Source organism: Ammospiza caudacuta, chromosome 5, assembly GCF_027887145.1.
Source record: "Ammospiza caudacuta isolate bAmmCau1 chromosome 5, bAmmCau1.pri, whole genome shotgun sequence".
NCBI lineage: Eukaryota > Metazoa > Chordata > Aves > Passeriformes > Passerellidae > Ammospiza > Ammospiza caudacuta.
In genome coordinates this window covers 45,726,409-46,014,766 of record NC_080597.1, presented here as the reverse complement: position 1 = coordinate 46,014,766, position 288,358 = coordinate 45,726,409, and the positions used below count along the sequence as shown (strand labels likewise).

The window sequence follows — 288,358 nt, the reverse complement described above, 5'->3', positions numbered from 1 at the left end:
AGCATTTGGTTTGAAGATAGTTTTAGCTGACAAATACGATTTATAAGGCAGAAAAAATCAAACAGGTTGTGTGTATTAATGGTCATAAATAGTAGTCATTGCAAGCCTGCTTTTGCAATTACTAGAGCTCACCTACAGAGTACAAGTTATGTTAAAAGTCTGAAAGTTTCTTTTTTTTTTGGTATGGTACATATTTCTGTAATGTTTTTCTAATCCAGGAGGTGTTCTATGTAAGAGTAAGCCTCAGTTTGGTAGATACTTAATTTTGTGTTAAGGTAGTTACACATTAGATATCAGAAATAGCTTGTGCAAATTTTATCCAGTCTGAAGCCTTCATTTATGTAAATGTGAGTTTGCTTTTGATGGAATGGAGGATTCCAAATAATTGATCATTAATGTTCTTTTGCCTTTACTGGTGATCTTACTGAAAGAATAACACAGGAGGATTGGCATAATATGTGTTGATGGATTCAGAAGAGCAGGGAGAGACATGCATCTTTTAGGTCTTACTGGAATTTTTATTGTTGTTAATAAAGCAATACATATCATATACAGTGTTTTTAAAATTATGTGGAATGGAGATTACAAACACTTGCACAGGGATTTTGCTTGGGGAATTAAGTGGGAAATTGTTCTGTTTCCTTCATTTGTAACCATTGCTTTAGGCTCCTAAAATGACTTGTTTGCATCGTTTAGTGATGTCAGCCTGTCAAGGGCAGCTTTGTTTAAATGCTTGGTATATTTCAATATGCTTATTCTAATAAGTATAAGTGTTAATTACATTACATTACCTTTAAAAACAGTTTCTTCATTTTGTACCTGACACATAACCAAATATTATGACAAAGGCAATTTAAATAGGTTATGTTTTGCTTTCCAGACAATGATAATTAGCAAAAAATAAAGATAGTAATCTTTATGTAGTGACATGGGCCTCTCCTGCTGCTTCAGGTATCTCTAAAATCTGATGAAACCTGATAATAGGTTTCTTAAAGGGGCTGGTCACAAAAATACATTGGCAGTGCATTAAAATGGTTGAAATATTACAGAGCTCAGTAAATCTTCTCAGCTTCTAATTTTCTGTACCCATTATTGCAACTCAAATTCCTTTATGTATGTACCTTTTGGTACATGGCATTTCTCTGTCAAATTAGGTTTTTTTCAAATCTAGTGATGCTTTTCCAGTCTTCTCTGTTCAACATCCATGCTTCGCAGAGCTGTAACTGTACAGTGAGTGCTCTGGCTTCGTCATGACTGTTTGAAAGCTGCTTTAATGTCTAAAGGCACATACAGAAGGTACAAACAAGTCATTGCAGATCTAGCACATGCAATTCAAAATTTATAGATCTACAGATAGTAAAATCTCATTTGGAAACCTCCTTTACCATTTTTGCCGTTTCAAGAGCTCCGTTCTTGGGTCTGAAGATGGTTTCATGTTTTCAGATCTTGCCTTACTTTTGTGAAGCTTTTTTTTCTAAGAACTATTATTGTTTTCTTTCTGTTACTGCTCTTACTTGACTAGCTTACCCTAATACTAGCCCTCTGCTTTTCCCTGCATGGTTCCTTCATTTCCCAGGAAAGTTTTGCAGGAAAAGCAGCTGGAGGCTTGGGGACACACAGTTATCACAAGTTACTTTTTCTAGGATATATCTGTTTGAATTAAATTAATGTAGACTTACCTTACGTCTTTATTTGCTTTCCATTGTTAGCTACTTATTATTGACTGTTAATAATTTCTTTTTCATCCAGCTTAAAAGCATAAAAAGCAAAGCAACAATGTAATTTATATAAAAATAATTTTTCCACAACGAAACAGTTTGCAAATTGATGGAGCTGTAGAGAGACATCTCCTAGTATCCTACAAACAGTAGGCAGTGTTTTGTAGGATATGTTTTGATAAAATATTATAGAACCATTAAATAAAAATATATTAATAGACCTGACTCACAGGATGAGTGGTAACCTTAATCTCTAAACCTCTCAAATATATTTCTGTGGGCCAGTGCAGGAGATAAAAGAGCTCCAAAATGTCTTTCCCTTTTGAGAAGTAAACTGCAAGTTTGTCCCTTAGAGTAAATGCACACTGCATCTATCTGTACTGCAATTACCTTGAACTAAATTATCGTCATGGTACTCAGTTAATTTGAGAAAATCTTTCACATGAGTAAGCTACAGCCACAAAATACCAGTTGCATTTCCTTAGCTTTCTAGTGTCCCTCCAAAGCTGTCAATTATGTGAAGGAGGGAAAGCTGCAGAGAAGGAAATAAAAGTGAAAATCCCTAGAAGAATTACATTCAATTTGTTCATTACCCCTACATCTAAATTTCAAAGAGGTTTCTTTTTTGTTAAGCATATGAAAAGTGTTATCTGTAAGTCAGGTCAGGACAGCAGTAGGAAGGAAGCCAGGCTGAAAGTGTAGAAGCTTGTTGTGTACCCTGTGCATGTGCATTGCTGTTACTGCTGTGCACTGCTGGATTGGTTGTATTGTGAGGGTTGCATTAGCACCAGTGGCAAGCTTGTGGTTTTGATTCCTGGGGGAGCTAAGGCTTACCAGCCTAAGGGAATTGGAATTGGATACCCAGTTCACTGCAGTAACTGGGCTGCAATGGGGAGACTGAAGGTATTTTTTCCTGGGAATCTCTCATTCGTGGGTGAGCACTAACTTCATAGGGTTTTTTCCATCAACAATGACCAGTGAAAACAATACCTCTTAGCTAGTTTGGGGGCAAGCCAGAGAGCAGAGAAAATGCATGTCTATAGAAAAGGGAAGGACTAATGGGAAAGTCAGCTATTAAAAAGAAATAACCAGATGTAAAAGTGTGATAACAGCAGCTTTATGGACAGTGGAGCTATAAACTACACAAATTTCTAAAACCATTGAAAGAGGGAGAGATTTTCATCCCTGTCTCTTTGAAATTTTTGAAAACTTAATTGAAAACAATAGTTATTTATGAAAAGTGAGTAATTGTGCACTGAGGAGACGGGTGGAATTCAGTAAAAGGGCATGTTAGTGTTCAGGAGTAATGGCTGGAGTGTAACCTTTGGGCACTTGCATCCCCAGACTTTTGCAGTTACAAATCTCAGTTTTTTATTAGGATTGATTCTTTGCACTACATATTTTTCCTTCTTTCTTAGCATCTGACTTTCAAATTTTTGTTCATGTTCTAATATGAATGATGCTTAATAGCTGCAGAAATACTCCTGAACTTTAGCCAAAGCTGCTGTCACACAGTTTTCATTATGATCAGCGCCTGAAATGGTTAAAGTGGTTGTGGTTGCTTGGTTTTTTCTAACATATTGCAAAACATTCCCTTACAAGATTTCTTTGCCCTTCTAGTGTTCTCAGATATTCTCACTTTACTGTTCTGAGGGTTGGTTTATATTCGATATTTTTGTATTTCATCTGGAAACAAATTGTTTTAAATATCATCATTTTACCTATTTCAGTCCTCTGCAGTTCCTTCTATCTGCAAACAAATGCAGCATAGATTTATACTGAAGTTGTTGCAAGGCATTTTGCGCATTCCTTTACCTCTCAAGGCTTTTCTGCATTTGCATGCTGGATTGTGCTGTCCTAGCAGGGAAGCTATAAATAGACTGTCTGATGCAGTGAGGCAGCTATGCCACAGTGGCCTTGGAAATCTCAGCTTTCACCTGTAACTCTGCATTCCCATTCCCACCGACCTCACTCTTGCAGTAGCAGGATGCAAAAGGAACGTAAATGATTGATTGCTGCTGGTGGTGTCTAAAGTCTGAGTGTTTTAAATATGATAGAACAATGAAGAATAGAGTAAGCTGTGAAGCTGCTCCTATAAAAAATGGGTAGGGATGTAATAATTGCAGTTACTGCAGTATGTTTGATTTTGGTTGTTGGTGACATTTAAATTAACATTAATGTTATTACATTAAAGTTAAGTGTTTTAAATCTTTACTTGTTCGCAGAAGTTAGTTTAACATTTTTAATAATTTAGGTCTATAAAGTACTTGTATGGTTTAAAGTACTGTAGAGTACATGTTTACATTGTGAAAGATGTCTTGTTTTCTTACAGTGTGAAAAATTCAAACTATTGTCTCCCATCATATACTGCTTATAAGAATTATGATTATTCAGAGCCAGGAAGACACAATGAGCAGCCAGGCCTGTGTGGCCTCAGTAACTTGGGGAATACATGTTTCATGAATTCAGCAATTCAGGTATGTACTTTAAAATAAAATCAGCTAGTGTTATTACTTGAAAATAGTACCTTGTTTCATTTTGTCATTTTCAAAACTGATATTAAGAGATCTGATAAGTAGCAGGATAAGATTAAAAGTGAAGAAATAATACATCTTTATTGGTATACTTTAAAAGTTGATTTACATAGCTGCATTCATAATGGTCAATGTCAGAAAGAGGTTTGACCAGTGTTGAACTCCTGCAGTTGGATTCTTTGCTTTTTGTAGCAATTGCCATTCATATTATATGTTACAAAAACTGCCTTTTCCTTTTGAAATGCACTTGAGTACCAATTGCAGTACTGAAAAAAGTGTCAAAAAGTAGATGACTGATAGATTACTGGGCCTTTATTTCTGACTCATTATGTACTTTTAGCACAGGTTAACATACAGAAACCTTGGTAAACATTTTCCTTTGACCTTTCCTCTCAGAATAGCTATTTCATGGATGAGATACCTTACAGGAAGGTGTTAGCTTGTTCTTTGCTATGAATGCAAGAGAAGTTCTGGTATATCTAATATTCCTCTACCAAGATGAAGAAACCTTAGTGTTCTAATTTTAAATGGAAGCTGCAATTGCTGAATAATTAACAGTCAGAACTAGGAGTTTTGTTTATTATGTTTAGTTCTCGAGTTCGCCTTTTGTCGTTGGAGCAGTCTTCTGTCACAAAACTGTTATGTGTATTTAAGTTCTTGTTCACATATTTTCCTGCTGAGTATGAAAATATTAGATCTTAACCAAGCATGCTGCATAGTTATCCTCCTTTCCTCCTTGGTCATTACAAGAGTTCTTGGCTTATGTTTATGATTTCTTTGGATAAAATTAAAGAAAACCCAAACGTTGCAGTCGTTTTTTAGCCTGTTGGAGTAAAAAAAGGAATTTCGGGTACATTTCGGTATGAAGTTGTTGAAATTTGTTCAGAAGAAAAACCACACTGTTCCAGAGTGTCATAGTGTATGTAGATACTTCTGTCCCTTCTTTGTGATGACAATCAGTTAATCATTTGGCCTTAGTTATCTGTAGCTTCCTGTTAGGTAGCTGCAGAGAGCCAAAAGCTCTCCCCTTAGTCTTGTCTTCTTCGGATTGAACTAATGCGTACAGCTCTGCCTTTCCTTGTATATTGTTGTTCAATCCCGTGACCACATTGGTGTCCTTTCTCTGCTCTTTCTTACACTGGGGAGCCCTAAACAGGACAGTGCTCCTGCAGCAGTCTCACAAGTTCCAAATATGGGGAAAGTTTTGCTCCCCTTTGCCTCTGACTGCAGGTGCTAATAAAGCCCAGTTTGCAGCTGGATACCTTTCCCATGGGGATGAACAGCAGGATCACATTTCCACAGAAAAGGATTGCTGGGTCATATAATGCAAAATTGCTTTCTAGCCTGTCAGCCCTCACCTGTTAGTGGTATATAGGGTAATTCCATGCTTGTTCCATACTTACTGATATAAGGCATCCATAAAACTAAACTTGTTTATAAAAATATTTTCATAAGGATACTTGAAGAGCAGTTGAACAGTGCAGAAATTAAATATTTTTTAGCATGCTATGTGAAAGATGGGTAAATGAAAGGGGGAAGGACACACATTTTGCAGTGTCCATTCTAACTAAAAATGCTGCACATAACCTCTCATGATTACTGAATTGCATCACTGTGCTGTTGGAAAGAAAAGTGTGTGGTTTTGTCTAGTGCATCTACCAGAATTATGTTTTAGGTTTGAATTCAAAGAATATTCTTGCTAAGGTTTTTTTATGATTCTGCCTTGTTCATCAAGCTATACTGATTAAATAAGGACAATTTTATTTACTCATTCAAACTTTAATTGAGCTGGTATATGTGATTTGCATGTATGTAATTCAAAAGTAACCTTTAAGTTAGAATCTCAAGCATGGATTTTTGCCTTTAGGAGTCCTGTGCAGCATAACAGACTTGTTACACATCACATCACTATCCCATTGTGTTAAACAGATTTCATTCTGAGGTCTGCATTAGAAATTAAATCAGCTTTGACTTCATTGCTTTTCAGCTACATCTAGAGAATTAAGTTTTCAAATAATTCTGAGAAACTGTAGTGTGAATTAATAAACACAGGTTTGCTGATTACCAAAACAGTGCTCTAGGTAAGAAAATGAGGTGTTGATTGAGCAGTGTAGCTTTTAGTTTGGCATGGTACCTTTAATATGTCCTTGAAGATGTGTTTTTTCAAATGCATTATTTAGTGGCTTTCTTAGCAAGGAAGTGTATCTTTCAGTTCATCCTACTGTATGTCTCAATGAAAGTACAATTCAGAGTTTAATGTCATCTAAGAAATCCATGGAAGTGCATTTTAGTGAAAGTGTATGTTCTTCACTGAGGTGTCACAGGCTGCAGTCTTCCTTTTGCCACCACTTTCGTCTTTTCTCAGTTACACAGAAAGCATGCATTTCACTTTGCTAATTTGCTATTAATTTCGTGTTTTATCGAAGTAACATTGAATTATTATGCCCATAGCTGGAGCACTCTGAATATGTTTTGATCTGTCTTAGTCTTGGAAGCAACAAAAAGATTGGCTCAAATAATACGTGTATGGCAAAACCGGGAATTCTGCTTGGGAATTTTGGCTGCTCTAGGCATTTACCTGGGTGATGGTGTACACCCTCAGCAAGATGAGAGATCACACAAATCTGCAATGAGGATTTGCTGTATCATATGGCTGTGCTGCCATTCAGAGGGACTTCAGTGGGCTGGAACCTGATGAAGTTCAGTCACAGGAAATGCAGAGCCCTGTGCCTGGGGAGAACAGCCCCAGGAGCCAGTACACACTGCAGCAGCGGGTCAGCGACTGGACAGAAGGCAGCTTGGCAGAGAAGCACCCAGGATCCTGCTGGACAAAAAGCCAGCAGTGTGTTCCTGTGGCCAGGGCAGACAACAGCATCCTGGGCTGCACAAAGAGGAGTATTGCCCGTAGGCTGAAAGAGGTGATCCTTTCCTTCCACTCAGCACTGGAGAGACACCCTCCAAGTTCTGAGTTCACTTCTGGGCTCCCCAGAGAGTTTAGGGAGCAAGTCTGCTGAGAGACCACACAGGTGACCAAGGATTGCAGCATCTGACCTCTGTGGAGAGACAGAGAGCTGGGGCTGTTCACTCAGCACTGGAGAGACACCCTCCAAGTTCTGAGTTCACTTCTGGGCTCCCCAGAGAGTTTAGGGAGCAAGTCTGCTGAGAGACCACACAGGTGACCAAGGATTGCAGCATCTGACCTCTGTGGAGAGACAGAGAGCTGGGGCTGTTCAGCATGGAGAAGACTCCAGAGTGATTTTACCATTTTTTGGAAGTACCTGGTAGAGAAAAGTAAAGAAAACTAAGCCAAACTCTCCTCAGTGGTGCCCACTGAAAGAAAAAGAGGCAATGGGCACAAACTGAAGCATATGCAATTCCTAAATATAGGAAACTTTGTTCTAAAATGGGATTTATCAAAAAGTAGAAAATGGTTCTCAGGGAAACTCTGAAGCCTCCATTCTTAAAGGTGCTTAAAACCCAACTGAAGTCCCAGGCAACCTGCTCTAGGTGACCTGTCTTTGAGCAAGTGGGTTGGACCAGAGAATCTGCAGAGATACCTTCTAATCTCCACTATTCTGTGATTCTCTGGTCTGCTCTGGTCACCTGCTTTATCTTACCTATCCTCCTAAGGTGTATTCCTTCACAATTGTGCTAACACAGGGCTGGTTTTCAGGCTAAATGTGTTTTCTTTAAACAAAATAGTTTAATGTAGAGTACTAGACTCTGAAATGGTTTTGATTCCATTAATGCACCAAAAGCTTTGCTTTGATCCCTTCCATTCCATTCATGCTGGGTGCAATCAGTGTAGCTTCCTTCAACCAAAGCAGGGTTTGGTTGATCCAATTTCCAGCTGATTGCCACTTGTCTCAGATCTCTGTGCTTTCCAGGGAACATTGAGGCCCTTGAGTGTTCACATAGGAGCCATTTCTGCTTCAAAAACCGCTGCATTTATCACACAGCTTCTCTTTGATCTTGTCTCATGTACAGTGAAGGAAGTTTGCATCAGAACTGTTATCAATGTTCCTGGACAAAGAGGGACAGTTCCTTCACACAGCTTCATCTCCTGAGTCTGACAAATTTGTGTGAAGGTTCTTGCCCTGTAAACACGCTAGGTAGAAATGTGAAAATCCTGGCAATGTCTTAAATTTTGTTGCAAGTTCTTTAGTAGTTCTTCAGTCTATAGGTTAGGCTTGACCCTTTATCCCTCTAAGTGATTATTGTGGGGACTTTTGCCCTTCCAAGTAGGGGTTTTCAGTGTTAAGAAGCTCAGGACAACTGGAGGACAGATGATGAAAAGATAGGTAAGATCCTCTGTGGGATTACAGACAGCTGCAAGCTGAATTAGAGTAAGGCCAAGAAGGTTAAAATATCATTGTCTGTCTTCCAAGTGCTGTTCTCTTACCACTGTTCCTTAATTTAAAAAAAGCAATATTTTGGTATTCTTATTTTAGTTGTATTGGAATCTTTGTATAGTTTTTTTCAGATTGTTTTGAAGGGAGTATTCCGTGTATTTTTTTTATTTCAGTGTAAACACCTAAGGCTTGATTTTTTTTCTAATTAGGCCTAAATGTCTGCTTTTGCAAATCTATTTTTGCATAAATAAAACAGGAAAGACAAAATATGTGTTGATTTTATGAAATAGATATTATTATGACTACTTGAACCTATATTATAAAAAATATTTGGCAAGCAGATGTTTCATTCACATTCACTTAGGTACACAGCTATATTCTAAGCTGAAAATAAATTAGAAAAAATGAGTCTCATTAAGCATTGCTGTGCTGCCACCTGTGGATGTTTCCCAAGCATTACTTTCCTCTTTTGGTGGAATATTATAGATTAGAGCTCTGTGGAAATGTTTGGGGTTTTTTATTTTTCTTTTACAATGAAAATATGAGAGTTCCAGAATTTTCATTTTGTGATTAAAAAATATGAGAAGGGAAAAAAAATATTTCACTAAAAAGATTCATTTTTTCCAAGATTTTTATTTTGATGTGTTTTTTCCATTTGTGTGATTATATACACCTGACTTCTGAACAAGCTTTGAAATGGATATTTCAGAAGTTTTTTTTCTTCAGAAAGCTGAGTATTCCCTCTGAAGTTACTTATGGCTGTGAGTTTATCTAGATAAAAGATAGCATATTTCACCAATACCTGAAATTCCTAAGTTTGTATAGTTCTGTTTCAGTTGCCATAGGCATGTTGAGTTTGGATTAAGGAGCATATTAAGTGCTTTTTGCCATGTTTGATAGCATTCAGACAAAAGTAGGATAGACACAAGTAGGTGTAAAGTAAATCACTTTTTCTCCTGTGCCTTGGATCTTCTTTTCAGTCTAGCAGCTCTTAGTCTTTTGTTAGAAAGATGAAACATGAAACTTTAGTGTCATTTGCATAAAATTCTTGGTAAGTAGCACCTGAAGCTGAAGAACCAGGACACTTAGAGGACTGTTCAATTTTCAATATGTCCATTAATTATTCTACTGTCTCCTCATTTCCCCAGTTCACTGCCATGATAGGTAGTGATGTTTTCTTTGTTTTGGAAGTTTATTTTTACCATTATTTTTGTGCAATATTCCATATGGGATGTGGAGAAATTTCCTTGTTCCCTTAGGATTATAGAATGATTTGTGGAACTTCAGGAGGTTTCTGGTGCAACCTCCTGCTCAAAGGAAGGTTGGCTCTGAGGTCAGAGCAGGTTGCCCAGGGCTTTATCCAGTTGGATTGAAAACCTCCCAAGAAGGTAGAGCCTCTTAGTTCCACTACTTGACTGTTCTCAGAGTGAAAACTTTTTTCCTTACATTCTTAATCTCTCATATTTCAACTGATGCCCATTGTTTCTTTTCTTCCTAGTATGTGCCACTGTGAAGAGCCTGGTTCCATCTTCCCCTTAACTTCCATAGAGATACTGGAGGGCTGCTCTTGGGCCTCCCTCAAACGTTCTCTTCTGCAGCCTGGACAAGCCCTCATGCTTCAGTCTTTTCTCACAGGGCAAGTGCTTCTAGGCCACTCACAGTCCTGGTGGCCCTCTTCATTCCTGTTTTTTTCCTTTTCTATCAGTTAGGTCTGTGCGAACTCTTACATCAGAATTATTCCATACTTAAACTACAGAGGTTTAGAAGACTTGACTTTTTATTATTATATTTCCCCCTTCTATGAAGGTTTCATAGGACAGGTAGTCTTGGAATCATTATCATGGGCTGCTGTTGTACACAGTATTCCAGTGAGGCTACAGCATTGAAATGTGTGTGTGTATATATATATATATGCATGTGTACATAACACTAAAAATAATGATTTCTTTCTCATTTTCCTGTGCATCTTAATAACTTTGTCCAGGTTATTAATAAGTAATATGGAAGTATGAGTGCAATGTTAACCTTTGTCATGCTGAAGATTAACCTGTTCTCCTGTGGTTTGTCTCTTGGAGTTTCTGCCTTCTGTTCTATACTTCCCATGATCTTTTCAAATTATCAGTTCAGGTTCAGATAACTTTACAGAAATTTTGTTAGTTAAAGAAAACTTGTAGAGACAGTAGTACCTGAAATAAAGTGACATTCTGTTACCTCTTTAGTTCACAGACAGTTTTCTATAGTTTTACTGTATTTGTTTGCCTATTTTGGCTGCTATTATTCCTCACATTTTGGTCTACTTTTAGTTTACTTATTGTCTGTGTTTTGAAACAAACAGAAAACCCCAAATCACTAGGTTGAACAGGACACATAAATCTGGTAACTTAACTATCCAGTAGATTGTCTTGGTTTTAATAGACACTTTCCATAAAGCTTCCTTGATAACCTACAACATATGACATGAGAAAATCAGAATGTGGGATTCCCTTCAAATTGGCTTCTGGATGTTTTTTTTTTCTTCTGACTTTAATAATGATCTTAAATAATTCTCCATTGATGGCCTTTTATAAGAGGAAACATGTTTGTAATCATTTAGCTTTGTCACTTATTGAAAAGATCAATGCATATATGGCCAACTTTATTAGCTCCTCTAGAAGCTACTCTTTTAAAAATTTTGGTATCTGGTATTTTAGAAAAATATATCAGCTCTGTACCTCAAAACTTGCTGTGTTGAGATAGACATTTGTGCATTCCAGTACTACCATTAGTGTCATCTTATGCTGTAATGTGAATATTGTTAAAGGAAAAAAAAGAAGTTATCTGTAGTAATCTTCCTGACTTGTACTACAAATACTAATTAATATTCTGAGAAAGTGACACAATCAGTTTATTAGGTGAAAACTAGGAACTGGTGAATTATTTTTTAATGGACTCTACATTGTCAAGACATTGTATAATGCTTGACTAACACAAAGACCTGTAGAAAAATATACTATTTTTTCATTATTTAGTTCCTTGTGTTTGACATTCCGCACACTAAACTGAACAGTTGAACTGATTTCATTTCCTAAACCACCCCAAAAATAATCCAGAAGACAGCACATCAGTGAGGTAGGGGGAGCTGGGATCACCACTACTGGAAGTAAAAACTCTTTGCCATATAGCAAGAGAAAAATGAGATTGCTTCAACCCCGAGTGTCCAAAAGTGTCTGTAATACCAGGAATTTTTTTTTGCAGTGTTGACAGATCCTGAAAGCTTTAGGTGAGGAGGAAGAGAAAGGAAGGAGTTTGAAATAGGCATGAAACTCATCTCTCTACAGCATGTGACTGGTTTTGCTTTTTAATATTACACAGGTATGATAGGCAGACATAGGAATTTATTTTTTTTTCCCTACTCAATAAAGTTGCAATTCTTCCAGGCTAATTCTTATATCTTATGCAAATAGCATATGTGGAGCTCTTCCCCTTGTTTACAGAGAGGCAGAACGAGACTGGTGAAGTACTTGACCTTTCCTCAAATCTTTTAATAAAGGAAAGAATGCAGAAAAGCTTACAATATTTAATGAACAAGCTCTTAAGAATATATGCTAAGGCATGGCGTGGGGATTAGTCCTGAGTGATGGAAATGTTTGTTTAAAGGAGTATGAAGAGAAACACACAAAAATCAAAAGTGAAATTGTAAATCATACTGCAGTGATTACGTCCTGCTGTCTCCAAAGGCTGAGAGCAGAGACCAACTGGTATAGTTTGTCTGTAAATCTTAACCAAGGTCCTTGCTTTCCTTGGACTAATTTCAGCTCTAAACTGCATCACAAGATTTAAAAGAGCATAGCAAGGGCTACAGCACTGTGATTCAAAGTCTAGTTGTTCTAGCACAGATTGCTGTCTGCAACAGCATCGATAACCTGATATTAACAAAGAGAAGGAAAAGGTCAAGCATCCTCACCTTCCCTCGCCTGCCAAAATAAAAGAAATCTTTTTTCAGATATTGCTCTGAATATGTTATAATTTGAAGTAATAAGCCCTGTTGCCTCTCTCTTCCAATTGTGTGCACTCTCCACTTTGTGCGTCTACTACAAGCTCCAGCAACAAGTTTCATAAAGCCGTTCGTGTCTCAAGAAACCTTGTTTGGTTTGTTTTAAATCTTGATACAAATTATGTTGTCGTGCTGTGGGTTGTTTGGACTACTCTGTTTTATAAATTTTGAGGTAAAGCTCTTGATAGATATTATTTTTGCATAACTTGTAATGACAACTGTAGCCAGTGTTGGATTAAAGCCATTATTTGTTTCTGGAGAAGATTGTTTAGGGTTTTTTCTCTTTTCTTTCCAGGCACTAGACATTACAATTCATGGCTGCATTAACAAAATTAAAACATTCTTTGTGTAGAACTGATTCAAATCACTGTTCTAAAAAGTCTGTATTGTTTTTTGCAGTGTCTGAGCAACACACCTCCTCTTACAGAGTACTTCCTCAATGATAAATACCAAGAAGAGCTGAATTTTGACAATCCTTTAGGAATGCGAGGTGAAATAGCAAAATCTTATGCTGAGCTTATCAAGCAAATGTGGTCAGGAAAATACAGCTATGTTACCCCAAGAGCATTTAAGGTCAGTAAGGAAATTACATGGAATGTACATGTCAGTTTTGGTTTTGTACTTTTATGCGTATAAAACTTAGAGAAATACGCAAAAAAAAAAAATTCAAGTACTGTTTGTCAGTATGCGGTTCATTCATTGAACTGGTAAAACACTTGGGTGTATTTTTCAGCAGGTATCACCTGTCCTTGTGCTTCGGTCTTTGAGAATTAGTTTTGACTTCCTGTCTCCATTGAAAAGCTTACCTTTTATAACTACAAGTTTCACCTTTTCAATATGCTGCAGTAGCATCTCAGAAGTATATACTCTTTCTGACAGTTCAGGTATCAGGAGTGTTTTGCATTCTTTTTTTTTTTTAGACACAAGTGGGACGATTTGCACCACAATTTTCTGGTTATCAGCAACAAGATTGTCAAGAGCTACTGGCTTTTCTCTTGGATGGTTTACATGAGGATTTGAATAGAATTAGGAAAAAGCCTTATATTCAATTAAAGGATGCAGATGGGAGACCAGACAAGGTAGGGATTTTGGAGCTGATCATCTTCATTTTAGTCAAAGTTGTATGCTGTAAGATACTTCTACATGATTGTGCACTAGAAGGTTGGGAAACTGATTATATGAAAGACATATCAGAAAATAGGACAGAGCTTTAAAATTGACATCTTGAGAAACTGTGTAAATTTCTATTTATTTTTAAGATAATGAGGGGAGATGGGAGAATGGTAAGTTCTTTTTTAAGACTTCATTAAGATAATCGTTCTAGTTCAATTCAGTTCTGAGTTCAGTTGAAAAAACAATTCCTGTTCTGTTGTTCTTTTATTTTTATACCTGCAGGATACAGCATTCTGTCTCTTTCCAGTACTCTTACTTCAGGGAAACTCTTCTTTTGTTATGAGTATGAGTTAATTCAGATGGGATTTGTAGGTTTATCTGCTTTTTGTCTTCCCCCAAGCTACTTGAAAGTCACTCTCAGACTGTGTAATACCACTGACAGGATCTCTGTCCTAGGAAAAGCATACATCTTTTAACCTGCAAACCTGATGGTAGTAACATTCCTTACGGGTCCTTTGGAGTGACATTTCTGTGTTTAGGTGGTTACTGAAAATGTTCTGTCAAGGACTTTTACTAATAATTCTCACTATTCATTTCCTACTTCTTTGTCATAACCCAGATCATGCTTTGTTTACAGGTGGTTGCTGAAGAAGCCTGGGAAAACCATTTGAAGAGAAATGATTCCATCATTGTAGATATATTTCATGGCCTTTTTAAATCTACTCTAGTTTGTCCTGAATGTGCTAAAATATCTGTAACCTTTGATCCCTTTTGCTACTTGACACTTCCATTACCCATGAAAAAAGAACGCACTTTGGAAGTTTATTTAGTTAGAATGGATCCACTTGCAAAGCCTATGCAGGTAAGCAGCTTAGTTTACATACAAACACTTTGATTCATGAGGCATTAACAGTGAACCCAAGTTACTTTACACAGTGCAAATTTATAAGAAAATCCAACAAGATTCATTTTTCCGGTATGTGTTGTGAAGTCTCACTTAGGAAAGTGGGGAAGACTATACCTACTTGAGGATGACTGTACATAGCTTGTATAGTTTCAAGAAAGAATTGGTAATTTCTTTATGGTTGTGTTAATAGGGCTTCTTAATCTTTAAAATGTATGCTGACATAATTTTTTGAGAGCTGCTGTGATGAATTTTTATGTTTATAAAAATATCTATACTTAATCTGTAAGACTTAATTTCTTGGTTTTCTTAATCACAAAAGGCAAATATTTGTAATAAGTGGTGGAAAAAACCCTCATGACTAAATGTATTGGGTAGTCTCTCACCTCATAGTCAAAACATTTCAGATGAGATTTCTTTGTGAAGAGTATCCCTTTTGCCATTTTTTAGGAAGGGGATGGTATTACACACCTTAGAATGTCATGAAAAAATGTACATAAGGTTATCATAACCAAGTCATGATTAAATGGTTCTAGCTGTACCTTATACAGTAAGTGAGGATAAGTGAAAAAAATACAACACAGGCAGTCATGTAGTCATTCAAAAAGGCTCTGACACCTGAAATCAGTACTATAAGAAGGAAAGTGGGAGAAAAGAGTGTTCTCAAAGGCAGCATGAATTGAGGAATTTGAAGGTGAAGGGAGATGTATTAACTGATGGGAGATGAGCCTGCTAAAAATTTAATTGTGAAAATAGGGGATGGTGCGCAGTAGTTGCACAGGGGACAAAAAGTAGTTGAAAACTACTGAAGTAGTTGAACGTGATTCATGTGAGATAGTTGTGCTGGAATTAATAGTTTGGGAAGAGTACCAGTTTAGTAGAGTTTTTGTGAGTCGAAATTATTATAAAACTTAAGGATATAGCATGCAATGCTTAGCAATTAATTACAGAGTTAATAATACCTTATTTCTAATTAATCCTATCTTTATTATGCAAATAACAGATAAGAGTTTTGTGTGGAGTTTTATTACAAACTTCAGGAGCACTGCATAAGGGAAGCCACAGAGAGGTTTTCTTTGACTTTATTCAAGTTCTCTCTCTGCATGTGAAATAAGAATCTGTAGGCAGTGTATGTGTATTTGTTAAGTTGTGCATAGAATTACTATATTTTATGCAGCTTTTGAAATTTATGTTAGTTGATCTACATACTTTACACCTTACGTTAGTTGATCTGCATACTTTACACCTTAAGTTTCAAAACTATGAAAGAAATATGTGAAGCTTGCTGGACACGTGTTGTTTGGGCATTTATATATTTGTTCTCTTAATAAATTTAAATTATATTTTCCTTTTTAGTACAAAGTAGTTGTTCCCAAAATTGGAAATATATTGGATCTTTGCACAGCATTGTCAGCTTTGTCTGGTGTTGCTGCAGATAAGGTAAGAGTGATCTCTTAAATAAAGCACAACAAATAGCATTTTAATGTGTATTAACCTGGTTTAACAATGTATACTCCATTTTCTTTTCAGATGATTGTTACTGATATATACAATCACAGGTTCCACAGGATATTTGCCATGGATGAAAATCTAAGTAGCATTATGGAGCGTGATGACATTTATGTGTAAGTGTAGATAACACACATCGTGTCTCGTTGCAGTTTGAGTTATTTGTAAAAGATTAAAACCTAGACACCAGATAAAGATCAAACTGGGAGGGGATATTTTTTTCTTTTTCCCCTTTGTAGCTTTTTCCTTGACCATTTTTCTTTGTATTTCTGATTGTTTTTCTTCTAGATTTGAAATTGCTATCAATAGAACAGAAGATACGGAACAAGTCATAATTCCTGTTTGTTTAAGGGAAAAGTGCAGGCACACTAGCTACAGCCATAGTGGTTCTTTACTGTTTGGTCAACCTTTTCTCATAGCAGTGCCTAGAAACAATACTGAAGATAAACTGTATAACCTGCTGCTGCTAAGAATGTGGTAAGTTTATTGTTAAAAGAAAAATTAGTTTGTTAAGAATAATGCTAATAGTTGGAGTCAGTAGGCATGTACATTCATGTGCATTTCTAACATACTGATTAGATTTGAGTACTTGTATTTGCTTTCTTGTATTTGTATTTGAATATTAAATATAAGATTTTAGCCACTAATGTGGGTTTTAATTTTATTTTTTTGTTAGCATGACCTCATCCAAAAAGTATTTGAGAAGATAAATAGTTTGACAAATAGTAGAGAGTCAGTCTGTATTGTTAAATAATTATCTTGTATGCTTAGCTGTTTGCAAGGTCTTGGTAAAGTGGAAATGTTTTCCAGTTATTATGCTATGGTTATACTTCCTGTTGCTACTGTTCAAGTTTATGCACTAATTTTTGTTGTACAAGTACATGGTAGACACTTTCTGAAACTAGACTAGAATTAGTGTCATTATATACAAGAAATAAAAAACATATAACCTCTAATTTAAATTTATGCATCTTTCTCTGTTGATGTAACTTTCTCTGTAATATGGTTAATGAGCAATTTAAAAAACTGAATAGTGGACAAACAGAGAGTGAGACTAAGAATCAAGCTGTTTCAGACCAAGTAGCTGCCAAAAATACACAGTCACATGTGAGCAGGTTTTCCTATGTGCTTGTAACACTAGACACGTTTGGCAATAAAACTGATAATCTGAGTAAATCAGAAGGGAGTGCAGAAATACAGTACAGTAGCAAGGACTTGTGAAAACAGTTTAATTACCAGTTTGAACAATGAAAATTGTTTAACAGTCCATTGCTTCTAACTGTTGCTTTCATTTGTTACATTTAGCCGATATGTAAAAACATGTACTGAAAGCGAGGACACTGAAGGTTCCCTGCATTGCTGTAAGGACCATGGTATCAATGGTAATGGCCCAAATGGAATACATGAAGAAGGATCTCCAAGTAAGACTGGAATATCTACACTTGTTTAGTATTTGGTGTTGGATTTCAAATGGAAGTTAACTCTCTAGTGTTTTTCAATTACTGTCATTCTGTCTCATTTCTTCCTCTTTATTCTTCCAATTGCTTAAGGTGAAATGGAAACAGATGAGCAAGATGATGAATCCAGCCAGGATCAGGAACTTCCCTCAGAGAATGAAAACAGCCAATCAGAAGACTCAGTTGGGGGTGACAATGACTCTGAAAATGGATTGTGTACTGAGGATACTTGCAAAGGTCAACCACTCACGGGACACAAAAAGCGATTGTTTACATTCCAGTTCAATAATTTAGGCAGTACTGACATAAACTACATCAAAGATGATACCAGGCATATTAGATTTGATGACAGGCAACCTAGGCTTGATGGTAAGTCACAGGAAACAGAGTGGGCAATATTTGGTTCTGAGACTCTCTTCTGACTGTCAAGTTTCATTTTCATTGTGTGCGGTTTGATATATTTTTCTTTTAAATAGTAAATTCTATATAATTAACTAAATTTTTATTGCAGTTGGCTTTTTGAAATACATAATTTTTATATGCTTCAGTTTTTTGTGATTAATTCATTATACCATTGTTTAATTTATTTTGAAGTGTGTTTGCCCAAAGTTAATACAATTTCATGTAAAGCAAGAAATAATATTAAGAGAAAACATTTTTTTTTAATCTTAGAAAGATCTTTCCTTGCTTTGGATTGGGATCCTGAATTGAAGAAGAGATACTTTGATGATAGTGCAGCAGAGGTAGGCTGTTTATGTTGCTCCCTTTCCCAGCACAAATAACTAAACATAAAAAATGCAGTGTGTGACATACGAGATTGTAAGTCTTCGCAAGAAGCAGCAACTCTATCCTTTTTTCATTTTATTCTTAGTAAATATGTTGTCATAAATAAACGTCATATATGCATCCATGTAATTAGCAAATCTGAGGCTTATGAAACTGGGAAGTAAATCTGAAGCTGTGGAAACTTTTGACTTGAATGGTTTCTGATCAGTTTTTCCATATATAGGAGCTTTGTAGTTACTGTTTATAGTAAGACGACATCACTAAAATGAGTTTTGTTTCATTTGTTCTCTTAACTCAAGAAATACTTCTCTTTAGGATTTTGAAAAACATGAAAGTGTGGAATATAAGCCTCCCAAAAAGCCTTTTGTGAAATTAAAAGACTGCATTGAGCTGTTCACAACAAAGGAAAAACTAGGTGCTGAAGACCCATGGTAAGCACAAAAAATTAAAATTATGTACTGTGGTCTATTTCTCAAAATTAATCAAAACCACACCAGAACATAGAGATCAGTAGCTGATTTACTAATGGCATTTTGAATCTTGTTATTTCAAACATAGTTGAAAATTCTAAAAATGCCTTTTGTTGTGGTCCATTACTTAGCCAAAATTTTTACCATGTACCAAATTTTTACCAAAAGAAGGTTTTATTTGTGAGGAAGACATTTAATGCATTCACAGTTAGGAGGAAGGGTTGATACTTTAAGCGTTCTAGTCTGTGAACTTTGATGGACAGTGAATGAATAATATTGTGATGAATTCAATATAGTGGTTTAAATAAATACTCCTTTCTGAGATGAGAGAGGTTGGTGCATACTGTATTTTCTTTATGCAAATACATAACTTGCTTTACATCGATACATTAAATAGGGATGTGTGTAAACAGCAGGTTTATGGGATGGGGGATGTTTGTAGTCAATAATCCCCTCAAATTCATGTTCTAGCCTTTAGGTTTTTGGCAGAGACTTTTATGCTATTCATGGTTCTTCCAAATTATAATTTGGAATCACATCTGAATATTCATAATTACAGTATGTTCCCATAAGATCCTTTTTTCCCAGGAATTTTCTAGGAGATAATCTTTCATCAACACCTTTAAGCTCAGAATTGAGTTTGAAAAAAGAGACTGCTAATTTTTCTTCTGTGGGTACCCACAAGTTTTGACGCTTTCCCAACACTGTCACCAGAGTTTCTCCTATATTTGTGCAGGGTAGGGAGCTAACTTAGAAAATCTCTTTTTTTGGGGAGGGGGGTTGCTAGATTATACAAAACTGGATAGATTGTTTGAGGTACCGTATAACTCAGGTGTGGTATGTCAGCACTTCCATTTTGGCAGCACATTTTAAGCAGAGTATTTTAAGTACGAAATACAACTGCAGAAGTCAAGCAGCTGCTACTAGATGCATCTCACTGGAGGTCATTAATCACATTTTTCTTTATTTGTTAGGTTATCACAAGTCTAATATACAAGAGTTCACCATCCTTAGTCCAGCACTGTTTGTATTCTACATATTCTAAGCCAACTGGGAAAACAGATAAACAGATTTTCAATTCCAGCCTGCCCTTACAGTTCTCCTAATTTTTTGTCATTATCTGATGTTGCTATTTAAAGACATTTGTGCAGCCTTTTCATTAGGGTTTATCTCTTTTCTTTTCTTTTTTTCCCTAGATTTTTACTTGTTAGATGCTAAAGTCTAGAATATGCATAGACTACTTCAAAGAAGAGTTTCTTCCATTCATTCTTACCTATCTTCCTCCCTGAGCATTAGTTGCCGAACGGTTCAAGTATGCATTGCAGGGAGAAGAAATTTCTAAGTCACAGCTTGTTTAATACTTGCCTACTAAGAAGGGAAATTTCTAGTAATGAGTTTTTCCAGGTTCCAGGAATCACTGTAATGATCTGGTTTTAGATGGCAGATGGGATAGGGTGGTGGATGGATGAATTTGGAAACTGAAACTTGAAAGAATCACAGTTGCTTGTTGTTTTTGGCTTTTTTTTTTTAATGGTTAGTTTCTGAACACTTTATCTCTTTTTCATAAAATACAAGAATGCTGTGTTTTTAACTAAAGATACAGGGATCTGATCAGGGTTGTAGGAGATGAGAATCCAATATTGGGGGATGCTGCTTCTGTGTTAATGATGTTGAGCTTCACTGGGATCACACTTGCACATTGTCAGCTGGAAGGGATATATATCTATGGCATTAGTAACAGAACATGAAGAGTGTATGGTTTTTGCTCATGTAGGTCCTCCCATGAATGTGACTTTCTCTTTGGTAATGTGTTTTAACGTTCATATGGACTACAGTTACTTAAAATTTATGATTTTTCCTTTTAGGTATTGTCCAAACTGTAAAGAACATCAGCAAGCTACTAAGAAGTTAGACTTGTGGTCACTGCCCCCCGTACTGGTAGTTCATCTGAAGCGCTTTTCCTACAGCAGATACATGAGGGACAAGTTGGATACATTGGTTGATTTTCCAATAAAGTAAGAAATTCAAGTATTTTGATGCTAGAAATATAAAATCGTGACTAGGGCATGTGTTTAATGCAACAATTACATAAAATGGGTTTGTTCTCAGTTTCCGTGAGAGGGTCCAGTAAACTAATGACAAAATGCTTCTGGATTAAGAGTTATAACTTGGCAAAATAATTATAATGTAAAAGTATGAAAGACTGCTTATTCCTGTTCCATTTCTCACAGAGTGAAAGAGATGCACTGGCAGAGTAGTCTGGTGTATTTTTCTAGGACATATGAAATAAAGGGCTCTGAGACCACCAAACTGTGGTTAAAAATGCTGTTAACATGACTGAATTTTGGTTGGGTTTTGTTGCTTGTTTTACTTTATTTTGGTTTGTTTTGTTTTTTAACAGTGACTTGGACATGTCAGAGTTCCTTATTAATCCCAATGCAGGGCCTTGCCGCTACAACTTGATTGCTGTTTCCAACCACTATGGAGGAATGGGAGGAGGGCACTGTAAGTTGATTTCAAGTGTCATCATTCTAGATGTCAGCTTTTATTTCTGTGTTGATTTTGAAGTACTGATCACTTTGAATCAATGGTGCTTTTTAATGGTTGAGGGACAATTTTTTTTCCTTGACCTTGAAATGCTTTCACAAGTATTTCAATACAAAAATCTGTATGCAATGAGCTCTTTCAAGGTTTATTGTAGGTTCTTTTATGCTTCTAGCTATGCATATTGTGAAAAGAGAAAACATAAGAGCTGCTGTACTCTTACATTTGATTTTGTCTTGCTTGTCTGTACTTCTATTCATTGTGCTTCTCCTTGAAAGCAGAGAAAAAAAATTACTGAGGGATTGTATTTTGACTATCCTTTTCATTGTCTTTAGAAGGGAAATGTTAGTGATTGAACTCTCTTTGCTAAAAATGAAGTGTTAAAGAAGTTTAATAGTGATAATGAGGTTTAGTTAGTTAAATATTGTTAGACAGTAACACATTCTAGTAACCAATTGTATTACATCTATGAATATACAAAGTCCTGAGACATTTTACTTTCTTGTCCTAGATACTGCTTTTGCAAAAAATAAGGATGATGGAAAATGGTACTACTTTGATGACAGTAGTGTGTCCACTGCAAGTGAGGACCAGATAGTGGCAAGTATCTTTTATGTTTCCAGATTTGGGATTGTTGATGTTTTTGTGTCAGGGCTGGAAAAATGAAGAGTAAACCATGAAACCTGTGTTAAATTTGTAGGCAGTAGTTTGTGTTCTCTCAAAGGACAGTACAAACCAAAAATGCTTTGCTACAACATGCAAAAATAACTAACATAAACAGTCTGCATTTCTTTGTAATTTTACCTTGTATACTTGGAAGCAAAGAAAAAGAGTTAGTAGCCTGGATTGTAAATGTTTTGTTTGATGCCTCATGACCATAATGTACTGCCCTCTTTTACAGTCCAAAGCTGCGTATGTGCTCTTCTACCAGAGACAGGACACAATCAGTGGAACTGGCTTTTTCCCACTTGACCGGGAAACTAAACAAGGTGCTTCAGCTGCCACAGGCATCCCACTAGAAAGTGATGAAGACAGCAATGAAAATGATAATGATATAGAAAATGAAAATTGTATGCACACTAACTGATGGGAAGAACTAGAAGCCATAAAAGAGACTCTCTTACTGGGGATACGGATTGAAAGAGTGAAAATGCCCACCAAATTAAGAATAAAAATCTGAGATGGGGAGTTTCAGATAATAGAATGTAAATCTTTATTACATTTTAACATGTGCAGTACTTGAAGTGAAACAATAAAAACTTAAACAGAAATTGTCTCTAATGCATTTACGGTCTCATATTCACAAGGTATATATAGGAAATCACAAATAAACCCCTTTTAAGTTTTCTGCTGCTGTTCTGATGGATTATGTTTTCTTTTGTTTTGGATGTGAATTAATAACTAAAATATTAAATCTGTGGACTTCTGACATTTACTTTCCTAGTACTGCAAGAATACTACTGCCAAGTCTAGTTTCTGGATGAATATATACATGTTCCTTAGGCTGCCAACAGAGTACAAGTAAAAATGTCATAAATACCTAAAGTAGTTTTCTTGAAACAACAAGTTTTTGTTTCTCCCTATTCTTTTTTTTTTAATTTGGTCAGAATAGAAGAAATAGCTTGAAAAAGGTGTTTTAACCTTTTGTGACATAGTGGAACATCCAGAATATTATGTTTATCTTCTGCTGTGGAACAGGTTCTAGATTTCATGCTGCATTAACAGAAAGGGTTTTCAAGTAAATGTAAGTATCCGTTGTTGCTTGTTGGAATCTACTTTGCAGACATAATTCCTGTTATCTTGCTTCTAAGACATGCATAATTTTTTATCTGATAACAGTCCAAAATTTAAATTGTGCTATAAGTTCTCTCTCCCCAGTTTTTGTAGTTTGACAGCTTGCAAACTACTCTGTATTAAGGTCAGAGTTAATAGTATTCTGTATCCATAGTAATGACTCTGTATCAGGCTTAGTTGAGAATTTTTTCAATATGACCTGCCTTTAAATTGTTAATTGACAAAATTCACTTTAAAGGTAGGGCTGTTAATTTTCTTTGTGTGTTCCGGATGGAATTCACCATAGCCTTACAGTGTATCTGAAAAGGTAACTCATAAGAGAATTGGCATTTGCATGTTCAAGTCAGAACCTGTACAGTATATAAGGCATACAAACTCCAAGTTGAATTTCAGTTAACTGTGTTCAGGGGTCCAGGATGCCAAAATAAGTGTGACAGTTTGAAATATTTTTTGATTTGCTGCTTTCCCTTTGATCTAGTTGGAAGAATGTATTGTTGATTTGCATACAATACTGCCTTTGAGAGGGGCTCTTAAATGTGGGGGCACATGTCACATATCTACTACCTGGAGAATTGCTTTGTGTCCCACTGTTTAAAATTTAAAAAAGAAAAAAGCAAAAAGTATGATGTTCTTCACTTGAACTAATCAAATACAATAGGTTATAAATTGTGTATTGTAAATAAAAGTTCACTCTGTGAGTGCACATTTTGGTAAATTATTTATTTATGTTAGCATTAAAAAGTTTAAAAAATTGCATTTGACCAGGATATAAATGAGATATGTTGGACATGGCTTTGCTTTATACCTTGATATTAAACTGGTGTTTCATCCTGGTATTTTAAAGCTGCTTTGAGGTTTTTTTTTTTAAATGTAAACTAACCTCCTGCATGACAGAGGTTAAAATTTTGTCTGCACTTGAGTTCACTTGGGTTTACATTTGAAATGCGCATGTTTATTTATACAGATTTCAATAAAGCTATTCAAGGCCTTATTTAGTGTTCCATTTTGTTACAAATTCTCTTCCCACGGTGTTTGTGTCATGGGTAGTCTTTGTCTGAAACTTATATTCTCAGTTACAAACTGGTAATGACCAACATAGAACAAGATTATTAGTACTTCAAGTAGATAGTATATATAGAAAGGTTTCTCTCTTGTCATTGGCCCTCAAACATTTATAAGACTGTAAAAACAATAATGTCATAATGTTGTTTGTTTGTGAAAGTAATACTGGAACAATAATCAAATGCAAATATACTAATTGTGAGATGGCTGGGAAATGAGAGAATATATTTAAGATTAGACAAACCTCTGGGGTTGGTGGGGGGGAAATGATACAAGCTTTTGGAAGCAATTCTAGAGAAGTGATCAGCTCTTTGAATAACACATACAAAGAGCCCCCCTATATTCATGCTCCCATTTGTCCATATCTTGTGAGCCTAAAACTTGTTTGAAAAAACCACACAGAGCAAAGGATCTGATTTGACTTACGAGAGTACTTTAGGAGTTTGTAGATTGGAGCTTTAATATCTGGTAACTCAGAGCTTCATTCTCCCTTTGAAAATGCAAATGAACACATATGGAAAGTTATATTTGAAGGAATGTACTTACCTACTAATAATTGGATTGTCCAACTAGAATTTAAAAGGATATTGATCAAAGTAACATTTAATTAGGAAAAAAAGTCCATAGATTCTTTTGTTGTTGTTATAGTTAATTCAGCTTCCAAGATTACAAACACACACAGTTTGTAAAATCAGCTTCCTAATCAGAGATGAAAATCATTAATATCTCTATTTGAGTGTCTCAAATTTCTGGGAATTCAGTCATTTTATAAAACACATTCACGTGTAAGATACAGTTCTTCCAGTGTGGACATGCTTTAAAGTACAGAAAGTATATTATTCTTTACAGTGTTTATCAAAAGTTATTCTCATCATTTATATGGAGAAGAGAACCCTAACACCTGTTAAGAATCACATCAGAAAAATCTACCATGCTTTTTTTCATCAAAAAGTTTGCTGTCAGTAAGTATCAGCATAAACTCTGAAATTACCAGATTCAGTTAACTTTGTTAATGTGACTGTCACAGAAACAAAACAGTAGGAAGCCAGAGACAGCTTGCAATTCCCGCTTACTCTGTGGATTTTGTGACAGCAATATGTCATTTAAAGCCAGGCTGGGAGGGAAGGAAAGTTAAAGAAACGCTGCCCAGGACCTCTTGTTCTAGTTGGCTTCAGTGTTCTGCATGTTTTGGTACAGATAGCTCCATGCTTTGTCCACCTAAATTGAAGTCCCACCTGCCTTTCTGACACACTGAGGTGAAGTTTGCAGCTTGCTTTAGAGCTGGTGAGATGAGAAAACTGCCAGATGTTCCATAGTTAGATGATGTGGAAACATCTGCAGCATCTATAGCTACTTGCTATGGGAAGGCCACAACCCCTTCTAGGTTTCCCAGGAAGTTAGCCCTGTGTTATGGAGTGTAGTGTATTTTTTCAAGAGATTTGAAATCTTTAGAGGGGAATCTGTATAGCATGCAAAGAAATTAATTGGCAAACCCACTAGGTTTTTAAAAAAAATTATGCTGCTTTCTTTATGTCAGAGTTGCAGTTGCAGGGTATGGTTTTCATTGTTTCTAAGTACTACTTACTTTGACAAAATCACCATAAATGTCGTGAAACAATAGGAAAACTATATCTGATAGAATAAGCATATTCTTAGTCTGCAGGCAAATTGCTCTCTTCAGATTTTTTTAGTTCTCTTTCCCTGGGGGGTAAACATTGCGAAAACAGTTCCAGTTCTCTAGTTCTAAGATTGCATGATTTACTGGCATCATGTTCTCCTGAGGCAAGCAGAGAGACCTGTCGTACTGAAATTACATCTTGGAATAACATGGAAAGCCAGAATAGTCTAAATGTGACAAATTTATTTAGGGAGTGAACTGAGGTAGTGTTAACAGTCATCCTGGGCCAAATTATGCAACTGTTAATACAGGACTCTTTATTGATAAAGAATTCACATCAGTCTATATGGTTTAATAAAAGGTAAATTTTGTTATTTGTCAGGGCAGTAACTGAAATAGTTGATAATACAGATGCCTCTAAATTATTATAGTACTTGGCACTTAATTGTCACTTCAAGTATCACAATACTCTCATCAACACATGAATGTTACACAGTATCATCCAACACAAAGTTTAGGAAATTACCAACAACCTCAAAATAATTTCCATTACGAAGTCATTGTGGAATAGAGATGTTGTTGAAGAAGTTGGTGGCACTTGGTCTTAATGTTTTTATTCAGTGTGCAAAATATTCAGATCATATCTACAGCATGTGGAAAGCAGTAAACACCCCGACATCCTCTGTAGCCCCGGTGAACAAGCATTTAGCACTGAAACAGTGGCACAAAAACCAGTCCTTGCATACTTAAACAGAAATGAGAAATTGGCTTCATCTTTCTGGGTCTCCGGTAAGGAGCCTGTGAAAATACTCTATTTGAGTTCCTACCTTTTCAAAGTTCGGATTGTAACCTGGGACACATTATAGAAAAAAAGTTACAACCCCAGAGTAAATACATTTGCACTAACAGATAGGGAGAAGAAGAGTTACTTTCTCAGAAAGACTACTCCTAGGTGCCACAATTTGTATGGGACACCTTATGATGGGGACTTAACCCTATGCAGGGAGTCTTGGAGCGTAGGTTAACATTCAAGGAACTAGTGGTTCAAAACTGGAACAGGACAATCCAAAAACAGAGGTAAGTGTGGGAGTCTTTTATGCAACTTTTTAAAAAGGAGAAGGAAGACACTGGCAGAACAACCAGCAGAGGCAAGTGGTGGGTTGTTCTGTTAACTTGGGCTACATGCCTTCCCTGGACTGCCGAGGGAGGCAGCTGAGAGGTGCAAGGGCCCTTCCCCTTCCTGGATGGAAACTTAGTCTGAGTCATCTGAGCCACCTGCCCCAGCTTTGAGATCTTGGAATCCATAAACATCCTGTTCTTTTGAGAGGAATGTTCCTCCCTCTTTAGACCTAACTGTACCCATTAAAAATCACTTAGAAGTTTGAGTGGAGGCCTGAATAGATATGTAGTTGCTCAGCGCTCGCCATGGTTTGAGGGAAGGCCTTTACTCACTAGTGTTATAATTCATTAACAGGGGAATAAAACCCATACTCTTGTTCAGCATAGCAAATGGTATGACTTGCCTTCCCTTCTTTCACCGTGGCTTCCAACTTTAACTCCTGAAGCCACTCCAAACTCTCTCTGTTAGACTGTCCTGGTTCTGGCCAAGGACATGAGGGATGGAGCCTGGAGCCATGTGTGCATGGCCAAGTCATTGTGCTATTCCATATTATCTTACGTCATGGCCAGGGGCAGGGAGAGGGCTCTTGTTTCCTGGGACAGGGCAGGCATTCCTATTTCCAGGGAGAAGTGGGGTAACAATTGTCCTGAGCAGAGGGTTTCTATACCATTGTTTTCCATTGTTTCGGGCCTGGGGGGAAACAGGGCCCAAGGAGGGGTGGAGAGACATTTTTTTCTTTGTCTTGGAGCTGCACAACACCAAGTTGGGTAGCTCAGTTACACATTTTTTGTATGTAAATCACCCTCCTTTTTGTATACTTTTGTAATTAATAGTGTTGCTGATATTGTACATTTTCTTATCTCATTGCTGTTTCCAGTAAGCTGTTCTTAGGTCAGGATCTCTTTTTTCTCTCTCATTAGAGGGGTGAGGAAGAGGAGCACCTTAGTGCTCCTTAGTTTCCAGCTGGGCTTAAACCATGAAAAAGACCTTTGACTTATTATCATTTCCTCCAAGTAACACTTTCCCCCCCATTACAGCCTATACCAAAACATACATCTCTCTTTTCCTTCTTTCTTTTCCATTCTGGAAGAGCATCCTTGCCTCTCCAGGACAATTTCTGTTAAAACACATGGACCCATTCAGACATGCCCCTGTTGAAAAATTAGTAATTCCTTAAAAATGAAAATTAAAACCTATATATGGTGCAATTGGTAAGAGGTCTGCAACCAGCTCTGGAGGCATAAAGGCATTTTCCAGAACACAATGAATGCTGTCTGGAAAGACTTCAGATGAGCTATGCTTGTTTTCAACATCTGTCAACATTCTGAAATACGTATTATGCTCTGGGTATTGTATAACTGTGGCTTTTGCCTGAGAAGAAAGTCTGCAAACACAAGAGACAGTAATTACTGACTCTGTGTCATCTATACCTGTTAAAAGCAAATACAAATAACATATTGATTTTAGGTATAGGAAATAATGTCTTAGCAGATGTCTTCAGAAAATTTCACCTTAGCTATTTATAGATTTTTGAGATAAGGTGGCACAGATTAAAAGATAAATCACAGACAGCTGTAATACTATTTAATATGGTAAGTATTAGGTTATCCTCTGTGTAATCTTTAAAGTTCTCTTTCGTTTATGTCACTGTCAGTCAGAAACTGTAATTTAGGAAGCTCGTTTTTATGATGCACATTGTTTCTGTAATATCAGAGAGGAAGAAATAGTGCTGCTGTGTGTATGTAAAAATGATGAATCACACTAAGACAAGCCAAGAGTATGGACAAGCCTATACTGCATGAATAGAAAAGAGGAATGTAATGAGAAAGTAGCTGTAGTAAGGAGGTGGCAAAGGATTTCAAAAAGGAGCAGTGCCTATGGTTAAAAAAACCAACTACTATAAAAGTCATTAACAGGCAACCAGAAATTATAATCTTCAGTAGTGGTGGTTTGTCTTGCGGAGATACAACAAAAATAAATTTGGTTTCTAGCAATGGATTTAACTTCTTAGTGAAAGATAATGGTAAAACAGTAGAAAGGAAACAGTCCAGAGGTGATTCCAGCACATTATAAGGGTCAGGAACTGAGTTTCTAATAATTTTTAGGAACTAGTTTATAAAGGAAGGTTTGAAATGTTACGAAGGGGGGGAAACAAGAATGACAGAATCAATTAGATTGAAAAAGACCTCTAATTGAACAGCACCATATCAACTGGATCATGGCATTAAATGCCTTGTCCAGTCTTTCCCTAAACACCTTCAGGGACAGTGACTGCATTACCTCTTTGGGCAGCCCATTGCAATGTCTAATCATCCTTTCTGTGAAGAAATTCTTCCTGATGTCCAACCTAAACCTCCCCTGGCACAGCTTAAGACTATGTCCTGTCATCCTGTCACAAGCTGCGTGGGAGAAGAGGCTGACCCCCACCTGGCTAAAGCCTCCTTTCAGGTAGCTGTAGAGAGTGAGTGACCCCCTGAGCCTCCTCCAGGCTAAAGAACCCCAGCTCCCTCAGCTGCTCATCACAGGACAATGAAGTCTCAATTTCTTTGAAATTCTACTGTTGGTAAGGCTGGTTCTGGCTTTCTGTGATCTTGCCTCCAACAAACTAAGACATTCAAGCCCACCAGACATTTGTATCACCCATGACAAAGTGTGGCTGAGTGGGTCAGGAGTAGAGACGTTAGGTAAAGAATCTATCAATACTTACTACATGTTAACTTCTAATTTTATAATTCAGTTGTTTATCAAATGTTCTTGGATCATGGCATGGTTTAGTTAGTTATGACTGAAGCAGGGAAGCAAGGCCCTTAGAAATAAACAGCCATAGGAATCTACTGATGACCATGCTGTCAAAGGGAAATAAGGTTGCAGACTGGCTGAACAAGTTTTATATCCCACTTAATGACCTGTTCAGTAGCTCCAGGGCTTGGCTCTCAGGTGGAACAGTGAGTATTCAGACCTGGAATTTCCTATGCTCTAGCCAGCAGGTTTCCAAGAGCACATCCATGCACTGGTGTGAGGAGACAGATTGTTAAGGTAGTAAGGATGGTCAGTGTTGGGTTTTTCTGTGTAAATCAAGTAGCATCTCCACCTCTGTTTCTCTTTTTTCTACACTTGACAGAAAAAAAAATGTATCATGAATGGGCTGCATTACACATCATACAGGGAAAAATCAGAGATGAACAGATATTAATTCTGTTATTTGTGTAAGGGAATGAAAGACAAATTCAATTTAAAGCACAGAGTAATGCTTGTTTCCCAGGCCAGCCACATACTTTCTGTGTGAGCTGGAAAGTCCTAGGGCATGGGAGATGTTGATAAAATTTTGGGATTATTCTGTCTCTATTGGTCTGTTGTTACATTGCCAGCTCTAACACAGCAATAAATTAATTCAAGCATTGGACAGCAGTTGTTTCTCACAAAAAGTGTTACCAGGTTCAGCTGATTCAATTACCAGCATGCAAAAGGCCAATTAAAAAAGAACAATAACAACAAAAACCCCACTGCTTTGAAAATCTGTTTGGACAAGATTCAAGCAGAAAAAATTGGAAAAACAGCTTTGCTGGCTGGTTACATGAGTCTTGGAAACATCTAAGCCTCTGGTCAAGAGATTTGTGTGTAGGCTCTGGAGTTCTGCACTCAACAGGAAACAACTGCTGAGTACCTAGTACACATCATAGGTCTGACATCTTGGGCATTGTTGCTTAACAGTGCTGTGAGTGACCTTAAACAAAACATGACATCATTACCAATAGTTTGCTAATGGCAAAGAGGATGATCCCAGAGAGCAGCTGGGATTGCTTTTTCAGTTGACTAAATGAAATAAAATGTGTATTAGCTGTAAACATACAAACAAAACGGGTACCAACATGTAAACATAAGCTCATGCCTATGCAGAAAGGAACACAGGCTAAATCAGTGAGCAGTTGACACTGGAAAACATACTTTTCAGTCTGCTGGTAGATCTAACTTCTTTGCACAGCCACATCCTAAAGGAACAAAGACTTAACTTCTATTCCACAAAAAAACCCCGAAGAATACTATATACTAGGGGGAAGTTTATTACTTCTTTTAACCCATTTGTGTCACAATAAGTGTTCTCTTGGCCTACTTCTTTGGTCTGTAATTTAAGGAGCTATTGAAGTGTTCACATAGTAAAGACCTTCTTTATGCTTATACAGACCAATACAATGCATAGCTTTTATAAAAGGCTACAGGACATATTTAGTATTAATCCATCTCTCACTGTCTTTTAATTTAAAATTTAACTTTGTCCTTTGATATCAGTATCTATGCTCAATCTTAGACAAAATTTTCTCTATTGTGATTCTTAACTCTGCAGTACAAAAAATCACCAGAGACATCTGCAAACACCTTTACTTTTCCACAATTGTTTTTTCATATCCTGAAGTTAGTTGAGTACTGTAACTACTGACAGATTCATATCATTCACAGAAGTATACAGGAGGGTAGGTAAAGCGAACTCATAGGAAAATCACAACTCTTCCCATAACGATGAAACCAATTCATTGCCACAGTGAATGAAATCTGATACTTTTGCCTCTGTACAGCATGATGACAGAACCCTGTTCTCATATACAAAGCCTGCATCTGCATATATCTGCCAGGATGGGCTATAACTAGGACTAAACACCTGAAATTAATACAGCCAATGTTTAATCCAATTAAAAGGACTGATGCACATCATTTGGAATGAACATGAGCTAACTTAATGAGTCACAATAAGTCTCATGAGCATTTTTGTTGCTAATTAGGGCCATAAAGCTACACGGAATTATTTCAATCACCCACTGCCCATCACAAAATAACATATAATTTAATAACAAAGCAAACCACAACATAATAATTGCAGTGCAATACAAAGTTAGCTTAAAAGCTGAGAGATAAGCCTGAGATGCAGGCAATGTACTATTCCCAATTAAGTCAGCCTAACAGCTAACTAGCATTCTTAACTTGCTGGTCAAAAATGTGCCCTCAGAGATGCCCACAAACATGCACCACCTTCTGAATCAAAAGTGACTTGAACTGTAACCAGGGTATTTCAGTACTGTACAAAAGATTGGCAAGCACTTCTGCTGAGGGTTAGGACTGCATGCAATAGAATCTATTGCAATGAAATGCAACTGCAGAAGTCACATTCAAAATCAAGTCAGTGTATATTAAAAGGATCCTGGCTAGTTTAAACAGTTTAACTGCACTGATTTAGATTAACTGATAAATCTCTGCATTTACAAAAAGCATACATCAAAACGGTGAGAAAGATGACCTTGTTGTTTAAGAGACATGTCTGAGATTCAGGCACATGTTCCCAGTTCTTGCATTCAGCAGATTCAGAGGAGTTTTCAATTCTACAACTGTAAGAATTCTACAAAGTGTAAGATGCATTTCCAAACTCATGAACAATCTGGCAGTATTTGGCTGGCAATGCTGAGCAGACTGAGTGTCTAAACTGGTAGTTGAAAAGATATGTGTGATCAATGTAAGTGATATCAAGTGTGCAAACAAGCAGACAACTAAATTCAGGGAATATCAATGTGTCCATGGCTTACTATACAGTAAATGTGTGGAAAAATCCGAACAACAAAAAGGAAGTAAATCATTAAAGCTTACCTAAGAAATACATGTGCATAGTCAATAATTAATTATTCATTCTCCTAGCTAATCATCCATGTTTCTTATTAAGGTATTTGGACTGGTCTGTGAATTGCATCAGGCCTGAAGCCCAGAACAGATGCATTAAGATGGGAAAATCCTTAGGAAAATGCTTATTGATAAATCATTCTACTAAAGAATACAGTCTTGCTCTTTTGTTGCTGTTTTTTTTTTTTTTTTTTAAGTAAGTGTAGAAAAATCAAAGCTTTTGAGAATAAACAAATCAATGTACTTTGAAAGTATAACAGTGTTATAGAATCATGTTTGATTTTACTAGACACAGGGGGTGAAACCCTAATTCCTTGTCTGAAGGCACATAAAGCTTAACTATCTAATTCAATTGCAGCAGCATTACACACAGTTTTAAAAACTCACATACATGTATCCAGTACTGCCAAGCTAACAGCCAGTATATTCAAAACAATACAAAAATAAATATCTTAAAATAACAAATTACTTAGAAAACAAGACTGCACTCTTTGCTTCAGAAAGCACCCCTGAAGATTTATGTATACACGTACAGTCAATGCTGTGCCAGTGGGAGCCTGTTGACTCTATCATTTGCAATGGTTCTTCCAGTAAATGAACTCAACATACAAGTAGGGATGCTCAAATTAATGAAACATTTTTACTTTTTCATTACAAGACAAAAATCCCAATATATTAGAACATTGTCTGAGTAAGAGTGAAGACTTTCAGGAAAGTCTAAAGAAAAGCTGTTACTTAAATTTTTTAAAATCAAATGGCAGTTAAAATTTGTCCTTCATTTGACTTCTTCATAATTTTTCTTTCAAGACTCTCAGGTTGGAAAACTACAGCATGTCAAAACTCGTGGATGTTTCCCAGCTCCCTGAGTTTATAGATGGAGAACAGAACCATGCTGCATAACATGTGGGCAGCCAGCACAGTACAGCATTTGCAGTACCAAGAATATGGAAAAATTATTATTGCAGAGACCAAAATATTCGTGAAATGTTAATTGTTATGGTGAATGATGAATGGTATCCTCCAGAAGGAAGCTCCCAGGCAACCATCAGGCCTAAGCTCCCCTGCATTACGAGTAACAGATACCGAAGAGCGTGTCTGAGTTGTTCGGGAGCCGGCTTTAGAAATGGGTTAAAAATTGCTGGTACGGAATTCCGAGGGACACTGCTGGTGACATGGAAGATACCTGGGACCCAACCATTTCACATGCCCTCGATTTTCCCCGCCTGTGTTTATCTCAAAGCTTCTCAGTAAAGGGTTCACCCTCGCTTTGCTTGGAGGAGACCACAGAGCCGAGGAGGGCACAAAGCTTCACTCCAGCTGAAGAACCACAGAACGACGGGCAAGGCTGGAAAGGACCACTTTGGGTCATCTCACCCCAGAGCACATTGCATAGAATTGCATCCGGACGGTTCTTGAATCTCCAGCGAGGGAGACTCCGCAAACTCTCCGGGAAATCTGTTTCAGAGCACACTCACTCGCATTGGAAAGAAAGCAAGAACTTCAGGATTCTAAAGAAAAGCAGTGTATCTCGCTTTTTGCTTTTTTAAATCAAACGCTCCTAAGAGCCGGACTTGGCCAGAGGGGACGGACCCCTACATCCCTGCAGCAGCTCGGCGGGGCTGGCGGCTGCTGAAACCCAGAGAGCTTCGCCACCTCCTTCCTCAGTGACCCTTCGCGAACGCCGCAGTTTGTCCCCTCCCCACGGCAGCTCCCCGCCCTCGGCCCAGATCCCAGCGCCTCTCCTGCCCCTTCACGCCCAGCCAGTGACACTGCGGGGAAAGGACCCTGGGGAAAGAGCCCCGCTCCCCGGGCCGCGCCCGGCCCAGCCCGGCAGGACGGCTCCGGGTGCCGCCTCCGTCCCTCCCTCCGTGCCTTCCTCCCTCCCAGCCGGCGGCCGCCGCTCTCCCCGCCCCCGGCCGTGTGTGCGGAAGCTGCCGGCGCCCGGGATTGTGGGAGCGGGGGGGACGCGGAGCGGGGAGGGGACGCGGCTGGGCCGGAGGGTTCCGGTGCGGGGCGCAGACGTGTCGGCCGGGGCCGCGGAGCGACAGGCGCTGCCCCTGCCCGCTCGGAACAGCGCCCGGCCCGGGGCTGGCCCGGCGGCGCCATGGCCGGGACCAGCAGCCCCGAAGCCGTGAAGAAGCTGCTGGAAAACATGCAGGGGGACCTGCGGGGCCTGAGCCTGGAGTGCCGGAAAAAATTCCCCCCCGTCAAGGAGGTGAGTGGCGCTGAGCCGAATCAGGCCGGGCCGTGCTGGGCTGAGCCGGACAGCGGACGCCGTTCCGGAGGGGCCTCTATGGCCCCGGGGCCGGGCCGGAGCGGAGCTGCCGGCGAGCCCCTGCTCTGGTACCCAGCCCGGTGCCGTTCCCGGTGAGCTCCGACCGTGGCTGTGCCCAGATGTGGCTGTGCCCAGATGTGGCTGTGCCCAGATGTGGCTGTGCCCAGATGTGGCTGTGCCTGTCGCGTGTTCTGTGGCTGCTGTTGTCAGTGCGCTGCCGAGGCGGGCGCCGTGGGCCGGGCTGTGCCCCTCGGGGCTGGCGGACCGACCGGCTCTCGACGGGCGAAGCGGGGGCGGCCCCTCGGCGCCCTGGGGAGAAACACAAAGTTCGGCTCGGCTGTCTCGGCGCCACGGAGCGAGCGGAACTCGCCGGAGGCGAGCTCGGCGCTGGGGCTTGTCCGCCCCGAGCGAGCGGGGAGCCCGCCGGGCGCCCTCCGGCCGAGGAGGGCCGTGCTCAGCCCCGGCCGGCCCTGCGGCTGCCGGGGGAGCCGGGGCTCCGCAGGTCTCCCCTCGGGTCTGTGCCTTGCCGCTCTCTCGAAGGCTGTGCTGCCCGGCCCGGTGCCTTATTCCTCAGCACTGCACACCCGTGACTGCCGGTGGCAGCTGTGGTGGTCGCTCGTCATCGCTGCCGCGTCGTTCTGGGGCTGTGTGGCTTTCCAGCGGTGTGGGCACAGCTGAGGAAGCTTGGGACACGCAGAAGTTTGGGTTACTGTTTTTTCCTCTCTTCTTAAGAAACTCTTTAATATACTCATTACAGTAGGACTGTGTATTTTGGTTTTGAAACGTGACTTTATGCTGTGCAGCCTGAGACCTCAGTAATCTCGGTGAACAGGATTATTTTAATTGAAGAGGAATCCGAATTTTTCTTGCTAACTTAAAATATACTTTTAAACCATATGTTTTCCCGTTGTTTTTATACAGTTAGTTTAATTTTTTCCCTATCAGCAGTTTGCTGCTTACCATTTAAAAAAGTTCTCTATGAAATAGCGGGAGGAAAAATATTAAACAATTAGATCAGATTAAGATGCAGACCCAGAAGCATCTGAGAAAGGCATTGCGGGTGTTGTGTGACTTAAGTTCCAATTAAGTGATAGCATATTTAATGTTGTACAAAGTAACATACACTTTAACAGCTGAATTGAAGCTAATGACTGTTGTGCTTGTTTTGAAAGACATGAGGTGACACACTGTAGCAGAGAATGTTGTGTACTATTTTAGTTTGCAGAGGAATGCTGGTGCGTTTGTGAAATTTTGTGTGGTCACAGAAAAACGAGAGAAAGTTACGATCAGTCCTGACGAATTGTGTGTGGTCACATGTAAATAAGAAAGAGCTGCAGTCAGTAGAACAGAAACTTCTGTGTGTTTGAAGGGAGATGGGAGTGCTGCTTGCACTCCCTTCTGTGTATTACTGTGTGACTCTTGTTTCATCTCTGAACAAGTTTCCCCACTGTGTTAACATTTATTTTCCTTGAGATCTCCAAAGGACTTGGGCAGTGTCGTTCATAAGCTAAGTATTTTTAGTAATGCCTCATTAAGTTTGCCATGGCGGAATATTATAGTAACTACTGTGTGTACTTCATACTTGTTCAGCACGTTTATCATATTCTTGTGTAAGCTCAACCTTTGTGTTGTTCACTTTAAATTGACAGCAATTTGTGTAGCTTTCTTCATTAAAAGCACTTAATAAACTTTTTCACAATTGTTTGGGATTTGGATGGGTTTATTGGAATAGTACAGGAAGATGTTTATAAGGAGCTGGGACTTTCTTCTGGGAATTCTGTGCTTTCACCTCAGACAAACAGTCTGAGGTGAAAGCAGTCTTACAGTAGGATGTATGATACAGTTGCAGGAAACGATCTTATTTCCTCACTTCTGGAAGCCCTTTTTTTGTTCTAGTTTTAAAGAAAATAGGTGTCCTTTATGTCAAATCTCAGCTGCTTAAGGAGATATTTTAATTGCATGCTTTTGGTCTGATCATGATTAGATTTGGCTAGAATGATCAGAGGAATGGCGTATTCTTCTTACTGACTTGAAACAGCACCACTTTTTTAAAACATGTTTAAATACTGGCTTTTGAAAACAGATTCTTACCAGCTCACTTTTTAACTTGTAGTGTAACTAAACTCTCCCACATGCATTGTAATTTATGAGTTTGTGTTGCAGTTGGTGTATATGCTTTCATGTCACTTAATGCGCTTACCATACTGGGATAAAATGATTGAAAAACTCCTAGTCCCAAATTAATAGTTATGAGATGTATATCAAGGTTGTTAGATTTGATAGGTACTTTGTAAAGATAAACTGTTTCTCCTCATCTTTCTAGTGTCTGACATAGTCAAAGATTTTGCTCACAGTTGTTATCTTCAGCCACTTCTAAAATGAATTGTCTGTTCTGGTTTTGTTGTTTTATTTTTATATTAATAGTGTTAAAATTCTACAAAGTGAATTTAGGTGATGGGTTTGCTGTGATAAAAGTAGTAATGTACTTCTCAGTTCTGGTTGTTGCTCGGATGATTAACCTGAGTAAATTCTTTAACCAGTACTGTAAGGATTTAGACCAGTTGTATGATCAGAAAAATAGAGCCTGTTTTATTAAAAGGGGCTTAGTTTTCACTCTCTAAACACCTTTCTAAGTCATATGTTATTACAAAATTGTGCAGAATCTCTTAGGTTCTGAGACACCAAAACAATATTAAATGATTCTTTGAACAGGCATGTATATGACACAGCTGAAGAAGTTTAGTGGAGTTCTTTTGGAGGAGGAGGATGAGGGAGGGGTTTGTATGGAGAAGAGAAGGGGACAACCAACCATGGGATCTAGATCTTATCCTCAGTTAGGAAGTAGAAGTGAGTTCTTAATGAAACCTTATTGAAAATGGAACTTGAACTTTTCAATGTTTTGAGGACTTTAATTTCATTTTTTCTGTTGCTCTGAGTCTTTAAAGTTTTCTTAGTAGGTCATGTTCATGTGAAAATTGTGTAGTTGTAAGTCCAGTAACTTACAGCTCTAGAGTCTGAGGTTTTTGCTGACTTCAATAATCTGTTACGAAACGTTGAAATTAGTGAGTTTCTCCCATTGTTAAACTTGGACACAAATATGGCCAACTTCCTTCCCCTTAGTTAGAGCTTTTAACTGAGAAATAACAGGATGTTGGCTCCAAAGTATCCATATGTTGTCTGTGCTCTATATTAACAAATATACCAAAGTAGGATTTTCCTAGGTTATACCATTTAAGGCTTTAAAAATAGGAGCTGCAGAAAGAACCTGAAATTGTATTGCTGACAAAGTTTGGGGTTTAAATAACATAACAGACTTATTTTTCTAAAGGGTGTGGAGAATACCAGTTACTATTACAGTTGAAGCTCGTTTCTCTTTGTTGCTGGATGTTTTTTATGTTTGATACTTCCTCAGATCAGCAGTGACTACAGAAGTGTACTAGGCATGAATGCTATACACTATGACCAAGAAGGGATATGGTGACTATGTCTCTGATATGCCAAACCTGTTTATACTGGCAGACATGCAAATAATGGCATTGCTGGAAAATATGTTTGTATTTTCATGATGTATTTCTGTTGCCCAATTAGAAAAGTAGATGCCAGCCATGGATGGGATAGAAGCTCTCAGGGAAAATGTAAATAAAACACTGTCTTTTGGAGCTTGAAATCGCAGAGGATGAAACAGTCTTTGGTAGAGGCATCAGTCCTGTTGATGTTATCTCAAATAATCTGGTGTTTCTCCTAGAAAACAATACTACTTGATCTTTAACACATAATTTTTAATACAGTGGGCTCTGAGATTTGCTCTGTCCTAGAGAGTATTGCAGTGCTGCTTATGCTGCACTGAATTGCATGCTGCACACACAGAGCTTTAAAAACTATTTTGACCTGCTAGTGACTGGAGTTTTGGTATTGTGTGCTGCATTTGGGGAAAGCTTGTGGTCCTCTCCTTGGTGAACTGGAGTAAGAATTTTCTCTTATCACCGAATTGAAGATGGTTTACTGTCCTAAATAGATTTACCTGCTGTTTCTTATTACAGAATGAAAATACTGCTCGGTAAACTGCATCTGATTTGGTTAGATAATTCTACTGCATTAAAAAACTTAGAAATGCAAGGGGAAAATACTTATAATTGGCAGAAGTAATGGAGTTAAAATGAGAAACAAGTATACCCAAAAGTTTCTTGCAGCCTGAATTCCAGTTTTATGTAAATCCTTGTTGTTTACACAGATCCAGTCAAGCAGTCGCAACTTTCTTGTAGGCTTGTGGCTTGTATTGTCTGTGTTGTCTCAGGTCTTTTCTTGACTTTTAAATAGGAGTAAAAGCAAAGTGAGTTTAAAAAAATACCACCAAAAACAAACAAACAAACAAAAGTAACTCTTATCCAGCTCCCTGTAGAGTTTCAGGCACATCTCTGCTGGTAGGAGAGGGGAAGGCAGAGGGCTGGCAGTGTTGGGGCAGACAGGGACTACTGCAGGGTCAGCTTGGCCTGGGCCAGGGCATGCCCTTTTCTTGGGCTGTTGTGTAATGGGTTGCAGGTGCCCGTATGTTTTAGGGTGTTTGTTGCTGTAATGGGGCTGGGAAAGAGGTTGTATTTGACTTGCCTCCACTGGAAGAGCATCACAGAATTAGCTTTGAATATTTTGATCAGTAGAAGTGCTCTCTTGAGTCTCTTGGAAGAAAGCTTTTGGTAGCCTCACTGTGCTGTTTCTTTACCCAGTCCTTGTTTGAAGGAGCAGTATTGCTTTTACTTAGCTACTTGTTGAGTTGTGCACCTTTGGCACATAGACATCTTTTTGAAACTGTATTGTAATTTGCTGTATCTGGGAAAAAGAATAGAATCCAATTTTGCAGACTTATTTTTTCTTCTTTTATAAGTAAATCTTCTTGCAGGCAAGTAGCCTTATAAAGCTAGGGTAAAAGTTAAAAAGGGAGGATTTGAGTGACTTCTGGACAAAGCAAACTTTAAATTATTCAATTACAGTAGATGTGGTGTGGACTAGCCTGAGGCAAGAGATAGGATTTGCCCTTACTGAGAGGCTGCGTGCTGTGTTGTGTGAAGACGAGCATTATTCTACATTTCTTCCTTTAGAGTCCAGTCTTGTTTGCATTGAGTGACATACATGACAGTTCAGTCCCCTGGGTTACATCATTCTTGTTTAGGAATGATCTGCCAAACACATTTTAAAGCTAATGTGATTGGGAAGCTTATTCTTTTTAAAGAACCCCTGATGTCATTGGGTAGCTGTGTGAAACTAAACATGAGGGTGTATTGCAAAAGGTAAACACTCATTAAAAAGATACAGATCAGTTAATTTAGTGTATAATGTCAAAGTGATCATTAGGACTCCTAATGCAACTGAAGGAACAGTTAAAACATGTGTGAATATTTGTTAGCTGTTTGTTCTGTAATGGTAATAAAATTTCAGAAATTTTGTTGAATATAGGGCAGTAGACATACTGCAGAAGGCTAAGAAAGAAATTACATGCTGAGCTGTCTTGTGATATGAGCATCTGAGTCATTTGATGTACTTCTAGCATTGAATAGTTTCTGAGTGCTCTGCATTCATTTTGCTCTGCTACTTTAGTGTTAAAAGGATGAACCAAATGATCCTAGGAAAGAAGACATAAACCATTTTCTGTGGGAGTAACCAAGTTTTTGGGTTTCCTGCTTTATTTTTTTAATAAAATGGTTTAATTAATTCTGACACTATAGCCCACAGGGAATTCAACGTACACTGAACTTTCCAGGTTTATTTTCAGGTCTTCACAACATTAAAAGGATGAACACTAGAGGATTTTGTTTGTTGGTTGGTTTTTTTAATGGGTATTCACTTAACTGTGTTTTAAGAGTTTTTTCAAAATAGAGAAACAATGCTCTGTAAAATGTATGTTGTCATACTTAGGCAGCTTGCACTAAAGCATGTGTTTTGTGCATGTGACTGGAGATTACTCTGTAGCATTCTTGAGTTGCCAGCCCATAGCTGAGCTGGTAACTTGAAACCAGTAATCCCTAATATCTCTTTTAGGTTTTTTTATAATTTCTGATCTTTACCATTTGCTGCATCTGCTAGCTTCATGTTTGGATCCATTAATTTTGCAATGATTTTTATTTAATATTGACCTTTATACAGTAGTATTTTTTCAAAATTATGTTTTTAAAAGTAAAGTCTTACAGGGAAAAACGTCTCTTCAGATGTCTTCTAAGCTTCATGGTCAATTGTAAATCATAAGTTTCATGTGATCATTTTAGTCTGTGAATAGAAATGTCACATGTTCTGAAGTGATTCACATAAGGCACACAGGTCACGTTTCTTCATCATGTAATGCCTTGAAATGTAATGAATGAAGAAAATTGGTAAAACTTTCACTATATTGGTCTGTCTTTCTGCTTTCCAAGTTACACTTTTCAGTGCAGGATGAAGTTGCCTGATGTTGGGTGTCTGAGCTTCATTGATTGTGCAGAACACCTACACACTGGGTGTTCTCCATTGCCACTTGAGATTCAATAATGTTTCCTCCTTGACTTCCAGCCTCTGGTCCAGAAGAGCTTGGGTCTTCTGGTGTCTGCGTGTAGTTGTCTTGGATACAGAGGCCTGAGCTTAGACCTCTGCATTGAGCCCCTGCCAGTGGGTCAGCTGAATTAGCTCAAGGAGAGGCTTTAAGAATTAAGGGGCATTCAGGAGAGACAATCTCCATTGTAACAGGAGTCTAAATATTTAAATTTGTGCATCCTAATCTCTGATTTAATTCTCATCTGCCTCCCATGGCTTTTTGAATATTATACAGGAAACTTGCAGCAGAAGTTGGAAATCCTTGGTGACTCCAGTTCTCAACTAGTGCCTAAACTGTGAACTGTTGTTTCCCTTTACCAGGTGTCTGGCAAATGGACATTGCTGACTGAATATAGTGCTTGTGGCAAATTCTCAAAAGTTGCCTGGTCCTGTCTGTTGTGCTTGAGAAGCTGAAGGCAACATTAGTTTGAACTTCAAGTGTATGTCTCCTGAAGCTCTGAAACAGGGTGTTATTTTGTTTTTAACATAGAATGATAATTGTTGTGTCAAAAATATGTAACTACATTTCAAGTGCAAGTGCTCTGTTTCAGTGGTTTAAAATCAGTTGTGTGGTACTTGAATGGATCACTCAGAAATCTCTTAATACTGGACACGGGCTCTCAGAACATCCTGATGCTACATAGGTATCTCATGTATTATATGCATTAGATATATACATGTATATAAGGTGTTATATACATTAGGTACCTATGTAGTGTAAGGGTATCTTAAGAGATATCCTTATCCTGAGAGATACCATGTATAATGTATTATACGTACTATTTAGGTATCCATATAATTTATACAGAATACAGTACAGCATACGAGGTACATCCTTGCTCTCTCTGTTGAAGAGAGAAGAAGAACTTAGAAATTTGTTGCTATGTGACTTGTGTTTCTTCTCTTTCAGGTGTTAGCTTTTTTGCCTTTCTGTCTACATTAGTGCAGTTTGGTAATGAGTTGTTTTATGTTATGCCTTGTGATTGGATTTGTTAATTTGTATGTGATGCTCTTTCCAGCTGAGGTGTAGTATTTTGACTGTCAAATGAAAACTTGTGGTAGTATGTATTTGTATTTGAATATCTCTATGTTCACGTCAAGTGAGGCAGCTCCAGAGGCAGCAGCTCTGAAGACTTCCGATAACTCTGGCAATTCTCCTGGCATTACTGATGGTTAACCTTCAGCATTTTGAATTGGCTACTGGTACTGCAAACTGACAGTTTCAGAAGATTAATGGGCCAGAGGAGTAGTCATTCTTGTTAAGTGTGAATGAGCACTCTGAATATGAGAGCAACTAATATAGTTGCACTAAAGCTGGAATGAACAGGGTTGTGTGTTTTTGAAAAAATATAAACTGCAATATCTTAAATCTTCAGCTGGAGAAGAAAGTGTATGACAAAATCTGTTAAAGCTTTTTGTTTTCCAAATTTATGATAATTTTGTAACAAAATGATAAACTGTTCAGTGTAATAAACCCCTGTGAGTGCACAGCAATGTCAGATCAAGACTGGCATTTTGCCAGTTTAAATTACATGTAAAATGAGTATACATAAAAGAGAAGGGTCAAAGTAGGGGTAGTACTCAGGGGGAGGAAGATAAAAATACAGGAGGCAAGTACAGGGCTTTTTCACACAAATGTGGTACACTTGAGTGCTTTCATGAGACTGATTTAGTGAGGAGTTTTTTGTGTGTTCTTTTTAAGCAATAGCTTAGCTGTATAGTAATGGTCCAGAATGTGCTTTTGCACAGCAAGCCAGAATAACAATGAAGTGAAACTCTACTTTGGACAGGAGGACCTCTTATTTAAACTGTTGGATATAGGGTTAGTGTCCCAGTTGGAAAGGCAGACAGTCATGGATAGAAAAAAATTGCTCTTTTTATTTCATGTAATAGATATGCAAGTGACTATAGATAACATATTACTCTCATCCAGTCTTAATAAAAGGTTGGCAAACAATGTAATGTAAATACCAATAAAAATAATTCTTTCTGAATGCTTTTCTTTTGAGAATAGAGAAATCAAGAGCTTCAAATGTTAAAACAATTTTAGTGTCTCTGGAGATAGCAATTTGCTCCAATGTACAATGAAAACACAAATGGTCATTCAAAAGCACTAGCAGTGAAAATTCTTGGTTTTATTAACTTTTGGTAACAATGCTATCACATTTAGAAATTCATACAAAAAGATTCTTGATGTTAGATCAATCCTTAGTATAAATTAGTACATGTTTGATTGTTGCATTAAATATCCTTATGGGAATGTATATCTTTTTGGTTAATAAAGTCAAAAAGGTGTTGACTTTGTTCCTAATTGTTAGATACAAATTCCTTTGAAGATCAGCATGTTTATCCTTTTTAAACTTTTTAAAAAAATCATTTGAAACTTTTAATGAAACGATTGCTATGGCAGAGACAACAATTACTTTTTCTCACTTTAGATTCAAATTTTGGGTCATCTTTCCCTTATGAAAAGTTGTTAACTATGTTATATTCTTCAGTAAAAGAAGGGTAGCGCTTTCATGTTTCCCCCAGAGTAATGAATGACAAGTCCATAGAGATTACTGCAGAGCACCTGATGTACTGTCAGATCACATCCCAGCTGATGCCTCTGGTCCTTTACTTGCCTGTGTGCATTGCAGTAGAGGTCCAAGATGTACCTCTGTTAATGTTAAATGTTCAAGCATATGCCATGCTATTATTCTTAGTACTGCCAAGACAAGTCCTGTTCTTGGGCTGCAGGGTAATGATATGGTGATCATGGAGTTAGCTCAAGTGGTATCTTTAGTTAATGTAGATTGCCTACTGCAGCTGGATTTAGGAGCTTCCACAATGTCCCAGAAGACAGATTTGAAGAACTGCTGCTTTCTAGATCCACTTACCACTCATGGTGTGGATGGCTTGCCTTTATGTCATGTTGAATTCATGTAGAATTGAATATCCCAGTTATCCTAATACCTTCATATGTGATTTATGAGTTACAGATCTTTAAATATATGTAATGTGGAAAAATTTGGTTCATGATTGTTACCTGGATGTTGGCAAATGTTGGTTTTGCTTGAGGATGTGTTAAATCTTTCCTTACTGATTGCCTGAGTGGATATTATCTGCCTCTCTTACCCAATAAGTGCTTTAGATCCTAAACAAAGTAAAAGTTTCCAAAAATTGGGAAGATGCTCACAGCATACCTGTGACAGGAAGGCTGAAAGTTTTCCCTGTTTCAACTGAAGACTGAGAAGGCTGTTAGGAGAGTAAGAGTTTTGGATCTGAGAAGCTTCTGAAGCTGTGTTCGGAAGTCTCTATGCATCTCCACATTGTGGTCTCTCACATGCAGAGAACCTCTGTCTGTAAGGCAGCTGTGAATGTTGTTTTCAGATTGCACATTCAGAGAGGAACTTTGAGGCCAGAACATAGATGTTATGCACAGACTCCTTTTCAGTCTGCTTGAAACTGCACTCTCCTGATCTTTTTAATTTTTTTTTTTTTTTGTACATAGGTTGTCTCTTTGCCTTACTTTGATTTCTGTGAAGGGCGATTTCCATGTAATTAGCAAATACTTGGTAATTTCCATGGAAGCAGAAAGATGATGAGGCAAGTGTTTGAGTGTAGAGGGTCTTCTTGAATTTTACTGGGGGTTATTGACTGTTTGATTAAAGCCAGATCAAAGTGCTGGAAGAGACTGACTTGAATATGTTCTATCCCTGAGAGTCAGTTTCTCTTCTTCTTCAATATTTCACCTTCCCAGACTGGATGCTGCAGTTGCTTCAGGAGAAACATGAAACAAAACTCAATAATGGCATGTGTGTGTTTCAGACATTTTATATCATTCATTTCACAATTATTAAAGCAGCAGAATTGGAAATCTAATTGGCTGAAGGTTTTAAATACATTTAAGCTTTGTTAAGTTTCAGGAATTCCATGTATATTTTCTTCTGTTCAAAATAAAGAGAGAACTGACTTGCTTGTTAGGCTGCTATGAGTTGTGGTGCTAAGGGAAGCTGGTAATGTTACAGCTAAAATTGGTATTGATTTAAAAACATTGTGTCTTATATTTATGTGAAAGTAAATTATCATATTTGTATCCATAAATACACACAATATAATGTTCTCTCCTTGATTAGTGCTTTATAAGATCCTGTTCTCATGTGACAGTGTCCTGCAAACTGCTACAGTAATTGATGTAAATTTGTAAACTTAAAAAGCTATGAATATATCTTTTAATTTGCCACTTAAACTGATGCAATCCCAGCACACTTTTACATTAATGTATACAGACTAGAACTGTTTGTAGTTATCATGTTTTCTATTGGCTATTTGTGATCAACTGAGGTATATTTTTATAGTGTTAATATGTTGTCTCTTTTACACATATAATAGAGTATTTTGTAGGGTACATGTGGTGTAATTAGTTTTTAACTGTAAATATTTTTAACTGAGATTTGGAATAGAAACCATAGCATCATGCAGACGATCATACAAATTTCTGTATCTCATGGAGAAGAATGCTTAGATTCAGCAGTTGTTTTGTTTTACTTATTTTTTTTTTAAATATATAGTATTTTATATAAAGCCAGCATGGAAAAAACTGAGAGCCATTATGTTCGAAAATTTTTGTGTGAAGTGCATGGTGTTTGTGAATGCCACTACTATGAGCAGACTTAATATTTCTTGGAATCAGAATGAGTTTGTCACTCCTGGCAAGACAGAAATCAATTGCCATTAGTAATTGTGATTAGTTTTCATTTAAAGATGATTTAAGTTGGACTGTGACAAATCCTTCATATTAATTAGTAGAAACAAAGTGTTATGACAAGAAGTTCAACACATTAAATTAATATCATTAAAATCATTAAAATAAATAAGAGCTGCATTTGACATGCCTTAATTTAGTTATGCAAAATATATATGTTCATGTTGCTTTGTGTTCATTTGAGCATGTTGTATTGTTAATCAGGCACTGTGAATATTATTGACTTCATTTTTAAAGTAGAAAACTGTGTTCAGAAAAATCTAAATAAATCTCCAGAACACTCCAGGCAGTGTTTAGTCTTCCTATATTGTTTTGGGAAATCAAATTTTTTAAAAAAACAACCAAACGAAAACCCCTCAGCTTTGCATTTCTCATTTAGCTATTTTGAGAAATATGTGTGTCAACTCTTAATTTAAATATTTAATTGTGAATTTATACAGTCACCTTAACCTGACTTTCTGTGAAACCTTGTTGGAATAATGTTTTGATGGAGAGGGAATATTAATACTTGGTAAAACTTCATGTACTATCATTTTCATATTTCCGATGACAGTTTCTTTGCTTCTCTAATCTGTTTTATGAGGTGACAGCACACATCTTTAAATAGTAGTATCAGAGGAAAAATAGTAATGTGTAGTGTTGAAAGTGCACAGAAATACAAAGCTAAAATAAAAGTGGGAAATGTGCTTTCAAATTTGCAGAACAGTATTTTCCAGCAATTTGCATCCAGTCATTTGGGAAAACCTGTTGCATTTATTTTGATTTGTTTAATTCTTTCCGGAGTCTTATAGTGTATTAATGAAATTTAAAAACTGGAAAAGCACAATGTATAATATGTATTTTTTATTTTGTACACAAAGCTTTCAGAAGTCAAGGTCTTGAAATGCAAAGCTTCAGTGTTGTTTCCAGTTTGGCTCGATTTCTGTTAGAGAGCACGGCTTGAGTGATTTCTGCAGGGGAGTGTTTGTGGGCTCTGGAGAGGGAGTTGCTGTTCCCTTGGGCCGTGCGTGATGCCCTGGCTGGGCTGGGCAGCCCTGGCCCTGCTGGAGGAGTGGGAGAGCAAGAGGATGATGCTGCTGCTCTGCCAAGTCATACCTGGGGGAAAGGGAAAGAGGAGCTGGTGCTGTGCTCTGTGTGGCATGCTGGCAAGAGCAGAAAGTGTAGTTAGAAAGTCACCTTTGCGGCATTGCCATGGGATCATTTGTATAGGACGTTTGGGAGCCAAAATCCAGGGGGAAGATGGGTTTCATTTTTATACTTGTAATTTGAAACTGTCTAGAGACTGTAACAGTGTTTATGCTTACTAGTGATTTTTTTTTCATTCATAAGGCTGGAAAGTAATACAATGAGAATCATGATTTCTCAAAGTTCTGAATATAACCCTTCCTGTGGAATTCTAGAAAGGAATTCCAGCAACTACAAAAATTTCACTTCTGCATTAACTCTGCTGGCAGAAACCACTGCAAATGCATTTCTTTATCTGAGACTATACCTTTTTATTTATCTACAATATTTTTTATTTCTTTACAGATATTGATGTATGATATAGCATCTAAACTACTTGTTTTCTTTTCTTCCAGGCTGCTGAATCAGGAATAATAAAAGTGAAAACAATAGCTGCACGAAACACAGATATTTTGGCAGGTAATTATTTGCTGTGCAGTAGGAAGAATAAAGCTGAGTTACAGATCAAAATGTTAAAAAGATGTCTTGGATATGTCTATTAATGCTACATGTCTTCAAGTGTGTGCTGTATTGTTGATGCTTTACTTTTGGGCACCTAGCAAAAAATCCAGTGTAGAAATTTTTTAACACTACTTGTTTCTTGTTAGTGCTATTAGGATGCTGAGGAAGGGCTCCATTTTCAGTTGATGCTCTACAAAAGTAATCATTCACTTAGAAAAGTACCATGAAATACTCAGGCCCTACATTCTCAGTGTTTTAGCTGTTGTGGTTGAGTGCTCTGTGTGGAGTTCTGCAGTATGATCCACATCTGTGTATTAGTCCAGCCTTTGGGACTTGTAACTGGCTGGCAAAAATCCGTCTTTATCTGAGACAAGATAATTCAATTTAAGATGTTCCAATGCCTTAAGAGATGGGAAGTATCTTGTGAGATGCAGATTTGTAAGTGCTTAAACAATATCTCCTGACTGTCTTCAGCTTTATAAAGTTGGCTTCTTGTTAGTTGCTGGTAAAGCCCTTGGCCAGTTTTGAATGTCCCTGCATCAATAATTGAGTGTCTACCCCAGATGTAGTCAAAATCCTTGAAATGTTAGATTATTTGGCAAGTCCAGTGAAATAGCTACAAAACCATATCTACTTTTGAGATATGTCAATCAGGTAAAGAGGCATTTTCTAGGATTATTTGTATTAACAGACCCACTCCTCATTATTTCACTTTAATGCCTCTTTTTTATTTATTTTCTTTGTTTTTACTGCTGTCATGTATGCTGACATAAGTGGGAAAAGTTTGCCAGGTAATGTCAGCTATATCAAAATACACAAATGAAAAAGGGAAGGCAGTATTTAGCCATTTTGGAAGCTGTCAACATATTACTGCTAAAGAAGTTTTTATTTTAGAAAGCTATTTTCTAATCCTGCAAAGTTCTCTGTTTTTTAGTTTGCAAAGGGAAGAGATAGGAAAGATCTTTAAATTTAGTCATGGATGGGCAGTCTTTGCTTTCATCTTTTTGAGGGAACACTTTCTCTTAGTTGGTAAAATTTTTAAAATTATTTACTCTTGGAAAGTTCAAACTGGAATGTACTTAGTATTTATTTCATTCAAAAAACCTGCACAGATTTGTTGTTAAGAGGTTTGAGAAACCAGCAGATCCTAAAAGTTATTTTGATTAGTTAATCTTTGCTAATAGGATAATAACTTTTGCTTCCTCTTTTCCACAGTTTTGTACTGGGAAAATGTACTTTGCCTGAACATTATCCTAATATTCCACAGTTAAAGCATAATGTCACTAAACAGACTCAATTCTTTATGAACTTTGGTGGTTTTTGAGGTATCAATTAAAAGCTAATCTTATACATAAGGTTGTGTCAAGAGATTGTCTATCTAATATTTAAAGTCTTCTGAAGAAAAATTATGTATATCACTTTGTAATAATAAAGCTGCAAAATGCTACAATGTCATTGTGGAATCAGTGGATACATTTTGACTGCTAGATTATTTAGGAGCATCTACAAGACATTCTAGTAATACAAATAAATATTTTGATCAGGATATCATTTTTTTAATATCTTGATGTAAACTGTCATTTCACTAACATAGATAAGAACAAATGTATCAGATTGTTTTGAATAAGCTGATCTGGGGCTTTCTTGAAGCATTTCGTTGTGTAGGATTATAATTTTTAGGAAAATAGATGCAGGCTTAAAATCTTTATTAAAATCTGAAAATCTTTGTTATTTTTTGTGGGATATGTTTAACCTGCCAGAACTTTGAGGTCATTGATCTAACTTCTCTCTTTCTCTTTGAAAAGTTAAGTTGAGCTGTTTCAAAGTCTTCATTCTTGTCAGTGTGTACATACTTTATTATTTATTTATAAGAATTTGAAAAATTCCAGATGAGGAGAAAGCCTTTTAGCACAGGAGATAAATTTGAGAAATTATTTCCATGTGGCTTTGAGATGTGCAAAAACTTATGGTTTAGGAGTTCTTCTAAAAAATCAGAATTGTAATCTTGCTGATGAAATGAACAGGTAAGTTATACTTCGCAAAACCTTCTCATTTGTTATGGTTCAGTAAGGTAGATTTCTTTTTAATATATTCTGCTGTAAATTGGTAGCAAAATGAAGGCAGATCTGGCAATGAGAAATTTATTGTGCATTTTAAGACTGAAGCTAATACAGCCACAGAAACATGTGATCACAGAATATTCTGAGTTGGAAGGGGTAATCAGCATTTAGCTCCAGATCCTCTGAATGGGGAACAACTCTGCCTGGTTGCTATAAAACCAGATAGGTACCAAAGGAGATCTACAAAACATTGATTTTTCAGATTCATTAACTAAAAATACTTATATGGATTGTGTTGTGAGATTGTTGCTTTTAATGGATTACAGAAGAATGTATTGTAAAAGACTAAATTAGTTCTTTGTCTTGTTATCTATTAATTCATGCCATTTTAACCATTCAGAACTGTATCTCAAGTTTCATATTAAGGATAAATGTTTTGTGGTATCTTTTTGCTTGCTTTGTTCTGCTTGATGGTTAGAATTTAGTGATAGTTCAGAAATGTCAACTGGACATAGAGCCTGCACTGTCTCTGAAGAGGCTGATGAAACTGGACTGTGTGTTGATATCACCCTGTCAGAACTATTATCTTATAGAAAGTTGGCATCCATAATTTATAATAGCCTATCCCTTTTGTAGAAACTTATGAGTCAGTGTTTCAGTTGGAGAATATCACTGAAGTATTTTTTTGTAGTTTTAATTTGTTTCATTTTTTTTCCAAATTCGTTGTAGTGATGCTTAGTAGTATAGATCATGTTTGCATTTTTATGTGAGAATGTATTTTTTGTTTGTGGTAACTGCTGTCCTCTGAAAAGCGTGTGAAACTTTTCATGAATACATTTCTTTTATTACACATAGACTAAAACACAGTGTATGACATTCAGTGTAAGAACAGACATTGAACTTTCAACTGTGAGGAAATTTTTAGTATCTGAAATGGTGATGAGCGGCTAAAATCTTAGAAGTTTGCATGAATCAGCAAACATACCTGCAGATGGAAAACCACTCATCAGTCAGAGCCATGCTTTCCTTTCATATTTTTGGTATTTTCATATTCTAAAATTTTATTATGTCAGATTTCTTGAATTACTTTTATGGAAAAAAGACCTGTTTTATATGCAGTGTAGAATGTTGTATTCATTGTGAAGCTTTTTCTCCTTAACATAAAACAAAACAAAACACCAAACCAAAAGAAAAGAGAGAAGTTTATGGGAACTAGTTTTCTCCTGGCAAAAGTCCATTTTAAGAAGCTACCCTTTATCACTAAAACAGCATTTGACAAATTCACAGCCAGGTGAATGTACCCAGGATGCAGTCTAGTCTTTCTCTTCCTGTTTTGTCAGTGATGGTTTGCCCTTCCCCTTCCTGCCCTGTGCTGTGGGATGTTGCTCTGTGCCAGACTGGGTTGCTCCTGCATTAGGTGCTGAGGTGAAGCAGAGCAGGACAGTGCTACCAGCCTGAGCCTGGTTCCTGGGGCAAGGCCAGGGAAAGCTCTGGGGTTGGCAGAACCTTGCACCTTCTTGCTAACCGCATGGGGTCTTAAATGGATGTTTTAGATTTGGAAAGTCACTTGACTGTATAAGGGAGAAGGTACTTGGAATTTGAGTCTTGGCCAGGGTAATTGTGGAAGTGAGCTGTGTCAGTCTAGTGTCTGTCTTCACTTGGCTTTTCCCTGTGGTCCATGTGTAAATCCCAAATTTCCGAAACTAGAGATTGCTTTTATTAATAGGTGTGGTTAACAGCTTTTGCATTGTACTTTTCAAAGTATTAAGCATTGACTGATTTCATATTTCTCTTTGAAAGCATTGAAAGAGAACAGTTCAGAGGTGGTTCAGCCTTTTCTGATGGGCTGTGGAACAAAAGAACCAAAGATCACTCAGCTGTGTCTAGCAGCCATACAGAGGCTCATGTCTCATGAAGTTGTTTCAGAGGTAAGATCGATCTTTATACAAAGCCAGAAATATTTCAGAGTGAAAAATATAGACCTCAAACGGAAGGTGAATGAATTGTTTTAGGAGGCTCTTTATATTATAATGAACATAGTCCACAAAATATTCTACTTATATCTATTGTTCAGTAATTTAAAAGAAAAGCTTTTACATTACTAAATAAAAAGGTGAGGCAATATTAGTAACCTCTAGAAGGAAATCCATGAAAATTGAAACCAGCTCATTTAGTTCACATTGTTCTACTGCGGTAACTGAACATGTAATGAACCTTGTGCATCCACAAATATACTCTGTGCAATAACATTATTGTGCTTTTGTTACATTTTATTTTTAACAATAAGGTAAAATGGATGCACATTTTCTGCAGCAGTAAATGTCATGATAGTGTGTTAGGAAGCTGATGAAAATAATGCTGTTAAAATACACCTTCAGTTGTGCTTGCGTAATGTAAAATTACACTAATTTTACATTAGTGGATTCTGAGGGTAAAATATATTTTTACTGTGTCTTCCATATTTCCAAGTAAAAAATTAAGTCCAGGTTTTAATTTGTACTACATATTAAGACATTTCTGTTGTCACTTCTTCAAAGTGACTTTGGGAAGCTTATGACAATGAAATTTGCTTTATAATGAATTCTCATTTTAGTGCTGTGGTATAGACAAACAGGCACATTCAGTTGTGATATGTCTTTATGACAGTGATATTCTTACATATGTACACAATATACCAGTACATGAATATTGTAATACGTGACAAAAAAATATTTCTTTGTAGGCTGCAGCCGGAAACATTATCAATATGCTTTGGCAGTTGATGGAGAACAGCCTTGAAGAACTTAAATTGCTCCAAACAGTTCTTGTACTTTTAACAACCAATACAGTTGTGCATGATGAAGCACTGTCCAAGGTAAGAATTTGTGGTATCAGCTATTGAATTTGAAATATCCAAGAGGAAAGGTGGAGAATTTTCACATATGAAGCATGTGAAAACAATGAACAAGGAGGGGACTTTCTTGATTCTATTGTGTCCCTATTGTCTTTATGGCTAGACTCTGAAAACAGGATTTCTTTTAGCTTCCTTTTCCACGTGTTTTGTAATTCCTCCACAATAATGCATTTTGGACTTGACTGAAATTTGAAATAAAAACACTGAGCTAATGCCTATCCTTCTCATGTGTTAAATTTGTTGTAGTTTTGAATTGGAATCAGAGCACATAGCACAGTGTACACTCTCAGTAACAGAGAAAATGTTAAAAGAAGCTGCTTTCCACTCTGCCTTAAATCTCTTGAAAACAGTCCAGTTATTGCTCTTTTTTTACTAACTTAGGGTCATAGTTTTAAATATGAAATGTTTTGGATATTATGTTTCAACTAGGACAAAAAATAAGGCCTCAGTCCATTTACTATAAATTATAAGATACTTCTCTTTGAAGATGCAACATTGTTTACCATCAGTGACTTGTGAAACTGCTTTGTAAGTTGCTCTTCTAGATTACATTGTACAAAATTTGTTACAGCTGGACATTTATTGAACATTCATGTTTCAGTCAAGTTGCTGTAAGATTTTAAACCAATGTGATACCATCAGAGTGGAGTCCACAAATCATAGACATGAAGAAGAGGCAAAAGAAAATTCTGAATCTTGTATGGCTCACAGCATGTAGTGCTACGGCAGGGTGGGGTTGAGGTTCTTGAAAGTGCCAGAACACAGTATATGGATAGAAGAACAAGAAACACAGGTTTCACCACATATGCAGATCTTAATTTTCAATTCATTATAAAACAGGTAAGTATTAAGCTATGAGTTGGAGGTAATAACAAAATCCAGTGGGAAAAGGTATTCAGGTCATTGCCAGCACAATGGCACGTTGGACTGCACATCTTAGGAATAATAGCAGTCAAGGCAACAAGATGATGAAAGTGTTGTGATTCAGTGTGGGAGGAGGAATGACATTTTAGCTTTGGATTTGACTGACCTTTCTGTGATTAACCTTACAATCCTAATGTTCTTTTGACATAATATTCATACAAGTTGTTCTGTGTGATGATTACTGTGTATTCTCTGCATGATTACAGCAATTTTATTGGTACATTGTAATGTGTTCAGTTAAATACCACTTTTTGATTGCCTTTGGGGAGGATTACTAAAGAGTTTTTTGGCTAGAGTAATCCATAAAATGTATTCCGGTTCTTCAAATTTAATTGTTTTTTCTTTTTTTTTTTTGGACAACCTTTTGACAAACTGGAGCAGAAAGCCTTCCTCAATCCATCACCCTTGACTTTTAGCTAAAAGATGAAATGTATTGTTGTAACATGATGTTTTTTCTGTTGTTTTTTTCCCTTTCAGGCTATTGTACTTTGCTTTCGATTGCACTTCACAAAAGATAATATCACAAATAACACTGCAGCAGCTACAGTGCGGCAGGTGGTGACTGTCGTGTTTGAGAGAGTGGTTGCTGAAGATGAGCGATACAAAGGTGGGCATGCTGCTTACTCAACTTGCTGTTATTCACCTGCTTTTTTGACACATATCACATGTTTCTCTTTCAGATAACAAAGTAATAAAATGTCTACAGATGCTATAAAAAAGTCACAGACATCATTAATTTTAACTGTCTTTTATACACTTACTTGTATTTAAAGGAGATGAAATCTTTCACCAATTTGTCAGTCCAATTCAGTGCAGCAATATATTTTTTCAAGCTGTGAGAACTGATCTTCAGGTTAGTACTGTAAAGGGATTTGAGGTGAGGACATCATTTATGGTGTAGGTACCATAGATTACTGAGTGGGAAATATATGGCAGTAGTAGTTTTGAAGAGAACATTGGAAGGCAGTGCTTGGTATTGATGATCTTTGGTAGTCAATCTAATGTTTGTTTCTATAGACATGATAAGTTGGAGAAGAATTGCCTGGCCATTCTTATAGGATATTCCTGTAGGAACACTTAATGCATAGTTGGTTTTTAACAGCTCCTTTGTTCACAAAACTTTGTTTTGTTTTGTTTGTTTGGTTTTTTTGCACAGATGCTGTCGACCAGCCAGCTGCAGTTCAAGGGAATAGTAATAGAAGATCTGTCAGTACACTGAAGCCATGTGCTAAGGATGCATATATGCTTTTTCAGGTAGTTGGGAAGCATATATTTATGTATTTGCAGTTAAGATTGGGTACTTTGACATATCTTTAAAAAATTTCAAGAATTTGCTGTTTTTGCAAATTTGCATATTGACAATGTCCTTAACCAGAGCCTTGGGCTTTCTTATGCTATTTATTCTAATTGGTGATGATATGCTCTGTAACAGGGGAATGATGGAAAAATGATTCTAGGTGGTCTTGGAAAATGTTCTACTATAAATCTTAAGTAATAGCTAAGCATACATGTCTGCCTTAAATTCAAGATTCTTGTTTCTCTGAGCCTGTGGTGGGTTTATCCTGGCTGGACTCTCAAATGCCCACCAAGCTACTCTACCACTCCCTGTCCCAGCTGGATGGGCAGAGAAAATAAGATGGAAAACAATTCATAGGTTGAGATAAGGTAGTTTACTAAAGCAAAAGCAAAAGTTTGCATGTGTGTGAGCAAAGTGCATCAGCAAGCAATGTTCAGCCACTTCCTGGGAAGCAGAGCTTCAGAGTACATGATGGTTGCTCCCAAAGGCAAACATTGTAATGAATGCCTCCCTTCTTCTCCCATTTCTTAGGTTCTATAACTGAGGTATGAAATATCACTTTGGTTAATTTCGGGTGACATTTTTTGTCTTCTCACAGGATCTTGCTCAGCCCCTTAGTGGTTGCGGGGGGAAACCTTGAGAGGCAGCACTGAGGCTGTGCCATTGCTATTCAGATGTAGCCAAAGCAGTGGTGTGTTAGCAGCACCTTTCTAGCTACCAATGCAAAGCTCAGCACTGTAGGGGCTGCTGTGGAGAAAATTAACTCCCTCTCAGCCAGACCCAATACAGAGCAAAATGCTGCAACTGTAGTTCAGTCCTGTTTCTTGTGATTGGTATTGGACATTGAAGGCAAGTGTGTAATGAAAAGGAGTAGTTGCATTCATCACAGCAATAAAAATCTTCTTGACTTAGCAAAATCACTGGTCTTGGGATATTTTTGAGGGTAGGAATGAACACACATGCTGCAAGGATACCAGCAAAGTTTGAAATGTCTTTTCTATGCTTTATAATTTATGTTAAAAAAGTATTTAAAGAAAAATTATGTTGAAATCAGAAAATTACCTGCAGAAGAGGAGAGCATGTAGATTTCATTATGAACTCAGGAAACTTTCTTGGTACAGGACTGTACAGAGAATGTTAATGTTGCTGTGTTTCTTTCTAAGGATCTGTGTCAGTTAGTTAATGCTGATGCTCCCTACTGGCTCGTGGGTATGACAGAAATGACGCGGACATTTGGCCTTGAACTTCTGGAGTCGGTCCTCAATGACTTTCCACAAGTGTTTTTGCAAGTAAGTAGTTCTTGGACAGAAAACAGGAAGACTTTTACTCACATAGGTAGTAAAATCTGCACTTCGTTAAATCCTCTTTAATTTAACAAGAATATTGTTTTCTTGAAGGACTTTGTAGCTTTTACATATGGGTGGGTTTAATGGAAAAATTCCCTGTGCTTTATGAATGTTTTTCTATTCCAAACACTTTATTTATGTTTATTCATTTTGTAGTGCTGCTTGTTTTACTCTGTTTCACTTTAGGTTTTGCTGTTTGTATCTCCTCTGAAAATGCATTTTCTTATCTTCCCTGATTTATGACAGCTCTGTAACTAAATTTGTGGAATTATTTCCACAAAAACATTAACCTCACCCCACTTGTAAAGTAAGAATCAAGACTGTGAATTGCATCTATCTACTGCATATAAATGTACCATGATCCTGCAGTAATGTGTTTTACTAGCTGAAAATAGGTAGATTAAAGAAATTTATCTATTTGTAAGTGATATATTAGCAGCCTATTTCAACCTGCAAAATACAAGAAGGGTGCATGGCATGAACCTGACCATTGTAATTTCATGGGTTTTGGTAGCTTTACAATGGTGTCTGCAGTTCTGCCTTTTCTTTTCCTGATTGTAATTTGTGCCAAGATTTGCATGATTTCAGACTGCTTGATCATAACTACAAATGTAAATAAGATACATAATCAGAGCTGCTGGTAGCAATTAAGGAATATCTGCATATAACTTTTTCTATTTTCTTTTTCAGCATCAGGAATTCAGTTTTCTTCTTAAAGAGAGGGTATGCCCTCTTGTTATAAAGCTCTTCTCCCCAAATATCAAATTCAGGCAAGGTTCTACCACCTCATCTTCCCCAGCACCAGTGGAAAAACCATACTTTCCCATCTGTATGCGTTTGCTGCGAGTAGTTTCTGTTTTGATTAAACAGTTTTACAGCTTGCTGGTAAGAATATGCTCAAATTTTCTTCATGCAGTTCTGTTTTTCTATGTATATGCCAGTGCTGTGATCAGTAGTAGTATTGATTAGTTCTTGGGAACTGTTGATGTCTACTGAGGAAAATAAAGGCAAAATACTCTTTTCCTCTTGCATTTATTTATGTTTACATGTAAACTGTACCTTCTGAATGTACATTTTTGTTAAACATGGACTTGTATGAATTTCATAGTGGATTACTTGTCGTCTTTTCTCTATTTAACTGCCTTTCAGGTTCTGGGGACCTTTCGATTCTTCTGCCTCCCTTTAGATAATAATGATTACTGTGCCTTGTTAATTCTTTCTAAGAGGCTTTTGACTTGAGTTGCTAAAGCTGTTGACAGAATGTGGATAAAAACGCATGTTCGGTTGTTCTTATGTCCTGAGTTTTGGGTATTTGCTAAAAAAGATATTTTTCATTTGTCTACTGTAGCAAATGTATGACCTTTATTGCAATGTCTGTGAGGAGTTTAGCTCCTTCAGTACAATTGCATATGTGATTTTAGCTTGTCAAAAATGTTATATTTATATATAATTCTGAGTAAATACTCATTTCAGGGATTTTTTTTAGGTTCTGTACAAAACTTGCTGTGATAGGATTCCTGAGATGGAAGTTTTTTTGAGAAAATATTTTGTAAGAGCTTTTTATTTTTATTAATTTTTATAAATTTATATATTTTAGGTAACAGAGTGTGAAATCTTTCTGTCATTGCTGGTTAAATTTCTGGATGCAGACAAACCACAGTGGCTACGAGCTGTTGCAGTAGAATCTATTCACAGGCTTTGTGTGCAGCCTCAGCTATTAAGGTATTAAATATATTGGCTTTTGCTTTTACACAAAGTTTAGGACATATTTTTATTATTTTTCTCTATTGGAAAATGCTTCCTAGAACATTGCAAATGTATAGAATCTTAAATGCAATAAGCTTTTCATGATAATTTTGTGTAATGCATTAGGCAATGCTTATTATCCAGGAAGGACTGAATTACACAGACATATTTGAGTATGTCTGTGTCTTAGCAGTGTCAAAGGAGCATTTACCAAAATTAAATATTATTGTTTACTTAAATATTTGCTGTTAAAATGTGATTTTAGTCTACAGTTTGGAGTGTATGTGGAGGTGAAGTTGCTGTTAAAATATTGTTTTAGTCCCTGATTTGTCAAATACTTTCTGTTTTATAAATACCTTCTAGGTCTTTTTGTCAGTCATATGATATGAAGCAACATTCCACTAAAGTTTTCCGTGATATTGTGAATGCACTGGGGTCCTTTATCCAGTCTCTATTTCTTGTACCAAGCACAGGGAACACACCAGCAACACCGAACCAAACTGGTAAATCTTTATTGTCACTTTATTTTCCCATCATTTTCTTGTAATAATGAATTCTGTTTTGATTCAGCTCTGGTACAGCTCTGTAATTCTGTGTTTATTTTTGTGAAAAGCTAGCTTGAGATGAACTAGTGTTCTCAGCTCTGGTACAACAGAGGATTTTATCTACCTGGGGGGTTTGTGGGGAAGGCAGAGACCCCAGTCAGCAGACCAGTGCTCCTGCCTTGATTCCTGTTTCTGCAGTGACCCAGCTCCTTGTTTCACAGCTTTTCAGAGGGAGATTCCGAAGGAGTTAGTTCTAATTTCTGACTGTAAAAAATGTGTCTGCTTTCAGTCTCCTTGTGTGGGGATGTCATTTATGGCAGTGCACAATTTAAGTAGTAAGAAAGTGTGTGGGAGGCAATCACTAATTCTTCTGGATGTGCAAGGCCAGAACTGGAGTTGAGGGAGCCAGGAGGCACCATGAAAGATGTGTATTTTACAAATGATCTCTGTCTTTTTTGTAAGCTGTAATCATACACATGTTGAAAAGACTTGATTGTCTTTTCTTGCAGTCAGGCTTTTGGCATTTCACTAGGTATATTTGTATTTTAATAAGAAGAAATGATTATCCTGTTAATGCCTTTGCAAGTGTTTATGTCCCAAGTTAAGGCTCTCTGCTTCTTCTTATAGTTTTGGAAGCAGTCCTCATCCACAAGCAACATAAAAAAATTTCGTCAGGGTGTCTTTTGATATGCCTTCTTAAAAGAGATAAAAACCAGACAATAAATGTAATTATTGTCTATCATATCTACTACTACTGCTGGAAAAGTTTGGGTTTAGACTCACAGCTTTCAGTGTTCACTCATGAAATTGGAATCCCATGCTGGAGGGAGCAGTGATGAAAGCATGATAAAATTTGTGTCAGTGTCTATTGGTCAGTAGCTGTCTATACAGCAGCTGACAGAGTATTTCTATTAGTATTATTTCTAGGTTAGCTTAATTGTCTTAAAGTAAATCAGAGGAACACTTTTCACCATGTAACATGCACATATGAGAAGCCATTCTGTAATACTCATTCTGAAAACCTGAATTTTGCCTCAAGTGAAACAGCAGTGCAGTAGGGTCATGCCTCTAGTGCTCTTGATATTTCTCTGGATAATTATTTCAGTTTGTTTTCTCTTTTCCTTTTCACTTCTTCTTTCTCTCTGAATGCTTCTTATGTCACTTCCTCATTCATTTCTTTTTCTACCTTTTTTCCTCCTGTGGTCATATTTGACATGCAAAGAGCAGATCAATGCAATGTAATTCTCAAACTGAGTCTCTTGATTATAACAACAGTCCTCTCATAGAAGGCTGTGTTTTGGAATTGTAGAATGGCTTGTGTTGAAAGAGACCTTCAAGGTTATCTAGTTCCAGTCCCCTGTCCATGGGCAGGGATACCTTCCAACAGACTAGGTTGCTCGAAGCCTTATCCAACCTGGCTTTGGACATTTGCACTCCTTATACACTTGATTTTCTAGCCTCAGTCTTGCAACAGGCTACCTGTTTCATAGGACTTGGAAGTTGCATCTGCTGAAGTTCTGTGTCAATTTTACTATACTGGGCAATGTTTACCACCCACTTTAATGAGTTAGATTAATAAAAAAATAGTTGCATATGTGTGACTACACAGTGGAATCATAGAAAATGACACCAGTGTAACTGTGTTAGTGGTGGTGTTTCGTTATGTGTTTAGCAGCATGATTTTTTTGTTTCAGTCTGTTAAGTGTTACTGTGTACATAAGCTTCTGTGTATTCATATTGCCTAAGTTAGGAGTTTGCTGCCTAAACTAGTAGCTTACTGTTCACATATTAAAAGCAAGCCCACCAAAATGGCAGTGAGTTACACTGTGAGTTGCCATCCTGGGGACTCTGCTCTCTGTCCCCATTGTCTCTTCAGAGAGAATCTGAACTCGTGGGACCTATTCTTAGTAAGTAGAGATGTCCTTCTCTATGAAGGAAGTGTATATATACAGACTTCCTTGTTCTTTTAGCTACTTCTTTTTGGCTTCCTCAGCTGGAATCAAAATTTGTCCCTTCCTAGGTGTTGGTTGGCACATTGTCACCTCTTCCCTGATGGGGTTTGTTTTATTTTGCCTTGGCATGGAACAGATTCAAATGTTGCCATTCTCTTAGATTTTCTTCTTGTGGTTTTTGCATTTCTGAAATCTTGGAAGCTTGTTATTAAAATGATTAAACTTTCTAGCTACTGAGTTCTTGAAACAACTATGTAAATAATCCTTAACTTTCAAGTATCTGTCTAACTCTTCCCTGAAACAATACATTGTTTCATCAAGACTGTGTAAGTTTGATTAATTCCCAGAATGTTATTAATGTTTCTGTACCTTTCACAGAAACATTACATTCTGACTGGACATTAGGCAGTTGGCATCAATGAACTGCACAAAAGATTATGTTTTAGACAGCAGAGGGAGCTCAGAAATAGTTTTTTATGTTATTGTTGATTTTTGTTATTGAACTGGGTGTCTTCAGATTAATCCTGGTGTCTCAAAAATTAAATGTAGAAAAAAGAAAAGGATGTTTGTTGATGACAACAAATTGGTTGATTTTCTCACTTTGTTTTTGTGAACAGGAAGCAATGCATCAGGGAATACTGGCTCAGCACAAACAAACCCAGGAGTGCTTGGAATGGGTGGAGGTGCAACTGTATTACCTGCCTTTGAGTACAGAGGCACTTGGATACCCATCCTGAATGTAACAGTACAAGGCAGTGCCAAAGCTACATAGTGAGTACCTCTAGCTTTTTGAAAATGTATGTAGCAAGTATTGTTATTTTGAATTTGATGATGTAAGGTTTTTTTTTACTAGTGAATATTGAGGTTTTTGTTTCACTGGTGTTGAAGTTTATTAGGAATTTTCTCTTTGTTGATGCCATGAGGTGTTCTGGTCTTTTTGCTGTTTTTTTCTGCATGCCCTGGATTCTCATTGGAACGTCCCCTATGGTTTTAGCATCAGTTGGATTTTGTTTTCCTGCCATATTACCTGTACTAACTCTTCACTTTTAGGCTTCCCTGTAGTATAGAACAATTTTGGAAAACCTGTTGCTGCATTTTGTAATGGCAAACATGAAGGGCATTAAGCACACAGGACATCAGTGGGAATGAAAAATAGCTTTCTCACACCAGCTTTACTGTATTTACAGTTTTAATTGAGCAAGATGTTGTGGTAGATACTGGTCTGGTTGTCATTTCAAACAATATATTGACCTATATACCAAGGCTACATTCTGAATGCTCCTTAGAATGGCAAATTATTTTGTCATGACTTTGTGCAATGGAGATGGTGTTCTCAGTTTAAAGCTGCAAATACGATGTTACTTTTTAAATGGTGCAATTTTTTTTCATGTCAGTCATGACCATTGAGGGGCAAGTGCTTCCAAACCTGAAGTTATTTGTACCACCATAAAATTTTGGCATACTAAAATTCAGTGAAATCTGCAAATAGCCTGGATCTCAATATTTTTAGGATAGGAACTCCTTTATCTGCCTTTCTTCTGAGATGCAGAAGAAAAAAAAATCATCCTCAGATTTCAATAGTTAATGTGTATGTGTTGACTTTTTGTTCCAGCAATGGACATAAATGTTGTTTTAGTTTACCTGCCTGTTCTCAAATAATACAAATTTTTAATTTGGTCAGCTACTACAACTTCCACTTTTCTTCCTTTTCTTTTTTCTTGCTATCTATTCTTAACTGCATCAAGAACCTTGCAGCCACTTTCATAGTCTCCTGTTTTGGTCTAAACTTGCTTGTGTTGTACCTTTGGATACCTGAAGTGACTCTGTGATTTTCTTCGAATAATTTTTGCATTTATTCTTTTGTATAAGATGTAGTCACAAGCATTTCACAGCAGTTTTTTTCTCCTAACTTGTACTTTTGTCTGTAGTCCCTGTATGTAAGGAGATAACTTGCTGTAATGTGTCACATTCTAGCACAAATTCTCTTCTGCTGCCATTAGATTTTCAAACAATGGCCACATCTCATACTTTTACACAAGTTTCTCCACAGACCACTATGCCTTCTCTTCCCCTTTACTTAAGGAACTAAATGCTTTTAAGTGGAATAGACAAACTATTTAAGACTTTTCACAACCATTGCTGTTTAACAATAACAACTCATATAATTTCTTCAGTAGTTAGCATTTTCTATCTTCAAAAGTAAAAGGATGTGGCCTCTACCTCACAAATATATTGTAACTATAAAACCCACTAATAATTTTAATTAGACTTGTATATATATTCACACTTACTTGTATATAGAGAATGAAATGCTGACCATCTGATTTAGCTGTAGTTCCTACTCCCCTAGATATCTGAGGCAGCTATCTTCAGGAAATTAGAGGTAATGACTGAAGTGTGGCACGGTAATAACTGAAGTTTGGGAGAAGGAAAAATTTTTGTGCATTCAGGAGTGGTGACACTAGAGTATAAAGGTGTCTTTGGTATATTTTAGCTGGAATATATATCTTTTTTAAAAGTAGTTTGTAGAGTAAAAAAATGATGAAATAATGATTGTTGGGGTAGCAGGTAGTTTTTGTAACAGATTGTCTCTACTTGTATAGATGCTGCTGTGTCAGCTACAATTTCTGTTGGATTTGTAACTCAGCAGTTCTTTAAAAGCAGTTCTTTTAAAGTAAAGGATGGAGAAAAGTGGCAATGAGACTGCTGTTCCAGCACAGTGATGTTTTAATTGCATGCTTTACAGCAGTGAATCATGTAGACATATCCTCTTTGTACAAATAACTTCCATTGTTTACCTGTGCATGTAGGTGATGAGTATTTGGCCATGTAATACCTAGCTATGGACAGGCTTTTCTAGCCACGTGGACTCAAAGATAATGATAATAGAATGTCTGGCTTGTCCTCAGATTGTTATAACTGTGCTCACACTGTCATGATTTCCTGATGTATTTCCTCTTTTGTTCCTAGATACTTATATTCTTCTGAATAAGTTCTGTTGCAGTTGCTTTAAGTAAAATGATAATACAAGTAGAATTATTCTTTATGCTTGCTTATATGTGTTAGTATATTTTTAGAAATATTTTTGCAGATCTATACTCGGGGTTTGTCCCCTTTTGGTTACTTTGTTATTTAGTCATTCATTTACTCTTTTACCTAATGACTTAAAGGTTTTTTTTCTTGAGTTGCTATAAATCTTGAAGTATTTGGGATCTGTTTGTACTTAGCATTCATTTGAAATCTTGTTTTTTATTATTGTTTTTAAAAACAATAATAGTGGTACTGCTACACACTTGTCATGTTTTCAATTTTTTAGTTTGGAGATGCTGGACAAAGTTGAGCCACCTACAATTCCTGAGGGCTATGCAATGTCAGTGGCATTTCACTGTTTGCTGGATCTTGTCCGTGGTATCACTACCATGATCGAAGGAGAGTTGGGAGAGGCAGAAACTGTCATTCAAGCCACAACAGAGGCAGCTTCATTACCAGCACAGTCTTCAGAGCAAGATTTGCAGTCTGTTTCTGACCAATCAGAGAAAGAACTAGGTATTTGAAAATGCAAACACTATGTGAAATACAACAGTTTTACCGAAAGCAGATTTTAAAATTTCATGCTTTTTGCTTAAATTTATTGCTTCTTATTTATATATAAAAACTTTCTGTGAAGTGTGGTTTTTTTTAATGGAACAGCAATTCCATTTAAAAAAATACTTGACTTAGTGTTAAGCCAAAAGCAGAACACCAAGATCTAAGGTCTCAAGAGACAGAAATGGAGTTATGACCACGTTGAAAGAAAAATATATTTCTAGTGACAAGATAAAAGGAATGTTTTAATGGAGAAATTTGTAGTAAGAATGCATTATATAGAGAAGGACTTCTTTAAAAGCAGAACTGCTGTGAAGTGAGGATTGTCTCTGTGGAGCATATGAATCTGTACAGGGGTGTTTGTATGTACAGAAAGACTTGTGTTTGAGCAGTGAGTTTTGGTGCCCCAGGAAGCCAAGGCAGTACAGCTGAAGTGTGAGCCAAGGCACTGGGGGTGCCAAATGGACAGGGGGAAGCAGAGATCATCATCCTGGGCACTGCCTCAGGAGAGGGGCGCTCTCCGTGGCGCTGTGGGGCAGAGACGGAGGTGCACATGGGCTGGGCAGCTGCCCCTTGGCTGGGCCGGTACCTTTTTCCCTCTTAAATAAAAGAAACAAAAAAGTTATGGAGAATTATAGATACCACGGGAGAGTATTTTTACTTCGCTGCAAAATTTCAGTGAGTTTCTTATCCCATAATTTTGCATTTCTGAATGTTTATTTTTACAGAAAAAGATCAAAAATGGTTATATATACCATAGTAAATTGGATTTTGATGGGGTTTTTAATGCTATTTAGAAGAGGCATTACCGGGTGATTTTTTTTTTTTACCTCAGAAATGTTACCTTAAATGCAAGCTGTTTGAATAATACTGGTGTGTGTTTCTGTGTGCACATATATGTGGCTGTGTAAACATGCGTACAGAAACACACTTCAAAAAATGCCCTAGTAAGCATTTTGTTTATGATACAGTTGAAAGTTATTAAGGAAACCACTGTGTTTCTGCTATTAAAAAGTTCATATATTTCTTTTAAGTCAGCAGAGCTGTCTGGGAAGAAATGGTGAACGCTTGTTGGTGTGGTCTTCTGGCTGCTCTATCCCTTCTACTTGATGCAAGGTATCTGGTCTTTCATTTCTCTTGATTTTTCTAAGTTGATATTCCAAGCTATATTTTGAACTGACTTTTAATACTAGACAAATTGACAGTTGTGAGCACAAGTGCTGTTCATGGCATCTGAGCAGTCAGGTTTGTGGCTTAGACTGAGTGGCTAAATGACACAGAAGTCCAACATAAACCTTTAATGTATTTCAATACAGAACAATTAACTGCATTTTCAAAGGGTTGCATTTAAACTATTTAAATTATCTTTATTTCTTTTTACTTTGCTTGTATGTTTCAACATATTGAAGTGATTCCAGGTCCTGATTACTGCAAGTAAGAGACTAAGTAATGTCTTGGTACTTGTTAGTACTATCTAATCTTTAAAGTGGAAAAACTTTTTACTAGGAAATGACTGTGGTAAATTAATTGACTCTTTCAAAGGGCCTTTTGTAATCAAACACCATTTTCTGAAATTAGTTTAAATTTAATATCATTACCAAGTCACTGAAAAGTAAAGTTCAATTTTGTAGGAAGTGGTTCTGAAGAACTTTGTTGATTGGTTATGCTCGTTTTTCAATATTTATACTGTTAATGGGTTTAAAGTATATGTTTTTATGGCTTTCAGTTTTGGTTAGCTACTTGCCTCTGTGTTCTGTATTAATTCTTGCTGAACAATGTGTACTCTTTCAGCACTGATGAAGCTGCCACTGAAAATATTCTAAAAGCAGAATTGACCATGGCTGCACTTTGTGGAAGACTGGGCCTTGTAACATCAAGAGATGCCTTTATCACTGCCATTTGCAAAGGATCTTTGCCTCCTCACTATGCCCTTACTGTATTGAACAGCACAACTGCAGCTTTGTCCAGCAAATGTAAATATATACATTTTTCTTAATTCTGTTTCTTTGTATTGTCCTCTAAACCAAATTTTTTTGGGGATGTGGTTCCAAAGATATGCAACTGTAGTATTTGGCTATATTAAAGTAAGTTAGAATCCTCAGACAGCACCTAGATCACCTGCTTTCCAGAACTGATAAGTTTTGCAGCATTTGCTTACTATCATTCTGATCCACCTAAAATTTCCTGAAAGATTCACATATGTCAAAAGTTCAAATTCTGAGATCTGTCTACCACTGTAAAGATCTGCTAGGATGTGTAATTAAGGCATTCAAAATCTGAAGAGGTCTCTGGGCAACTTGGATTCTAAAGCTTTGGCTAGAACATCCTACATTTGTGATGTACTACAGTCTTATCTACAATTGTCTGGTGATGGTAATGCTTATGCATAAATGGAAGATCTAAGTTCTGGGCTCTCTATAGCCTACAAAAAGCTGAATTGATGCATCCCACATCTTGAGAGAATGTTGTAATTCATAATATATGAATTTATGATTTAATTTAATATATAAATCCTGGTTTAGGATGTACTCTGTTTCTAACTTTGAAAGTGAATTACTACTTACTAAGAAAAGCAACTACCTGAAAAATATACAGATGCATCTAACATTAGAGCTCCTAATATAAAACAAAAATATCTTACACTGGGAACAAGGACCAGCACCTTTACTTCAGTCCAGTGTACCAGTACCAGCTAAGTGTATTATTAGATTGTAAGTCTGTTAAGAACTTAAGAACACATGACTGAACTACACAGATACCTATAAAAACAAAGAAGGGAACCTCAGTTCTTTTGTGTAGGTTGCTCTTCTTTTTACAATTGAGTTATAAAATGGGTGTCCTAGAGTCCCATATTGAAAAAATATCATGATACAGCATCAATGGCACTGTCATTTTCTGAGTGTACTGGTACAGTGGTAGCACACAGTGATGCCATTTACACACAATTACTATAAAAAACTGAGTTGAGACAGTCTAATGCTCATATCTTAAGCATAAATATTTCAGTCTTGACATAAAATGTATAAATGTATCACAAGCAATGTCTAATAGTTAGAAACAGGGAGTAATTGCAAGATCTTTAAATCTCTAGGGCAATGACACTGTAATCTAAATATAACCAAAGGTCTCAAAGTGAGGTATGCTAAAGCTAACACCGTAAAGAAATTTTGTGGAGTCTGTTTGCCAGAAGGTAGTTCTTACTACAAGTAAATACTGGATTTTAAATTTAGGAGATTTTTTTCCTTCTGTTTTCAATTTCCCTCCAGCATATTCCATTCAGGGACAGAATGTTCAAATGATTAGTCCCTCAAGTGAGTCTCACCAGCAAGTTGTAGCAGTAGGGCAACCCTTAGCTCTTCAGCCACAGGGAACAGTTATGGTAAGTAAAACTTGTAAGTGATCTTACTTTACTTAACTACTACTTTCTGCATCTCAGTGTGTCTCAAAACCAGGCTACAGATGCACAGCATTCTTACAAATAATGGTGAGCTGGTCTATTGTCCTAAGGCTTTCATTTGGAACAGTCCTGGACAGTAAAGTTATCTAATTGCAAAGAATTCTTATTCTTGTTTTTTTCTGACTTCTAGCTCTGAAATTCTTATCCATTCCACTTGGAAAACTCTACATCTCAGCTGTGTTATGTGCCTGTGTGTGAAAGTTCATTTAAGATAGACTGATTTTTGTGGAGTTGATGCAATTAAGCTGGAGTACTTGAACTTGTGTCTGATAACAATGTGAAACTGGGAGGAGAGGGCAGTGATCAAATCAGAGAGTCACAGGATGGTTTGGGATAGAAATGATCTTAAAGATCATCTCATTCCAACCCACTTGCCATGTGTAGGGACACCTTCCACTAGACCAGCTTGCTCAAAGCCCCATCCAGCCTGGTCTTGACCACTGCCAGGGATCAGGCATTGACTTCTTCCCTGGGCAACCTGTTCCAGTGACTCACCAGCCTCAAAGTAGAGATTTCTTTCCTGATACTGAAACCTGTTCTCTTTCAATTTGAAGCCATTCCCTCTTGTCCTGTCACTACATGCTCTTGTAAATAGTCTTGCCCTGTTTTTCCTGGAAGTTCCTTTCAGGTAATTAGGCAATTAGGTCATCCCTAAGCCTTCTCTTCTCCAGGCTGAACAATCCTGATTCTCCCAACCTTTCCTCATAGGAGGGGTGTTTTACCCCTCTGAACATCTTGGTGGGCCTCCAACAGATCAATGTCCTTCCAGTGTTGGGGACTGCAGAGCTGGATGCTGCACTCAAGTGCTCATATTCAGCTTCACCAAGATAAGGCTGAGAGAAGAAGGAGAAATACTGAACTACTTCTCTAAAAAAATATATTTCAGTAGTGCAAACAAAATGTAATTTTAAAGCACTTCAGTAAAAATTGGAAGTTTGCTAGAAACACTATCATTATGAATAATAAAAATTGGATGGCTGTTTGGTTGTTGTTTTTTTTTTAGCTGACATCAAAAAATATCCAGTGTATGAGGACATTACTCAACCTAGCTCACTTCCATGGAGCTGTTCTTGGTACATCATGGCAACTTGTCCTGGCTACCCTTCAGGTAATATTTCCTGTGAGGAAATATTTATGCTTTGCTGTTATGCCTTGGTGTTTTGCTGTAATTTGGTTTTCGATTGCTCAGTGAGCAATAGAAGAAGCTTTCAGTCTTCTCATGGTGTTCTGTGAATTGCCTTGAATAAGTACTGTAGCATTTCTCTTGAGTTCTGTTTGGTGGCTAGCTTGAGTGCAATGCTATTTTCTTCTCTGCCTCAAAAATGAGCCTTTTGTATTTTTCAGCATCTTGTATGGATTCTGGGACTGAAGCCTAGTGTTGGGGGTGCATTAAAACCTGGGAGAGCTGTGGAAGGGCCAAGCACAGTAAGCATGATTGTTTGTTTTGCAGTTAATGATTATATATTATATATATAATATATATATATATTTTTTTTCTGTTGCAATCTGTAAGACATATTTCTGTCTTTTATTCAAGGTTCTGACTACAGCGGTTATGACTGATCTGCCATCTATATCCAGTATGATTTCAAAGCTTTTTGAAAACTCACAGTAAGAAACCTTATCTTGTAATTAAAATAATATATGTATATCAAACTTGACAGTGTTTTGATAGCAGTTATTTTTCAGGTACCTTGACGATGTGTCTTTACATCACTTAATAAATGCCCTTTGCTCCTTGTCCCTGGAAGCCATGGATATGGCCTATGGAAACAATAAGGTATAAAAAAGTTGTTTATTTTTTTAGATGTTTTTATGAAACAGGCAGAAGACTTGTACATTTATTCTTTAATTAAGTATTCCTAATACTAAAACCAGTAATACCTTTCATGCTCTAGATTAAAAAACAAAATATGAACCAGAGAAGGTCTTGTTTTTAATGGTTCATACAGTTACTACATTCTCTGAACATCCTCACTGCGTTCCTGTGCTTTTTAAGGAATGTCATGTGTTTCCATTAATAAGGTTGTGGGTGGATGAAACTTCTAAAAGCCCATGTAATTTCAGAGGTTAGGGATGCTAAGTAGCACAGTATGTTCTGTGAGATGCTCATTTTCATTTCAATTTTCTCTTACAATGTACTTCAGAGAAAGCCTGACAGTTAGGTATTTAAAAACCTGGTAAGTCATATTTACTTGGGAAACCATAGTTAGTAGTCATGTTGGCTTCAGTAAACAACCTTTATCCCAGAAAGGTTGAAGACCCTGTGATTGATAAGATTGAATATATATTCTCCTAGTCATAATCTTATCCCAGAGGAGAGTTTCTGAAAGCTTGTCCTTAATCTGTTACACTAGAGATAATTAAGGCAGAGAACATGTTTTATAATATTTTGCTATTACAGCAACAAAGAATTAATTTAATAAGCAAAGTTTGTGTTTAAAAGCAGTTGAAAATTGGAGTAAAAAATCAGCAGAAATGGGAAGAGATAATGATTTCAGTGCAACAGTCATTTTGACTATATGTCGATCTTAAAAAAAAGTAAAATTGAATGAAGCTTATGACAAATATTTGCGGATAGGTTTAATGAATGGGAAATTTATCATACTCCTGCAAAGAATTTATAGAGCAAATGAAAGATAAATAATTAGGGCATTATGAAATGAAATATTCCAGATTTTTCCACATATATATAATCTGAGGAGTTGCATGGGGAGAGGCTGTTGCGCTGGGCAGTCACGCTACAAGGCCGGTCGGAGGGAGGGGCTGTGCGAGGCGAGCTGCTAGGGACCGTCCGTGCTGCTTTTTGTCAGCCTGCTGCCCCCGTGTGGCCGCCCTGCGGCACCGCGCCTTAGAAATGACCCCCCCAAAACGCCTTGTGGCAGCTGCCTCAGTCACCTGCTCCAATTCCCTTTCATTAAGGAACCATCACTTTTTGCTGTTGCTAAATTACTGGAAACGGGACTGGTTAACATGCACAGGATTGAGATTCTTTGGAGACCTCTGACCGGTCATCTTCTGGAGGTAACTAATGGCTTTTATCACTTGTACTGGAATTTAGTTTGGATTAATGAAAATCTCGTGGAAATATGTTGTTAATGCGTAATTTAAAAAAAAATATGAATTATAATTATATATTTTACTTCAGGCACTTTATTGTTGCTACTTGAATGCATTATGGTTTGGATTTAAAAGTGAATTTATTATATTTAAATTACAATATTTTAGTATCTCTTGGTAACTTTTTCTTTATGGTGCTGTCACTCTTTATATGTTTTTGACACAGCAGTGTCTAAAAAGATCAAGTAATTATACTTCACATATTTGTTCTAATTAAGGTAGCGCAAATTTACTATTTAGCACAAATTTATTATTTCACACAGTACAAATATTTAGGATGATTCTGAGATAGAATCTTCCTAGAATTGAAGCCAGGAGATTTATTAAGAAAGGGTTGTTTATTTGTTTGTTTTTTTTAATATTTAAGCTAACTTCTGATTACTTTCTTTAAGAGAATACTGTTCAAGTATAAAAATGTCACAATCCTGTTTCAATTTTTTCAGTATTTTAACTTCAACATGAAAAATATGAAGGAAAAAACCTTACATTTTGAATTGAAAACCCAAAACAGATGATTGAATGTAACTGTAGTTTTAATTCTCCACACAAATATACAGGAGAATAAAATGTAATAAATGTGTGTTTTAGAGTAGGTAAAGGAGAAGGCTTTTCTTCCTCATAATTCAGGATGTATCAGATACTTCCTTAGCACCAGTGCATTGTTTCAACCAGTATCAAGGATTGGCCATATCTTTTTATGGAAGCCACATTTTGCTTTATCTAGAAGAAAAAAATAGATACTTCTGGGTTTAAAGACTTAAAGCACAGGCATCTCTTTCTCTTGTTTATTTTTTGCCCTGCAAAACAATAAGGTTCACCATCCACATCTTGAGACTGTTTTCATCTAGGGAGCAGTCTGTTTCAGTCTGTTACCTATGCAGTGCAGATAATCTGCCACTGTTTTGTAGGAAATACAGAGTCTTCCATTTTCTTTCAAAGTGTACTGCCTTATTTCCTTTTAAACCTAAGTTGTTGAGCTACAATAAGGAAGGAGGAAACATCAGCTATGATTAAATTAAACACAACCTGAGGGAATAGCTTGTTCCCTGGTTCTGGAACTGGTCATCTGGACAGAATCACAGCATGAAGTACTTCTAATTTACTCTTTTTATTTTATATAAAATTTTTTAAATGTAATTTAATCAGTAGAGTGGTTATTTCTTGTCCACATTTTTAAATGTTAAGCTATCTCTTTTACATTGTTCACCTTTTCAGTTTGGCTAGTGGTTGAGAGGAGAATGGTACACCAATAAAAGGCATCAGCCTTCTTTATGAGACTGCCTTGGACTTGACTCTGGGTTCTCACACCATCAGAGCTAGGGCTGGAAGGGGGGTGGGAATGATTATGGAGTGGTCAGTGAAACTGTACACTTCCCATATTAGTGTGAGGGTAATGTATTAGATACACAGCACAGTTCATACAAGCTATCTAAGAAATGAATATGCACAGTGTTTGTAAGTCTTATATTCTAAAAAAGCAATTAGAAAAGTTGTTAGGTTTAGAGAACTTAGAGAAAAAGAGAAACTAAGATACGCATTTGAAACTCAAGTTTAAAGATGCTCACTGTTGCTTTGTCAAGTTTTTAAAATAAAGGGAGTGTGAGGTTTATTTTGTCTTCAATATGTAGTTACTTTTTGTATTTGAGAATATAGAAGACTCTTTGTTGGCTGCTGTTGTGCTCCTCACTTGATTATGTTAAGCAGTGTGTGAAAATTCCAATTTTGTAGCTTTAGGTTAAGTTAAACCTGAGGCTCTTAGGCATTTGTTGAAGGGTTGTTTGGTGCTTTTTAAGCAATCATTATCAGAATTAGCAGTTAGTTTATTCATTTTGGAAAATTTATTTACTTGAATGATATATGTAATTTTCATTATGTTTCCTTCTGTGTCTTTCACTGCTTCCTATTGCTTCCTTATTCAGAAGGTACGTCTTTCCAAAAGATTTCTTTTTTTACTCTCAAGCCAAATTTTACCATTTAGAGATCTATTGTATTATTGTTATACTATTGTATGTACGTTATAATATAATTAAAATACCAGTTTTTAATGTATTATATATGTTGGTTAAATAAAAGTGTCTTTAAACAAAACATTGGTGTGTTTTCAGGTCTGTCAGCATCCCAACTCCAGAATGAGAGAATGGGGAGCAGAAGCTTTAACTTCTCTCATTAAAGCAGGACTGACATTCAGACATGATCCTCCATTATCTCAAAACCAGGTAAAGTAAGTTTAAAAGCAGATGCTTTCCCCCTTCATTCTTAAAGCAGCTTTGCTATTGAGTATATAAAGTCATTGACTGTAACACTCAGATGTAACTATTGTGGACCACCACAAGCATTCTAATAAACTATCCTCTTCCATTTTTCAAATACCTGACTAAGAGTGATGCTTGCATATTATGTCCATTTCTTGGTACAAATTATGGGTCACCTCCATGAGTGCAAAGCAATTACAAAATGTTTAGTAGTATATATGTGATTGATTCTGTGGCAGGTAGAAAATGTGTTTTGCCTAACCTTCTCAATTATAGCAGTTCAATCCATGATTAATAAAATATTCTAATATTTTTACTGATAGTCATTGGATATTTTTCCATGGACTCTTGAGGAAGCTGAGTGTAGCCCTGCTGAGTAAGCATAAAGTTGCATGACACTTTTTATGCAACTGTAGTAGCATCTGTAGCTGCTTCCTGAGGAACCTGGAGAACAGGAGTCAGGAAGGTAGATTTTCTGCAAAGACCCTTTATGATCTGAATTTGAGCATTTAGTGAGTGAGCTACTGAGTTAATTCAATGAATCTTTAATTTGTACTGGAGGTTTTCACTCATACATAAAAATACTTAAGAATCAGTTAAATGTTAGCATCCTTAATATGCTTTACTGTTTACTTTTAGAGACTGCAGTTGCTTTTATTGAATCCACTAAAGGAGCTGTCAAACATTAGTCATCCTGATATCAGGATCAAGCAGTTGGAGTGTGTGCTACAGATTTTACAGAGTCAGGGTGACAGCCTAGGACCTGGCTGGCCATTGGTGCTTGGAGTCATGGGGGCAATCCAAAGTGATCAGGGGTAAGTGGTGGAAATAAAATTTTAAACTCATGTAAGATAAGAACAGTAGAAAAAATTCTGCTTGTATTTTTGTACTTTAATAGCCACTTCAATAATCATAGTTTCAATGTGATTTTCGGCTTGTGAAAAAATTTACTCAGCAAAAGTACACTTTTTAATTCTTCTTGAAGCACTGTTTATTTTACTGAATTAATCTTCCAAATGACCAGAATATTATTCCAGTCTACATTCTCCTGTAGTCAGCATGCAGTATACAGTCAGTGTGCCATTTCATTTGATCTTGACCATGTGGTGGACACATCTCTCTGATGCTTGCCGATACTTCTGTGTGAATCAGCTCTCGCTCAGTTAATCTATTGTTTCTTTTTCTTCTTAAATCTTCTAGTAGTCTCTAATGTGTGTTTTCTTCTGATAGCTGTCTCTTTTTCTTGAAGCCTTCCTACCTAAATGGTTGCTGGTAGCAGAAGGATGGAAGATTATTTACTGGCTGTGGGCGAATCCCTTGACTTAGACAATTGACTCTGTTGCCAGCAGAGGTGGACTTGGTTCTCTGCTCACAAGGCAAAGTGAGAGATGAAGTTGCAATGAGTATTTTTGAAATGAGCAATGAATTGAACATCTGCCTTTGTGACTGTAAGCACCAAGAATTATACCCACACACTCAATCCACCTTGGTTTTTTAGGTGCTAGTCAAGACTAGCAGCAGGATGGGTCATCACATAATTCTAGTGTCAGTAGAATTCTCCTTGGCATAGCTCTCCTTTTGTCTCACCTTAGCTTTAGTCTTCTGGTCATATAAAAGCTTAAAGCCCCTTCAAATGCTTGAAGGATTTTGCTCTTGGACCAGTATTGTTTGCATTGTCAGTAGTACCTACCAAAATTCCCAAGGATTTTGGCATTCTTTGTTGTGAGCATCCTCTTTTTTGTAATTAAGCTTCATTTGGTAGTTGTTGTTTCCACACTTGGTGCAACCTATTCCTGCATGCCTTTTGATTTTCACTGTTTTAGTGATGGACAAGAACCACCACAAATTCCTTTTCAAGACAGTCTTCAGATCCCATTAAATCTCAAACCCATATCTCACTGGCTGATATCTCAAGATGTTACTAACATCTTGTGTTATCTCTTAGTCTCCTCCACAAAGTATATGGAATAATCTACTTCACCTACATAGCACTGTTTGTCCCCATCATATTAAGTAGAGTAGGGGAAAAAAAAAGCATGCCTCCTTTTCCTTGAGAAAAAAACTTAATTTCTTACCTAAGTTACAGCTGTGAGTACTAGATGCAGATGCTATTATTGTACTTTAAATATTAACTTACTGACCACAAGACTGACTGTCTTCCCTCTGATCAGTCAGTGAACATCCTGGATTCCAGGACAGAGTCCATTTACCTTCCTGGAGAACTGCTTTTCAGGCTTTTATAAAAACAGAAAATTCTGTTTTGATAACAAAAAACCATGCTTTGGTCACTTCTGGATTGTACAGTAGTATCCTGCCAAACAAAAGGAAGCCTGTCTGTGAAGTCTTTTTCAGTGGAAAGCCTCTGTTCATTTTAAGCATAGATAAAGCCCTACACAATCTTAAGATTTCTCACTGAGCTTAAGTTTCTTCTATTTATAGTTATCTTTTTGTGGTCACCTGTAACACCAAGGACAGTTCCACAATTTGAAGAGTTGTATCACTGTTACTACCTGCATGAGAGACTTGAAAACCTTTCTTCAAGCACATAGCAGTGTGGGACCTTAATTTGGAAAAACTGTTCTGAATTTGTTCTTGTAGCCTTGCATTTGAAGTTTAGAAAGACAGGTTACTTTCGCATTAGCTCAGTACTTCAGAATGAGTAGTGGAACTATACTTTGATTTCCTGCCTCCTTCTCTTTTCTCTTAGAGTCCTTGAGGGTCACATACCTCTGAAACTGTGTACTGGAGGGGGAACTGCAGCAGTTTTGGGTCTGTTTCACTTTAAAGACTCCTCTAATGAGTATGGGGGAAAGTATTGTGTGAGTCTATTCTCCATCAGTATAGCAATAGTAAATACTTTGATCTTACATGGTAGGATGGATGTTTCTCTGCAGTATTCATCATATTAGAGAACTATTAGTTAAACCATTACTGTCCATGTGAAGTTTCTTGTATATTCCTCTGGTTTCTATATCATGTTGGCTGTTACAATACAGTGGAAATGACCCACATCTGATTTTGATTTAGGATTAATAAAAAAAAATTAATTTGTGATTTTGGAATAGGTAACTGACATGTCTGTAGTCTGAAATTTTTTCCCAGGATGTATATCCTGAAGGACACCAAGTTTCTGTATTACAAAGCTTTGAAGTTATTTCTGTTGTACATTAAACATTGAAAAAACCCTGCAGTGAAATTTAAATGCAGCTTCCCCATTTGTGTTACCTACACTCCACCACTCCTTTTGATGCCTTCATTTTGTCTCTCACTGAACAATATTTTAGTTGCAAATGGCCTTGCTCTTCTGAGAACTCCTTCTTGCAAACCTTTTCTGTACTATATTTTTATGTTTGTATTCAGAATCAAATTCTGAAGGCAAAGTAATTATTAAGGATCTATTTAAGGGTATATACTTTGAAAAGTTTTTGTCTGATATAATGTAGTATTGAAGCAAGTAAAACTACGATTATATTAGTGTGCATCTTTCCTAATAAACAAAACCAAATTTTGCCCACCTGTTTGGTATACTTGAAGTAATTTGTAACTGCTGATATGAGAAACTCTTCAGAACAGCTTGCTCTTTGGAAGATTATCATGCCTAAATTAAGCTTGGGTTTTTTTTGGTTTTTCCATTGTGGCTTTTTTCTAATGTTTGAAAACATTTGAACTAACAAGACTTAGAACTCTAAAACAGAGAAGTGGACTTCACTATGTAAAGTTAGCTAAGGACCACTGGAAAGTCTAAAAGTCTAAACTTCCAACTCCCTAGGTAGTTAACATGGACTAAACTACTTCGTCAGAGTTTTAAGCTTCAACTTAAAATTATAGCTCAAAAACCCCATTTAAAGTGGTGCAAATTCTTCTCAAAAACATTAATTTAATTTTTTTCTTTTTGTATTTAATAATGCTGTCTCCTGAGGTACTGTATTCAACATATTTCCATGCTGTTGAAGAAATGTGAAATGAGTATGTGTGTGTGCTTTGTTTTCATTTTGTTTTTTTAAGAGAGTCCTTAATACGGACTGCATTCCAGTGTCTTCAGCTGGTTGTGACCGACTTCCTTCCTACCATGCCATGTACTTGTCTGCAGATAGTTGTTGAAGTTGCAGGAAGCTTTGGACTTCACAATCAAGAGCTAAATATTAGCTTAACTTCAATTGGTTTGCTGGTGAGTTTTTTATTAACCTACAGTGATGCTGCTTCAGGCTTTCATTTTTGCTTTTCTTTTTTAATGAAAACTTTTCTGTAGCCAGTTATACAAATGAAAACCATAAAGTAGCTTTTTGGGTTCTTACTGAACTCCCATGCTGTCATTTGGAATTGTAGGTAAATTGAGTGAGCACATCTTACTTTTAATCTCCATGATTCCTGCCTTACTAAAAGAAATAACATTGCAATTGTAAGCATGTTCATCATTATCTCATTTTTAATACATTTTTTTACAAAAAATATATTAAAATGATGAGTTCATTCGTCATAACAGGAACCTAAAAGCTGAGAAAGAAGAGTAGTTTTTGGACCTTGCAAAATTTATGTGCTGATCTTATTTCACTAGTGTAGGGAAATTAATATCTCGATGTACTTTGCAAAATACTTTGTGAAAATAAGAGACAATTTCTTTCATGAACATTAAAGCATTACCCTATTTTTTATTGTACAACACCATATGTCTTATTTATTTTGTAGTGGAATATTTCAGATTATTTTTTCCAAAGAGGTGAAATAATTGAAAAGGAGCTAAACAAAGAAGAAGCAGTGTTGCAGAAACAGGCAGAAGAAAAGGGGGTGTTGCTGAACAGACCTTTCCATCCTGCATCACCATTTGACTGTCTTTGGTTATGCCTGTATGCCAAACTTGGAGAGCTGTGTGTGGATCCCCGACCTGCAGTTAGAAAGAGCGCTGGGCAGACGTTGTTTTCTACTATTGGTGCTCATGGAACTTTGCTGCAACATTCCACGTGGCACACAGTAATATGGAAGGTATGATGTGTAAGCTTCCTCTGAAGGTTTTGTAAAGAGCATTTACGTTTTATTAACCAATAACTATTTACCATTTAATAACCACATCATTTAGATAATTTATTAAGACTTTTAAAAGATTACATAAGATGGCAGAAATCTAATCTCTTGGGTTTTGGGAATGTTTTTCATACTTTGTCTTCTCTGGCCTTTAAAGCCTCTTCTAAAATACCATTTTAATATCCTAATAATTTATTTTTTACTCAGGAGTTTGATAAAAAGATGGTGTCCTTCCTACAAGAATGACTTATCTTTTGTGTGGAAATGGAGAAGTTTGAAGGTCATGTGACAGGGCTGATCTGGTATTAGCTAGAGCCTTGCTTTGCATTCTGTTTTGGATCTATCAGAATGCTGTGTTCTAAGTCGTGGTCATGTTTGTTGTGCTTCATGGAAACTTTGGGCTATATTTGAACCTGCCTGTTGTACCTGTGAAGCATCTGAGATCCACTGGTTTTAGCATTCTCCTGGTGCTGACACTGTTCTTGCTAGGTTTGAGTATCTTATTTCCAGCCTTTCTCAAGTCAGTTGACTGACTGTTAATCTTGACTGCTGTGGTGACTACTTAGAACAAGGGAATTTTCAGGGTGACATAGTGACAGAAAGGATAATGAAAGAATTTGTTGGTTTACTATGAATGCAGCCATGCTATTTGAAAAGTTGCATTTTTTCCTCTTTTTTTTCTGGCTGTTACAGGTTTTATTTCACCTGTTGGATAGGGTTCGAGAATCTTCTACAACAGCTGACAAAGAGAAGATTGAATCAGGAGGAGGCAACATTCTCATTCATCATTCAAGGGATACAGCTGAGAAACAGTGGGCTGAGACATGGGTATTAACACTGGCTGGAGTTGCAAGGATATTTAACACTAGGAGATACTTACTGCAGCCTCTAGGTAAAATTTATAGATATTAAAAGACACAATGATAAACTTTGTTCTTTTGTATGATCTTTTCACTTAATGTACTGGGCAAGATGCTTAGCTCAATCTTAGCTCAAAAATGGTTTTTGTTGTGTCACCTCAAAAGTTATGAAAATTATGGAGTTATTAATTCATGCTTCATAGAGCCAAAAATTGTCACTACAGATTTCCTCTTCTGTATCATGGTATTTGAGATTAAATCTCAGTAGTCACAATTCAGTCCCAATTCTGGGTGCTAAATAGCTTTAAAATATAGTAGACTGATAACAGTAATACTTTGTCTTTTTTTTGTTCTTGTCAGAACATGCTTTTCCTTTTATCTGTCTAAGGGAATGCAACACTTGCATGGATCTCTTCTGTGGTATCAGTGTGTCAAATTTAACTGTACTCTGAGAACACAAAGAGAATTTACCTGTAAAGTCAGTGGAGTATTGAATATTTTCATTGTTCAGCTGTATGTAGTAATATTTTACAATAGCTTGGTAATTTCTACAAGGAAAAAGTGCAAAAGGAATAGAGACTGTATAACTTATAAAGAAAAGTTCTCATTAGATTATTTTACCTTCAGCATCCTATAGTATGCAGTTAATGTATATTAACTGGATATAAGTTGTATTTCATTTTGGTCATTTGTGATACAGGTATCAACATATTAATAGCTAGTAAGTGTATCAGTCATTTGCAGAAATGTGGTAGAATTTAGGCTATATTAAACTTGAGTTAAAACTGAATAAAAAAATTAGAACTACTTTAATTATTCAAACCCTGTAATTAGTAATATAGAAAATTGAAGGTTAAGGCTAAATTTAATGAAAAACTGAAATGCGTCTAATGAAATCTTTCCACAGTACAATTATTTGAGCACTTTAAAATCAATTCTTTATAAATGCATTGCATGAGTAATTGCATTAATTTGACCCTTAATTCCTTGTGTGGGTTTAACCCTTCTTGAAATCAACAGGCATCTGGTATATTTAAGAATAAATCTGGCTTACGATACTGAATGAATAAAATGTATTTTACTGGTATGGGATGTGGTATGTGATTTTTTGCTAGCAAATTTAGCAAGAACATAGGTATATTGTTTCATTCTTCATATTTATATGTTTCTCTGTCACATTCATTCTTTCAGCTTATGGTTGAACTGGTGTAAAAGTCATTCAAGTGGCCACCTAATCTCTTGAAATTTCTGTGTATTGGACTAACATGTACATGAGCAGCCTTTTAGAGAGGCAGGGTGGGTGGGAATGGGAATAGGAAGCAAGTTCCAAATTGATTTTTTTCTGTCCTCTTTTTTTAAATAGGAGACTTTCCCCAAGCCTGGGATGTTCTTCTTGATCACATCCAGTCAGCAGCACTTAGCAAAAATAATGAAGTTTCCTTGGCTGCTCTGAAAAGCTTCCAGGAAATCCTGCAAATTGTTTCTCCTGTTCGAGACTCTGAGAAGCCTGAGACACCACCTGCCATCAATGTTTCTGTACCTTTGGTGGTAGGGACAACTACTGCCACTAGTCTTGGCAGGTCATTCATGAGAACTGACTCCATAGGAGAAAGAATAGGAAGATATAATGGATCTGAACCTCCTGTAATAACAGATGAGATTGAAGATTTGAATCTTTGGTGGGCAGCCTGGAACAGCTGGTATAGGATTGGATCAGAAAGTACAAGGCCTCCAATTACTTGTGATAAATTGACTTTCATTCCCAGCCAGCCTTTTCTTACAGCTTTAATTCAAATATTCCCAGCTCTTTACCAACACATCAAAACTGGTTTCAGCATGGATGATCTCCAAAAGCTCGGTGTCATTTTACACGGCGCTGTTTCAGTTCCAATCAGTTCAGATGCTTCCCCTTTCATCCTTCCATCTTACACTGAAGCAGTTCTGACAAGTTTACAGGAAGCAGTGCTTACAGCTTTAGATGTTTTACAAAAGGTAATCATGCAACTTCTAGTGTGTGAAAGGTAAACTACAGTGTGTGCTACTTCTGCTCTGTAGAACTATAGTGGGGTGATTTAAACATGATTTAAAAAATTATTTATAATTGCACAGTGTGTTGTATTTCAACAATCAGATCTCCATTCCTGCTGCAGAATAGATGCTCTGCATTGAAAGGAATGGTGTAATCTTTATGAAATGTGCTTTTACTTGATTGCAGAAGTACCTTAAGTGTTGTGCTGTGTTTGTAGACATTTATGTGTCCATCTAACATTGAAGTACTGTTGATACTGAAGGTCTGTACATGGAGATGGAGGAGCAGTCCCACAAACAGTGTCCCACATGATGTCCAGGTGCTGCCATGAACAGTCTAGAAAGAACAGCAATTATGAGAACTTGCAGTTTACACAAAGCATAAAATATAGAAGGTTCTCTGGCAGATTACCTACGTTCTGGACTCTTAATAATCAGATATTTAAGGAAAATGCTGCATCTCTGGTTAAGAAATTCTTACTATAGAACTCATGCTCAAAGAGCACCCTTCATGCAAGTAAATCTATAAACAACAAATGAGAGTGCTCTTTCTCTGAAAGCCAAAAAAAAAAAGAAAATAATGCTGCTTGTTTCTTTTTTTTTTGCAGTTGTAGCATATCTCCTTGCAAAATTCAGTGCTCATTCACAAAACTTATTTATTCAAAAGAAGCAGAGTTGATAATGAATTAAATAATCATTTATATTAAGCACTACTTTAAACCCGCCCCCCCCCCCCCCCCCCCGAAAAAAAGAGCCCCCACAAACTTACTTGGGAAGTGCCAGAATTAAAATGTCCACATGACCTGACTTCATTCCCTTTGGGATTTCATGTTACTTTGCTTAACTATGTGGCCATGTATCCCCCTGGCTGCTGTCAGAATCCTGCCCCATTTAGCTCATGAAACACATGGTGGCTGACAAATGAGCAGCAATTCAGTGTCTTGTTTTCTCTTTTGCTTAGTGTGAGGTGATTAATCTCAAACATATGCAAGCAAGGTAGAATAATTACCTTGCAGCCATCCCTTTAGCTCATGGTTTTAACAAATATTCATTAATGTATTTTGAAAACAGAGGTATAAGAATAGCATCATGAAAAGGCTTGGCTTGGAAGGAACCTTAAAGATCATCTAGTTCCAACCACCCCTGCCATGAAAATGCTATGGAGTGAATTATTTTGTTTAAATTTCAATTCAGTTTGCTTGGATAGAAGTTGGTATTGAATCTCAGTTTTGTATGTGGGTGTGTAAATAACGTGAAGTTGTAAAACCAGTCATGTCTACATTTTCAGCCTTTTCCAGTCAGTCCCCTTTACCCTCCCTTTTCCAGCAAGTCAGTCTAACCCAAATCCAGTTTTTCCCATTTGATCAGTCCATTTATTTATTTCAGATTTTTCTGGTTTTTGGTCTTCATATCCAGATGATTTTAGTTTCCAAAGGCTGCAGGCATTAGGGCTTTTCAAAGAAGGGGTTACCAAAGTTTTTAACATGGGGAAAAACTGCACATTATTATACTCTTGTTCTTGTCAAGATGTTTTAGCTGAAGGTTTCTAAACAGTAACCAAAGCCATAACTCTACATGAGAAAGTGAGACATCTCCCCTTCCCCGCTCCCAGTTTCCATGAGTTACCATGGCAGTTACAACAAGCCTTGTGCAAATACAGACTTCCATAAGATGGTACCTCAAACCTCCTATCCCACCTATAGTTATGTTACTAACACAACAGCACTGGAGTTCCTAAAAACATTAATGTGTTTTTGGATATCAGTAAGTTCTGTGAAGTTGTGTGATTGCTCCTCTTGGCTGTATAAACACAGTGCAGTTCACATGGCAGGGCAGCCAGCCAGTGCTGATGTGAAGCAAAGGCCGTGAGTCAGATGGTTTTGCTTTAGGCCACAGTATCTTCTTCCTCTCTTGAAATCAATTGATACTCTCAGGAGTACACACAGAAAGCATTAAAGAAGTAAATATTTGCAATCTTTGAAACAGAACTTTTCTCTGTATTTGTGTGTAGGATCAGGTTCTTTGCTGATACAGAAAAACTTGGGTCACTTCTGATTTTCCCTGAAGTTGTGGAACAACTTTGCAGTTTGAATAGCATGGAAAAAACCTAACATTTTTCAGACTGAATGCTGACTAGTTTAATAAATATATTTTATAATGTTATTCCACTAACAAAGGACAGGACACTATTGCAACTCAAGAACATGGGAATGGAAGGGAGCTTTGCATCTCTTTTCAGGCTTCCATATGCTGAGCCCATTTTACACCCTTTGGTTTGTTCTTTGTTCTTTTTATTTCTCATTAGAACTTGTCTTCTAGTCTTTTACTGCTGTAGTATAGGGGGGTTTGAGGTTTTTTTGTAGCATAAGTGCACTGTTCTTGAAATGTTTTCCATTTTAAAGCAAGATTATGAGTTTTAGCTATGCCAAACCATATAATTCTCATTTTGTTTCTATTCCTCTCTATAAGACACTCTTTCAACTACTTTTTGAAGCCTTCTATCATTTGCTTCTGAGATTTAAATGTTTGTTGAAGTAGAACTTAAAGAAGCTGTGGCTATACAAGACTTATATAAGGCTTTATTTTACTGACAAGTCAAAGCAGAGTGAAGAAAAGTTATCTTTTATTGGATGAGATAGCTGTATTTACTGAACTATATATGCCCAGGTGTCTTGCAACTTAATTTATTTCAGTAAAGTAACAAAATTTGATTTCCTTAAACAATTGGAACTACACACAATCTTTCATACAGCATGACTCTTGCATAGTCTTATATGGGGAGTTTTCTGTAGGAGTTCTTTGTACTGATGCACTAAGTGTTAGAGCAAAAACTCAAGAAATATATATTAAACTTCTTTTATTTTCTTTTGATAAAGGCTATATGTGTGGGCTCAGAAGGTATGCAGATAATGTATCCTGCAATCTTTGACCAACTACTGGCCTTTGTAGAATTTTCCTGCAAGCCTCCACAGTATGGACAGTTGGAAACAAAGCACATTGCAAATGCAAAGTATAATCAGGTAATTAATTAGAAATCTCACTCGTTTCACTTGGCTGGTTAATCCAATTCAGCTTCAGATATAGGTTGTCCAGCAAGATGCATTTGTTCAAACTGTAAAAATTTAACTGCATGTTGTGTAATAAGTTTTTCCTAAATGCTTTTGTTATCTTCTTTTACTCCCTTTGCATTTTTCTTTGCTTTTGTACTTCATATTCCTTCATGTAGGAAAGGTCTGGCTTGGACACCAGACAAATGTGTCTGAATTTGTACATGAATTAATCTAAAATAATTTGTCCTACAAGAGATACTAAATTTAACACAGAGGCATGATAATTTTGAATGGAGAAAATTCCCTCAAGCTTCAGATTTTTGAATTGCACGTGCTGTAAAGAAATGGAACGTGTTCAGTAATTCTTATTATCTGTGTTCACTGCTGTTCACTAAGCATGAGCATCTGATTCAGTGTAATCAAAGAGGTAACTATTATGTATGTATTAATTCTTCTTATTCTGTTTGTCCTGCAACACAATGGAATCACACTAGATACAACTATTTGCACCGGTGAGTTAAATTTCCTTAAAGATTGTTCTAAGATTGTAGTTGTCTTGCTTAGACTGCAATATTTCTCCTATTTAAATGTACTTTACTTCAATGTAGAGTACATTTCCATAGCCAGACTATGTTGTATTTGCAGTTTTGTGGCTTGGACCATATTCTTAGCAAACCTTGCATGCATTAAACGGAGAGTTCAGTGCAAAACATACACTTTCTGTTCCTTAATTAATATGTTTTCACACATAATTTGCTAATTCCTTTTCCTAGGCGGAGTGGGTGGCATTGAATTACGTACCATTTGCAGAGAGATCATTGGAAGTTGTGGTGGACTTATACCAAAAGACAGCTTGCCACAAAGCTGTGGTAACAGAGAAGGTTCTTCAGAACATTATTAAGGTAAAAGTTTGACCTGCATGTGCTCTGAATTTAATGAGCTTATACTGAAAATCAGAAGTTTTATTTTCAGCTAGTGTTGACAAACACTTCCTGGGAAGCTTCAAGCTGTAGTAAACAGATTGATATTTTATGAAGATGAGCAGCTGGGAATAATTTATTTGGAAGCTGAAAGGCTATTTATTAGTCTATTTGTACTGTTCTTAGCTGGTTAATGTCAACATCAGTATTTCAATGTTATGATAAAAATTAACAAACATGTTAGGCCCCAAAATGTTCATCTTTGAAAGTGTTATACACCTGAGTGTGGTAAGTAGGTGCCTTAGTAAATATGGCATTGAAGACCAAAGCCCAGTTTCTGTAGACTGGCATAAAAACTTTGGGGATGTATGCTCTGTTACTTTTGATTAGCTTTGAGTGACTTCATGTGTCAATGCATCTCTGAAATGTTACCTAATAATACATGTACCTTACATATACCTATATACACCTTACAATACATAATAAATGTAGATAATATACCTTTAAAGTGAAATTGTCAAATGCTTCACTTTTTTTTTGACCATTCAATTTCAGCAAAAAATTTTAGTAAATAATGGAAGTAATATTTTCCAGAAGTCTGGAAAATAAGAATGTGTCTGACGTGGCTTGTTTGCAATGACTTGGCTGACATCAGGATTTTCCTGTATAGAAATTTAGAAACCTGAATGTGTTTAAACCAGGTGATATTATTTGAAATCTGTTTTGAATTAAATATTTGTGTTTCAAAGTTAAATAGTTGTTTTCCACTTCTGTTTTAATGGGGTTGGTGGAACTGATAGAAATATCACTTTTTTATAACATTTGCAGTTGATAACAATAGGATCTATTGTGATATATGAAAATGCTTTTAAATTTATTTTTCATGTTTCTAAAGCCCATGTTGATTTTGGAATTAGATTGGACACATATGACCAAAAGCAGCAGAAAAAAAAGTTTTGTTTATTTCTAGGGTTAGAGTCTAGCTGTCATGATTTTTTGCCATAGAGAGTTAATTATAATTGACTCCCTTGTGAGAGTCAGAGTGAGTCTTTCCTCCTTTTGCTTTCCTCAGCTCGGAGACTGCACTAAAGGCATGGGAGGCACACATACAGTACCTGAATTTAGTCACTATGTATTTGAAATGTCAAGTAAATAATTGGTTTTCCAAGAAAACCAAAAACTTACTATCAGGTTCTAAAGTTTGACTAACAATACTAAAAAGAATGCATATACGTGTAAATAGTTCATATGCCTAATTAAAAAAAATTATTAATGACTTTGTTTTATAGATACTGAAAATGACTTTCTATCTAAAAGACTTAAAATTTGCTGTACTTTCATCTGCTTTAAATTTGAGTTGTATTGTAGCCTTTATCTTAGAATTTCACTAACTGTTCTTACATTCAAAATTCATGTGGTTTAACAGTCAATAATGACCAGATTTCTTCCAGTGTTTATGTTCCACTGTTTAAAGTTCAACTTTACTAGGAAAAATTTAAATGCAATGAGGCTCCTTTTCTTTACTGTGGAAGCACTTGGGATGGCTTTGTAGGGACTGAATTCTCCAGAATACATTTGTGATAACAGACTGCCTTCAGTCTCTTATGTGTTAGGAAAGCCCATTTGGCAGACTTAGCCGAAATGGTGGATGGCAATACAGAAAAAGAAAATTAGTATGTGATTTTGTAGTGTAAATGATAATGGATCAATTCTGACTTCTAACCTTGTACTTGGCTACAGACCTGTGCTTTAGCCGGCATATATATGATAAATATGATAAATTATCTTCAGAATTGCATTTGTAAAAGGCCATCTCATATACTAGCAGAAAATGTAGGGATTGTGTATTGCCATCTATGACAGTGCTCTCCAAGATCTTGTGCAGAAACTTGCTGTCATCTGAGATTTGTCTGAGCAACTGTAAATTTCGTTTTGACTTTCATTTTGCAGACCCTTAGAATGCCTCTTAGTCTGAAGTATTCATGTCCTTCTGAAAGCACATGGAAGCTAGCTGTGTCCTCTCTTCTCAAAGTTCTCTCCATTGGGCTGCCTGTTGCAAGGCAGCATGCATCTTCTGGAAAATTTGACAGTATGTGGCCAGAGCTAGCAAATACTTTTGAAGACTTTTTATTTACAAAAAGGTAAACACAACTTTCTTTTTTTATTTTTAAAGGAAAATATTCATGAGTAATTTGTTCACTATACGTGACAGTAAAGCTATTTGATATATGAAAATTATTTTAATGAATGATGGAGAAGAGGTAACCAATCTTCCTACTTCAAAAAGCTCTATTTTTAGAAAGTAAACAAAAAGCTTCAATCAAAAGGTGAAGTGTAAGAGCAACAAAGAGCTCAGCTGAACTCTCAATGTATGGCATAGTCTTTCTGAACAGGACAGGGAGCTCTGTATGAACTCCAAGGATGTTTGTTCTAGATTTGATAGAGTTGCTGATATGTACACAATTTGTTCCTTTCTTCACTTTGAACAGAGTTGCAATGGTATTTTTTCTAATTAACAGCGTTAACTATATGTATTTGTCCTGAGTTCCATCTTGAAATACTCCACTTACTGTGAATTTTTGAAAATTATTTAGTACACTGCTGTTCACTTAGAAGCCCATAGTTATATTTGTTTCTACCTAACATAAATTGACTGCACCTTAATAATTAACCACACTTTATTGAAGATACTCTTTGAAAAGTGTAGTTAAATAGTCATATTTAAGACTATAAAGATGGACAGATTCCTCTCAAGAATGAAACACAGTCTCAGTCTACAACGGGCAGGCTGAGAAAGTCCAGAAGTGAAAAATAGTAATGATCAGAGACAGACAGTTTAATCACAGAATCATAGAATGGTTTGAGTTGGAAAGGTTCTTAAAGATCATCTAGTTCCAGACAGCCTGCCATGGGCAGGACACCCTCTACTAGACCAGGTTGCTCAGATCCCCATCCAGCCCAGCCTTTGATCTATTTGTTCAAATAAAAGACTACAACATTAGCAAAACATTGTAAATTTTCAGAATATAATAAAAGCTTGCTTCAGAGAAGAATTTTTTTGTCCCTTGGCAATGGGTAAAAACTTGTTTCCGTACAGCAAAGATTTTCTAGGTTAGACACTAAGAGAATCTTTTACTCTAAGGAAGGTTAGGTATTTTAGATAATTGCTTAGGAGTGGTATGGAATTTCCATCTTCTGTAAACGTCTGTGGACAAGCATCTTTTAGGAGTAGTTTAAATATATCTGATGGTGTTTTAGAATAAAAAACAAGGTGGAACATGAAAAATATTTTCAGTTACAAATAAATCTTTCTTTTGAACAGAAAACAGTAAGGTTCTTCAGTGCCTTACACTAATATGCTGTGTGTTTAGTTTTGAAACACACAAAAGTCAGCAACCAAACACAGCTGTATTTACTAATGATGGATAAATACCAGCTTGCCCAAAAAAAAAAAAAAAAGAAAATTTACTTTAGAGACACATGTGTCACTAGTGGAAAGGCATAAATGCATAATAATGAATGGGTTTGGAATATCATCAATAGTATTCCCATTGAATTGATAGGAAGGCAATCAGGTGAAAAACCTTCCTATTGTTTTTGCATTTCCTTGGAAAAAATTCTATGAAGTAGGAGGACCTTAAAATAGAAAAGGTCATCCATGATGGCATAAAAGGCGCTTCAGTCATCCAAGTTTTTATTTTATGCTTCACTACCTCTTTAATTAATCCTTGCAGTATCTTGCTTGGTTTTCTTTTCAGCGTGAGTTAGGAGTTAGTATTCTTGCTTCCATTCTGAGACAGGCAGTCCACGTCAGTTAACACTCTATAATCTATATCACTGTTGGGTGATCAGAATTCAGATGAAGGTTTTTCACGTTATTGTAGAAGAGCATATGTTCACTTAAAAGTTGCTTTGGAAATACATATTACTATTTATTGTAATTTAATTTTTCCTAAATATTTGTAAAGCAAATTAAACATTTCTGTTTTGCATATTCTTAGCTGAACAAGACTAGTACTGCTAGAGCTTCCTGGTATTAATTGGTCATAAATTCAGGGAAGCAAAATTATTCCAGCTCTTTAGTGTAATTCAGGATAATCCACGATCATCTGCATGACTTTTTGGCCAAATCTGTTTGTCTATAACAAATATGTTTAATTTACAGTGAGCGATTTATACTTTACTTGAATATTATTTCAAATGTAGAAATTTCATCTTAATGTGTTGCTTGCTAGAAACTATTACTCTTTATGTTAAATCTAATACCTTTTGTTGTTTATCATGTATGGACAAATACTGTCTGGAGTTAGAAGAAAAAATAGTACTTGTGTTAATATTTATGATGCCTTATGATGTCTGTCTTGACTTAAGTCTGGTTTTGCCTCTTTAGCAACCAGAGTGTATACTATAATTTAAAATACAAAATGTGTTTTAGAGAAAATTTTTTCATCCTAATTAAAGGTGTCTTTAGGAAAGTGTAGGAAACTTTTTTTTCACTTAAAACTTTACTGCTTTAAATTAATTTAAACTTTAAAAATAGGCTGGTATATTGTAGAACCACATGGCTACAGCAAGATAATTTGACCTGTTAGTGTAATTAATGGCCACTATCATTATGCTTTCCAGGCTTCTTTTGAGTAGATTAATTTTGCTTATGTAGTTGTATTTTGTGTGGCTACAGAATGTCTGGGGTTGTTTTTTTTTACCTCCCTAATGCTCATCTTTTTCTAAACAGCAGTTTACCTTCCAAGTGTATGGTTGTCCTGCATATGGTTGTCCCTTGCTATCTTTAGGATAGATAGATAGATTTTCTGTTCTTTCTATCAGCCTGAGCCTTGTGCTCCTATAAAGCATTAAAGCTGAAAAGGGAATACATCTTCCTCATTCCACTAGTCAGGACAATTAGTAATAGCAGTCACTTTTCCTTTTCTTCGTCCTCCTCGTTCTCCTCCTCCTCCCCATATTGCTACTGAGGCATATCTCTCTCGCTGTGATGCAAGGAGGGCTCTAGAGAGAGCTGTGGAAGTTCCCCCCATTGAGGTAATTCTCTTCTGATTTCCTCTGCTAAAATCTTTCTGCACTCTGTGCAAGATGCTATGAGACTACCCTTGGCAAGTAAAGCAACCTGTCCTTTTTGGTTTGAAATTTGCTGAATTGTGTCTTCTAGTGGTTTATAAATGCAGTTTACTTAGTCTCTTAAATTTGTGGTTGTTCCACTTGTAAGGAAGTTGAATTCAGAATTTTCAAATTTAGTGCGTGCTTTCTTTTTTTTTTTTTTTTTTGTAATTCTAATAGAAAACATACACTAGTCATAGTGGGGCCTTATTCCCGGGTAATTTGAGAGAATCTATTCACTGTTTTGAAAATAACAGCTAAAATTTATTGCTGAGTTGACATGCATGTCATCCTTCAGGTTGTAAGGGAAGGCAGTGAGAATGTACTTTCCAACAATCCATATTAATCCTTTATTTAAGGACAGCTAGGTGGTATAGAACTGGTTTTGTTGTGTTTCCTATTTATTTATATTAACAATGACTTGTGTTTTTTAAAATTATGGAACTACTTGCATTTTTGTCCATAACACCAAATCAATTAACCAAGCCACAGCTGAGAAGAGGAGAGTGGTTTTAGTTAGATTTGTGACTTGTAAATTTGAATTGGTTTTAGTAACCCTGCTGAACCTGTCAAATGGCTTTACTGCAGCTGTGAGTCAGGTCATCTCTGGTGGCTTTCCAACTTGCAAATGTGTCACACAGGACAGAAAGGTTATTAAGTTAGGTGCAGGAGTGTACAAATCTCACTAAGACCAGCATAGATTGAAAAGGTTTCAAAGCACAAAGAATTTGGGAAATGAAGTTCAGTTGACCCCCCAAGAGGCTGACAGCGAGACAGAGTAACCCCATTACTGCATTATCTGGATTTTTAGCATCCTCTAACATGTCACCTCTTGTAACAGGAATAGTTAGATATATGCAGTTAGACCTGAATATGGTTAGAACTGAAAATCCACTTTGATATGCTGGCATTCTGTAATTTTTCCTAGGCTCTTTGTTTCAATGAAACTGGAATGTTATGTCACCAAATCCCCCTTCCTTTTCTTCCTTCAGTCTTGATACATTTTCATACTCCACATTTTCCACTATTAAATGTTCTAGATGTTCTGTGCTGTTGTCTGTCCAGGCTATATGCAAAGCTAGATAAATGGCTTCCTTTTGTATCTCGTCTTCAAATCTTTATTCTCCAAGCCTGATTTAGGACTGCTGGGATGGTTCTAAATATGAAACATCTGCATCTCTGTAAGACTCACAAAAGCCTTAATGCAGTCAGTCTTCCTAGCAACACTGCATAACAGATTTGATTAGGTTTTTTTCCTTTAGTTTACATTAAAATATGCCAGTGCACATTGCCTTATTTTTGTATGTATGTTCTCCAAGTTTCTACCTAGCTGAGCACTGGGGAGGAAAATGAAATTATTTCACTGATGTCCAAAATTTGAAACCAATATTTGAAACATTTTTCTGATCTAACTCGTAACTCTTCTAGTCACCGTGGTCCTAGAAATCATATATGTAGATAGTCTAATATTGCTTCTGGCATTGAAACTGAGTTGGCATTGATTAGACAAGAGGCCACTGTAGTTTGAACCCTTAAACCCCTAAAGCTCTGTGAGTAGCTGTATTTAAAATAGTGTTCCACCTCTGTCTTTTGGATAGGAACAGAATTTCAAGCCAGCTATGGATCTTAAATGAGAGGTGATACTCAATGATGTTTAAAAAGTACAAAGCACAGCAGAAATTCTCTCTGCAGCTTTGCACAACAAGAAATTTCAAATATAGCCAGGAGAGCCCAGGTAAATGAAAAAGGAAAATGTTACTGTCACAGCATTAGTGCTTTCTAAGCCAGAAGTTTCAGCTTTTAAAAAAAAAATAGCGCAAACTACAGTTGAGGTGACTCAGTAATCTTGATTTTTGTCATAAATCAAGATGACATTTAAAATTAATACATTTCATATAACATAATTTACACAAAATTGTCTTCCAGTAAGAAGCTGGTATGTTTATTACTTCATAATGTTCTTCTTTCCCAGAGGCTTTCATAGAGGCATGTCATGCCATTATATACAATAAAATTCACCAAATATGTGTGTGTGTGTATATATATAATTTATTAGAGCAGAAGTCTATGCTCACACGAGGGAATTAAATCAATACTTTCCCAAAAGATGCTTCTGAGCACAGTGCTGTGCACAGCAGGGCTCTGGGTGCTTGTTAGGTCTTTGCTCTTGGCTCTGAAGCCCTCCCTGTTCAGTGGGCAGGGGCTGGGAGCTCTTTCCTCTCTGAGGAAAGTTGCTGCATCACACTCATATCTTTTCTGGCTCCTGACCCTCCAGTTTGGATATGTTGTGCCAGAACAGCAAAGCATTTGGCCCCCAAATAGGTGTATCTACACAGACAAAAATCTATTTACTTGGGAATAATTTGCTACATGAACAAATACGTACCATAATCTTTAGTAGGTAAGGTAGATCAGGTATGGATGACTGGGCAGAAAAGCCTGAACACCTCTTTAAGTAAACCTCAGCTCAGAGAGTGAGTCGTAAATTGGAAAGTGCCAGTCTGAAATCTTCCCATGTATTTCAACATGACCTGCATTTCTATGCATTATAATAACTTAAATTATTATCAAAAGGTTTTGCATACTTAACAGCTTTGTGTGTTAGAAAAGGTACTGATTGAACAGCTACTTAATATTTTATTCTATTCTATGTTTTCAACATAAAATTCCAAACTTCCTGACTCCCTAATACACAACCCAGTAATAAATACAATAATTTAATATTTTATTCTTTTATTCATACATGTAACACATGTCTGTTTTATAGATAAAGTGATCTAGACTTTATCTGCATAAAGTCTCTTTGAAGAGCAGAGATATATTTATTTTTTAAGCAGAAACATTGGTGCATACATAAAACATTCCTAGTTGTCAAAACTGAAATTTAGCTGTAGATATGAAGACTGATCTTCAGTATGTTATGCAGAGTATTCAGAAGATGGGGAAAAAGCCTATCTTAGAAAAATCTTCTTTGTCAGCAACATACAGGGGCACTGGAAGAAAAAAATCACGCAAAACAAAATGTCTGTCAGCTAAACGAATCAGATTTGAATTTTTGAGATTTCAAAACCTTCAAGGTTCTTAAACTTTCATTAAAATTGGCAGTGGGACAGAGGAAACAGGCCCGGATGAGTACTCTTATGAGGACAAGATTGACACAGGTCCACAGTCCTATCCTGGGCAGCTGCCTTGCCTGTGAACCTCTGCTTAGCTCTGAACTACCCAGCACAGGGTCTGTTGAATCACTTCTGGACATTTCATCTGAAAACAAATTCATATATATATATATATATAATGGAAGAAGTCAGAAAAGTTCTAAATTTCTTCAAAACTATTGTTTATAAAATGGCTTTTTCTTTTTATAAAATTCATTAAAATGAGAACAAATGCATCATTTCTGTTAGCAGGGGAAAAGGACATGGTAATACCCCATTAATGAAAAATGTTTCATTAATATAGAAGAAAATGTAAAATTAAAAAAAATTTAAAGATGTACCATTGGAACTCAAAAGTATTTTTGTCATCGTGAGAGAAAAGACTAGGTTGCTTAAAGCCCCCATCCAACCTGACCTTGTGATCATTAATCATTACCATACAATAGTACCAACTTGATGCATGTAATAACTGTAAATGTAATGCACTTTCCCATACTTATCTCCTTATGTAGTAAATTTAAAGTGTAACGTAGTATGTTTATTTTTAGTACACCTCCTGATAATCTCTCAATTCAAGAATTTCAGAAGAATGAGAGTATTGATGTTGAGGTAAGGAGCCTAAAACAAATAATGCTGTTAAGATTAACAAATTTGTGACATTCACAAGTTGCATTTTGTTCTGAAATAATTTCTTGAAAAGTTACTGTTTCATTACTTTTTCTGTGATACTGTTTTCATTTTTGAAAGCAAGACAGGAAATTCATAGGTCCAGAATTCAGCTGCTTCAGGGTGATGCAAAAAGTAGGAAGTGGGATGCCAAAAAGTATTTCTTGTCATCTCAACTTCAAAACAGGATAGACTGGCTAAACCAAAATGCATTTCTGACTCTAGCTTATTATGTATCCTTATTTATTAATGTTATTGCTGAGCATTTACGCTGGTAATTGTAGACCACAGAGAAAACTGAGAATTAAACCTGAAATGAATGCTTTCTGTGTTGAGGGTATGGTCAGCAAAAAGAAGCTTTGGCATAAATGAAGAAGCTATGTGTAGTTTGTACAGCACAGAGATTGCTGTATGTTTGGTTGTATAAGGCTGAAGAAAATTAGGAGAAGATGATACCTGAAATAAGGAGGGACTTCTCTCCTTGCACTCCAGGACAAAAAATGTGGCATAACAGAGACAGGGATACAAAGCAAAAGAAGAGAAGACATGGCAGTATCTGTGGTTTCATCACCCATCATCTTTCCAGAGGGGTGGCTGGAACACAAATTTATATGGATGAAAAGTGAGAGTGGTTCTGCTTGCAGTGAGCAGAACCCCCAAATCTAATGCATTAATTTATGGAGATCTAAACATATTTTGTTCCTGAATGGGAGCACCAAGACAAGGATAGAGAGCCTTTCTGTTCAAATGTACTGCCTTAAGCTGGTTTGGATAATTAACACACTTGTTCTGCTTTGCAGATACCACATTATCAGGGATGGGTATGTGTGTTAATGTCAGAGAGAGGATATTGAAGTGGGGTGGAGGGAGAGAGATTCCTAATGGTAAATCTTCTCTTTTCAAAACCATGCATTTGACTTGAAGAATGTACTTCAAATGTCATTTGAAATCTGATCAGAAACTTTGGCCAAAGTGGCAGGGGATAGGTTTTTATTTCAAATTTAATGTCCCATGCAAGACCACACTTTAGGACATATCTGCAAATTTTCAATGCTAGCAATAGAAGATTTTGTGAAGGCTAATTAGGCCTTTCTCTCCTGTTAACTGTTTCTTCATACTAGATTTACAGTATTTAGAAAACCTATATAAATATATGTAATTTATTTTAGGTGGTGCAGCTTATCAGCACAGAGATACTGCCATATGCTAATTTTATTCCTAAGGAATTTGTTGGTCAGATAATGACTATGCTCAATAAAGGCTCAATACATTCTCAGTCATCCTCCTTTACAGGTATGGTACCTCAATGACAAAAATTACAGTGTTTAAATCTACTAGGAAATAATTAAAATGTTCAGTGTGCTTATGATAAAGGCTTGAAGTTCCCTGGCATGTATTCAGTACAGACTGTTTGATATTCAACTTCTTAAATAAATTATATTTTGTGGAAGTTGCCAAGCTTTCCTTGCAGTTTTTAAAAAATTGCTTCATTACAGCTTGGACAGTATCATATTGAACTTGTGTTACTTTCTACATAGTTTATTTTCCTTTGTGCCAGTTCTAATAATAATTTCAGACAATTGTAAGACGGACATCCTGTTCTTAAAACCTAAATGACCCTAGTGTAACTATATGGTGTACCTAGCCAGATACCTTCTCTGTCTTTAAGAAAAAACATTTGTAGGGGTTTTTGGAAAGATGAAAAAAGTGAACATAAGCCATTACATAAAAAAAGACTTGAATTGTACTGTTCCAAATATGAGTATTTATGATGTAGGAATGTTTGCTGTTTTAAAATTATTTAATGTATTTTTAATTAATGTCAGGTATGTGGTATGTTACTGATAATGTGTCATAATTCATCTCTTATGTTCAGAACTATTGTGATTTTTGCACAGTCTTTTTTTCTTAGAATATATTCTTAATATTTGTTCTTATCACTGTTAATATTTTTAATACTAGGGTGATAACCTTTTCTCAGCATGTAATAAGCAGATTGAAATGCAGCATCATGCACAATGCCCAATTGAAATGCATCATTTTACTTTGACAGAAGCCGAAATAGATATTCGAATGAGAGAAGAGTTTTCTAAGGTGTGTTTTGAAACACTGCTCCAGTTTTCATTCAGTAATAAAGTCACAACTCCTCAAGAAGGCTACATCTCTAGAATGGCACTTTCTGTGCTCTTGAAAAGGTCACAAGATGTATTGCATCGCTACATAGAAGATGAGAGATTGAGTGGGAAATGTCCTCTTCCACGGTATGGGCATTGTCTTTAGAAAATAAAGGTATTACCAGGACTTTATGAGGAGAAGTTTGCATTCACATATCACTTAGTCATGAAAAAAATGAGGGGGCTAGGAGAGAATGAAATTTAAAAGGCAGGGAAATGTTTAGGGGAAGATATCTCAAAAAAAATGCTGGTACCCCGTTTTTTTTAAAAAAACTCCAAGTAACAATGGCCATATTCTGTGCTGTTAAATGGGTTTCAGTCACTGAAACAATATTTCTGATATCTTAGCATTATATTTCTGAAATCTGATTTCCTTTTATTCCCATTAGAGCTATATGTAGTTTCTGAATTAAAAGGTGAGTAGAATCTCCGCAAAAATGAAATATCCAGACAGCAATATTGAGAATCATTACTCAAGTAATTGTTCTTGAAATAGAACAATTAGATCAGAAAACTAGGAAATTCTTTAAAATGGGAATTTACTTGAAATTCACTTCACTTCTGAAGGTTTTGATCATGAGTGTGGAAATTGATTATCTTTGTTAGCCTTATCATGTATTTTGATAGGAGTGTATTGATTTCTGTGGGTCTGGATTGAAGGCACTTGAGACAGTAGTTCACATTCAGACTCAAGTGTTTATTATTTCTTCTCAGTGAAACACTCTCACAACCATGAGTTCAGCAGTGTTTCATTAGCAAGGCACAAAATGGCTAACTATCTCTTGTTACAAGGTCTTTTAAAGCTAAACTATCCAATTAAGTGACACCTAGATTATTTTCCCTTTTAACCCAATAACTGATCCCTGGAAGCCCACAATGCAGACTTTTCTGTCCAATTACACCCAAACCCATGAAGAAGAAGGTAAAGAAGAATAGCCTGCCTCCACCCTAAAACCTCCATCTTGCTTCATATTTATTTCTACATTCTAAAATACCAAACTCTTAAATTTTCCACCCTGTGTTATTACATGCTTCTTATCAACTACATACCCGTAATCCCAGTACTATCAATCAATTCTGGAAGCCTTCTTCACAGCCTGAGGTCAAATGCAGTGTTCTCTTGTGGGTCTGTGCCTTTAAGCACAGAAAGTTTAAAATTCTCAGCATCCAGGATTCCAACAAGTATTTTCAGATTGAGATTTGTATGGTGTTACTGTTTCCAGTATCAAAGTTAAAGCTGTCCTAGATGAGACAACAGCAATGATAGTGGGAAACTTTTTCTATAAAATGTACATTCTTGAAACAAAAACGAGTAGTTGACTGTTTGCATTTTTTTCATTTGTAGGCAGCAAGTAACAGAAATCATATTTGTTTTAAAAGCTGTCAGTACTCTCATAGATTCACTTAAAAAGACTCAACCTGAAAATGGTAAGTTATTGTTAAATAACATTGTTCCAAACAAGGTAACATTATATCTGCCCCAAAGATGGATTTATTATTTCTTTTAGTAGTGTTCACAGAAATTTGAAAAAAAGTATACTCTGTAAGAGTCAGTATTCTGTAATTCTTTGTATATGTAGGTGACAGGTAGATGGCAAGAAACCCCACAAAGTTTTTCGAGTATGACTAAAAGTATAAGGACATAAAAGTATATGTTCAATAAAAGAGAAAATGTCAATTTATGGTGTCCTTCATTAGATAAAGTTCAGTGTCTTCTGAAAACAAAGAAAAAACCTTGTTCCATAAAATATTAATGGAATTCTTAAAAATATGAAGCCTGGATAGATCCTTTTTTCCTTCTCATGATACCTTTTTAGGTTGTTATGGATCATGTACACATGGGTGCACTCTGCAGTTAAAGGGGTATGCAAGTTAAATGCATGGACAGGCTGGTAGATACTTGCACTCATGGTCTTGCTTTTCCCTCTCTTCCTGCACTATTATTTTCTGTCCCCTGGACTGAGCTTAGGTCATGGATGCCTGAGTAAATGTTTGACAGATTTATTTAAAGGGCTGAATCTAATGAAAGACTTCATTTATAATTAGCTATCCTGTTCCTCCTGTAAGCTGCACCTCTGGTATTTGTGTAGAGTTCTTGGAAGGAAACTTAATCATGAGTCTTTGGTTAAGTCCATTGTATTGGACTCTCAAATTCTGTCAGAATTGTGTATACAACATTTCCCTCTACCTCCCTGCTTTTGATATTAGGAGGAACAGAAAAAAACCAACCTTTATAATTCCCAAACAAACAAACAAACAAACCAGCCTTTCCAGAAAAACACAGGCAGGTGGGTTTCTAGAAAAAGGCAGTGCCTCATTTGTATAATCACTGAGTTATGATGATGTGGTTTCCAAGGTTTCATGGCCAAAGTGTGCAGGTAGAACTATGCCAGGATGCAGAAAGCCTTTTGGCTAACCCTGAAGCACTGAAGTGCTGCTCTGGTGGGTCTTCCTCTTAGAGAAGCAGAGAAGCTGAATCAGCTGGACTGTTCCCCACATCTCTCTTCCTGCAATGAGAGACATTCTTCCCCTTGTCCATATGCAGTAGTGCTTGCCAAACCTCCCACACTTTCTTAGAAAGAGAACTACTGGACAAATGGCAGAATCACTTCACTCTCACGTCTACCTTTTAACAATTTTATTTATTTAAGGTAATTATTAATGTCTGATTTGGGGTTTGTTCTCTTTTGAAAGCAGAGCTAAAACAGAAATAACCAAGGAAGTGACATTATAATAAGAATCATGCTACAATGTTTAATTTTACTTGTTGGACAAACAAAACTTTACCATGGATATTTTTTGTCTTTGTCCAGTGTTTTTTACTTTTGCTTTCTATAGCTCTTGTATTCTGAAATTATCTGAAGTCAATAGAAAGTCTCACTGCTGACAATTTTCCAAAAGTGAAATCTGCATCCAGTTCAATTTTCTGTCAATAGCTGAGAAAAGCAGGCAGAAAACACGTGTATTACAGATTGAAGTATTATCTTAAATTTGTCAGTTCTTCATCCCAAAGACACACTGAAGGACTCATATGTAGAAACACAGGTGTGTAGCACTACTTTAAGGATATTATCCCATATGGCCTCTGGCTGCAGCTGAAAAAACAAACATTTTCCTGCAGAAATCCTGGCCCATGTCCGAGTGCCCTGCGTGGATGCCATAGTACAGCATTAAGTACCTATGTTTAGGCACGCTGTGAATCTGCCATTTCCTAGAAGGTATTGGAAAAAATCTGTTGTCAGTATTTGGACAGTGGTAAGTGACTCAATCTGTTCTTTCTTCCCTGCAGTTGATTCTAGCACATGGGCACAAGTTATTGCCTTGTACCCGACTTTAGTAGAATGTATCACCTGCTCATCCTCAGAAGTGTGCTCTGCTTTGAAGGAGGCACTGGTTCCCTTTAAGGACTTCATGCATCCACCAGCAGCCAAGGTACAGAATGGAGAGTCTTGACCCCATAAAACTTCTTTTTTATTCTTGAAGGGAATATCCAAAAATGTCTGCTCCTGGGTGAAGTTTCTCTGAGGAAATCTCTTTTGACTAGTACTTTGGCAACCAGTGCTGACTGCCTCTTAACTGTACTAACAAGAGCTCAGTAAGTTGTGAATACAGGCTTTATCTCAAAGGTTCCAGAGTGAGTAGCAGTGCAAACCTTTAATAAATTTAATTGACTAGTTGGAATCATTTATAATCTAATGTACTTGCTACAGTATCTTGAAGTGGTGATTGAAAAGTGGGCTTATGTACAGCTTGTTGTGTATGTGTTAATGATGTAATTAAAAATATTTCAATTCAGTCAGATTTATTAGGCTGGTGTTTTGCACCCTTTTTTGAAGTACGAATTGTACTAAAATTTTATGCAAGATGGTACTGTAACATTCCATATATCTGTAACCAGCCTTTGTAAACAAAGGGAACTGATATACTTGTGTGTATAATAAATGGTACAGTTATGTATAAAATAGTTGCATTTATTATTTAAATTCTTTTAAAAATATTGATAATGTCAAATGCTTGAAAATGTATTTATTATGAATAAGTTGTATGCTTGCATTTTTACTTACAGTTTGCCTTCTAAATTGCCAGATATGCTCATTCATATCTGATCATGTTAGTTTTTGCTTAATTGAATGTATCTTCTTTGTGGCCATTGGACATCTGCAAAGGGTCATATAACAAAAGATTGAAACAAGCAGTCACAGTCTGCTGATCTCAAATTTCAGAGTAGTTGACCTGAAATAAGTTTGAATATGCACAAATCCACTGTAGCACTTCAACACTACCATACCTCACTTCATAATAAATTTGTTTCAAGATTTTTGTTCTACTTAACTCTATCCATTTTTGCAGTTGCAGCCTTGCTTTAAAAATAAAGCAAACATATTTGAGGGTTGTTAGCCTTGTTTGACCTTCTTGGCAAGTATCAGTCTTTGAATCATGAGCCAGAAAAGGCAAGTTCAAATACCTAAAATACTTGGCTGTGGTATTTTGTTCAATAATTTTAAGTGTCTTTTCAACCCCAAAAAATTGTTCTAATCTTTTAATTATAAACTGTGTCTGATAAAAACCATGAAGAAGTGTATTTTTGAAGATAGATACTCAGTTAGAAATGCAGTAAAATTTGTCATTAAATAAATGTGAATTTGTTTAATTTTAACATAATACACAATTGAAGCAAACCACTTTTAATGGTATTGTTTTTAAAGTTTGTGATCTAGCATTTAAACTCTTATTTAATGAATTTTGATTTCAATAATGTTTCACCTGTATTCACATTTTTAATCTGTGATGTGAAAGCACAAAGGCCAAATGTGGAAAAAAAAAAAAAGACCGGTGCCTTTCTATGGATTTCAGAGCTTACCTTTAGGATTTTATTTCTTCAAGTCTTTTGTAGATATTAAAAAATTGTCATGCATAAGAAATGGTATTACATCTGTTTGCTTTGCACTTTCCTCGCTCAATGAACACTGATTGGTACATGTGAATAGGTGTAAAAGCTGTAGAAGCTTCAAGCTGAAGGTGTGACAAACTGGTCAGGGTTACCCTGCACTAATAATGTTCTCCAGGCAGTTCTTTATACAGCTTGCTCCCATAAGTCTCCAGTTTATGGTCCTTTTTAAAAGCTTTCTGTTTCAAAGTATGGTAAATATTAAAGAGCCTTCAAGACCTTGCACATTTCTGTGACCAAAGTTGTATGGGATATAATTGTCAAACCTGAATAGTTTTAAGAGAATACAGAGTTTACATGATTGAAACAAATGTTTCTTGTTAATAGAATTTATGTCAAAATACCTTCTCTGGAGGAGCAGTTCCAGGATATTGCAGAACTGGACCTTATATAAAAGTAGCGACATCATCCATACTCTGAAAGTGAAAACCTGACAACTGCTCTCCTAATTAGTGGAAGATAAGTTGAGATCATTAAAGAAACAAACCTTGGCCAGGAAAGAAGGAAATTAATTTGTTTTACAATATCTAGGTGTGCAATCCAAGCTATGGGTGAATTTGTTTCTAATTAGTTTTGAATGGATTTTTCAGTGATTTTTCATTGAGGCAAATCTTCATCTTTATCTGTAATTCAAAAAGGGATGCATGAGTCTTTCTTGACTCTAGACCTTAGACTACTTTACACCTATGAAAACTGATCTTCAAAAGATTTTGAAATAAACTACCAATCAGCTAACTTACCATCCTTTCCTCTAATTACAAAATGAATAATATCTGTGCTATTTGAAGCATGTTTTGGACATGCAATCTGAGGTTGACTGTATTATTGTTTTTTTGTATTTTGTATAAATACTTTGAAAACTAAAAACAGAGCTCCTTAGCTTAGAAAATGTTTTGACTAATTTTGTTTGTAAACAAAAATTACTCCTTTTACTGTGCCTTCTTGTCCAACACTCAAATATTTCTTCCAACTTGAAATATCAATGTCTTTTTTCTATTTGTACTTTTTAGTAAGCATTCATGGGGCTTCTTTGAGGCAAGCAGCATTTTTTAATATTTAAATTTCACATTTTTACATGTTTCTAGCAAGATAAATCTTGTTCCAGAAGAAATTGAATTAATTTAACATTACCTGTTGAGTAGACCCGTGTCCAAGTTCATTTCAAGTCTGTAGGGTTGCTTAGTCATGAGAATTAAAACCTGTGGACATTTTCAGGATGGGGTCTGCAGTGTGTGGCTGAAGTCAGCTAGGAAAGTGCTAAAGCTGACTGTATAGAAATGTGTCAGCTGGAAGTTAGAAGATAAGAATTAATTGCTTATTAAATGTAACCACAATATTCACCTTTTTCCTTCTTGTTCACAACTTTAAAAAAAGATGTGGATGGGAATCCAAAGAGAAAATTTTTTATAAGATTATTAGCACGTTCATATCAAGATTTTGCGTGACTTGGGGAAACTTGTATGTCTCAGTGCTGTGACCACTGCTTTAATGTACATAAGGATTTAAGATTGCATAGTAACTGGTTATGTAAAAAGAACAGATATCTCAAGCTGGGAAGTTCTTACAGAAAGTCTTATTCCCAGGTGTAACCTACAGTAGTTATTTGCTTATCATCAGAGATGGTTATCTAAGTGGACATCTGTTTTTTTCCCTTGTACATGAGCCTGCTTCTCCACCTGCTTTATTGGTGAACTGTGGAGTGTTACTGGACGTTAAACCACTTGAAACACATGGTCACTTATTTAATTACATGAGCAAATAAGAATATGTCTGTGAAACTTGAGTAGTTTATCATTGTACTCTGCAGATGGAGTTCTTTTTTTCCCCAGGTTGAGTTGTTTCTTCTTGCCAAAAAGCAAATCTTCTCATAGCCGGCCTTGAACTCTTTCAGGCAAGATACTTTTAGTGAGGCTAACGCCTTTCTTTTCCTCACAATGGCAAACACAAGTACTAGTCATCAGTGTATTTTGCAGAAACTCATTTAGAAGCTCAAGATACGAGTGTTCTTGTGAGGAGGGTGGAGGAAAGCACATTTTGCACATTTTCTACTCATCTGTTTCTGTACAGCTCATTTCTGTGTGTTTTCACTAGCTCTTCACCTCACATTTGCAGCTAGCTACTCAGTTTCTGTATGCAATTTGTGCATTGAAATTTTTGGTTTGTTATGGTGGCAGCTAATCAAAAACATCAGAAATGTATTGCCAGTCTATTGTTTGTGCAATTGATATGAGTAACAAAGACTACCTTTGTTATTTACCTAGAAAAAGGGAAACAGGAGAGAAAATGGTTACATATTGTTAAATTGACTGAGCCTGAAGAATTTCTTCCTGGGATTTAAAGAACTAAACTGAGTAACCTCAGCATTTTTAAGATCATCTTTGTGGTGTCCTTGCGTCTGTCAGAGAGTAACATGCTAAAAACTGATCCCTCTTTTTCTAAGCTCCTTATTTAAGAATTTATGCCTTGACTATGAAACAACTGATAAAAAGGGTAAGATTTACCTGTGTGTTTACTGTGCTAACTACAGGATTTCACTAGCAAGAGATGAGACTGTTCATTGCTTGAATTTACTTTATTATCTATGTTTAGAGGAACTCTCAGATAAGCTTATTTTTATGATCAGCTTGATAAGCTTTTTTTTCTCCATGTTAACACATTTATTTCCACTGGTGATCCAGATGCCTGCCTTAAGAACTTACTTCATAAACTCATTTATCAGCAGTGTAGTTTTCTTTTCACCTAAAATATATTCCTTATGGAAAGAATGAGTTAAGTACAGCTACCATATTTTTCTTGCATCAAAAATATTGTGATGTTGAAACATACTCGAAGGCATCGGCCCCTTTGTCTGTTTTGTTTTCAGAAGAGATTATCAATACTTAAGTAAGAAGGGCAAGCCCTTGGAAGTCAGGTATCTGGCATCTTCACAGTTTTGTTACTGAAGACCCTGATCTTCAAACTGAGTCATTCCTGCTGCCCTCTGTGCACAAAATATCTGCCTAAGACTTGACACGAGTCTCCAGTGGTATCTCTGAAGCTGAAGCTGCTTGAAGACTGCAGAAATTGATGAGGCTGTGGTGGCTGGAAACTTGAAGCCTGATATCACTCAGTCTGATATTTTTAATGGTAACTATTTCTTACTTAGAACAATTAAAGTTGCCAAGGAATTGCTTACATTTCTGGCTTCCTTGCCAGAAGACTCACACTTCTGTCCCGCATCACATCAAAGACCAGTGCCTGGTCGTGAGGGGTGGGGCTGAGAGGCTCCATAGAAAAATGGCAGCCAAAACTGGATTGCCACCAATTCAGAGAGAGCACAGAAAGCAGTCTGGTTTTGATCAACCTCTGTCATGAGAAAACATGGAAAGGGACAGAAATATTAAGTGCATCGTGCTGCTGGGATGTACACATACAAAAAACTGGTTTGTGGAGTACATCACAACTATTACTTGCAAATCTACTTACTGAACATCTGTTCATGTCTCTGGGCTTGGTGAAGCATTATATGGTAAAGCATTGGTGAATGCGTTATTTACCTTACCACTAAAATGAGCTCCAGAGTCTACACAAAGTACTGCCCTAGAACAAATGAGGAAAGATAAACATTTATCTTAGAACACTTATTTAAATTAAATATTTTCTCTCAAAATACAAAATTAATAATGTCTGTTACAGCTATATTCACTACACTGTTAAAATTTTAAGCAGTTTTGTTGTCACGGTCTCAAAGAGAATGCACTGAACTGATGGAGTAGCATGAGCCCTCCCTTTTTATAGAGTGGTAAGCAAACTTTTGAAGTACTAAACTTCAGTCTGATAGTAGTAGCTCTTTCTTGCAGTTTAGTATCACTTTAACCACTTCAATTCAAACAACTAGGTCAAACTTGGAAATGGGTTAGGAACTCAAACAATTTCTGCCTTTTTTTCCCTCTTCCATACACAGGATAGACCTGTGAAACAAAAATCTGCTCTTTGTAAAAGCTGAAGGCAGTGACAACCAGGAACAATTAGTTCTGTGCTCTTTGTTAACAAAAGTATTTCATGGATGTATTCAATACTTTTAAAAGAGATCAATCTAAGGATGATTTTGAATGCCAGTTTTCATATTGTACTTTGAATCCAAACAGAGCTCTTGTCAAACCAATGAAGTGTTAAATTACCAAAAAATGTACTCATATGTTTTCAAATAAAATGTAACCATTTAGCATCTAACCAGCGATGTAATCTTAGCCATGTAAAATTAGTTCCCTAGTTTTAAAAAGTTACCAGACTTAGTGGGACTATATTTAATTGCAAACAAACATTTAAGTAATTGCTAATGAAATAATAATATTTTAGAGGAGATGTATGTAGGTGCAAAATCAGGCTTAAAATGTAGTTTCTTGTTTATTTAAGTCATTATTAAATAGAAGCTACTTTTGACAGAAATCATTCCTCCTATAATAAACTTAGGACAGGCAGTATGGAATTTCTGCTTTGAGATGCACAAGTTAGATTTCTCTTCTGAGATTTAGGTAACTAAAATTTTGAGGTCTACCACAAGATTAACTAACCCGGCTTTCATCTGCAGTCAGGGAGGACAAAATAGGCAGGCAAAATAGATAGAGTCATTCCAAAGATGATCCTAAAAGATCATCTTTCCTATGTGAAAGTGGTAGTTCTTGCTACCAGAGCATAGGACAACTTCCTTAGGGTTAGGCACCTGGTGTTTCATGGTGTTTTTTTAGTTTAGACATCTCAAAATGGAGAAGATGAGAGAGCCACAGTAAAAGCAGTTGACTTTGCTGTTGCAATGTGTCAATGGTGCTACAGTTTTTTTGAGTTCCCCTAAGAGCATCTTCTTTGTGGCTTTTGTTTGTTTGGTTGTTTGCCTTTCGGGATTTTACATATCTTTTGTAAGGGCTTGCTCTAAGGCTTGTCTGTTTTTTCCATGGGTGAAGATAATGTTCAAATATTTATCTGTTGTACCCTGTGTCTGCAAGGGACAACATGCTGTGACTTCCTTGTAGTCATGGCATTAGTCTAAATAATTACATGAAGAGCTAAGAGATCTTCAGTTACTGTTAGTGTACAAAGCTGAGCTCTTTTGAGCCTTAAATTCTCCCCACTACTGATCCATCTTGCTTCTCCATTGGTTTCCCAATTTGGATGAGTGCATGATGTTACTGCTCAGTAAACAGAAGTGACCATTTCCATTACTGCTACACTTTTGTACACTCGTCAGATAATTTTTCTGATTGTTTTACATATTACACTGCTGCTTTTTTCACAAGTGTTTCAGATCAGCAAGGTTACAGTTACTTCTGATACCATCCACTTGGGTGCCTGAATTCTTATTTTTGGCATTTGAATTTCTCATGTCTTAGGAAAAAGAGAAAATACTTGGCGGTAAACATGAGTTCTTTCAAAGTCCCTGCACATTTACACTCTTGGTAAACAAAACTTGAATCACTGAAAGTAACTAGGGCTCCCATCCTCAAAATCTTTCAGAGCTTTGTATTTTGGCATGAAGCAGCAAGGTGAGTGGTTCCAGCAAACATTAGGGATTGAAAGCTTGCAGATTGGTGCAGCCTTGCATATTTCCTAGGTAATTTTTCATTGCTTTCCAGGATCTACTGTAATAGATCTTGGACTTTTTAGATAAATGCAAGTCAAAAAAGATGGGTAGGTCTTCTGATTTGCCATATAGTAAACTGTGATGTATGCTGAGTGTCTGCCAGTAGTTTGTACTGATATCCAATTACAATTTTAAAAACAATTTCTGTTTAGACATGATAAATATTCCAATTATTTAACTTACCAAACTCCAAAAAGAAACAATATTCTGCAGTTATCTCCCCTTCTTATAATGAACTTATCCAAATGATGTGGTTTTGATTTACATTTTACATTCACCCTGAAATGCTGATTTTCTTCAAATAGAAATTGCTAACTCCTTATCTAAGAAACTTTCTGAATAGTCTGATGATATTAAGATGAATTTCAGTCTGTTAATGAACAAATATAAAAAATGCCTTAATTCAGGAAAGTAAGTAATTGAGATGTGAAATACTAATAGTCTTGTGTAAAAGTTGCTTTACAATATAGTTGAGGTGGCCTTAGAATAGAAGGGAGCACATTAAAGGTAAAAATTAACCCAGAATTAAATAAAAACTTTAATATTCTAAGTTTTCAGAATTTTTTCCACCGCTAATATATTTTGTAATATACTTTAAAATAAATCTGCTTACTTAATAGGAAAAATAGTATTAAAATATCTAACTTTTGCTTTTTAATAAACACTTAAATGTCCCAATTTTAAATTGTATTTCTTTTTCAGAACTGAGTTTTTATGTATAAACCAACTTAACTGAGTAGGAACTGAGCATACATTTCCCTAGTGCATCCATATTTGTAATGCTTTGCCTCTCCTTAACTGACCTCAAAGAATACAACAGTTAAGTCTCACTGTCTCTGTGAGAAATACGGATTTACAGAGGAAAACAGGAATTGAGAGAAAGCAGTCTGGAGATCAAACAGTCCCTTTCAGAACCACAAGTAAAGGACTCGGAGTTACTGGATGCTTCTGTTTTCTCAGCTGTAGAATGTTCTTTAATGTGCCACGTGCTATCAAAACCGATGAACTTCAGGATCACCTCATCATGCACAATCTCTTAGCATGTTTTCTCCCACAGAATGTCAGTGGGTTAAATGTGTTTTAAACAAGTGATTAGTGATCTGATTGTGCCTGATGCTTCATGTGTGTAGCAACTTCAAAAAGGGGGAACTACCTAATTGTAAGGTATTTTATCTTTGTCTCTAAGGTGGCAATGTTTTGGCTCATTTCCAGTGCGACTTTCTCAACTGCAAATTTGTTGCAAGTTGTCATAAAAGGCATTGCATTTCCTTCTTAACTCATGTTGTAGATAGAGGTTTGCATTAGAAACTTCAAGACTATTGTCCGTATTCCTATTTCCATATTCTGCACCTCTGGTGTTTATTAATACAGTTTTTGTAAACACAGTAAGTATGTGTGTTTAATTTTTAATTTTTTAACTCTTCCAGTCTAATCCCTCTGGTGTGCCGGTAGCTGTTTCTTCAACAGATTTGTTCATAGATGTGTTGGTGGTGAAAGACAGATAGAATAAGAACGTTAGTATTTATAACTTTCGTGAATCTGTAATGAGGTGCACAGGGGGTTTCTTTGAGGTCAGTTTCTGTGGAATAATCGTCATGGAGTCTGTTTACATTTAGAAAGAAAAGAGCTTCCAGATTAGAAGTCTAGAGCCAAGGAAGGTACTGTGTACCCTGGAAGCCGGTGCCCGCTGTGCCTCTCGGGCTGAGGCGCTGAAAATCCCGCCCCGGAGCGGCCCGTGCGGTGACAGCCCGGAGGCGCGGCCGCTGCCCCGCCGGCCACTGCCGGTAGCGCGCCGCTCCGGGACCTGGCCAAATCTGCTGCTCCCGCCCGCCCCTGCCGTAGGCCCCGTGTGGAGAGCGGGAGATGCGGCCGTGCCCGGGGCCCCGGCCGAGCGCAGCGCCCTCCTCTGCGAGCCGCGGCCCCGCGCCGCCCGCGCCATCTTGGGCACTCGTCGGGGGCAGCGCTCCCCCTCCCTCCGCAAGATGGCGGCGGCGGGGTGAGTGACATGCCCGGTCACGTGGCGCGGATCGCCCCGCGCTCCCCCCGCGCCGCGCGGTCTCTATGGCTCAGCCGGACACACGGGCGGCGGCGGCGAGGGACGGCCGGGCGGACGGAGCCGCGGCGCCCGCACGGCGCCTCCTTTGTCTGCGGCCTCGGCAAGGCGAGCGCTTTCCCCTCCCCGGCCCTCCGGCGCCCTCGCCAGAGGGCTCGGCTTCCTCCTTCCCGCCGGCAGAGGCGACGGGGCTCCCCGCTAGGGCGGCCGGGGCGGGGGTCCTTCTGCGGCCCCTTCGCCCCGGCCGGCCTCACGGCGTGTCCTCGGGCGAGCGGGGCTGGGTCCGGAGCGCCCGGCCCATCGCCGCCTCTCCGGGGAGCGGGCGGGCAGGCCCGGCGGGGGTGGCGGGAGGTCAGGGCGGGCTGGCGGCCGTCTCTCCGCCCCGCACCCCGTTCCTCGGCGGGCTGCCCGGGGCCGGCGGGCGGCCGCGCTGCCGGGAGGGGCGGCGGGCAGGTCCCGTGCCGCCGCCGCCGTTCCGCGGGGGGGAAAGGAGGGCGGCTGGAAGGGGGGGGGGGGGGGGGGGGTTGTCTTTCGACTGTGTTTCTCTCCCCCCTTCTGCCCCCCCGGCTCCTCGCCTTTCTTCCTCCCTCCCTGCCTCCCCTCCCCGCCCCATCTGTTACAGGCTTGCGGAACTGTGGCTGTTTGAAATTAAACGTGATCTTTACTGTACCAGCTGGGGTCTGTAATGTATCTGATAAATGAAGCTCTTCCCGTCGGTTTCAGGTCATGCAAGGAAAAGGGCAAATCTGGGGAGGGAGCTGGGCGGGGTTTCCCTTTGCTTTTCACAGTCAGGCGAGAGGAGTCTGGTTGATGTCTGCAGCAGATAAAGGAGACGAGGATCATCAAAAGACCTCAGAACCCTTTTATCTTTCTTCTGTTTTTCCCTCTAATTTCATTTGTCGCTGCTGTGTTGTCTGCCTGCTTGTTTCCCCCTTGAGAAGGGGTCGGGAGCACCAGGGCCCTGGCTGAGGTAGTAGTTTGTGCTGTTGGTCGGGTTGTGACATTGCCCGCTGTGGAGATAACTGCGCAAGCTACTGCCTTGCTAGTGCTGGTGATGATCAGCTGCAGATGAAGACAATGACAATGGGAATCCCCTTTGTATTCCCGGGATTGCATGCTGCTGAGGTGGCACCAATTCCTTCTCCTCCTAGTTCTGCAGGAGGAATCTAGCCTTGGTCACCGAGACAAGTAGTGGGCTTCGACCCCATCAGTAGGATGCTCCTTCTTTCGCAGAGCTGGACGAAAAATCCCTAGTTTCATGCTGCTCGGAGGGTACCTGAATTTGGGCTGAAGAGCAAGTGCCTGCATTTCTTCTCATGCTTAGACCTTATTATTCACCTGGCGTCCTTGAAAGAGGTGGATTTTCTATTTTGTGAAGATGGAGATCAGTGACAGACTTGTATTTTGTGTGTTCTGAATATGCAAAACTTGTATGTGTGCTATTAAGTGCTTTTGTCTGAAAGGTAAAAAATCTTGAGTATTTCTCTAACAAAAGCAAAAATACGTAATTACCACTTTATATAGATAAGAGAGTCTTTTTACAGTATAGTTGACCAATTGTACTGCTTGGTGCTCACAATTTTAGGTGAACTTCTGAGATATCTTTCCTGTGTATTTTAACTTATTGTGAAAAGCAAAGTCATGAATTTGCTGTTGTGAATTAATTAAAATCGTTGGTATATTTATAGTGATGGCTAAGAGTATCTTTTGGATACAAATTTTAGTGTGTTGATTGCTTATTACAATGGCTTAAACTTGTTATATATTAAAACCTTTACAATAAATATGCATAACTGTCTCATGTTTTTAAAAATTATTTTATTTTTCAGTCAGAATTTTTGTAAGACCTAACTATGAGTCTATTAACTTTATAGTGAAAATCAAAGCTGTAGCTAAACACTTGAAATTAAGACGAAGCCTTAGTAGTGCTTCTGGTTCGTAGTTGTAATGTGTTTATAATATTGAGAAGAAACTTGTAGATATTTAACTCAGCCTCTCTTTTTGAATTGTTTGAACTCATTATGTGTTTAGAAGACATGCAGTTGTTGCTCTTGCACCTCTGCTGAATGCAAAATGTCTTGCAGAACGCAGAGAAAAAGTTTAATCTGATGATACTTCATTTTGACCCTGTGCACTGCATTAGTCTCTAATTCAACCTTTGTAATGAACTAAACTTTTCAAAAACTAATAAACCAACACAATAAGTGTTGTTACTAGTAGCTTTTCTCTGAAGTAAAATAGCAGCCCTAGCTGTTGACTGTTTCCAAATTTAAAACACCCTTGGGTTTTTTCCTTACGTAGTTGAAGGGTCAAAAAGGATGCTGTAGCTGCCTGCTTTTCACATCCTAACAAACAGCACATACTAAGCAGAGCTTGTCTGATCTGGAAGTTAGGGTGGTATTTTCCCCATCTACCTTTAGTCATCCTATTTTAACTGCCTAATCCACCAGTCCCTTTCTCCTCAATGGAAAAGGCAGAGAAATATCCCTGATACACAAACCATGCTGGCAAGTGCCTTAGTGTTATTTGATCTGAATTAGCCTTTCATGGAGCTTGTCTCTGTATGTTGATTGTAAAGGAGGTGAAGGTGCTTCAGCTGATCTAAGTGCCTGTAGGTGGATTGTGTGAAATTGTCCTCCCTGTTGCTTTGCCTTATGCTCAGGCAACTTGGGTAGCATGGATCTTGGCTCCCGTTGTAGATTTTTGGGTTTGAGGGAAAGAATCAATGAGAGAAAATATGCTTGACCATGCTGCCATTAAGCACTTAGTTGTTTTATCTCTTGTGTAAAGTATCTCCCTTCAACTTCACTTGCCACCTGAACTGGTAGGGTTTTGTACTGTGGATGGCTTAAGGACAATGTTAAGAACCTGTACTAAAATGAGGCAATACTACTGAAATAATGCATGCAGTGCTCTGAGATGTTCTGTAATGCATGAGGGGGTTTGTCCCATGTCCACATGGGTCTTGGTTGTGTATTCCTCAGTAGGTTTTAGGTAAGTGCATGTGAATTGTTTCTTTGAGGAGTTGCATACAAGATGCTTAGCTTTGCTTTAGGGCTCTCCATACATTTCTTGGTTCAGAACACTACTCGATGAAGCATTCAAAATACAGAAGTTAATCCAGTCAGATTTCATCCTTAGTTTTGTCCTAGTCTTAGCCACTGTTTAACTGTCTGCCTTCCCTAATGTACTTGTATGATGGTTTCAACATAAAGCTTTGAGGCAAAAAGATTTATTCTTGGTGGAATGGAGAGCCTTACCTTAGAGATGTTGTAAAAGTCCAGGCTCTGAAAATACTGTGAAAACCCGAAATGGCAGGAGTAGCTCGTGTCTTGTAAATTTCGTAATTCTTTATTGTGATTTGATGAATTAGTTTGGAGAGAAAAATTCCATCATGCCAATTAAAAAGCAGTACTGCTGGCACATTATTGTCGTGGCATCGTCTCTTTCTGAGACTTTTCCCCCTTTATTCTTTCACTCAGTCAAACTTTTTGTGTGAATTTTTTATAGAAACATTAAAATAGGCACATAGCTGACTTGATGGAATTTCTCTACAAAGTTATTTAGTTTATAGTGTCCCTATTGTGTATTGTTTGCTGTGCTGGGTGAGAAAGTACTGCAAGAAATGTTTGTCTGTAGCTTTTCTGAGCACTTCTTTTGACTCGTGGAATAATAAAAATCAGAGATTAACGGCATAGTCGATTAAGCTTTGGATGCTCTTATTCCCTGGTTTGATGTCTTTTTGTGCTATTGTCTTACCTATTTTGTGAAGAGCAATCACCAGCTGCTCACCCCTCCAGCTACTGTCTGTCAATTCTGCTTCTAAAGATACTGGCATGCATCAACCTAAAATCTTAGATCCAAGAGAGTTGCTTCCCTGCAGGGTGCAGTTGCCCTCTCTGTCACCAAGGAGAGTGCTGTGTTCCCATGCTGGCAAAATTGATATTTGAGAACTTGACTACTGGGGGCTGGCTTGGGCCTTTTACTTTATTAGGTCCTGGACTGTGCACATAGTAATGACTGAGATCTCCTGCTTTATACTGGGCAACAGCTTGAGACAGTAAGAGGAAATGCTGGTTTCTAGAGAATTACACCTCTAAATACCTAAGTACTTACTTAAAATGCTTCAGTGCATTAGATAAATTATATGTGGCTTTTCATTTGATAGTTCCCCATAAGAATGAGTACTAAATTAACATAAGGATATGTTTACTCTAGTAATCACAAATGAAAGTGGACCACATTCTTTGTGTTTAAATAGTTTATGTGCATCTTCCACTATCCTGTGCCTGAGTGTTACTCAGTGAAATCAGAGAAATTAGTTCTAGAACATTGCTTCTGGAGGAGGTTTTATTATCTGTTATATATATACACATACATACATACATATATATATATATATGTCTGTATATATACACACATACATATCCACACATGGTATGTGCCTCTAGAGAGATTCTGTAGCAGAAGTGGAAGTATCACTCAGAAGAAGTGTGAATGTTTGGAAAACTGTTCTTACATATGCATTACATTTCTCTAGAATGTCTTGAATATTAGTCTTCTAATACATTTTGGGTTTATTTTTACAAATGTATACATTTATTTTTAAGATAGTAGTCAGCCTTTTCATCTGAGTAGAGGCTTTTAGCCTCTCAGCTACATTAATGTATAGGCTTTGTGAACTTCTGCCCAAAATGAACACGTCCTACCAATGAAGGTGTTAGGCATGAGGAGAAATACAACAGCAAAAGTTACCTACACTGGGGATCTACTGGAATCCCTGAAGTGAAAGGTTGCATTTAATGGAAAGGGGCAGGAGTGTTTCCTTGGACAAGGAAAGGGCTACATCACAGTGAAAGCTGCCGTGTTTGCTGTGAGAAGCAAGCCAGAAGATGAGCTTCTCTTTCTTTTCCTTGTCCAAGACTTCACCAGCAGAAAAGGCTCTCTTACTTGGGCTTAGTTTCTCTTACCAAGTCTGGTTATTTCTGCTGCTATTCTGTTTTCTTTGTACCTGAAGTTCTTGTCCTTGCTTTGCCAGTTTGTCTAGCCTGCTTGTCTCTGCAACCCAAGCAAAACTGCCTGCATTTTCTCAGGTAATAGCATTTGAAGTTTGCCTGCCTGTTTTAGGCTTTTGGTGAAGGTTTGCAGTGGCTGCAACAAAGAACTGTGTTGATGCATGAGATTATCTACATCCAGAACTTAGTGATGCCAATGTGTCAGTACACACGTGGCAAAGAGATCTAGTCTTGCACATTGTTTCATAAATGCTGGAAGTCTCTTATTCTAGGCCAGCTAAGAAGATAGCATCCATGGCACCTGGTTTTCAGTTCCCTTCCTGATCCCTGATCACTTTATCCCTATTTACTACCCTCTCCACAGTAACTTCAATTCTTTTCAGCCACTTGAATGAAGGTTGATGTTTTAAAAGAAAATTATGTATGTCTGACTTCACAGAAAATAGGTTTAAACATCTTGTTAAATTAGTGTGATATAGCCAAATTCCTCCTTTCACATGAGGAGAATTTGGAGTATGCCTCATCCCATTCTGAAGGATGCTTTACCACCCAATTCACCCTTTGCAAGAAGAGAGGATTTTGTCTTAAAATTAACCAGCCTTGTTCCACAAAAACGAGAAGGAATTGGTATGAAAATGCTAGCATTGAATGAGACAAGGTCCTGTTTATCCTGTCTTCTCTGTGGAGGGTGGTGTGTATTGGAAGAGAAGAGGGGATAGCTTTGCTGTTAACTTTTGAAGTACCACATTGGGAGGGACTCTCCAAGTGAAATCCCAGTGACCTTGTATTACCTGAGGTGTATGTTCCTAGAAAGAACATTACTGTGGTGCCAAGGCTTTTGACCAGAAAGGCAAGAGCATCTGTTGTGTGCCACCTGCAAAGAGAAATAGGAGGTGTGAAGGAAAGTTAAAAAAAAAAATGGCAACAGATTTTCAGCTGCTTTGAAATCTACCTTTTTTTTTTTTTTTTAATCTGGTTTCTAGTTTATCTGGTAAAAATCAGTGTGGTTTGTGTATGTGTGGTTTTTGCTGAGGTGTTGTGTTTCAGGCTGAAGCTTAGTTTTCAGTCTAAAAACTTTTCAGTCTAAAAACTTTTCTTGTTCACCCCCAGGGTTTCTGCACCATGTTCTTAAAGGGGAGGTTGGTCCAATTAAGTTTCCAGAATGAAGCTTGTGCCAGATTAAAATAAACCTTAAAATACTAAGTTTTAATAACTACAAGCTTTTCTCATGATAGTGAATTACATTTCAGTATTTGAAATATGAAGTGGTGCCTTTTTTCCTTAGGTAGGTATAAGTGAAAGCTGTAGCAGTCTTGTCCAGAAAAATGATACCCGACATGCATTGTGGTTTTGTACATTGTGTGGAGATTTAGGTTGGGGATCAGTTAAAGGTTCTTCACCCAGAGGGTGCTTGGGCACTGGACCAGGCTCCCCAGGGAAGTGGTCACAGCACCAGCCTGACAGAGTTCAAGAAGCATTTGGACAATGCTCTCAGGCACATGGTGTGGTTCTTGGGGTGTCCTGTGCAGGCCCAGGAATTTGGTTCAGTGATCCTAATAGGCTCCTTCCACCTTGGGATATCCTATGATTCTGTGAGCCTTGCTGCACCCAGTTCTGGTCAGCTGGTGGAGTGGATAATTACTTTAGAATGGGTAAATCTGATGCCTGGTCTGCTACTGGGATGATGATACAAAAACCTACTGCATAATGTTTTCTCTACAGTTCTCAGGCTAAGTAGAAAATAAATCACTTCCTTCCCTGCACTTACCCACCTGCTTACTTCATTAGGAGCCAGTATCTACACAGACAGTGGGCTGTACTGAATATGAGGTATCTGTGCTTTCTGGGGTCTTCTTTCCCAAGGTGATAATTGTAAGTGCCATGAGGATGCACACATGCATTGTCACAGTCCAGATTTGTCTTCTGCTGCTCTGTGTCTCTCATAATCCTGTCTGATTTATGCAGTGATTTCAGTTGTGCTGAAATTTGGCAGCCTAGAGATACAGTATAATGTTGAAATAGTAATCATTTGAGCTAGGCCCATTGCTGGTGCCATCAGTGTCACGGTGGCCTTTCATGCTGCAAAACCTGCATACAAACTCAAAAATGCTTCTGTCAGCAAGGATGCAGTAGGTTACTCTTGTGTAATCTCATGTAGGTTTGGCTAGAATGCCTAGAGGAAGGTAGGTCTGAGCTGGTATCAAGTGAGAGCTAGCAGTGATATACACATTAAGTGTTTATAGGTGTCCCAGTCTTCCAGCTAAGAGGCCAGTATTTTCCAGGTCCCTCAGGTTTCTTCCCTCTCTTGTGACTGACTTTTCCACTACTCCCCAGCCTCATGAAAGTCTTTCTTCTTTCCAGCACCTGAAATACTGCTTTCTGATCATGTTAGTCCCTGATGTCATACATGATCTGGCATGCATCCTGTACCCAGCTGCTGCCTTTGCTACATTAGTACATAGTTATAGGCTAGAGTAGAAAAGAAAATGGGGAAGGGTGGCAGAGGAAGCAAGAGCTTAAGTTTACCAATCCTTTCTAACAGTTGAAAAGTAAAAATGGTCTAATAACACAAGTGCAGAACTTAAAGAAAGTAGATAAATAGTAGTGATGGTAATCAAGGCACAAAATTATCAGTGCCAAGTCTAGTGGGAGCAGAGCTGCTGAAATATTTATGCAATAATTTCTCCCCTCCCTTTCCCAGTCTTGTACTACCTATGGCTCTGCTGTTGTAGCAGCATGATGATCGAGTTCTTAGGATATCTTATGGCTCCTGACAACCTCCAGCAGCCACCACATGAGCTGCAGCTAGCTGAAGCTGAATCTGAGATGGTGTGTGAACAGTTCAGGTGCCATTAGGACTTTGGTGTCAGAAATCCTTAATGCAGGTGGCTCAGCTGGTTGTGACGATCATGTGTAATGCTGCCCAGATGGCTGTGGTCAGCTCATGCCAAGGATGGACTTGGCATTTGCCCAGAAAATCCTTTATGGTAATTCTGAGGTCTTTGTGGTACCCCCACAGCCCCCTACTGAGTGGAATGGCAGGAGGGGTTGCAGGCAGCGGTGGAGCAGCACAACCCATTGTCAGCACCCATCAGATACCGAACTACTGGAGCTGAGCTGTGCACAGGCTGCTTCCCAAGGCCCCTCTACTCTGGCACTCTTAGTCTGGCACAGCTTACTCAAGGCTAAAATTTGCACTTCTCTATATGATGCCAGTATTGTTCGTTCCAGTTACCAATGCTCAGGAAGGCAAAATACCACCCATAATGACAGCTGCAGATGACAGAGTGATTGATGGGCCTGTACACGTGGAGCATTTACTGTTACAAAGCAATCCCAATTGTTTCTTTAGTCACAGTCCAACATATTTAACACTGTCAACCACGAAGTACCATATACACTAGCAAAAAAAGTAGGCTACATCTGCAGGATGTGTTGTATAGAGACCTAAAAGTAGTTTAAGGTAACAGATGGCAACTCTCGGTCTGTTATATAAAATTATTTGTAAACGTCAGGAAAAAGATAAAAATAGAATTAATTCAGTCAAAAATTCCTGCAGGTTTAAAGAACATATTGAGATTATATCTGATGGATAATTGGAGTGTTTGACAGGAAAATTATTGAAGTGGACCCAGTGTTTTGAAATTAAGCCTGAATGGTAGAAGAGGAGGGCTTCCCCTCTCTTCATCTCCTTTAGAATTTGTTGATTGGGTAAAAAGAGTACCCTTCAAAGTACCTTCAAAGTAAACACCAGTGTAGATCACCACACTTCAGGGTCCAATTATGATATTTGAAATCCCAAAGTTCTCAGACTAAGCCAGCAAGGACTGAGGTGATTTTACCATCTTTACTGACTGACCTAGTCCCAACCATTTTTCAAAATACCAAAGACTTCACTCATTTTGCCCCTTTAGTGCATTTGTTTCTCCCTCTTTCTTTTCTAGTCTTCTGATTTTTTTCCTTTATGTTAATTAAGTCTCATTTAATTAGCCAAAAACGTGCCTTCTGCAACCTCATGATGAAGTACAAAGCAGTGTTTGATGTTACAATAAGTTTTGGTAGAGCTTTAAGTGGCTGAAAGGTGACACCTTTTCATTAGTAGTGGCTGGTATGGGAGAACCTTCTAAGACCAAATGGCACGTTCCTTACTTTTTTAGTATTCAGGGTTTTTTCCTCCCTCTCTCTCTAGTTGTGTTTATACATCCCTTTTGGCTTCATGCTGTGAGTCTCTAAGCTATTTCAATTTGCTTTCCCATCCCTAAAAATACCATGAGCACTATTACCAACATTTTGGTTTGTCAAGACTGTGAAAACAGGAGTGTTATTTCTGTTCTATATTTTGTATATCTAAGGGATACAACTGAAGATTTAGGTTACCCTTCAAATACTTTAACTGGGTAGGACTAGTACTGCCTCCCCCACATTCTTTATAAAGTGCCTGCATATTTCTAGTATGGTTGTCTGCAATGGAAGTAAGCAGGATGAAAGTGCTGAGTGCATAACTTTGACATTTCATACAAGGCAAGGCAGCATTTTGTTAACTCCTTTGCACTGATTTTGGCACTATACATGACCAAGGTAGTCACCACTGGGTTGTATCTCTTTAGGCAAAGATTTAGGAAAGAGGCTGGCATGGTCCTCTTGAAGTGGACTTACATAACACAGTGTCACTGTATAGAAAGAACGCTATTAAGCTGAACAAAGTGATCTTCCCAGGATGCAACACTTGATTATTGTATATTGATAAACTGATCCTCTTAATTCAGAAAGAAAATGGATCTATTGGAGAGAATTCAAAAAATTAAGTGTTTGGGGAAAGCTGTCAAGATACATGCAATATATGTAGTCAGCAGATCAAATAACAGGATGGAAAGTAATATAGCCCTTACATATGCCAAAGACTGTGGGCAGCTTTTAATAATATATAGTCACAGAAGATGCAGCTGTATCTTATGCCATTAATTTGTACAGTTTGAATTGTAGGAGTGATTAAACCTTTGAACAGTTGACTGGGAAAAGTGGTGGAACTGAAGCATGCTAGAGCTCTTAACAACTGTGTCTTTAATCAACACACACTGACCCATGTTCGGTGTTTGACATTTGAGAAAGTTATATGGCTGTTGTATGGAGCAAGTGACAGCGGTGGTACTGCTAGGCCAAAACATCACCTGGGACTGTCTGCAGCATCAGACTCCATGTCTACTTAATGGATAAGCTTCTCAATTATTTTAAAGTCTGGTCTTTAAAACAGTCAGCTCCTTCTACCCTGGCAGTCTGGGCCCCGGACTGCCTTCTCTTTTTTAGGAGATGGTAATCCTGCCATCCTTACTGTGCTTTAGGTCCTCAGCTCCATTGAGTCCAAAAGAGACAATGACTATGGTAATGGTTCTCTTCTTCCTGCAGTATAAAAATCTGCAGAATGCCTATGGCTATTAATTGAATATTCAAAGTCAGTGATTTCCTTTCTCTTTTCCTCCTGGGGGCATTGGAGGGGTGGGAGGTTACATGTGGAGTGTGAACAGACTCAGGAAGTGTTATGCTGTCACTTGAAATGAAAAGGGCTAATCAGAAAATCTCCACAAGTCACAGTCTGCACTGCTGATTTCACTGTAGGAGGAAACTTCTTGTTGATTTTGTTGGTTTGGTTGGTTGGTCTTGTTGTTATTTGGAGGTTTTTGGTTGTTTGTTTTTTGTCTTTAGCAATCAGTGGCAAATACCTAGTAAAGACTTGCTGGTGTTACAATTTTAAAATGCTGCTTATAAATGGAGAACTTCTGTGCTATGAGATAAAGGTTGTCAGTGGGCGTTGGCAAGCAGGCAACAATCATTTTAGTGTCTTGGTGTGGCTGTAACAGAATGCTTCCTTTGCTTTCACTGGAGCTTGTCTTCCTTTCTTCTCATCATTGGCTCTAGTTCTGAATAGACATTGCTTCTCTTGGGGTGCTTTTTCAAAAGCTGCAAAAAACCCCCCTCAAACAAACTCAACTTCTCTGCTTCAGGAATGTTAGTCTTCTCAAACACTTCCCTTTTCTTTGGTCTCATCTTAATTCAAGCAGGTTTTGTTTTCCATATTATTAAATATGGATCTTCATTCAGCAGTGGATCTTCCACTTAAGTCTTTTTTACTATAGGAGGCAACAGGGGAACTGATGGATCCGCTGCTGGTGTGGTCAGTATTCCTTTGAACTAATACAGGTCCTATGCTCCATTTATGGAAGCATCTGAGCAGTTGTTGCAGCAAGAAACTATCACTTAACGTGGGCCATTAGATCAATCTACATTATGGTCTGTTTGTCAATAAAAAAAATTAGAAAATCTGTGATAAAAGCTAATTTCCTTAGATTCTACAGGAATGATACATTTAATTTTAAGTGTCTATGTTTGTGCCAACAGATTTTTCTCTTAAGCTAGTGCTGAGATTGCTCTTCCTCTCCAAGGACACTCCTATGTGTTCTGCTACAGGATTACCAGCTAAACCTAATCCCAGACTTTTTCAATACTTGAAAGGAGCCATTTACAGAATTTTTCAGGAAACAGACTGAGATTTTTTCAGCTGCCCAAAGTGAACTTGAAGCAGTGAGAGAACAGGACTCAAACACAGTGCTACAGAAATGGGTCTGGTGTTTTGGAAGTAGTCTGAAGCTATGCCAAAAATGACTAACCTTTTCTGTGAAACCTGGATGTACTCATAGGAGGAGTCTGCAGCCACCTGCCGTGGTATTGTCACCTAAACCCAGACTGGCACATTCGCTGCATTGTTAGGCGGTATTCTGAAACCTGGTATTGAACCTGACCCAAAACATAATTTCCTGTTTGTAGTTCAGGTGTGTTGCTGTGTAATACAACCTTTTCAGCTACCTTTGTATTTCTAGTAAGATCCTGCAAAGCTCAGCTTGTCTTAAAAGCTACAGGAAAAAGGTGAAGGAGCAAACAATCTTCTCTGTCTCACTGTCATGCTGAGGTTATCAGAAATGCCTGTTCGTGGTATCTACAAAAGAAAAGAAGGAACTGCTTGAAAAGCAACACATGGTTTCATGTTTTCTCACACTCTCACCTTCCTTTTTTATCTACTCTAACCTGAATTTGGCAAACTGCAGGATGGATGAATTATTGTATTTATGTCAATATTTGCAAATGATGGAAAGAAACTGGAGTTCTTACACTCTTTGCCTTGATGTGACTGCTGCTTCATAAGAACATGCTTTTTTATCAAGAAGTGTGTAAATAAGCAGGTCCTTAAGAGCTGCACAAATTTAATATGAAAGTATATGATATTTTCTCCAGCAATAACTGCACTTTATTGAGTTTCCATTTTAGCTGTTTTTTTTTCTTTCTGCATTTAAAAATAAACTTCCATTCTCCCTCAAGTGATTTAGCAGTTTGGAAAAAAGGACAGATCTTTACATACACATGGAAAATAATTTTCTTAAAATGAATGCATCTATTGAGGCACTTTTTCACACCTTTGCCTGACAGACCTTATTTTCCTTTTTTTTAAAAATTATTTTGACCATTCCCATGTGACCATTTTCATTAGCTTTTCCCCAAAATACACTGTACTAGAGAGAATCCTAGGCCTGTGACTAAAATCAAACCAGTTTCAAACATAAACAAATGACCTCATTTGTCTTGCATAAAATTTATGGCGTTTATTTTTGTTGGAACAGTATATAACCTTACCATGGAATGAACATAAAACGTATCTGCTGATTCAATGTTCTTATAATTTAACCCCTTCCTCCTTTTCTGAATTTGTTTACTTCTTCCTATCAGAAGACTTCACATCCCCTGATGTTTTGTTTATTTATGGTGACTTCTTTTGTAAAGATGAGCCCAGGCAGTGCTACAGGCTGGGGGCAGAGTGGCTGGAAAGCTGCTCAGTGGAAAAGGACCTTGGGGTGCTGGTCAAGAGCACCTGAACATGAACCAGCGTGTGCCCAGGTCTGACTGAGTCACCACACCTGGAAGTGTTCAAGGAATGGCTGGACATGGCACTTAGTGCTATGGTTTAATTGGCAGGATGGTAATCTGTCAAAGGTTGGACGTGATGATGTTACAGGTCTCTTCCAACCTGGATAATTCTGTGATTTTTTATCAACATGGTAATGAATCTATAGTGAGTAGACTTTTGCTCTCTTATATTTCAAATAATGCTGGTAAAAATCTCATTTTCCCTATACCAACCCCCAGTTATTAAAGACTACGTAGAGAAGTGTGTTGTAGGAATGGGTTCTAATAGAATCCCCATGTCACTTGAAACAGAGGGGCAAAATAAATCCATAGCCATATGCTCCTTTGTTGTTCTTTCTTACTGAAAAGCTTGTTCTGCTTTATAATGTAATTTCACTTGCTTTTTTTACCAATTGCTGTGCTATGGCTGAACACTTTTAACCTGACTTTTTAAGAAAATAAGGTTTATGTGATTGTGCTAATATCCACTAATCTTTCCTTAGGAACCTTGAATTCATTGGCCTATTTTATCCAAATTTCACCAACAGGAAGAAGAACTAGAAATGTTAAGTTTCTGATAAAATTATGTCTTTAGCTAAACAACTTCATAAGGAAGAGAGCCTGCTAGTGGAGGCTGTAAGAGCTCAGTCTCATCAGTTACATTAAAATCCATACGAGGAAATCATCCTATACGCCCAACTCCAGAGTAAATGGCAGTGTAAGAAAAACACAGGAAACTCTAGAACTTTTAGAACTTTGTTAAACTAGTGGCATACACACATGAATCATTCTTGGTCCCAGGACTACTGATCATCCCCAGCTAAGTGTCTACAGAAAGTGTGCTAATAACTAGCATAGAGTTTCTCAGCAGTGGCACAGGATCAACATATATTCAAACAGTCTCTTTTAAAAATAAAAATTCTGCTGTTAGAAGAAAACAGAATGTATTGAGAACAAGACTGTTTCATGGCGGTTCTTTTATGAAGTGCAATTTTTAAGAACATAGGGTAATTACTTGAAGTTATGACTTTGCAAATTTTATTCTTCTAAGTAATTTCTTGAAAGCCTGTTTGTCTACCTGTGCCCATCAGTGCAGATGACAGAATGTGATGCAACACCAGCCACAAGAAACGCCTATGAATGCAATGGTGGTAGCAATAGTAACAGTATAGATGAAACATGTTTCCACTAAAGGCTGAGATTTAAGTTAAATAACTCTGACTGTATTTACCACTGATGATAATGAGCAATTTAGTTCCTTTCCATAGGAAAGCAGCTGAAAGCAGGAAATACAGCATTCAGCACTTTTCTGTTACACAAATACATTCAATTTCCTTCTCCTCATCTAGAAGACTGTTTTATGCAGAACTCCACATACATTCTATACCACTTTTACACCTGTCAGTAATAGCTGTAATCCAACAGATAGTTCTTTGAAAATGAGGTGGAGTCAGCACCTTTAGGCTAAAGGTAAGCAAGGGTGATCATACATCTTTGATCTCACAAACCCTCATTTGCTAATCCCCAGCCAGTTTTGTACTGCAGCATCATGCATTTGCACACAAGCAACTGATGATTTGTATTCTCCCTAGCAAAACTCCTGGTGGCCCCTCCTGTCATAGGTCTGTGGATGGCAACAAAGGTGCCTGTGTGGGAGTAAAAATGGAGCTTTACAAAGGATTTTCCTTATGATCCTGGAGCTTTAAAACTCTACTTGGAGGCTTTCTCTTACCTCTGCATTTATAAGCAATATACTGTACACCTGACTAATAATTAACAGCTTCTTTTTTTGAAGACCAAATCAGGATGGAAATTTCTGGGCCTGATCCTTTCTCCAGGAGATCTCAAATCATGTTAAAACTTCTGCACAGGTAAACAACCCCCCACCCCACCGCTGTCCTAACTCAGTTCCATGAGCTTCTTTCCAGCAACGTTCTTAGCATGGAAGGGCATATGAGCACAATGTTCACTTCAGGTGGCAGAGTTAGCTCTAGTCCTTCATATGCAGAGCAGCACAACTCCAGCCTGCTGTCCCAGGCAGGTTGGATTTGGGTTTCTGTGGCTCCTCTGCTGCCAGTGCTCTGCCTGCTGTGGTGGTGGCAGGTGCCCCACAGTGGGATTTGCCCGTGCCTGTGTCCCTGCAGTGTTGGCTGGGCTCACGCCAGGCCCGTGTCCCCACAGTGAGGGTGTCACCGAGCGTGCACGCGCTTCCTCGCCCCAAACCTTCGTCGTGCCCGTGGTCCTGCACACATCACCACATGCAGTGCTGTGCTCTTAGCTCATGACTTTAATTCTCACGTGTAGGTTATGCATTTCTGTGGGCAGAGTACTTGGCTGTAAGGTGTGCGGTGTTTTGACTGGAGCATTGCAGGGAGGTGCCCCTGAAATCCATCCTGTTTATGCTGTGCACCCCTTAGGCAGAACCAGGCTTTTCCTGGTCATGCCACATAATCCGAGCCCAGCAAACCCCAAGCTGTGTCCTTCCTTAACCTGTGGGTACCTGCAAGAGACTTGCAGCAGCAGATTTTGTTGTCGTTTGCAACTATATAAGAGTGCCTTGAATCACAGCCTTGGGCAGTCAGAGATTTCCTTCTAGTGTTTTCCAAGAGAAGTCAGCTTCTGGTCTTTGTTGTTGGGATCACAAGCAGGAGTGGGAGTGGGTTGATCCAGAGCTGGGGAGGTCAAGTAGCATCAAAGGAAGGGAATGTCTCTTTCAGTGTCTTAATGGTAAACACATTGGCACTTGAGCACATTTGTCTGCAGATTGCTCTTGCAGTAATTAAAGACACCTTTTCATGAAAACGGTTCTTAAAAGTTCAAAGAAATGAAGGAGGACAATGTGTAAAAGAGCACCTTGTAGGGCTCATCAGTTATTAGCATTTTTTCCAAAGGTTCTGTCCTCTCACATTGTCTGTCTCTTGTTAAGCAGAAGTATTTTTGTGAATGTGGTAACTGAAATTTTTTTCTTAACCAAGAAAACCAACAGCCCAAGTGAATCTGTATATTCTAGATTCTAGTCCTGGGCTGCTAGTGCTTCAGCAGTAAACAAGTCACATCATAGTTTTGATCCTGAGATGCCAATTAAGCCTTCCTTAAGAATATTAATCAAGAGAAGTCTGAGATCAACAGTACTCCAGAATACCATGTGGACTCTAGCCCCTAAGAGAGAATATCTTTTAGGTTGTTGTTTTTGTGATGAAAAATAATTGTGCTTTTAAACTAACCTGTAACATTCATTTACATTTTTGTGTCATTGTGTCAAGTATTGGAATAAGTCCGTGGTAAATTAAGGGATAGGGAAAAAAAAGACAAACCATTTGCTAAGAAGAAGTCCTTTCTTCCAAAGTGTTTTATGACATCTGTGCTGTTGAGAATAGTTTTTTGTAATTTTCCAGAAGAAAATTTGAACTCATCCAGAATGGGATTTAAGTGGAAAGAAATACATAGCATTATTTTGGGATAAATAAAGATGCATGTCAGTACTCAGGAGGTTTATTTTATTTTTTAGGAGACTTTTGTCATGGGTAAAAACAGTGTGAGGAAACATTTTACTGTGCTACTCATTGATTAATTTTTTTCCCCTGTAGATTTGAATTTAGGTAAAGTAATACTGCACATAATTTATAAAATTCTCCTGAAGTATTTATAGTGTGCTATAGGGAACAACATAAGATTGATGGCAATGCAAGATGGGAAGAAGATGCTCAAGCTGACATAAAACCTTCTGTATTCTTCAAACATGGCCTTCAGCTTTGTTTTATTTGTATGGGATTTGAGGGTTGGCTGTATGGGTACCATTGGTCCCTCAAACCTTTTAGTGAGATTTATAGCTGTTTGTGCATGCATTCTTAATCTCTTGACAATGTGTATAAGATTTTTTTGGAAGCTTTACATAGATCATAATTTATTCTACTGTCCAAGTCTTTTCACTTCTTAAAATTACTGTTATTTTATATTTTGAAGGTATGAAATATTGTTTTCTGGTTTTTCCCCTGTTGTGTGGAGATTAAGTGGACTTAGTTTCCGGTCAGATAGCATGTCACTGGGACAGCAAAATGACTATAAGCATTTATCCCCCATGGATGAAATCCCAACCTGCAGCATTTCTGTCTCACCTTGGAAAGATGATTACTGAGATCTCTGTAGATGGGCTTTAAAGCTGGGCATAATCCAGTGATGAGTGAAATGCAGAGCCCTACAAATCAGTGACATTTAACCCCACCACACGTCAGTCCAGGTGGCAAGAGAAATTGGTTAGAACTGTTTCCAGCCCATTTTGCTGGTTAGCACTCCTAATCACACACCTCCTGTGTGATCTCTGCGCAGGTGCACACACTTGTGCAAACACACTTTGTGCAAGCACACTTTATTCTGTGTTCAAATGTTCTAGTTCAGGTAAACTTTTAAAGCACTTGAATTTCTTTTCATGCTCCTCTTAAAAACAGTTGTTATTTCTGGAGAGACAGTAGTCACCTTTCCCTTTGCCTTTCATCCTTTCTCCTCTTACTTGTATGAGGAAATTCTATCACTCAGTTGTGACATTTCAGTAGTGGATGCTACACCCATTTTAACCGAAAGCAAATTCTTCTGAAATAAAACCTAGATGTATTTACTTGTCAACAGATATGCTCTATAACTTCCATAAAGAGGACTGATTTATAAAAATAATAAAATTTGTGAAGCATTGAGGTGTTTCTGAAATCTGCCCTTAAAAAGAGCAAGAGCTAGCAATCCCTTGTGCCAACCTCTTTTATCTCTTGCAAAGCTATTTCTCATTTACTGTTATGCTTAACAATTCCATTTCACAGTGTGCTTTAGATTCCCAACAACAGAAAAAAAAAATTACTTAAGAAAAAACAACTTGCAAATCCAGGACCAGGCGTCTGTTTCTGCACAGTTCTAAACGAAGCCTTACCGTTTCTTAACTAATGAGAATCTTTTCCATGTGGAATAAATCCTTAGTTCTTAGCAGCATTAGTAATGCTTAAAAAAAAAAGTCTTTAAAATTGTTCAGTTGCCTACTGCCTTTGACTGTCTCAATAAGACATTGAAACAGACCTTCTGCTCTAAATTAATAAAGCCAATCACAGCCACACAAAGCCCAGAATGACCGATCATTCTTCTGGTGTCCTCACTATCTTTACTGAGGTCAGATAAATCACTTTTGAGCTGTTAAATCAATGATCATAAATTAGGGCTCTGTTTTTACAGCACCTTGTGGGAAATTCTCATGGTTAAATTAATCTAACAGCTGCAGCAATGAGCACCTCCCACAAGATCATGTCAAAAGTTCTCCCCCCATACACCACCTTTTTTTAAAAGGGGAAAAAGGACTGAATTATTTGTTTTTACCTAGCACACAAAATGGAATCCCACAGTCTATCCCTGCTAATTCGTGTTTCAATTGTACCCAGCTGTTTAAATTGCACTGTGCAGAGATTGCCTTGATCCCCAGGTGCTGGTACTCCATCTGTGCTGTTCTGAGAGACTATTTACAGCCGAGGTTAGGCCAGTGATTGCTGGGATGGAAAACTCATTTCTCAGCCTGGCTTTTATTTACACTCTTATTAAAGATCCTTTCACTCATGTTGGAATGGCAGCTAGTGGCTGCAGTAAGCGCTTGGCACTGAGCCAAGCAGGGAAATTACCATGTCGATGAAAGATAGCCTGCTTCCATTTTAACCTTTCACTGTTCCCCCCTTTCCATCTATATTTGCATGAAGAAGGATGATTATTGAAAGAGATAGGGGGACAAAGGGATGAGAGTATCCTTGTCAACTAAGCTTTTCAAGGGATAAACCAATGGTTTGTGACCAATTTTGAAAAATCTTTACTGCCTTATTAATGTCCTACTCCTTTCTCTTAATTGCTATTAGAGTTTATTTTCACATGAAGCAACAGAGCTGCTCATGCTCTGCTCACATCCTTCCCCCACTGCTACCCCTGTGAACATGACCCTGGGTATGTCTGCAATGTTGAGGTTTCTACTTCATCCCCAATGCAGGTCACACAGAGCCACAGCAACACCCTCAAAGCATTTTTCTCCTACAAATATGCCTCGTGGAAATGAATCACCTCCTTGGGAACAAGCAGCTCATTGCACACAGCAGCAGGTTCTGTTACTGGGGAGGGCAAGGGGAGAGTGTCTGGGGAAGGCTGGCAGGCAATCATCACACTATGGCCCTAGATGCATTTAAAAAAAAACAAACAACTATTTCTCCCAAAACCTCAGCACATTTGCTTTTAAGAGCAACACCCAATTGGTGAATAGCAACACAATCCACCTCAGCTGTTGCAAGACAACAAGCAATATTGTTAAGTGCCAACTATAGCCCAGTACAACAAAGAGGAGACCCTCAAAACTTTGAGTCTCTCTTCCAAGCTCTATTTGTAAGGCAGACCCTGACCTGAAGAGCAGAAGCTGTGATAGTTCTTGACTGCAGGTAAAACCATGCTTTTGTCTCTTTGCCTATTTCCAACGCAGAAAGAGAGATGAGTCCTTCTATTTTCCATTTCCCTGAGTGGAGGAGCAGTGACTCTGCTGAGAGGTTTACAAGGGTTGGTGTTCATGCTCTTGAGCCTTGTTTTAGGTGGTGTGCAAATAGAAGCATTCATTTCCTAGCTCAACAGAAAAAGAAAAGAAAAAAAAAGGGAAAAGGGAAAAAGGAAAAAGGAAAAGCGAAAAAAAGGAAAAGGAAAAAAGAAAGGAGGTTATATCCTGAGAGATTTATCCCTTTACTTAGGTGTTCATCTGCTCTTTAGCCATTGCTCAGCCTTGCAGATCCTCATGAGGTGTAGGCTCAACTCATCACCCAGTAGGCTCGCTCTAACAGGATACATTAAGAAGACAAAATTTCAGGCCTTGGTTTTACAAAACTTGTACAAAATACAATAAATTACCAGAAGCCTGCTGGTTGTCCAGTGCAGGTGCTTCACTGGCCCAAGCTGTCTGACAGCCATTGTCTGCTGCACTCCCAGTACGTGTGGAGAGATGCAGCTTTTCAGTACAAGATAGCTGTGGAATCCTCCAAAGAACAAAAAAAATTGAGTTGTTCAATTTTTAAAACTCATTTTGTCTCCATTGAGTATGAGGTGCCTGGAGAAGTGGGTGTCTTATTAGCTGCTGCTCGAAGTTAGTTATTGATTTTTCCTATATTTCCATATACATATATGTACATATATGTGTATAGGTATAACTACATATATATAATTATGTATGTTCAGTTTTTTATATTCTACAAAAGCTTATTTATTAGAATTCTGTCTGTGGCATATAGCTCAGGACTCCAGGTTTGTTGGATGTTTTTTTCCCATTTTCTAATTGACTGAGTACCCAAGTCCTCAGCTCCCTTTAGCTTTCCTAATGAAGACAGCACCAGGGAAACCTTGCAGGAGCAGGAGCAGAAAAGAATGACTGGGAGATTTTTTATAACAATAAATATTTTTCTTCCCCCCCCCCCCCCCCCTTTTTTTTTTGGCACTAAACAAACATTCCCTAAAACACCCTTCTTAAAAAATGTAACCACAGTAGGATTTACCATCTCAGCATTGTGATTTATATTTTTCCCATTCACAAAATACTTATATGTCTGGATATGAGACTGAGTTTGAAGGTTGTGTTTTGATTCTTGTCTGGTTCATTTAAACTGCTTTATGCTGGTGCTCAAGCAGAGAAGGAGTAAGAATGATGTTCCAGATCTTTTAACATATTCGAAATTCCCAGATGTAAAATTCAATTGCATGAGTCCTGGCAAAAAACAAGCTCTAAAAGGGGGCGCAAAGACCAAAAAAGTAAATTTATTTTTTTAATTGGGAGCATAGTGAACACAATCCTTAGAAAATACAGCATAAGAATTTTGTATTAGGAGCTTGTTCATGGAGTACCTTGATCTCAGCTAGATGAGATGAAGTTGACATTTGGCAGACAAAGCTCTAGGGAAAGCTGGCGGATGTTAAGGAATAAGACATTTGGTGCAATTAGCTGTGGTACCAACCCAGGAATGAAAGTAAACAGGCACAACATGGGGACAAGAGGATTTTTCAGCTAAACAGCTCATGGCTTCAGGAATCCCCTGCTCTTTGTACATTCCTTGGCAATTCCCTCTTTAAATAACTGATCTGTCTGCTTCTAGATCCTGGATAACTGCAACTGGGTTTGGCTTCTCCCTGTCTCCCCTTGCCCGTCCCAGAATGTGCTGTGATACTGTAAACAGCTGCCTCAGCCCACATCTGCCACAAAGGGCTGCAGGAATAAACATTACACTAACACACATTTAAGAGATCTGGATGGGCAGGGTCAGTCTAAATTCTGAACAGACTGAAATGACTGCAGGGCTGTCAGCTGCTTTTACAACCTTGAGCTTTATTGAATATTATGCTGGGCAGAGAAATGGTCTCTCTTTAGGAACAATTTGTGCTATTTCATAAGGTGACTACCTAGTCATTTGTCTTCCACAGTAACTCTCATGGGAAAGCAAGATCTTTCCTTCTAGTTTTACTCATGGATATCATGAAGACTTTCCATATTCTTAAGTCTTACCCTTTTAAAGCAAAAATAGCAAAATTTCAGGTTTCTTTGCTTAGTCCCCAGAAAGTTGTGTATTACAGAAATACACAATGACTGTCATATGAGAAGCTAAATGCTGTACCTGAGCTTGCATGACAGCCTTTGGATTTTCCAGACAGCCCTTCATTTGCCAAGGAGGAGTAGTTTTCCTGGAGAATAAGTGAGCCAAAGAACTGGGGTAACAATGGTCAAAAAGTTGAGCCTTCTAAAACGAACTTAAAGACCATTAAAGTTTCCCCTTTTCAAACTGGAGAATTAAAATATTATAGGCATGTAAGCACTAATTTAGAGGTAATGAGCAATATTAGAATAATGAAGAAACCATTTCCCCTTCTATGAGTCTTCCCTTTAGGCAGCAGCATTCCTGCATAGCTGGTGATGCTCTCGCTGTCAGCGCCTGCAGGAAGCAAGTGGTGGGAGGAGCTGGATGGCCAGGGACTCAGTGGCTCATCTCAAAAAGCAGTCAACTACTCCAAAATATTTTAAATCTGAGAGGGGCACAGTGAGGAGAGGAAAGGAAAGAAAAATACCACCCCATAGCATAAATAAACCCAGAAGATGCTTTGCTGGAGTGCAGTCTGTTGGGAGAGTCCTTGAATTACCACAGACGCGCAGAACCAACAGACTTGTAAATCCAGGGATGACTGAGAAGCTCACAGAAAACACCAGAAAACACCATTGCAGCTGGTTGGGTGCCATCTTCACAGAGGAACACTGTGAGGGGTTGATTCCTGTCGCTTGAGGGAATAAATGCTTGTGGTCAAGATGAGGGATACTTTGACTCTTTACAGGCTGAGAAATTATGCACTAAAACACATAAGAACATAACTCTAGTATTGGATGGCCTCAAATTAATGAAGGTTGAGAGATCTTATCTATCTACACATCTAAATAATCAGTTTTAAATTAGCTACAGTAAATATCTAATTATTTCTTCTGCTACAGCCACCTCCCTCTTCCCTTAACATTTTGTGACAGAGCGTTGTGGACTATTGCTACAGCTTCAAATTTATGATTAATTATTCTTAAATTATTAAGAGTCTCCAACTAACGTGTCTTTATCTACCTGTAGACACATTTTATCTACCTCCATCAAACTCCTTTGAAACAATCTCACCCTCAAAGCACCATTTCCCCTGAAATTGTTTTAACATCCCCAAAATTTATGGCATCCTTTGTTTTGCAAAATGGAGGATTTTTTAAAACAAACTTCATCCTTCCTCTTAACAAGAACAGGATGTGAAAAAACCTTGACTGAATAAGCCTTCCTGGAAAGCATGAGAGAAAGTCCAGAATCAGTAAAAGCCACTGTGTAAAAGCATAAAGAAGTCAACTTTCTGTGAAAGTACATTGCTCTATCAGGATACATTAAGAAGAAACTGGTTTTACAGAACCTGTACAAAATACAATAAATTACTGGGATTGTTCCCTTATGTCACTTTAGTTAACTGGGCACATTCAGTAGAATACATGAATGGATTATTTGGCAAAGCACTTGACTTATTGCCTACATGAATTATGGAAACTGATGTCCAAATTTTAAGTTGTGTGAATCACCTAAAAAAAATTAAAATAAGAAGCCTTACTTGATCTACAAGCTTTTACAATTTATGGCATAGGAAATGCAAAAGAATGATGTGGAATAAGGTCCTTTAGGTTCAGTTGGTGTGCAACAGTTCCCTGTCACTGCATGCTACCAGCGCTTATTATTCAGCTGACACCAGCAAGCCAGGCAAAGCTGTGCTGAAGTTTTATTTGCACAGCAATTTTAAACTTGACACTGAGGTCGGACTGCAGTAATAAACTGTAGGACTTAAGGGAAGAGTAATGAAGCAAGAGTGAGAGAAAGTAACACATTGCCTCTCTCTGCACTCTCCACTGTGCTCAGTGGATAACACAAGGGGCAGGTGCAACATTTAAAACCACAGTAGCACTAGAACAGATGTTTTCAGTGCTCTTCTACTAAGCATGAGGTGAAACAGGAAGCAGGAGAACCACTTGTGCTACAATGCAATATTTCAAAATATAATGAGTAGGTACATGCCCAGCTCTCATTCTCTTGCTGGCAACCCACTGCCCATGGCTGTGCTGGCACAGGGCAAGGCCAGCGTCAGTTCCTGCAATTTCAGTACCTGCAAAAGCAACTTTGGTTACTAAATAACCCTGAGAGCTTGCTTCAGTGCAACCCATGAATTCACCCTTACTCAAATATAAACTCAGAACAGAGTTTAAGACAGTGAATCCTAAGGAACTGAGGATGAGGGAAAACTTCGTCCAACTATGCTGTCATTTCCAAAATTACATCCAATGCTTCAGAGAGCTGGTACTGGATCACTTTGCACAGCTCTTCACTGAGTCAGAACATGGCAACTGGCAGTCTGAGTGATGAATCGTGATCTGATGGCAGCAAAAAGCTCTCACAGCAACCCTACAGCTGAACTCTTCCAGATCAACCCATCCACTAATCCACCTCAAAGGAATTTACTTCCCTAACTCAAGAGTCAGACTTTTTGTCAGTGAGTCATCAATTCCCTTGTAAAGCAGTGTGCTACTTGTCTGCATTGCACAATTAGTAATACACATAAAGAGACTCAGGAAATGTTCATGACAAAGGCAGAATAAAAATGACTATACATCTAGATGGATTATATAATATATAATTTAAAATTTTATTTTAAAACTTTGCACATACACTTCTTCAGTATCCTCCTCTTTTGTTCATTGCACTGAAAAGTTTCAAAAAACACAAAATATATCCCTTTACTAAACATTTTTTGTTCTTAGGTTACAAAAAGATTAACATTTCACAGTCACAAAGCAGAAGTACATTGGTCCAAAACATCTTCCTCCAGCAGGTCCTTCCTTTCTTCAGGACATATAAACCCTAGACAGTTGTACAGATCTCAAGATATTAAGTGAAATGCCCATTGAAGGAAAGATAAATATGGCAAGGTCTTAAAAAAAAATATCAAAATTAGACACCTATGAAAGAACATCAACAGCAATGGATTAAAAAAAAAAGAAGAAAACAGAACAAGCATGGAGGTGGAGAAGGGCATCCTCCTTCAAGTACATCACAGGTAGAAATACAGCAGCACAGTCACAGCATCATTTAGTCACTCTCTCTATGACAGCCACATCACTGAGTCTTCATCTAGGACACATGGAGGAAAACTACTCACATACCTAAAATGTCTGAGAGGAACAACAGTTTCACACAGTTTGCCATTCATGTTTGATAGAAAAATGCTGAAAGTATTAGTACATAAAATGTAAAATAAAAGGAAAACAAGGCTGGAAGAAACACAGCAGATTTGCTCGAAGCATGTAGTGTTCTTTATAAACCTGGCAGAAGTTCAGAGCCAAAATCTGCCCAAACATCAAGAGCAGTTCTTCAGAAATATCCTGGAGGGACAGAGCTGACAGTACCTCACAAAACTTCTTGTCATATTTCTACACAGAAGTAACTGCAAATGGAAATCCACTATTAACAGCACATTCTGACCACTTTTCATTTAGTCTGTTAGCCCTGTTGTTTCTTAGAATTTATTAAAAAAAAAAAAATCTCCAGTGTGAGGCCACTAAAGAGCAGCCCTCTCAGACAATACACTTTTGTGTTCATGAAGGAAGCATTATTGTCTTAATGCACCAAAAGATGATTGTGTGTTACATAATCTGGTGTAAATTAAATTTCTAACCACCTTCTTAATAAAATTAAAGAAAGAAAATTTTAGCCTGTAGTGCAAGAGAAAAACATCTGAAATGGCTGTTCTACTTTCTGCAACAGTATTTCTGGGAGTATGGTAAAAGCTTCTTGGTTTTGAGTTTCTAGAAATGGGACTGGACTCGGCAGCAGAAGACAGTGCTACACTGCAGCTAACAAAACTCCTTTACTGGCACCTTTCCTTGCCATTATCCAAGGAAGGACAAGAATTTGCCCAACTTTCTAAGCACAGGCAAGGCAGAGCACTATGTGCAATAGCAATATGAATGCAGATGTAACTGAGACTCAGGTTCCTTGCTGCTGAGGCTGTGGCAGTTTTGGATACTGAGGGAACTTGACTGGCAAAAAGCCAGAGCACTGCCAGCATCAGGCAGTAGCTAAGATGACATGCCAGGGTTCTAAAATTTGGACTTAGTACCTAACTTGCTCCAGTTTGAGGACACAAGGTGTCTGCTCATAACTTAGGAGCTTCACTGAGCCCTAGAGCAGCTGCAAGTCTGAACATGGCAGTGCCCATCCTGCATCTGAAAAATGGCATTGTGCACCAGGAATCCTCCCTGCCATCAGTCTTTCCTAATGCTGTGTAATGCAAAGTAATTCAGCCTTTGAAGGGAATTTGAAGTGCTTTTAATTATTCTTGCTTCTCCTCAATAAGAATACCTCCCCAACAGATGACTTCTGCCTTCTGTTTCTGTGAGCCTGAGGTGTTTACATGTATTAACACCATGCCTTGAAGCAGAGCACCAGACCCCAGCTCAGGTATGCAAGTACCTCCTACTGAAAGCAGGTATAAGTGAAAGCCCAAGTACTAATGCATGGATCAGAGATGTGCCAGACACTCCTGGGAGGCAAGCACCTAAATATGTAACAGGTACTTTCCAAAAAAGCAAAACAAAAAGTGTCATGGCATAGTTTCAGTCATATACATCTAAGGATAAAATCTTTTATTAAAGTTCTCAGAATCATTAATTGATACTAATTGTTGATATTGTTGATACTGTATTTCTGCCCTTTCTGGGAGAGGGGCTGACAATGAACATAACTCAACCTGGGCCCAGCTGCTGCAGAGAAGCTCCTGACTGATGGCAATGCCTCAGATGAACAACAAACACCATGCAGGCTGATTCCCCAGCCCACCAGATCATGCTCTGAGAAGTCACCGGCCAGTTTGCTGCCACCAAGACATGCAGTCTGCTAACCTATCTCTTCAGGGGCACATTTAAAAACACCCCTGAATGAGAAGGTGCCTTTTCCATTGCCATTGAAATTTCACTTTCAAATTTTGGCAAATGCTACTGGAAATCTATTTCCATCACATTGGTGGAACTCAGTGGTTTTACAGCAACTGGTATGTGTGTTGACGCCATGTGACCAGACGAAGACCAGCAGTGCATCAACACTGAAATATTTGACCTGGGCTTGCAGTTGGTACCAGCAAGCACCAGCATCTTTGCTGTTTGCTTTGTCAGCACTAATTTGTTTGTCAAAGAGGATCTGAATTGCTAGAGGACTACACAACTGCATTTGTGAGGAGACAACAGGAGTTACATAGAGCTTGAAAAGCATGATTATAAGTTTATTAGGCCAAAAAGAAAGTGCAAGAGAAGATCTCTTGCTTAAACTTTAAAATGTATGAGGGGTCATGTGAAAAATATTCTAGACTCCAAGCCTCTCTTTTCACCCAGATGCACACAGAAAAAGAGGTAAAGAGAAAAAAAATCAGGAAAAAAGCACAAAAAGACATAATCAGATATGCCACTGATTTATGCTGAAGCCCTAGAATGTAAAACATCCATGTTCTGTACAGCTTTATCACATGAGGCACTGGGGAACTCATAGTGCAGTTTTCAGGCCAGAATCACGCAACTTGCTGCAATGTTTGAGCTGTTCCACTCTCCACATTGCCTGCTTCCCTCCTGAGACTCTTCTGGGTCTAGAGATGTGCAGCAAGAGTAGTTTAAATCCACCAAACTGTACTTTCAGATGCAGTCAAGTCCAGCATCTGGGCAGCTGCAGCACACTCGGGCTGCGCCGTGTTTACACAGCACATCACAAATTACAGAACTGGCAAGCACTGGGCCACACTTGCCCAGGAGAGAGCCTGCAAAGGACACAGCATCTCCTTCTCTTTTGGAAAGGACACAACCTTTGTGAGCTCCCTAGTCAGTGCCCTACAGTGATGTCAGCTCCCTGTCTTTGTTCTTACTGAAGAAGTACAAACCAGATGAGCAGCTCCACACCAATGTGGTCTGGGCACAAATCAGGTGGGAGCTGGTTCCCCAGCCAATATACCCGCCTGTATGCTAGAACTTTCTGATTTTGTTTTCTCTTAAATTCCTATCAGTGAAGAGAGCTGCCTGCATGGACTGGGCAGCCAGGTTACACAGCAGACTTGCTCACTTGTTTCTCTCCTGGGCTACTGCTTTCATGTCAAAAATATTTACACAGATTTTCTTTATTTGAATTATCACTGCTAAGAAAAGAGCTGAAGCAAGCCAAGGGCTTGTATCTACCACAGTCATCTTGTGATCCTTGAGTACAATTCTCAGTGCCAAGAGGACAGAAAGTTTTAAGCTGTCCCTTTCTGATCACCACAGGAGAGTAGGCGAAGGTGTACTGAATAATAAACGAGGCAGGAAGAACTGAAACACCTTTGAAATAGATCACTATCTGTGTATCCAAATTGCTCATGAGAACAATACCACTACTTCAAATAGAAGTCCAACTGAAAACACACTCAGGAGCCCAAACAAATTTACTAAATCTCAACTGATGCAAAAATTTTATGGTCAGGGATCCTTTCAACAGGATAAAGCAGGCAGAACCATTCAATGAATGTAAATCTCTGATCCCAAAGAAACCCCAGCCTCCAGGTAAACATCACATAAAGCTGAGTTTGCATGCTCTGTATAATCATGGTATACACACAACAAGAAATCTTGACAAGTAACTCCTCACCCCAGAATAAATTCTGCCATACAGGACTGTGACCTATTTCTCCTGGAAAACTTTGCAGGTGACTGTTTTTAGCTGCAGTAAACAGGCATAGTTACACTGAAACCAATTTCAGTTTTCCTACTAAAATACAGGAGGTATAGTCTACTGAAGAAGAGACAAGAGAGGAAAATGGGGGCTCAAAGGATTACACAAGTTTGAAGTTGCCCATAGATAAGTCATGAATACAACTTTCTGAAAGAAAACTCTTGAGTCTCATATATGTATATCTATATTCTTAAATGAGATGTGACCCAAGCCCCCTTCTGAATATTTGGGGGTAGATTTCAGGAGCCTCCTTGGCTTCTGACACCCACGTCTACTTTCACAACTGAAATGGCTCTTCCAAGCTACATGGTAAACTGAGAAAAAAATTAATTCCCCACCCCACCTAGAGGGATGACAGAATTCATAATATGCTAGCAGCATTTAAATCCCATTCCTGTTAAGCACCAAAACCGCTTCTGTAGGGAAACTGGAATCTTAAGGGTTATCTTTAATCATATACAGTATATGTGCAGAACCCTACCTTCTGGGCAGAAAAACACCCCTCCAGCATTAGTTTTGACTAGATTATATCAACTGGAAGTGTCCTGGTCAGACCACCAAAAACCTCTTGTCTCTTTCAGGCCCTTCCCAGAAAGATCCCCGTCCTGTGACCGCTCCTGGCGCTCCTTTCAGGACTGCTTGTTGCCGTGGATCAGAGGGATGACGTAGACGGAGATGTCGTCCCCGGAGCCCAGCCTGTCGTTGGATATCCGCCAGCCGCGGTCCTTGAGCACGCCCCGCGCCCGCATCACCAGGTCCTGCGCCGCCAGCGTGTACCTGCGGACAGGGCGCAGAGCACCCAGGGACGAAGGCCTCCGTGAGCACCTGGGCTTGCACAGCCTGCTGCCTGCCAGACCTGATGCTGTGACCCACCAAGATATGCTTCCCAGTGTTGTACAAGCAGGCAGGAGAAACACAAACCATGGCATATGCACAAAGCAACTCCCTCCAGTTCAGTGACAGTTCCCGAATAAGAATGTAAAGCTATTTGACAGGCACCACTTGATCAAAAGTCACTGGCTATTCTAAGTGCCTGGCTTCACCAATCTTCAGAAAAATATTAAACATGCTTGCCTTAACAAATTGGCTTTCTAGTAGCAGTCTGAAGAATTGAGGACCCCAATAACACTACTTGTTGAAAACTACACACTTGTTCACTGACACCCCTGAAGGTAAATATGGCTCAACTACTTCAGAAATGAGCTGTAACGAAGAAAGCAATTTGACAACAAGTAATAGAGCATAAAAATAAAATCCAAATTTCACTTTAGGACCAACTTGTCTGTTTTCTTGACCATAGGAATGACTTTTAAATATCTTTTATTCTGAAAGTGGAAAAGGAAACTTACAGTTAATATGATTAGATTAACAGAGTCCCACAGCTCTTTCACATTTATGAGTTCAGTGAAAACTGCACGAATGTGAGTGGTCAAGTGCTTAATTTAGTGAAATACAAAGTTTCACATTGCTTCAAAACTTCCAGCCTGTGCTGGGCTGAGTGGCATAGGATTTATGGGAGTTATTTTTCTGTCCTGAAAAACTACCACATGCTGCCTAGGGGCAGAAGGGTGCCAGAGTCCAAAAGGTGCATAGACAGTGCTCTCATGTTCTTCCTTACTGCTTTACCTGCTGTTACTACATCAACACATCTGTGTACTCACTTAGAGTTTCCTCTGAAAGAAATCTCATTATGGGTGAATAGCTACTGTCATGTGTTTTACTTTGTCAGCCCAACACCTGGCCAAGAGGTTTTGCATTTGATTGGGTGGAGGCAAGCTTCTCTGTGATTTGATAATTAAAATTAACTGAATAGTTTAAAGAGCGACAAGAAAAAAACCTAGTCTGCATGGTTTTTATTAAAAGTATAAGTATCAACCTCCAGGATGATGCAGGGCTCTATGAAGGCAGACACATAGGCCTTCAGAACTAAAGCACACCTCTGTGTTTCCAAAACCAGAAAGGACAAGAAGGATTTGCATTTCAGTACCCTCTTTTCTAGGGAGGATCCTTGACCAGAAATTATTTGCCTAGATCTCATCTGTAGAAAGGGAAAGAACAATATTTCTGTTGATCAGAAGCACTGTGTGCGTGTGTTTAGGTTTATCAATTACCTAGGATTCTTCTAACCTTAGAACTTTTCACCATAGAATTCCTTATTAAGTTGTAATTTCCATCATAGAGACTTTACTCAGTCTCTGGGGATAAAAGAAGAAAAAAAAAAAATCCAGTCATGTTTTGTGCCTAGAGTTTTGATGCCTTGAACTCTGAGGACTCCTTTGAATCAAGATGCTCTACTAGAAAGATTTCTTCAAAGTAAATGAGCCAACGACTAACTACTCAAAAGGTCTGATGACAAACTCAAGTAATGTTGTGCAGCTGCAATGCACCCACTGTTCCTGATGGTACTGAGGGATAAAATTTCCAGGCCTCACTAGTCTTGACAAATAATTTACTTTAGCAGTAAAAGAAGGGCCAAAAGACATGAAGTCTAACCCACATGCTTGCAAACACACATGCACTGAGATCAGTCTGTGCCACAACCTTGAGCTAGAACATCAGGATGTAAGAAGAAGCACTGCCCTTACTGTCCCAATGCAACATGAAATTGTGTTTTCTAAGGGAAAAAAACCCAAACATACATACTTGCACTCCTCAGTTCTCAAATCAGATGCAGGGCTAAGGAACAAAAGGACTCCACGTGGCAAGCAAGAAACTGAAATATTTATTCACAGCATGTCTGATGCTGAGTGAATTCTGGCAAGAACATATTTCCCAAAGATTTCTCAGCTATTGTCAGAATTTAAGAAAGAAACACCCATCATTCTGCAAGAAAACTTTGCCTTCCTGCTTTTTCTAATTAACAAGGACTCTCCACATCTAAGGAGTACAAAAGAGTGAGTATTGCTTTTGATTGTATTTGGCTTTTGCTGCTGAATGTTTGGAGAGGGGAAGATTAAAAAACGGAATTTTAATAAACACGAAATTCTCTTGTAGACAAACTGTGAAATACTCAAGAAAACCAGCACAATGAAGCAAAGAAAAAAGGAACAGGTGAAGGCAGTAGTGAAGTAAAGTATTCCTCTCCTGTGTAGAACTGAATTGAAGCAAAGCTGTTCAACTTGGCACTAGAAGAGATAGGGTGAGTCTCTTGTACCTGGAGATGAATAGTAGCTGCAGTCCATTACTGAATGTTTTATTCTCCAGTGCTATGAAATTGGGATTCAGCTGTCGAGACAGCATTAGAGAACTGCTGAAGTAGTTTTAAAGTATCCACTTCCTCCTAATGAATAGCCTTGCTGGAATACAACTTTTGTGTTTTAAGAATAAATATATGGAGGTTTCTTTCTTATGCCAAAGCTTTCTGCATTGATCACTGAAAGTACTGAAGGAGAAATGGTGACAGTGGGGGAATCGTGCTGCTGTCTGAGCAGCTTCTTATCTCCTCACACCCAGCAGAGGTGGAGGAGCTCCTCAGCATCCTCATAAATCTCTAGTGAGAAGGAAAACAGGGGGACAAGAAATGACAAAAAGAAGGATGAGAAGTAAAAGATTCCCAAGGACATAGATGCAGCTGAAGGAAGTTGGCAAAAGTCACAGTTCTCCATCTTCATACCTTTTCAGAGAGCTGATGTATGGACAGCAGCAGTGGCACTGCCACCTGTCCTTTGCTAGGAGCCCCGAAATGCTCATCTGCCACAAGACCCAGGAGAAATGAACTGTCTAAGAAATCCTGCTCCATCCCAGCCTCTTCACTCCACCACAGCCCTCCCACAGGAATTGTTCTCTAAACAAATGAGTGCCCAAATGCCCTGAGGCTGCATCTGCATGGCTGGATGAAGAGAGACCTGAGGACTTTGCTCTCGCTGCACTTGGAGATGTCCAGGCACATGCTATGTTTGACAGAATTCAGAAATGTTTTTTTTGTGGGCAAAAAATACTCACAGTAAGTACCACCAGGAGAGAGTCCCAAGAGCATTGCTGGGGGCTGTAAGCTCTTACCCATCAGCCTATAAAGTGACTTCTAATTCAAATGGGAGGGATATTGGTCCCGCAAGGAGCTAATTATGTAACAGATAAGTACTCTGCAGCTCTAAAATCCTCTCTAGGCTTTTTTTTTTCTCTTTTCCTTTCTAATATGCTCCTGTCAGGAAATAAGTAGGCTATGGGGTCAGATGGATCCAGAGGCTGCTCCACAGGTTGGTTCTCCTGAAGACCATAGCATTGCCAAACCCAGGGTGCAAGTCTCTTACATTCTGACAATTTTTCTACATCCCTAGAGATATTACATTTTCAGGTGATCACCTCACCACAGATTATGTCACTGCACCCATCACAGAACCTGACATTTTCTGGGATAACATTTCCTTTAAACATAACATTTATAATACAGCAAAGGAGATTTTTCTGTCACTGACTAGTGAGAGGAATGAAGGCAGCTCCACAGCTTGAGCTGGAATGCTACAGTAAATTCATTAGTTATACCTCATTTAGACCACTGTGAAATAATTACAAAGAACCTCTCACATAGTACTTTAAAACCTTTAAATATTCTTTATAACCAAGCAGCAAGAGCAATCCCACAAAGGTAATTTTCATAAATATCATTGTAAACTATATGAGAGACTGCTCTAATTACCTTTTGCATGCTGCCATGAGAAATGTCTTGCCATCACTATCTGTAAGCCTCTAAACGATCTGGCACAAAGTTGCTTAAAGGAACAAATTTATTTACAATTCAGATGTCCATTCAAAGACCAGTAGGTCAAACAGCAATAAATGTGTTTGTTCTAAGTTATAAACAGCAGGCTTAGCTCTCGAATGTGTGGTACTCACGCTGCCACAAACAGTGACTAATCCCCCACAATTACTAAACCAGTAGGAGAAAATCTAAATCAAAACAAAGAAAATACAATTTTCCTTTAGTGTCTCTCATTGCTCTGAGTGTTCTATAACGGATGAAATAACTCATCTAAGAAGTTAAAAAGGTTGAAGAATCCTGCTTCCTACTGCAGCAATCATGGTGGCCATCACCATCACCTTAGTAAAGACCAAAAGGAACAAAAGAGACCCAACGCACCCTGACTATATTCTCAACAGATGGGACTGGTGAGGATGGAAGGCAGGGCCAACCTTTCCTAAATACCAGATGAGAATGGAGACAGAGCAGGACAGAGGTATTGCATGTTATTACCAGGTGCCTCTGCAAGAATCTCAAGGGTGAAGGAATGAGAACAAAAGCACCACAGCTTTTCTGAATGGTGTTAGGGAATAACTGAAAGTCGACTGGATAGGGAATCTCCTTCTACTTTAAATTAATGGCATATCTGCATTGCACTCGGCCTGATGCCCTGGAAGTGCCCTTAGCTGATCCTGTCTGATCTCCTCCCAGAGAAAGGGCAGACAGCTGCATGTCTGCTGAAGTAGAGATGGCCTGGGGGTGTCATTCATACACCTCATCTTTGGCATAAGGAGATGGGCAAAGTCAAAATATTGTAGTTGCAGCTTCATGATAATCATCAATCTTCCATTCTCCTGATAATTGCAGCAAAACCTGCTTTTGCATTCCATATTTTTAAGTGTCAGAGCAAGAAAATACTGCTGTTGAGTCATTTTGAAGGTGTTCTCCCTTTAAAACCCAAGTCACTGTCAAGGTGTCCATACCCAGTTACCTTGTCTGTTGATGAACAGGGCTGACCCTGTGAAGATGACCACTTAGAAATATGAGAAACAGCAAGCATTTTGAGATCAGTCTTAGCTGTTTCTGAAACTCCACTTTCCACAGACCAACTGGGGATGTGTAAAATCTCTCTTTCCTGCTCTCAGCCAAGGGTGAGGGCAGAACAAAATGGTAGATGGCCCTAAATTCACTAGCAACACACACTTCCCTTCCTGAACAGTCCCTAAGAACAAATAAAGCTCTTTCCACTTTCACAGTCCCATTTACAAACAAGAGACTTCTGATCTCTGGCACAATGTTTTAATTCACAGTGACACTGAACTCAGTAGCAGACAAACCTATGGACAAACTCAAGGCAGAAAGCCTCTAGATGGTTGTTTGGGAACTTGTTTGTTCACGTGATGGTATGTTTTAAGGACAGAAACTGATAATCTAAGATGTGATAAAGGTAGAAAAAGGAAGAGCATGAGGTAGATTAAAATGAAGAAATGAAGCAGGATCTAATTAAATGAAATACAAGTCAGACATTCCACCTGTTTTGTCACCACACCAATCCTGCAGCTGGTAGCACTGAGCATCCTTTATGGAAGGTGGGTTTAAAGGTCACACCAAGACTAGGAATGAGAGGGAACCACAGTGTGCAGTATTTATGTACATACACAGTGAGAGAGAGGGAGATGTTGAGGATGTCCTTCTGAGAAACAATCTTTAGTGTTATGCATTGTCCAGGCGAGAGACTTGTTGCCATGTTCTTCCAGACCCCAGCCTCCTACAGTTTTCACAGGACCTCATACAGCAAACAAAATGGATCCCATGCCATGATACTGTCATCCCACACCTACTCCTTTGAAGGCAGGCATTTCTGAGTTATAAAAGAGCCAGCCCCTGCTCCAACTGCTCACATCTGCTGTAGAGGCTCCATCCAACCTATAAAATGTCTTCTTGTAAGTGTTGCATATTTCCCAAATGTTATTCATATCATACTTTCTATGAAAACATGTTACCAGAAAGTGCTCTTCTATGGAGAAGCTAGAAAATGGGGGATAAGCACGAACCTGTGGGGATCATCAGGGTCACAGTTCGGTAGAAAGTTAGTGACAGCTTCTGCCACTTCTTCATTTAACAGCACATCCCAGAGTCCGTCAGTAGCTAGGATCAGGACATCATCCGGCCCATGCTCGTACTGCAGGAGGTCATACACTCGCACCTAAAAGAAAAACACCCAAGGCACATTCATGAAGGAGGTGATTGTCAGACCTGTTTGTGAAACATTGTGGAGTTTGGCTGTGAGTTTATCAGGTGCAGCCAGGGCACTGACCTAACCTCCCATGGCACTGGTGGAGCCTGTCTCAATGCAGCCCTTCCTGCTGCAGCTCAGCGTTGCTGAGGTGCTAACCCCAGACAGGATGGATCAAGTGTTCCAAACCAGGCTCTAAGGCTCTCTGCTGTCTGATGCCAGAAGCACTTGAAGCCTCCCCCACCCAAGCCTGGCTTCAGTGCATGCAGCTCCTCCCTATCATTGGCAGGACTAGTCATATGGAAGCTGAATAATTTATTTGATGAATTTTTGATATTTTCTAATAAAATATTCACAAATAATTGTTTTCACTATTTGTCCTGATCCATTTAAGCCTGCCAGATTGCATGTTTGGAAGTGCCTGTGTGACAGCCAGCACTGCATTCACTTTTCTAAACCTGAGGCAGCTGCTGCACTCGAGTTTGGCCTGAGCAAGTGAGTGGTTCCATGAAATGCAGAGAAACTGCTCAGTCACATGTATCTGTAAGGATTTCAGCAGCTACAGACCAATTCAGGATCTGCACAAAAGTGAAGCTTATTTGCACTATTAAAATACCCGCTGACTTCAATTTGTCTGTCTGCAGCCCTAGTCAGGCTGATCACTGCTGGCACCTCTTCACACCCTGCCTTTTAAAACAACTTCCACCATCCTCTTCCCAGAGAGGCTGAGAGTGGTGGAGGCAGTCAAGGTGGGGGTTTCTGCAGGGCCATCAGCTGTGTCAGAATGCAAGCAAAGGCCATAGAAAGTGTTTTAAAGCAAGCCTTTAGCTTGGTGTAACTCCCCTTCCAGCACATGCTGTACTCCAGCTGAGAAATGCCTGCAATTCCCAGGTTGTAATGGGGAGCCATTAGAGAGCATTTTAATTACCACAGCAACAGTCACAGTTTGAAAGAACTGCAGCAACTACAGTAAGGCAGACAGGAGGGAAGGATCACCTATACTGAAATTCAGAAACGGTGCACCTCATCATGCACCTGCTCCAGCCCTGGACTTCACTAACAGCAGTTAGTCAGGACAAGCACTGGGCATAACAAGAAAATATGAGCTGTTTTATTCTCCCTCATGGTGCACTCTCCCCTCAGGAGCCATGGAGCAGGCAATGCATATAAAATGCCTGGACCTTTTAATGTAATTATGCTTTTATGGGACTGCAACCAGTACCACAGAGAAAAAAAAATTTAAAAATCACCTAGATCTGACTGCTAATCCTTACCAGTTTGCCTTTCACTCTAAAGCACAAGAAGGTCATTTGTAAAATGTAACCTTCACTTCATTATCTAAGGTAGCAGCTGAATAAGGACTTTGGAGAGGATTAAATTCAAGGCAAGATACTCTCTTCATTAGAGCATATCTGCTTATTCAGACTTGAGTGGGAATATAGAAAAGACCCCTATATGCAGCACAGCTCTCATCTCAAGCTTACTGTACAGAAATCAGTAGCTGTCATAGTCCCTGTCTCTCAGAATTTATTTCAGCCTTAACAGGTCACAGTTGCAACTCAGAAATCACTGGAGCATGGAGGCTGAGTTGGCCAACACAACCATCAATATACAGCACGTGTTTTGGTCAGATCTCCTGGGGACCAGCAAATACTTGAGAAAGCATCACAGTTAATGCTCAGGGATCACTCAGCACCAGGACCCTGGTAGGGCTAACCAAGCTTCAAACATCTGTGCTGGGAAAAACATATCCCAACTGAGGCAAAAAACACATTACATCACAGGATCCATTTTTGCAGCTTAGGTGGGGAAGAAGGTGGAAAGCAAAACCATGCATCACTGATTGGAATTCTCCTGAAATCAACCATTTTGTCTGACTGAGGAGTGGCACTGGGATGGATGAGAAAATTTTCAAAGCTACCTGCAGGCAGTCCATGAGCAAGATCAAGAAGAGACCATTTTATCAAGAATATGTTTTGTTTTAGGGGAACAAGAAAAAGAAAATGCATTCCCTGATTTATTGTGTAATCTAGGAAGAAGGTAGGGTACTTTCTAAAAGGACAAGCTTTGTGAAGTGGGCACCTCCAGCAAAAAGGCATATGTTGAGAAGAAACTAGATGTCAGAAAAGACACAGAGGACGGTGAGGTGTTCGGCTAGACCTCAGGCTAAGGAAAAGAGAGTACCAAGGTTACAGGGGACAAGCTTGGGGCAACTGATGCAAAATTGTTGCATATAAGGACCAGTAGGGCAGGCAACAAAACATTTAATGAAATGCAGTTTTATCTGCCTTCCAGTTACCTTAAGTCCTTTCTTTGTGTCTTGCCTTGGATTTCTAAAATACAGCTGTAAGTGACCCTAATATGTTTCTGACAAAAAAGAGTTAGAGCTGTCCAGTCTATTGCAGGGTCAGGTTATGTTCACAGACTGCCTCGTCCAGGTGCAGAAAGTAACCAGCTCCTAACCCTTCATTCTTCTGCCAGCACCTTTGTTCTAGTTCTTTCTTGGGTCAATGAGGGTCTCTTGCAGGAGCACCCAGTGGCTTCAGCTGGCTTGGAGCAGGGTGACAGCAGAGCTCCTGGAGGCACACATGCTGGGCAGCACCACCAGGGCACGTGGAATGGAAGCTCAGCCCAGCAGGGCTCACTGAACACCCACTCCACACACATACCACACTGTGCAGCACCCACAGCACACTCCACACTGTACAAAAAAAGGTAAGAGTATGATATGCCACAGTTTTGAAGTATGAGGAGACATCCAGGGAATTACCTAAGTGCCTGCAACAGGAATGAACCCATGGCCCTTTAAATCTTACATGAATAAAAGCAGTTCAATGATTGCAATGAAAATTACTATTTAATTTTTTTAGATTCCAAAGTAAACATTCCCAATGACTGCCTCCTTCCTGTAGCTGTATTTCAGAGAAGTAAAGCGTGACATTTAAGGAAAGTTCTGTCTGTGACACAAGTTTGCGCAAAGCTGCTCACACATTGCAGAACCCTGCTCCTTCAGGTGACAGCTGGCTGGACAATGACTGGCAATGCAGATGTTTCCTTAACTGGTGCAGCACCCTTGACAAATTTCCTAACAATGCCATCTTGAATCTTTATAGTCTTTTCCTTGTGAATTGCTGCTTCTGTAGCCAGACATCGCTGCAGAATTGAATTTGTGTCCTTGGCCTCCCATGATGTCCTGAGAGCCCTCTCAGCAACTCCCTCCAGCCCACCAATCCCTTCTTGTGTGAAGAATGAGTTTCTCACTCATTTAAATTAATCTCTCTGGAATATCAGGGCAGCTCTGGAAGAAGCCAAGTTCAGTCACTATACTTCTCCCATCTGCTGATGTCTTATTGATGTAAAGTAGCTGACCTGTTAACTAGCTGAACCTGACATCAGCAACCAGAAAATGTAAAAACTGTAAGGAACAAGCAGAAGAACCTCAGCAGCACAGCCAACCATCAAGCCACAGCAATATAAGGGTTACCCTTATATCCTACAGATAGAATAATACTGCTTAACCTGACAAGTACTTACAGATCTGCTGACAGGTAACAGTGGATACACACCACCAGAGCCCATAGTCATACACATCTTTCTGAACATGCAGTACGCAGTTTGTCAAATAATGTTCTTCTTCAATCCAGGTACTTGTTTCTCATATTATATATTACCTACATGCAGTCAAGAACACTGAGAAAACTGCTCTGGGCAAGCAATGAACAAACTGGTGGGCTGGTTTTTATTTACATTTCAAACAGATCTACCCACCAGACAAACCCAGCCTTTGGCTGCTGCGAAGGAGCACGGCAGCCCTGCCAAGGTGCTGTGCCTCACTGGCCACGCTTGTTTTTAAGAGGCAGCCACGGCGAGTCCCTGCGGCTGGAAAACCGCTCACAACAGTGACATGTGAGCCTGCAGCCACCTGAGGTGCTCCTCAGCAGCTGGCCTCAGGGAATTCCAGCTGAACAACAGCCTGCATTCACTCCCTGCACTATTGATCAACCCGGCTACTTCAATAAATTAAGCCCTTTCTTAATTGTATCATCCCTTTTATACACAGTGTTATCCAGTGCAGCTTTCCTGGCAAATGATGAGATCTTTCAATACCACTCTCCATGTAATTTATATGTAAATAATAAAAAGTGGGTCCCAACACTGCTCCCTGCAGCATTCACCAATTAATCTCCTTTTAGCTTTTTACTGCCACCCTTTGTTTCCTGCCCGTTAGCCTATTTCCAGTAGACTGTGCCAACTTTCCACTTTGTCTGTAGCTTCTTATCTTTTATATTAATAACCTGTGATGCACAACAGTTTCTCAAATGTTCTGAGGAATCAAAGTTCATGCAAGAGCATAAACTGTATTTTTAATTATTATTATTATTATTTTAATTCTCTTGTCGACATAACCTCAAGGACCTGAAGCCTCTTAAGTGTGATGTTTGCTTCCTGAAGCCACTTTAACTCCCTTTGATTATACTGTGCTTCTCTATGTATTTGCCTTATTTGTTCCTTGGGATGGTGTAATTCCTGAGGATTTCTCCAAAAGGCAGATACGAATCTAAAATGGTCTCCTTGGACATATTTGTGGAGTTGTCAGAAAGATTTTATGCACACTGGAATAACAAAACTTTTCTTCATTACCTTCGTATCATTTACTCTGATGGCTGGCTTTGGGTGCCTTGCTGGCAAGGGCCAAAAGCTGCCATCAGAGCCACATCTTTCCCCACCAAATATCTGAGATGCCATTCAAAAAATTTCGGGATAAAATTCTGCCTTTCATCTGCAACAAGGCAGCTCTAAGTTTTGAAAAGCAGAATTTCCTGCTGAAAGCTTTCAAATTAACTGTTCCATTATGAAAAATAAATATTTAATTCCATGCCAGAGAGCCTCAGCCATGGCTTGCCTGCTTTGTGCTACTCCAGTTCATTATAAAAGGTTCAAATCTCTAGAGCTCACCAACCTGCAGAAGTCCTCCAAATCTGGTCTCATAACAGCTGAGCCAGTGAATACTGATTACATTTGTCAGTCTTGGCTGCATGACTTTTCCTCCCATAGCCTGGCACTCTGTCAAAGTATCATTTCACACCACCCTCAAATTACTATTATATGCCTATTTCTGGATGTAGTCTCAGGGATGTTTACCTTTCCTTGAGCTAAATTTTGGTGGATATGGCACACCAGAACTTTGTCACACTGGAAGTAAAATGTTCAGAAAACTCACCACACCGCCCCTTACTCGAGAAAGAACACTACAATTACGGCACAGAAACGGGAGCCAGAGGACTTGGATCTTCCCTCTATCACGACTCACTCTGTGCCTTAATTTCCTGTGCCTCCTCTTTTCCAGGTCTGGAAACCACACACTGTGCTTCCCTACCTCTATATAAACAATTCAGAATCCAGTGTTGCACAGGGACCAAATATGACTGCTGCCTGACACCACCGCCTTCACTTCCAAATGCCAAGCCTCCCAGGTGGCAGAATAAAGATGTTGTTTCTTAATGCCGGTTTCTGTGCAAGGTGCGCTGCCCATGTTTGGACAGAACAAGTCAGGGAAAAACATGAGGAGTTAAAGCACTGGAGCTCTCTCTGGGAAGAGAAGCAAGAGATGATTAAGAGGAGGAGATGCAATAGAAAGCAAGTTGGAGCATATGCTACCTTCCTAATAATACTCAGGGGTTTTTTGCCAATATCTCTAAATTAAGGTGGCTGGTGCTCTGTCTTTCCTCCTCCTGCCCTCATACATTTCTGCTGAATTTAGCTGTGAAGAGGATGTAGAAACAAAGCCAATTTTGCTTCCCTTTTGCAAAGCAGTTAAGAGATCCAGAAACGTGGCTAGCATACGAACTGGATGCCACATTCCAGAATTTGAACATGTACAGACACATTCCCCACAAATCAGAAAAGCCCATGAGAAGCTTTGGTTTATAGACACACACAAACACTGCGGCAGCAATTGGCAGAGATGAAATTGCTGGGATGTTGTGCTGCAGCCATTACGTACCCCAGAAACACTGAGTCTCAGCAAGCCAGAAAGAGAAATAAATAGGTGGAATTGCATCATTTTTCTGGCATTAAATCCATCACAGTGATGAGGGCAGAGCTCCTGCCTGCCTGGCCAAGGAGAACAGGAGCAGGTCTCAAGTGAGGGACACCACACATTCAAAGGGAGAAAGTACACGATAGCAAGGAAACATGAAGAAGGAGCTATCTGTAGATTTCCCTCTTTTCTTCAGGGCTGGGTTCTCTCAGCACTTCTAAAATTTTTATTTTTATAATTGGAATTTTACATATAATTTATATATAATAAATATAAATATACATAAATTTTATATCTCTGTTTATAGGCATGGAGGCAAGAGGGGATGACATCAACACTCTGTGGAGTAAGCCAGATCGCCTTTAGTTGTGGGGTGGATTGTGGTGGTGCATCCTTCCTCCCTGCCTCTCCTCAGGCCAGACTATCATCTCAGAAATGCTGTCAGGCCTTGGCCTTGATGAGCAGCACCTGGGCTGAGCTTCTCTCAAGCTTATCAGAAACACTATCTGCTCCCAGGAACTTGTGCTGTCTAACAAGCCCCTGGCATTTTTCAAACAGCCTTGGAAACTTATTCTTACCTGGATAACAACTCAAATGGAACAACATCCTAACAAAGTTACCAAACTTTCAGAGAAAGTTATCACCCAAATTGCAGCCAGAATGGAAAATTAATATGGCTAAAACCAACTTTTGTGCAACTCTATAAACAGTGGGTCCAAGTGAGAGCCTTTGAGTTCTCCTGGACCACAGCAGGGAGTGTACATACTCTTTTAGGTCTGTGTACCTACGAGAGTAAATATAACACAACAAAGGTACTAGGAATGTTGCTCTGCTAAATTCTTAAATATGTTAGATTTGTAAGTTAAGCCTATAAGAAAGTTACTGTTGTGCTTACAGTAAATTCTGTAGAATCTTCTGTTAAATTGTTTAAATTCAGCTATTGATTAAGGTTTTTTAAAACCTTTAGGCCTAAACCGGTGGTCAAGTCTGGGGAAAAATTTGGCAAGGGGGTCTACTCTGAACCTTGTGACTCAAAAGGAGGGTCTCCCTTATTCCTTTTTATCCTTAACCTTTCCCTCATCCTTCTTCCTTACCCATAAGTTTTTTGTCCCCAGCTCCCACATACATAATTTTTGGCTAACTTTAGTTTCAACTTGATTGGTTTTGGATTTCAGTCCAATTTTTTCTCTGTGTGTTCTAACAATCTAGTAAGTAGTAGAGTGAAGCCTGCCAACAAACTTTGTCGTGCTTTCATTTTAATATTGAACCTGCTTTTGTTGATACTTTTATTGGTGATTCTTTGAGCAGCCTGAAGCATTCATGACAAATTTGCCTTGGAGATCTTATAAGCAAGGTTTATTTTATAATTTGGTTTCTTCCTAGCAGTATGATGTTATTTGTGTGATTTCATTCTCTCATACTGCTATAGCAAGCAACAAATTCAAGGTCAAATACTGGGTATGGTTAAAACTTTGGCAATCCAGTTGACAATGGACAGTTTTCAGCATTTGGGCCATGGAAGCAAAGCTGCCTCTTTTTGTGCTGTCATCAGATAGCTTGCCCGTGCTTAATATTTTATGAAAAATATGTGACATCTGTTCCTTGATGTAGGAACAGGAGGAATGCAGTTACAATGGGAGAAAAAAAAAAGCAAGGCTTGCATGTTCCTTGTTAACAAATACATTTAAATCCCTTTGGAAGGCTTGATATCCTTCACTGCAAGGTCTCCAGTGGTCAAAAAGTGGGTGGAATTGCTTGTGATGAGACCATTCAAAATGAAGGAGGCATTTAAAACTACCCTAACCCAAATACCACAGAGTCTCCTCATAACACCATCATTTGGGAATGCACAGTGTCATTATTTGGTATTAGCACAAAACTATCAAAAGAACTGAAGGTTAAGGGGCATACAGATGGAAGCATGAATTACTCTTCCTATGACTCTTGGAATTTTCCTGCTTGAGAGTTGATCTGGTATCCTCCGTGTAAAGCAGGATACTATACTGCTGTGGAGGACATCCCTTCTGCAGTACAGGGATTTACATCTTCTGTGAAGGCAGCATGATCTAGGCCTTTATGGGAGCTGCAGCACATGAAGGTGGAGGGAGAGATGGGTGTCTGTCACACTGAATGGCAAGGCTTTGGAATAACCATAGCACAGGGATGTGGAGCAATTAGCACACAGCTGGGGAACTTAGAATCTACTATGAACTTAGTTCCTACTATGTGGGTGTTACTATCATGCTGCACCTTCAGAAAGGGCACCATGTTACCTGGACTGGATTACAGTCAGAAGAGATGATTTGAGAAGAACAAATAAACACACTAAGTAAATTTATTTCCCTCTCACAAATCAGATAGTTGAACCTTGGCTGTTTTACCTCAGGAGATGAGGACAGAAAAGGTTTGATGTATATATTGGAGTCGTGCACTTTCAGGTCATGGTCTCCCAGTCCTCGAGTCACTCCAATTGTTGCCATAACCCGAGCCTGGAGATAAAGAAAAGCAGTGGGATAAAATCTTGTTACATGGACTGTGTCAATAAAGAATGAGATAATATTCCTACTCTGCTTCCCTAACTGCTACAGTTAGAGATGAATGCCCTTTCCTCTCCCAGAAACACTAGATTTAACACAGCAAAACAACGTCAAACTTTTCACACTCAAGCCATCTCCATTTTCCTCCTTATTAAGCTTTGTTTTCATCCACATCCCACTCACCATCTCTAAGGTACTGGGTCTACAGAAACCTTACCCAGTCACCTCACTGTCCACACCAGTCTGTGAGAGCATTCCTTCAGCAAATTGTACTGTTAGTATAGGTTTTACAAAGAGGACAAGGAGCTCAACTATTCACATAATGAATCTGTTATTTTCCTATTGACATATTGTTGTATATCCCCTTTACCAGGGAAAAGTGCCAAAGGCACCTTAAATTGCTGAAGACACACGTGACAGCAGCACTGACCACAGTGCCCTCTTCTAGGGAGAGTCACTCTACAGCAGGTCTGCAGTTCCCTCACATCTGCCACATCCTTCCCCCAGCACCTTTCTCTGTGACATGAGTGGTGTCCCAAGAGGTTCTGGGCTCTCCTTCATTAAATCTGCTCCAAAGACTGAGCAGCCATTCAGCCTCCCAGGGAACCCTGCTCTCTGAGCTCTGCAGATCACTTCCCCCAAACTCAGGCTCAGCCACAGCAGCTTCTGAGCAAGGGAGCTCAGCATCACTAATAGTGAGCAACTGGCTCAGAATCATTTTGCCTCAGTGACTCCTGGCTCCACAGAGCCATAAGAAAGTAAATTAAAAAGATGTGCATGAAACATCTTGCAAATAATTATAAACCTAACAAAATTCAGAGATAAGCTGCAGGTCTGAACCTTCAAAACATGGACTAATTTTGAAAAGCATCTATTTTTGCATTGAGATAAGAACCCAATGCAGCAGAGGAGCACTATTAAGAAACACAGCAAGCATACCAATATCAGCAAACTGACACCACTGCATCCTTATATTGATCCTACTGCTGCATCCAGCTAAGCTTGCTGGGACCAACACTAACGATCTCACTGTTCTTAATCACAGAGCTGAAAACAAAGCATAACAAACAGAACAGCGTTTCTCCCTTTCAACTATCAGCCTTCACACGTCAGAAAAATTCAACAGTGAGTTCACATAACCTTATCTTTTTCAGCTAGTGTCAAAGGTGTTATACTTTACAAATCCTGCCCTGATCCCTCCTCTTCCTAAATTAGAGTTTTGCATCTCAGAGCACTATTAAATATCTCCCTGCTTTGTTCTAGCTATATTTTACAATGAAACAGGAACATTTAAAGTCAATTACTTACGACACTCTCATTGTAGCCTATTTACAATGAAAGAAAAACAAAAGCAAACTAAACAACAAATGACTGCTGTAAAACGGTTATTACTATGTTGAGCTCTCCCCACTACCCCCCAGACATGAGACTGATTTATGACAGAACCAAGATATTCTTTCAAGCTGTCAAAACGATAAAATAAAGAGATACTGAGTGGAAAACACTGGACAGCCATGGGCTAAACTGAATGGCAAACAGCACAGAATTCCTTCTTCCTTTGGTCCGAGGAAAGCAAATGTGCCCACCTTCTTGCCTTCTCCATATATAAGGGGAAACTTCAAGTCATCTTCCTCAATGGTTTTGTATGCCCTGTGGGGGGAGGACAAACAACATTTGTGAAGCTTGTAGTCAATTAGTGACCCAGTGCCCTGAAAGAAGCAGCTGTGATTTCAAAAATGGGGGGAGAAAAAAAAAATCATTATTTTTCCTAGGGACTCTGTCTTTGAACCAAGATGTAAATTTCTTTTTCTGCAGGAAGGTTTTCTGTAAATAGTTATCCATTTCACTAAAAGGAAAAGTGAAGATAAAAATATATCTAACATGCCAGGCTGCTCCTATTGATTGCAAAGAAAGAGGTGAACTGGAATAACATCCTAATCAGGTAAGATATTGTCAGATATTGTACCAGCTATACCATAACACAGTGTCATGAAAAACCCCAAGTCCAACCAAACAAAAAACCCAAACAAAACCAACTCCAAACCCAAGAAACTAACCAATGCCTAGATTGGCACTGTTAATGTGAAACGTGAGCAATGACAGGATGTGTACCCATGGTGTGAAACAGCTGTCTGATCCTGTTCTCACTCTCCAGGACCACAGAAACCAAGACAAGCTTCACGTGCTGAAGTCTTAGGATATTTAGTGCTCATTTGACCTTGACTACAACAGTCAAGGTTGTCAGAGGTTTCACATTTCACAGCAGCTTTCCCATGGACAAGAGACAAGAGAAGTAAATGCTCATGCTCTGATTCTGTTCACTGCATGCCTGTGTACTCTACCTTTTACATATACAGCTGCTGACGCTGATGAGGTGAGAAGGTTAGCAATTTTGCCAGTGAGAAATAAAAAAAAACTCAACAGAAGACAACAGCCATTCTCATGAGCTGTAGAGTCCTGTGGTTTGCATGACACATGCTTGAGCTCAGGTGCTGCAGCTTTTTGGCTAAGGTGCGTTGCCCCAGAGGGGCATGCTTCCCTTCCTACCACAGTGTCATCCCTGCTCAGCCCTTCCCTGCATGTTGTGCTTCCCTCCTGGCCCATCCAAGCCCAAAGCCCTCAGGGTGACACCAAAAGCACCCCGGGTACACAAACCAGAGGGGGAGGGAAGGTGCTGGGCAGATCCCCTGCCAGCCACTGCCAGCCCCTGCTGTAGCACTCCAGGATGGCTGCCTGAGCTCCAGGGAGTCACATGGGATTGCGTTTATGCAACGTTAAGGCTGTCACGTAAACCAGCAGGAAATTAAAAATTAAGGGTGAAATCCTATATTGTAATTAAACTGCCCCCGCTTCACCAAAATATAGGACAGGCCTGGGATCAATAAATGGTGCTGTACATCTGCAACACCCAGGCAAGACTCAAACTTCCTGAGAATAGCAGAGACATTTAAGCCCCACCATTAAATTTCCCAGTAATCACAGAAAGGGATCATATTAGAGTTCTGGAGATGAGGAAGGACCAAGAAGAAAGAGAAAAGCCATCAAAATTCATAGAAGAAACAGTAGTGGAGGGCTCCTCTCACATACTAAAAAATATTACTATATATAAAATCCCAAAATGAAACTAGGTGAGGTTTGCAAAATACAGTGGTGGGTCCTTCATGTAGTCAAGAATATCTTAGAAAATACAACCATAATATTTCGCCATCTCTCTAAGACACAATACAGTGAAGGCGTTCAAATGGAATTCTGCACTGAGGAGGGCAAATAAATTAGCTCTTAAACCAAACAAAGAGGCACAAATTACTATAAGTGGCCAACATGATAATACTTTCCTGATGTTTAAAACCTGGAACAGCATTCAGTTGGGAAGGAGGAGTTGGTAATGAATTTTGCTCTTGTTCTTTCCTTTATTCCCAACAAATATCTCTGCCCCACTCACTAAGGTGGATATCCTGGTTTAAATGTAGAACAAAAAATTTACTATTTCTGACTACTCATGAGCATGCTTCAAAGCTTCCAACTGGACCTATAGTACTGGAAGACCTGGGAAAACATCACTGAGGAGTCTGAACTATGCCTTGCATAGAGCCAGCTGTGCTCTGCCACCAAGAAAATGGGTATCAGCTGAGCCCATTGTGGGCATCAGTCAAATGACTAATCAAGCCACAAGCCTGAGAAGACAACCATTCCTACTGGATGTTCACATTGTTGTACATATTTGTTAAAACAGCAGACAAAACTAAGGTGATGTGGCTGAACTAGTTGCAGCCCCCTCTTAAAAAGAAAAAAAGCCCATTCTTTACACACAGACTGTATTATCTGCAAGGTAACCACAACTATTTAAGACCAAATCCCTCACTTTACACTGCCCTGTAAGCTGACAAAAGCAGGGACCAAGCTTTTTCCCCTCTCTCCTCTTCCTCCTTATAGTCTCCTGCACAACACCTCACACTGACTGTGCTTTAGGAAGAAAGGAAAAAAGTGTCATTTAGGCCAGTGTCCTTCAAAAGAATGCTCCCCACTGCTGAGTGCAGCTTCTTTCAGGGAACCATTAAAAAACCACTGTCCCTCAGGCCTTCAACTGTGACACCTCAGTGTAAAGACACTGGAGGAGGCTGTGTTCCAAGGGCTGCAGCTAACTTGTTCCATCAGCAGATTAGGGAGAGCAGCTGGCTAGCCTGTGACCTCCTGAAGCAGTGCAACTGAGTGAGGGAGGCCCAGAGAGCTACAGTGATTTATTTTGTGGTTACTCATAGCCTGTCACCTCTCTGGCTTAGAACTTGGGTGTCAAACTCATCTCAAATGTGCTTTTTCTGTTGATGTTGCTATTGCCTGAAAAATTGCCATCACGTAAAAAGCAATGCTCAGAACTGCAACCACAGCAGCAGAGGTAGCACAGACACACTGAAAAGCAACCTGGGCCACTCTAGAAAAGTACCTATGTCCTGCATTGCCAGAGAAACAGAATTAATAATATACTAATGTGTGGTTTGCTGCAAGAGAAGCATGAAGCACAGCTTTTCAGCTAACAACTCAGCAACTGCACTGGGGAGACAGAAAGAAGATATGAAGTTAATTTTCATTTCTGCCCTGTGAAACCTCCTGCATTTTGTATGTGGGTTTATTTCACATAGGCTACAACCTTCTGGACTATTTCTCTTGATTTTATGTAATAAAGTTGCATTTATATTGTTGTTTACTGTATATAAAGATATAATATAGCAGTAGGTATATCAAACACAGATACACAGAGAACCTGAGGGGGCCGTTTGGCTCTTGTAGTGCCAGCACGGCCTTATTCAGCCCTCTGTGTAATTCAGCCCAGCACACTGCTTTAACAACACAGTGTTGCAACCCTCCCCTCTCCTTCTCTCTATCTTCCTTGTCCACATCCCAGGAGGTTTTGGTGGTCACCAGGGCATGACAAGAAAGGTTATAAAGACAAGGCAATGCTATTGCTTCCAGCTCTGAATGAGCCTAAAGCCTGTTAAGTGCTTCTGCCACGTAAGCCTCTATTTTTCCAAATGGAAAAACAGGAGGAGCAGTGGGGAATTGAAAAGGCAAGCTCGTGCCCAGCTAGATCTAGCTGCATTTTTTTCAGTTAACTTTGCTTCTTCTTTTCATTTCAAAAGAATTATGAAATGCTACTGCTGTCCAAAAATACTGAACTAGGCCTTGACATATGTACCACCCACCAAGTTACATTTGGACTCAGGATCAACATTTTGGAAAACGGGGCCAAATCGCACCAGGAGCCAAAAGAGATGTCAGAACAAAAGAACAAGGACTGACATGATGTTACTCATATGCTAACTGGAATCTGCTCTAAATGCATGGTGAAAAAATAACCAGGAGATACTAAGTGCGCAACACAATCTACAGAAGTTTCTTAGAGTGCTGGGGTGATTAGTGCTTTTACACTCTAGAAATAAAAGATTATCAAAGTTACCTGCATATTTCTGGGTTAGAACTTGAAAAACCAGTCATCTCCCATATGCAAATTTCAGAGCCAAAATCCTAAATAATGTCTTACATGTGTTATGAGTTCTCCTGCCATATAAATTGTTCTTAAAAGTGGTCTTCTGAAAGTACATACAAATTCACCTAAGAGTAGAAGTTGATGACTAAAACCAAAATCCACATTCCATTTTCCTTCGTGGCAAACTGTGTAAGGTCACTGGTCACAAAAAGTATTGAAGCATTGGCATCCCCAGGCACAACAGATGGTGTTGAAAACACAACCCACCCTGACCTGGAAGGTTTGGTTCTGTGCACAACAGGGGAATCCAGACTCTGTGCTCTGCTTTTTCATGGAATTTGGCTTTAGAAGTTTATGTTTCACATCTCTGCTTGTGACACCTAATAGTAAACTGAGAATTAAACCTAAGGAAGAGCAAAGAAAATCATCATCAAAGGGTTTTAGCTTGAAGCATAGGATACACCTATGTGTATTTGTGGCAAACAACCAAAAGAAAGTACTACTGCTTCATAAAGTCCTAGTTCACACTGAGTACAAGGCTAAAGGCATCTCTGAAATAGGTTTGTGGATTTTGTGCATTTCTAGCACTGATTTGCTACCACTCTAAAAAAAACCACCAAACCTAGGGCCATCCATACACCTTCCACCTGCCCCAACTCTCCCCCTCACCCAAAATAGCCTAACTCACAACCAAACTACTCCAGCTATCCAAACAACCTCCTTCTCAAGCTCAACTTTCTTTATTCATACCAACAGAAAATCATGTTTTAATCTTTAAGCAACACAAAACTTGATAGAAACTCTTTCTTTTCCCCTCCCACACAAGTAATCAGTGGAATGGAGCTCACCCTTTGGGCAACAGAGCTTAAATCACCAGTCCAAAAGGAACTGTTCATCTGTACTGTCTGTTGAACTACAGCAGTGTAGTTCAGCATCTAACCAGTGTAAGTGCATGCTTACTATCAAGGAGATGTGTAGTACAGGTTAGGCACAGAGCCACTGAAAATTGTACCATTTATGTCTCAACTCAGCCATAATCTTAAAAAATGTCCTTACACTTGTGCTTCTGCAGAGTCAGGATCTCTAAGTCCAGACATCACTGTCTGATACTAAGTACCCTCTAGACAGGTTATCGCTAATGTTCAGTGTCTCAGTATTTTTCCCCTATTGCTTGTCTGACACACAGTTTAATGAAATGAAATTACAATAAACAAAGATAATTAAGGCACACAAACTATAGCAATGTTTGTTAAGAGAAAAGATGATGGCAAAGCCAAATGAAAGACTGACGCACATGCACATGGGCATAAAACAGTTTTTAGGGAAAGATCTACCTTAACCAAGATACTCTCACAGGCCTTCTTTCAAATGAAGAGGAAAACATACAAGTTTTAAAACACTCATTATTCACAGAAAATTCAGAAACACCTTCTTATGAACCTGAAAGTGTATAATGCTTCATTTTGCAAATCCCAATTCTGTCTACCAATCTACAAATAAAAAAAAAAATAAAGTCTCTCAGCATGACTTGTACACATCTATGATCTCTGGCTTGATCTAATCAGACTAATACATGAGCCTTGGACCTCAAGGGAGCCTTCACTGCTGTGTACAGTCCTAAGATGAAGTCTGCACTTCAGAGAGCACCAGCACCACATATTCCTGTGGAAGTAATTCCTAAGTAATGCAAACTATCCATTTTGGTCAGCCCAGTTTAAAGACATGCATCAGAAATTTTTCAGGCACTTCCTGGAGTGTGGCCGACTTTTTAGTCCATTCACCTCTATTGGAGTATTAAAGAAAATGTTAGAAGAAAAGTCAGGGACAGGACTGTCAAGCATCTCAAGTGTTTAGAGAGGTCCTTGCCCAAAAAAAGATAAATCAGGAAGAAAATGTAATGAAGGTATTTAAAAGGAGAAGCTGGGAGGGACAGAGAAAGAGTATTGCAATCACTTTCATTCACTACTTGTGTCCTGTTGAGCTTTCACTACTGAGTGACAAAACCTCTGTTCAGACAGTGCAGCTGCACATCAAACAGGTTCACCTTCTGCAATAGCCTCAGGAGGCCAAGCCTTTCTTTTCTGCCCCCAGTGAACTTGCTGCCTTGAGCACTTATTAAAATTTATTTAATTTCTTCTACTCTTAAAAGACAATCAGGAAGATTTGTCAGCAATTTACTCTGGAGATGGAGGGGTAATGGAAGTGGTCTGAGTGTTAACACTCTGTTAACACTCTGTGGGCTGAGTGCACTGCAGTGCACTGTGATGGACAGAAAAACTATTTGTAAATTGGTATTTTGCTGTATTTGTTAAAAGCTTGTTGTGAGGCAGATGGGAGAAAGGCTGCATGTTAAACTCAAGTGCCTGCTCCATACTTGTTAGCTGGGATTCTCTGGATGCAAAGGAGATTGAGGTTGAGGAAGAATCGCAAAGTAAATTCTTCTGGGAAAGATCTCTGCAGTGCAGGATGGAGGAGGCAGTGAGACACAGCAAGCAAGAGACCTCACCATTCCACAGCAGTGTTGGAAACTCCTCCAAGCAGCAAGGGGCTTCCTCTCAGCCAGAAGCAGAGCCATAAATCAATCTTAGGTAACGAGGGAAAGAAAGAGAACTTCTATGGACCCAGCTGAGGTTATGTCAAATTTGTGCAGATGGGGAAGCCAGAGAAAGCACGAGTGTGGAAAGAGACTTCACCTTATCAAGAAGAAGGGATGTTTTTGCTTGGATTTTCAGATTGAAGATTATGTCATTCCAGTTTAGTTTCCTTCTGACAAAACAGACTGGGATTCTTTTGTTTGCCCTTGCATATGCAGCACCCAATTCCACACCAAGGCAAAGCCCAAGTGGAGATGCACAGCCATGCAGGGACAGGTCTTAGATGCACAGAAGGAGATGCTCTTGCAGAACATGACTCAGACCAACTTCATTCTTATCACTCTCATTCGGCCCCAGAGAGGCCATTTACACAGAGCTTTACTCCAGACTTAAGCTTTCTCTCTTGTTGCAGCAGTATTACTTTCCTGTTTCTGCTTTCTTCTGCCCCAAAGACTCTGGCTCAGCTGCTGTGGCATGTGCACACTTGGGGGAAAGAGCCATTCATCACCGTCAGGAGATGTGCTGTACACAGCAGGTCAGCTCTCACCTCCTGCTGCTCCTGCAGTGAGGGCTGCAGATCCTGAAAAGATGCATAACATGCACATTGGAAACAGCCATTCATCATTGCAGAGCTGTGCCCCAGACACCCAGGCACAGCCCAGCAAGCTGCTCTAGCTGTGTGCACCAAGGAGGCACGTCCCCTCCCGCTCCCTGCCACATTGCAGCGAGAGACAAAAGCACACACACAGAAAGCTGGGCAGGTGACTGCCGACAATGGTTTCTGCTGCAAATATCATATCCTCTCTCTCCCCTCCAGAATGGCCCAGTGCTGCAAAGGTGCCCCATAATCATTAAATTATGAAAATGTAAGTTGCTGGAAGGAAATTAATACCAGGCATGACTGGGGAAAAGGTTGCTTTCTCATGAAGTAATTATGAAATTAAAATTTGATCTCTCCCTGGCGATTGTACAAAGGATACAGCTGAGGTCTCAAACACAACAATACAGCCAGGTTTTCAGCAGAAGAAACGCAGAATGTTTCACTAGACAAAAAAGCTCAATTAAAAAAAAAAGGGGAAAGGATGACTTTTTGTAAATTACATGATTTTGGCTAAAAGGTGCAATGAAGCAGGTTAGAGCACAGGGTTTGCAGACTTCCAATTACTTCTTACAAGTTGGAATCAAGCTGTTAGGAAATGCAGCTTATCTGAATAAGACTAATAATGCTAAGCTAATTAGACCCACAGGCATTAGCCAGCAGATAAATTCAGGCCAAAAAGAGGGACACTGTCACTTTAAATACTGCCTTGGGATCGGTGGAAAAGCTAATGAGGAGTGTCAGTTGGGGCTGTTTTATTAGGTGGTTCTCTAGAGACTATAGCCTGAGGTTTCTGTAGCAGGGCTTCTGTGCTTGATTCAATAAATCAATTTATATTAAAGGAGGGTACAGCACAGGTGCCAGCTCTATAAAGCATTTTTGTGGCATTTCTCAATCTGCTCAGGCACTCCTTGGGCAGGCTACCTGAACGTGCTGTCAAAGGACATTGAGCCCAGCAATAAAGAGTAAGATAGCAGCCACATTGGCAATATTTGTTCAAATCAGCTCACACATTACCAAGCAAAACATGTACATTGGCTCTCACCGGGTATTCTGGATCCCCAATAAGTGATTAATGAGAGCCTGGTTTTTGTGAGCTGGAGTCTGAACCGCAGACGGCAAGGCGGGCTGCACAATGAAGCGAAAGGCATCCATCCCAAATAAAATAAAACGGCTTGAAAAGTGAAGTTGCTTTTTTAATCAGATGCTTAGAGGCTGAAAGACATTCCCTGATGGAAAGAAAAGGGCAAGTGCAGAGCAGGCTGGCAGCTTTCCAGGCAGTGGACAATATTGACTCTAGAATAAAATAGGTTTTGCTTAGTGCTTGCCTCAGGGCACCAGCCTCTCTGCTTTGGAATAAATCATGCGGGCAGGCGATTCCCCAGCACGGTCTGACCCTCGGGGCTGACCCCATGTGCCACCGCACTCCCTCACCAGACACACGGACACGGAGCTGGCAAGGGCTCCCCTGCTGCAGCAAAGACAGCACGCTCAGAGACTGTGCCCAATTCCCCGGCTCGCTGCCACCTTGGCTTCAGCCCATGATGTGTGGTGGGCACTACACTGCCTCAAACCATTTCTGATGGGGTGCAGCTCAGCTGTGCTGCTCAGCTCTGCCTCTCCTGGAGGGCAAAGGAAGCAACCAACAAGTAGGTCAAAAACCATACTTGTTATCTAGGTCTCTTTTGCCATCCTAAAATCAAGTCAAATAGCTGAAGCTGTGATCTGGATACAAGCCTTAAAGAACTGCACTTCAATGCAAGCAGCAATAAAGCCACTGTTTCTGTTCCAAGGAGGAGCAAAAAATTAATTTTGAAACCACTGAAGTTGATGCCAACTGGTAGTGCCTTCTGGATGCCTTTGGTTAAGCACAGTGCTGTATGGCTCCTCCAGCCCCACAGAAGGCTGGGAGGGGAACTCTAGAAGGAGCCACAGTGAAGCACACAGCTAGTCAGAAATCCAAGTTTCTGAAGGTTCTAGGGATACAGTCAAAGCAAAATACCTCCAAACTGTTCACACTGGATGTACATGTGAAGGAAATCTGACCAACTGTGTCTTAGCTTTAAATAAAAGCCAGAGACAGAGAGCACTAATTCTGTGCAGTCCTTCAAAGGAGCAGCTGTCACCAGGCCTGCTGTTTCCCTCCTCCCTCCATTTCCACTTCAGGTTACTCACCTCACTTTTTAGCACTGACCAGTCTCTGCTTACATGGCCTCTGAGTCTTTCCTGATGCTTCTGTTGCCAGGACTTGTGAAAGCCACCAGGACACCTCTCTCCAATACAAGTCTAACCTCTGCAAGGCATGGGCTTGGAAATTCCAGTCCAGAGACCCAGCTGTGAAAGACTGTCAGTAACATAGATATCTGCCAGCAAATTATGGCTCGAGACAGCTTGAAAGTTTGTTCAGCAGGACACACTGCTCTTAAGATGCCTTGCCAGCTACACTGCACATTTTGCAATCGTTGTTCAACCACAACGCGCATAGGGCAAGGGTGCAGGAAGGGCAGCTCATGGTCAGCTCCCAGCAGTGTGGGATTAATTTTACATATATTTAATACAGCATGATTTCTCATTGCAATTGCCACTGCAAAGAAAGGAGCCAGGGCAGGCGAGCTGGAGCGGGAAGGGAAAGACTGGTCTCAAAGCAGTTGCAGGCTGCCTGGGCTAGCGATGCAGCACACATTGCTGGATCAGTGGTTGTCCTAATGCTGTGGGGAAACTTGGCAGCTGTGCTACCACTGTGGGCTGTGGAGACAAAGCCAGTGTGGAAACTTCACATGAAAAAGAAAAAAAAAAAAAATAAAAAGAAAGAAAGAAAAAATAAAGGGCCAAATACATTATAACAGACCCAAAGACAATAATCTTTTGTAATCCAAACAAGCTGGGCAAGCCAAGCCATTGTTGAGAATCTGAAAAGCTCTGGAGCAAAGGAGGAGGATAAAAATGAGGAAAAAAATGTCATACAGCTTCTCATAGAAAACACAAAAATTATACTGAATTGTAAACTAAAACAGTTTAGTTTCCCGAGGAAACATCAAAGCAGAGAGTGTTCTACATTCTCTCACTAAAGGATTAAGTAATTAAGTGTAAGAGTCGCTTTTTCTTCCTGATATCACCTGCACCTCTCTACATGTATGTGCAAATGTCAACACAAAATGAGGTTAGTGACCAAAAAACAATTCACATAATTGATCATCTGCATTGTACGTGATAAAAGTTCAGCAGCATTTTAGTGTATCAAGCTCTGGCTGGCCAAAGCACCATCTGACATTTTCTAGAAAAGGAATATATATGCTAATTTATTCTCCATGATAGATAGTGTCCTTAGAAACAAATGCAAAACAGGCATGTCCTCGGCCACTGTGTCCTGATGCATCAGTTGAATCCAGGAATAAGAAAGGGAAGAAAATAGAAGCAAAATCGTTGAAGTGGAAAGCAGCCACTAAGAAACCTCTGCCACCTCAAACCATCACCTCTGAGGGCCCAACAAACTGGAAATCTAATGTCTTGTCCACAATCACAGCCACTAAAATTGACCCAGACTTTCACATAAATAGAAACAGATTGCTTCTCCTCTGCCTAGGGGAGGAGGATTGTGTTCACTGCACACAATCCAATGGATAACAAACACCTTGGGTGAAACCTTGCAAAAAGAAATGGATCCTTATTTAGAAGGGCTCTGTTTTACACAAATGTATGGCAATAGAGCAATTTCTTCATCATTTTATTGTCCCGAGGCAACCAAACAAAGAGGTAATTGATGCACTAGTTGTGCAATATGGAGCAGCTGAAAGATTCCAATTCTTTTATTAGGAGAAAAATGTAGGCCCCATTTTTCACTTCCATCCAGAAGTCAAAAGAAACAGCAGGGAGAGGTAGCCTCACCACAGTCTCCACATGCTTGGCATAGGCCACCTTTTTCTGGGACAATACTGTGGTGAATTCAGACTTGAATTTTCAAGTCGCAGTTCAAGCATTTATTCCAGAATAACTGCTTACAGCTAAGCATATTTGTACTGAACTGGTGACAATTTTTGCATTGACCATATTAGAATCTCTAACTAGATCAACGTGTGTCCTAGATTTCAGGAAATTCAGAAAAATCAAACGGAAAATAACTTTTTTCTCCTCCCTGCTATATGCTAGAGCTAAGAGAGTTCACAAATCAGTATTGAAAAGCAACACATTGGATCAAATCTGCCAGTCTGACTTACCAAAGCTCTTCTACCTCACTCATTATTCTACATTTAGAATTTCTGTTCCCTTTTCTAAAGCCAAACAGTATAAACTATATAATGACCATTTTGGATAAGGTAAAGCGTTATGCATACATTCACAAGTGAGGTAGAAATATACAGAATTACCTCTTCACTTAACTTTTAAACTGTCTAGTGCTGCATGAATCTCAACATTCTGCTGGTGATTTGGGCTGGAAAAAAATACTGTAGTAAGCAAAACTTCCACTGAGTTTTTTGAATTTTCAATTTGGAACCTCTAGTGTGCATAAATAGGTTTTTTTTCCCTCTTCATGCTTTACTTTGTATTTTTCAATACCGAATTTGATCACTATGATGCCCATTTGCATTAATCACTTAATTCTTTGCAGTACTTCATGGTCATTCTTGTTTAATAGGAAAAGAGCTGCAGTGTCACCTGCCAGTGCTGCAACTTCAACCATTCCAACCTCATTTCCTTTCCAGACCACTAACCAACCAGGGAAATGCAAAACAACTCCCATGAACCTGAAGAAACCCTCTTTGCTTTCCAGACATGATGACAGAAATCTGTTCTTGCCCTCTTCTCAGGAAGTTCCTGGCCTATGATACTTCTGTAGCTCTCCCCCACATGTTTTTCCTCCCAACTGGCATGTCACATCTTGAAAAAGAGCTTTTGGAAGTCTACATGAAACCATTCTTTATTGGTGTCTCCAGACACATCTGGGAGCTTAACAAAAAAAACCCTCCTTCTGCAGAAATTGGGAAAGTGTCTCATGATCTTCCAAATGTTTTGCTGTCTAAGTCCTCAGTTGATCCAATGTTCTCATTCTGTTCCTATTCTTTTGCTCATGCCTGTAGCCTTTTTAAAATGTGAAGTCATCATTCTCAGGGTGAAACTGCATATTCTACTAGCAGCTGTTCAAGATGACAGACAATGATGGTTATTCTCAGATTTACATGTTCTGCACAAACACTTCAGATTATATTAAACTTAGATCATTATTCTGCCATTAAAACATAATTATATTTATGGTCCATAAAGCATGGAACAAAGCAAAAGTTATGTAGAGCTGTACTTGTATGTGAGCATCCAGACTTCCAAATCTAAAATAGGCTTTCTTTTTAACCCCTTTGTTCTTTTTCTGCCTGAAAGGACATTTACTACTGACACGAAAACACAAATGTCATGGAAATGAAGATCATTTGCATATATTGGGCTTTTACATGACATAGGTCATGCACAGAACTTACAACAGCAAAGATTAGGGCTTCTCCAAGGAGCCTCTTGAACCAAGGAAAAACAATGAAGACATTTAGCCAGGAACAAAAAACCCCATGTCATTCTTTCTGTCTTCACTTCTATACGTCCATGCCACTCATTCAAGCATTTTCATTTTAGGCTGGTTGTGTTCAGATAAGCCCCTGTCTTAAACAATTCCTCAAGGGATATCCAAACCAAGGGCCAGCTGCAGTGGAGTAAGGAGGAAGCTCGTCCCTTCTGCAAGCTTTCCTCAGCATGTAAGGCATGATGGCCCAACGTCTTGGTTTAAAAGACGAACATCTTACCCGCTCATCCAGAATTTATAAAAAAACTACCTCCAAGATAGGAAAATTGTTTTGCTTTCAGAAAGATCCCCTGGCACATCTTTGCCTTTATATGCTTTCTCCGCTTTGTAGTGCTCCCACACTACAATGAACTCTCTGGAGGGAGGTACACTTATTTAAAACATTATCTTCTAGAAGAAAGATACACCTGAAAGAAGGAAATGCCTTTTCTTTTAGTATGCAGGGGTACACCTCCATGTTTGCTGCAGTTTACACTAATCAAAGATAGGTACAAAGTAGGCATTGGCTGGGGGAGAAGGCTGACCCCATGCTGAGGAGGACACATTCTTACCAGCCAGTCATGTTGAAGTCACGGTACAGCATCCTCTTTCCAACCTCCTTGCGCTGCACCCTCCGTGGAAACTCTAGATGTGTGAATTCATTTCCCAGCAAGTGAGGCTGCATGTAAGCCTGTGGGCAGAAATCAAACCACAGATACCACATAAAACAAGACATCATCTATTTTGAATGAGCTAGCATTACCATCCCTTCCTGGTCCCTTCCCACACAAATTCCACCCACTACTCTACCCTTCTTTTTAAATAAGGACAATGATGTGCTCCATTTCAGCAAACAATGCACATACACAATTTCTGCCCCTGCCTGATATCCAGCAGCAGCCTTATGCAGCTTTAGAAGTTGTCTTGCCCTCAAAATTCTTTATTTCTTCTCCCTACTCCTCAAGATTTGGGATCTCTAAACTACACTTCATCCATTGACCCTGAAGGAGTCTGCAGAGCTTTGTAAAATAGAACACATGCCCTTTTGTTAGTCAGCAAGAGAGAAAGGAATGATCAAATACAAAGCCATGGAGAGACTTGAAGGGGTGATTGTGCAGTGAAGCTCAAGCTTTTTGACTCGCAGTTCAGCTATGCCAACAACACAGAAAACCAACATTGCTACCACATTTTAACTGTCACCACCTTGAGAAAAATGCACCCCATCACACGGCACTGCAAATAAACACAAAGCTAAAAAACAGCTTATTTTCTTGTTTTTGAAAAACTACATCCTTCATCCAAAACAGACTTCAAGAAAAGCAGCAGCGGTTTTGTGTCACAACTGCAACTAAGGCACTTTGATGGTTTTAATGCTCAAATGCTGCTCATGTCCTTTGTGTTGCACTGCTCTGCAGATGTTGGGAGGCCTTTTTGCCAGAGTTGTGCCTTTGACTCACACTCTCCAAAGCTGACCATAGCCGAGAGCATCACGAGGTTCTTTGTCCACCGTGTAAATTTTTGCATTGAATTTATAGACAGATCACTTGGCATGATAGTTTAATCCTAAAAATACTCTATTTCTTCTTTCTGAAATAAATCTCACTCCTTTTTCTTTAATACTGAAATAAACAAGCCTTTCTCTCTTCCTCCGCAAAGCTGCATTGTGAGAGAGCTCTTATGAAAGACATAGTCAAATTGGCTAGGGAACTGAAAAAAAGTTGCATTTCTTAACCTTTTTGCAGATAACTCTTTTTCCTTATCCAGCCTGTTAAGGCAATAAAGCCTGTCTTATCTTCAGCAGCAGCTGCCATCAAGGGAGATGAAATGAGCTGGGGTTTAGTTTGTATATATGTCATAAATCTAGTGCTCATCAAAGGTAAACAGCAGGAAGCACTGGAAGCCCTTATTGATCTACCTGGCATCTGTCATGCAGATAGTTCACAATAAAATATTTCCTGCATTTAAGAGTTGAGCCTGCTCCCACTCAATTTAATAGGAGCTCTATCAGGCTCAGCACATCACAATGCTAACTTTCTATCAGCTTGTCCCTGTTCCCATCACCAGACATCGTTCCAGAAAATACCTCAAGCTTGGTTGGAACAGGACTGAGGAAGGTTGCTGTGTGTAGCCAGCAAGATTGGATTCTGCTTTCAAGAGGTGGCTTTCAAGCACACAAGTGATCTTGACATCACAATCCCTTCCTGGAACAGGAACTCCATCAAATTCTCTCTGTGTACAGTTAAGGGAATTATATTTTTTTTCCTTGAGTCTACAGTCAGCCAAGGTCCCCTTCTACACCCAAACATTGTTGTCAAGGGCCCTCTAATTGGATCCCTCTCCTCATTACAGAAATAGTTGAGAAGCACTAGTGAGTTTTGAGAGGTTTAGCAGTATTAGTCCACATGAGACTTTTCATACTTCCAGAACACTGGAAGTATGAAAAATGAACTTCTTCATTTAAAAGTACACGTAAGCTTTTAATTTTATTTATTTTCATTCCAGTTGCAAAAAAGATGGAAAATTCCTAATGGTTTGATGCATCGCATAATATGAACGATATTTTTTCTTTGTATGATAACAAAGAGCTGGATTGGTTTTGGTATATTTAAAATTTCTTCTGCTCTATGATATTGTAAACAATGAAGTCAATCTGCATTCAAAGTGAAATTCGGTTTGCTTTTAAAAATGCACAGCTTATCTTGATTAAAACATTATAAACCACTACCAGCTAAATACTGTCACCTGCCTAAAAAACAAGGTCATACTTAAAAAACAATCACACCTGATATCAAAATGAAGTTATCTAACCTTCAGATTGTGACATTACTAGTCTGAATAAGAGGTTCAGAAGAAAAACATTACAGGCTTTTATCCTTTTTTCACTTAAAACCAAGAATTTTCTTTAATGAAAAGGTAAAGCAACCAGGAGAGACTGCATTGCATAAAGATTTACTCAGATGGAAAGTCTGAGGTCATAACTGAAATAAGATTAATAAAGCTGGCACAGTTACCAGTGGACTGCTAATGTTCAAATAAGACTTCTCTTCCGCAGCCAAGCCTCAATGCTTGATTTACAATCCAGGGATCTTAACTTGATTCTAATATTTTTGGTGTCAGTGAAACAGAGGGAAAAGAGCAATTTGGAAGCTTCTGGTGTCTGAGATCTGAATTCTTACGTGAAGAAATGGGGATTTTTGTTGTGCTTTGCTTTATTTATTTAATTTTCCATAATTTTTACCATTTTTAAACTGTCAATTTTGATGTTTCACTGGTAATTCTACAGAGAGAAGAATGTTCTACTACAAAACTCAGTTGCAACTTCCAGTTGGGTTTGTTGAGAACTGTTCTCCATGTACAAGGCAGGGCTCTTCTCCCCACCTCAAGAAAACCATGCTGGGCAGCAGAACCAGAAAATAAACAAAAAGCAACACTTTAAAAATCTACAGAACTTTCAAACAGATAGACATGCAGAACCATGAAATCCCCTCAAGTGATCAAACAACAAAAAAAAAAGATAAGTGAACTAACTACCAGAATTTCACCTTTGATGACACAATGTATCTTCCATTTTTTAATTTGTTTAGTCTCAATTTGCAGGAACCTCAGATCAGAAACACCACTCAGAGAACCTGAAATTTAACAAATAGTGTGGCTACCAAACACTTCCTGTATCCTTATGAGGTATTTTCAGACAACATTGTTATTTTGTGTTATGGAACTGGAACATTTGTCATATTTTCTCTTTCAGAAGCTGTTGGAGCTTTTCAGCATAAATCTGGCATAGTCTGCATTGTGTGTTTTTGGTACTCTGCCATTTTATGGTGTGTTTTGTGGATGGATGCATTGCATTCAAAATTAGTTGTTTAAAATGAAGTTCAGTCAAAGAAATATTAGTCATGGTTGCATTTACTTCCTGCTGTGTTTCCTGGTGATTAGAAAAGCAAACATGAAATTAAGATAAACCTAGACTTACACACTAGCATGCCAGTTAATTAGGTGGCAGGAAACACTGCATGTATCTTATCTGCAACTCAGTAAGCCCTGCCACTGCCTTTTCCACTCCTTCAGTAGGCACTGCCCTGGAAAGTTGCAGGCACTAGTGATTTCACAGCATTCTATGCTATTTTCAGATTTGCTGCTTTCCCCTACTTCAGCTATTATCTTACAACTTTTATTATATTGTGCCCTTTTCTCCAAACCAATATTCCACTACATGGGACTACTGCTCACAGCAGCATGCACAGCCCAGCGCACCCAGAAGTTTTGCAAATAACTCAGCCATTATCATAGGGACACATTTAAAACAAAGAGAGATTAAAATTAAAGGATGTGGTGGCAAAAGGAAGGAGAAGACTAGAAGCCAAATCCATCTCTTGACTGGTCTCTCATCTTGTGAAAGGCCAGGACCCCTTCCATGTAACCACACATCTCCTTTACCACAGCATCATCCGCTGTGTCAAACGGCTGAAGTAATTCAGGGAGCCAAAACTGTAAGGGAATTACATCTTGACTGACTTGCAATTGAAGTGCTGACTGGATATTTAGCAGATCTAGGTTCATTTTCTTCAGGCTCAGGTTCTGCAAGCGTTCTGCAGCAGGTGAATACTAGTATCACTATTATCCTCACCTGAGCAACAAAATAAGAATAGATCCCCTTTGAGCCCATGACTATCTGGGTTCAAGAACCTTTGCTTGAATGGTGGCAAACACAAAGAGCACCCATAGTCACTGTCACTGGTAGCCACCCAGTCTCTACTAGCAGTGACACTTGCACTGGTAGAAGTGGTCTACCATTTCTGGTGAACTTTAGAAGAGCTGTTTGGCTGCACACATGAAGATGCTACAAACACCACATTGACTTCACATGACATCCTTAAAGTGTAAATTTCAGTAACTAAAAGAAATACACCCATCTGCAGTACACTCAATTCACCATTCATTTTAAACACATTTTCCAAGGGAATAAGTAACAAAATCTATCCTATTTACTGTTGCAATTTAGACTATCATGACTGAAATTAATAGTCTCCTCAGAAGATGAAAGAAAAATTGCTTCTGGCTGTCGCTGCCCACACAACTGCTGAATCTACCAGAGCAGTTCCCAGTAAATACTGGATTTTTTTTTTCCTTCAAGATACACTGATACTGGAAGTCAGGACTTTTCCCAAGAGATGTGTGGAAGTCTCCTGCTACAGAATTTGCTACACAAATTCAGAAGGAGGTGTTTGAATGCCCACCAGTGGAAGGGAAGCAACATGGTACACTGAACCTCTACAGAAACTGAAGGATCAAGGGAATACTGGTGCAAAGCTTTCAAATTTTACAACTTAAGAAGTGCTCTCTGACTGAATGATTGCCTTCTGCAATACTCTCACAAGCTGCCTGACACAGAAGTCTGTCTCTATCATATAGCCAGCCTGAAGTCTGCAGCTGGATGCTGCCCCATCACTGCCCTCATATGGAGTGATGACCAGACTCAGAGCTGCTTCAAAGTCAGAATGAATGGATAGACAACTTGTTCTTTTCAGATGTCCATGCCAGAGGCCTACTGCCAAGGTAATTCTTGGATGCATGGAAATAAACTTGCCAGGACAGGCAAGACCTTTTGCTTCCATTTGCTTCCCTCCCCTCTTAGTTACTCAATCAGTATTAGCTGAAGCACAGTTTTGTCTAAGACTAGATTGGAGGATTTCATATAAGATACGCACATGACGTGAACAACTCATTATCCCATGGACTTCTTTCCACACAGAAATTAGGGCTCAGAAAACAGGGCCTAAAAGAACATCTCATGTGACTGAAGGAATCAACAGGCACTAAATTTAGGCAGATGAAAGCTCCTTCATTCTGACAGCACCAAAAGTGTCTGCTGCACAGGGAACAGCCTGCAGGCTGTAAATCCATACACTCCCTTTGCTTGTACAGTAATTTCCTCATAGTGAACAGGATCTCTGCATTTACCAAGTAAAATATTAATGCTAAAGTGATTATGGATTTTCTTCCTATTGTGCAGGAAGAACAATTTGAAGCACAACATATTTGAAACAAAGAAACTCAGTTTTAACTGCAAATAAGAAAATAGACTCCAAGTAAATAACTTTCAGACAGAACCAGAGACAAGAGATGTTGATGGTAGAAACACAGACTAATAGAACCTGGGGACAGACAAGTGATAAGAGGATTAATTGGGATCTAATCAGCAAGATAGATGCAAACTTTGGAGTGTAATGCTTATGCCAACTTTGCAAGAAGTTTGAAGTCATCTTTTTATTTTTCTTTTTTTAAACACAAGAGTAAAAATCTTACTCAGGGAATGTTGTGTTTGAAATTATCTGTAATTTTGTTTCACGCTCTTGCTGTCTTGCATGTATTCTCTTTGAACATGATACCCATAGACCTGGCATATTTGTTACATACAGAATTAAAATAGACAAACAAAGGTAAAGGAATTTTCCACAGGAAACAGCAGAAATGCTTTTCAGATCAGCAACTGGTTTCAAATTTAAGCCAGAAAGGACATCAAAAGAGAAAACAAAAACCCTTGTAGGCAATGTTTTATCTCATATTTCCTACAGAAGTAGCAGACTCCCTAGATGCTAAAGATACCTCTTATTTTAGAGGCAAACAAATTATTTTAAATGTAACTGAATTGTAAATATTTATTAGGCCTCTTTTCCATTTGGTTCTCTGAATATGAATAGTCCCAAAGCAGTATTTCCTCTGAAATTTTCAGCTTCAAGCCAATGAATCTGACTGAAAAAAAATTAAATGTGACAATTGAGGAAACACAATTTTTTCTTTAAAACCTTCCACCTCCACCTTTCAAACACAGGGATTTTGTCTAGTTTCAAGCCACAGTGGAAACTAGGCTGAAAATAAAAAACACCTTAAGACCTGGGAACATCACTAACCTTGGCCTGTCCACCTTAAGTCAGGCAAGGCTGAGAGTGACCCCACCTTGGCTGAAGCTTAAATTTCTAAAAGAAACAGAGGAAGCACAAAGGAAATCTCTCAGTCATGTTAGAAATTACATTCTGACAAACAACTAATCGACTTCAACCAACTAATCTGTTCATCGAAGAAAACCTTAAAAAGTAACAGGATGGTTTGTATGAAAAATAACACTTTAACTTCTATCCCTCAGGCAGCTTATCAGCTAACACAGCTTGGTCTATAAAGCATCCCAAGTGTCCCCAGCTAGTCACCCTGTCCCAGCTTTATGGGTGCTGCTACAGTAAATAAAACTAATGTTTGATCACCCATCCTATCCTGCAGCTACTAATGTTCACTGAGATCACCTCTAAGTTGGATATCTTTCTCCTGATGGAGATACTACTGGCATACTGTTTGAGTAAATTAATTGAACTCTGCAATATCACTCACATACAACGAGCAGTCTGTGGTATTTCATACTGTCACACAGCAAGCACTGGGATGGATTGAAATACATGTGTGGCTCATAAACTCTGTGTCTGAGTTCTCAAAATCCAACACCAGTGTGCTGCTGAAGGGTCTGCAGCTGAACAATGTACACAAGCATAGCCACACTAATTGATGGCCTTTGCTGAAGAGGTAATACTCCTTTCATTGAGATTTGCACCACCAGGATTTTCTCCACATCGGCTGATGGCTTAAAGACACACATGATCAGTCACTGGTGTTCAGTGGACACATCATCCTTCACTGAGCCACAGCAACTCAGCAGCATTTCTCTAAGCCTTTGACATTACTGGGCAATGCTTGTCATCAGCAGCACCTGATTTGGTCCTCAGGTCTCTTACCAGATACTGAAGTCGCTGGCGTTCAGTCTCTGGAGTGAATTCTGAAGACATTGGAATGACTTCACCATTTCGGATTATTATAGCTCTGTAAAAGTAATAAAACATCATCAGAACAGAAAAAAAAAAAAAAAAAAAAAAAGTAAAAAAACCCCAGAAAACCACAGGGTACAGTCACACTCTTATTCTCTTCCAAATTACAGTCAAATAAAGCCATTTCTTTTCTACTGAGGTTGTCAGCAGACCAGGATAATTCCGGCCCTGCATCCTTTAGGCTGGGTAACAAAGTATACTTCTATAAGCTGAGTTCATTTTAGAGCCCACAAAAACATCCAAGCAACAAAGGCAAGAGTTATTTCAATTGATGTCTACGGGGTATCTTTATTAAGTGAAATGCAGACACCCAGAGGAGATGCTGCAGAATCACTGATTGTAGAACAACTCTTTGCAGGTTTTAATAACAGTTGTGGCTGACACTGTCTAAACTACTGGCTTCAAATGACTCATCCAAGCACTTTCCAATCATTAATTGGTCATATGTCATGTCAGAACATTTCTACTCCAACATTAAATGGAAATAGTAAAGCAAATCCTATTTAGCACAAATTTAACTAGTTACCTGCTGAAAGATGGCAGGTAATGGTATGACTGTAGATTAGACAGGAGATTTCATCCACATTGCAGAGTTCTGCAAATCGCAGAGAGAGAAAATTTTCTCAAACACTTGCCTGTTGCCTCTTAACAATCTGATATGTTGCACACAAAATGGTCCAATCTTTCCTTGGTGCAATGCCACTGGCTGGAAGGAGGGAAGAATTCACCTAATATTTCTACTACATTCTGCATTCATGTATTCACTCACAGAACTATGATCCTTTATCTTTCCATTATTTAGGCAGCTCTGTAAGTAGAGCAATGCCTGGCACTTTTGATAAACTATGTATCATCCCAAAGACTTTAATGCCTGCTGTGGAACTGTTTCTCAGCCATCAGTAGATTAATTCAGTGTTTAGATAACAGCTCTCCTCTTGAACATAGACAGAATTTGGCATAGCTAAAAGAAGTATTTGCCACTTGGATTCCAGTTTCTCTATGTTTTAAATGTTCCCATTTCTGTGATATTTTCACCCCACTGATGTCCTATGCATGAGCTAGCTTACTTCCCTTGATCATTTGATCGATTTGCTGTCATTGCCTCTATGCCAGCTGTTCTGATGCCACTGGAATGCAACCAACAAATATGGTAGGCACACAAAGACTGAGAACTTAAACTTCTAAATTCAAAACACAGGCATCTTGAGAAAACCAACTCAGGTACAAACCTGAATTCTAAAACTAGTGGCATTGGACAGATTTCCAAGTCTTGTGGATTGGTCACTGGACTAAAATTGCCTCCAAATTGTCATCTACTACTGCTAGTATGCAAAAGGCAGCAGCATTATCTATGATTAAATGAACTGTTCACATTCCTGAGATTCATGTGGTAAAGAGCAGACAGGTTCAGGATGGTACAACAATGGCAGATGTGGGAAGAAGCTCTGGCAATGACAGGAAAACAAATGGCTTTGCTTTTAAAGGTAACAAATTTACTGCTCTTGGACTTCATTTCTTACTGCTCTTCACTTCCTTGCAAATAATCCTGTGTAGAAATTAGAGGCAGTAAGAGTGCATCCTACATACTGAAGGTTCCCCCTGGCCCTTAATTAAAACCAATATTGTGTATTTGGATAGACATGGTAGTTGCATGTGCTTAATTTCCTAAAAAAAATTGTGCAAATTTTTGACAGATTTTTTTCCTCCTTTAGGGAATCTGAGTACAGACTTACAAAAATGCCTAGCCAATCAAAAATAATAAAAGTTTGCTGAAAATTTTTCTTTTGCATTTCTGAGACAGTAATTTAAATATGAATTAAGAACTCTAACATCTCTCTTCTGCAACAACACTTTTGCTTTTATTTTTGCAGTTCCTAAGGTATTCATCTTTGAATGAGATTCATTTACTCAGACAGGGAACATTTTATACAACTTATTAAAAAGTTATTTGATTCAGGTGGAGTAGGCCTCCACCTAAGGGGTCTGTAGGTTTAGTACAGAGTATGTACTCTGGCAATAGTCTAGACCAGACTAATGAAAGAAGCTGATTAGACTCTAAACCAAATTTTATACATTAGTTTAAGCAAGTCATAAGGGATTTTCTGATCTTTTGCTTGTCTGAAAGAGTTAATATAAAACCACACATTGATATAACTGCTAGTACATCAGGCTAATTTTCTAATTATTCTTTAGTCACCATTTCACAGGAAATCCATATTTTAAAGGCCACTCAGACCAGTCTGGGGTTCACCTTTTTCTTTGTGCACATTGACATGCCTCGTATATATTTTGATAGCTGTCATTCTCACTTCTGTGGGTAGAATTGGGCCCTGAGGGACTCACATCATATAAAAAGCAATTCAGAGGCGAGTGGGTCAACCTTTCACAGCTCAACTTATTTTCACCAGAACTGGCAGCCACCTGGGATGAAAAGCACAACCTAGCACATACACAAAAAAATCTTCAGAGTGGGTGGAATTAAAGCAGTACTGTTGATACGCGGTAAAAGAGAGTTTTATGTTTTTCATTAATGTTTTCAGCAGTTGGACTTTATTCAACTTGCAAGTTACAGCTGTTCATAAGAGTCAAATGATTTGATCTGAGGAATGAGACAGCTCTAGATATGAGTAAAGGGAGGGACACAGACATATACGTACAAGGCACTGGTCCAAATTCAACTGTGGTGAGCTTTTAAGGCGGTACTGGGCTCTTTACCTTTCTGCCCTAACTGCTTAGCTCTTTCATGACAGCAAAGTGCATTTCTGATGGCTCAAGTGACAAAAAGGGACACATTTGTTGGCAGTCTCACTGAGGAGACTGGGTGCAAAAGCCTGGCCTGGGAGCCACCCTGCCCAGTGGGGTTTTCCCCTGTGATTGAAAAGGTGCCGAATAAGGCCCTAATTGGCTTTGGAGAGTGATGTGCCCTTTCCATGACCTTGCAGTGACAGAGCTGCCAAGCAGCAACTGAAGGCTTTTTCCACCGAGCAACCTCCAGAGCCCTGAATTCAATAGCCCAGAGTCAATAACTGCTCACGAGGAAGGAGCCTGGCTGATGCAGCAGCTGCAAACAGCTCCAGCAACTGCTTTTAGAGACCCACTCTATATGGTCCTGCAGGACAATTAATTTTGATTTTACACTTCCTAATGGCCTAAGCAGCAACATGGTGTTACATGAGCATTACTGCTTCTGCCATGCATGAAACACTCACGTATGCAAGGAAATAGTATTCTGAAAGCATTTAACTCCCCATGTATTGAGGATATATGAACGTATTGTTTTATGCCAGAATACAGCTGTCCCATTAAACTGTCAGAAATAACTACATAGGAAGCAAGAACTCCTTGAATAGACGTGGTTCCCAGACAGCATCTGATTTTGCCATGTTTAATAGTGACATTTTAATTTCCACCACACTGGTGAAGCACATTATAGCAGAGCCACAGGGCGAGCCTGCCAAAGGCAGATGGATGATTCATGTTTGCAGAGAAACAATTATGTCAACACTAACCAAATATTCTCTGATGACAAGGTTGCTTCAGACCCATACCAATCATTAATTTATATCACCAATGAAAGAGTAATTAAAAAAAACAAATGCTTTTTTTGGCAGGATTGGAAATCAGGAGTCACAGATCTGCGGCCTCCTCAGTGCATTGCCCTTCATGCTCTGATACCCTCTCCACACAGCATTGCCTACAGTAAGAAACTGCTCTGAAGTCTTGAGGCCACAGAGGCCAGTAAGTCACTTATTCTGATCTCTTCTAAAAACAAACTAGACTTCCCTGAGTCCTTTCCTCTCTTTTGAACCCTAACTCCTCACCCACAGGAACTACAGGATTGTACCTGCCATTGCATTTCACGTGCTCTGCATGACAATGAAAGTATGTTCACTATCCCAGAGCTGGGATATTCACAGTAAACAGGAATATTTTGGAGAAAAATCTCCCCACAACACAGCTGAAGTGGCCTAAAATGGAAGAAACAAAAACCTGATTTTGTATCTTTTCCGGCCTCTTGAGTTCTTCTGCTCCAGAGAGAAGCCAGACCATGAATAAGTAAATGGAGAGCAAGAGATGTGCCAGTGGCTCAACGCACAAGGCAGGACTGGCAGTCATGGCAAATCTTACAGCTGTCTATGTCTGCTCAGTCACAGGCAAATGAAAAGAAACACCAGGAGCTTAAAAGGCTGCATGTGCATCTGCAGAATACAGTGTACTTATCTTTTGGATTGACACACTCTGTAGTCCATAACGATCACCTAAATTCACATCGAACATTAGGTATATGGGTTTTTTCTATATTCAGATTCAATATTTAGAAATTGTATTTGGTGCCTTAGTATACATTTGATTTAAAATCCATGGAGAATGAAGCAACAACAGGATAAAAATCTGCCACTGCACTGTACTGCTGCTGTAATGCTCAGGTTGTAGCAACAACACTGGCCTAAGGAATATTGATATATCAACTGCTTTTGCATTTTTAATATGGCTAACAACTACCAGCTCTCCTTGAATCAAGCAGGATTTTGGGTTTATTTGTTTGTTTGTTTTTTCTTTCGTGAAAAACACAACCAGCTGAAAATTGCACAGTGTCGTTTCTGTTTCTTATGAGAAATCTACAGAGGAAACTCACACATTTCAGAGGAAGCTCTTGTTGGTTACTCTCATTTCATCATACAGACAAAGCAACACTTTAGTGAACAAGGTCAAGAGTGTAATTCCACTGCTGTCACAGGTCTATTGGGATTCTGCCGTTCAAAACAAAGAGACATCTCCAACTGTTAGGAGTATTCAGGGGACACCCCGATTCCATTACACACTTTTTCAGGCAAAAATTATTTGAAACACAACATTAAACTGCACATTTCTACAACACAGGATAAAAATCTGGTAAAGGTGACAGATAAAGACCATTCAGAAAACCCTTTTTGATAGTATATATCAATTCCAAGCCACAGGGAGGCCATATCCATTTTGTCAAAAGGTGTTAAGCATGTGAATTCAGTACAGATGAAGCAGAAGTGTCTGGCCTGTCTGCAAAGGTATTAGAAATGTGTCAATGAAAAAGAAAGAGGGATTAAACTGACAGAAAGAATAAGGCAGGGTTTTATTATATTCAAAGGGGAACTAAGCAGTAGATTTTAATTAGGTGTGTCACAAGATAGCTGTGGAAAAAAGAAAGTAAATCCTAAAACTATGAAATCAATCTATATGGGTACTTGTTTATTTTGGTAGCTAAATGCATATATTTAAACAAACCAGGGAAGATCAATGCTAATGGTTGCTAAGTTTCAAACCAGTTGTGCTTTTTTTATTTCTTTGCGTTTTCCTAATTGCTAAGAAGTGAAAGACAATGACTATAACACAATTAAAATGAGAAATGTTTTTCTCTTCTGTAAATGACGTCTTGGAACTTACAGCCATTATGATTACTGATGACTTTTAATACATTCAGCATTGGCACCTTGATTTTACTTCTTCAAACTGAATTACTCTCACTTAGTCCCACCCAATCCCATTTCTCAGTTTCTTTAGAAACCAGGTGTACAAACACCTCACTGCACTGGCAATAAGTATGGAACTGATCTCATATTCCATCCCATGTATTCACTAACAACGTGGAAGTATAGTGCAAAGCCTTTGAACTATTTCCTTAATGTTATGAATTAAGGCAGGCTGGGGATACTGGAACAAACTATTATATAACATTTAGCTGGCAATAAACCAGGTTCCAGTGATGACATATCCATCACCATAAACCTCAGGTGGAAGCAGCAACCCTCAGCAATACCAGTGGAAAAAATTCACTATTTTATTACACTGGGAGAAGACTCTGTGCCTCCCACATGTCATATTTAAGATAATGCCTCAACTCTTACTTGGCATCACTATCAAGAAGAAAACAATCAACAAACCAGGGAAGGAGGAGAGCCACTGAAAATGGTCTCTTATCCTCATTTTCCATTTACTGCCACTCAACAGTTGTGCCACCCTGATTTCTTTGCATTTTTCAGCACAAACATGAGCCTGTTCACAGAAACGTTGTCACAGGGTAGAAACACTGGATCATTTTTCTTTCAGCCAAACAAAGTCAACGTTAAGCAGGAGTACACTCAGTCTGCTTGTGGCTCTTCCTGCGACAATGTAGTTTCATGTTCCATTGTGGGTTATAGCAGGCTGCTCAGACACTTTCATTCATCACTTGGGGGAACTTCAGCTCCCTCAAGCCAAAAAAAGGTGTGAGAACTTGCCTTGGTGAAGTATTGCAAAAGTAATTTCCTACAGGAGCGTGCTCTGGCATTTCCTGCCAGAACAATGAAGATCACTCCCAAACTTCTGCTAAGGCTTTTTGCAGACTGCCAGCCACCCCAGCTGCTCCAAGGGTTAGTATCTCAGCAGCACAACTGCCAAGCACAGCCCTTTCTCCACCAGGACTCTGACTGGCATTCCCAAGAATTTCCTTCAAGGTCCTTTCTTCACGTCTTTGCCACAGCATGGAGCCAAACATGCCATACCTCTCCTGTGGCAAGATGAGAACCTCCTCCTGCCTTTGAAAAGAAGCAGAGAAAGAAATTATGTAAGCCAGACCCTGAAAACCCTCCTGAAAGTTGTCTTTCAGAGGCACTTGCAAGCACATGAGCTGTTCCTGTACACACACATGCAGAGCTTTATGCTGTTTCCAATTACCTGACTCATTCATATTTATGTTTCTAGTGCTTACTTAGTAGTGATTCCTTTGGAGAAGGCCTCTAGACACAACGAGGCTGCTGAAACACTCTAAAGCCACTATGCTGGTGGTCTGATTTTACTGAATTAATTGTATTATTTTTAATACAGCACCACAAATAGGCAAATAGTTTCTGTAAGCAGAATAACACAGATTTCCATGGAAGGGCTTACTTCTCATGTTCAATAGCACCTGAGTCAGTCAGGATTTTTCTTACTGCCACCAAGAATAACAGAAATCAGAATTTTTAGAACTGAACTGGTATTCCATCTCATGTATTCACAACAACTTAGTAAGCAGCAGTTAAAAGGATTTTCTATTGTTGGCAGTCTGCCCTATATTGCATCTAAAAATGAGAAGCACCTGGCTGTCACAGACAATGGAACTAAATTACCTCTGTTGTTTCTGCATCACTACTCTACAGTTTAAAATTAAATGTAATGCTGAGCTTGTGAGCTGTCCATAGAGGAGATAGCTTGGAGAAGACACGCTGCTTCATCATTTTTGACCCCTGGAGCAGTATACTTCTAGCTGTCAGTGCCTCTTCAGTGGGTTGCAGCTCCACTCCCATGAGACTCTACCATGAGTGAATTCCCCGCTCTCCTTTAGGTCCTCAAGTGTATTGCTTCGCTAATGAAACCAAAGCATGGAGCAATTATTAGCAGTTCACTTTATTAACTGTGTTTTATTTTATGGCTAATTCTACATTTTTTGTTATGCGCACCCTCCCACTAATGTGATGGCACCGGCTGTCTGTAAGCAATGTTCTTGTTTAATTAACCAGGAAAGAAAGTTTTGCTATTGAACAAGTAGTGACTTTGTAAATTTACCTATACACTTCTAGTAATGTCTACTCCAGCTCCAGTGGTACTAACCCAAATGTGAATGAACTAAACAAACGCTGTGTAATTAATTACTTTCCTGATGGTTTAAATCTCAACACATCAATCTTTCAGAAAGGGCTTCAGCTGGCAGCTAGAAAGCTATTACAAACCAGTTTATATGACACTGCTAGCACACAAAATCTGCCCACCACTGGCTCCAATACCCTTAGGCTGGGGGTTTACTGCTCTCTTAGGATTCATTTTGCCCTGATGATTTCAGTGTATTCTTCATCTGAACACAGCTAAGTACAAGGTTGCACTGATGACAGACCACCACGTTTCTGTAACATGGCTGAACAACACGTCACCAATTACTCAGGCCATGCCAGGGAAATGAACACAGAAATGCAATCACATCTCTATGGCCAGCTCTGAGCCTCAGGACCAGTATCTGTGGAATCAAAGTCTTTTTCCCTGCTGTCCAGGATATCACATTCATCTCCATGACAAGTTACTATGGCAACTAAACCTGGGCTTAGTGGATGAAGGCACTGCTGTGCAAGTCAGTGTTTATTTTGCCAGTAATATGGCTGGGGTCTGGCTGTCCATGTAAGATGGAAGTAACAAGGATTTTTTCTCTATCTGCTCTTCACTGTCTTTCCATTGACAAAAAGAATGACTTTAGCACCTAAAGGCATATCTACTTTGATCTCAGCTTTTCTGCTTAACTCGATACCAGTTGCAGGATGATACTGGAAAAAGCTGGACTGAGATGTAAAAGCAAAGATTGCAACTCATGCTCTCTGCTCACTCCTCGTGGGTGAATTTTTACCAAAGCCCAGCTTCATTCACCCACACAGAAGTGACCAGAGCCACCACCAAAAGTCCCAGGAGCAGGGCTCAAGCAGCACTGCATAGCTGCTGCTGAGACTGAACAGCCTGGGCTGCCTGCAGTTTGTTGAATTCAGGTCACTTGAAAAGCTTTTCAACATAGTAAGGACCACAGCAGACACTGAAACATACACCAAGCAAGCCTTGGGTTCTCCCTCTGCTCCTCCTCCCTCAGTACAGATGGGAGCTAGAGAACCAAGGTACTCAGTCTGATTTTCACGCCTTGGTCCTGGTCCTGCAACACTGCAGTGAAGAACTTGCACGTCTCTATGGTCAGCTACAAAGGCACAGATTTAAAAGACAGTTTGTTTGGAGTTTGTTGGAGATTTTTTCTTTCTTTTTATTTTTAAAGGCTGAAAACCCATGAGAATTAAAGTTAATAAAATTCTTTATTTCTGGTAACCAATACCAATGAACTGTGGCTTTACAGTTTACTGGTATTACTTGAATAGCCAAAATCTTCTCCTTCCTCATTATCTGGAGCATAAGATAATGCCTGTGTGATAAGGACCAAAGATTTAACTGAATGTACCCCTCTCTGAAAATGTTTACAACGGCTTCAATACCTTGCTAATTGCCATAGGCACTGCTAAGGCTCTCCCAGGAAAAACAAGAGCTTGCAAAAGAAGTTGGACATTTGTTTTGTCTTCAAAGCCTGCAAACATTTACCACCAAATTAATGATTTCTGCCAAGTCAGTGCTGGATATGACATGTCAGTAACCTGGAACTTGTCATTCACTGGATAACTAGAAAATGCTCTTCCATAGCACTGTCCTTTGAGTGAAAGGACTTCTTTCTGATCCAATACCTTCTCTTCACACCTCACCTTATGTGTTTCTTGAAGTGCCTTCAAAAGCTTTACCCAGCACAAAATCCTGCAGTATCTGATGTTGCTGTTATTCCAACGAATCTTGTGCTCCTGCTTCTCCCTGGAAGGAGACCAGGCAGGAAAAGGGGAGAAAGGCTTCCTGCAGGCCTGCAGATCATGTTTTAATGAAAAGAGAGAGGAGGAACAGAGAGAGAGGACATGGCCATGTCTCCTGAACATGGCTAATCCTTTCCAACATATTGGGCTAGTCAGGATCTGACCTCTCCACCTATCAAGCTGCAGGGATGGAGAATGTACACGGCAGAGACTTGCCTTGCTTTGAATTCAGTCTCTCCTCACTACACAGACCTGTGAGCAAACCAGACTTAGATCATCTGTTGCCCTGAAATGATCAAACATTTTTTATTTTCAACTGACTCTGTCAGATAACTAATAATAACCTATAGGGGGATGTACCATAGATTGGACAAACTTCAATCTATAAGTGTTGCTCTTGCCTCTGGGAGGGCATCTTCTGAGAATCTGGAGGAATGAGAACTTCAGAGAATGAAGAGAAAGCCCTACCCATGCTTGGCCCCAGTGTGTTGCTCAGCCTTGCAACTTTCTCTGCCTCTTTTTTAGGAGAAGACAGAAAAAAGAATGCTTTTCAAAATACTGCAGACTGGAGAAGCTTAGTAACTAAGTTAGTCTTTCCTCTGGAGACCTCTAAGTCTCTAGTACGAAGCACAGTTATTGTTTATGCAGACACAGATATAAGGAGACAAAGAAGGCTTAGGCCTGAGACTACTCACAGAAAACAGGGAAAAATACACACCATTTAGATTAGAAGATGAGTAGTTACAAAAACCAGAAAATTAAAGCTTCCTAGACAGTAAACCAAGGACTAAAGTAAACTAATTTTATAACAGCAATATATTAGAACACTTTTTAGTTTCCATCCTTACAGTGTTAGCACTTCTGGCAAAAACGACCCTGCTGGACTGCCTTGAGGAAGAGGTCAGATACTATGAACCACAAAAATGGCTCAGAATCATCAATGCTGACTTCTCAGAAATTCTATTTAAGCTACACTGCCAGTCAGCAGATACGTGGCTGTTTCCATGCCACTCTCATTTACTTCATAAAAGCAAATTAAACCCCAAATCCGACTTCCTATAATGAGAACTAACCATGAGGGAAGCAGCAAACAAGCACCATGACAAAGAAGAGGAAGTATAAATGTAGTAAGCTTCAACACAAGCAGCAAATTCAAAAATAATTGAAATGGTAAACAAATTCAATTTTCAATTCACTATTTTATTACACTGGGAGAAGACTTATGAACACACTCTCCCACACCTGGTCTCTTGAAGTACCAATGAAGTTACTTTACCTCCACCCACACAAAACCATCACAAAAATATTCACTCAATGAGCTCCTACCATTTAATAAGCCAAAATGCCTTAGCAGTAATTTTACACTTGGAAAAAGGAGGAGAAAATCTATTCTGGACATGAGGAGATATGTTCAAGTACAGTGTGATTATGCCTTGAAAACATAAATCCTGGGGAGCAAAAGCAAGGAGGCAAAAAGATGATAAAAAAGAGCTGATGAAGCAAAGCAAAAAAATTCAGTGACCCTGCAAGTCTCTGAAGCCTTTGAAACATCAGGCTCTTTGCTTTCATGCCATGTTCTGTCAATAAATCAGGAAAAGCCCAAGAACCCATTTGCAGATTTAGTGAGGGTTTCAGGCTGTATGGAAAAGTCAAATCAACTTGCGATGTTCTGCTTGTTGTACAATGATGAAGGCACAGCTTCCCTACGTGGCTCCAAGCACAGCACAAAATGGAAGTGCCTGCAGTCTCCTAGCAGCTCCAGACAACACAAAAGCCAGAACAATGCCTGTGCCAAACACGGTTAATATGATCATATTGCATTACAGTCATTGCAGTGATATTGGACAAATGTTATGTTGCATGAGGCTATACAATAATTGGGCAGTAATCAGTAAAAACATTAAGTCCCTGTTTTACAACTGCTTCATCAGTAGCTATAAAACAACAACCTAATAAAGAGCATAAAACTAAAAAGAACTGAGATTAACAAGGCGTGTCATGGCAGTTTAGATGTAAAAGTCACTTTAGCAATATAGAATTGAACAACACTGTTTAAAACCATGACCAGAGAAGATTTACTATTCCATATTTTAAAAAGAAAATAAATAAAAAGAAGCTATTCCAATGGCCTAGTTTTCATAGCAAATATGTCATGCTGGTAAGCAAAACACAGCACCTCGATGCTCACCAAAAAAAGCACTATATATTGGAGAGCTGACTATAGCACTATCAGTCCCTAATCAGATAACCCTGCATGGACAATGCTAATCACTGAAAAGATGAAAGAGAGAGAAAGAAACATTGGAAAAAGCTTTGGCCGATATTCAGATATGAATTTTGACTGTACAAGTAGGTATATTTATGGCAGAGTCCAAGAATGATCAGACAAGCCATTAGAGAATGAAAGCAGTTCCTTCCAAGTTGTTTTTATCAGGCTCTGAATACATCACCTCATTTTTAGTAGGTTCTGGTATCATGTGCAGTTAACATGTAATTATTACAAAACTGTGATTGCATCGTTAGCAGAAGTTTAATTATATCATTGACATTAGTGATGCCATAACATCAAGCTCAATAATAGTTCATAACAAAACCTACAATTAGCACAATTTTTCCTCCCTTTTACACCAACCAAAAGTGTTCAGCTTGGAGAAGCCTAATAGTCCATACAGAAGTGAGCTAGGGCTGAACCTGAAAGGATTCCTGGCTGGTAATTTAGTAATATGGTAATTAAAGTCTTTTCATGATGTAATTACACATCAACTACAAAAGGACAGCTGCTATACAACACTGCCAGGGTACGTGGCATGAAATGATTAGATTTGAGAAGCTTTGGTGGATAAACTGAATACCACAGACATAAGTCTGAGGTATAGCTGGCACCACACAGTACATTATTATTCAAGTCTCACACTTAACGTTTCTTTAGTCTCATTGTGATAGTAACAGTTTGTTACACATACCTTGGTCCTCTGACAGCAGAAGCTGTTCAAAACCCCACTTTAAAAGCTTCTGCTGTTTTGAAGTTCACTGAAATTATAAAGCCTAACCTTTGGTTAGGTTTGCATGAACCCAAAATGTTTATTTCCCACACAAAACCTTCTGTCACAGATTCCTATCTGTGGGAAACTTGATTTATTTGCAGGCTTTTTCCAGGGGGTAGCAGAGAGGGAAGAAGGAGAATGAGGAGAGGGGAAAGGCACAAATGAGTAGGTGAACTCAGAGAAACTAAAAACTAAGGATTTCGTCATCTAGTTCCAACAGCAACAAGACGAAGTCCCCTGTTTGAGAGAAAAAGCAAACCCACCCTTCTTCTCGAGAGCAGATAACCATTTCTTGAAGTAGTTTCCTTACTGTACTTCTCACTGCCCTCCCTTTTATCTGTAGAAACAATTAAGTTGACTATACAAGGCATGAGACAGCAAAAAGAAACTTATTTTTCTCAACTAACACAAATAAAATTTCTTGACTACAAAACTGGGCTCTTCAAAATACAAGAATGCACTGTGCACTGTGGCAGGGGGCAGATGACCTCAGAGTGGCTTGTCTAGCCCTAAAATGTCATTTGTGTCATGACAACAACCCAGATGTTTTGCAACAGCTGGTTTTTTTCCCTGTAAGTGGGAAAGAGGGGATTTGGTGGGAGAGAGACCCAAACCAACTGATCTACAATTAAAACTTTTAAAATTTCTTTTGAGCAAGGAAAGTCTAGGAATGGACATGGCTGAAAATGAAACATTTTGAAACAATTCCCCTCAGCACAAGAGAGACTTTCTGTGAGATCCATTTCGGAAGTGCAAAACCAAACTATTTTGAATCTGGAGGGACTTTATTACCAACAAGATGTCAGGAATGAGAATTTGAATCCTGGTTAAAAAAACACCCAATCTTCCTGATGGTCTCCTTTTTGTTTCCTGCCCTTCTTCTTTTTCTGAACAGATGTTCTGGGTAGACTTAGTGAACATGCAAAACTTCTTGAAGACTTATTATGTTTAACTACAGTGACACCAATACTCTGGCACCAACTCCAGATCACCACCAACAGCAGTGTCTTGCACTTGGGTATCAGAGGCTGCAGTGGAGCTGAGGCTGTTCTCAGGGAGCACAGAAGGAATCCTGAGGGAACTGAAAACAGCCAATTCCAGTAATTTAAGAACAAAGATCTTGGCTACTCAGATGTAAGTCCTGCACACCCAGTTTTACACAGAACACTTTTAAGAGACAATAAAGCAAATTAGTCAACTCAGAGAAAGAGGCTCAACTGTACTTCAAGTGCAATAGCACAGGAAAACATGATCATTTCTCATTTAATGGCAGAAGAAATATAATGTATTTCAGCTAGTAGCTCTGCTGACCAGGTAGGTGATCACCTCAAACATGTTTGCAGCTACGCTGTGAGGACTCACTTGACATTTGATACAAAAAAGAGATTCAAATATGACACTTGTCAATAGAAACTGAGTGAACAACTTGCAACACATACAACAAATTTAGCATCTTAAAAACAATCAGCAACATGAAAAGAACAGGAATTTTATGCACAAAGGATTTATCTGCCTTCCTACACAGTGTAAAGCAGCAAGAGACAAAAATCCTAGGTTTAAACTACAAAACCCTTGAGTGTTGTCTCTGTAAGTAAGTGGGTGTACACACTACAAACATGAACTGTGTAAGCACAAACCTTAAACACAAACATAGCAGTCTTCACCTAAAGCCTGATGCTTTAAGTCTTAGCTTTCATATTTCTCAGATTCTGAATTGCATTAGTATGTAACTCTGAATTTCATATAAAGTGTTAGCAAGTTCTCTTCACAGTTTAGTTAACAAAACAAACCTTTTCCAGCCTGAGAACCAAGGATACCATTAAAGTTTCAGTCCCAAAAAGTGTAAACAATGGTGAATTGAGAAGAGCAAACTGGGAGGATGGGATTTCCTAACCTGAAGCTGCAATTGGACAATCAACCCCAATTTGTAAATGGACCAAAACTTAAAGTGTGAAAAATCATGACCAGTCATCCATCTTGGGTGGAGCCACGGCCAGGCTCTTGTACTGCCCAAGGTGTATCCTCTAAAGGCCTTTTAATAAATACCTACTTTACTCCTTTAACATTGTCTACCCTCTGTTCCAGGTAGCCTCTTTAGGCATCAAGACAAGATGGTTCAATACCCTTGCAGATGTTAATTACTCAGCTATTAATGAACAGAATACATGAGAGTTAGTATTGCATGTGAACTCTTCTCCCTGCCCTGTTTATGCAGTGCACTGCCAAAGAAACATGTGAAGTCTGAAGTCTTGCAAGAAGAGCCTCATTATCTCTCTCCAATGGTGGTAAGGGCAGGGTGAGAGAGGGGAAAAGAATGCAAGTGAGAGACTTCCAGTATGCTCCTATCTTTAGCAACATCAGAAGACAAAGAAAATGCTCCTTATCATGATTCTTCGAGAACCTAACTTCAAAATAAAGTAAAGCAACAGCTCCTGAGCAGCAGCATTCAGTTCTGAGAATTGGACAAGTACTTGAGCTAGAACAGGACAAGGCAAAAAACCTATACTGTGATTAGCCTGTTTCCCTCTCCTCCTCCCCTAGGGCAAGAGTAGCAGCTATTTGCATACGGATCACTACCTTCAATTACACGAAAATCTGGAAGCCAAATGGCCTATCAAGACTAAGCCTGGCAACAGGAGCCAAAGGACTTTCCATGTAGCCTTACATGAACAAATGTAGCCTTACCAGTTGTTCCAGATACAGTCACCTTGTCAGTGTTCAACACACAATTCTACTACATACCCAACACCTCTTCTGTTTCAATGGCCTTTTAGCACCTTTCCACTTCTCTGCAAACATTAAGTCATTCCGAAACTTCTACAGGACCAGAAGTGCTATCAGTTTCCCTGACTGCAACCACAGCTCAAGATACTGGAACGCTATCTCTGGCACTTGCATTCACTTCTGTGAGAAGTGCTAAGTGTCCAGCCAAGAAACAGAATCTTGTGATGCTGCCTGCTTTAAGGGACTCAGTAACATCAGGGCTGGGCAGTTAGGGGTGAAAGATTAGATGGAGAAACAACACACTTACCTGCTATCCCCAGCGTTTGCCACATAAAGCTTCCCCAATAAATACACCACCACCAGGGCTGTGCAGCCACCAGAAATGTTATACACGGTCCTCTCTCGCTCTATCTGCAAATCCTGGGGGAGAAGAGAACAAGGGTTATAAAGACAGCATTGCAATTAGTGCTTGAGAAAATGAAGTCTCCCGGAGATACCAAAAATACAATAGAGTCTTTATTAAACTGTATGTCGCACTGTCTGCCTTTTCTTGCAGCTATGAGCTAGGACAAGAACAGAAAGTTGAGGAGTTCCTATTACTTATACAAAGATGTTTGGGAAAAATAAGGCCAGGAGACTGTAAAACATCAGGTATTAAGGAATAAACAGCAACTCTCACAGATGCAAGAGAATTTGCTACAGCAAAATCACAATGAAGGCAAAGATAAATGAAGCTTAGCAACAGGTACCTGATGGTATAATTGGAGAGTGCTTTACATAGACAGCAGATAACTAATGAGACCCAGCTACAACATCAGTAACTACCTACTTCCCAAGAGGAATGCTAGGTTTGTGGGGTATACACCTTAAAAACAACAGCAAGATGCAGTTGTGCCACAAGGCTACCTTTCAAAAACGCAGGGAATGAGAGGACACTAAACTGATTCTGAGTGCAAGAAACTTATATATTAAAAGAGTCCTTCTGCTTAACAGAAGTGGAGAATGCAAATTATACTTTGCAACAACAGTCCTGGAAAGTAAAAAAACCAAACACATAAACACACACATGTATATATATAAATACACATACAATGCCCCAAGAAAGCTTGCAGAACACAGAGTAAGTAAGTAAATGAGCTACTTTCATTCATACATTTCAAACAAACACTGAAGTGTATGTAAATGAATTAATTCTGCTGTCTGTAGTTTAGCTTCAGGTAGTAACACACTACAAATCACCCTTCTCCCCTGTGTCCATTTCAAACTGATCTGTTCTTATAATATTGGATTCAAATAGGGAGCATCATTTAACATCACTATTGCAAGTACTGGCAGATCTTTTCCAGCTAAACCCTGCCTACTTTTATGTGCTTTTTAAAATAAATATATGTTGACCTGATCTATACTTCAGCCATTTTCATATCTGCACCAAAGAACAAACAGCTCAAATTGTTCATGCCTTGGGGTATGAAATTTGGAGCTTTATTTCAGAGCTAAATTTATCTGAAGAAAAACACTACAATAAATAAAGACTGTGACAGGTGCAATTTGATCAAAAATCTGCAGAGGTGGGAGGAGGCCCCTGTCCCATGCTTTATCTCCTACAAATTTGAGGGGAGGGAGCTGACCTGGTGCAGCAGCAGGGATTCTCAGCAGCACTTGGGCACTGCCCTGAGCCAATGGGCAGAGGTGTCTGTCACAAATAACTTGCTGACTCCTCACTGGCCAATGCACACACATCCCATTTGTGCCATGAACACAGTGCTGAGGTGCTGTCCCAGCAGGCCATCCTCAGCTGTGCGTGCAAACTGCACGTGGCTGCCACAGGGACATGGGATCTACTGCATTCACCAACTTTTTGCGGGGGATGGGTGGTAAGGACCAGGAGGAAAACACCTCCAAGCTATAAATCATACCTGTTATAAATGCCTCTTTATCTAATCTTGCCATAGAAAAGCTGATTCTCCTCCCCATGGCTTCTGTATTTCTTAAAATTAAGCTGAAAAGAAAGTTCAAAGGAGTCTGACATTTCTAACCATCAAAATAATTTAAACTTACAAATATTACAGATTTTCCAAGCACTGCCAGGAATTTTAAGAAACCTTCATTTCCACAGTTCAGAATATCCTCCAAGACCTTCAAACAATGTGCATTCCTCACCTGCTTTCAGCTCTGTCATACATATACTTTGCAAGTGCTGGAACGTCTAAATTAAAATGTATTTCTTCCAATAAGTAGATTTCAGAAGCATCTATTATAGGAGAGAACATGGATAATCCTTAGGGCCTCTTTTTCAGAACATTCTTGTCTTAAACTACATCTGTGTACTGAGTTTTCTCAAATCATTGCTGTTGTTGGGTTCTCCCATCTAGAACTTCAATTTAGTACCATGACTTGTCAGAGTATATTGAGTAGTATGCATGTTTCAATATTACATACTTTGCTTGACATTTTCTTTTTCAACAGCAAGGAAAGAAGGCAAGGCTTCCTAACAGCTCAACAAGATTTGGAGGAGAAAAATAAAGCAAAATAAAACTAAGCTCATCAATGCCTCCAATTCGCTCTGATGTAGAGACATTGGCTTTTAATGAAATACATTGTAACAGTGGTCCTGGGAAAGTAGTACAAACATGGGCAGAAGCCCCAAAACGCCTCTAAATCCTTTATGAGTGTAAAGGGGCTCATTCTAGACAGAGTGTATACAAAGCTTTCCTCATTTTCCAGCAGGAGAGAGATTTCTGAGGTAGTGTATCTTTTGTTGTTGTTGGTTTTGGTTTGGGTGGGGTTTGTTTGTTGGTTTTGTTTGTTATTTTTCCCCGCAGGAGCAGTTAATTTAGCCGGAGCCGTGCCGTCCGTGCCGGGACACGAGCTGCAGCGGGTGTCAGCTGCTCCCAAGGGCTGCCCCAGGCCTGCTCCCCTTCCCTGGTGCGAGATGCGGGAGGGCGAACCGCAGCCTGCAGAGAGCACCGCGACGAACCGAGCAGGTGAGGGCGAGCACGGCGGCGAGGAGGAGGCGGGAGCGCCCCGGGCCAGGGCGAGGGCGAGACCGGGGCCGCGCTCCCCACAGGCCGGGGCCGCCTCCTCGGGGCCGCGGCGCGCCCGGCGCGGGCCGCTGCTGCCACCTGGCGGAGGCTGCGCGCAGCGGCACCTCCATGAGCATCCGCTCGAGCCGCAGGCCAAGGCAGGGCCGGCTACGGGAACCGGGAGGGTCTGGAATGGCTGCGGAGACGGAGACCCCATGGCCTCCCTGGGCAGCCTGTTCCAGCGCCCTGGCACCCTCAGCGTGAAGAAGTGCTTCCTCCAGTGCAGGTGAAACTGTGGTTTAGTTTATGGCCATTTATCCTCATCCTGCAGCTGGGCAGCACTGAAAAGAGTCTGGCACCATCCTCTTGACACCTGCCTTTCAGATATTTATGCACATTAATGCCATCCCCTCTCAGTCTTCTCCAGACTAAACAGCACAGCTACCTCAACCTCTCCTCACAGAGAGATGTCCCAGTCCCTCAATCGTCTTTGCTGCTGTGAGAAACAGCTACTCATTTTTCATAGTTTCACATTACTTATCTATCACACTGCCTTGTGCTGGACCCTCTCCAGTCTGAGGAGGCCAGACCTGAACACAGCACTTCAGGTGTGGCCTCACTAGGGCAAAGGAGAGAGGGAGCATCACCTTCCTCAACCTGCTGGCCACACTCTTCTCCCCCTCTTTTCACCTATATTTATCCTCAGAGCAGCAGCCTTTCCTCCAGGATCTCAACCTTGCTATGACAGAAAGCAGCTTTACACACACAGTATTAGGTACCTGGTAAAAAGTTTCAGATGGCATAAACATAAAATTAACTCCTTAGCACACTTTACATCAAATGCCTGTAATTCTATTTAAACTCTCAATTCTAGTGGCTATATATGAGAGGAAACTTTCAAAAAAGTGAACTGTACAACACATGCCATTCTCTCAAGACTGTTCAGTTAATTAAAATGGCACCAATCTAGAAAAAGCACCTGTCTAGATTTCATCTAAGTAAAAAAAAAAAAACCTCAATAAAAAAAGAAAATCATGATACAATGAATGCAGATGTATACCTCCCAATAAATCATACAGACTAATTCTGTACCATTTCTTCCCATTTAAAGTTAAATAGGGTTCAGAGTAGAAAAGGTGCTCTCTCCTCTTAACCTTTCTTGCAAATACATACAGCATCATACATGTATACAAGGTTAAATACAGGGAAAGGACAATAATTTGATGTTTCTATCCAGTATGGAACTGCACTCCTGGCTCCTTTGAACTGAATCTATAAATGCACATCTTAAAACTCAACAGATGAAAATTAGAGGATTTGACTTATGGCACCTTCAGAACTTGAGCTTATTTATTTCCTTTTAACTGGAACAATTGTGATACTGACAACTACTGACATTTGCTGTTTTTTAGACAGAGCATTAAATTATCTGAAAACACAGCACAAACTTCCGAATTCCAGTTTCAACACAGAAAACATCATTTAGATGTACTTCAAAATGGAGCAAATTTAATTGCTAAATGTCTAAGTTAGGCAATGATGATCTGTGTCAGCTTTCCAGAGTGTTTTACTGCATGTAGCTGTTAGACAAGAACTTTCAAAAAAACCCCATGTCCAATAAAGGAAAAATAATTTTTAAAAGCCTTTTGAAAGCCATGAATCACATTTAATTGAGACTTGAGGAAAAAACAGGGAAACCTTAACTAGAATTCAAAAGCAAGTTGGGGAAAAAAATAATGGAAATAGGGAAAAAAAATGCTCCCAGGAAAAGAGGATAAGTCATCATTAGATAAACCTGTCAGGTCGGACTCTTTAAAAAACAGTATCTTATCTACTTGTTACTTTCACTCTGTTCACAAGAATCCTTTACAGCAATTGATGATTCAGGAAAAATCACCAAGAAGTCTGCCAACGTGTCCAGGAAACATGAGCTTTCCTCAAGTGCCAGCTACACTGGTACACTCTGCTGGCACAAAACCCTTGTACACACTGCACATCTTGACTGCCCTGACCTAACTCAACAACATCTATCACGTTCCAGTACAAACAAGGGCTGATTAAACAATGTGCTGTGGAAGAGGCCCAAAGTCTTCATGCAAAGACTAGAAGGAGTATAAGCTAGCAGGAAGTTAAATAGAGACAGGAGAAAGATCAAGCACTGCAAGCACAGATGAGACACAGAAATGCTGATTTTATGAATTGCTCCCTTACACAGATGAAAGAAAACACTCTTTTGCCTAAACCAAGTATAAGTCCAAAATTCCCCTCAGAGCTTAAAGTAGATACAATTTAATTATCTACCGCTTTCCTTAAGCTGGCCATTTTTATAAGATTTCCTGTAAAACTTAATGCTGAAATTACATTGCATTGGAGTAGTCATTTGTTTATCAAAGACAATGACGAACTTCAGCCCTCTAATATAAAGCATGTGGGAATTAAGATACTTGATATGTAGCATGTGATCAAAGATGCAGTGAGGAAAATGTTCTGTTTAGAAACAGAGAGAACAGATTAGCCTGAGCTATGCAATGAATACCTGAACACCATAACTGTAGTGAGTTATCCAGTGTTTCTGCATTTGTCATACTCTACCCACAAAAGCCCTCACAACCAGATCTCTGAACATAAGCTGAGATGGTCTTCTCTGTGAACACCTACCAGAGATGTGAAGTCAAAATAAAGCAGTGCAATAACAGCCCTGTTCACTCAGACACGTTCAGGAAGGCAGCAATGGGAAATGCACAGGCTGCTCTCCTAAGAGAGGTAGAGAACAGCCCTTCTACACTCTGTTACTTTCACTGCCCAGTCCCACAAAACTCCACTTCTCATCTTGCCTGCACTTGGAAACAGTTTAAACAGAAGAGAATCCCGCCATGCTCTCAGAGGCTGGCACTCTTCTGGCCTCAGAATTACACAAACTGAAGCATGAAATTGGTGTTCCTCTAAAGCATGCTCTGAACCCACTAGGGTGCAGTGGATGGGCACGGTCATCTTCTCCCTCATTTCTCAACAAAGAAGGGACCAATCTTGTCCTCCCTTTCTGAAAAGGTGTGCTAAACTGACAGATTTTCATGCACCCTCTTTCTTTTCATCTAGCAGAAATTGAGCCCACTACCCACAGTGCACAACCTGCCCACACAACCCCCACTGAAGTACGCCTAACCCATGGCTGTGAATGCTGCTCCTGGACCTACCCACCTGCAAGTCCAAACCCAGCTGGTGGGTCTGCTTGCCTGCACTTCCTTGGGGAGAAAGAACAATCCAGCAAAAGATAATTGTTTTTCAGAACTCAAAGTGAAGTACTACTTGTAACAACAACTGTAGTCTCTAATTAAATGCATGTACTGGATGAAATTCACATACATCAAGAAAAACAATGATCAGATATTTCTTTTCAGACAACAAATAAAACCACTGGGAAACACTGAATAGTTCACAGTCCTTTTTTTCAAATAAGAGGCTTTTCTGAAAACTACAGCAACAAAATTAAAAAAAACCACAACACTATCAGACCTCCCAAAGCCTGATCCACATGTACTTACTGGCAGGCCAAATTTTTGCTCTGCCTGACAAGAATGACTTTCAGTAATGTGGAGAAATGAGGGGGGGGAAGTTGTGGAGGAACTACATCAACTATAGAAGAGGAAAAAACAGCTTCCATAGGGAAATAGATGGATATTCTGTTCCCATAGGGCCATGATTTCCTGACAGTTGTTCAGGTTGTACACAAGTCAGGAAGGTGGTAGGAATGAACTTCATGCCCCACTCACGCACAAAATTTGCCTCAGTGAAGAGCTGCAGACACTACTCCACAGACACTTCTCCAACACCAATGTGAACTCTGGGTCATTAGACCAAGCAGCCTTTGCTGCTGCTCTGGTAGGGCAATGAGGCTTTATCAAGTGCATGCCCACATACTCAGTCTGAAAACTGCCAGTGCTGAAATCTGCACTGTAAGGCAATATTGATCTTTATCTTACAAAAGGAGGGGGAGAAGAAAATTATAAAGAAGAGTATTATATATTGAAAATTCAAATTCATTGTCACAGTGCTACCTGGGAGTTAAGATGCAGCTCCAGCCTCACAGGGGTGTGTGTACCTGGTAGGCTGTTGAGTGCTTAAACAGTTCTGTTCACACTCAGATGTTGTTAAAGCAATGAAAGAAAAAGAAAAAAAAAACCTAATCTTCATGATCTCCGGGTGATGTGATTCAATGTAAACAACAAGGACTTCAGAGCCCTGAGACATACATACCATTTCCTTAAATGCACTTTCTATGGCCCCAATGACCAGGCACTCATGTGGGATCTTCTTCTCCGTGAAGAAGCGTGTTGGGGGCGTGCTGGGCGAGCCCGGGGCTCCCACACCGCCGCGCAGGGAGGCTGCCCGTGTCAGTGTCCTGCTGTTGCTGGATGGGTTGTCAGGCTCCTCTCCCAGGCAGGTGGGTGGGAGGACAGCTGTGTTCCTCAGGATGTCCACAATCTCCTGCAGCTGTTCCAGGATGTGGTGCTGCAGCAGTTTGGAAGCGACCACAGCTGCCCCTGAGCCAGCATGTCCATCAAACAAGGACCAGTAGTACAGGTTGATCCCATCTGTGTCCTGGAGAAGCAAGAGGGGGAGAAAGGAAAGGAAAAGAGATGCTCAGTGTTAGTCACCTGCTGCCTCTGTGACTGGTGGCACAGAGGCAGCAGGTGAAACACAGATAGCTTTCCCAGAGGTAACATTCTTTCTGAAACACAGAAATACCCACAGTGTCAGTACAACTCTGGTTGAAAGAAGAGATGCTTATTTTTACCACACTTCCCCAGCATGTTTTTTCTTTTCCTTAACCTCGTAAAAAAAAAAAGCCCAAGAAAAAAATTGAACTTACAATCTTTCTTACCTTACAGCCATCATAGACTGTAGAAGAACAGCATTTGTATATATGCTAGACCTGCCACTATGAAAGATCAAAATTCTACACAAGACAGCACCTGATACTTGCTAGGCATGAAACAAAGGACCTCAGTTTGATGCCCATCAACAAATGTGAACTCCACTTCCACAGCTGGTAGATAAGGTCCATCCATGCTGGCAGGTGGGACAACTCAGGCTTTTCCTGCCTGTGCCAGCCCAGGAAACAGCACCAGCACAGGGGTCCTCGAGGATGACAGACCCAAGAGGGATCAGCTGCACTTCATCTGATCTAGCCTCTATGTTCACTGCCTGGTTCTTAACAGTCCTCTAAAAAGTTTCCTATATAGTACTGGAAATGATGGAGTACCCTATCACTTAGGGCATTAACCCAGGGCAGGAGGCAGAGTAGCCTTGGGCATCACAAGCTCCAAAATGGCTGGAAAATACCAAGGAGCCATACTCTTGATAAACTCAACTTTTTGTGTGGAGAGAAATTCACCTACCAATCCTTAGGTAATCATTTAAGATTGCCTTAAATGATACCCACCTTTGCATGACAGCATATTTGGCAGCAGCATGGGGAAAGTCTTTCCTGACTTTCTTTCCCCTCCATTTATTTTAATCCTGCACCTTCTCCCAGCTATGCAGAAACAGCTGATAGTGGGGCTGCCTTGCAAGTCGGATGTGGGTGGACTAATACAGATTTAGAAAGAAACAATTTTGCAAGGGACAGGAATGAGGCTATACTGTTGTAAAATACCTTGTAATAAGAAAGCATAACCTAGATCTCACTGCAATCAAAGAACCTCAAAATTACATGTGCTCTAATTTAGGATAAGAGATGTGACTTGTTTTGTTCATCTGAACACTGCTCCCTTACACTACAGATCAGCACCTGCAACCCAGCTCCTCCTGTCCAAAGCACTGCCTATTTCAAATTTATGGACAGGGCTGTGAACTGCAGCTCCTTTTACTTTCTGCTGTTTCAGCCACTCCACTAAGGTGCCATGATAAGAAAAATCACATTAAAGTCGAGGTGTTTTTTTTTTTTGCACACAGTATTGCTGATGAGGTAAAGTTCAAATATATTCTTAACCAAAGCATCAAGATCATAGTCATCTACACAGCAGAGAGCTCCTCCAAGAGGAGGAATTCATCAGTCCCTCATGCACTCTTCATTACTGAAATGCTGTCATAAGGGGGTATTGTCCTCAAGTACTGTTTACTTAGCACAGTAAGGATAACACAGGATACATCCTAGAATGGTGGAAAAACCAACATATGTCCACATTTCTGAACATGGTTTCTTAGCCAGACACCACTCCCCTCTCCCCCCACACTTACCCAGCCTGGCAAATTCATCAAAAAAACAGTTGTGAAACTTCCTACCTGAAGGCAGGACTGGCAGTTGTACTACCTTGCTCTGGGCTCAGAATCCATCCAAGTTCACAACAATTTGCTTTAAAATTCTATGTAATTTTTAATGGCTAACAGGATTAGCAATTTTAAACTTGCTTGTAAAAATAGATTACTATTAATGTAAAATGCAAAGTATTTTGCCAACAGAAACAAATTTTCCAAAGTGAAAGTATTTCAGCTGAAAACTGAAACCATTTATTCAAAATAACTACATTGCGCCTCCTGGGATTTGTATATCAAACCACTTCTGCTCCCATTCTTCTCTTAAGAGTTTGTCTTCCTGGCCAAAATGCATGTTATGATGCACCATGGATAATGCTTCCACAGTTTTTGTCCTCATGTCCTTTAAAGGTGCTACTCCTTTGGAAATGTGCCCTCTTTGTAGGGGGGGAAATCTCCAAGGCATTTCAACTCTGACTGAGATTGAAATATTTTATTTTCCACCAAAAGGAAGCAAATATTTTGTCATTGTTCTCCCCATGCCTCCAAACTGGAACAGAAACTTACAATTAAGAACAAGTTTGATCTGCACTCAATTTTCATGAGTTCTCCAAAGCAAACCCCCCAGCAAAGTCTGTGTTACAGCTTTTCAGAAGATAAAGGCAACAGTTATTAAAAGAATTTATTCTCATTACTAAGATCTCAACTCTGGATATGTCCTACACTGATCAAGCCTCATGTGAGTTTGGGGGTTAAAGATGAGAATGGGATGCTGTGAAACAGATGAAAATAGCCCCTGACAAAAAGGGAAAACGAAATGTTACCATTCATTTCCTCTAAGCCAATGGGAAGCACAACTTTGGGCAGAGAAGTTCACACAGACTTGAGTATCTCAGACTTTCACTGACACGTCACCCTGTCACGTCCACATCAGTTATGGTGGTCCACTGATCTTGCCCTTTTTGGAGTAGCAATTCTTGAACAAAGAGGACGTTGCTACCAGTTCAGCTAAGCTCAGACATCTACACACTGTCTTGCACACCTCCAAGACAGTTCTCTAAATTGCCCTTATGTTGGGCAGGCAGAAAAACCCCTACATTTTTAGACTATGCTCATCTCATTCCAAAGTAGATTTATTTCTCCCTAGCAACAGCAGAAGCACCCTAGATAACTGCAAAGTCTGTATTCTGAGCACTCAGGGGAGATGACAACCACAATGCTGCTCTCATACAGACATTCTGTGTGAGATGCTCTAGGGCCTAACTTCAGCTGGGATCTGCAGGCATTACTGTAACCTAAATATTAGTCTTGAAAAACTGCTGTGTATTCCTACAAAGCTTCATTTACTTTTGAACTAGCAAAGAGGAAAACCACAGATAATATGTTAGCTGTCTAAAAAAGGAAGAAAAAACAAACTCTTTCCCCCCACCATGAGAATAAAAACAGCTCCTCTATTTGAAAGAAATTAATTCCCAAAACCACACCAATTCAATAAGAATTAAAAATATGATGCAGTTAAGGCAGTGACTCAGTGAACAAACAAGGGCCAGTAGTCAGGGCACGCAGATGAGGCAAAATGCACAGAAAGGTCCTTGCTTTTCCTCACACAACTGAGCTGACCTCTGCAGACACCAAGCAATTACCTGTTTTGGTGTGCATATGCATTGCTCTTTGCTCTCTTTTACATCTGGGAGCTTGAAATTCTTCCCCAAAAGAACTGACATTCTGCAAACTCAGAGAACAAGACATCTTTTTTTTACTAGCACTGGCAGTATTCTGTCAGAAGTAGTCTGTTTCAAACACCAGTCTTCATTTCTTCTTTTATCTGGACAGAATCCTCAAATAAGAGTGTAGTCAGTCACCACAGTGATGTATTTTAGATTTTCATTCAAAAGATCCTGACCTAACAAACAGGCTGAATAACTACCAGAAACAAGAAGAGAAACCAAATCCTTCACTGCACCAACCTCACAATTAATTTCCTAGTACAGAATGTACTAGGAAATTTAATAAGCTTCAGGCCCCTCAACTGCTGACCTAGCTTTCAGGAAGGTTCAGCAGTCTCCTGGGTTTTGCAATTGTAAAAGATAATTAAGACATGCAAAGTTTTGGGTCAAGCAATGGATGAGAAATCATGAGAGAAACTGCATATATATACATACATAATTGAGCTCAATGATATGAAGGAAAAAAGAAAAAGGAAAAAACCTTAGCAATAGCTAGTGATCATTTTGGGACATGCTTTTCAGGTAAACTAGACAGCAGTCTTACATTGCAAATCTTCAGATTGTTGTTATGGAGCTAATTCCAAACAGGCAAATAAATCATGTTGCCACTAAAGATTTATTCTGGAAACTACAACCTACCCTGACTATTGTTATTCCAGATATGAGCTACAGTCACAAAGCACTTAAGAGAACAACTTGAGTTCTCATAAAATCTGAACTGGGCCAGCAATTGCCATTCCAATCCTCAGAGCAAAGCCTCCTCATGTTACCAATATGTTCAGCTGCCTGTGGTAGGCTACCAGCCTTATGCTACACAAAACTTACAATATCCCAGACTTGTGGCAAAGAAGACTACAGAATTATTAATTATGTATCCTCACATTACAGTGACAATCAATAATGCATCACATTAAGTCCTGCAGCCTGATTATCACTATGACAATATCCTGGCACATGATTTCCACTTCGCTTGCTGATGGTTTTCAGCAATCATCATGAAGGTACTCTGTAGTTAAAGGCATTTAAAAATAGTACAAATGAAAAAGATGTGCAATTTAACAGGAATGTTCTTGAATGGGGACAGACAGGAGATACAATTAATCAAGCAGCAATGGAGTGGCATGGGGGGAAGGGGAGAGAATTAACTTAGGGTTGAATTTAAAGAGTCTTTCCTTTCACTGCTCTGCTCATTTTATTACTCACCCTTTCAAGAAAACCATGTTTATGCTATTTAATAGACTTCCCAGAATTTGTTTGTGTGTTTGGGTAAAAGAAATGTTTACTTCTCCATTTCTGCATTTCTGGCCTACCTCCTCCTTTCCACGCCTGGAAATCTGTGTGGAGAGTCAAGACCATGGTAGTGGCATTCAAGTTTTGTGGACAACACATGGATCTCCAACTCCCTTATGCTGCTTTGCCAAAGCACAGGGCTGGATCGATGAGGTTAGCATTAAAGAACAATCACACAGATGTAGCTGATGTTTCACAAACTTCCCAAAATGCAGGAGAAAACAAAAATGGCATGTGCCATTCTCAGACAGTCTGTGGAAAATAAAAATCTGAGGATGATGAAAAGGACATTGTTACATAAAGTTTACATTTCAGTGCCTATTTCTCTTGTGCTCCACACTTTAAAAAAATCCTTTCAATGAACTCCTTCCCTCATTCCTTTTTCTGTCAGTATTTCTGCAAGGTGCTTTACGACATAGAGAGAATTTCAGATGGTGTGTTACAGTGGGATTTCCTCATGAGGCATTTACACTATTTAGTCTCTGGCTTTCTTAATAAATATTTCCTGGGATGATATTCTGTCATTCACTGTAGTGTTTAAAGCCAGTATTTCTACATCTTATTCATACAAATTAAGTTGTACGGTTATCACATTTAACATCAACCTCATTTACTCCTTAAAAAACATTTGCCAACAGTGCTATGTGAGGGGTATTATACCTCACAGTATAAAAAAATATATAAGAAAAAAAGACACAACATAGCAATGTGCTTTTTTCCTCCCTGTTTTTAGATATATTCAACCAACAAAAGATGTAGCAAGGAAAAAATCCTACTATGTGCTAGTGTAAGACTGCCCTCTAGTAGAAAACTTTCTCCAGGAATATGCTGCCTCTTTTGGGAAAATATATTACAAATTTAAATACATAAGCTGTGGTCTAATGACATGGTAGAATAGGTTTTCCACAACTAAATAATGAGTGTGACAGCACCTATATCAGTGCCATGTAGAAAACAGAAGTGAATCCGTAGATAAGAAGAGAACATATAAATAATAAGATAAGAAGTAACTAGAAAACAGTACAATCTATTATATAGATCAGCTGGCTCCTGAATTTAGATGTTATGTTCCCATCTTGTTAAAATATGTCAGAAATGGAATCAAGAACAGAAGATTTGAAATAAAAGTGTTTCTCTCAAGAAACTTGAAAGGGAGTGGCTTTTTCTTCCAAAATCAAGATGAAAGATACAGACTTGAACTAGGAAATAGTGAAAAGAGAAAGAAAAATCAGAACATTCCATAAGATACTTCTCATAAACTCTGTGTAAGTAGATATTTACTGAGGAGATATTTACCAACATCATGAAATATCAAATGGATAAAAAGAACAGCTTTTAAAAACATAAAGTTTATTGACCCTACCATTACATTGCCACAACAGTACATCAACTGTAACAATGGATAACAACAAGGTTAGTTAAGATGCCTTTCCAATAACAAAACTATTTTAGAACCCTGTATCTTTAATGCAATCTTATTAACTATGTAATGTCTGGAAAAAAAGTTCCTTCTGAAGAAGGTGATTTGTCATGGCTTTTGCTCTTGAGAAGTTTTGATACTGAAGTTAGTCAAGCTTTGTGAAACAATGCTATGAACATTTTTATGTCCCATGCAAGCCCCTAAAATATGCAAAACCAGGCAAACTCAGCACAGTTACATTCACCCACATCCCAGGTGCAGAGGCCCCTGACCATGCATCTCACATGGTGGGTCTGGAACTTTAATGTGGTATGAGACCAAACCTCGTATCTCTGCACAGTATCAAGATGTGTGTAGCCAGGCTGGTGTGCACACAGGGGTCTCTGCAGTGTGCCTGTGCGCATGGCACAGCAATACCCTTAGTGTCAAACAAACCATCACCTGGACCAAGGACACTGTCTTCTTGTTATTTCTGTACACAAACAAGTACTGGGGCAAAATGCTTGCTTCACTAAACATAATTAATGCATACAAAAGTTAAATACACTCCTGAAACCAAGCACCTTCCTAAACCAAGAGCAGGCAGTTGCATGGACTTTCTAGGAAAGACTTTTAAATACGCAGCTAATTAAAACAAATTCTGTTTTGCTTCGCATGACTGTACGTAGAACTCCAAGTCCCAGCAAGTTCTGGGCACAATTCTTTATCCAGGAGTTTGCAAAAAATGTACTTGAAAAAAGAAATCATGACTGTCTGAATACAATGAGGAATATCAGCACACAGGAATTGAAACACTTATTTAAAGAAAGATTTTTAAAAGAGGAAAGAACGGGGCAATTTGCAAACCCTCAGGATCTGTCAGTTTGAAAATGTTGCAGCAATAATGAAGTATGAAACAGAACTGGAGGAGCAAGAGGTTGGGAGGGACACAGTACAAGAGGAATGCTTGTTTCTCAGGACCCCAATGAACCCTGCAGCCATCAGGTGTACCAAGCCGTGGAATTCTGAGAGAGTGACTAAAGCAGACTGCTAATCACCACCTGATTTAAAATAGACACACACACACACCAACTAACAAAAAAACCCTAAACATATAAACGAACCAAGCCGCAAAACCAAAACAAAAAAACCTCCAAACTACCAAAAAAAAAAAACAAAAACAAGGCTACTTACAGTCCATTGAAAAACTACTTATCACTTAGGGACAACCTGTGTTCTCCAGCAGCAGGAATACAGCCTATCCACATTGTCTGACTAAAACATTAATACAGGCCATTTAGTATTACATGGTGAAATGTTGGAATTGAACACACACTATCAATCACTGCTGGAGGCTGAGCTCATGCTTAAAGAGCAGGTGAAGTAATTAGCCAGTCAGGAAACAAGACAGATGAAAAATAGCAGACAATTGCCAGTAGACAAGTGTATGACCTACACCACACTTCACACAAATGAGGGAAGCTATAGTCTGCAAAAACCACTGAATTCTATGTGCTGGATGACCTTACCCTACCTGCATAAACTAGAAGAGTATCCTGCTTTAGTAGTTGATTAAATTAGAGAATGCAGTATCTTTCCAACATTGACTGAAGATGTGGTTTAATGGCTTAGATATAAGACACATTTTAACAGCCCTTCATACAGTTCTTTATCTGACCCCTGTGTAAGCACAGTGGAAAAAGCTGCCAGTGCAGTGTCCAAAGAGCTCCATGTAGCACAAATGTGCCTACACGACAGTACAGAAACTTAGAAAGAGCAGATGGAGGTTGACCTGTGTTTTTGTGGCACCATGGGCATCTGTGTAAATTACAGAAACATAGAATGGTTTAGGATGAAAGATGATCTGGTTCCAACCCCTCTGCCATGGGCAGGAACACCTTCCACTAGACCAGAATGCTCAAAGTCTTATCCAACCTGGCCAAATGTCTCTGGGCAACCTATTCCAGTGCCTCACTATCCCCACAGTGAAAAATTTCTGCCTAATATATATAATATATAATCTAAACCCTCTATTAGTTTGAAGTCCTTACTCCTTCTCCTGTCACTACAGGTCCTTGTGAAAGCCCCTCTCCAATTCCCTTTAGGTCCTGGATGGCCAGTCTAGGGACTCTCTGGAGGCCTCCCTTCTTCAGGCCAAACAGCCCCAACTCCAACTCACAGCCTGTCTTCATAGAAGATGTGCTCCAGCCCTTTCCTCATCTTCAAATTTCTCAACATTATATTTCAGAAATGAAACAAAAACAAAAATCCGGGAGCATCTCCTTGCCCATCTTTAAACTAAAATATCTTAGATGCAAGGAGCATTTTTCAAGACAAAAAGTCAAGTAGTGGAGCTAAGAAAAATATAGTGAAATGTTCTGCATTTAGGTAGAGATAATCAGTAAGAGGTAACTGAAAATATATTAAATATTCAGAAAGCACCTTTCAATGCCAGATTCTTACACTCTTTTATATTATTTTGTATGTCTCTACTGACAAGATACAGAAGTTTGCTTACTGAATTGTCTTTCAGCTGGAGACCTTCTCCATTGGGCAGAGATGACCTCCGTTTTGTTGAAGAGTTCTTGTTTGGTGTAGAATTACTGCCTCCAGCTTTCTTCTTGACAAAGAGGACTTCACAGCTGGCTTGATCCTCATTGTGCGTGCTCTTCCCTGCATTTATTACCCTAAACAAAAAAAGAAAACAGTGACCAGATTAGCAAAGCACAGAAGGCCCCATCTGTATCTTGCAATGGGACTTGAGAGGTATGGAACCAGAGTCCAGCGCTGACTCTGCAATTACTGACAGAATTAAAACACCTGACTGCCTTCCAGAGATACAACCATACACACAGGCATACCTTTTATTTCTGTACACATACACATGACACAATGAGCATCTTCTGCAGAACTATGTGAATAAGAACCAATGGTGCCATAAGCATATTTCACCCCTAGGCATACCACACTTCTTTAAAAAAGAGACTACTTTATGGATGAAGTTGATAACACATTTGCCTCCCAGTTGAAACACAAGACCCCCATTTCCTTTTCTACCTGTCAGCATCTCTGCTCTAAATAATGAATCTGCTGGCTAAGTGTGTGCATTCTGTCAGGTACCAAGTCTTTGCACAAACAAAATACCTGCTATAAATCTACAAAGCTGTTACTGCTAAAGGCAGTCTGTTCAAACAGCATGTATTAGAAATGCTGTGACAGAAATACAAGGGAAAGGCTTTGTCTCCGACAGGCAAGTCAAGCTTGCTTATACCACAGTGATACAGTGATGCATACTAAACACATCCCGCTGGTACTGCACAACATAACCCCCTGCCCCTAGAAGCCTACCTCAAACCATCTGTCCCACCAGCCCTGTAGAAAACAGATGATTTGCACTAAGAACTGCAGGCATGCAAAACCCAGCACTAAGAGCTCAGTACAAGCTTTTAACAGCCAAAGATATCCTGAGACTTGAACCACGGCTTCCTTCCTTTGATCAGTGATGCGGCTGAAATAAACTATATAGAATAAAGCTATTCCACCAACAAGTTTTTATAACCTTAATCAGAAGTTTGTGTTATCCAAAATACTGTGGGGTTACTATCAGCAATCTCAGAACAGTCAAGCCCAAACACATTTTCCACTTTCTACATGACAATCTCATCACAAACTGTTTTCAGAAATGGGAAGTTTCCTTACAGTGCTAAATGCTACACTCTGCAGCCTATCTGTATGCACAGTACCACCATTTGTTTGCATGTCTTGTAAATAAACACTAATTGTGGATAAAATTATTTTGCAAAACACATAGAGAGCAGAGATGAAGGAGCAATTAGCTGCAAGGCACTTGTGAGCAGTTTAACCACTCATCCCCTGTAGTGCTTAACCTTTGGCAATTGCAGATCAAATATAGATGCAATAAGCTTCCAGTCTGAAAATTCTTGACATTAGGAAAAGTAGAAGCATATATTCAAAAATGGGGGAAAAGTGTCTGGGGGGGAGGACAAAACATACAACACACATGACAAAATCATAATCCCAAAGCATTTAAATCAGCTGATCAAGACTTGTTCAGTTTGAAACGCTGCAAACATGACTAAAATACTGCACTAGCAGAGAAAGTGTAGTTTTACCACATCAGGAACTAATCAATGCTTAGTTTATCTGACCAGTCTCCTTACTGATGCTGCTGTTTTCAATTCCATTTTAAAAAAGAAGCAGAAGACAAGTAAGAGACAAAAGTTACCTACTGTTCATTGTTCCCTATGAAAGTCATTGAACTCTTGGAGTTGCCCAGGTTTCTGAGCTTAATGCTGGACTTTAAGACTATGGTGGAAGATGTTCTGATGCTTAATGACATGTCAAGTTATGCACAATATTATCATTTTTAAGGCTCTTACAAAGAAAATTTTTCAATGCACTGAATACATTAGAAAGACCATGAGAACAAAGTGACTCAAGAGATTGGCTTGGCAATCAGCTATCACAAATCACCTGGAATTAAAATTGTGTACCAAGCACCTTGCTAGAAAAGGATATCATCAAAAGGAACCTGGCAAGACTGAATACTGAGTAGACATGGGATTTGTGGTGTCAGTGTATTGAGGATGGAGGAATGGGCTCTGAACAATAAATTTAATCCATGAAATCAATTATATCTCCCAGAATTCCACTTTTTCTTTCTTTATCAGAGGATTAAGTGTATTTTATTCCTTGTGAATACCTGAATTTAACATAATGTCAAAATGGTGCTTATGGATCCTCCCAGGTAACACAGGGTCTAGATACAAAAAGCTGCTCCCCTCCTGACACAGGCACTCTTCTACTCTCACATCCCACCTCACAGGCAAATCCTGGAAACCTGCTGCAGTGAAGCCCTGTAATTTTTAATTTCAAATCTGGTGCCTGATGCCAAGCACAGAAGCTGGTAATATCTACTCAGCTTCAAACAGCTTCGACTCAACTTCAAAAAGCTCTGTCTTTGCTGACTTTTGAAATCCTTTTCTTTCTGCAGTTTCCTAAATCCCTCCTCCAGGCGATTCTTTCAACCAGCTTTCCAATGCTGATTTCACTGTTGTCTTTCCTCCCTGCTCTCCCACACTGCAACTTATCAGAGCAAAAATCACATCTAAGCTGCTTATACAAATAACAAAGCAGAACTAACAAGATATTCATATCACCAAAAGGTGACTCTTAATTAGACCTCTGAAATTTTTTATGGAAAATCTGCCCCTCCTTCCACTGATGAAGTACCTCAACTTCCAAAGATTGCCCCTGTGTATTTTTTTCTGTCTAACTCAAACTATAAGTTTTCCACCAGTAAAGTAAAAAAAATGAGATGAAACAGATCCAATAATTTCAATTTCATCATTAATATTAATAATTCAGAAAAAATAGTTAAAAATTAATTAAAAGAAAAGTGAGTCCTATATAATTCTCTAGCTTACTTAAACACACATTTTCAAGTTAATTCCTCTTTTTGTTCTCTCTCCAAATTTCTCAAGACTCTGATTATTGATGATCAACTCCTTTCCATTCTTTCCCTCCTCTCCCCCAATACCCATGTATCTCCTATCCAAACTTTTGCAACATTCAAACAAATAATGTATCTAGATGAGCAGGCCCTCCTTTTACAGAATTCACTGTCTGTACTGTGTCAAACATATTTCTCAGTAATAACTAAATAATTCTAATGTTCAGTTTGAGGTACAGTGGTGCTAGTAAAACCTATCCCACTTTCCAAACAGGAGCTTCCTGAAGCCTGCACAGTCAGGTGGTGGGCTTTGGTCACAGCCAAAGTACCTGCATCAAATCTTGATGGATACTTCAGTGTTTCATGAGTCTTAATCTTAAACATATCCTCAGCTAAAAGCAAATCCACCAGATAGGGGCCAGCTAGTTTGTTTGGCTCACAATCAGGATTCTCTTGGTATCTCATGAGACCCCAATGCCTATCTGACTGGATGGAAATTCAAGTCACACTGTGCTTCTATTCTTCTCTCAGCAAGCAGAGCTCAAAGTTCTGTGCCATGATCACTGCAAAATTTGAAGTTTATCTTAAGAGAACCAAAACAGGCCTGCTAAACACATCCAAAACAGCCTTTGATAGTTTCAAAAAAAAAACCCCAAAACAATCCAAACCAAACCACAAGCAAACACAAACTAAAAATAAAGCAAACACAAACTAGAAATAAAAGCTTCAGTCTTATGAAGCATTTCTATTCATCCCTCTATTTTTAAATTTTTTTTTTTTGCATCAATACCAGTATATACTCTTTGGGTGTTTTATTCCCTTCTATAACATGCTCTTTGATGTTATATTAAATTGTGATCAGTCAAAATTCTAAGCTGTGCTGTAACAGTAAAGTTTGCTGTGCTGTAACAGTAAAGTTTTACCTGCAAAAAAAAAAAAAAAAAAAAAATCCCTAATGCAGTTGCCTTACCCACTTGGAGCAAAATATAGCCCACAACAAAAGCTTCAAACAGTCTATGAGCTGCAGTGAAGGAACATTGAGAGCTAGAAATAAAAGGATATATCCATAGGCAGCTTGTTGTACACTGCAATTTTCAATTCTGCCCTCCTCTGGGGTTTCAAACTAGCAGTGGACACCTGTATTTGTTTTGACTCTGAATGAATCAATTGAGCAGGAAGCACAAAGCCCTTCTCTCCCCCCTCACAGGAGCTACAGCCAGCCTCTCCTCTTTCCAGCTGTGGCACACACACACCACTCCACAGCTGCATGACACCAACTTGCATCCAACCCACCTAATAACACAGAAGTAACCCAGATGAATGAATACCATACATACAGACAACAGACAATACATTCCTAACGGTTGTGTGTTATAATTTCAACAGTCTTAGAGTAATTTGATTAAATTTAAATGATTAAATGATTTAAATGATTAAAGATATCATAAAAATACAACTTTCATAAAAGTATTGCTGGCTTTACTTCCCCCTCCCACCTTTCTTTTTTTTTTTTTCCCTTAATGGATAAGCATATGAGTGGATGCTGCTGCTTTTTTCTGTGACATCTCACTTACAGTCTTAGATTTCCAGGTAGGTGTCTGTTTCCTCCCTTTCACCCACATGAGATTTATTTCTGCACTGGGAATCAACTTGAAAGAGATTTCCTTCTAGCTGTTCACCTCATCCCTCAGATGAAAGGCAGCTTTTCAAGCAGCCTAAACAGTTCCATTCATTCATTACTGTAGCTGTCACACTGTGCACATCAAAACCAAAGCACTCACTAGCATTGTCCACTGCAGGCAGAAACTGAAGCCAGACCTGAATCAGATCTCTAAATCCATGGGGCTAAATAAAACTTTCATTTTATTAACCAAAGAAGAAGTGAATATTTAGCCATGAAATCTTGCAATGATGTGCTGTGAAAATATGGTTTCTCCTACCAGCAATTACACTAGTATACACTAGACCAAGCTCACCTTGAGGCCCAGCTAGAAGCCATGACACCCATCAAGCTAATAAGAACTAAAGATGGGATTAAAATAGGCAAAGTATAAAAGCAGAATAGCATTTATGGAAATTTACCACAAGTCCAGTGTAATGACCATAACTTGGTTACACAGCTTGTCTTTGGGCTGAAGTCAAGGACATCTTGGAAGGGAAGTCCACTCTGATGTTATTTGTATGGACTTCCCAAAATGCTACAATGCAGCACACCATCCAACTATCCTTTCCATCCTTTCCGAAAAAAAAGATGAAATACTAAGTGACTACAAGGAACAAAACAGCTGTAGGTCACTGCAGGAATGTGCAGGCTCTATGACCACTACACAGGGGGAGGCAGCTCTTTTTGATAATTAGCATAGAAGAAAACCAAGGGAGCCCCAAGCAGATGCTGAGCCAAACTAGTGGGATACAAAGGTGGTTAAGCATGATCTCACTTCAGAGCTGAGCAGTCTCAGCCACAGCTGGCAATACTACTTGCCAAATTCTTCTTCCTCACTCCTTCTGTACTAGCTACCAGAATGGGGTAAGAAGAGATTGCAAAACCTCTTAATTAATTAATTTGACACTGTAAGAGAACCACCACTTATTTCCCACAAAGGACAGTGAAATTGAAAAGAATGCCAGGTCAGACTGGTCATCATCCATATTATATTTAAAGCAGCTTTTCCTGGCTGCTGAACACTTGCTGAAATATAAGCAAGAGACCCAGAAGACAATGGGAATAAACAACTTTGTGTTGACCAATGTCCTTCTAGTCCAGTTCCCACTAATACACTTGGACCTTTTTCTTTTTCTCTCCAACAGTTAAGTTCTCAAATCCTGCTAATCTGGGGAAAATGGGCCTGAATTTATTTCCATGATATTCAGGAGGAAGTTGCCTTGAAAGTTCTAAAACTTATGCTTCTTCTATGAATAAAGCACATCCAATCTGCTGAAGTCAGCCTCCAGATAACCATATTTGCACAAAAACTCTGAGATTTTTATGCATTATTCGATTTTTCTAGATCTTTGCTGCAGATAAAGCTTACCTTATGCTACTATGTTATAACATTATGTTGCCTCATTATGTTACTACATTATAACATTATTATGTTGTTAATGCTTACCAGCTTTGGCTGGTGTGATAAGTTTACAGCTTCAAATTGAAGCAGAAAGCATTAAGAAACCCCTAAACAGTAGTGAAAAGAAATGGACCCTTTCTACAGGAATATCCTTTATCATGTTTCATTAGCCATGTGTGAATAGTGCCTATGACTTTGCACATTAGGACTGACAGCTCTTGAAGTTGAGGCACCTGGTTCAATCTAAAGAAATCACACCCTGATAGCATCTTTTTTATTCTGTTCACAATCATTTTATCACATGTGATTTCACTGTCATAGCCTTTAGGGGTGATCCTGGAAATTCACTGATAAGCAGTGCTTCATTTTTGGCTGCACACCAAGAAACACAACATTGGATACTGGTTATGAGCTGCTTTTAGATGAGAAACATCTTTGGATCTATCCTAGAGCTCACATTCAAGATGGGAACCAAAGTTCTCCCATTCCTTCCCCTCTAATGCAAAGGAAAAGCAGCCACTTCCATGTTGGTTGCCATGAGCTGTACACCACCTTCTGCATGTGAGGCTGAATAAAATCTTGACCATGACATCCCCCATAAGGGCGGCACCGCAGCTGAGACACAGTCTGACAGAATGGCTGCATTTGAGGCTCAGTTGTCCCCACAGAGTTATGTGACAAATATAGAAATCATTCTAGTTAAAATGATGAAAAGATAAGGAAAAGCAGCCTGCCCCTACTTGCTACAGCAAGGGGCATCTGGGTTTCAGAAATATTCACTCTGTCTACAAGCTCAGCACTACTATTACTACTACACCAAACCCCAACCAAAAGCTCAATTTGAATTGGCCTCATAGTTTTATTTTCTTTTAGATTTTTAAATGACGGTATGCACATGACAAGGATGCATGAAGAAAACAAAAGACTACTTCCTCCTCCTCCCCAGTTTCCTTCCCAAAGTTCTACTTTTGAAAGCACATCTAAAATAAACACTCTCTTCCTTACAGAAATGCCAATTATATGCAAATAGTTCTCCTTATGCTTACACTGAAGCAAATTATGTGCTTAAAGTAATGCAGTAAATCCCACGTCTATAGACTGATGCTGTAGACTGCAGTCTCAGCTTCAGGGTTAAGAGAAATCAAGATAAATGGCTTATGTAAAACTGGTCCAAGCTTTTAAAAAAAAATTCTCTCATATTTAGCATGTGTGAAAGTTAACCCCAAGAGATGAGTGGTGACAGTACTAATCCCTTTTATACAGCTGTCAACTGAATTTAGCCCCAAGATAATCTCTGCAAGTGTGACAGAGAAGGTACACATTTCCACAGATACACACTAATGCCTTTTTCACAATATCCCTCTACTGCAGCAGGTATTTGAAGCCCCCCCAGCCTGAAAGAAAACAATCTGCTAATTTATTCTTAAAAGTCATTATAGAAATTTATATGTATGGAAGCACACATATGCAAGGCAAGGGGGAGGAAAAAGAAAGAGAGAAAACATTATGTACAGCTTTATTATCACAAGTAGGAAATTCATTCAGAGCCACTCATATGCTGGTAATTTTTAATAATTAAAGAAAAAATACACCCTGCTGCTGGAGTTTTACATCCATCACCTTTCCTCTGGGAGAACCATTAGCTGGCAAATGTGCAGGAAGGGGCCATGTGCACAAAACACTCCAGTGACTCTTTGCCATAGAAATGTGCCTCAAAACACAGTCTTTTCTTCTGTTACTAAAATTACATCCCTAGACATCATCTTTAAAGCTGTTAAAATAGAAGCTAAATGCAAACCGATGAAATGTCAGCAATACTGAGCCTGAAATAAAAGGCTACAGAAAAATGACAGCTCCCTTAATCTTGATAGACCATGATTCATCAAAACATTTGTAGTGATCATTCATTTATTCTTCTTGGGGCTAACAATCAATTCCAAACTTAGCTTTCCTAAATTTAAAGTATAAAAAAATCACAGTAATTAAAGCAAAACAGGATTAAGAAAATTTTGCAGTACTTTAACATATATTTTATACACACATACATACACACGAACACATCTAAAGAAAAACCTGTGGTGATTCTCATGCAACTCATACAAAATCCAGTAAAATAGTATGTCATTGAAAACACTTATTTTTCATGTAATATAATTCAAAGTGCTTAATATATTTGCCCAGTTGTTCAGCCATACAGATGAAAATTTCCAGGTGCAATGTTAATTCAGAGTGAAAGTCAACATAGAAATCCTGTTAAAATCAGCGCCAGTAAAGGAAGATTGACAGCCAAATGCAGAATTTCTACCCAAGAGGAGGCAAATAGCAGTGAGCAAATGAGTACCTGGTTCTGTGTGAGTGTGGGTGTGTGTACATGCACGTGTTTGGAGACAAGGCTGTCCTTTCCAGCCCCATCTGCTCCCTTTATCCAGAGGGAAGCTACTGAAGCTCTGAGGTCTGCACAACACCTGTTAACATAGTATGCCACAGCCTCAGGGTAAATTTTCCCCAAAGGCTCCTTCTGCCCTTGCAGGGGGTGGGATGAAGAGATGCCTTCCCACCCAGGAGCAGAGGAGGCTTAACAAGGTTAAGAAGTTTTGGAAGGTACACAATCAGAGAATCACAGAAAAGCTGAGCTTGGAAGTGCCCTCTGGAGGTCATCTGGCCCAAACCCCTGCTCCAGCAGGGTCACCTAGAACAGGTTGTCCAGGACCTTGTCCATATGGGACTGCAGAGGGAGCAAAGCACAAAGCAAGAGGCCTGCCTTCCCTGATGTGTGCACAGGAACTGGCCCTGAGCAGGAACAGCTCACCGACACCCTGTGAAGTCTGGAAGGTCACGCTTCTCCAGCACACATTTCTCCTGCTTGTGCTGTGCAATCTGCCTCCACTAGAAACCTTATCCTTTCCAAAGTCAATAGCACAAGCCCCTAAAAAGCCTCAATCCAAGTTTTCACTTGTACATGCAACAGGCACGCTGGGAAGCCTACAGACTGGCAAATACTTTGCACAAACACAGTAAGCAGGGCCAACATTGAATATTTTAGAAAGCTCTATAACTAAGGAGAATCACTTGTTTCCAAAGAGGCCTAGAGGAGATGGTATAGCCTGGCACAAACTTAAGCAGCCCTGATGGGGTAGATCTTGCACAGTGTGATCAAAGGCACGTGCAGTTCCAGAGAGGTCTCAACAAGAACAAAGTCAACACCAGAACCAATTGACTACTGCAACTTCCATGTAAAATTCTCCATGCCTCTCAGACCACTGGGAAATTAAAATTGTGTTAAGATCTGTAAAAATATGTATCAGGAAATAATAAATATTAGAGTGTCCCTGCATCCTGCTACACCAAGGAACAACTAGCTTCCAGAAATTATAAGCTGCACAAATGTGAAATATGCATGAAGGCAAAGAGTGAAACTGGAAGTTTGAATTTATACACCCCTAGACAAGATTTTAAATAAATATTAAACAATGTGTTCAGACTGAAAAGAAAACCCACAGAATTCAGCAACTGAATAACCTGCAAAATTAGCAATGGCCAACGTCTCAGGCAAAGGGTGAAAGGCAAACTTCAAGTATCCCCTCTCTTGGCTTTCCCAATATAAGCAATCTCCACCTTCATATGCCAGTGTGCTACCCCACAGGGACACCTGTGTAATGAAATGATTTTTTAAAAAAAATCAAAATCAATATATTTCCACAACAAGACTGAAGAGACAACATGAAGGTAGAAACAGCAGATAATAGGGAGGAGAAGTCCTGACTAACATTTCTGAAAAAGAAAGCTGTGAAGCTATGAATCTTAGAAGCCTTGGAAGCAAATAATGAGAAAGAGATGGTGCACCCCAGTTCAGCAGTATGTGACTGTGAACATCAAATACTGATACATCTCTTTCCTGGGAAAATCCACTCAAGTTTGTCATTGCTTTCAAGAAGATGAGTCCAGAGCACCTTCACCTTGGCATCGGCTCTGCATCAAGAAGCCAAGAACTTTTAATCTTCTTACGTGTCTGCATGTGTCTAGTCACCCACACGCAACTGTTGTGACAAGTGTGGTCCCCAGAGGTGAGATCTAGTCAGATGTCTACGGTGCAGACAGCTAAGTCTGCTTATTAAGTCTGGGTGATTAGCTAAAGAGAAAGAAGACATCTGGGGGCATGATTCATCTGACCTATTTTAGTTGTTTACATAGCATGAAACGTGTCTTCCTCTTGGCGGGTGACAAAGCTGAGCCTAGACACTGACACAGCAGGTTGTCAGCACGCAGTCAGATGATTCCCACTTACATGCCTGAGCTTATGAGGGTGGAGGGAGCAAAGCAAACATACAAACAAAACCCCCCAAACAAAAAAACAAGGAAACCCCCCACAAAAACAAAGAAGGCCATCAACTTGTCTTTCAATAAGTTTTTTTGCTATTTGAAATGCATTTTCCTCAAAATGCATCTTTTATATGTATGTTCTTTGGTATGACTAATAATGCCACCCAAGGCAGACAATTAGGGTTTAAAGCAAAGCAGAAGAAACAGAAATAAATGCAGCAAAAATTACTTTTAAAATAAAGGACATATTGGCATTGTAGCTACTGATGCAATATGTGAGTTTAGCGTGGTGTAACTATTTAAATGTATCTGAAACAGCTGGTGGGATTTTCAGACTCAAAAGGAGATAATTGTCAATCTTATTCACAGCAATTAAATCTGTATAGGCTAAAATAGGATCTATTGTTCCCCACAAATACTGGGACTGGAGCCAGAAGTAACTTCAGTGGAACAGAAAGTTGGCAGCTCGGAAAGGGGCTGAGAGCTGCATATTCTCTAGCATAGCAGGGAAAAAGTCCCACCCACAACTGAAGCCAAGCTCAGAGACTTGTTCAGAGAAAGAATTTATCCTCTTCTGAAGGAGGGAGATGTCAGAAATTAATACTGAAAGGGATGTCAACATAGACTTATCTCAGTCCATGCTCCACACACATAGAAATGTATCCACCAATTTCTTCTGGTGACTGAAAAGAAAACTTATTATTGCTATATTTAGATATTAAACCTATATACCTACTGCACCACCCACATACTTTTATATTTAGGTAGGCACAGAAAGCTGGATAGCTCTTAGAGGCCAACACTGCCAATAGAGAAACAACCAATAATCTGCTCTCAATTCAAAATGATCAACCAGTGGCAGTAAAGGATTTGCAAATCATTTGCCAAGGACAAAACACCTCCAGCAGCATTAAGTGATGGCTGTTAAACTGCCACAGAAAAAAAAAAAATAAAAGAAAAGCCCCAAAGAGCTGATGCATGATCTTCAAAGCAGTGGACAGGCTGTCTCATACTTTTAACTGATATCAATATAATTTTCCTTCACTTTACCCATCAATCAGCTCAGAATACCAATCTTTTCTCATTAGAGTGTGTGTTTCAAGGGTAGTGGTAATTCTTCACTTGAGAAAAAGGAGATTCTTTACTCCAAAGACTCAAATAGTCACAAAATACAATCACACCACCTACTGTACAAAATTAGTATTTCCTGAACCAGTTAAAGCACCATACTTCCTTTAAGGTTTGGAGACTTTTATACACACACACATTTATATATATATATCCCATACATATATTTTAAACAGGGATAAACTTATTTGATTAGGACACATTTTATTTACTATGCAATGATTAAGAAATGCAGTCTCAGAGTGTTGAAATGAAATGCCCCACAGAATACAGGAGTAAGCACAGCAATTAGAAAATAAAGATTTGAAACAAAGAGGAGTCTTCCCCTACTGGGAAGAGAAAGAAAAAAAAAGGCAAGCAAAAAATTGCAATTCCTCTGAAATGCTGACTTTATCAGTAAACACAAAATTCAGTCTTACAGAGAAGCAATTTGGAGTAATGTGTTTCTGGGCAGAAGAAATAGGTTCTTCCACAGAACGGAGAGTGGCTGCAGCAGGGGCAAAGGTGTCTCCTGACACATTACCTGCTGTTACACACTCTCTCTGTTAACATAAATTAAAAATTGTGTGGCCTCCCAGGATGAAACAAGGGAAAGAAGGGCACCAGAGTGAAGGCATGCTGACTGACTTCCTCCAGAGCAGCATTACACACTCAGGAGTGAGCAAGTTGCCCATTTAGGTCTGCAAAGAAACCAGCCTGCAGTAGACAACAGCAACAACTCTGTCTTCCTGCTCCCCTACCCACTGGAGGATGGTGGTGCCAACAGGAAAGAAAGATGCCAACCTGCCCATAGTCCTTATGATCTGGTCCCATTCATAAACTGGAACAAAACAGAAATAATTTTCTGAAGCATCTTCAGAATGGCCTTAGCACAGCTGTTCTGTCCCTGATGTGTCAGAACTCCAAGGTAGCATTTTGGAGCAGACAGCAGGCAGCAAGCAGAGATATTTACATATTTTACTGAACATTTTAAAATGAAAGTTACTCTCCTGCTGTAGTACTGGGACCAGACACCTCCAAGGAAATGCCAAAAGAATGGTCCCCTTCCTGCTTCATGGTCTTCTAGTGTATGTGGTGGCTGCTCCAGTCCTAGTTAATCACATTTTATCACTTGAACTTAGATAAATATGTGTCTCTCTGTGTGATTCCTTCCCTTCTTGTGAAAGTTATTCTGGTTGGAATTTCTTTTCCCTTTTATGAAGGGAAGAGGCTTTTCCAGGAGGCTGGATGCTGAAGGAAAATTGCATGTTGCTTTTTTGTTGTTGTTGTTTTGCAAGCAGTATTTCTCCTTAAGAAGGCATGCTTTTTTTCAATTACAGCAAAAAAAAAATTACTAAAATTGCTTAATCCTCTCATTTCCACATGCATGAAACTTTGCCCAGTCTTCTGGATTTACTGCACTTTTTAGACCATAACTAGCCATTGAATATAAAATGCATTTTTGCCATAAAGACATCAATGGGGGGCCAGAGGATTAAGAAATAAGTATGCCATCTTTCCCATTTATATATGCATACAAAAACTTCACTGCACTCTATTTTCTTACCTCTATGACAACAGTACTTCCCCACACCTGATTTACCTCCTGCCTGCCAGCACAAACTTAAGTACACAGAAATGGAAAAAAAAAATCTAAATGCCTAATCGCGATGGTTTTGGTGGGGAAAGAGATAATTTTGGGGCTATGTTTTGGGTTTGTGCTGAATACAGGACTGGTAATAGAGATAATTTTTTTCATTATTGCTGAGAGTTGTTTACATGGAGCCAAGGCCTTTTCTGCTTCCTGCACTGTCATTCTGGGGAAGGGACTTGGGGTGCCTGGGAGGTTGGGAGGAGACACAGCCAGGACAGGTGACCCAAACTGGCCAAATAGATGTTCCAGACCACATGACATCGTGCTCAGTATATAAATTGAGGGAAAGAAGGTGGGGGATGTCTGATGTAATTTGTCTTCCCCAGGAACCATTACATGGGACAGGGCCCAGCTCCCCTGGAGATGGCTGAGCACCTGCCTGCCCACGGGAAGCAGTCCTCTAAAATTCCTTGTTTTGCTTTGCTTGCATGTGCAACTTTTGCTCTCCTTGTTAAACTGTCTTTGTCTCAGCCTATGGGTTTCCTTACTTTCACTCCTCTGATTTTCTAGCTGGTAATTGGCATCACTGTAAACCTTTTTTTTTGCTGTTTCCTTCATCAGCCAACAGATAATGGTACAATGTGCTGTAAAGTATACCCAACTAATATTTTCTTAGGATATGCTATGTTTTGAACACAACTCAAACATTCAGTAGAATTTTTTTCTCTGGCTATGAAACTTTGTACCCAATTACATTTTGAATAGCCTCAATAATTAGTGCAAAGAGCGCTACAATTATTGTATCCATTATACTTCTGTGCTTCCAGCATTTTTATCTGTCTATGACTCCACAGTGGCCTTCACAGCTGGGCTTTACATATCACAATAAAAAAATTAAACAAAAGCACTGTTATAGTTAGTCCTCAATAGTACAGTCCTCAATAGACCTTCAAAATTGTCTTGATTAAGGTAAGACTGATCATTTTTACTACATATTAACAAAGCAATACATTGTTTGGACATGAGAACAATATTCCCCAAACTGTTTAAATCACCTCAGGCTTTTTCCTTAACAAAGTGTCTTCAAAACACTAAGAGAACTGGTTATCTTCTGTAACAAAGGCAGCATCACTTCATTAGGAGCCCAAGAAAACAGGGAGGGATGGGGATCACACCCAGCTTGTTTGCTCTAAGAATATTCCCTGCATGACCACCACTCTGTAGGCTTTTACAAGGCTCAAGGGATAATACAGACAAACCAAGATCCAGTCTGTGAGGCTGTTTTGCATATCATTTGGATGCCTGCCATGAGGTGAACACTCCTCAACCCCATCTATGTTAGGTCTCCAAAATACACTGCGACTCTACTAAGCTTATCTACCTGAAGAATTGTTCTTTCAAAAATAAGGAGACCACCTTTGCTTTCAATCTATTTGATAAAGTCTGTTTAATCAGAGAAAGATCTATCTTGTCACTATGTGAGGAAACAGACTATCCATCTTGTCAGGTAAGGAGGTGGGCATGCTCTTAAGCACGATCACTTTGGTCAGAAGTTAATGGGAACAAGCCAGAGCTCAGAGATATGAACAGAGCTGGAGACATCTCTGTGTCATGCTTATTCCTCACCCTTCAGGCATTCTGATGATACTCATAGCTCTTTGTATCTTCAAAAGCAAGTCAAAAGCTGCACAGAAGCCTGAAACAGCCTAATGCAACAAACAGCTTTTCTTTCCAGCTTTGGCAGATTACAAGAATAATGAAGGTTCCAAGCCTTTGGGAGCTGAATAAAAATAATAAAAATCCACAAACTAGCATGGGCAATTCTGTAAATGAGCAAATGCATAGAATACTATGTAAACAAAACCAGAAACGAAATGTTTCCCTTTGGCTACTGCAGCTTATTTGTAGCTACCTCCCAGCCTTGTAGGCCTAGAGCCTACAATATATTCCTGCTGCGCTGATGAGTGCAGGATGCAGGGAAACAGGCAGAGGTGCTGCTCATCAGAATATGCCAATTTATTCCTGACTTCAGAATATATTTCAACTACCTCCCACATATAAAATCAGAGTGCAGCTTTGTTTCTATTTGCTGCTGAGTGAAGGTAGTGAACACCAGAGGACACAGCCAGCCAGCACAGACAACTCCAAGATATTTGTCACAGTGTGAGGCTCCTGTAGGAGCATCTTGGGGTCAGTCCCCCACCAGCTTTGTTCCTGCACCTCAGATGATCTTGACTGATGACATCTACAGGGATTTCCACTGGGAACATTTCAGTGGGAATGGGCACGGCAGCAAAATCTTCCCAGTCAGATAAAATGCAGCACAGCTTATGCAAACCCATTTTGCTGAGGTAAAATCACGCTCTAAATAGAGCTTTCTGACATAATCCCAGCACAGAAAGGAGGACAAACAGCATGAGGAATGCTTATTTGGGGAGAGAAAAGTGACAGATGAATGCATCTGATAACACATTATGTGCAAGGAGAGAAAGTTACATTATTTTTTCCCCCTGCATGTTCTACAGTTGTCTTGAAGTTAAAACTAAGTTATATAGACTGAAGCCATCTACCAGCACCCTAGCAATTAACAGTAACAGTCCTTCAAGTGTTTAATCACAGTTTTTGATTTAGAAGTACATCTCTAAATCTGAATTTTGTATTTGACAACAGGTATGCCTCCATTACTTTTCAAATACATATTATTAATCAGAATGTAATCTCTTTCTTCACATCTCTCAGGTGAGACAGAACTGTAAAAAACCTTTTTTTTTTTCCAGACTAAGAAACAGCCTTGCTCACCTACACAAAGGTTACACAGCCCAGGCCAAGAGATAGAGAAGTATGCCCTTATTCTAAATCCAAACACCTCACCTCTCCTCTCTTCTGACTTCAGCTAGCAAGGCTGCTTTACAGTCCATGGAGTTTCCTTTGCCTGTGCTAACACCTCCAGACAGGCAGTTCAGCAAACACTCTTCTACACAAATGTATCTTCTGAGCTGGATGGCCACTGGCTGCTCCTATTCCCAGTAATTTTGTTGGTGAGGTCAAGTCAGGAGAAGAGTTGGAAGGCACAACTGGGGCTTCCAGTTGGCTCTCCAGTGGAGGAGAGCACCCACATCCTCTGGTATCCTAAGCTGGTGTACCCAGTGACAGGGTGCTGATACTCAGTCAACAGCATTTTCCCAAATACCAAACACAGGATTTGCTACTTTCAAGACCAGGAAAACCAGTTCCACAACTCAGCATTCACACATCATCATAAAGGATGATTCTGCAGCTGAAAATGCTGAGAACTGTGGGTTAAACTTTCAGTAATCTCAAAAGCAACAAACGGGACATGAGATACTTAAGCCTACATTTGAAGTATTTTTCCTACAAGTAACCAAGAAAAACTATTTTCGTTTCTTCATATACAGTTACTTAGTGACTTACAAGTTTCCTTTCTCCCAACTGTAACTAAAAATAATTACAAGTTCAACATAAGAGCAGGTTCAAGCAATCCCATTTTATAGGGACAGCTGAGCACCTCAGAGATCACCCCTAGGCAAAGGGCTGACAGAATCAATACCTGCCCTCCCAAGTGACCCTAGTGCCCAACTGGACTTATGTCTGCAAGAAACTTAAACACCAACTTAGAGTAAGCCTGGAAAAGCAGCTGCTTTTCCTGCCTACAGTTCCACGTCCCCAAGATGTCAACTGAGCTAACTGTGTTCCCATCTCTCCAAACAGGGAGTTTGTACTCTGCACCCCAGGAATGACACAGGGCTGGTTTTATGCAGTCCTTCTTCTCTCCCCCCTTGCCTTCTTCACATCTGACTATCAGCTGCAGTAGGTAAGCCAAGGGAAGAAAGAATTACAGCAAACTTTTTCATTATCCAGCTCTACCTGCACACTCAGGAGAGATTCTAATGCAGTAGAAGCCAATATTAGCACTATTTTTAAAAAAGGGAAAGTTCCCACTCAGTATCTCATTTATTAGGAGATGGCAGATGTTCTTAACAAACATTGGTAAAGAAGGATAAAATCAGCAAAATTAATGTATTTGCAAGCAGCACTGCACTGAAAAAAGGCAACACCATTTTCTATGTCATATCAGTCAAACCCACAGAGGTTTACCAATCACAACCTGCAATCACACTGAACATATTGGTTGCCTAAGGCAACTGCATTTTTTGCCTCAGCAGAAGAGATAACTCAGGTATTGAATCAGATAAACTGCAAATTTTAGGCCAATAAAAGCCCATATGTCAGTCTTTTTCCTTCTAGCAAATCAAGAAGAAGCTATGTTGAATCAAAGGCTCACGATTCAGCTCAGGCAATAAGCCTTCATAAAGAGTCTTGTGAACCCAACTCATCAGCCAAGCAAACAGGCAGCTGAGGCTTGATTACCCTCCAGGTGTCTTTGCCATCATCCCCAGTAGGATTTACTGTGCCTGTGGACTCTCCACAAGCTGCCTCCAGCCCTCCTCCCCACTCACAGCCAAACCAGCCTCCAGTGACCAGCCCCAAATCAACTGCTAACAGGGCTGTGCCACAGACACCACACTGTCCTGAGGCATGTTACAGAAGAGTTCATCTGGTGGAGAACACAGGCAGGCAGCTTGTCTTAAAACAACATAATCTGGAAAACACCAGTTTTTCCAGGGGAGTTTTGGAAACTTCTCCCTCTCTTACCAAGGCACAAAGGATCAGTGCAAGTATGATGCTACATTGGCCTTAGAAATCTGCATCTATTCCCTAATTCCTCACACACAGGTTGTGAGGTTTTGAGAAAGTAGCTTCCAATTCAGACAAATTTCCAGTTTACAATCTTGGCAAAAATGGGCAAAAACTGTATCAGGAGCCTCCAGATTAGCCAGTCACAAGAACAGTCCTGCTCCCAGTAAGGGCTCTTAAGACCTTTAAGTACAAGTGTCAGCAAATACAAAAGCCTCCTTTTCCTTGCCTGAAAATTTAGGCTAGAATAACATAACAGCTTGCCAGTTTGTTGTCTTTCTCTTTTTGTACAGTAATGTTTGCATGTACCACAGGAAGAGGGAATTAAGGAAGAAGTGGTTTGAAACTGTTGTTCCTCCTTGGAGTACTGCCCTAACCTGGTTTCAGGAGGTGAAACTACAACTTCCGTGTATTGTCTGTAAAGTTCCTTCTCCACAGCTGCATTCAGCAACAGAAAACACCTGGGTTGCTCCAGTGAGATCTCAGCATGTGAGAACTGAACTAGACTATCAATAACACGAACTCAGTACTGATCAAAGACTCCAAGAGCAGAGAGAGGTGCACGAAGAAAAAGAAATTAAAGGAAATTAAAGATGACAGAAAAGAAAGCTCCAGATTTGGGTCTGGTTATTCTTTTTTTTTCAGGCTGAAACTTAAGGCTCAGATTTATTGCACCCTTGTCCCAAATGCTATCTCATATCCTAGTTTACAGTCCAGAAAAAATGGTGCACATGCTAGAACCTCAGCCCAGTGCAGATGCTTTGTGCAAGCAAACAGCTTCATCCTGGCTTTGCAGGCAGGTTTTACAGCTTGCACGAGAGCTGCAGGCTGCCCTGGCCACAAAGCATTTACCAGGTTAGCTTTCTGCCAGCCACATTCTGCACGTGATTGATGTGTACCTTGAAGTGGCTTCTCCACTCAGCAAAACACAGGTTGAAAGCTGAACTCTGCAGCAGCAGAGAAATCAGATATGGTTATAAAAGAGCTATCCTGTGTCACACAAGATTTCTTGTGTGCAACTTTCATATTAATTGATTTTCAATTATTTTAAGGGAAAATTCTTCAATACTTGTAGGAAAAAGCAAATTTGAGAGAGGAGACACTGAAGAGATTAGAGAGTCTTTTTTGCTTTCTTGCTTGGTCCTCACTTTAAGCAGCTGCTTATTTCAGAGGGTACTTTTCAATTTCCAGGAGAGGTGATTGAGTCAAGGAGACATGGCAAGTGAACTGCCATTTTGCAAGCTAATGAATTTAATGAAATGAAACTAAACCTGCATCTGCCTTTCATCAACAATCTCTCGCCAAAAGGATGTACTGATGAAACTCCAAAACCTAAAGAGCCATGAAAACCCCAGAACTGAAAGACATGTGACATCTGCAGCATCTGATATCTGCTGAGTATTACACCAATAAGCATTCTCTACAGTCAGTATTTCCACAAGAGAAGTAATAAATGTAAAACTTTGAAACCCATTGACTATTTTCAGCCAAGTAAGGAGGTGTACACAGAACACTTGCACAGATCTTGTTTGTGTAGAAAACAGAGTAAATAATTGACCAGAACAATGAAAAAGATGACATAAAAATAGAAGTACAGTTATTACAGACCAGACTATAGAGACCAACAGGAACAGCGAGTTGGTTTCTTTGTGGTGAGTTTTAGGGAGTTCTGTTTGTTTGCTTTTAGGAACCAGGGGAAACAATGAGGCTTTACCCAGTAGATAACTACTGATTGAAGAATCATATAAAACTGCACTGTAATACCAATGCAACATAATAGAGATAATGCCCAAAACACAAGGTTTCCATGCTTTACTTTCAGCTCACTGGAAACTTACAGGGGTTTTAATCAGAATCTGATGTCCACACATAGCTACAACCAGTACTACCACAAATTCAGCATGATGTGACATAGTTCTGAACAAGTACAAACTCTGCCTTGTACCTCAATTAAATAGAAATATTGCCCAACTGAAAACATATTTGTACAACTCACTAAATAAAAGTTGCATGAGAGTTCTGCACTTTTTTTCATACTATCAATTTTTAAAAATACTCTTAAGATTATCTAAGAATATCCTCTTCCTCTTTTCAAAACTACCACTGCACATGACAGGAAGATGAAATGTTACTCAATGCTAAGACTCAAATTCTGCTCTACAGCAACACACATGGTTTTATATGATACTCACAAAGAGCCATAGGCACTGAATTTCATATATTCATCTTAGATTAAATACATAATCTTTCTCCACCTCTACTATACTGTTTTTCATTCCACACTATCAAAATATAATAGGTGCTGACAACATTAAATGTACAATGTGCCTTGTAAGCATCCGAGGGCCATGATGGGACATGTGCAAGGTGAGATACTCAACAGAAACTTTAATCAAGAGTCTAAGGACATGGAGAAATTGCTTCATCTCCCACAAGATAACAGGCCAATGTCTAGTAAAAGAAATTAGGTTGGAAAGTCAGGACATTCCTCATGTTTTAGGCAGGGAGAGGAAAATAACTCAGCAGCTGTTCTGACCAGGTCCCACCAAAGTGCCTTCAGAAAGACACATTACCTGAAAGGATGCAAAAGGAAGATGCAGCTTTAGCAACTCTTTGGGATATGTCAGCCCAACAGTGGGGCTCAGTCACTGTCAAAAGTTATTTAGCACAATGAAGTAAGTAAGAAAGGATCTTAGGACTCCAAAACCCAAACAAAAAGAAAACCCAACTAAGCATAACTCTGAAAATACATTTTGATGTGTAACCTTTTTACAACTTTGAAAACAACCTTTTCCTGTGGTGAATCAAATAAATGTATTTTAACCCTAAACCTTTACTTTGAACCAACCTGACCTCAGGACATCTGTTATACAAAAGGTACTGCACCACCAAGGACATGAAGAGTTCTTGTGATGCTCAACTCCCAGTTGAGTTCAAGGGATCTCAAAGGATAACAGCACAATCCTTCACTAAACTGTATGGTTCATGCAGAAATTGGGTGGGTCATTGCAGGGATGGAAGTGAAGGAGGAGTTTGTGTGACAAACCCTGGGCAGGCTACCTCCTTGGTACTCATTTTATTCTAAGCATGTCCAAACCTTAAGAGTCCTCACGGAATTCTGCAGTGAACATGAAGATGGCATATGAGTCATCAAAACACAGGGCAGGAGAAGCTTCTGAATGCAGCTACAGACTGATTTGAACTGACAGAGATGCCATTTTACTTTAGCAACCACAACAAGTCATACTGTATTTTCGGCCAAGATTTACATCTGTTTTACCATGAAGAGCTTTATGTTTCCAGTGGGTTACTGCCACAGTCCAGGAATGATGGTCAGTTTAGAAAAAATTAAAAGCAAAAAGGGAAAATTTTTATTTCAAGGTAACATTTAGCTTGTAGAAGAAAAATCATCCCAAGGCCTACTCAGAATTATGAATTTACATCAGTGTACACTGATGATATAAACACAGATATATCTTTCTCTAGTCATATTTAATCTTGTTTAACATCTCTTGCTAAGGGGGATGACACAGCAATTGCAACAGAAGAAAAAAAATCAAGGGAAGATTTCTCATCCCTGCCTCCAAGTATTTTTTTAACTGATCATTTGGATCAATGTTCGTCTTCAGCACCAAGTTCCTCTCTGGGATGCATAAACAAAGACATATAATTTTCCTCCCTATAATACCTAAAACACTTTCTAGAGGAATTTAACAGGTGTTGGCATCAAATGTTCAAGGACTCTGTAGACTGGTTGAACACTGTGTACTGTTTAATCAGTCAGAAGAGGAAAATATCCAAATTATTCTGTTCTTGGTATTCCTATCACATGCCTGGCAAAGAGCAAACCCGTTAACACACTCCCTACACGTGAGCACTGCTTGGTTTCCGACAGCAGATTCACATTCCAGCTGGTGAGGAGTTACTACCCCTCCCCTAGATGATTCCCTCACTGCTAGTCAAAACTCTCCTCTTGATGCAGGGAAAGATTTGTCCCAATGATCTTGAAAATTATTATAATTTGAAATTATAAAACCTGAAGTTAGAACAATATGTGCTGGATAAAGAGCAATGATCAATAAAGAACACATTGCTCATCAAAAGAGATGGGTGAGAAACTGACCTTTTGCCATTCCTTCAGGAAAAAAAAACCAAAACAAACAAAATCAATAGGGTCATCACTGAAGTAAGCCCAGGGCAAAGATATAAGCAGTTTTTAAGATTTTTGCAGTGTGTAGCAGAATGGGAAGAACCCAGCCTAACCCAGAAACGAGCCCAATGCAAAGCAAAATCACTGAGGCAACCAAAGTACCTGACTGCTACAAGTTCCCACACAGATACCACCATAAAGATGTAGTTTAATTCTCAAAGGCCTGGTCTACAGAGTCCCACAAACAACACTAAGGCACCTGAGACCAGACAGGTCATTTTCTGCTAAGGAAAATAAGAAAAGGCACAGAACACCCAAGGAAAGACAACAGATAAAACATGTGATTTTTCTGGAGTATCTAATTCTTCTGCATTAGTGATTTTTTTAAGTTCTGACTGAAAAACGTTTTATGCAAGTATTCAATCTTGCTTTCAGTTCTCCCTCTTTCTTGGCTTGATTGCTCTATTCAACAGAATTACACAAATTATATAGAGCAACATACATAAATGGAGTAACATTTAAAACTAGGCAGTAGTCATAGAGCAAGATATGTATCTTTGTATCTTTTACACCACGGTTTTGTTTGGACAGTGACAGAACTTGTCATAATGCTTCAGTCACCTATATCTGAAATCTGTCCTGTAAAACAGGATGCTTCAAATCACTATGACACTGTATGTTGCAGAATATAAACTAAAATTATTTTCACTCACCATCTGAGAAGTGATTGCTATTTATACAGCATTATAATTCCAATTCATACTCTTCACCTTAAAACCATTTACATATATTTGGCACTGGAATAAAAGGAAAAAAAAGATTTCTGCATTCCAACTCCTTTAATAATACCAGTGAGATCACATTAAAACAAACAACCCCCTGCCAGACAGATAAGGGAAATTATTAACACTGTTAAAGGGAGTATTGATGGATTAGCTCTTTGAGAAGCTAAAAACCTCAGGACTTTTGGAGGTGATACGTAATCATCCACCCACCAAACGTTCAGAACAGCATCCTCCCCAGCAAGAATTCACAGCATTGCACTGACAGTGTTGAAACATGCTGTTATCCTGGATGCTATGTTTGATTTTTCCTCATCTACAGTGAAGAATGCAAGAGGCAAAACTATCACTGTGATCCAAACATGAGAAAAACTTACTTTAAACATAACCCTTTTCTAACATGAACTCTTGGAAACCCATTGCAACTAATTCAAAATCCACAAGGGTGCCAGTTTAATTTACAGCTGCTCCTTTGCCTTTCTCCTCACCCCATTCTCTATTTAAATCAAATAAAGCGAACAGCCAGGATGGAAAAAAAAAACAAGGACATCAATTTGCACAAAAACATCTCACTGGTAGCACCAAGTATAGCAGACATCTTTCACTGCATCCCACCTCAGACCCAGCCCAGCAGGACTGGCAGCACATGCCAGCAGAGGATCATAGGAAACAGCATGGAGAGAAAGGCACCCCTGAACTTCTGATAAATCCAAATTGTAGGACTTTGGTTTGCATCACCTCTGTTCTCCATTGCAAGCTGTTTTAAAATAAATATACTTAATTTGTGACATGGCAGACTCAGACTGGTACGGGGTTAATGTGGTCCATAGTGGGATGAACCCCTTCCTGAAGAAACACAGAAAAGCCATCTCCCTTTCTGGAGAGAGGAGACAGCCTTTCACAGAGGCTGCAGATGACACATACCCAAGCAGATTTATCATGAGTCACAGCCCAAATTTGGCATTTCAACAAGTACAGGGTAGCTCCAAAATGTATAAGATTGGTAAAACAAAGAGTAAATCAAACGTGAATTTAATAAGTGAAAGCACAAAATGACTTCCTTGTTAGTAGGATACATCTACTTAAAAACAGAAAACAAATTGTATCAATATTCAATGCTCCCAGAAAGCAGATCTGCTCCTACAAAACGTAGGAAAAGTAACTTGACCAGCTTCCATGAAATCCAGTGTAAGACAAGGTATGACACTTCTGCCAGCAAAAAGGCTTTTTCATGGTAAAACATTAAAGACAACCAAATACAAGCCCACTGACACCCCAGTCTCTGGTCTGCAGATGACCAATACACAATACCTGAAGGCATGCAAGAAAACCTGTAGGTCTTGCAGTGAAATGGGAAGTCTTTTCCCCAATTTTATTTGCCCCTCAATGTTTTGGGGTTTTTTTTAAAGGGTGAAGCACATTTAGTGTGCATTGCTTGAAAATGCAATGAAAGAGAGCAGAGCAACAAACAAATATCTTCACAAAATCATCTCAGAGGGTTTGGCTTTAAAGCAACTGAGGTCAAGAGATTGGGGTTAGCTTGTTTACCATAGCAGAAAAGTGAAATGAAGAAATTCACCTTCTTTTGGAGGTCACTTTTCACACCTTTAGATTAGGTTCTGTTTCAAACATTCAGTTCAGATCTATGCTGAATCAAGGAGAGCCAAATGCAAGCATTCTACACCTGAAACAGTGAGAAGCCTCCACTCCTGTTTACCACACTTCAGCAGGTGAAGGAGCCTGCTCTGATCACCTAGATTAACTTTGTAAAGATGTAAACTACCTAATGAGAATACTTCACGATTCAAGGGTTGTCATTTTTGCTTTCTTTGTCTTAACTGCTGAGTTGTCTTACCTGAAAACAGTTTGATTTTAAAGATTCAAAGTTATCAAAGCAAACATTTAAAAAGCTGTCAACCTCTCCTGCATTCCATCACTCAACTACATTTCCATTCACTCAATTACATTCCATTCCATTTCAACTACATAATTTCCATTTTTCTCCTCTCTTTAGATTCAAAGAGTGAATAAAATTCAAGACAAAGCCCTCTGACATTAAATCCAGATTTGCTAAGATCATGAGAAAAATCCTAACACTTACAGAAATTTAGAGAAGCCAAAAGGCTTCATCTTAAAGTTACAAACAAGCACAAAATTCAAACCATTCTTCACTGGAACTAAATGACCATGTAAGAAGTTAGGAAGGAATACAATTCCAACAAAATTGAATACTGGATTATGCAACATATGCTACTGCTTAATTATTAGCTTAAGGATATCAGGGAATATTAAACATTCAGTAGAGACTGGCCCATCATGGCAGTTCAACTGGCAGTGCTCATGTCCAAGAACAAGCATCATTATCTTGCAGCTGGCTCTTTTTTCTTTGCACTGTCCCATACTACAGGGAATTTGGGTTTCACAGTCCCAGGGTTACTTCTGGAAAAATATTAGAGGGCTAGAAAGCAATATGAGATTATACCACCAGACTCACCTAACAGAACAATTATTTCACAAAGCCATCTGCTAATCAGTCTAGTCAAAAGCTAAAAGATTTATTTTCCTGAAAAATTATAGCTTTACAAAGATTTTAAGTACAGGTGCATCATTTTACCACTGCTGCATTTTATCTGGTATGATATAAAGCCCCCTCCCATTTGTAAGCACATCTGATGATCAAGATGCCCCAGGTTTATGCAGTATGAGAGTGAAAACCAGGCCTTCTACTACTGATTTTTAAAAGTCATCAAACATCAGTAAATGTGTTCCTTTGCAAAGCCCCACAGGATTCTGCTGCTGTTTAAATGTGACAGATTTTTTTCACATGTGAATTACTGTTTTATGATTTGCCTTAAAAAAAAAAAAAACAAAAAAAAAACAACAAAAACCACCAAAAGCCTGGAAGCCATTTGGGCTGTTAAAAATTAATGATCAGAGGCCTTTTAGCTGTTACTTTATACTCAAATATCAATAGGAGCTCTGTGAATGATTTGATTAACCTGAACAGAATTGAGGGAAGGTGCTCACACAGCCCCTTCTTACCATGTCACAGTGCACCTCAGTAATTGTACAAACACCTGCTGCCTTCCACAGGATGCACAAGCAATGCTTCCAGCACCAGCCTCTGAGCTCAGGTGGAGATGCACCTGAAGGCACATGCTTGTCAGGGAAGCAGGCAAGGTTCTCCTTTCCTAATCCTCAACACACACACACCACACTTACATGTAAATGCTTAGGTAATAAGTCATAAATAAGGACTTGAACTGGGAACTTTATCTTTCATATTATTCAAATAACGAAGCTAGGTAAGATGTTCCAAGAATTAAATTACACGTGAAAGGCTAAAAGCAATCAGGGTAGAAACACTACTCTGGGAAGAAAAATTAAATCCATGTACACACATACCCATATCTGGCCCCCAAACCAGGCAAATAATACCACTCCTAATTAAAAAAAGGGATGATTTCTCAGCCCCTTGTTGCCATCTCTCCTAGCAACACCCACACAGTAGTTACATACAGCAAAGCAAAAAGTTTTTAGGACTGCTTCCACCCACAAAGAGACCAGGCAAATCAGAAGTAAAAACAAAGCACTAAAATAAATCAAATTTAATCAGAGCAGCACTCCTTTCATTCCAATCCATGAACTTCAGTGCCAGGTTGTAGGACCCCTTCTGTACCTGCTGGGGAAGAAGAACAAAGCAGCTGCAGGCTCCTGGGCCATTCCATGAGCTGTGCCTGGGAAGGTGTGACACCACCACAGCATTGCCTCTCCATCCCAAGCACAGAGCTGGGCACAATTCAAGTGCAGTGCTGCCAAAAGCTTCCTTCATCACGATTGCTTCTTCCTACAGGAACACATTCCAACTCTGAATGGGTAAAATTGGTTGGAAAATGCCCTTTGCAAATGTATCGACTGCAGTGTAACAATTGTTGCTGGTGACACAGACACACACAGCAGCTGACACTCAGGCACTTCACCTGTCACTACTGGCATTCCTGCAGAGAGGCACACAACAAAAACTGAACCCTAGGATAAAAACACCAAATCCTACAAACTCCCAGCTGCAGGTGAGCATGACCAGTAAGGGAGCCAAGAGCATCAGCCACGTAAAAATGGAACTTACACTTTCAAGTTTGGGCTATACAGAATTTATCTGCCCTCTCCATGTCCAGCCAGACAACTGAATCAACTTATTTTATTCACTCACTGGAGATGCCCAGTCACAAGATGTTAGTTCTGCCAGCTGGGCTCAAATACAGACTCAGAAGGACACGGCTCCAGGGCTGACACGATCTGGATCTGTCACTGTGCCTCCTAATTCCCTTTGAATTTCACTCCAGCTCAGGAAGCCTGAAGCTGGCCATAAACAGGAGCTCATGCCAAACAGAAGAGGCAACCTCCATGCCTTGCGTGGCACTGCTTCTACATTAGGGAGGAGCTGGCCTGGAGGATACCTACAAAATTTCTATTGAAAATGAAGGTTTCTCTTTCCTTTCTCTTTTTTTTTTTCTTTTTTTTTTTTTTTAATAGCTTTGTCTGTTCCTAAATTGATAGTGTTAGGCTGGGAGAAGTGTTCAACTTCAAAGCTAAATTAGTATCATTGCTAGTAATCAACAAAGCAAACAAAAACTATGAAGACTATTAGACATCAGTTAGTAAAGAAAAGCACTAACAGTCAAACTAGCAGCAGCAAAATTCTGATTCCTGCGGAAAAGCTGGGCAACAACCCAGGGTACAAGTAGCCCAGCTTGGCTGGTCCCAGCCCAGCATATTCCATCAGCCAGAGGCACTTACAACAAAGCTTTCAGGTTTCTCTGATGGGTCCCTTACCATGCAGTTAAACAGATTCAAGCCAGTTAAAGACGTAAGGGGAAAATGCATTTGTATTCAAAATCCCCAAACCCGACCTGCCACTGCCACCCCATAAAAAAGCTACCATTTTAGCTACCTGCTAAAAAAGCAGGTTAAGCTAAATCTCTACTGTTGCCCCATTTTTTTGAGCTGGTGCCTGTCCATTATCTTCAGAGTGCTGTACAGAACAAGGCAACTACGTCCAGGGCAAAGACTGCAAATTAACTTCAGCAGCATCAGTGACAGCCACAGTGACAGTCACAGCTGGAACTTACAGCCTACTTTTTTCCAGAGATCACTTATTTAGACTTCACAACAAATGAGAGCAAAAGAGGAATGTCATTAGTCAAGTCAGTAGATAGCTGGCAGGGATGCAACTTTGTAGAATTAAACAAAACAAAATATTAAATAATCAGGTCAAACATCCAGTACTAAAGCTGGGTTACAGTGTATGTACTCAGTCAAACAGCAATTGAGAAAAATTCCTGAGATAAAAATGTTAAGTTTCCTTTCATATTTCCTAATTTAAATTGACTATTAAAATAGGTATTTCAAAAGCAGACAAACATTTGTTTGTAGCAATTACTTTTTTTGTTTGTTTTCTCACACCTTTAAAAAAATATTCAGAAGTAAAAAGATGTGCCCACTTTGCAGCAACATCCTTCTCTGATGCGTTCAAATTTTCTGCACAAAATCTAGATCATGAACTCCTTACTCTGAAGGTAAGGATTTTGTAAGGGAGATAACCTTATAAATAATCAAAAGCAATAAACAGGACTTTTCATTAAATACAAGCACTCAAAACCAAGCAAATTTCAGCTGTATCTGGATTGCCAGTTGTGACCAGAACATTTACAACATTCCCTCAAATCACAACACGAACTTCAGCAGAGAAGGGACTTGGTTCATCCACTTGCTTCTCCAAAGAATGACAGGTGAATGAGAAAGTGCTTTTAATGCTGGGCTCCTTCCCTCCACATCTGCCATTCTTGAGGACAGGAAGGTCCAGCCTGGAGCAGATAGGAAAGAGAGGGGCCCCAGTGTGAAAACAGCCTAACTGGTACAACAGAAAGGCAGTCAGGATGACTCATCCTCGACAGAGAAAGAAAGCATCACTTCAGTTTTTTGTTAACATAATAGCTTGTCAAAATATAACATAAGGCTTTACTAAGTGTTTGGAATGTAAATGTGTGTAGAAGCCATGGCCACCTGAAGCAGTTGAGACACTCTGTCCATGCAAGGAAGACTGGCTGCACAGGCAGCACACCCTGAGGGAAAGAAAGGAAGAAGAGACCTCATCAAGATGGGTAAATAAAAATGCTCTTAAACAAAACAAACTCCCTGTAAAGAGTAAAGTCTTTAACAGGCTTTAATTCTTGTAATTTCTGTGTATTTATCTGAGGCAATACATACATTACTATCCCATACAGTGCCTCCACTTCATTGTGCATTCCATTAATAAAACTGAATTTTGACCATGCACCTACAATATATGTACATTTATGAATAAAATATTTATAACTTTAAATTTAAAATTTATTTATAAATCTACATTTTCTGTTATTTCCCCTCCCGCACCCTAAGGGATCATCTTGCACACCCCATTTTGGAGACTACAGATCCAGTAGAAGGAGCTTTACAAAAAACATTTACTGAAGAGATTCCAAAAGACATCACATATTAAGATAAAACTGTACCTAACAAGGCACCTGTTTCCTAGACACATATCAGTTTTTCCACAATTTCTGCACAGGAACACTGATCCCACAAAGATTTTCCCAGGATGTACCCATAAGCAAAGACAATGTTCTCCAGACCACCAAAATAGAGAACATTAATGCATCTCCTCTTCAATACTGTCTAAACATCTGGAAAACAGAGTTCCTGTAAGGCCCCATACCCAGGGCCTCAAAGCACAGGTTTCTGGGGTTTGACTCTCTGCAGTGCCATATTCTCAAACTGAAACACTGGACCAACATTTTTCCTGCAAAGGGACAGCACCCACAAGCCAGCCACTGCTATCTAGGGGGAAAAGCCCCAAAACAACCAATGAAATAACTAAGAAAAAATCCCCACTGACAAAGAAAACCTCAACATGTATGCAGAGACCATGTTTGAAGTGCTGTATCATCGTACTCATGTTTTTCCAGAAAACCAAAATCCCCACTTAGCTCCTTTTTCTCTGGGTTTACAGATGATGAATCTGTTCTAAAATTGTGTGTTCCTTTCACATTGGATTTCACTAGCTACAGCTGTACTACACAGTTTCTCACTGAACCATATAATTAAGTTACATTTTCAGCTGACTACATCAATTGATCTTCAGATGCAGTAACTGCATGTGCAGACTGACATTCTGGACATGCACAGCTACTCTTGGCTGTATCCTGCTTCCACTGAAACAAATGGCAAAGCTCCCTTTAACTCCACAACTGAAAAACACTTCTTGGAGAAAAAGCACAAAAAACCCGCAGCCAGAAAAAACAAACTAGCAACACGAATTAAACTCTTCCAGGAAACAGAAGTAAATTCAGTGAAAGCTGCTGGTGAACAGCAATTGATAACAAGTCCCTGACTGTTGCAGAGAGCTGTGTCTATATGGTCAATGCAAAAGGAAGAGCCCTGCAATGCAACAGACAGATCCAAGAACAGGGTTCATCTAAGATTTTGATGCCTTTATCAGTGTTTACAATTTATTTTCATAACTATTTTGCTTCATGAGACTAAAAGACTGTTTTTTACTTCTTTGTTTCAGACTATTTACATTAACAACAATTTGAAGGAATAACCAACAAGAAATTAACAACATTTTCAAGGCATAATGATGCCTTCTAAATTCTTCCATTGGAGAAGAGACAGAAATGAACCTTTTGGACAAACTGAACTGTCAGATAAGGATTTAGTCTAGACTATAAGAATGCTCAAGTTTAAGTAGAATGTTTTTCTTTTAAATAGTAATTACAGACATTTGCAAGTCAAGTAATCTAATAGAAGCCTCTCCATAATAAGCAGTCCTAACTCAAGAATTTACTTCCTGTGGCATACTGCAAGTCTATTCCTGCTTTCACAGATCAGGTACATTTTGGAGTCCTAGGAACAGCCAGAAAAGTGTTCCGGTCACTTCATTAAAATATTTATTAAACTTACACAAAAACCAATTAAGTCACATCTTGATGAATGCTTCTCTGTGGCACGTATTTTTCATAGAAAGAATTTGAAAATATTATTCCCAGTATCTTGAATGAGTAAAGACATTATTAAAATTATTTCTAAACCAGACTGAGATCAAGTGACTGTATGTACTACATAAATCTGAAATTCCTGCCCCAGGTCCCTGCAATATCAAAGTGATAAATCCTAATGGCTTCTGGACTTCTAAGGTATGAAAGATACATTTCACCCCCTCTTCATGAGAGACCAGAATAGACTTTTGAGTCTATTCACCCATTTCCCATCACTACCCCAGTCATCTAGGAATGGTATTACAGCAGTTGTCTGAGATCAAAGATTTCAGCATTTGTTGGGATCTCAAGGCAAGAACAAGGCATCATGTGAAGGCCTTTCTAAACTAGATCCAGAAAATGGCAAATCTCAGAGCATGGCAGGATCAGCAGCTCCTGCAGTGATGTCCTAGAACAGCCTTGAAGACCTGCACCCAAGCATTGCCTGAGAGCACGGAACAGCCTGGCTCAAACCCCCAGTCAGCCCAAACAGCCCTTGGCTGCAAGCCCATGCCAAGGCACCACACACCTGCCTCCACCAAGAGCCCTGTGCCTGCAAGGCATCCCTGCTGCCTTGCTCCTGCCCCTCACCAGGCTGCCTCCCCGTTTGGGTGCATCACCTCAAAGCTATTTTAATGCATAACACATGGCCACTCATTCTTCCCCTGCTCTGCATCCATTTGCTTCCTCTTCTCTGCCCTGTTTAACGACAGCATCCCCAGTCTCCTCCTCCATCCAGCCTGCCTTGCAGGCTGGCAATAGCATTAACAGAATTCAGTTTTTAGCACTTCATCTCAGTCAGCTCATTTCTAATTTTGCTCGTATAGCTCTGCATTGTACTGGTTCTCTGTGTCTTTCTGCTTTTGCTATCTCACAACACGTCTGTTGCCAGGCAAACTGCTTAACTTGTGCATTGCAATTTGAGGGATAAGCCCTCCACCCTTAAAAGCGAGGTGGGATAAACAGATGCAACTCCTTTGCAGCAACACAATTCCTTTCAGCTGGTGCAGCAACTGCAAGGTACTGCAGAGGAAGCCTTAACCAGCTCATTTGCCTTTAAAAATGAGATTGCAACAGCTCTGGAAGAGTTTTCCAGCACAAACGGAACAAAACCAGCAATTAGCAAACCAACCCAGCAATCACCAGCCATCAGCCCAGCTTGTGGATCACCCCCTGTGTAAGAGCTGCTTGCTACACTTGCACCCTTCTGTCAGCAGCCAGGGCATTAGTCTCGCCTACCAGCCTTTCCTGGCCACTGGTGCCAACAGCTTTTTCCTCTCATGAGTTCTTCAATCAAGCACAAGCATGGCACAACACTTGGGCTGGCCAGGGCCTTCCAGCTTCTCCAATCCCCAGGATAAACACTGACATCAGGGTACCACTTTTTCCAGCATTAAGGACAAAGTACTGAGAGGGAAACCTCCCTACACAAGAGCACAGAAAACACAGACAGTTACTGAGATGGTTTCCAGCTGCCAATGACCATCAGTCAAATCTTCAGCCGCCAATGTCACCCACACCCTCCCAAACACTGCCCAGCACCACTCCTCTTACCACTTCTCTTTTCAAGTCACTTCTGGCTCTTTTGGTCACAACTCAAGATCACTTTTACTGAAACGAGATCCAATGACAGAAGAAAAATAGGGTGGGCTTTTGACTTTTTAAAGACAATTGTGATTGGTCCTCAAACACTACAAGACACCTGGTGTTCACACACCCAATGGCACACTGTGCTACCCGACTATGAGTATGCACAGCCAGGCAGCTGCAAGCCCACACTGGGACATACAGCACCCCCAGAACAGGGAAGGTCCCCAAAGAGCACAAGCTGCCTCACAGGAGCCACACCACAGAGAGCAGACAGAACACCACCCACAGAACACTCGACACAATACTCTACTGCACTAGCTTTGGGACTTCAGCAGGAGAGCACATACATCCTTTTCCAAACACTACATTAGGAAGAAAAAAAACCCCATCAACCCCCTTCCCTCCGAGGTTTAATGTACAGGGCCTAGAACAGATAGTACTGCATGTGCAAAACAGTCCCTTTTCCTGAGCTGATTTTTCAGGTAATTCTGGTATAAAATACTTATTTCCCAGGTTTCCCCATATTAGTAAAATTTTTACTTGCACAGGTCAAAGTGATAAATATGTATCTGGAGAATTATTTTCTCCTATTTGAAAGTCAAACCACCTTTGTACCAGGCTAATGATACAGGTATAGGAGAGATTTATTTTTCAGAATCTCCATCTCCAAGTCATATATATTTCCAAAGACTCACATTCTCAAACAATTAAATCCAAAGCGAAACCACTTAACATGACTTCAACAGACACAAAATTAAGCCCTAAGGTAATAATTCATACAAGCAATCAATATTTCATATGTATTGCAAGCTGAGATACCTCAATAGTTTAACAGAAAAAAGGATGCTCTCCAATGCCCCTGAAGTCATATCCCAGCTGAAGTCATACCCACATCCCAGTCATATCTTTTGTGTGAAGGCAAAGAATAGCAAGACAACATAGAAAAGTCCAGCAGTATCTGTGTCTTAGATTGTATACACCAACTCAATGTACAAGTGTAAGTGAATTTTTAAGAGGCAAGGTTAAACTTCTAGCTTTTCCAAAATTTAGTGGTCCCATGAATGTCAAATCCTCCTGAAAAAGACCAGATTTAATCAAATATCCCTGATGTCCAGACTTCAAAGGAAGTTTGGCAGCATTAAACTTTCAGAGCCTCACTACCACAATTGTATTAGATGATGGATGCCATCACCTTTGGTAAATTCTGGTAAAAGGACTAGCACAGACAGCATGGATTTTACTGCATATTTTGTCAGCTTATTTTTAAAATCTAAAGGTTCTGAGTGCTACATGGAACATTTGTTTTTGAAACCAACTGAAACATCAGTGCTCATATTCTTCTACATGAAATAAGCACAACAAATAAAAGAAAGAACTCTTAGCAAAATTGTTTAGGCTTCTAGTTAGCTGATGTCAGAGTTCAGAAGTAAATGGTACAAATAGCACTTTGGAACATAAAGTATTTTAACAGATGTAATTATAAAAATTATCACTCACTTTTTACTTTGCGCATAAGGGTATTTTTGTCTTTTCTTTCACTTTTATAACTTGATTTCTAATTTTTTTACTCTGAAAAGAAGGGAGAGAACAATCTCTGCACCTCCTTAACACCACAAACTATGGCACAAACTGAGTTCTCTTTCCCCCTTATGTTGTGGCTTATAAAGCATCTTTTCACTTAAAACCACTAGTTCTATAATCAATATTTTTAAATGCCCAGCCTAAGAAGTTATAAAAAGATGTCCATTAAGAATAGATTATACTTCAACATAATGCTAAAAAAGCCCTACTTATTTCTGGTAAGTTTTATTTTTGCTCTGTGGCATCAACTGGCCCTTGCTTCAGCATATTAATAATTAGGAACCAGGGCATTGATGCTCTCATGAAGGTCAACAGAGAGCTGCATTGTCTCCTCTGCATTTCAGAGGACTGGAATGACAGCAGCAGAGACAATGAAAGTTGGTCCTTATGCCCCTTGAAACACCATAACATCACACCTCTGTCTGTCCCAGACATCACCACAGTCTCTGTGTGATAGAATAAATTTTCTGATAAACAAATCCTCTAAGATTATTTCCAGCTCCTTCTGCACAGCCTTTCTTTCAGGGGAAGAGTCAGCTTGTGTAATGCCCATTCCCTTGCTAAGCATCTGCAGACTCACTGCCCAGTACACCCACCCTGACAGACAACCAGGCCTGGCCAAAGAGAACAGATAAATCAAGATATTTTCAAGAAGTCTGAGAGCACTCAACTTGGAGCCCTACTCCTTGGATATGTGTGGCTTGGAAATTTTCCTCTGCAAACTTCAAGCTGTGGATCTACCCCAAGAGATGTGATAAACAAGTGTGCATTAGTCCTTCAATTTTGACTTCACTTTTTCTACAGATTTATGTGGGGGGTTTTGTTTGTTCTACAAGATCAGTTGCACTTTAATACGTATTTTGAATCAGGCAAAGAATAATACATTTTTGATCTTTTCATCCTAATTATGGTATTTTCAACTCAATCTAGAATAAGATAATGGAAAGAAAGACACTGGTAGTGAAAATACTACTCTTTACAATTACAGCCCAAAGGTAAGACCAAGCAGAGCAGGCAAGTTACAAATGGTTCATCCTTGCCTTGAACCAGCTGTCCTGAAAGGTTTCTGCATGTGTGAGGTCTCAAATAGCTGATTCACTTGGTCTGTCGTATCTCGATGGAAACTTATTCTAAAACATATACACATATACAAATATTTACAATTATATAAATATATTCTAATACTTACCCAGATATATTTAGAGAGGGAGAGACACACAGAAATTCCTACAGTGTTTCTGACAAGGAGGCATTACTTTCTGTATACATGGAATTTAGTAGGCTTTTCTTTTCACTACTTGTGTTATGAAATGACATATAAACATAAAACTCATACAAGGAACAATAAATTCCATTAATACAGTCACCTCACAATTAAGTATTTATGTAGAGACTGCAGAAAGCTCATAGATATTTTATAACTCCTTGGGGGCTGAATAAAATTAAATCAAAGGGAAAAGGAAATGTGGTGACGCAAATGCTCCCCCCCCTTTAATTAATCAGAATTAATCAAAATAAAAGTAATCTTCTAGCAGTCAAAGCAGCACTAGGCTGAATATGATGATATTGTAAATAACCCAGCAGAAATACAAATGCTCCAAGTACAGGCAGCCCTAATTAAAATGAGGTTTTTTCAAGACTGTAAACTACCAAAGATGGGCTTTCACAGAATCCTTTCTGGGTATTTTACAGAGCAACTGTGAGAAACGACCTTCAAGATCCACTTTTAAATTCCAGCCTTGTTAGTTTGAATCCATGGGTTGCTGCCCCTCTGCCAAGGGCAGCACTCCAAAGTCACTGTCACCACGTCACTCCCCAGCCGTGTCCCGGGGCTATCCCACACTTGGCTGTCACAGCTCTGTCCCCAGGAGCCAGCACCACCTAGCACACCTATTTTGTATGCACACACAAGGCATCTTCTGGGAGTTCAGCCACTGCTCAGCTAATTGGCTACCTGCTTAATTACAACCCCAGCCAAGATGATGTTTTCTAAATGGGTGAAAGTGCAGAGCATCTCCACAGCCACTAACAAGGCTGTCACAATCTCTGGTTACAGTGGTGTAAGCACCATCAAGCAGTAATATGTGAAAAGCTGCAGCCAAGTGCTGTAACCAATGTACCCAACTGCTATGGAAGTACAAGTGTTCTAAAAAGTATACTTGTCAGTTCTGAAGTTAATTATCTAGTCAGACCACTGATGTATCACAGATCCCTAAGTGTGATTGAAATATCTCCATATCAACATCAGTCATTTGTGTTTCTACAAGTATTTTGGTGCCTCTGGTGTGTTCTCATGACACTTTGGAGCACAAGACAGGAGCTTCACTCATTTCCCTGATGGAGCATTGAATTACCCCCATCTCATGGAAGATTTGAGCTTCATTCTTCATTTGAATTAACAGTGTTACCTTCCAGGCCTCAGCTTTTTTTCTAATTTTCTTCAATAGAGAAAAGAGTTCCTTTTTTCCATGCATATTTTCATAAATCTAGTAAATTAATTTCTCAACTTTTTTTCCAACCAGATAGGTTACATCCAAGTCTCCTGCTCTAAGATGCTTTCTTAGTCTTTGGAATAACTCCCACAGCCCACTTCTTCACCCTGCAGCTTTTGTAGCATTATTTAAAGGATATTGACACCAAAACATTGCCCAGTGCCCATGCAATGGGATATGCAGAGGTAAAACCTATTCACCCTGCAGTTCTGGGGCATGTTAGAGAGACATCAGAGAGACATGGCCAGGTTGCCTGTAAAGCACAGTGGGTCTTTTCATCGACCTCTCAGCTTAAAAGCAAGGCTCAAACTATCGAAACCCCAAAGCCTTCAGCTCTGCCCACTTATGCCAAGGAGTGATAAATCTCTGAAACCTTCTGCATTGTCTCCTCTCTGCTCTCTCCTCTTTCAAAGCACACCAGCTTGTTGACCTCATGCTTTGAGAGAGTGGAAAGGTCTCCACTGGAAGTGACTTGTCCTGTCTTGTGTCTACTCCCACTGGGTGTGTCCCTGTAGTTTTCCCTTCTCATCCCAAGAAGTGTGACAGCCACCTCAAATTTTGTCAAGGTGACTTCAAAATGCAGTATAAAGTTGTAAGCACTGTGTCTGTGCTCTGCAGCACGGAAATTGCAAAATTTGAGAGAAATCCTGTAAATCAAGTGTCTGTGTTATTTTAATAGACTTCCCGTGCTAGCTGCAGTATCTGCAGATTTATAAAACCATTTGGCAGCATGCTACACACCAGTAATTACCAGAGCAGGAAACGCTCAATAATACAGAAATAACTCCTAGTCATTACAGATACAAACTATGATGTGAAGATAGAGAGATTTCTTTTTACCTTTGTCTTTATGTACCAAACAGAAAAACAAGGAATCTTTACCCCAAACAAAAGAACTGCATGCAACTTTCCCCACAGCACTCCTCACTGCTGACAAATGCCCCTGCAAAGTACCCTTAGGGGGCAGCTATCAGACTTGTCCCAGCCTTCAGTCCTGGAATAATGGCCAATCCTGCAAAACAGACACCTTGCCTATGTGGACCAAAGAGATGAAAGGGCCAAATTCAACCATGTAACAAAGCAGCAGCAATTCTATTGCCTACACAACACTGCAAGGGTTTATACTTAGTTTTCTAACAAAGCATTAGATTTATTGCAACCTTCATATAAAATTATCTCTCAACCACTCAATTATCACAACCACCCAATTATCACAACCTCTCAAGGGAATTCTGTAGTTTATACAGCATTTTTAATTACCCAGTACAAAAAAGACCCAATTTTGATCTAAGAAGTGACAGTTCGACAAAATCTCCTAAGAAACAAGACTTCTCAAGCTCTGAATCTTTATCAAGGTTTTTCCATCTGCAAGAACAGTGAAGAAGTGAAAACACATAAGAAGGAATTTTACCAGGCCCAAACCAGGGAGGCCATGGAAGATGATACACTGTTTGTAGCAAGAAAATCATAATGTATCTCTATTTAGCATATGCATGTGTGCCTATTTGCTCTAGATGCATGTATAATCAGCCCTTTTAGAAATTAGAAATCATATGAAGGATTAAACATCAATTGCCTGTCCTCCTACACTTCCCATCCCTCTGCAGGTCCTGATTAAAACAGAAGGCACAGTAGCAATGGTTGGAAACAGACTCTGAAATTGAAATAAGAGAGGAAAATAGCCATTTTCTTTTTATAGCAAAACCTATAAAGGCCACATTAGTATTTGACTGTCAACAAATACCACCATATTCTGAAATTCGGAAATCCTGATGGTTTTAACAGGATCTAGAAGGCACAGAAAAATGAGGATTATTAAAACTTGAAGATGTGACAACTATACTTGATGATGGAAGTCAGTGTTATGCAAATAATTGTTTTAATATTTCTCAGGCATCCCACATATTATAACTATTTCTCAGTGACTAGGAGGGTTTCACACAATCTTTAAGTGTAATCTTTTGCTAGCTTCACCATCTGGGAGTTCAGACAGCATTTAATCTTACTGGCTTTTTTCCAAAAGACTTACTGTAGGTCTGTGGCATGTGTTTCTTTTAACAATCAGATTTGGGGGTGATTTTGTTCTTGACTGTAGCTTAAAATAGACCACTATCAAAATAATATCAGGGAGATCAGGTCTGCAGAGAGCAACAGCATCTTTTATGACAATAGCTGACAGAGCTCTAACTTAGCATGATGCTTTCCCCAAAGTATGCAGAAATTCTTCAGAAATGAACAAATGCAGAAAACTTCTAACTACATGCAGATAAACTATAAAAAAACCCAAACTGCTGGTAGAACACAGGACACCTCATCAGACAAGAAGAGTACTAGTTGGTGAGGTGCTGCAAGAAAGGGAATGAAGGGGGGCAAAGAAGGAGAGCAGGGTACAATTGCAAGTCAGGCCATAAAGCCATTCTACATATCTAGGGGTATTCCTACCATTATCCATATGTGTATCTCTAGCTTTTTCCATTAAGCATATCCAGAAGAATTACAGTAAGTTTGATTTCTCCATTTTTTAAAAAGTCCATTTCCAGGTCCATTTTTTAAAAAGTCCATTTTCTCAGGTCCATTTTCTTCTTCATTTTGTTCTGGATTTTTCAGGGATTTGTTTTAAAATACCTCAGAAAATCATGGCCAGGAAGATATGAAAGATGTTCCAAACCTTCACCAAACTGTTTGGAGCAAAGTTCCTGGGTGTAGAGTCACCCACTGCTCTGGACAGAGTCTACTGTATTCAAAGCACAAGTAAATTTCAAAATTCCTACAGCTCTGCCCTCCAAAGCATTTATTAGAAACAGTGTTGTTTCCACCCAAGGCAGGAGGTTGGAACTGGATGATCTTTAAGGTCTCTTCCAACATAAACCATTCCATGATTCTCTGAATCTATTCTGGCACAACTCAGTTTCAGATTTTTTTTTCATTTGTTTGATTGTTGTTGTTGTTGTGTGGGTGGGTTTTGTTGTTTTTCTTTTGTTGGTTTTGGTTTTGTTTTAATGCATTGGGAGTTTGTTGTTTACAAAGATTTTGGTGAGACTGATGTTTATTTGAAGGCTCAAGAACTAAGGGCAGAAAAAGAATGTGAGTTTAAGGTAAGTGCAACACATGAGTTGCAAGTAACACATTGCTTTTTCAGATGTTAGTTTTGGGGATAAGGATTTCTTGGTCTGTGGTCAAACCTCAGTAGGTTTGACAAGATCTAAGAAATCAAAGCATGATGTCAACTTCCTTGTCCCCTAGCACTCCACAGAAAATGGACAGCACAGCCACACTGGACATCACAGACTACAAATATTGTCTCTCTTTAGACAGAACTGTTCTGTTTCATGTTGATTTGCCACATAACTAATTCAAAGGAAAAACGATCAACATAATTCACAAAACATATCTGTCACCCTGCAAGATTAGACCAGCTACAAAATAGAGCAACATGGCTTTTTTTTATCTCATATAGTACTCAAGTCAAGTGGCAGCACTCTTAGATATAATTAGAAGTTTTCCATTTTATTCAACTGTTACAAATGAACAGCATGAGACTTCACAGGAGCAATTTCATGGGAAGGGCCAAAGGAAAGTAATAAGCAAAAGAAAACAAAACACTTCCACGAACACAACTACCCACAGCATGGCAACCTGCTGGGCACACTGAATATGGAGAGGCTGTGTTTCAGGCAAAGGTCATGGGTTTGTTTTCTTTAAAAACCTGTCTAAAATGGCTTTTTTCAAAACATCATCTAATAGGTCATTACCAACACATACAGATGAAATCTATACTCTCAGCTGTGGCGCACATTCCTCAGCTGCTAACACCAGCCAAGGCAGCTGCTCACACAGGAAGCCCCTGTATGTAACAAGGCAACACCAGTGATGGTCCTAGGCTTCAAGAAGTTGTCAAATTCTTATGCTCAGATTTCTATGCCTATTCACAGTTAGTTGAGTGGAAACATTTTTTTAGCTACACTGTCAGACTACTCTGCCATTCAATTGACGTATTTAACTCCTTTGTAACAGAAACTGTATCCATGAAATATGGAGGACAGGAGGGATAGAAGTCAGCTTTGCAGTCACATCACCTGCTTCACCTCCTTCTTCAGAAGATCTGAAGACATCAGAACACAGAGAGACTGTGACAAGTCAAAGCTTTCTGTGGCAAATCCTTCCCATCAGCTGCAGACCACCACAGACAGATCTAGCCCCCACTCCATAGCCATGGCCACTGGCTTTCTTGTCCACAAAATGTAACATCACTGTTGCAAAATGAAATCTTTTATAGCTCTGCATCTCTGGGCAGCAAAGCATAAGGTGAACAGACACAGGCAATGGGAAGAACCTTTCCTACAATCCATCCAAAGTTGGTCAAGGGTACACACAGCTTACATAGCTACCTGGAAGTATGTAACTTCTAACACTTCATTATTTGTTCAGATTTCATATTGTTTCCTAAAACAACAAGCTGGAACTCTTTCACCTTCGTTTTTAAGCCTCCAATCACACTTCCTCCCATAGCCCCACAGATGTACATTTTACTTAGCTAAATTTGCACTGTGGACCAAGTTTACTTTGCTGACAAATACTGGATAAGCAATGATCTGCAGATATGCCTAATGCATTATTCCCTCTTTCAGACCCAGGAGAATAATATCTTCTGGAAAAGTTTTAGCAGGAGCTTCCCAAACAAGTTTATTTTGTGCCTTACATATGGAAACTTTCACCTCTTTCCACAAATTCCAAACATGCTTTTAACTTTGGTTAAGATAAGCTCTGGCAAAATGCTACCACAGCTGCCTGTGTGACTTTGGTCCCTCACTGCACTGAGACATGCTACTGTGAGCACCAGGTGCTTTTGCACTGCAAGTGCCTTCCTCTGCACAGAAAACAAATCCCACCTGCTCTAATTCCTTGAGAGTAGAACTACTGCCTCATCAATACTTTAGCTCCTCCCAGTCTTGTTAAAGATCTCACAAGGGAAAGAGTTTTCAGTTTCCATTCTTATTTTCAAAGTCAACACCACCTTGCCATTGCCCCAGACTGAGCTATTTGTCCAATGATCCTTTATGACTAATCCATTCACTAGTCACAGATATTTGGTGCCTTCTAACCTGCCTGTCACGATGCTGGCTTGTTTATTGTAATAGGATGCTCACTTGACTTCTGTGAAGTAATCTTGCAACACCGGGGAAAGCAGCATAGAGCCCCACAGGTCTGCAATGCTCCGGAGGAGCTGTTACTCTCACAGCAGAAGAGGGGGAGAAAAAGAGGATCTGGATATATTTCTCCTGCTTTTTTTTTTTTTTTTTTGAAATATGAGTTAAAATATTACACAAGAACTGAAAGACAAAGAATAAGATGTTACATGATGCCAATAGCCAGCAGTAATTATTTTTCTTCTTGGTGAGGGTAGCCTTCCTCAATTCTTTTCTGGGGAAAAGTTTTTACTTTGGAATAGCATCAAATAAGCACATCCATCTTGAAACAAAAAAAAAAAAAAAGCCTTCTCCAATTTTAAATACACATTCCTAAAATGAAAATGCTCCCCAACATTAAAAGAGTTGTTTGTTTTTTTTTTTTTTTAAGGAAGTTCATATAAGTTTTTGGTAGTTTGTGTTGCCACTTTTGTTTTCTATTGCAGTCTCCAGGGAAGGGCCCTCTCCTACCTTTTGGTGTTTCCTCTTGGTTTTGGCTGGGACAGAGTTAAATTTCTTCATAGTAGCTTGTGTGTGGCTCTGTTTAGGATCTATGCTGGAAACAGGGTCAGAAATAGAGAGATGCTTTTATTAGGGCAGAGTAAGCTTACACAACATCAAGGCAACCTTTTTGCTTTCTCACCCCATCCTACAAGTGAATGAGTTGGGGGTGCACAAGGAATTGGGAGGGAGCAGAGCCAAGACAGCTGACTCCAACTGATCAAAGGGATATTCCATACCATATGGCACCATGCTGGCAATAAAATGTGGTGTAAGAAGAAGGAAGGGAGGGACATTTGAAGTGATGGCATTTGTCTTCCCAAGTCACCATTATGTGTGATAGGGCCCTGCTGTCCTGGAGATGGCTGAGCACCTGCCTGCCTATGGGAAGTGGAGAATGGATTCTTTGTTTTGCTTTTGCCTTACCTATTAAACTGTCTTTATCTCAACCCATGAGTTTTCTCATATCTACCCTTATGATTCTCTTCCCAGTCCCACTGTGGGGCAGTGACTGAACATCTGCTGGTGCTTAATTGCTGACCAGAGTAAAGCCCCAACACTCTGGATTATCATTCCAAACAATAACAATAAGCAACTCTGGAAAAATTTTCTCAGCAGCTCAGTTTGTACCCTACTAATTGCACTGCCTTCTATTGCACAGGTGGGAGTGGGAGAAGTAAGAGATTAATTCAGGAACGAACCCAGCCGTGGCAGAGCAATGCCCTTAATGCCTAGCAGACACCTGTCATGCAGCAAACATGAAAAAGTTCTCTATTGCATAGAAAAAAGAGAAGTGGGGGAAGATTTTAGGTTTTCAAGATACCTGTCTTTAAATACCTTTAAATCCAGGGTCTTGGGACTTCCTGAAACAGGAGACCCTGAACTACATCTTTAACAAACTGCTCTGGTATGTCCTCATGCAATGAATTCTGCCTATATACTCTAAGGTACACAGGGAAGCATTATCTTTATTGCTGTTTACAGCTTTTCCTTTTCTGTCACAGGGACTTCTACTGCTGTCAAACCTCTCTCCCAACACAAAAATATTTAGCCTGCCTTCAGCGTGCTCTCTCCTGACTTTTTAGGCTTCATTTTTGTTCCCCCTCTTTCAAATCCTCTATGTTTCCCACTTGTTTAGCTCTGCCCATAATTAAGAGTGAACACAGTCTTATTGTGGTTTAAATGTTGAGTTTCCAGAGGCAACCCATTTTCCACTATCACATCCTACTTTGATCATAGGCACGCTTTCCAAAACTATACCAGAGGGGTAACTGTATCTTCAGAACAGGTACCTGTGTAACACTAATTCAAATTATCCCTGCCAAAGACCACTACATTTCTCCAAGGTGAAATTCATCTACTCTTCCAGTGGTTTAGTGTTCTCCAGGGAATATGAAGCAATTTTCAAAGGGAAAAGAACAGAAATTCCCCCTTTATTTGATAGTGGGAGGAGCTTTGAGGATTTTTTTTTGTTGCTGTTGGGTGGAAGGTACTCAGTTATTTGACAGCTTAAACAGGTTTTCTGGCCTTAGAGAAAGTTGTGAGAGAGCACAGCAGTTAAACCACATACCAAACCATCCAGATTGTAAGTAAGTGCAGGAGAGGCAGTGTGCTTCATACCACATTCAAACAAAGTGAGAGTTTTTACTTGTAAACAAGGCAGTTCCAAACAACCTCTCAAACACCAGCCTGACTGAGCCTATAAATTTATAGGATTAGTATTGCAACATTTTGTTGCTACAGCATCATCTGTCCCAGGCATCTGAACTATTGTAGCAGGATCAACACTTGAGGCAACTCAACACAGGAGACAGAAGTGACTAATACTCCTTCTCAGTGAATTTGCTCCCACCTTGCAATAATCCTTTGGGAATGGAAGCAAGCAGCAGCGTTACAGCTTGGCCAGGCACCCTCCCAGCAGTGCCTGCACACTCCCTCTCTTCCCTGGGATTCTGTGGGCAGCTGCCACCAGGACCTCCCTGGCCCAGCGTCACTGCTGACACATTGGCAAGAAAGGACACCAGAGGAGGGGGAACCTGACAGGAAGTCAAGGAAAAGCCTCAATTCACACAATTTCTCTAAACTGAAGAATCTCAAATTTGCCGCTTGAACAAAAAAAGAAATAAGTTAAGTCCTTTGACCTCATCCTTGCCAGAGCTCTTCACTACTGAGAGTTCAGGCAGTATTTGACCCCAAGACTAGGCAGACATTTTAAATTCTCCAACAAACAGACAAGACAGACACAAGGTATTTTCCTGCCTTAGTTTCCCATGGAAATAGAAAGCAGGCTGAGCTGGTGAGGGTGACACTTCCTTCTCCCCAAACGATGGCCATAGGGAGCATGGAACCTTTGAGACAACTAATCTGCTCATGTTGCCTTTTGCCTTTCACACGAGAGGATGCTGCTCTCTGTCCCCAGAGCTGTGTGCTGCCCATGCCCAGGCTGCAGCACAGTGCTCCTCTCCTCCTGGGGGTTCTGCCCCTGCCCCTCTCCAGCACCCAACATCGTTTCCAGCAGTTCACATGGCACTCCCACAGAAGTCCATCCTCTTGCTCCCTTAGCACTAAAAGATGTGCCTCAAGGGAGAAAATTGATCTCCAGATCATTCCCTCCAGGTAGAAGCTGCAGCTTTTATAGAGACAGGCCTATCAATGGGCTGTGTTAAACCAGCCACACTGCCAGCAGCTGTCACATATCAGCTGATAACACAAACCCCTGGGCTGCAAAGCCCCAAAGAACCATGGGCAGTGTGTGCTAAGTTGTTCCATGCCCATGTTTATACACACACACCTGAAAGGATTATGCTCTTTCTCTGTTTCCATTTACATGCTCTTAGTTCCAGATTTCTAAATTATGCTGTGCAGCAAGAACTAGAAACTAACTGCTGGCTATGAGAATTTCTTCTTCTCTTGATTCCCATGCTTTTTCAAAGATAGATGAGCTGAGCTACCAAAATAGTTCCTTCTCCCCTCTATGAAGGCACTTCACAGAACTAGCTTGTGATTCAGGAATCAGACACTTCTCTAAAACCAAGAAAGAATGGAATTACAGCTAATCACATTAGCCCGCAACTTTTTTCCCCTCTAAAAGCAGGATTAAAGGCAGAGATGGGGAACTTCCTACATTCCCACACACCAGCTGCATTCTTCCAGACTCAGCTTGCTGAACAGCTAATAGAATTACCATCCATAGACCTAGGATTTTCAGGGATTACTCAGGAGAGGTTGCCAAAGGAACTAACCAGACTGTAATTCCCAGCTTTGCACCACCAGAAAGGGATAGAACAACCTTAAAATGACATTGAGAATCATCCCAGAGGGAACCACAGCCGGAAGAAGTTGCCATCTAGACTTGGTAAGGGCTGTGGAGACACTGATCTTAAAGTTTATTGAGAAGAACAACAAAATTAATTGCAAGCCCAGGTTTGGAGATGTGATTGACGAGAGGAGTGACAAGGTAAGGGAGTGGGGATTGCCCTCCAAGACTGAGCTGATGTACATCTGTTTAAAGAGATCAGTGTACATTTTAATGCCTTATCCATTCCAGCAAATAAGGCTAAGTTCTAATCTTCAAATTACTCATGAAAATAGCTGAAAAACAATATTTTTTTTGTTCAAAGGGGAAGATGAAGAAGAGTAGAGAATTTTCTATTTATGTTCTTCAAAATGTAAGTCACTCATATCAAACCAAACATACATAAAACTTTGACCTTTGTCATGACATAGGCAGCAATAACCACTGAGGCTAGCTTTATGAATAGTATTTTTCATTTCCAAACACCAAAATCTAATGTCATACTCCAACCCCTCCATGGCACCACAAATACAATGCAGGTTTCACTGCACAACTTTTAAACTTTCTAAAGGATAAACGTTGCAAGTTTGAACTTAGGAAATTAGAAGGTCTTTTTTTCCCCCATTTATCTTCAAGGATTTTATCTTTCTGAGTCAAGGACACCTACAAATAAGGTCAGCAAAGAAAAACAAAAACTAGTTCAGATAAATCTAGTTTCAATTCCAAACTTTAGCATTCATTCATGAAACAAAGATTTTTAATACCAATTCAGAAGAAAAAGCATGTTCTTTAAAATGAGGTTTCAAAACAGACAAGCAGCAATTTAAGGACTCTAGCTTTACTGCACAGTAAAGCATCACCTACTGCTGAGCAAATTAAAAACCCAAGACCCTCACTCAGCCTGCCAAGGCACCTGCACAGACTGGGAGCCATGGAGTTAACAGTGGGAGGGATGCAATGGGGCAGAGGAAAAGGCACCAAGCCCCCTCTCCCCACGGCCACTGGAGCCAGGGGAGGTGCAACCCTTTGCCCTCCAGAGCAGGAGCAGAGCTGCCCAGCTGCTCCATGAGCCTGGCCAGCAGGGCAGGGACAGGAGTGCAACACGGGGGTCCTGGCCTTGGAAACTGATCATCCAGGGCAACACCAAACCTGCTGAAGAGGACCCTGCTCTCATGTACCAAGGCTGGGCCTGAATCAATTTAAGGAGTGCTCTTCCCAATCAGAAAGAAAAAGGTTGCTGCCCATTATTAAGTTTCACAGCTTCTTGCCCTCTCCTCCCCCAACAGGGAGCAGAGATAATGAATGAAAAAGAAAAAAGTCCACAACCAACAATAAAATAACAACTTCCCTCAAGAGAGAAGGGGAAAAGAAAAGAATATTTTTTTTTTCATATTAGTGGCACTTAGCTGGAAGTTGGGAAGGGGAAATATTCCCCAAACCCACCTTTCACTCAAACTGTTTCAAAACCTAACAAAATCCATGAGCTCACATGGTGACCTGTCACATCTGGAAAATACAGGGATCTCTGATGAACAGCAAGGTAACTTATTTTCTGTCTTCACAAGACATCTGCACAAAATGGAGCACTGCTCAAGTTATAAGAGCTGGAGATGTGTCCTCAGTCCCACCTCTAATGTTAAACTCCACCAAGGACCAGATTGTTAGTTATGACTGACAGGTATTTTACAGCATTACAAACATGCACTACGCATCATCTGTTTCCGAGGAGGTCTCTAACACATATCTAAAGATAGAAAAATCATACTTGGCCTAAATGAATCAATGTTGGCAGGAAAAAAGTGATCTGCTGCAGAACTTGGCTGGAGATGGATCTTTTTTGCTCCTTGCAGGGAGTTTGGAAAGCAGAAATTATCATAACAGGACACAAAGGACAGAGAAACAAATCAGGGAAATCCAGAAGGGCTCTCAGTGGGGAGCAGAGAAGAGCAAAGAACTCACCTCTTGTCTGTACCTTTATGCAATGGAGTAGATAGACAGGACAGCACAAAAGGCACTTAGATAAGGACCAGAAGATAAAACAGAAGAAGAAATTAACTGCAAAGACTTTGGAAACAGAGCTATGCCTATAAAGGGACAATCTCACTGACCTGTAATGCCAGTCCCAAGGACATTTTGCTGCAGGATTTCTGGAGCACGGGTATACAGGACATCAGATGCAATCAAAGCTCAGTGTATTTGTCCCCTTATTGTAGCAGAATACTACCATGGAAAGCACATGGTCTTCTACCCTTCCCTCCCCTTACCCTTTCTCCCTGAAATCAGGCAAAAGCTGGCTGTCTCACGTCACAGTTTCAGTGTCCTTATTGTTGCCTGCAAAAGAACCTGAACAGTATCAAAACGGTCAAGATCAACTACACTTTAGGGCGGCACTTGAGAAAGAAGAAATAGGGAGGGGGATAAAAAGATGTTAGAAATCCACCTTTAAGCCACAGTCACCACCTGGACCTCAGACCTGCCCTCAATAAGAGGGGAAGCGCAGAGCCTACAGGGTCTGACATTGCTCACAGAGGTGAAAACAAGCTGGCATTATGACAAATGAGAGCGATGGACAGACAGAGGGAAAGGCTGACATGATATTGGGGGACCAGATCCATTCAACTCCTGCTTGTCTTGGAGATGGTGCATTGAGGTCCCCATTTGGGCCACACAAGATTTTCAGTCCTATCAAGCCAGAGGTTCTCTGTGGACATAGCACTGCCCACACCTCTCTACCTCAAGCAGCTTGAGACTCCCTCAGCAGATTCTCTCCCCCTTAAGCCTCACTGTGTTGAATACAGATCCCAAACAATGAGCAAAGCTCCAAATTTGCCACCCTACTTCATGCCAGAAAGTTGCCTGCTGGCCTCAGCCCCCTAAAACCTCTTCTAATTTGAGTTTCGTTCTTAAATCAGTGTGATTGCTAAGTTATGTACAGGGTCCATATTTTGGCATTCCCCATTTATGCACTGACCACATACCCTCCTGCACTATCTACTGCACTTGCTAATGTTGACTGCCTCAGCATGGTGTTATTTTTGTCCTTCCCCCACTCAGACTCCAGCAATTAAACCATGCTGTGATCAAGAACCACAGACATCTCTTTGGCTGGCTTTATGCTAGCACTGCTTCCCTCGACAAAACACTGTGTGCTGTGTTTATTTGGAGAATGTTAAACTCTTCAGACAAACACTTGCCTTACACACAGTATTGGGAGGGGGAATCACTCCTGCCTGCAGCCATTTTATGAGCTTCACTTACTGAAGCTCATGCAGCATCAACCACTTAGCAACCATGGCACTTATGACCCCAAGTACAGCTGGCAGCACCTACTAAACAGCAAGTGTGCTGCTGGATGAGGGAGATAGTGGTGAAGAAGCCAAAAGGCTTCAATGGACCTGCTGGCCATCTCCTACTTGCTGGACCCTCTAATTACCATTCCATAAATCTTCCACCCTGTGTCAGTTGGATTTGAGGGGCAGAGCAGCCCAGCACAAGCTGGGACCTCTCTCACCAGCTCTGCTCCCTGTTTAGTGCCCCAAGCACTTGAAACTGTGACCTACTCCACCTGACCTCTGATCAGGAAACCACTCTGGATAATGTGTGTATTATACCTGGACATCCCAAACATACCCTACCAAGTAAATGTGACTGGCCAAGTGGGAACCAATTCTTAGAAGTCACCTTTCTCTTTCTGTTTAACAGGAAGGAAGAAAAAATCATTAGAGACAACAAAAGGCACAATTAATACAAAGGTGCTGCTGTCCAATAGGACCTCTTGCCTTTTACAGTTCAATCAGAACAGAAAAGAAATCCAAGGGGAAGTGGTTAAAGATGCAGGTTAGATGTGGTTCAGCAGCCTCTATCTTCCTTGCTGCTCCATCACAGATATAGCACCGACTCCAGCCTCATGCCACAGCAAAGCAGCTATGTCTGCTCTGCCTGAATTATCTCTCTGCACTCATTAACAGCACTCCCCCACTCCAAATCTTATTTGGGATTCAGCTCACAAAGCTGACTTAACCCATCCTTAAACCCACAAACCATATTTCTTTCTCAAGTGGCACCCAGATCCCATCAGAGGAATGACCTGTGCTTTGCAGCACTGCCTCCTTTCAAGGTCAAGCTGAGCATGTTTCATTTGATCACATCCACAGGCTCCAAGCAGTTCACCTTGAGGGGCACAGCCCTGTCAGGTTACTTTATGCCTGCTCATAACTGTGCCAAGCCACTCCCACTTACACCTATCCCAGGTGATGCAGCTGCAGCACAGACAAATGAACAAGCTGGAGAGTCTGCAGCTCCCATCTGCTGAGTGCCACCTGTGCCAAGGCAGGAGGTCCAAAGCAGGGCTGCCTGGGGGACACAGTTGTGCTCTGGTGACAGAAGCTGGGACCATGCTCAAGCAAGACTTTCAGAAACATCTGAGACAACACTAGTCTTAAGCCTCTGAGGGACTAGCAATATGAGACAGCTTCAAGGGATGAATTTCATACTTGTCCCATTAGGAATCACATTTGTGCAACTCAGATAGTTGCACAAAATACCTGAGCACGATTTACCTTTTTTATGCTCTATTTTTCTCCTTTTACCCCTGTGCAAGTTCTAAGAAATCAGAAGCCGCATAGGAAAAAGCCAAGTACACAACAGCAGGAAAAATAACTGTGTCATCAAAACATAGAACCTAAAACTTGAGAGTCATTCTCCACATTCGTGTCAGATCTCTTGCAAAAACTTATTCTCACGGCTGCGTTTTTTTCACTTGGAAGAACCAATACATTTACAAATGTACATTCTTCTCCAAGGTTATTCTGAAATTATTACTTGCAATGCCCTTGGCAGATTAGAGGCATTACATAAATATTAGATGCTATAGCATACAGTCTTAAACAAGGAAAGGGACTTCTGAAGCTCTTAAAATTATCATGAGGTTTCTGTAGGCAGTTTTATATGAACCCAGGCTTAAACAAGAGCCAGGCAATATGCTTTAAAGTTAACATTACAATATGCATAGAAGAATAATTCCTACAGAGAAAAACTGTTCAGTTGTCTCTAGCTACATGTATGGGACTTGAGCTTTTAGTGCATTCATCAGATCCTACTCAGTCTAAGGCTCTGAACTACAAAAAGAATAAAAGAAAATATTTTCATCTAGACAAAGAGAATTGCAAACAGTTTTTTAAAAAGTTTAAAAAGGAAAGTAATTCATTATTTCTGTGTACATAACCTGACAACCAAACAGAACAAGATAAAAAAAGTATTCCTTTCCCCATGAGTCTCATCCTCCTGAAATTTGTACCAAACAGAACACACAAAGAAATGTGTTTACAGATGGGGTATGAGTCATGCTCCCAGGTGAGGCTTAGAAAGACTACCACTTCCAATTCACAGGAGCAGGACTGTGCTGTTGTTATCTTCCATTAATAAGATGCAATGGGGATTAGAATAAGCAATCAGTAGTTGCAAGCCCTATGCTATCCTCCAACATCAAAATATTCAACTCAGGACAAGCATTGTCTCTGTTTTGCCTTGCCTCAGCTCACAGTTGTGTTAAGGTTTCACCTGCTTCATAACATTATTAAAATGCTTAGCATTTTAATAAATAGTTTGGTCTAGACAGAACATGAAAGGTAGATGAATATTTCTGTGTTATCTTAACTCAAAGTGTTTATGATCCCTGAGAAATGCTGGAAAGCATTTTAACAAAGATCTCCGGTTAATTCTCACATTAATTGCTACAAACTAAGTAACAGAGCATGAGAAAACATGATGCAGTATTATCAGCCTTACAAAAAATCCAGCAGTTTGAGAAAAAAAAAATCCATAAACTGCTCCCCCTCTTCATTTTGAACTATAACAACTTGCCACTGTAATAGTGCTGGAAGGACACAGTCATCACACTTCACCTGCAACTCTGCATTCATTATGGGTCAGTAGCCACCAAGACCAAGAGGAAATGTAATTTCTACTGCAGACCCACAGAGCAGAGAAATCACAGTATCACTGAAATGTAACATTATGGAAAAACAGCCTGGACTTTGTCTCCTCAAACAAAAGGCACTGCAGGGATAATGAACTGACTTTTTAAGCCAAGAAACACACATACCAGTGAAGTCAAGTTTCTGGAAACCTATTATAACTCAGAACTGAAAGGTGTCTGAAGTGTCATTTAGAATTTTTCAAAACATAAATTATAAAGGCAGGCAAAATTGTCTCTTGCATGAGGACACAGACAACGTACAATCAAATATTTTCCCCCGTCCCTTAAGTGTATTTGATAGTACCTTTTGAAGTTCTCCAAAGAGATGGCAGAAAGACAAGAGAAAAGAGAGGAACACGTGACACAAAAGCAACCAGCTATGGTCCCATCCCCAGGATTCATACAGTTTAGAAAAGCAATGATAGTTCTGGATTCTGAACTACAGGAATAAACATTCAAAAGGGATGGAAAATTACTAAGCTTGTTTATCTACCACAAAATGCTACTCAGTTGCAGTTTCTCTGCAACTCCACCAGCATGAGCAGCAGGCTAGTTCTTTGTCATTTGCAAATTTAGCATTTATTTTATCATGCCATATGTAGTCAAGGGAATTCAGCTAGGAGAGGTAGGCTCTGCTCTACCCTGTTCATCCTCTGCCTTCACAGAGGAAGATAAAGCAAAGAGGAAAAGGTGAAAAATAACGTTCTGGGGAGAGTTTAGATGCAGTGAATATCATCTGGGTCATTTCACGTTTCATACTCCCTGCTCCTGCCTTTACTTTGCCAGTTACTTTCAGAGCTGAACGCTGGGGCTGCTTATCAGCAGAGCTGCAGGGAACACACTGAGAACAGCACAGGAAGGGACCAAACCAGAAACTTCCCTGCCAGTAACAGGGCAATCCAAGCAGAAACTCAAGGAACAGCTCATGGCTCGGGCAGCGAAAGCTCTAGAGGAGATCCCGGTGGCCTCGGGAGTGCTTGCAGAGGAGAGGGAGAGACGAGTAAATAAAGTGTGAGGCAGGATCCCTCCCACCCTCCCTTATTCAAATAAATCACTTAACTTTTCAGAGCAGCAAATCTCCTTACTCCTCTGGATTAAAGGCAGACTTAAAAGAACGTTTGTTAACAGACTACCCTGTCCCAGGGTCATTCCTGATGCATGCCATCTGACCACATGCAGAAAACTAAGTTAAGGGTGCCCTTGATTAAAAATGAAAAATTTATTTCTAAATAAAACAGTACCTTTAAAGACAATTAAAAGGCTTACTGGATGTGGGATACAATTTTAATTTTGATTCTATGGAGCTTGATGAACATTAGACAAGTGTCTGTGGTATAAGAACATATATATCTTTGAAACATGGCCTTTTGCCATCCTTTATGAGGTGAAATGAAATTCAAGGTCTCAGGGCTCCCATGCAAGGAAGAGACAGCAGGACAATCATTTCAGAAGATAACCTTTAGGCTGCTCACTGACTAAGGAGAGCTGAGTCCCTATGGGATTCCCACTAAAATGTCAGGAAGCAACAATATTTTATCCCAGTACCAAGTATGTTTCTGAAGACTTCATTTGCCTGCCTACATGTTTTCCGTAATGATCACTCCATTAAAAGAGGGAAAGTTAATAATAAAAAATAAAGGCTAATTTACATTTCACTACATAATATCACAGAGCTAAGCAGGTAATTTTAAAAATAAGTTAAAATATATAACATGAATGAATAATGTTGCAAAATACTGATTACAAAAAATGTTCAGTACAAGAGGAGGAAGAAAGTGGAGTGAAGGAGAAACACTTGTTCCAGGGCAATAAGTCAGATCAATAGGCCCATACCAAACAGATTCTAGGGAAAAGAAATAGTCAACAGGGTGAGCTACTTTGTCAATACGTCGTTTAATAAGAAATAATAATCCTCAGGAATCAAAGAAACAAGAGGAATCCCCTAAAAAATGCATATTTTGTAGATAGAAATTGCTTCAGTCTGGCATGGGAACCAGGTCTAACCCCAAAATGCCTTCTCCAGCTTGGATGAAACACCAACATGACGACATCAATGAACTCCAGTATCATCTGTAAACTGACATGTTTAACAACTAAAGAACATGAACATTACAAATGCTTCCCTGAAACTCAGCCTCCAGGTGACCTATCCTCAGAGCCAGGATTTCTTCCTAAAGATAGTGAGACAGATGCTGCTGCTGGGCGCGGAACATAAATCCACTGACTCAAACCCTGCTGTGCAACGGCTCACAACACCAGGGCAGATAGAGTACACACAGATACAGGTGGCACACACTCTCCTTACACCTTCTGGGCCAGTCCCCACCTTCTAAGTCTACAAACCTCTCATTAGCTTCAGGAAGTAAAAATCCCTGTGTGCACAGGCATCCCAACCAACAAAAACACTGCAATCACTTTTGCTGATTTGCTAAAACATGAAAACACAGAAAAGGCAGTAGGTCAGGCAAGCTGCACCTCGGCACACTGCAGGTAAGGCAAGTCTTTTCTCATGCCTCACACCAAAGCAAACTAGCAAGATGTGAGTTTAATAGATGACCTTTGTGTTACATCACAAGCTGCTCGTGAGGACACCAAACTTCCTCCTAACATTCTTGTAAGTGCTCACTTGTATTGTAACAAAAGGCAAGTATTGTTCTGATAGTTTCCTTAATATAGACACTAACAAAATGCTAAATAATAGCATCAAAGTGCTTTATTCCCTGCTTTCCCCAAGCCACTAAATTGCAGAATATGTATAATAGTAATTTCATCTTCCTGGTGCTTTTTCCATTTCTTTTCTTATGTAACTCAAACAGGTTTCAAAAGAAAAACATAGCTTCAACACATATCTCCCAGCAAGTCTTACAATTATTTTCAGAAAGCCTGGTAATAGCTCAGTATGAGTAAAACAAAAAAAAAGTTCGTATTTTGCAAAATCTGAGTTTGTCCATATTTTCTTATTTTTCCTTATTCTTCAATGCTTTGCCTTTGGAAATCAATGCAATTTTGGTGGCAGTGCTTTCCTCTCAGCTTCTCCACAGCAAGCATTTGAGATCTTCAGGTTACAATGAACCCCAGTTTTGGAACATGATATAGATACTTCTGGGAAGGGGGTAGTAACTCACTCACTAGTTCTCTCTAACAAGTACCACCTTCCCCTCAGGTCTGTTCCACCAGCACCAGAGCCAGTAACTGCAAGGGAAGGGGATGAGACAAAAAACTGAAACCAACCAAACAAAAACAAACAAAAACCCCACAACAACAAAAAAGCCACCAGAGACAAAGCAAAAAGGCAACTTATTTTCACACAGATAACAACAGGAACTGAAAAAGCTAGTGACTTTTTTACGTCTCCCAATTAACCAAGCTGCTCAAAGCTCAAGAGGGAAGAGTAACAAGTATATGAAAACAATCATGATATGTTCTGCTTTCATGACTACCAGAGCCATTTACTTTATCTCCAAAGATTCTCTCACCTCAGGTTTCATCAACAGGGTCAATGAAACCTTGGCTTTCCAGCAGCCACATTTTTCTGCTCCAGCAGCCTCAGGTGAAGGTCATGGGATGCACATACCTGGGAGCCAGAGAACCTCCCTTCCACTTTGTCACCAACCTGCAATTCCTGTTACTTGCTGAAAGCCACAGAACTTGACCAAAGCTGAAAATAGCAGCATGTACTTATTTTGGTAAAGAAGGGCTTTTAAAGGGACTATTATAGTGGCAGAACAATTAGAGCTTTCTTTTAAATATTTAAACTTACAGTTCTTGGGGAATTTGCTCAATAATTCAATTCTTTATTAATCTGAGGAGAACAATCCAATTTAAAATTCTTTAAATTTTTCATTAAACTCTCTCTTTAAATCTCCCATTTCAGCATCCCCAATAATGTAACAACCTTTTAAATAAAGCTAGTGATTGCTCATTAACAATGTGAAGCCTTCACTGAAATTTTTGCAACAGCTTTTAGGGGAATTCATATATGTCTAAAGAAACTATGCAGAACACTTGTGGTCTGAAAGGGCTAACTTAGTAACTTTAGTAATCTCTGAGTTGGTAGCAACAACGGATGGCCAGACATGCTCAAGACTTAGAAGCAGTAACAGAAATAAACCAAATACTGAATCCTGCATCCAGAATCCTTAAGGAAAACAATGTGCCTACCGATAAAGGCATCAAGTGCAAGGACATGCCTTGCCTCTGCAGCTACTCCCACTGCCTTTGCAAAGGAACGCTGCCTTTCGCCTGGCTGGCAAGGCTACAACCAGGTCCTGATCAGACACCCTCTAAAGTAAATACCATTATATGAGTGAGTCAGGGCAACAAACCATTTGGAAAGCCCAGTTTGGGGGCTAGCCAATGGATTATTTTTTTTTTCTTTCAGTTTGGAGCCTGTGGTCCTCAAGCATCTCCCCAGACTGAAAAGCATTTTAGACATATGTAGCCAGTCCCCAGCAAAGAGCACAACGGCTGTCAGGGCCACAGGAAGGTGCTCCAAACCCCACACATTTCACCATTCCTGGGCAGCGAGAAATATTTACACACGCACAAACCAAACAGGGTTTCCTACCAAAAGCCCTTTTTATTCCAGGGTCAAGGACCGAGACGGCTGTTCAGTACCCGCGGGTGTCCCATCCTCGGCCCCTGCGCCCCCAGGGCCGTCACTGCGGGTAGGGCAGCCCGGTGCTGCCCCTGGGCATCCTCTGCCGACCCGGGTAGCGGCCACTCCCGCGGGGACATTCAAGGGCAGCTGATCTGCATCCTCGGGCTCCCGGGAAGGAACCACCCAGGTGCAGAGCCGCGGCCAGGGCCGGACACAGGGCGCCGGGGATGCCGCTCCCCTCCCCCGGCACCTTCCCCCGCCGCTCCCGCCGCGCAGGCCCGGGGCTGCGCTCCCCCGCCTCCGGCAGCGCCGGGGCTCCCTCGGCATCGCCGCCTTTGGCCGCCGGTGCGCCCGGCAGCGCGGGCAGCGGCCCGGCCGCGCTCCACCTGCTCGCCGCCGCGTACTCACTCCGCGTAGCCCGTGGTCCAGGGCAGGCGCCGGGTGTCCTTGCTGAGGATGAGGATGGGGCGGGCGATGTGGTCCGCGGAGCACTCCACCTCGTCCGGGGACAGTCCCAGGAACTCAGGTCTCCCGTAGGGGAAACGGAGGGGCAAGTCCGCGCCGCTGCCGTGGTCGGCGCCCGCGCTGCCAGCCATGATGCCGCCCATGAAATTGGCCACGGCGGACTTCACCCGTGTGAGCATAGTACCCCCGCCGGCGGCGGCAGCGCCGGGGCCGCCGCGCAGGGCGGGGAGCGGGGCGCGGCGGCGGGCAGCGCTGCGGAGGCGGCTCCGGCGGCCCCGGCGGCCCCGCCGCGCTCCCGCAGTGGGGGCGCGGGGCCGGGCGAGAGGACGGCGGGCTCAGGGGCAGCCGCGGGACCGAGGCCTCATTGCAGGTTTCCCCCTCCCGGCGCGGCGCTGGGTGAACTCAGCCCGGCGGCAGCGGCTGCTGAGTCATGTGATAGCGCGGCTGGATTCGCCCGGGCGCTTCCTGCTCCTCCTGCGGCACCGGCGGGCTCCTGGCACACGCCGGGCACGGGCGCCGCCGCCCCCCCGCGCCGGGGCCGGCCCGCGGCAGGTGCGCGGCGGGCGGAGCCTGCGCCCGGCGGGGCCGCCCCCGGCTGCCCGCAGCGATGCGGCCGGGAGCGCCGTCCTGCCCGCGGCCGCCTCCGGGCTGAGCTGCCCCGGGCAGCGCTCGGAGTCGCTCGGGGCTCCCCTACCGGGGCTGGGGATCGCCGCCCGCAGTGCGCTGCCCCTGCTGCCTCTGGGCTGAGCCAGCGCCGTCCCAGCCCCGGCAGAGCCCGCTGATCCTGCGGGACAAGACTCCGCTTGGAGGGTTTACTTGCCTTCTGCTCAAACCCGCCAAGGATATTTTCCCCAGGAAGCCATTTGCTAGAAAAAGAACCTGGGACAGTGGCCGAAAGCGAGCCCTGCTGCCCGCCTGCGCTGGTTCCCCCGGCTGCCCGGGGAGTCGCGGATTTGCCCGTCCGCCGCTCAGCGCTGACTGCAGCCCCCGGGCTGCTCCGCGCACCGCCAGGCGTTCGGGATGATGCCGTGGAGCAAAAGTGAAAGGACGGGGCCAAAAATATTCACATTTGCGGACATAGATGTTTCAAAGGCTTCTTCTCTTGTTCTGTTATTTTGACCATGTTATACTCTTTCAAATAAAAAAAAATAAATTAGGAGGTGAGGTTGCAGATTTGGGTGTGTCAAGCTTTAAGAAAATGTAGGAATGGAGCAGGAACATATAGGAAGTCTGTCCTCTGAAGCAAGGCTTTGTCTGAGCCCTGTGATTCTGCAGCCCTCCTGAGAGCTGTAAATCTCACTGGAAGGCAGTGACCTGCGAAATTAACGAGGAAGGTGCGGCAAACCTTGAGAATAGTGAAGTACTGGAACTTAAACCTTGCAGTCTATTGGACCCAAAGATGTTGAAAAATATCATTGACTAAAACAGAGAGAATGCAGTGTTTGTTCTCCGACCCCATACTGCAGTCACTATTCCACACAACGCGAGGCAGAAATGTGAAGTAATATGTTAGAGTTTAAATTATTATCTCTGCTAGATGACAAGGAAAAGCCCAGATGAGACATATGGGGAGACAGCTTAGCAGCTCACCACTCAAAACAGATCTGTGCAGTTTGAAATGTGTGGATGCTTACCTCTGGTACAAGAATGTTGTAAGGATACAGCAGTACAATAGGAGGGATATAGCCTCCTCATGCTTAAAAGTACAGAGATGCCTTGATTTCAGTTCTCTGGGAAAGAGGATCATGTTCACTTTTGAGTCAGAAGTGAAGCTTCACTTCTCAAAGGAAGTAATAATCAGTCCCTGCAGGGCTCAGCAAGTTCCCCATATCTCCCACCCCGTGATCCACCTGGTCTAAGCCAGACATTTTCTTGGTGGCAGGTAGACTTTTAAAGGTTTTGATATTGAGTTCCAATAAAATTTTGAGCCTGAATTCTCTATGCAAATGTTTGAAAATCGACTCTCTGTCCTTCTGCAATCCCACGACTAATGCAAAAGAAAGATGTCAGGTTAGAGGGGTTTTTTAAATGTTAACTTATATGTGACATTGGAGCAAATCTGCTTTTCTCTCTGAATGGGTAACCATGCCGGGGAGTGAAGCTGTGTGTGGGCCAGAAACACATTCATTTGAGCTCTTTGAAGCATCTGAATTATGCCACCTTGCTATGCATCATATTCAGCATTTAACAAATTCAGTCATTTTAATCATAATGAAAGCAGATTGGAGATGACTTCTGAAAATCATGTCCTCCAGCTCCTTTTCAAAGCAGGGCCAACTTTAAAGTTATGTTATATTCTTCAGAAACATATCCAGTCAAGTTTTCAATATTTCCATGGATAGATTTTCAAGGATGGAAATACTACAGCCTCTCTGGGCTCCAGTTCCAATATTCAACCACCCCTTAAATAATTTTTTTTCCCTTGCCATCTGTTTGGGATTTCTGTTGCAGATTGTGTTTGTTGCCTCTTATCACGCTTCACCTTTGAGAATACCTCTGAGATTCTTTCCTCTCTGTACTGTCTTATTAGGTGGTTGAAGGCAGAACTAAGGTTTCTCCACCTTAGCCTTGCCTTCTAAAAGCTGAACAAATCCATTTATCTCAGCATCTTCTTGCAGAGCCTTGGTGGCCCACTGCTGGACAAGTAGGTCAGCTGGGGAGCCCCAAACTGGACACAATTCTCTCACAAGTGCCATTCAGAGGGGTGTGATCACTTAATACACCCCAATATGTGCAAAGGCACATTGGTGACTGATACTCACTTTATTGCCTGCCAGGATCCTCAGGCTTGTTCCTGCAGAGATGCCTTCCTGACCATCAGCCCTCTGCATGGGTTTTCCCCATGCCAGTTTCAGGACTTTGCTCATGTTCTTGGTGAACTCCAGCAGGTTCCTGTTAGCTCATTTCTCCAGGCTGTTGAGATCCCTCTGGGTTGGAGTCCTGCCCTCCAGTTATCAACTTATTCCACACAACCAGGAGGAAAGGAAGATAAATACTTATAGTCAGAAAAAGATTCTTAGGGCTATCACAATGTTTCTGTAGATATTATTTTTATATAGAACCATAGAATATCTCAAATTGTAATGAACCCATAATAAGGATCATGGAGTTCAACTCCCTGCTCCTTGCAGTACTACCTAAAGCTAAACCATGTGGATAAGAACATTGTCCAGATGCTCCTTGACCTCTGACAGGCTTGATGCCATGACCAGTTCCCTGGAGAGCCTGTTGCAGTGACCACAGTGAGAACTTTTCCTAATGTCCAATCTGACCTTACCTTGATGGAGCTTCATTTCATTTCCTTGTATCTTATTCTTACTTTTGTAGCTACTTTTTTAAAGAACTGTAAGAAAATTCACTTTAAATAAAGAAAAGGTTTGCAAAATGAAATATCCACTTGGCTGTAAAGATTCTGGCTCTAGCTTGTGAGTACTTGAGCAGAAAGTACAATATGTGGAGTAGTTGGAAGTGTATCCAGTGAAAGTGCATTGACTCAATGTATTTAAAATTTTTCTGATAATAAAAATATTTCTGGTGCAAGTCCCTTTTTGTTTATTTTGCATAATATGGCAATGCTTGGGGCTCTCTGCCTCACAGGAATGTGGAATTTATTTCAACAGTGTAACTCCCACTAGCTTGTACCTCATTTATACCTTGTGTTGCTTGCTTACTTGAAGGTTTTTTTCCTGTGTTTTTCATGCTCTGAATAAAAGAAATAAAAATCTCCCAAAGACTTTGGTGAGAGAAGAAGCAGGTCTGATGTGAGATGAATGCTCCCTTTCTGCAGGTTTGAACTTCTGGGTCATGTTATCACAGATGTAGTCAATGTCCACAGGTGTGAACTGAGCTGCATAACAAATTAAGACGGTGTGTCAGAATACATGCCTGACATCACAGGATGAAGCTGTATATGTAGGGGGAAAAAAGCTTTGACAAAAGAATTGGTTGCACTTCTCTGTTAATTCCCCATACAAAAAACACGGAAAGCCTTATTTTTGTATATGATTCTACTCAGGAAGATTACCACATCATGTGGTGATCAATGAAGTTATTCTTACCTTTTCAAAAGGACTGTGCAACCTTTAATTAGCATGAGGAAGCTCTTTATCTCTAGAGAAAGGCCCTTCAGAAGCACAGTGCCTGAAGCATCATAGTGATGTGGAGGACAAAATGCCTCTTATTAAGACATCAATCCTAGTTCCAGCAATACCCAATCTCTGTCTGCCTTCAGCAACTCCCAGCATTTCTAGGCTTATCAGAGCTGATGAGAAGGAAGCTGTTGGTGTTCTTGCCAGTTTGCATGCAGAAGCACCAATTAAGCTTAAAAATAAATAAATGTTAGCAATACTTGAAGTGGCATATTTCCTCTGCTATACCTGATATCTACTGCACCATCCTCTAGTCAATATTAATTCCATACATGGATTTCCTTTTGAGAGACTTCTGGAACTGAAGCTCAGAGAGAGCATCTCCATCAGACCATGATTACTGTGATGGTCCCAAGGCTTTGTCATCCAATCCAGTCCCCCACAGAGCATAAGCTGGGTAGTCCAAATGAAGGCTGCTTTCCAAAGAGTCAAAATCCACAAAATGTTATCAGGGCCAAGCCCTCATATATGAAATTTAGGGTAAAATGTTCTTTTTCTACTGCCATCCTAACCACAAAGTGACCAAAACCCAAAGTATTTTGGCTTTGTCAGGCTCTAGGGACTATAGCTGGGTTTAGCTTTCATGGCCAGGTGCTCTTCATCTGCAAGTACTCCTCTAAGTATTGTATCAGAGACCTGCTGAGGCACTGGGTGGCTTGGGAACATGGGAAGGGCAGGCAAATATACAAAGTTTCTTTTAGGCTGGTGTGAAACTAGTTGTACACGCGGGGTTCGTGCTAACATGCAACATGGACACATCAGGAGACCTGAGATGGCAGGCAGGAACAGGAGCTGGGTGTTGTCTGCCCCACTCCTATCTCCTCACACGTGGAGAATTACCTTTGTTCTTGGTCATGCTGAGTGGCTAAACCCCTATGCTTTTAGGGATTCAAAAACTAGAAATTCTCTCATCAGCACAACTTAGCTGAGAAGGTATTTTCCTAGCACAACTGTTGTACTGAATCAGGATGGCTTTAACAAAGCAGGGGCTGGGGCCCAGGGTTCCCACTTCCCAACAGAGCCTCCCCCTCCTGCTTTTGCAGGCTCCTTCTTTCTGCACCTTCCCAGAAGTATTTTGGAGGCAATACAAAGAGAAGGCCTGTTGCAGCCCTGTCTTTACCCAAAAATATGTTGTCCAGCTGAGTGGGAAAAGTATTCGTGCCAGAAAAGTAGATACTTCTCACAGTGGAGGACTAATAAGTGCAACATTATGAACTGCATGAAAGCAGCCTTCATTTACATACTTAGGCATGAAAAAGGCTCTGAGGAGGGATCTTAATTGACTAGCAATCACAGCAGAAGATGTCACAAAATCATAACACTTCTTGCAGTCTATATAAATATAGATACTTCAACATAAGCTGCCCATAACCCTGCAAGTGTCACATTTGCCAAAGGCTACAGAATTATTTTTCTACAAGAATCTACCTGCAAATATCCTAAAAATAATTTTCTAATTTCACAATAAGCGTCATCATTATGATTTTGCTTCTACAGTCTCTTCTTACTTTCCATTATCTGTTCCTTTTGAATGCCTGTAGCTAAATCTGCTAATAATGGGATGGAATAGGGATTAGTTTGTTTATGTGCTTCTGTTGGCAGCTTTTCATAGGGGAGGTGGAGCAAGATGATTATATCCTCTCTGGGGCTCCTTTGCCCTGGCTCTTGTGAAAGAACATCTTGCCCTGATGATGTTGTGAGCTGCTTCAAAATGTCAGCAGTAGCAACACTTTTGCTCTCAATCTCAGCAAAAAAAAAAAAAAAAAACAAAAAAACAACTGAAAGTAATCAAATAGATTTCAATGCAGAGACAGCAGGAAAATAAGCAGGTAAAAGGGCATGTAGGTGTTTGTAGGGGTGGGGGACAATACTAAAAGCTTGACTGAGTACAGACACCTGTACTTCAGCTACCTCAGCATTTCAGATTGAGTGGGAGCATGTTTCAGAATACAAGGGAGTCTTGACTGGTGCCTGGGTTAAACAAGGGTTAAACACGGGTTAAACACACAGGGAAGTGACTTGTATGTACCACATGGAGGGGAATTTTTGAGTAACTTGCTAGCTGCCTTCATTGCAGACACTCCTTACATGGGGATGTCTCAAGATTAAGCAGGATGGGCAGATGAGGGGCTTCTTGTCTGCTGGTGGTGGCTTAGGAGCAGATGGTGAACGGGAACAAAGATTCTGTCCCTACATCTGAGCTGTGGCTTCTGCTGCACAAGCTTTCCTGCAGTTCAGGCCAGCCAGGCACTGGCTTTCAAATGCATATCAGCCATGGTCTTGTTGGCAGCATGGTCACACCTTAACCATCATGCTTAGAGTTAGGCAGTGCTTTTTAAAATATTTTTTATTAATTAAATAAACACTTCTGGCAGAACTTGAAGGTTTGAATATCAGCTTGGATACATGAAATCCCAGGTGTCTTATGTGGTACTCATTCTCAGATAGTTTTGCCAAGGAAGGAAGTAGAATATTTGAGCAAGTTGTCAAAACTCCAGGGTCCTACACTTCAGGCTGAATTTAACAGATGTGTTATGTTTTCATAAATCACAGTTGCAGCTATAGTGAATGATGGCAGAGAAAGTTAAAGACATTATTTTACTTTTGCACTTAGCTCTTAGATTTCTGCAGATCTTCTGTAAGCAGGAATATGGAAACTGTTTTTCTCATTCCTTTTTTGTGTTCTTTCCAGCACTGGTCTATGGTGTCTGTGGCCCTGTACAGTCAGTCTGATTATCTGCTTTCCCAAATAAATGACATTCTGATATTAATATACTGACATTCACACTGGTACAACTAATATATATGTAACCTTGTCAAAAAGCAACAACAACAACAACAAGAGCAGCGAGGATTTAGAATTTGTTGAAACTTCCAAAATTTTGATGAAGAGGTAAAAGTGAGTATATAAATATTTATTGAAATGTGTTAGAGTAAAAAAAAAATTCTTCTGGTTTAGTTGTGAAACCAGATACTAGAAATTTTCTCCATTCTTCTACAGCATCCTTCAAAGGTCTCTTCTATCTGCTTCTTTTTCTGCAAAACCAGTGTCAGTAGTGTGGTACATAAAGCATTTAAGCCTAGACAAGCACATGGCTCTCTTTCTCCCTGCTCTTGCTTTATAATTTGAGTGGTCTCTTTTATTAATGGTCATGACAGTTTTATTTCAATTAATTCTTCCTCACCATGTTTTATTTATGGAGGGGTTTGGGGACTAACTTACCTTTGGTTTTTGCTTATTTTTTAACAGATTAGAAGCTATGTCTTTTGAAAATCTCCTGCTGAGTGAGTTTTAAAAAACTAGTGGTAGTAGAAGTAGCAGTATTAATAATAATGGAGTAATTCTCTTCATGCTTCTTCCTCAAGGCACAAAATGTAACTGGTATATCTGCTTCATTTCTCCCAATTTGAACTGATTTAGTGACAAAACCCCAGGGGTCAATTCAGCACTACAGTGCTGCCAGTCAAGGGACAGACATGTGAGAGCATTAGCAATGTGCCAGTAATAGTCATCCTGAGTATAGCCACACTCAGGAGCTTCACTGGTTGAGAACTGGACCCATTTCAGTTGTGCTGCAATGCAGCACTCAGGCTAACTTGAGGGATCTTCCAAGTTCACAGAAACCAGCCCACTTCAAATGCTCCCAAAAATGAAGAAAAACAAGCACTGACCACTGAAAAGGTTGCACTAGGGGAAGTCAGTTCAGTTCTGGAATGAGCTGATGGGGAAGAAGTTCAAACAGGACTGACTGAACATCTCTGCTTCCGTGGCCAAGGCAGCCACAGGAAATGTCCTAAGCAAACACAATGCCACAACAATAGTCAAACTGCACGACCTTCTGCTTACTCCAGCTGACATATCTGAAAATCAAATTAACCTCTGGCTTTTATGGGTCATGGTCTTTCAACTATTGTGTGTAATAACCTAAGAAACCCAATAGAAAAGATGCTTTTTAACAGATTTAAAGCAATAAAGCAAGAATCATGATCTTCCACCAAATAACTGATGTAGAATAAACATGCTGACCTTCTGCAAAAATAGTTATTTGTGATTTCACATCTGTCTCTGCAGTGTTTTGTTTTTTAATTTAAAGTATTTTTAAAAAAAATCTTTAATTATTTCTATGGAGCTGGAGCCTCTTTTAAGGGCGATACATGCACCTCAAATGCATTCAAGTAATGAGAGTAAATAATCAGCATGTCATACTCTAATGCTGGTTGCTGCCAATTGTTTTTCAGCTTAGACACTGAAAACAGTTCTCGCTGTGCTACAGGGCAGTTCCTTTTGTCCTGTGTTTTCACACTCCTTTACCCTCCACTTGAGGTCTTTCCTAAAGCCCTGCCTGAAGCAGGGAGATGCCAAGGGCTCACTGCCATGGCTGGCACAATGCCTCAGACTCTGAGGATGCAGTCCAGTCATGGTACCCCATGGCTAGTCCAAAATTTGTCACTAGCCTCAGGAAAAATTACTCTGGTCTCCCTGAAGACAAGAGTAAAATAATTCTGCTGTGGCTTGATGCCTTCCTCTGCCCTGCACATTGTGGGACTGTCAGTGAATGTGATGGGGAAGTTTCGGGGGCTGCTCAGCCTGGGTTTAGAAGCTCTAGCACTCACAAATCCATCCTGGGTGAAAAAATAGGAACCATGGTCACATCTATGCTCTTGTCCTTGTTCCTTTGTGCCTGTGCTTTATTATCACCAACCAAAAATGTATTTCCTCCGTGGATTTCGTTATATATCCATTTGCAATTTTATAAAAGGACTTAACTAAACTACAGGAATTTACAGTTCCCAAAAAAGACCCATGATTAAGAAAAATCTGCAAAAGTATAGTCTATATTTAGGTTTTATGTATTTAACAATAAAGGGTTTATGTTGGTGAGGAGCACAGTGAGATATTTCCCTTGACAATGCTCAAAATTACCCTGCTGGGCAGACCTCTGTTTCAGCAGCATTTAGGGGGGATGTGGGCCTGAAAGTCAGGGTGAAAGTCATGGTAGCAGGGAGAGAGAGTCTGCAGCTCAAGAACAGACCAAAGAAAAGTGTTGACACCACAAACACAGTCGCAATGTCCCATTAAATCTGATGAAGCCTGAAATTCAAAGCAGGTTGGAAAGGCTTGTATAAACTGCAAAGGAAGCATTTAAAAATGCTGGTAAGCAGGCATCTCTCCGACCCTGTTGGCAGCTACCCTAATGTAGCAGGTTTTCAAGGGTGAAGTTCTTTGAGAGAAGTTTCTCAGGAAAGTTTGATCTCTTAGTGCTTTCAGTCAAAGCCAGCCATGCCCTGAGTGAAAACAAACACGTTTAAGGAAAACAGTGGCAACACTGTTAAGTTTCCTGTGTTATCATGTGCTCCTCACAAGGGATTTTGTGTCACAGGACTGTAGCTCACACATACAATTATCGTTTTATTCCATGTCCTAAAGCCATCCAGCAAGCGTCCACATCCAGGTATTTTTTCCCAAGGGACTGAAGCTGGTGTTTGGCGCTGCAGTGTGCTGAGCTTGCTGTCCCTCTGTGAGTGCTCAGGGGCTCACCCAAGCAGAGCAGCGACCATGCTCCAGAATTTTTATGTGATACCTCTGCCTGGAAGGGCTTGCCCCTAAGCAACGTCTCTTCCCTGAGCACAGACTTGCAAATGACCAGAAATCCTCTCAAGAATGAAAACAGGAAACAAGTCTCTGCCTCTCCTGGGAAAGAAATTAGATGGTGGGAAGTGGTTTGTGGGGGATAGCAGCTACCACACAGGGGAAAATGGTTGAGATTTTAAGATGGGGCAGCAGAATGTTGAAGTAGAAACGGCATCCAGCAATTATAAAGGCATTAATTCAGTAATACAGGTTATTATAATTTTAGACTATTATCATAATATCATAATGCCTTTGTTTCATAATAATGTTTCAGCAAAGACTGCAGTTCTTCGTGAAAAAGAAGTTTGGCAACTACTGATTTCATGAATAAAGGGTGATTTTCTAGGTTTTAGTAAATATTAATGATTTAGACAACATTGTCTGTAATTTTAGAGTTATGAAGACCTTGATGTAGGAAATTCATAGCCATTTAAGCCTCCCTGATGCTGTTATTCTGAAAAAGACAGCCATAAGAAAATTGAGGGTTAGAACCTGTTTCCAACTGCTTCTGCCAAGGAAAGCAAACTTGATTTTTAGAAAGTTCTTCCACTTGGCTTCAGCCACATTTTAGCTTCAACAAAATTGTGTGCTTAGCAGCTCTTGAAAAGCAGTACATTTCCATCAGGTACTCATAGCTGTACTTTGGATCTGGAGTTAAGTACTTGTTATATCTTGAACATTGATTCAGAAAAATAAACTTACTGTATCATAATAGTATTACTGCAAGAATTCACATGCCTAAATTAATTTTTATATGATAGCTTGCCAGAATTGCTCACCCGTGCAAAATTCGTGATGTGCCAACATTGACAGATAAGCACATAACCATATTGTACCAATATGATTAGCACATAACCATATTTTCTGTCCTTTTTTTGGCAATAATAATTATACTAAAGATGGTAGTAAAGGGGAGCTGCTGTGCATGTGATTTTAGTTTTGATAGCTTGGGTAACAGTCATGGTTGCAGTGAAATGAAATTATGCAGATGTTAGCACAACAGAGTTTCCAGAGGAGAAATCCAGTATTAGTTTTGATAATCTCATTACAACCGACACTGAAGCCCATTGCTTCTCCCTATGTGCATCAGTTTCTGCCTACTGCTTCTTGTCCTATCGCTTGGCATCACCAAGAAGAGCCTGGTTTCATCCTCTTGACACTCTCCCTTCAGATACTGGTAGACATTGACAAGATCCCCTCTCAGTCATCTCTTCTTGAGGCTGAACAGCCCCAGTTCCCTCAACCTGTCCTCATAAGAGAGATTGTCCTGTCCCTTAATCATCTTTGTAGCCCTCCACTCATTCCAGGAGCTCCATGTCTCTCTTGTAATAAGTAGCCCAAAACTGGACAGAATACTCCAGATGTGGCCTCACTAGGCCTGGTACCTGCTGTTCAGCCAGTTCTCAATCCACCTCACTCTCCACTCATCCAGTCCACATTTCTTGAGTTTGCCCATAAGGATATTTTGAGAGATGCTGTCAAAAGCCTTGCTGAAGTCAAGGTAGACAACACTCACTGCTCTCCCCTCATCCAGCCAGGAGTTGTTTCATTGTAGAAGGTCACCAGGCTGGTCAAACATGGTTTACCTTGAGTGAATCCATGCTGACAATTCCCGATCACTTTATTGCCATTCCTGTGGGTAGAGATGGCCTCCAGATTGAGGCACTCCATAACCTTTCCAGGGACTGAGGTGAGGCTGACGGACCAGTACTTCCCTGGATCCTCCTTCTTGCTCTTTTCAAATACCAGGGTGACCTTTGCTTTCTTCCACACCACCCAGATGCAAAGGCAGCATGGGGGCTCTGTGAAAGAGAACATGAGATCACAGCAGCTTGTGCTTCTCAGGCTTGTAGACAGTTAGCTTTTGTAGAAACACAATGCTCAATACATTTTTGTATGAGTCATATGTGTTCTTCCTCTTTAGTCTCTTCCCAAACAAGTTCTCAGTGTTTCTGCATATCACTTCTAGCCATTATCACAGTAGTCACATATCTTATATGATAAAAAGTGCATGTAAGCTCAGAATACTCTCAGTAAAACAGAGATTATTTAGTTATTCCATAACAACAAAATCTATGCAGAAAACTGTTGCCTTTATTATAAAGAGAAACTTTATGTGAGAATCTCCTCCAGGGTGGTGGATCTTTTGATTTTTTTTAATATAAATCTCTTCATACTGCTTTTTATTTTCCATTTGTACAAAAAAAATAAAAATTTTAAAAATAGCTAGAAGGTAACATATTACCACATTTTAAATTTTGACAAGTTCTTTTGACTTCTTTCATAAATGCCATTAAAGTCAAAAGGGAATTCTGAACTTAGATTCTGAACCATCAACATGATATTTTGATTCACACTAGAATTCAATCTGAATAGTGATGTTTAATGTAGTATAAGGGAAAACAAAACTACTCCAAGGTCTCTACTTATTCTGTACAGGGAAAGAATTATCTCTGTAGGAAACCTAAAAAGCTGTATCATGTACATGCATTTATGTGCCTGCATACATAGTTAATAGAAAACATCTCATGTTTTTGTGGATGGTATATGACACTATAAGACAGCTGAATTCAAGTGGAAGAGGTTTCCAGTCTGGATGGGATGACTGAGTCAGTCCTGGTGAGCAGGGGTGATCCCTGTGAGCACCCACCCTGCCCCTGCACATCCACGCTGCTCCCCAGGCTGCCTGCAGCCCCTGCTGCTCCCCAGAGACAGGGCTGCACCCCTGGGCAGCCTCTTGCCAGATGGCACCAAGATGCCTGTTCAGTGTCCAAGTGGCTGAGGCAGGCACTGTTCTGGTGTACACTTTGTGTGGGAGAGAGCTTGCTCTTCTATAAGTGTCCCAGCTCACTCTAACTGGATGTGGTTTACATCCACCAGTGCAAATGGGTTGCTGTGTGGGTGCACAAGCATAAGCAGGTCAGATTCAGGAACAGATTTCTGTTTTCCCCTGGTGGTGTTGCCAGCAAGGCAGTGTGATTCACCGGGGAAATTACCATGAGTCTGCCCCTTACAAAAATCAGAGCTGTTACATTGTGGAAAAGATTGGTTCCACTCCCAGTTCCTTGCAGCTCCTATCCGTCTTCTTCCTTTCCAATTCAAAGTTGCAGATACACTTGTATTCCCCCAGAGTGGAAAGGAGACAACTCAGCTGCAATTATAAAGAAGACTTCTGAGATCAAAAGGTGTCAACTGTTTCTTGCAACTGTGTTTAGATTTCAAGCTAAGTCAGCCAACTGAATGCTACACCATGTCCTGCTGAGATGCAAATAACTTGAAAGGTAAGAGCAGAGGTCAGAGTACTGCCTGCGGAGTTCTGGCCCAAATACAGTGAGCCATATCTCCTTCCTTGTCCCTGGTGGGATGGGAATGAGAATTAGAAGAAGGTAAAATCCATTAGTTGAGATAAGAGCAGTTTAATAACTGAAGTAAAGTAAAATACAATAACAGTAATTCTAATAGCAACAGTAATGAAAAAGCAGATTAGAAAAGAGAATAATAAAGGCCAAGAGAAACAAGTGATGCATAATCCAATTGCTCACCACCCACTGATGCTCAGCCGATCCCTTTACAGTGAGCACCCTTCCCAGCCGGTTCCTCTCAGTTTATTTACTGATCTTGATGTTCTGTGGTATGGAATAGCCCTTTGGCCAGTCCAGGTCCTCCATCCTGGCTGTGCTCCCTCACAGCTTCATGTGCACATGATTGTTGGCAGAGCATGGAAAACTGAAAAGTCCTTGACTTAAGTAAGCACTACTTTACAACAGTGTATTATCAACATTGTTCTTGTACTACATCCAAAACACAGCACTGTACCAGCTACTAGGAAAAAATTAACTCTATCCCAGGCAAAACCAAGACAGCAGGGCAAAGCAGCTACTCTTTCTAGAAGCCTGAGCTGTAGATCTATTCCCTGCAGGGCTTGCTGAAGGCCCTCCCATGTGTGAGAACACCAGCCCCCTCTGCTGAGTTTTTCAAGAGCATTGTTGACTCCATATGTGTCTTTTGGCTCTCTGCTTTTTATTTCTGTGTTTTATCTGCTGGCATCCTTCAAGTGTTAAAAGTTGCATCTAACCTTGTCAAAGGAGGACTGCCTCTATTTTAAATTGAAGCATTTTTGTACACAAATCATATTTTTCTTGCAACATTTCCTTATGGTTAAATATTTGTGTTGGAATTCCTAAATTATTGTACAAAAACAGTCAAATGAGCTGAGGAAGAGCAACTTCTGTTCCATAAGGGAGCATAATGATATCCTCAATAACTTGTAAATGAAACATTATTTCCAAGGCATTAGAAGGAATAGCAGCTATATATTTTGTGACAGATAAAGCTTTTCTCTTTTTTTCCCCAAATTTCATGAGCATATAATGATCTCCTAAAATTTGTTTAGTGAAATGTCTTGGATTGTTTTATTTTGCAAACTGGCTTCTCCTAGATGTTGACTGATAAGCGTTCTCAGGTTGAAGCTTTAGTTTCTCACACATGTAGCTGATCTTGCTGGGGCAAGTCACAGTCTTGGACTGTGTATTTAACCTGCTTGGGTTTATTTAAAACTTTATTTTCCTTGAATGTGCCAATGTGTGGCTTTAATATTCACTTTCTTTTTGACATCATTAGGCATTTTCCCAGAAAAAGAGTTTTAACCATTAGTCCTACAAAATAACAAAACTTCCCAAAAAATATTAAATTTACAGACTTGTTGCACTACAGAAGGAAATTAGGTTGGCTTGGCTTTTCTTAATCTGACCTACAACTTCAGTGCTTCAAATCCTTAGAATAAATTTCCTTGCTACCTTGTCCCAGGGAATGCCTTCTCCAGAGTTCTGTAACAAATCCTGATTGTTACATGACTGCACACCCAGCAAACATTTCTGCATTTCTCAACCAAATTTTTTTTTGTGTTTTATTCTCATAAAAATTGGTCCCAATCTGATTTAGTACAAATATGAAATTATCAGAAATATGCCTAAATAAAGTGATAACAAAGGAAAATACAAATGTCTTTGAGGCAAACTCTTTTTTTATCCCTTTGAAATAAATAACAAAATCTCCCTTTTGAATAGAGATACTGTATGCATCCCCATTTTCTATTTTTCAATATATATTCCAAGAGGGAAAATACATGACAGATAGTTAAAATACATGGGAGACAAATATTATTGTGTGGTTGCAATCCAGTACACTGAGATCCTTACTTCAGCTGGGACTTGATAATGGAGATAAAATAAATGATAAAGAACACTACATTTTTCTTTAATATCTCCCTGAAAATGTACTTTATATTGGCACAGAGATAGCAATACAGCTGCATTATTTTGTTCCTGCACAAAAAACTCTAGGTAAACAGCAGCCATTAATAAATAAGATCATTTTCTCCAATACTGACAAAGATATTGTGAGACCAAGATTGTTCAGATGATAAACCTGCTTCTGTAATGTATTTTGGATAACAGCATTATAACGGCACAGAGAGTGCGCATCTGTGAAAGATACTAATGATTTCTTCTGAAGCAAAAATGCAAAGTAAAAAACAGCTGTCTGAAAATAATGTTGATCTTGTGTTACACAAGAATTAAAGGTGCTGGTGGTGGTGTTAAAAACATTTTGTTACATTAGAATGAAAACTAAATTTTATGGGAGGAGTGGAACTGAATTTTGTACTGAAAACAGCATGCATTTATCTATGTATTTGAACTGTGATCTTTGGATGCCTTTATTAGGTAAGTCTAAACCTTTTATATTACCTCACTTTCAAATCTTTTAAGAAACTTCAGCGATACTGTTGTACTTTCTATCTGATCTGTACCTTACACTGAATTTACTGTCAAAACTAATTTCAAAAAGTTTCAATGCAATTGAAAAAATTCTAGGAATAGGTGAGAGATATCTCAATACCTAATATTTTTTTCAACATAACGTACTTGTAGCAACCCTTTAGTTCAGAATGATATGAAATTTGGCAAGGGACTAGGTCCTAGATTCACTGAGCTTCTGTTATTTTTTCTGGGAAAACCTTCCTGTATTAGAAACCCAAGAAAGTCTCAAACTTTACTGGTTTTCCTGCACTTGTTTCAACACAGGTGAGAATTGCAGCAGAGTTATGCTGAGAGACTGGAGCTGCCTGCAGACATCCAGCAGGAAAGATGGAGGCTGAGGGCTCTTGTTTGCCTAGGAATGGCTCTGAGTGGCATTCCCAGTGCTGCCTGTTTTGCCTCTTGCATTGAAGGGTGTACTTTGGAGCTATGCTGTGTGCTGCTCTATCCCAGAACCATTGCAAGCCAAACTGGCTCTTTGGCTCTTATGGTGATGGAGACCATTCTCTTGCTTTTATATTAGATGACAGTGATCATCTTTCACTCCATATGCAAGTAAACTGCACTTGCTGCCACAAGAAAAAGAGCACATTAAAAAAAAACAAAACTAGATAACTATATTGATTAATAAACATTTGAAATTGTGTAGTTAAAGGCTTAACTCAAATTTATTGTAGTTCTGATTGCTGTGTAGTGTTTGCATGCTATCATGATCCATGACTATACCTAAACTGTTAGAAACATTGAGCCTGAGAATTAGAGCAATGAACCAGCAAATGGGTGCCTGGATCACGCTACACAGCACATCATGCCATGCTCACAATTTTTATCACACTAGTACCACTAAAATAATGATAATTGTCAGATCAAAATGGTGAAGATTTTGATGAAGACATGCAGATTCTTTCAAACCCGAGTTTGAAAGAACCTGCATCTCTCACGTCACAGCAAATGGCTGACTTTTGGAGTGTGCCATTTAACTAGCTTGTCTCTATTCCCAGGTTTTAGTAAATTTCTAAACATTTCTGCAAAAGTTTTGAATTGAATGGCCCTAAAAATCATGAATCTAAATGCAAGTCCTGCAGGTAAAGTATATGAAAAGATCAAAGTTGAGATAACTGGACTTTCCCTGCTATCTCAGTTACTAGTTTTTCTCAGTTGTGTCTCCAAACAGTATCTTGGCTGAAAATCCAAGTTCCAAATATGCCTATTTAGGATGGCTGAAGATCTGGTAAGTTTCACGAAATTTATTGTGTTTTCTCACTGTCCATGTGTTGGGAGCTCATAAGATTGTTCATGCTGGTGACCAGCAGGTCAGCTGCAGAGTAGGATTTTCTAGCCTGCCCCTTCAGAGGAGGAAGCATTCACTGCATAGAGTTAAGAAAAAGAGGTTCGTCTCAGATCACATCCAGATGTTTACTGCAGGCAAGGAAATACAGACTACACGCTGGTGGCTCCTTCAACTATCACTCTAGACCTTGCTCAAGTGTTGTATGAAATGTTTGCATGGGAAGCAGTGGCCACAGCCTCTCCCAGCTCACTGCATGCAGGCATTTCAGGAGACGTGACCCAGGCACCTCCATCCACTGGGAAACCAGCACAGACAGAGCTCTGAGCTGCCCTGGTGGCTGTGGTTGCCTCACACACACATCACTTTGAAGCCTGCAATGTGCTTCTAGCCGAGGATGCCAGATGTGGTCTGGATCTCTGGATGAGGACAGGAATATGGCCTGAGGATTTGAAGCCTGCCTGGCACGAATGAGAAGGGACAGAGTCCTGGTTGATGGAAGCACAGGTAAAGGAGGAGAAATGAAAAAAATAAAGAGTTTAGGTAGGGGCACTGAGGTGCCAAAAATTGGGAAGAGTGGGTGAAGTAGATAGAGTTATGGTGTTGGGAATTTAGCTGACTAGAGACTGGAAAAGTACAAGACCGTAGCTAATTTCAAGTCCTGCACCTGCAAGATAGCGTGTCCTTGGGCCTAGCTGTAGTATGATAACAAATAGTGAAAGAGACATGAGAAAAGAGAGATGTAACCCCTAAGGAATGAGGAAGAGTTAATGGTATAGTTTAACCAATAGATTGCTTGGCTTACAGAATATTCATAAGCTTATTATTTGCTGTATAAGTGTTTGATGCTTTTTTTCAATAAACTGGACCTGTGATGAACCATCTGGTGTCCTGGTCCCCTTCCTTCGACATTATGGGACTGAGTCCTGACAAGACCAAATTAAATGCCATGTAAGTAGTCAGGGAACTGACACTGACAAATTCAGTTTGGGAAGATTTTGTAGGCACTTGCAGTAGAAAGGTGCCTTGCAGGGTGATGAGCATTCTTGGAAGATGTGTTGCAGAAAACTCAGGTTACTTAACTGTCCCATCAGCGATGTATTTGAACAAAAATACATGCATATGGCAGCATAAGTTGGACATTTTGTTTGTTCTTTTAAATTAGGTGATAACTAAGGTCAAGTTTCTTTGGCAATAGGAAGATTGTCATGAACAGAGTAAGAGGCAAAGGAAAAGAACCTGTTTTCCCACTGGCTCAAAGAACACTTCAATTGTGACCGGCTCTGAAGGATCAGTGTGACACTTTCAAGAAAATACCTGAGCTCTGGAAATAGGGGTGCTTATTCCAACCCAGGATGATCTGCTCTAGCATCGTGGGCTGACAAGCAAACAGCTTTCCAGCAGGGCTTCCCAGTCTCCTCAGGCCTTGCAGACAGAATGTGACCTTCATTCAATGACCCCAGTACAATTTGGGAAAGCTAAGAGAACGGACTGTCTGTTTATTCCTATAGTCTCTGACATCCTGATTACTGATCTCTTGTTGCTATCTTAGCACAAATAATGAGCATAACTTCAGGTGATGATACTTCCAGTTAGCCTGGAGTCCTGTATTTATCTCCAAGCACTATTAGAAATGTGTCTGCTACATTTGGAATAAACCTAAATATTGCTGTACCTCATTCTGTGAATACCTTAAGGCCTCAAAACTGCTGGAGGCTTGATGCTAAAGGCCTCTCCAGGAGCCTGCACATACTGGGGAGCCATGGATGGAGGCAAGGCTCCCAGTGGCAATATGGAAAAAAGTGTATGTGCCTTGGCATTCTCAGTGACATCTGTTGGACATCTCTGTTGGATTGGTTCCCAGCATTAATTTGCAATAGGCACATTAATTTACATTCAAATCCTAATTAATGACATTCTGCTGTTTATGGGATGGGGGATCTTGAAAGGATAGGGTGTACTGTCTGTTCTATTTCTGCCATTTTTCATTCTAGTGAAACTCTACTCATGACTCACTGCTCATTACCATCTCCTGGCAATGTATGAAGAGAGAAATGTACAGCAGAACAAAATGTTTCTTACCCTGGTTATTTGCTTCTTTTCAACAGTTCTACACCCCCTTTATCACAAACTGGTAACCTGCAGCGGTCAGTGGCCTTAAAATAATGTCCGTCCAGCTAGCAGGGCGGCCAGCGGGCAGCTGCAGTGGTGGGGAGTCAACCCCGGTGGCAGGGCCTCAGGATTGCTCCTACGGACGCCCCTTGGCGGCAGTGGCTTTGGGCTGCGTCCGTGGGGACGAGATCACGCTGAGAGTCCAATATCAAGTTGCAAGGAATGACGACACGAGAGACGGACACTCTCTAGGGATGGTCAGGTTTATCGCCTAGATGGAGGCCAGCCATGGAGGGATAATCCAGCTTGCACCTCACATAAGTCCAACAGGGAGTGACCAACAACAACGAGTGCAACAGAGTTATAAAGGGGGGAGGAATCCAGGGGAGGGGTTCAACCAGAACCAATCCAGGGCATAAAGGGAGTGAACTCATGATAATAGACAGTAAAGGGAGACCAATTGATACATAACAAAGGAGGGGCCCCGGTCCCACAGCCAATCATAACTCCCAAAGTGAGGAACCTTCCAGAAAATTAGGTGGAGTAGGGAGTGACTGGCAGGGCCCAGGGTGGGAGGAGTATGCTCTATGTAAGGAAACAAGGGGAGGGGAACTGGGAGTTAACCAGGGGATTGACATAACTCAAGGCAGGAGTAACCAAGGCAACAGAATGACTGGCAACACAGTGGTGGGAAAAACAGTTGAGGGCAGAACCATTATACAAAATGGGGGAGCAATTAAACAAAGTAACCTAACACACTACCACAGTAATTGGCTTCCTTATAAATTCAAATCTACAAAAATATTTTTGTCAGGAAACACTTGAATATATGACTACCTCGAGGTTTTTTGTATTTAGCCTCTGTGCTAAATGATTGGGATAAGTGAAGAATGGTAAATCCCTTTCAGTGAGATGTGCAGACAGGAAGCATTTAGGCTTGGAGCCTCCAGCAACCACACTGGACTGTCTCTGGGCCATGGAGACACCAACTATCTGCTGATGACAGATGCTGAGAAAGGTGACTGACAAGAATTTTGTGAGGCAAAGATGAGTCCTTTATATAGACTATATAGCCACAGAATCATGGAATCACAGAATGGTTTGGGTTGGAAGGGACATCCCTCATCTACTTTCACCCTGTTGCCATGGGCAGGGGCTCCTTCCGCTAGACCAGGTTGTTCAAAGCCTCATCCAACCCTGTCCAGATGGTTCCAGGTATGGGACAACCACAGCTTCTCTGGGCAACCTGTGCCAGTGTCTCACCATCCTTACAGTCAAGAGTTCTTCCTTATCTAATCTAAACCTACTCTTATGCAGTTTGAAGCCACCGCCCCTTGTCCCTACAGGCCCTTGTAATTAGTCCCTCTCCAGCTGTCTTTCAGGGCCCCTTTAGGTACTGGAAGGCCACTCTAATTTCTGCCTGCAGCCTTCTGCTCTCCAGGCTGAAAACACCAAGTCCCTCAACCTTCATTCAGATAATTAGTAAGGTGATTCTTAACTTCAGGTAATAGTAAGTCAATTAATTTATTAACCAGCACCCATGTTAAAGCCCCTCTGAGTTTGTGGTGTTTGTGGTATTTGGGTATTTGGCTTGGTACCCAAGCTGGTTGCTGGAGCTCTTTGAATCTCTGACTTGGTACCTCCTAAGGTACACCTTTATGTCCCCTTGGTTTCTTCTATGACTTGCAGATGAAGGACAGGTACATTGGCTTTGTCCCCTCTTGCTGTACAGGGTGATCCTCAGTAACTTGCTGAGCTGCACAAAGGGACAACACCGGGCCTGTATGGTGGCATCCTGCATTGGTGGCCCAGTGGCTGCTTTTGGAAGAAGTCTGGGTGAAAAAGCATGGAGACAGCCATGATGTGTGACAGCAGATCCTCTGGTCCACATAGTGCCAGGCATCTTTCATGGGTTTTCTGCATTTGATGCTGTTCTGGTTAAATTACTTTATGTGGAATCTTATTAGTCAAGGGTAAAGTCCGCTACAAAAATGATTTTTTTATGCTTTGGGAATGAAAAGTAGATGTCAATTAACTTTATTAAAGATTTGGAAACAGAACCAGAGTCCTAAGGACTTCTAACTCTGTTTTGTGAGGTAGTCAAGCAGCACAGAGCACGGATGGCATCTCAGCAAAGCAGGCACAATGCAGGAATGGTGATCTGAGCATGGGCCAGGACCATTTCCTGGGGGAGAAGGACTGTCAAGCCTAAGGACAAACCTCTCATGGAAGGTGAACCAGGTTAGGGGGAGCAGTCTTTGGGAGATGAGTTTGATGCCACTGAAGGAACAGGGCCAGCAGCCACCTCAACACCCCTCTACCGCATCCACCCCTCTCTAAGCAGTAGAGGCCAGATGAGCTTTACAGAGATGTAGTTTCACAAGACAGTGAAGAGAGGACAATGGTCTTTGGCCAGCCATAACACTCTGATCCCCTCTGCAAATACCTATTTTTCTGATGCATAAGACCAGTGCAGGGAGGAGAGCTAGGTGTGTCTGGCAACTGGAATCTGAGTTATAGAAATGATGTAGAAATCTGAAAAATAGAAACACACTGAAATTATCCCAGTGCATATTCAGTTACTCATTAACAGATTGCACACATTTCATATCTGACAGTAGGACAAAGCATTGTAAAAATACCCTTAAGAATGTGAATCTCTGCTCTGATACTTAAAAGGCAACATCTGATTAGTGTCTGTGTTTTATTAACAAAAGACTAGGAGGATGAAAGCTTCTCAGATACAGCCTTTATTTCACCAGCTATTTTTTGTAGTATATTGTGGAAGAAAACACATTTCATTCAAGTCTATCATTCATACACAAGAAAGGATTTGGCAGCAGTTTATAAACTGTAATTTTTATGACAAATTTAAACTTTGCCGGTTTTTTCAGTCTCTGAAGGCTCTTGAAAGAAAATGCCTTCAATGACCTCTGAATCAACTGGTGTTGACTGGTCTGTGTGGGGCTGTGAGCTGTTGTACACCAGCTGTGGGGCTGCCTTTGGTCTAAGCAGCTCAGTTGTTGTGTCAGCACTTTTCACACTGTTTAATTTTCATAGACTTGGTTACACAACACAATTCTCAGACCTTCCAGCTGTGCCTAATGAAAATTCATACCGACACTCATTCAGGTCTCAGCATCCCTCTTGCTCTGGTGTTACCTTATTATTTTTTTATTATTCTACTTAGAAAGAGCTGCAGCACTCCCAGTATAGGAAATGTGATATATGTTGAAGATAATCTCCTGTAACTGCAAGGTTTCTCCTCTGTTAGTTCTCTCTCTGTGCTTCATTTCACCTGTTTGTCACCCATTAGAAAAGCTAGTGAAACATTTGGTTCTTAAAGGGTTGACTGCTTCATTTTATGTAATGTATCTGCATCAGCAGAGCAGTAATTTACGATGAATAACTTGTTTGACAGTCCTAGGCTTTTTCATGGATTGTCTTTGAACAGATTGTAATTTTCTTGAATTTATTAATTATTCAAAATGTTAATGATTCTGGGAGAATGATTATGGGCAATTTCATATGAGCATTTCGTATGCAGTTCTCCACTTCTACAGCCATTACTCTCTTGTGTAGGTAGATGAAAGCACTTCATATTTTCTCTATTTTGTTGTCAGAAGATGGTAAAAATCATCCATGAAATTTTGCTCAGAGCATAGGAGATGAGGGAGAGACAAAAAAAATTAAAACGTTTTCCCTTAATGTCCTGTCTAGATAAAAGAATCTTTCTAAGACTAACTTATGAAATAAAGAAGGTCATCGTCAGATTCCTTTTATTTACTTACCAAATTCTAATCGGTTTTAGTAACTTGCGCAAAAAGGTAATAGGGCATGTACTCATAGTCTCAGTCCTACATCTTAGGTTGTGATTGCCTTGTGCTTTGGTGAAAGGTCTATTTCTCTGTATAAAATATTCTGAAAATACTGTTATCATCAGCTTGAAAATTTTTCTCAAGGTTATTGTGAAGGTGAAAGTGACTGTAGGCAGTTTTGAGTCCAGAAGAATGGTCCCAAATGTTGTGAGGTTTGTTGGTCTCCTAACACTTACTTTCTATTTCAACTGAAGCATGTAAAGTTTCACCTTAAATTAGCATTTTGTGGGAAAAACCCCTCAGTTCTTGAACAGCAAGTGGTTTAAAATAGGTGATAACTTTTAAAGTAATTTGGATGCTTGAGGACTTGAATAGGAAATATTTTGTAATGCTTCCCTCTACTTTTGCTTTAAGAGGAAAAGGAGAGAGGAAAGTTGCTATGAGGAGGAGGTACAATTTGGGTCAAAATATGAGTATGACAAACTTGAAAGGTCACATTTTAGTTACATTACTCTTTTGATTTTTACAAACATGAGAAATGTTTTGTGACTGGCTGCTGCTGCTGACTGAAGCTTTCTGCTGTGTCTGAATTGAACCTCTGTGGGTACTGTGCCTCCACAATGTACCTCGTTCATGGCTTTGAAGAAGAGGTCTATTTATGGAGTTCTTTAAAAAACTAACTTTCACCCAGACTTTAGAGTGACATGCTGCATGCTGAGTCCCTCTTTAGCTGTTCAGGTGAATAAAGAGGACTTTCCCCCTACAGCTCTGTACATGTTGAGCTGTAAGTAATGAATGTTGCAGCCATTGCAGAGGACTGTCAGCCCAGGACAGGAATGGTTTCACTGCAGCCTGCATAAGCTTGTGAGAGCTCCTTTCTGTAGCTCTGCAGTCACTTTCATTCTTGTTTTCCACTGAAGGTTCAGCTTTTGCTTTACTTCTTTTTCCACAACATTCCACCGTCTGCTTTGTGTTTAAAAGACAGTTCTGTATTGCAACAATGCAGGCTGGAGTTCTCTTCTTCTCTCCAGGAACTGGTAGCACATTATGTGTCAGCTTTTAGACAAAGATAAGGGTTTGTTGGGTAGAAAATGAAGCAAAAGCTTTACATCTTAAGGTTCCCACCAGCAACAAAAATTAATCTCTTTTAAACTCCTTTTATCAGTTAAGCTTCTTGGGGGCAGATTTGTCCCCAAGTCACTGTAAAATATCATGTCCTATCCATTCTACTCCATTAAATGAGTAAAAAATATTACGCACAAAGCTCAGCAGTCATGCCAGAAATTCGTGTGGCACCTGCACCTGGTTTGCATTGAGACCTCAGTAGCTAGCTCTGCCAGTAGGCACTGAAAGGAAAAGTCAGTCATCAGTTAACAGTGCTCTGGCACTTCCCTGGCCACAGCTGAGGCAGAGCTGGGTAAGGTCTCTTCCAACCAAACATGTAACCAATCTAATTTTCTTCCAGCTTCCAAATGTAAGAATCTGAATGTGAGCTAAGGGCATGATACAGTTGCTTGACTACATTTCTGGAGAAACCAGAGCTGCTCATCTGCCTAGCTGTGGTTATGTGAACCACCCACGCATGCAGGCTGGGCAGCTGTGACCAGTGGGAGCCTCATGTTCATCTGGAGCAGCAGAGCAAGCCGGGTGGGATAAGCTAGTACATCTTACATGAGTTGCATTGTATGCCTCTGTTTGTCAACTGAATCAATCTGTGGGTATGTAAATTCCCAGTGAAGTCAGTGGATATTTACTAGTGCTGAGTAGAGAGGGCACAGAGCAATTTGGTCACCCTAAAGTGAACACCTATGTGCTTGAATTGTGTTTTCTCCTTTTGTCAGACTCTTTAAAAGCTATCTATAACCTCTCCCTCAAATGTCAGAGCTAGGCTGCATCTGGCCAGAGGGTAAGAAGTGAGTGTGGGAGGTGCAGAGCCCATGTCCCATCTCACTAAAGTCTTCTAGATTCAGCAAGACTGCTAATTCACAGCTTTCCAGCCACATGCCACAGTGTGGTTACCAGTCCACAGATTTTATCCCTTCACACATTGCTATTGCAGGGCACAGTTATTGTCTGCTTTGTTCTCTTCCCGCACAAAGAACAAGGTAAGCGAGCAAGAAGTTGGAGTATAGAAACACAAGCAAGTACTTGTCATACAAAGATTGTTGTCAATAAAGTGGTCTAATAATTTCCATTTCCTTTATACAAATGCCATTAGAACTGAAGTTTTTATGAGGTAAATCTTTGTTTGCTAGTTCTGAAACAGGGTCTCTGTTGTTTTAACTTTCTGTGCTGGGAAGCCCTGCTTCTTCTGTGCACATGTGCCTGGGTCAGCTGGGAGTCAGCAGGTATTTACTAAGAAAGAACTAGATGGATTTTCTTCCCTTGAAACACATGGAGGAGTTATCACTCTGAACCCTACAGAAAAGTAGGGTGATAGGAAAGCAACAGGGAGAATAGACTTACAAATTTAAAGGTAAATTCAAGAACAGTGCCTGATTTCAGTACTGGGAAAACACAACTGGTCAACAGGGTGAGTTAATGGAATGCACTGAAGTATCTACAGAGGCTTATTCTTTGTTGACCACTTTTAACTTGACAAGATCCTCAAATGTATTTTTATCGTTTCCTTCCTGGTATGCTCCCAGAGATAAGTGCTTGAAGTGAATGTCAGGCCAGAACCAGCTGGAACAAAGCTTCTACTTACATTGTGTGAAAGAAGCCACTGAATTTGTTCCTAATTCCTTTGTTGAGATACCACAGCTCATAAGCAGTAAAAGGATAACAGATTTTTAACTTATTCACTCTTGGTTATTCTGAAAATAGTATGAAGAAATGTAAAAGCTGATGCACACAGGAATACTTGATCAGGGGCTTCAGTAAAAATAGGATTATAAAAAAAAATGTTTTTACAAATACATTAATGGTAGAAAGAAAGGTAAGACCAGCCTTTGCTCTTTATTGGACAAAGGAGGGAACTTAGTATCTGCAGATGAGGAAAAGGCAGAAGTGCTTAATGCCTATTTTGCCTCAGTTTTTAGTGGGAAGATGACTTGCCCTCAAGACACCTGCCCGCCTGGGCTGGTTGATGGTGTCAGGGAGCAGAATGGTCCCCACATTATCCACGAGGAGGCAGTCATAGAACTA

The 288,358-nt window shown here is 39.6% G+C and overlaps 3 protein-coding genes across 6 annotated transcripts in view; 2 read left to right on the top strand and 1 right to left on the bottom strand.

The window, feature by feature from the left end:
• Nucleotides 1-24,205, top strand: part of USP15 (ubiquitin specific peptidase 15) — a 60,740-nt gene extending 36,535 nt beyond the window's left edge. For 2 of the 3 annotated variants that reach the window (XM_058805993.1, XM_058805992.1), the window contains 15 exons: nt 4,051-4,195; nt 13,037-13,210; nt 13,558-13,716; nt 14,388-14,612; nt 16,011-16,094; nt 16,185-16,279; nt 16,452-16,640; nt 17,469-17,584; nt 17,714-17,989; nt 18,293-18,363; nt 18,722-18,837; nt 20,742-20,891; nt 21,278-21,381; nt 21,932-22,020; nt 22,322-24,205. In XM_058805993.1, the coding sequence (XP_058661976.1) occupies nt 4,051-4,195; nt 13,037-13,210; nt 13,558-13,716; nt 14,388-14,612; nt 16,011-16,094; nt 16,185-16,279; nt 16,452-16,640; nt 17,469-17,584; nt 17,714-17,989; nt 18,293-18,363; nt 18,722-18,837; nt 20,742-20,891; nt 21,278-21,381; nt 21,932-22,020; nt 22,322-22,507 (2,179 nt within the window). In that variant the 3' untranslated portion in view covers nt 22,508-24,205. Of the gene's footprint in view, nt 1-4,050; nt 4,196-13,036; nt 13,211-13,557; nt 13,717-14,387; nt 14,613-16,010; nt 16,095-16,184; nt 16,280-16,451; nt 16,641-17,468; nt 17,585-17,713; nt 17,990-18,292; nt 18,364-18,705; nt 18,838-20,741; nt 20,892-21,277; nt 21,382-21,931; nt 22,021-22,321 lie in introns of those variants that run through there. The other variant, XR_009274797.1, reaches the window with a different exon arrangement.
• Nucleotides 24,206-34,677: 10,472 nt separating this feature from the next.
• MON2 (MON2 homolog, regulator of endosome-to-Golgi trafficking) lies at nt 34,678-101,988 on the top strand. Of its 2 annotated transcripts, XM_058806030.1 has the most exons (35): nt 34,678-34,890; nt 47,833-47,896; nt 51,799-51,926; nt 52,721-52,852; nt 54,293-54,422; nt 54,972-55,069; nt 56,276-56,401; nt 57,149-57,343; nt 58,056-58,180; nt 58,568-58,707; nt 61,319-61,472; nt 64,018-64,247; nt 65,321-65,402; nt 66,078-66,259; nt 67,553-67,665; nt 68,747-68,851; nt 69,088-69,168; nt 69,281-69,354; nt 69,433-69,523; nt 70,666-70,767; nt 72,969-73,079; nt 73,755-73,930; nt 77,121-77,283; nt 77,802-78,095; nt 78,828-79,026; nt 80,358-80,986; nt 83,899-84,042; nt 84,567-84,584; nt 84,846-84,974; nt 86,943-87,133; nt 93,811-93,871; nt 95,098-95,221; nt 95,982-96,189; nt 97,448-97,530; nt 99,392-101,988. In XM_058806030.1, the coding sequence occupies exons 1-35, from the start codon at nt 34,780-34,782 to the stop codon at nt 99,553-99,555; spliced, it is 5,157 nt and encodes a 1,718-aa protein (XP_058662013.1). In that variant the 5' UTR covers nt 34,678-34,779; the 3' UTR covers nt 99,556-101,988. The 2 variants fall into 2 exon arrangements, with proteins under 2 accessions (XP_058662013.1, XP_058662015.1); XM_058806032.1 differs by lacking the exon at nt 84,567-84,584.
• Nucleotides 101,989-132,941: 30,953 nt separating this feature from the next.
• PPM1H (protein phosphatase, Mg2+/Mn2+ dependent 1H) lies at nt 132,942-262,576 on the bottom strand. Its single transcript, XM_058804808.1, has 10 exons — nt 262,341-262,576; nt 205,947-206,115; nt 197,012-197,356; nt 190,042-190,154; nt 174,506-174,590; nt 167,297-167,415; nt 154,095-154,158; nt 152,353-152,460; nt 143,750-143,901; nt 132,942-137,794 (listed from the first exon to the last, which is right to left on the bottom strand). Exons 1-10 carry the CDS (start codon nt 262,574-262,576, stop codon nt 137,647-137,649), a joined length of 1,539 nt encoding a protein of 512 aa, XP_058660791.1. The 3' UTR covers nt 132,942-137,646.
• Between the last annotated feature and the right edge of the window lie 25,782 nt (nt 262,577-288,358).

Excerpts from the sequence above, each read along its gene's own strand:
- MON2 (XM_058806030.1), top strand. The coding sequence starts at position 34,780 with ATGGCCGGGACCAGCAGCCCCGAAGCCGTGAAGAAGCTGCTGGAAAAC. Across the intron at positions 34,891-47,832 it reads AATTCCCCCCCGTCAAGGAG|GCTGCTGAATCAGGAATAAT; the intron begins GTGAGTGGCGCT and ends CTTTTCTTCCAG. Across the intron at positions 51,927-52,720 it reads CTCATGAAGTTGTTTCAGAG|GCTGCAGCCGGAAACATTAT; the intron begins GTAAGATCGATC and ends ATTTCTTTGTAG.
- PPM1H (XM_058804808.1), bottom strand. The coding sequence starts at position 262,576 with ATGCTCACACGGGTGAAGTCCGCCGTGGCCAATTTCATGGGCGGCATC. Across the intron at positions 190,155-197,011 it reads AAAGTGCATTTAAGGAAATG|GATTTGCAGATAGAGCGAGA; the intron begins GTATGTATGTCT and ends CTTCTCCCCCAG. Across the intron at positions 154,159-167,296 it reads GACTTCAACATGACTGGCTG|GGCATACAAAACCATTGAGG; the intron begins GTAAGAATGTGT and ends CTCCCCCCACAG.